Raw genomic sequence first — 288,358 nt, 5'->3', positions numbered from 1 at the left:
GTCAAGAGGTTAAAAGTATTTGCTCGCCTTACTAGTGATTTTTAATATTTTCTTTTTATTTTATTTTGTTTTTTGGTTCTGAAAGACTTTTCTAATAATTTTAATTTTCTCGCTCAAAATAGATTCATTGTAACGCAAGACTCCATTAGCCTTTCCATGTCCAACGAACTAATTATGCAGCCATTTAACTCGTTTGAGTGGGTTCACACCAAACCCACCTTTCGCGGGCCGTTTTCCCAGAGCAAAGAAAACATCTAGCGTCTCCTCGTCATGCTAAAGCTAAGCGTGGATATTTAACAACAGTTTAAGCTTTCCAATGCACAATGTGCTCTCTATCTTGCAAACTAACACGTGCACTGGATTTGCAGAAAAGGTCACAATGGATTGTAAAACGGAAACAATTGTTAGCTAACCATACTCTGATTGACAGTGCTCTGTTAGCTGACTGAAGAAAGATGTATGTTAGCTCTTCTAAACGGTCGTTTCTGCCATTATCTGGTTTGGTCGGTCTCTGGAATGGCTGGTTGGCGGATGGAATCAGATTGTCGATGGCGAGGTAGACAGATAGACACCGTGTGAGTATGCAATTCTCCAAGTTAGTTTAAGTAGTAAATGCTAACGCTGTTATTTACTGAACAGAAGGCTTAAGAGCTCTGTTTTTATCATTGCAAAATTGATACAATTCAATGCAGACTAATTATCTAAATAGCTTATGTCGTTAATCTACTCTTATTGATGTGTAAATAGGATTATCTCATATTATATAAACGATCAAAATATAAGAATTTGTATTTTAGTAACTTTAGTCCAACTTCAAACATTCATTTAGTTGATGTAGAATCATCATTCGAAATGAAAAATTACTTTTTCAAAAGGAAGTAAGTTGATTATACAGCAGCTAGATGCAAAAGTAGGATTTATATGTTTTTTTTTATTAGTACAAGGTTTGCATTTCCCATATTTAGGAAATATGCCACTGGAAACATTTGTCAAATGTATCGAACAAGAACGATAAACTATTTTCTGGAAGATTTTTTATGAAGATGTATACATTTCCATCATCACCATAAGCTTTCATATTATTGGAAACGTTCCCTTGATCTTCTTCTTCTTCTTCTTCTTGGCATTACGTCCTCACTTGGACAGAGCCTGCTTCTCAGCTTAGTGTTCTTATGAGCACTTCCACAGTTATTAACTGATAGTTTTCTTTGCCAATGTTGCCATTCTCGCATTCGTATATCGTGTGGCAGGCACGATGATACTCTATGCCCAGGGAAGTCAAGGAAATTTCCTTTACGAAAAGATCCTATACCGACCGGGAATCGAACCCAGACACCTTCAGTATGGCTTTGCTTCGTAGCCGCGGACTCTAACCACACGGCTAAGGAAGGCCCCTTCCCTTGATATAATGTTTATTATAGAATCTCGATTACATTGGTATTTCCTCCTTCTTACATATTTGAAATGAATCAAGAGTTTAAGATCTTTGTCTAATTGATTTTAGAGAATTACACTTCACATTATTATTGGTATTACAATGTACTTCGTTCCAACAATGAAATTTCGTTCCAACAATGAGAGCTCACCATATCGTACACAAAAGAATGATTACGATTACTATCGATGCATTATGAGCATCCCTGTCAGCTTCGTAATAAATGAAAGTTGAAATAATAGAATTGAGAATTTGAGTACATAATCAGAATCAGAGTTAGCATGAGTTAACACAAATTGACCTCTTGTCAAGGTGATAGTCCTTGTAAGCGTACTACTGAATTGTTCCTTGACTGGTTGAAAACATTTCTCGCTGAAGTTTAATAAAGGACCTATATAACAATGAGAGATATTCCCTTCACTCGCTCTCTTTGATTATAACAGTGCAATGTCAAAGCTTTCACTATGGATCGAAAAACAATGTCGTCTCATAAGGAAACGCGACAGAATAGGTTTATGAGACTCAGTTATTGATTAAAGTGTAGAGATTCCCTAAGTGTTAGACAGGTCCTTTCGAAAAGTTACGCGAGATTTTATATAATCCAAGGTTAATTCCAAAGCGAAAACATTAACATTTTTCCATATATCCATTAACAGCACATCCATATATTTTTAAACTCCAGCCTAAATGATGATTTAAAAGGTCAAGTCACACACTATTCCAGTGACATTTCAGAGCTACAACTGGGATGTATACAAGTGTTGATATTTAGATTTCAGGTTTGAATCGTCTTTTTTCTCTTCGCTGTATACCATGTGCCGGTATATTCTTGGAGGTAAACATAAAGAAAAATATCCTTTTGAAAAGGTTACGATTGATTGATTGATTTGACTTTATTAACGAGATTTTTAGCCCTGGGGGTTAAAAGGTTACGGTTTCTTGTAGCTTGATCAAAAAAGAACATTAAATGTTGTTGTGTTATATTAAACAAATTTTGTTTAATATAACACAATTTTATTACGCTTCAATATCTTAATTTTGATGTAATAAAAGATTAAAAACAGAATCTATAGACTAAATGACTTTTCAATTCACGTAATGACAGTTCGTCCCTTAGCAAAAGTCGCTGAAGAGTTTTCAATAGTAGTTTACGCAACACGTTGCAGAATGATGTTGAACAAGTTGGATAATTACGACGAGTGCTGTAAAAATCAGTTCTACAGCGAGTTGCTTACAACTTTTTTGCTATTTCGTTGAGGGTATTATCATTATTAGGGTATTATTATTATTATTGATATCATATCTGAATCATGATTTTCCAATTTCTTCAAAGTGCTGTGTAATGATTCATTACGCAACTCAAGCGTAGCGTTATAATCATTTTGCAACCGATTTCAGTTGCGTAATGACTATTACGATACTGCATAGTTCATTGCGGGAAAGTAGACCGTATCATAACAGATTGGCGGGATGAAAAACAGCCTATTACGATGCGAAATTGCAAAAAAAGTGATTTCCATACTAATTTTAAATTGATTTTAAAAATACTTAGTTCAAGGGTTTTAAAAATCTTAAAATCTGGATCCAGGCTCAATTGTCAGTTCATCGTAGATTTCTCTTATCAACCTTCACTAAAGCAGATCTTGATGCTTTGCTAGGTATTCTAACAGCATTTCCACAGTTATTGGAAAACAGAAAAAACAAGGAAGATTTTATACAAAGTGCCAAATGTTCATCTGTTTAATATTATAGATTTTCTATTAGATTCAAGACTAATGTTTGTCTGTTTATACAAACAATAAATTGGTTGACATGTACGATCATACATTATGCTCTATACAACTTAATGATATTTTCAGACCGGTGATTTTTCGGTGATTGTTATAGTTTTTGCATATTGATACGTCTCTAAGTGATATTACCATGCTATCAAAGCTACAACATTCATTCAGATTTCACGATTATAAATTTTTTTACCTGATCCATTGAAGAAGATTTTGTGGAATTTTCTTTGATTTCTCAGTGAAAGCCATCAATTTTCTACTATTTCTATGATTTCGCACGCAAAAATGGTTATTTTCGGCTTTCTGCCCTCTATAGCACATTTTTATATGGAAACTTCATAACGATTCCTTGGTAGCTGGTTTTTCATATTAAATGGCTTTCTACCGTTCTGATAATTTTGAATCAGACCCATTTTAAACAACTTTTAGACAAGATATAAAACTATAGGAATGCATACGTGTAGAATAATATTAAAATCTATGTAAATTTTGTTAAAGTGGTCGCTTTTTTTCCAAGGGGAAAATCTGCAAACAGATCCCCTGAGAAGGTAACTCAGGGAAAGCGGGGATGACGCACCAACGACGACCCGCTAAAACTGCTCCTCCTAGCCGACTTAAACAATGTTACAAGGGACCAGCCTCGGCAGGGCTAATCCTCTGCAACCAACAGTGGTCGCATGTAATTTGATAAACGCGTGATTTATATAAACAATTTCTCAAGATATCATAAAAATACTTTATATAAGATTAGAAAAATCTTCTTCTCTTTGGCGTTACGTCCCCTGCTTTTCAGTGATGCATTTTGAACTGAACGCGAGCCAAAAGTGAACTGAACGCGTTCTAATTTTACACGAGAACCTAGTAGACATTGAACTCTTGTGCAATATTCTGAACCTGCTCATGAACGGTCCGTTCACTTCAAAATGCACACTGAAGCTAATAACCGAAAAAAAAACTTTATCAGTACATATTAAATTCCTATTATTACACATATATGGAACCTTAAATATTTATTAACATGTTTGCAAAACTTCCGCAATGAATATGTCGGGTGCCTGCCGTGCCATGACAGTTTTCATTCCGCGTTCAATTTTCAGCTCGCACGGGTTCAATTTTTTGAACTGCTCAATGTTTAAGCCTACTTGATCGCTCGTTTAAAGGTTTGAACTGGAACGCAAACTGAACGCGTTCAAATGCAACACTGTTGCTTTTCAGTGTTATTATTACCACTTCTACAGTTATATATTGTGGCAGATACGAAAATACTTCTTGGAACGTCGAGAAAATTTCCAACCCGAAAAATACTCGAGCTGTGAGATTCGAACCCACGATCCTCAGCCTGGCCTTGCTGAATGGCTTCGCGCTTACCGCTATTACTATCTGGGTTCCTAAAAGCATTAAAAAAAAAATCCGGTAACGTCCCTCGAAACATGAACATAGAATCTCAGCAAGAATTCGAAAAATCATGCAAGGAATCGAAGGAATGTCGAAAGGTTTAAGGATTTTTTTTCAGATTTTTCAAGTATGAGCACCAGAAATTCTTTCAGCATTCAGAAATCCCAGTATTTTTTTTTGCAAAAATAGTAAGATAAAGCAATGGTTCGGTTTTTGACAAAGTGGTGAACAAAATTCTTGGAAGAAGTCCACTGGATAAATCCAATTTATTGAAAATATTATTATTATTATCTTTATTAACGAGATTTGCAGCCCGGAATATTCAAAATAGTATCTAAAGCCAATATTGTTCTTCTTTTTGTGCAAAATTGCTAAAGCTACAGAAATATCAGATTCCTCGAGGAAAAGCTTCAGGAATTCTTCTAGTTATTTGTTCAGTCATATCTCCTGGAATAATTTCGGAGACTCCTCTAGTCTTCTTCTTTCTGGCGTTACGTCCCCACTGGAACAAAGCCTGCTTCTCAGATTAGTGTTCTTATGAGCACTTCCACAGTTATTAACTGAGAGCTTTCTATGCTAATGACCATTTTTGCATGTGTATATCGTGTGGCAGGTACGAAGATACTTAATGCCCTGGGAAGTCGAGAAAATTTCCAACCCGAAAAGATCCTCGACCGGGTGAAGGTATCCTACATGAAATTTACGAAGGAATTTCTTAAGAAGGCCGTTAGCCTATTAATAATTCAATAAATTCGAATTCTTGAAGTCATAATAACCAAAAAAATTTTTATTGGATATCTGTAGAGAAGCATTTAGCTGGTTTCCCTGAAAAGTTCTTGTAAAAACTCTTATCCCTTGGTTGCTGTTTAGTCTCTTTTTTAAGCTTGCGGTCTCTAAAGTTCCTATTTTAAGACACTTAGGGCCGATTTCTTCACCTTCGCTTAAGCCGTAAACCTCGTTTACCCATACGATTAAACCAGGTTTAAGGCCTAAACGGTGGTGAGGAAACCGCTTATTAGTCGCTACTAGCCCTGAATTCTGAATTCATTGAAGATTCTATAGAAACATTTGAAAAATTCCCAGGAGTTATCTTTAGAGTTTTGCCTGAATAAATTCTCGAAGAAATCATAAACAAAAATCTTGGATAAATTCCTAGGGGAAGATTCCCCTAGGGGATACGTACTCATGTTCCCAAGGCATCGCCCATTTATTACGTATTTTCAACTAGAGTTTTCAATTTTCCCGGGATTTGACTTCCCGGGAAACGGGAAATAAAATTGCCATTTCCCGGGAATTCCCGGGATCCCGGGAAATCCTTAAAACCTGTAAATTAAGCTAATTGGATGCGATTGTTTGTTTTTTTTTTATATTTAATGTATATTATGGGCCCTATTTTATAAGTCGAGTCGATCGAAATGACTCGACAGAAATCACTGTCGACCAAAAAATTCGCTCGACACGGCTCTGTCACTCGAGTTTTTCGACAGTTGTCATTCTATGTGACCGGATTACTATGGCAGTCGACGTGTGACATCTGAAATATGCATGCTTACTTTGATCGACAATGAGTACAGATGAGTCACTTGAGATTGCTCGATTTTAAAAATGAACCCCTATATTTTAGAACAGTAAATAAGCACGATTATTTCTCTTATTTGTGAGTAATTTATCTATGTTTCTACAAAAAATCTGTTGGCTTCGTTTTTTGATAGTTGAAGCCTTCATCAGGTCATGCTAGACAAATCATCTTAAATTCAAATAATACTTGCCAACATTTAGGAGTCTATTCATGTAAATCGAACCATTTTATGTGAATCGTCTGCAGTCACTGTCGAACACAGTAGGCATGCATATTTCAGAAGTCACCCATCGACTACCATATTAATCCTGTCACATAGAATGGACAGCTGTCGAATAATTCGAGTGACAGAGTCGTGTCGAGCGAAATTTTTTGGTCGACAGTGACTCCAGTCGAGTCGTTTTTGATCGACTCGACTTATAAAATAGACCCCTAATCAATCATTTCAAACACTATAATAAAAACCAACTAGAGCCTTTCGCTAAAAATTGTGACTGCTACATTTAAAAGAAACCGTAAGCGAGATGGATCAACGAGGTCCGAGCTCGTATAGAAAGCAACAAAAATATAGAAATAAAAAAAGTCTATAAACATACTCAAATCATGGAATAAATCCCTCGAAAGTTCTTTTATATTGTATTGCATATGAACTTTCTTGGAAAAACATATCGTCAAAAATATATGCATTTATTAATAATAGTTTACTTGATTATATATGCTCAATTCTTCATTGAGACAGAGCTTCCCGGGAAATACGGGAATCCCGGGAAAAAGAAAATCATTTCCCGGGAAACGGGAATCCCGGGAAATCTCATTTCCCGGGATTGAAAACTCTATTTTCAACCCCCTCTCCCATAACGCTTTTTTGTGTGAAAAATTTCATTTCTTTGTATGAGGCGTAACGCTTGAACTCTCTGCCTCCTCCGTAATGCTCTACGTAATTTGTGGACGGCGCCCTGGCGTTCTTGGTATCGTACCTGTCTAGTGAATTGAGAGTCATGAGTTCGGTTCTAACTGAGAAATATTTAACTTTTTGACAAATTCCACTTTGTTTCAGTTCATTCAACTCAACATAAAAGTATATGCAATGTATGGGTTTTCGGCACAATTTTCAGTTACTTCTTTTACTTCAAACATTTTGACATTTTAGCTGTAAAACTTGTGTTGTATATAGTCAGATGCTAAGGCTCTTCAGCTATAAAACCGCAAGTGTCGTCAGTTCTTTCGTATGATAAATTAAAGATACAAAACATAGTTTAAGCCAAATTGTCAAGAACGGTATTTGTCAAATTATATTACTACATCTTGCAAAACTTGTTTAAAATGACAGTGAGCGAAACAAGAAACTTGCGTGAAGTATGGATACTTCACGGTTTGTGAGTGGAAGGCCTAAAACACTGTCTTCTTTGCTCGTTGTCGTTGCGAGCGAATAAATTGTTTCGATGCATTTAGTTTGCGCAATTTATTTCGCCCCTATGTTGTGCACTTACCAACCACCCCCATCAGACGACCCATCAAAACGGAGAAAACAAGAGAGTACGGTTCGGAAGAAGAAATTTGAACACAATGGCCTTCGAAGTGATGTTGAGATCCCATTGTCCGATAGAAGAAATTCTTTCTGGCTTCCCTGCTGTCTCTTTGGTTTCTCTGACTCTTTTGCGCTTTGATGGGCTCCCCATGCTTCCTTTCGTAGGCCATAAACGCTGCTACGATGTCTCTTGGGAACTCGCGAGCGTTCAGTTAGTCTGTGCAAGGGCCGATTTGTGCAATTGCAGGGCTGGTAACATGTCTATTCTTAGAGACTTGCTCACTATTCTAATGCAAGTCACTAAAGAGTCTTTATTTTTAAAGCAAGGTTTCTAGAATATATTTTGTTATAGCAATATGGTATCTAATGTCATTTTTTCACTGTCAATCATGGTACAAAATTCTAGAGGCTCCAGTAAAACCGTCAGATACCCTAACGTGACTAGTTTGACAAAATCTATGACAAAAGGTCGAACTTTTGTCATTTCTACCTTTTGTCCTTTCGAAATTTTGTCTTTCAAATGTTAGTTTAGATTTTCCTTCTGAAATACCTCCCGAGAACAAATAAAAACTCAAAAAAAAATCTGAAAAAATTCTTTTTATTTCCCTAGAGAAAGCCCTGGCAAAATGTCTACTAAAATTATTTGAACTTCATTGGGAAATTACTCGAACAATTTCTGGATCAACTCCTCAAGCATTCTTAAGAGGAATCTTTTTTTTCTAGTTTCTTGGAAAAAATAATGAAAGAAATACATAAAGAAATACCAGCAGTAATACTTGTCGTATTGTTATGAGGAATTCTCTAAAAATATTATTAGAGAAATGTATTTTTAAGATTCTCTTAAATAACACTGTGGGATACGTTTTTGTCTCAAGCACCAAAATACTGCTATTCACTCAATTAAGGGTTGCTGAATCCATTGCCGTTTTCAAAAATATCATAGCACGTCTAGTTTATGAGATATTGGCTGTTTAAAATGCAAAAAATGACTATTTTAGCCAACTTGCATGCAAGTTTGTCAGCTTGTAAGACAATTTATTTGCTTAATTTGCCACAGAATCCAAACTTTATGTGTATTACAACATTTATACGAAAAGTTTATATTACTTCTGATGCGGAAAAGTTATTTTTTGATGGTTTAAAAAAGTATTGTATTTTCCCATATAAGAGAAACGAAGAATTTTATATGGAGACAGCAAGCATGTCGAAAAAACCGGTTAAATCTAAATTCATTCGTGCAATTTCTACCAAATTATATTTTAAATAAAAGTTTAAGTGCAAAATAAAATGCTTGGTGGATTAGATCGCAAAAAAGTTTGATTAATTATACTTTAAATTTCACGTAAACATCAATAAAATCAGTGTTTTATAAAACTTTGGCGACCTGTAGCTAAAAATTGTGACGTGCTGGAACATTTCTGAAAATGGCATCAGATTCAGCAACCCCAAATCTACTCGAGACACTTAATTTGATCCTTGAGACACGCAAAAATGTAATTTTTGTTACGCTGTGTAATTATCTTATTTCCTAGTTCCTGCAGCTTTTTATTGGTACTTGTTAGTTTTTTTAGTTTCTGTGTTGGTCTCTTTTTGGCATTTTTTCAAGCAAGGAGTTTCCAAAGTTCCTATTTTCGAGACACTTAGCCGGCCGAAATATCCTTTAACAAATGTCTGGTCGGATTTCCTGAGAAATCCTTACTAGAGATCTCAAATTCTGATACCTGTTTGGTATCCTTTTGTTTTTCTAGTTCCTGTTCTGTCTCTTTTTGGTTCCTTTTTCACGTATAAAAGGTGTCTGAGGTTCCTATTTTTTTAAGACATACGTTCGTTACCAGCCCTGCAATTAGGAAAACGATGCAGCCCTCTGTGTATTTGTGCATCACGATGAAACAAACGAATCTTGAGAAGAAGTGCATTAATTCAAGTTTTTCCTTCTTTACTTTTCTCTTTCCATACGCGCGTTCTACTTCGATTCACGCCATGACGACGACATCGACAACTCCAAACGAAACTTTACCGATGTCGGATACAACATCAACCACGATTACTACAACGACGCTTCTGCTGCTGCTACGGATGGAACAAAACATGAACCCTTTTTCCCTGCGATTATTGGAAACGATGCGACCCGGCAGGTTATGGCAAACTTGAATTTCCAACAGCCTCCGAGAAGTATACCAAGTAGTGCATCGTTGAGTGGGAGAGGAGGTACTGCGGGTGGTTTCGGTAATAGCTCATTATCGGGCCATGTCACACCAACGTCTGGTATGTTTCCAACTGCAGCAACGGGAGCAGGGAGCTTCGGGAGCAGTCAGCCACCTCACTCGCAGCAGCAACAACAGCAGCAGCAGCAGCAACAGGGGCAACAGCCGGTGGGTCAGGGTGGCCAGAGTCAACCCCCGCAGCTGTCACCGGGCACCGTGGGGTCGAGAAACGGTGGAAGTGGTGGTGCAGCTTCAAGCGGTGGTTCCAGCAGTGGCGGCGGAAGTGGCGTGGTCGGCGGAAGTAGTACGAACCCTGCCACCTCTAGTGCTAGTACCAACGGTTCCCAGCAGCAGTCCCAGCAGCTTTCCTCCACGAACTCGTCCGCATCCAGTGGGGCGAACGCGAGGAGCAACCTGTTCGGTGGACAACGAGGCTTCGCGGACCGAAGGGCAATGCCGGGACTTAGTGGAACGACAATGGTGAGTGCTTTTTATTGTTATTTACTTATAGTTTACCAAGCAACATGCATTCTAATGTATCCAACCTGATCAAAATGCTTTTGAAAAATTTAAGATTTTAAACAACTTGTAAAAATTTGAGCCTATTCGAATGTTTATACAAAATACGCGATTCAATTTTGGCAAAAATTGACTATGGGAAAACCTCATTTTTTATTTTTTTTAATTCCCAATTGAACTAAACTTAAAACCCCTATTTTAAATAGTTGTCGTTTCTACTTCTAGGAATAGCTATGAACGCATATGAGAATATTGAGAGAAAGAAGTACCTAAGTGATAGATTATCAAACTATGAAGTACGAGGAAAGGGACGTGCTTGAGTACCCATAACCTCTACTTATAAAGCAATAGCTACAGTCATTGGACTACCAATCCAGTCTCTTAAAGTATCTTCGTGCTTGCCTCAAAAATTGTGAATTGACAAAGAAAGCTCTCAGTTAATAACTGTGGAACAGTTAATAAGTGTTCTAAAAGCTGTGGAAACGGCTTTGCACTAGTTGAGACATAATGTCATAAAGAAGAAGAAGTACTGCTGAACGAATGTTCTTGTAAAATTTTCTGAGGTAATCCCTGCTACATAATCCACGAATATGGATAAATTTTGTTCAATCCATGGAAAAAGTGCAAGAGAAATCTCTCGATAAATTTCTGGTATAATAAATAAACGAAATCCCCAGAAGAGGAATTTATAATTATAATTTACTGTTTTTATTGCACGCCAATTCTTCAAAAACTCTTTGGAGTAATGAAATAAAAAAACATCTGCTTATTTCGTTCAAGTACTTCCTTATGTGACATTTTAAAAAAAGGATTTTTTTGAAAAAAAAAATACCATCAGAGACATTGCTGCGTGGATTCTTGTAGAATGCGTAAATGTGACAACTTCACGTTTTATTCAGAAATTTCTCCACATAATGAGCTACATGAATTGTAGAACCTCTTGAGATATGTATTCATCCACGGATACCTACAGAATTGCCCAGAGCTTCCTACAGCAACTCTCCCATCTCTTCTGGCAATATCTCCTTTAGAATTTAATGCAGCAAAACCTTCAGGAGATCAACGATGATACCTTCAGTAATTTCAGAGGTTTCCCATGATCTCGTCTAAAAAATTTCTCTGTCCTTTTTCAGACAATCTTCCAGATTTTTTTTAGTTGTTATCCAAAGATTTCATAAGGAATTTTCCCTGCTTAGCCAAGATTCATATAGGTTTTGATGACAGCCAGTTTATTCATGGAGTTATAAAAATATCAGGTTTCCATTTTTTTTGGATTTTTCTAAAAAATGCTTCAAGACTACCTATAGTGGTTGCTTCGCCGATTTTTCCGGTTATTTGCCAAGCTATTGAAGTAATTCTTTCAAGCCTTAGATTTTCCTAGGAAATACTCTACATATTTCACCAGGAATTCCTCCAAGTACTTTTCAGAATTTATTCCGCAGATTTTCTCTGGATTGGAATTTCTCTAAGAGGTCTCCTAAAGATTCCTGCAAAACTTTCTTTACTACCGGATACTTCAACTATTTCATCTAGAAATTTTTCATTGCGTTTCTCCAGGAATTTCATCCGGAGATTTGTCTAGGACAGTGGTTCTTAATCTTATTAATAATGAGGGTCGTTTTAATGATTTCAAAACATGACGCGGGCCGCAAGACATGAAGGTGAAACAGCTTAGAATCAAAATTCGATAATGTACCAAAACTTTGAAGGCACAAATGATCGCACAGTGAATTTTCCATTTTAGCTTTATGCACTAAAATAAGAAGATTGACTTTGTACGTTCATCATTTCAACAGATTATTGCCACAAGCCGACCATTGTGCCAGTGACGTTTGGATTCCGACATGTTTCACCTGAAAAGAAATGTCTGGAAAATAGTTGTAGAAATCTGTTGAGCAACTTAAGTTGTCTCACTAGTGGAACTATTTGACGAATGCTTAGAAGAATCTTTAAAAAATCATCAAGAAATTTTAGGAGTAGTATATGGATTAATCTTTGTAAAAAATCCTAGTTAAACTTATGAAGCAATACTTTTGATAACTTTAAGAAATATTTGAATGAATTCCTAGAAGAGTAGCAAATACCCGGAGCAATGACTAAGACATTTCTTGGGGTAATATACAGGGATTTCTAGACAAGCTTCTGGGGAAATTTTTGTCGTATTCCATAGACCAGTGATCACCCAACTGCGGTCCTCCGCTTAATTTTGTGCGCCAAACAAGCCTATTGGAATTGGCATGCAAGGTTGTGCTACTTTACCTCGAATGTCGTTTCTCCGAACGCCAGTTCCTCGAACACCCCGTTTCCCTCGAAAAGTTGTTTGCATTGCCATAACTTTATACAGAGTGCTTCGGAAAGCCCAAGCAAGCCGGTTCGTTTTTTTTTTCGTGGCGCAAATGAAAAAGTTTTTTTTTTCGTTTCGTTCCGCGCGTTTTGCTGGGCAGTGCTTCGTAAAGCACCCGGTTCGCGTTGTGCGACTGTGAAAAGATATTCGTGTTCAGTCGAGGATGGATTGCCAACTGGTGAGCTTGTTTCATGCTAATGATAACAAATTTTTATCGTTACTTTTAAGTAGTTTTCAAAAAAGCTGGATGGTTCGTCACTACAAGTGACAACATAAACCCTTGTTTCTATTCCATATAAATTCAAATACAAATATTTTTTTGGTCATTATTAAACTAACCTCGAATAAGCTCAACATTATGGATGTCGACGTATTTTTTATTCTTCTACCAATATGTTTTCAAGACGAGGCAAACATGTAAAACTAGTTTAAGTATGGTATTTAAGTCGTATTTTTTCTTATTATCCATGGTTCACATCACCGATCAAAGGTCAGACCTGTTTTCTCTCTCACTAATAAACACCCTTCTTGTGGTGCTTGTGGAGATGCAGAGGTCATCTCGGTCTTTAGAAGCAATAATCATTACACACTAATAGTTCTTCCCCATCCCAACTGACTGCAAGGATTGGCCGGCGCCTGTGAACGATCGATCGATCATTCGATTGATCATCAGACATCATGTGCACCTTTGTTTATTTGAATGACGGTTCCTTTGAGTTTCACCGTCCTTAGAATTTTGGCAACATGTGTTTAGTTTTGAATGAGCATTCGTACCTTTGAATGTTTATCGTTCTTCATAGTTCACTACCCTGCCATTAAATATTATTGTTGCACCTTTTTGAACGGCATCACTTTTCGGGGAAACTGGCCATTCGAAGAGAACGACGTTTGAGGAAAAATAGTGCAGTCGACCAGCGTATTGTGAATTCATGGCTTAAGGTTGAATTGGAAGAATTATCTTTGGGAGCGCATTTTTTCAATTTCTGGAAGTTTCTGAGACAGGTATTAACCTGGTGGGAATTTTAAGATTTAGAAGAACATCAATAATTTCTTTAAATTCATTTAGCCAATTTATAGCATTAATGATCTGTGGAACCTACAGTATTGGACAAAACATTTGCAACTTTTTTTTTCATGCAAAATGATCAACTTAGGAGGGTTATATATGAGTCATTTATGGACCGATTTGAATGACATTTTCGCAGTTCTTCGAAAATAATGATTTTTCCAGCCAGAAGTAGTAATTTTTCCAACCACAAGTTCGAAAATAGTAACGATTTGTGTAGAATGTATTTTTTGACGATTTCTAATAACTAAACATATTGAATCTATTCCTTCATGGATACTTACTTCAGCAAAACTGTACATTTTGACGAGATGAACAAGTTTGCTGAAAACAGGTTCAGATTCAGACAGCTATCAGATTTTGAAATAAATAGTTTTGATTTTTTCGTCCAAAAATTTTGATTTGGTTAAATCGTTATTATTTTTAAACACATATTCCTTCCACATCCCAACTGACTGTAAGGACTTGGACGGTACCGTTATTAATCAATGGTGAACGTTCGATTGATCGATTGATCATCAGATAAATGCACATTTATTTATTAGATTGACGTTTCCTTCGAGTTTCACAGTCCTTAGCATTTTTGGCAACATTTGTTTAGTTGAGAATGAGCAATCCTACTTTTGAATGTTTATCGTTCTTTCTTGATCACCACCCTGTCATTGAAACTAATATTGCACTTTTCTGAACGGCATCACTTTTCGGGAAACGGATCATTCGGAGAAAAGGGCGTTTGGGGGAAAGCAGCACAGTCGGCCAGCGTATTGTGAATTCATGGCTTAAGGTTAAACTGGAAACAATATCTCTTTTTCAATTTTTGGAAGTTTCTGAGACAGGTATTAACCTGGTAGGAATTTTAAGATTCAGAAGAACATCAATAATTTCTTTGAATTTATCAGCCAATTTATAACATTGGCCTGGTGTATGGGTTTGGTTAGAACACTCGCCTCTCACGCCGAGGACCTGGGATCGAATCCCATCCCCGAGATAGTCACTAATGACGTAAGAGTTATAGTGACGACTTTCTTCGGAAGGGTAGTGAAGCCGTTGAATGAATTAGCCCAGGGTTGAAAAGATCGGTTATAAAGATAGAAAAAAAAATATAACATTGAAGATCTGTGGTACCTAGTTAATGATAGAGTTAGGGGACGGATCTGGTGTAGTGGTTAGAACACACGCCTCTCACGCCGAGGACCTGGGATCGAATCCCATCCCCGAGATAGTCACTAAAAATTTCAGTGACGTCTTCCTTCGGAAGGGAAGTAAAGCCGTTGGTCCCGAGATGAACTAGCCCAGGGCTAAAAATCTCGTTAATAAAGATAGAAGATAGAAGAAGAAGTTAATGATAGACATAACATCAGAAAGAGGAATCAAATAATCTTCAAGAGAGGCCTTTATAGGTGTTTCCCTTTGTGTTGGAGATTGCAAGCCATCTCTTAAGTTTCTTATTCATAGAACCATATGTTTGATCTTTAAATGCTTTTCTTGCTGGGTTTTCTAGGTCATGATATTTTCCAAGTCGGAAAACCTTCAAATAGTTGATGTTTAAATGTAATCAAAATGAAGTATTACTTAGCCATTTTTCCAAAATAATTTGTCCATGCTTTGTGGCGCGCGCCATGTTCTGGTATTCATTATACAGCTAGCAGCTAGGCGAATCTCTCTTTAGATACATGTTACACATTACTGCTTTTGCATCCGAATTGATAAAACCAAAATGCAGGGGTTATGATACGAACAACCCAAATTGCGTTCGATTTTCTGCCTAGCTGGCCTCCTTTCCCTTTCTCGATGGGTCCATTCCATCGTTGACTCCGTGTCTGTCCCCAGAAACGCTCACTTTTTCCATGCCGTAATAGATTTGGCTTCTCTCTCTAGGTAGGTAGTTCACCGAAAACCGATTCAATGCATTTGTGCTGTATGTGCACGAAAAGGTAACAGCAAACGCAATGTGCGTTGATGATGTTGACAACACGGTGCCGCTCTTGGAATACTCAGTGTAGTGCCCTGCCAGTAGTGTGCACATTAGGGTGGCTCATAATGAACGAACTACAAAACAATTTATGTTATGCCCCCAAGTGTGTTCATTTGGACCCTAGAAGCTACTGAGATAATTTAAGCAGAATCCGTCAACTCCAAGGGGGTGCTATACAAGCTAGAAGTTTGTACGTAGAAAATCGACTAAATGTATGGAATAAGTCGATGCATTATTAGATATAACGGTTTTCGCTTAAATTTTCACAGTATCTTCTGGGATACCAAATGAACATATTTAGGGGGTACAACAGGTTAATTTTTCTCATACAAAAATGGACCACCCTAATTGTACATGTCTACGTCAAATGACGTAGCTAGTGGATTCACGGCCAGTCATTCAGTCGCTGGACAGTAGTGGCAGCAACGATTTCGTGCATAATGTGTCAGCAGAGAGTACAATAGAGTGGCATGGCAGCAGAGGAGAGCTATTCGCGGGCCGTTGAGCACGACGCACAATGGCAGCAACTGTTTTGCATATCACGATCACCAGCCAGTCAGAGAGGGGCTCAATTCGCAAAACGAACGAAGCTATTTCGTGGTTCATACATGATGGGATATTGCAAAAAATAATGGTTTCAAATAACTCAAGGCCTCTGGTGGATCGGTCTTGCGCTTCTAGACGAAGAAACACCTTGAAAACTGGATCCGTCAAAATTGTTGGAATGAAATCGCTAGCGGCGTCTGTCTAACAATTACAACTTTTAAAACTCTAATGTAGTGGGTTCAAAGTTTGAACTTCAAACCTATCGACAAAAAAGCTAACCGCAGCTAGTTTGTAATTCGTATCATGCAGCTAGTTTGTAACACGTATCATTCGTAAAGGGTGAACTGTTATCAGTATTGATTATCACGGAGGCTTTGTTTGTTTTTTCAATAATGCTTCTATAGGCAGGGAACGGCTCGGAAATTTATGATGATCTAGATCATTGATTGGAACTTTTGAGTGTGTTAGGCATAGAGTAATATTTCTGTGGATTAAAGTCGACACAAGATTCAACTTTATTCATATCAGTTTAAATGGCATTATTGATCACAAGGCGGTAAGAAGTCATTGTTTAGTGACTTGGTCACTTTTTTTAAAGCTAGTCACTGAAAAGTCTCAGTCTCTTTTTTAAAAGCATCTTTGTCACTTTTCTTGAGAGTAAGTCACTATTTTCAACTATTTTGAGCAAAAACTTTAACAGAAAACATATGTCGAGAAAATCAAAGGTGTGTTGTGAAGAACACCAGACACATTATGCTAAACGATACGTTCAACGAATGGATTTGTAAATGTCGTGTGTCGATGATTCCGGCTTACAAACGAAGTCGCGATATGGCATTTGAAAATCGTGTGGTATTCTTGCTTAAAAAAATTGGATATCTCGTGGTGGATGATAGAACGTTTATCATCTGTTATTGAACATTACGTTTAATTAATGTAGCAAATCAGCTTTGTTCAACATTTTACAAAATCTTCAAATAGAACTGTAATATCGATTTGAACATCGCAAAACATGAAAGATAATAATTGGATGTTCTTTTTAAAAAAAAGATTGCCAATGATGTTATTCTAAGTGTCACAATTATTAATTTTCTCAGTAAAACACTCATTTGAAAACTTCTAGTAAATCTGCAAAATTGGCCGATTACACCAACATTGTTTCCTAATGTATGTATTGAGGCTACGAAAAATTAATCATTGGAATAAATGTCTAAAAGCTTTTTTCGTAACTTGTTGAGAATTTGATAACAAATATACTCATGAGTTAAAAGAGTTGGTATACATATAAATGTTACACGCAGAGCAATGCATTGTGTTCCCAACAAAATATTAGGTCAAATTTGTCAAGCATATCTGAAAGCTAACAAACCTTAAATTCAACCCAAAATGTTTATTGATTTGACAAACGACACCTCCTTTTCACACCATGTTTGTCAATTGAACAAATCACAGCGTAACAAAAATTACACTTTTGCGTGTCTCAAGAATTAAACTATGTGTATCTAGTAGATTTGGGTTGCTGGATCCGGTGCCGTTCTCAGAAATGTTCCAACACGTCACAAACTTTAGCTACAGATCGCCAAAGTTGCATAAAACACAGTTTTCATTGATGTTTACATGAAATTTAAAGTATCATTTATCAAACTTTTTATGGTCTAATGCACCAATCATGCAAAACAGAACTTTACTTTCGTTTCGAATATAATTTGATTGAAATTGTGTGATTAAATTTAGATTAAATCTATTTCTCAGGAGATTCTTTCTAGAATACTTTCAGGAACTTCGCCAGAGATGCCACCAGCGATTTTTCAATGCATGCATGGAAAAATTTCTTCAGAGCACTCCAACGCTACTACCTCCAGTAATTTTCAAGAAATTACACTGAAACAAAAATACTAGCGATTATCATAGGGGTTTTCCCAGATGTTTTTCCACTGGTTCTCTTACCGATTTCTCTAAGTCTAAGTGTTACTTTTAGGACACTCCCCACAGGTCCCAAATAAGTTCTTCTTTTCTTTCGAAAAAAAAGCTTCTCATCATGTTTCCGGTGCGGTCTCGAACATTTTGGTCATTCAATTTGAACACAAAATTTTTTCTACCAGTGCTAACCGTTGTTTGTTTGCTTGTCTCACTGGAAACCATTTTCAAGATGAACACTTCAAAAACTTTACAAAAGCGTCTGTAGATTTATACAACCAATAAGTCCAGTAAATCACTGAACCAGATAGCTTCTGACCGTATGTTAGTTAACAATATATTTCACAAAAGTTTTAGAAAACTTACGCATCAATAAGAGCAAGTAAACGTTTTTTCAACAGTTGTTAGTTTTTGTGTCAAAATGTATAGCATTTTTTAGCGTGACGAAGAAATGCTCGCACACTCCTAGGCATACTCGGATCATTTTGATGAAAATTGTAGCTTGACAGCAGCCTACCTGCTTGTTGATGTCAGTTCGCACCCCCCAGCTTACAATAATTCCTACGCCGTTTTTTTTTTCATTTGTTCAAGCACTTTTTTCTTTTATAAATTCATCCATGAGTACTCTTCTGAATTGCTCAATAGTTTGTTAAGATATTATGCAATGAAATCTTTCATAAACGTTTCCAAGAATTTCTTGATAAATTCCACTTAGGTTTTTTCATTAGGTTCCTCCAGGAATTTCCCCAACATTTCATCAACATTTTATTGTTTCGGTTTAAACACTATAATGATAATGGATTCTTCAAATCTTCACCTAAGATTCCACACCACTTAATACTACAGCAATTATTACACTTATTGATCCGATCATTTATAGACAAATTTCTTCACAAAGCCATTATTTTGCTCAATTACAAAAGTGTTCATAACAGTATTGGAAAAAAAGAAATTTGATCCTTTGATTTTAGAATTTTTGTGTCGGTGTGTTTTTTAAGTTCGATAGTTCTTTAAGTCGATGGTCCGTTGAATATCGAGTTATGAAGAGTCGTTATGAAGTTGTATATTGGTTGGTTTGTAAAGCGTTGATTTTGTTAAATATGTTTTAATACCTAATAATTGGATTATTTACAATAGTCAATTTTATGCATTTTTAGTGGTTTTAAGGTGTCTAAAATGCAAAATAGCAATCCAAAGTTATGGTGTACTTATCTTAGATATCTTTCTCAAAGATTGTAATTTCTGTAGAAATTACGATTTGTGCGTAATTTTGTCCTGTTTTCATAAAATTGCACATAATTTTTTCAGCTTGGAAATGTGAAATTTTTATTTGAAAATATGTTCAAATCTTGAAATTTATTTTACAATAAAAAATATGTTTGTGATAGTTATTTTTTTGACAATCGGGTCAAAATAAATGGAACATGAAAGTGTTCGCTCATATATGTAGTAAAAAACGTGTGTAACCTACATCTTGAAATTTACAAATAGTTAATATTTCCAATCCTGGTCTACACAGTGCAATTGAATTGAAATTAAACTTATTATTATTTGTTCATTTCGAAGCCACGTTCAATAACTTTTTTGAGAATCGTGAGTTACTATTTTCTCAAATTTTGTTACTACAATAACTATTTTCGGCACCAATTCTTGGTATCAGTCCTGTGATTGTTATTTTAAACATTTATATAGACACCATAAATATGTAATATGTTTATCACTTGTCCTACGTAGAATACTTCAAATTTCCAGATCATGTCCTATGCAGTGCAATAGCATAATTTTGTATTCACCTCATCCCGAGGCTCATCCGCTGTCAGCAGCGCATTGCGTACGCAAATACGACTCCAAATGCCAACATGCCTGCCTACACATCGTTGGATAATCATAATATCGAGTGTGACTCTCTTCTTAATCCAAACATTGAAATGGACTCGTGCTCTCGTGGAGGATGCTATTCCGAGCTCGATGAAACTGTTGTCCCGATCCGAGCTGATCCGTCTTCGCCTTCTCCTGGGTGTTGTGTTGCTTCTCTAGAACGAAACGAAGTTGAAACCAGTTTTGGTCAGCCTTATTGCATGATTGTCTTCGTTCGTTGTAAGCGCGAATGCCCGCGGCGCGGTGATCACAGTTGTAGGTATACGTTAGTTCACGGTGCGGACGTTTGTTTGTATGCGTCATCGGCCGGAAGATAAGCCAATTCGGTGCTCAAGGAGTACAGCGGTGGCTCGATTTTAAACATTAACAAACAATCTGCCCTTAATCTGTAAGAAGTTTACTGTACTCTACTAACCGTTGTATCTTAATTCATTAGAAGGGTTGATTCCTTAGATGAAACTGCTTTGGTTGCAGATTTTTCCTCATTTGCAATTATTTGCTTCTTGAAACAATACTTTGATTAGAGTCGTTTGTGAAAAAAATGAAGCAAATTAGTACATACGTTTTTTGAGTGACGTGGAAGCACCGGTTTTGGCCATAGCATCAATTGTAGCCGTTTTACACAGAATTTCAGTATGGAATATTTCATGTTTAGTCGAATACATTCACACGAGAGAGATTAATTATTTCATTTGTTCAGATTATTCCAAAAAATAAAAGAAAACATATTTTTCCTTATAGTTTTAACTTTCATACACATTATTTGGCCAGGTGCTTTTTAATTTAACCACTCTCATAAGAAATAAGATTAGAAATATGATTGATCAATTTAGGAACCTCTTCACTGCATCTCTTAATGGTTTCAACAATATAATTCTTATGAAGTTTCTCCAGAAATAACCACCAAAGTTTTCTCCAGGTTTATTCCTGTAAAATCTGCCGAATAATGAAATAAATTGTCCATGGATTCTCCAATGCTGCATTCATGGAATCTTGTATATCTTATTTGGTTTTACATAAATTTCTCAAAGGATCCGCCTAATATTTTTCAGAGATTTATATTCAGGAATCTAGGGTTTCATTTGGTAATTTTCGCAAAAATTATCCTACTATTTTTTTTTCTGAAGGAATAAAGAAGCTTTTTCAAATATCCTTGCATGGATTCTCTCTTGCCGGAGTTGATCATGCATTGCATTAGTAGTTTTATCAGTGATTTCTATAATATTTTCGAAAATTCTATAAATCGCGTCCTAAATAATTTCTAAATTGGAGCAATTCCTTGGTCAAAAATGGGGCCTTCCTTAGCCTAGTAGTAACGTTCGCGGCTACCAAGCAAAGCCATGCTGCAAGTGTCTGGGTTCGATTCCCGATCGATCCAGGATCTTTTCGCAATGGATATTTCCTTGACTTCCCTGATATATTGTTTTGGGAGTTTTCTGGAAGAATCTGTCAAAGAAATCCTGAAGAAACATCTGGAGTAATTTTTGAATGTATCCCTAAATAGCTTACTAGATGAAATTTTGAAGAAATTCTGAATAAAAATTGTAGATGAAATCCCCGGAAAAATCTCGAAAATAATCTCTGAAGATATCCTTAGAGAAATTACTAGTTGAATTCTGGTAGAGCGCCTAAACGAAATTTTCTTAAGACATTAAAGAATCGAATACGGGAAGGCTGAAGGAATTCATTGAAAATATCGAACGAAATCCCTGGTCGGACAAATTACTGGAATAATTTCAATAGTATGAACGCGTGTGAAACCTCAAATGAACTTTTTTTCAATTCATGGAGGTGCGAGAAATGATTTGAAAACTGCAGTTGTAGTTCTGATAAAAATGTCAGGAGGTACTTCATGTGCAATCCCTGGTCGAATTTTTGAGGAATTTTTGCCGTTCCTCCATCATTTCTTCAGTGTTATTGTGGATGAATTTTTGAAGGAATCCGTGTGAAAATGCCTGTAATGCTGCTTGCTTGCTTGATGCTACAGCGTAGCATCACGCCATTGCCGGGCGTATTGTAGAGCTCCATCTTCGTCGGTCTTGGGCGAAACTTCTCCTGTTGCCCCGAACGTTTAGGGTCGCCAGGTCCTCTTCCACTGCGTACAGCCAGCGTATTCGTGGTCTTCCCCGAAGCCGCCGACCTCTACCTGGTTCCCTGCTGAATATTATTTTCGCAATTCTTTCTTCCGACATTCGCACTAAGTGACCAGCCCACTGAAGTCTGCCATATTTTACACGATTGATAATATTCGCATCTTTGTACACTTGATACAACTCGTGATTCATGCGTCTGCGCCACACACCATTTTCAAGTTTCCCACCGAGTATTGTCCGCAGCACTTTACGCTCACCGAGAGCTTTCCGGTCTGACTCTTTCAACGTCCACGCTTCGTGCCCGTAGAGAGCCACCGGAAGAATCAATGTTTTATACAGGGCGAATTTTGTTTCGGTTTTTGCAAGCTGCGGGACCTAAGCTGGTTACGTAGTCCGTAAAAGGCCCTATTCGCAGCCGCGACACGTCTTTTCACTTCGCGGGAAACGTCGTTGTCACATGTCACAAGTGTTCCAAGATAAACAAATTCTTCAACAACTTCAAACACATCCCCATCAAACACTACCTCAGCACTTACACCACTATGCCTGACTCTATCTCTACCTGCAACCATGTACTTCGTCTTGGTAGAATTGATGGTCAGGCCTATCCTCGCTGTCTCCCTCTTCAGAGGCACGAAGGCCTCTTCCACTGACCTGCGATCGATTCCAATCAGGTCTATATCGTCCGCAAAGCCAAGGAGCATGTGCGACCTTGTGATAATAGTGCCATTTCTTTGCACGCCAAATCTCCTAATAGCACCCTCAAGTGCAATGTTGAACAGTAAATTCGAAAGTGCGTCTCCCTGCTTTAATCCGTCTAACGTCACGAACGAGGTTGACACCTAGTCTGCGATCCGAACACTTGATTTCGAACCATCCAGCGTAGCACGTATCAGCCTAATTAGTTTCGCCGGAAAACCATTTTCAGACATTATCTGCCAAAGCTCATTTCTTTTCACTGAGTCGTACGCCGCCTTGAAATCAATAAACAGATGGTGAGTCTGCAAGTTATACTCCCGGAATTTGTCTAGGATCATTCGCAAGCTAAACATCTGGTCCGTTGTCGAACGGCCCTCACGAAAACCAGCTTGGTATTCGCCGACGAAGGACTCCTCGAGCGGTCTCAGTCTGTTAACAACTAGAACAACTAGAAAAATCGGCGGTTTTGTCAATATCCAAAATTACAAATTTCTTCAAAAAGTCCAGAATAAATTTTCGTAAATTTTCTTGGGAGAATCACAGGACAATTCATTGGAATATCTCCAAGAGTAACAACTCAAGAAATCGGAAGAATTCGTTGAAACATAACTGGAAGAAATCCTGTAATAGTATCTGGGGAAAAAAATCAGAGTAATCCTGTTGAAATCATTCCTTCTCAAACCACTGGATGAATTCCTGAGTTGGTGGAATCTGTACAGAAATTTCTGGAAATATCACTGCAAGAGTCCCTGAAAGCATTCCCGAACAAGTATCTCGAGAAATCACTATAAAGATACCTGAAGGTATCTCATATTCATGAAGAATCTGTCGCGTTTAAGTTTCTGAAGCTTTCTATGGAGCCACCCGAATTAAGCACTAGGATTTACTGCAAGCAGAATAAGGAAAAAGTGGCTTTAGAGACTATTTTGGTTTAAAAAGAGACTTTAGAGACCTACCATTGACTTGCATTGAAATAGTGACGAAGTCTCCAAAAAATCCTCTTACTAGCGTTACATAAACATGGTATATCTCATATATGAATTTCTGCAGTAGACCTTGAACGTAATTCAGTATGAATCTCTGGAGTAATCGCTAGAAGAATTTCTGAAGCTTTTCTTCGTGTAATCTGAGAAAAAAAATCCTAAAGAGCAAGCAAGAATATTCGCGTGAGAGTTTCTAAAGCCTTTAGAATTTTTCACCTGGATTCACCGCAAGTAGAATAAAAGAAAAAAGCGTTTCTATACATTATTTTTGGTTAAAACTTGAGACATTCCATTAAAAATAGGGACTTTTTTAATACTTTCATTAACATAGTGACCAACTTTATAAAAAAGACTAGTAACTTAACGTCTAAAAATTAGGAGATTTAAGGAACTCGTGCCTGGAAAAGAAACCTAATAGAGACTAAACAGGAAATAAAAAAAAAAAAAACAAAAAAAGGATCACACAATACTCTTTAGATAAAAAAATTCTCTCACATGTTATTTCTAAGATATTTTTTAGAGATTCCTCATGACATTACGTGTAATCCAGGATTTGCTTAATCTTTCCTCCAGGTATGTTTTTTTCCAAGCTTCTTCTTCTTCTTCTTCTTCTTCTTAGCATTACGTCTTCACTGGAACAAAGCCTGCTTTTCAGCTGTTCAATGAGCACTTCCATAGTTATTAACTGAGAGCTTTCTTTGCTGGAGTTGTCATTTCCGAATTCGTATATCGTGTGGCAAGTGCAATGATATTCCATGCCCAGGGACGTCAAGGAAATTTCCAAATTTTTTTTACGAAATCCTGGAACCGGGAATCGAAACCAGACATTTTCAGTATGGCTTTGCTTTGCAGCTGCGCACTAGAACCACTCGGCTAAGGAAAGTTCCTTAGCATACCTCAAGAAATAATTACAGAGATTCGTTCAGGAATTCATCTTCTAAGACATCTTCAAGAGTTCAAGAATTCTTTCAGAGATCCTTGTAGGAGTTGAACAAGGTTATACAGAACTTAAACATGTTCTATCAATTCGGCATTTTCTAAAAGTCAACAGTTCGAACCGACCCTGCATCCATGGAAGAATGTCTGAAAAGAAAGCATTGAAGACTTCATTTCTAAGGTAATTTCTGGAGCGATTCTTGAAGGAACCTTAGAAATAATCTCACGAGTAATTCCTGATAGCATTCTTAGTGAAAGTTTTGGTTGAATTCTCAAAGAAACCCTAAACAATTTTGTAGGAAATTTCTGGAGGCATTTTTGGAAGAAATCCTCAAGAAATTGGTGGAAGAATCAACAGATAAATTCCTGGAGTTTCCGTTAAAAAATCTTAAAGAGTCTTCGCAGGAATTTCTGTTGGTATCCAAAACGGAATACGTGAAGGAATTTCTTCGGAGAATTACCGGAATGAAACATTGGTTAAATACTTAAATAATTTCTAATGAAACTACTAAACAAAACCTTGAACAATGATAACACTAATACTTAGCGTAGTTTTACAAGCATTTGTTGTAATAGTCTTAGAAATATTTTTAGGGAAATGTGATTCTATAAGAAATAAAACTCTTTGTCATGATTCCTGTTAGGTTTCTTTTTTATTCATATTCGATCTTTTTTGTCTATTTTTAGTTCCTGTTTGGTCTTTCTTTGACTCTTTTTCAGGCAAAAAGTGTTTAAAGTTCCTATTTTCGAGAGACTCAGTCGCTATCAGACCTGTTTTTATTTTGTTTTTCGAGGTCGATAAAATCAGGCTACTACTGTAGGAGCGCAATAGGCACCAGGGCAAGGGAAGGCGAACGATTGGATTCCGTTGGCAGAAGCACGTACGACGAGGAACCGTGATGTTGTGCTACGAGCAACGGAGAAGGAAGAAAAAACTAAACGGGTGTAAACAACACACCGAAGTGTTATCTCATCTTCTTCTTTTGACAGAACTCAAGTTGCAGAAAGAAAACGCAGTACCTACCTAGTGCCACAAAATGCGAACATTAGCCGTAAATAAATTACCGACGGTACGCTTCCAAACGTGCTCGACTTTCTTCCTACTAAAAAGATGACACTATTTTGGATGGTCATTCATAAATCCTTCCGCAGCGATGTAAAGTGCATGATGAGAGTGGACAGGGGATGAGAGGCGAAATATTTGTGTAGATATTCCGCTTCGGTGTTATCGCGGAAGGCAACATACTCTACACCGCATATGCTACGCAAAAGAGCGGAGCTTTGGTTAAGTGCGCAATTTATATTCTTCTCCTTATTCTTTAATCTATCACAGAATGCACGTGCTTGGTATTGTTTTTGAAATCACTGTCGAATGAAAAACTTATGTTTTTAACGTGAAAACCTTTCCCCCATCATCCCGATTTGTCGTTTCAGTCTAACATGGTCTCGTTCATGCAGTCACGAGGATATGGATCTCAAAGCGGGAATAGCATCAACAATTTCCATAGCGTGTTCGACAACGGTACGGCGGAGACGGGAACTCCTCCACTGCTCGACCTGTCCGAGTTTCCATCGCTCACGAACGCGCGGGGTGGCCAGAACGATCAATCGTTACCGCAGTCGAACGCACTGCAGCCTCCCGGGAGTAAACCGTATGGTAAGTAAGGCAACTCTCGCCCCGTGGAGAATAGTACCGATTGGTGATGTCTCGTGATATGCACATTGTGCATTTGTACTCTCTTGTCCCATACTTTGGAACGAAATGGATACTTTTGGAACAAAAGAGTACAACTGCACCACCTGTTTACGCTTGACTTATGAACGACTTTTTTGAATTTCGAGGTGAATTTGTTTGAAGCTAAAAGTTATAAATATTCAACATGTCAAAAGCACAATTTGTTTTTTTTTTGAGATATTTGTAAAATGAAAAAGTGGACCATTTACAAGGGCGCCATTCACCGCTCATTTAACAGCTTTTCAACACATTAAATTCTGTCAAAAATCTTTTTTTTTTTATATTTTCCGCAACATCAGCGGTGATCAAACAGCGTCCCACCGAGTGATTGTGTAAAATACACAAAAAAAGCTGTTCATAGATAATATTGAAGTTACAGTCAAGATTCAGTAGACTTTTTGAAAAGGTAACACTGCGGAACACGTTTTTGTCTCAAGCACCAAAATACCGCTATTTACTTAATTAAGAGTTGCTGAGTCCATTACCGTTTTCAAAATTATCATAGCACGTCTAGATTTTTAGATATTGGCTGTTGAAAATGCCAAATTTGACTATTTCAGCCAACTTGCATGCAAGTTTTCCAACTTGTACGGCAATTTATTTGCTTGATTTGCCACAGAATTCATACTTCATGTCTATAACTACACTTATCAACAAAGTTTGTAATACTATCGATGCTCGAAAGTATTTTTTTTTAAGTTTAGAAAAGTATTGTATTCTGCCATATAAGAGAACCGAAGTATTTTCTATGGAGAATGCCAGCATGTTAAAATAAATCGATTTTATCTAAATTTAATCGTGAAATTTCAACCATATTATATGTGTAATGAAAGTTAAAGTCCTATTCTGCATGTTTGGTGGATTAGATCACTAAAAAGTTTGATAAATTATACTTTAAATTTTATGTAAACATCGAAGAAACCTGTGTTTCATACAACTTTGACGACCTGTAGTTAAAAATTGTGACGTGCTAGAACATTTCAGAAAACGGCATCAGATTCAGCAATCGCAAATCTACTAGAGACACATAAGGCAGCGTCCATTTATTACGTAACGCTAAAATTGAAAATTCTTGACCCCCTCCCCCCCCCCCTTTCGTAACGCTTTTTGTATGAAAAATTTCAAATTTTTGTATGAGCCGTAACGCTTGACCCTACTCCCCCCTCCCCCTAGAGCGTTATGTAATTTGTGGATACCGCCTAATTTGATTCTTGAGATTCGCCAAAATTTCATTTTTGTTACGCTGTGTAATTTTGAACAGAATGATGGTTCACATCAACGAAAATTCAATTGTTGCCAATGATCAGTTTGGATTCCGACATGGACATTCGATCACTCATCAATTTTTACGTGTAGTGTAACAAATTTGATTCGTTCCAACAAATCTGAAGGCTGACCTTGCTCATCTAGACATAGAAAAAGCATTAGACAGTGTTTGGCATGAAACTTGATCGTAAAATAAAAAAAAATAATTTCCTAACGTACATTGTTAGAATGATCCAAAGTTATCTGTCAAATCGTACACTTAGTTAATTATCAAAACTCCAAGTCTGTGAGACTTCCTGTAAGAGCAGGTGTCCCTCAATTCCTGGGGAGCAATTTTATACAATATTTTCACATCTGACTTACTTGAGTTACCTCTGCCAAAGAACGAAGCCTGCGTGTCATCTATTATAGAGATCTATAATCTGTAATAGTAGATTGCAAAAAAGTTTGAATATTTTTTCTTCATACTTGGAAAATTGACAGATTTCTCCTAATGCCTTCAAAACTAAGCTTAAAATATTCTCACTTATAACTAATAACTCTAATAACTCTTTATTTGAAACCTTCTAGTAGGGCTCCAATAAAGGGCTCATGCTAGACAAAAACGTAACTTTCAAAAATCACATTGAGAGCATTCAAGCCAAATGTAACAGCTGGATAATTTAGATTTTTTTTCATAACAAACAGTTTTGGGATTAGATTTATGACATGTTGGACACGATAGCCAATGATACTTCACGAAAATCAGAATACAAGGAAATCCATCTACGATTGATTTGGTCTTAACCGATTCTAGTCATCTTTGTAGCCAACTGATTACACATGCTGATTTTGATTCTGATCATGTCCCTGTTACATTTCAAATATCCCAAGAAGTGATTCTCAATCCTATCAGCTCCACTTTCAATTATTTACGAGCAGACTGGAATATATATAAAACGTATGTTGACTCTAATCTTGATGTTAACATTTCTTTAGAAACTAAACTTGATATTGACAATGCTCTTGAAACTTTAACAAATTCCATTGTTGAAGCCCGGAGCATTGCAATTCCAAAATGTGAAGTAAAATTTGAATCCGTGATTATAGACGATGATCTTAAACTCTTGATCCGCCTTAAAAACGTGAGGAGAAGGCAATTTCAACGCACTCGCGATCCTGCTTTGAAAATTATATGGCAGGATTTGCAGAAATAAATCAAGAAACGTTTTGCTCAATTAAGAAACAAAAATTTTGAAAATAAAATTTCTCAATTGGACCCTGGCTCTAAGCCCTTTTGGAAATCATCTAAAATCTTGAAAAAACCTCAGAAGCCAATACCGGCATTGAAAGAGGAAAACAAATTATTACTAACTAATTGCGAAAATGCTCAAAAACTTGCTATGCAGTTTGAAAGTGCGCACAATTTTAATTTAGGACTTACTAGTCCAATTGAAAATGAAGTTACTCAGGACTTCGAAAATATTCTCAATCAAGAGAACGTTTTCGAAAATGCCTGGGAGACTGATTTGGAAGAAGTGAGAACTATTATTAAAAAAATCAAAAATATGAAAGCTCCTGGCGATGATAGAATTTTCTACATCCTCATCAAGAAACTTCCAGAAAGTAGCTTATCATGTTTAGTTGATATATTTAACAAATGTTTTCAATTAGCATATTTTCCTGACAAATGGAAAAATGCTAAGGTTGTTCCAATTTTAAAACCAGACAAAAATCCTGCAGAAGCTTCTAGCTATCGTCCAATCAGTTTGCTTTCCTCCATCAGTAAACTTTTTGAAAAGGTTATTTTGAACAGAATGATGGCCCACATCAACGAAAATTCAATTTTTGCCAATGAACAGTTCGGATTCCGCCATGGACATTCGACCACTCATCAACTTTTACGTGTAAAAAATTTGATCCGTTCCAACAAATCTGAAGGCTATTCTACTGGTCTTGCTCTTCTAGACATAGAAAAAGCATTCGACGGTGTTTGGCATGAAGGTTTGATTGTAAAATTAAAAAACTTTAATTTTCCAACATACATGTTTAGAATAATTCAAAGTTATCTGTCAAATCGTACATTTCAGGTTAATTATCAGAACTCCAGATCTGAAAGACTTCCTGTAAGAGCTGGTGTTCTTCAAGGCAGCATTTTGGGACCAATATTATACAATATTTTCATATTTTCACATCTGACTTACCTGAGTTACCTCAGAGATGTCAAAAATCTTTGTTTGCGGATGACACAGGCCTCTCCGCCAAAGGACGAAGCCTGCGTGTCATCTGTAGTCGATTGCAAAAAAGTTTGGATATTTTTTCTTCGTACTTGCAAAAATGGAAGATTTCTCCTAATGCTTCCAAAACTCAACTAATAATATTCCCACATAAACCAAAAGCTCTTTATTTGAAAAAAAAAAACCCGTATCACATAAATCTGAATCAATGTCATCATCACGAATTTAAGCTACTTTAGTCAACCACAACCCAGAATTTCATTATTCCAGGATTATGGCATTCAGAGTAATAGTATATTTGGTGTTATAGATTCTCGGTAACGGTTTATTCCTGGAAACTGTATTTAGTCAAACGAAAGCTATAAAAAATTAATACGATTTGGCTGAAGATACTCATAAAAGCTGAAACGTCTTGAAAATTCTGTTCGAGACTTTACATTGATAAAATTTGACTTCACAAGTGTTTAACCCGTATATGCCTGAGTGAAAGCTCAACGAATACTTAACGGATTCAATTATTTTTGCTGGTATACTCGTACACATATATAGTTTTTGAAAGTGGCTTTATTTATTTATTTACTAGTGGTCCCGGCAAACTTTGTCTTGCCATCAAGTAGGCTGTTGTAAAAAGCCATGACACGTCCCGTGCAAAATGGCAGTTCCGTTCACCTCCGTTTTCTCGACTTTCCCGTGCAACATCCTGTACTTTTTATATACACAAACACGTCGGAACACTTTGGGAACATAAATATGGAAGAATTTTCAAAATCCGATAGCCCGTTCTCAAGCCATTTCGTGACATACAAACACCATTCCATTTTTATTTATATAGATTTGCAATGAAAATTGTTTTAATTTGCACAAATCATTAAGATCTGACATTCAACATTACAAATAAAGAGTTTTGGACCGTTTAAAATGCACCGGATGGGACCACTCGGCCTTAATGCCCTGAAGAACCGGCTAAGGATTTGTTGGATACTAAACCGTTTCTATTCTCGAAAAGTAGAGGTCAAACATAATAGTTTACAAAAATGCGTTTCCATGAGCTTGACACAGTTGTTCAGATACAAATGGACCACTTTGTAGACGTCCCGGAGACCCGAAAATGGTCATTTGTAGGGTCAATTGAATGCAGAAAACATGGTTATCCAATTCAATTGTTTCTCAAAAACTTTTTATGCAGCCACTACATTATAATAGAATCCAAAAACTATTTGTGATTTGAAATTTGCTTACCTCCAGGGCCACAAAAGCACGGCACCCACTGAAAACTCCGGCCACCGGCAGTGACCCACTGGAATAATTCCGGCCACCGAAACATTTACGAATTCCTTTGGCCACTTTTAGCAACTAGATCTAAGCATAAATACATGTAAATTTAAGTTTGAATTCATGTAAATTTGTATTATATGATACGTAAACTCAAAGATTCCTGATAAATTACATGACATATCATTTAAATATACATGGCATGTCATGCTCCAATTATGTGCATTATATATCACTGAAGTTTACACGTTTTGTTCGATCCGTATATTCATACCCATTTATGCGAAATATATTAATGTGGCCCGCAGTATAACCCAAACTGAGAACCGATTTGTAAAAAAAAAAAGACTTTCAATTAATTTTGTGCATTTCTTTCCCCACTGGACTATCGCAGTGGTTTTTACTAGTGCTGGAACGCGAATAAAATTCACACTTTCGGTCTTATGAAGACGCATTCCAGAAGTGGTTGAAATACACAATAACTGTAGGGATTGGAATACCATGACGTGGATTTCAAATACTATCAGTGTACCAGTACCCGCTCATATTCTAGTAGCCCGCTCACACTGAAAAAAGATAAGTTTACACAAAGTAAATTTGAGAACTATAGCCTCTATATGGTTTAAATCGACAAATTAAATCATATTGTGGACATATTGGGGCCTTCCTTAGCCGAGTGGTTAGAGTCCGCGGCTACAAAGCAAAGCCATGCTGAAGGTGCCTGGGTTCGATTCCCGGTCGGTCCAGGATCTTTTCGTAATGGAAATTTCCTTGACTTCCCTGGGCATAGAGTATCATCGTACCTGCCACACGATATACGAAAGCGAAAATGGCAAGTTTGGCAAAGAAAGCTCTCAGTTAGTAACTGTGGAAGTGCTCATAAGAACACTAAGCTGAGGAGCAGGCTATGTCCCATTGGAGACGTTAATGCCAAGAAGAAGAAGAAGAAGAAGAAGAAGAAGGACTTTCTTTTGTGTATTTACTCAAATTACCTTACTTTTTAAACTCGTGAGCGGGCTACTGGGACATGAGCGGATGTCTCTCTGCCGATGGAGGGTTTTGACCCTCCTGTGGGAGAGCTCTACCTTGTTCTTTCATTCTCGGTCTAGTGTGGAACAATTAAGTTTAACTTTAATCGTTGCTGACAACTAATTTCATCCACCGAAAACGTGTTCTTCAAAATTAGTGTTAGTTAATCTGTGTATTTTAATATGCTGCTTGCAATTGATTGAAACTCCTCTTTATTAGAAGCAGAGCTTCTTCCGCTTTTATGACAAATGATGATGAACTAGCAGTATGAGCTAAAAATCACCACAATAAAGAAAAAACTTGCTGATTCTATTACATAACATAATATAAAAAATGAAAAATTGCTATTACCATTTTTTCCAAAATTTTTCCATTTAACAGTATGTACTGCTTGTTAGTGACTTTGGCAACTAAAAAGTCACAAAAGTAACTTTTTCGGATAATTGGTAACTAAAGCCGCATTTTTTGCAATCTGACAACAAAGAAATTACAATTCCTATTTGTTCATTGTCCTTCAAACTTGAGCAATAGAACAGTATCTTTTTTATATATTATTACAATTGATACACAGTATATACGTTACTAAAAACAACAATATTGTTATGCCTTATATCTTCTCTTTCTGGAGACTATTTTAATGGAAGTCTTTAAAAGTGTATTTTTATGCAAAATGGTTTCCGAATTCACATTTCTCTTTTCAAACCTGGTGCAAAATTCTTGAGGAACATTCAGAGATTCTTACCCGACTATTTCACAGGTTCTTTAGACATTTATTCTCAGATAACTTCATAATTCTTGTAGTGATTTTTTCAGAGATTTCTACTGTAATACTTTCAGGGACTGCTCCAGAAACCCGTCAAGAAAATCCTCTATAGACAATCCTACACCAATTCTTCCAGGTATTCATCCAGAAATACCCACGGAGATTTTTCAAGGAATGCTTAGAAGATTTTTTCGAGAACTGCTCCGAAAAATCCTTTAGCACTCCAACGCTACTACTTCCAACAATTTCCACAGTAATTTCTTCGTAAATAATTTTGTAAGGCACCATTCCAGTATTTCCTCCAAAGATTTTCCTATTAATCCTTTCCTTGATTTTTCTAGTTTCACAGTAACAACTAGAGAACGTCAAAAAAATCTACAAGAATTTTTTTTATGGTGTGCTCTTTGTCTGTGTTACACCCCGTAGTGCAAATTTGTACCTCTACTTTTGCCAATATTTAGACGGAATAGGCTATGTTGCCCGCTTTAACACTATTTTATTTGAATATTGTGCAGAAGTAGTTTTATTAAATTGTTTTTGCTTCAGTTTCTCTCCCGTAGTCATGTTTGTATAGTCATCCTTCAGTTCTGAGCAATCGGATTCTTGTTTACGCATGGAGAAGCGACATGAAAATATATGTTATTAATTAATGCACTTCTTGGAAATAATATACAGAGCTATGTTGTAGTAGTCTATGTTGACTTATTGTAGCACAGATGTCATCTCCAAGCATCTTTTGACAATGATAGACAAAAAATGTTAATTATAAAGAGTGCGGTCGTATATCAAACGATAGCGATAAGGAGATCCTTTTTTCCCGAATAAAGGTTATTGAAGTGAAAAACATGAAATGTGCTTCCATCTATACGCGAACAAAAACTATCTGAAGTGCCTCGTCATTGTGCGTCATGTATTCTCTAGTATTTTAGTTGTTTATGCTACTAGTCTGAAACGTGATGTGTTATACTATATGAATAAATTTCAAAATATGATTCAAGTCTTTGGTTTTAAATAGTCTTATCTTCCGAAGGTCGTACTGGAATGCTAATCAGTACAATACTTTTCTATGAGAGATGACTGTCTATGTTGCCATCTTGTAGTACCGCATCCAAGTTGTTGATAATTAATATGAGAAGAAGTATCAAATCTAAATATACTGTAAATGTGTTTGGTTTGGTCATCGATGTGTCGAACATAAAGTCTTATTGTTATTGTTCTGAGGTCTTCTCAAAATGAGAATTCAATTGAATAATGTCTCAAGTTAGTTTACAGATTGGATAGACAAAGTTATTGGTACAGTATTATCGGGCGGGTGAATATGTAGTGGGGCTGAAATGGTATACAATATGCGTTCGCTAAAAATTAAAAATCTTACTTACTTAAATGTTAAAGAAATAGAAAGTCATTTTTTATTGTCCGGATCCACTTTTCGGTGACAAAATAAAGCTTCATCGCGCCTAAGCCCTTTCTATTTATTATAACTTGCGAGAATGAAGTTGTTGTAGTTTTATGATACCAACAAAATAAATGTGGTTTTTTATTATGATTCTAATGAGAGAAGCATAACAAATTAACATTTGTGTCACTTTCTACTCGATGGATCCCTAGTCATTCTCCTCAATAGTCAATATTATAACCATTTAAACAAAATCAAACCTATCTGCATCAAAACGTGGTTACGGCTCCTGTTACCCCGATGCCTGGTAACAGGATAACCGTTGGATCACATCCGTAAGATTGATGCGTCTATGCCAGATGGTTGATGACGCGGCATTAAACAAATATTTCCTGATGTGATACCACCACGACTGGTCATGTCTTTGGTTCCCATATAAGTGCTAATGGAGTAAGCCCACCCATCGCGGCAAGATTACACGTCCTAGGGGAGGGAAAAAATCTACAAGAATTCTTCCAAGAAAAGTTTTTGAAGAAATTCGTTAGGGTATTCTTCTAGGAAACATTACAAGAATTCATTAATACATTCTTTTAGTATTTCCTTGAGAAATTTTGCAATGAATTTCTAGAGGGATTCTTTACGGAACCTTAGAAGGAATCCTTGAAGTTAGTTTGGTTATATTTTTGATGATTTCCTTAACGAAAGTTTGGATGAAATTTTAGGTAAATCAATGAAAGAATCCCTATTTGAATTCCCGAGGGTCTTTCATGATAAATGTCTGAAAGAATATTTAGAGGAATTCCCAAAAAAATGGAGGTTAAAAACCCCTTTCGAAATTTGCAGGTTAAATTCTCGAATTTCGTATATAGATTCCTTAGGAAGTTCGCGAAAGAATCGCACAGTGAACTCTATAGTGCAAAAATGTATTCTCATCTAAGAATACCCATGGGCAAGGAAAATATAGATAATATACTGTTATCTCTATTGCAAGGCACGAAACTCATTTATTTAATATGCTTCGTGTCTCCTCAAATAATAAAAAAACAATCAAAATTCATTTGGTGGATTAGTTGCATGCAAAAGCCTTTGTGGATGATTTCAATACATTGATTTACATACATTATGTCACACTAAATTTAGACACGCTTTTTGTATGGAACTTCAAAAAATTACAAAGGTTTTGATGTTTTCCATGACCCCTCCCTTCTTCTCGGATCGTGATTTGTGTGTGAGCCCTTAACTAAACGATAAACTTCATTAACATTCAATGCACTGCTCTTTTCTTCTTACGACTAAAATAATACACTCTAAAAGTTTTCAATAAATTGAACAGAATAGACAGCGATCGAACCTAACGAAAAACTGATCTAACACTGCAAGTTTTGGCCGTAAGCAATTCGCGAAGTTTTTACGTAGCTTATCAACATTATAAGTCAAGCGAAACATCTTCCTTGCGAACCTCTAGAAAACAAGATCGAAACAACTTCATTTCGTTGAATGAAGATGCCTAGTCTTAATCACTTTAACTTTTTGACAAACTTTCCACACAGTTGGTATGGTAAAGCAGCCAACGTCCGAGCAGACGGAGTTCACGATGTCGAGCGAAGACTTCCCGGCCCTGCCTGGCACGCAGAACGCGGAGAGTGGTCAGCTGGCAGCGAGTCAAGGTCTGCAAGGCGTCCACCACCATCATCATCATTCAGACCATCATGGTGCCGATAGTCTTAGTAAGACGGGTGGTCCGATCGGTGGTGCTGCTGGCATGGGGATGGACTTGCAGAACGACGCTGGTAGTTCCAACGTGAACATGGACAAGGGAGCTATGAAACGAGGCGTACAAACATCACCCAATGGTAAACTACCATCCACTCCCAACTGAACGAAACTGCTAAATAAATCTATATTCTCCTCTAATTCTTATTTTTGTTTCAGGAATGGTAACGAATATTCCTGCTAGTATGGTCAATAACCAATTCGGTATGGTTGGTCTCTTAACGTTCATCCGCGCCGCCGAATCCGATCCAAACCTGGTAACGTTGGCAATGGGCCAGGACCTGACGGCCCTCGGACTAAACCTAACTTCGATCGAGAACCTGTATCCTAGTTTCGGCGGCCCCTTTGCCGATTCTCCGGCGAGGTAAGTGTGTTCTAGTTATATTGATGACATAACATTCCCAAGAATTTTTTTTCCCAGAATGTACCATTCCCCAGAAAGCTACCTATATACAACTTTTAAAAATATATTGTTGAAAAGCAGTTACTGCAAAGAGCAGTGATGCAGATATTCGGTGCTCATAAAGCAAAACTTTCTAGTACAGCCATTTCTGGCTTTACACTAAATATGGACGGAATTCATATTTTACAAACCCGAACCCGACTCCAAACCCGGACCGACCCGAAACGGAACAATATTTCAAAATCAAACCCGGATCCGACGCGAACTCGATAAAAATTTGATGTTCAAGCCCGAACCCGACAAATTTTTGTTGCGTAAAACTCGTTGGTTTTGGGGTTTGAAAATTCGAGACTCGATCATCTACTTTTAAAAATGCCAACAATCATCTGCTAAACTTTTTTTTTCCACAAAATCTGTTTGATATTTCAAAGAATAATACCTATTCGATCCTTAAACTATTGGAACCGATTTTTTTACTCACTGCTTGTGCCCAGTGCTGTTAAACGTCAAAATTTGGAAAAGCATAAATATAAGTGCTTACGGCACCGTTCCATGCGAAATATAGCATAAGCAAATATGTATTACCAACCTCGGAAACAAGTCATCGGAAAACAACATTTTTCGATGACTGTTTTCACGGGGAAGGATTAGGTATATTAGCGATACTTAATCGTCAAAGTCACGTGATATTCATGACATCTAACAACTCGGCTTGTCATCTGTTCATGATCTGAGCGCAAATTCTTATCTGCCGAATATTCTGGTTCATTTTTCCAGTTCCCCTCGATCAAATTATTCAAAAACTCGAGGATAGGATACCTTTCTCGCGTTTAGTATCATACAGGGGTATCTACAGACACAACCTATGCACCATTTTTGCATGAATCGCCTAACTATATTGACCGGCTGTTTAAACTTGGGCATGGAATATAATGATGTTATGCAGTTGTTCCAAGAATTGTCCAAAATATATTCCATCAACACTCTTCAATTTTTTTCAGACATCCCGAATATTTTTCGAAGTATTCCTTTAAGGAATTCGAAAGGATTTCTCCAGGAACTTGTTTCAGGATTCCTGTTGAAATTTCTCCAGGATTTGTTTATTTTTTCCTTCCAGCTATTTTGCATTCTCCAATGAGTTCTTCCAGAAACTCATCAGTGTATTTCATATAATGTTTTGCTTAAAAACACGATGCAATTCATGAGTCTTATTGATTCATCCCACTCCAAAGATTTCTCAAGGGTTTTCCAGAAATATAACCAATTAATAACTAGGTACATCTACTTTCTCAACAAATGACTTTGAATATTTCCCCTGAAGTTCATTCAGTAATTACATTTGCATTGTTTTAGGTGGGAGCGGGCCATTTGGCATAAAGCCATTTGGCATAAGGTCATTTGGCATAACGCCATTTGGCATAAAGGACATTTGGCATAACGGTCATTTGGCATAACGGACATTTGGCATAATTTTTAACTAAGTGAAAGATGAGGGTCATTTGGCATAACGGACATTTGGCATAATTTCAATATATTTTCTGTACATACTTAAATTGAAGATTTTAGCATTTTATTACTGTTTTATTTTAGTAACAGCTGAATCTGTTCTATAATAATTTATTTATTCTCTTCTCTGGCAAGCCGCCGAAGAAGCCAATAAGTGCGATATGAATCCATCAGAAGAATCCGGTTAAATCATACCACCGAATTCAATCGGACTGTAAACTTTGTAGATGTATTTTATACGACTTATGTTGACTTCCAATCCGGTGATATCGCTTACTAATAGACGAAATACCGATAAAGAAAAAGATGGTGAATTTCTTTCAGAAGCTTCCAAGTTAATCAAAAACAACTAAAAAACGATGCACTTTTTCTTTCTATATAAATACACGTTTTATATTTGATTTTATATGCTCTGTAAGAGCTCTAAGAGAATGATAAAATCAACCCGTTAATTCAGGACGAAGTTGTGAACTCTTTACATCGCGTCAAGATTCTGAGGTGACGGTTAATTCGCCTCTGGATTACCAAAGGTATAATAAGGTTTCAAGTGTTTTATTGATCTCATCAGATTTTTTCCTTCTTTTGCACATAGACTATTCATTCGAGTTATACTGGTTTCATTACTATTGAAAATAGTTCAGCTTATATTTTAATTGGGAATTTTACCTTCTTTAAATAATCGGAAGTTCTTTGTAGTTGTCCTGATAAAACTATTATATGCATTAAACTTGCCTAAATTTTCATAAGAGATTTTTCCTTCTTTTGATCATAGGCTGTTCTTTCAAGAGTGAAGTATTTCTCATAGTTATTGATGTTAAAGCTTATAATAAGGGCATCAGGGGTAATATGCACCCCAGGAGTAAAACTACTTTTTGGGGATTCTATGAATATTTTAGAAAAATTTAGACATTTTCCTGGAAGTTGAATTTGTAAAATCGCATGTTGTGGGCAGAGCCGTAGCGTGGGTTCATGGCGCCCTTCCATTTAAGCGCCTCTCAATCAAAACTGTACACATCTATTTAACATGGTGAGAGTTAACGCGAACTATATCATTAGAATTCATTAGAAAAGAATCGTAGGGTGCTAGAAATTTAGAACATATTTGATTATTGAGTTAATTCCTGCAGGACAAAACGCAAATTCTTTTTTCTATTAGGGCAGATTGCCAACTATTGCACAGACTAAAAACGTGCCAATTATTGAACAACCCGTGTATTCCTTATGGATGTGCAATAATTGAAGTGTTTTTAGTCTATGCTATATTTTGCTATCTATCCTAAATGTTATTTGAAAAATTCCCAAGAATATTACAATTTATATAATAAGAAACAAATATGAAAAATCGGTGTTCTAACAATTTTTTGGTGGCAATTTTAGTAAAATGTTTATTTAAAGAAAAATTCTTCTAAACATTTTAAAAATATTGATTAAAAAAATAAAAGCTTCTTTATCCGATATTTATATCATATGACACTAATAGTACAACCTTGAAAAAAACCAAAGCCATACGCTTATGTGTTACACTTTTCACCACACTGCTGCCGTATAAGGCTTGCGAGCTTTTCTTAACAGAGTTGTACAAAATACAACAGCACGACTACTGAAGTGTTAAAAACGTAAATAAAAAAAATCATTTTTCATAAAAAAAAAATTAGTGCTAAAAAGATTTTTTTTCAATTCACGTTGTCTTGGCCAAGACATTTTCATAAAGTATCATTTAAAAAAGTAATTTTAAATGAATTTTTAAGGAAAGGTACGATGGGTTACGTCATCTATAGCTTTCTGAAAACCAAAAATGAGTATATCAATCCTACTGATTCAATTTTTTTTGTAAAATCAAATGGCTATCAGCTAGCGTACAATATTTTTAAGTGTTATTAAAAATGTACCACTGATTTGGGAAGAATAATTCGCAGAATGCTGTGCGGATTTGTTAATTTCTTAGAAAACCACACCCTGGATTAAATATGTCATCAAGATGGTTTAAAAAGTTCAAAAGTGTCGGTGAACCGCAAAGCGTTCTATCATAACCACACATAGTTTATATAGAACACCTTGATTATTTGAGAATCTCGACATTTTTTTGGTTGAATCCAGTCAAATACTATGTTAGATTCATGCTCAGTATTTCATGAAAATTTCTTTCAGGATCCATATTGTGATTCATAGAGATTGTGTTTGAATTCAATATGTATTTTCAAACTTTACCATTTGTGTCACGCGTGTTGGCGCCCCCTTAAGGCTTGCGCCCTTGGCGGGTGCCAACCTGGCCAACCGCACGCTACGGCACTGGTTGTGGGTCACTCCTATCCGCCCTTGACGAATCTTTTCCAATTGTTTTACAAATACTCATAAAAGGCACCGTGGGGTTGTTTTGCCTCAAGAGTGCATATTACCCCAGAATGCCTTACGTCTTATTCAATTTGTTTTTCCTCAACTTGGGTGAGATGTCATTCTCCTCCAAGTTTAAGATTGCAACTTGTGAACTGAACTCTGCATCGTTGCTTGCGTATAGCAATAAACTACTCGGGGAATATTTAAGTCAAAGAAACCAAGACTTGTGGTTGCTAGAGCTATGACATATATTACTTAGTACGATCCGAGGGATCAAAGCAACCCGATCTAGCAGAAGGACGAAAAAGTGTTAAACCTTTTTGGTTACTGTCAAAATCTAACTACAAACATCTGAAGGTGGCTATCACCGCTAGCAGAGAAGTGAATAAGTGCTTACATTTAGGATGTACTTTTTTCAGCACGAACTGTTTCTTGAGCTACTACTCAAAAGCTAATTATGTGTATATCAATGATGGTGTAACTTTCTTCATGAATAAGCTGAATAAGTTCGTTGAAATTCATTATAAATCCATGCTAACAGTAGTTCACTTTTGTTTTCAATTTCGGGCGAACGGCATTCGGCCAAATGATCCGGAACCGAAAATGCTGAACATATTATCAGAAGCAACTATGGCTCTAAAATCAATAAATCGAGACGAAAACCTCATGTCCGCCTAAACTAGCTTCCTGAACCAGTGTGCAGTGCTTGATCGGGTTCGTTTTTAATTTCAAATTAAGAAATATTGCGTCACTGATTGACACCCTAGCTCATCTTCTGTTATCCTGTTTAGTCATGATATTTATCTAGAGATTTACCCTTCTTTTAAACATAAGGTATTCTTTCGAGGGTTATTGCTATAGCGATTCGACGCGTTATTTTATTATATAGGAATTTGCCCTTCTTTCTAACATGACTTTTTCTTTTGCGTAATATTTATTACAACAGTTTTTTCACATAGAAGAAGGAGTATCTGAATAAAATATAAAATACCAATAAATCATAAATACTAAATAACCCTTACTTTTCAGATGGTTTGATATTATGCCAAATGTCCGACATGCCAAATGACCTTTACTTCACATATGGTTTGATATTATGCCAATTGATTCTTACTTTACATATGGCTTGATATTATGCCAAATGTCCGTTATGCCAAATGACCCTTTATTTTCACATTGTTCAAAATTATGCCAAATGACCGTTATGCCAAATGGCTGTTATGCCAAATGTCCTTTATGCCAAATGGCGTTATGCCAAATGACCTTATGCCAAATGACCCAGACCCGTTTTAGGTATATTTTCAATGTTGTTTTTTTCAGGAATTGATTCAAGAGTTTGTAAAAAAAAATTTTTAAGAAGTTTGTTGAGATTTCCTCAAGCTATTTCAGGTGATTTTTTATTCCTTGTCATAAAATTGCCATGAATTCCAAAAAGAATTTCTTTAAAGCTTCTTACTGAACAAAATTCAACTTAGGATTTTTGCTCATTTTTTTTAAAGATATCTTAAAACAAACTCTGCGAAATTCGTCAAGTAATTCATCCTGAAATACCTTCTAGTATTTCAGGAACTGCACTATGGATTTGTTCAGCCTATTTTTTTAAGAATGTTCTTTGCAGAAATCTATGGAATCTAAAATTCAATAGTTTGATAAATTTCTCTGCTCTATGGATTTGTTCAGCCTTTTTTTAAGAATGTTCTTTGCAGAAATCTATGGAATCTAAAATTCAATAGTTTGATAAATTTCTTTTTGAAAATGCAGTTGCATTTTTGATGATGTTCTCACAGATAAGGAGCCGGAAGGAAGCATTGAATGAAATCGTAAAAAGCTCTGAAATAATTCCTAATGCATCTTTGGAAGAATTTATGCTTGAATATTCGGAGGAATCCTGTGAAAAAATATTGAAGTACTTTCTAGAAAAATCACAAATTGATTTCCTGGAAAAATCAATGCTAGATGTTTTAGATAAAATTCAACAAAAGAAAACATCAAAAGACAAAACTTTGGACAAACTCTTGAATTATAGTTTGAATGAATTCTTGAAAATTCTCTGACTCCATAAGAGTTTTTGGAGATGTTTTTGAAAAGTTTTTAAGGCAACTGCACGAACAATTTGGATAGATTCTAAAATCTGATAAATTGATGAATTTCATGAAGAATCTCTAAAACAGTTTTCACAAAAGTTCTCAAATGTAACCCTGTATATTTTTTATATTATTATTCCTAGTTTACATTTAATCGAGAATTTTCGGAATACCTTTATAAAAAAACGAGGCGCTGCCTAGGACTCGCTAGAGAAATCCGAAATTCTCCAAAAACCGATTTGTGAAATCAATATTGGAGTGATTATTGATCGAAATTGGAAATCCAAGCAAAAATATTAAGAGACACATAAATTCTTTGGATTTTGGTTGAACTCTAAGAATTATTCAAACAGCGTGGATTGATATTAGGGGAGACTTTTACGGGGTCCAGTACAGTACTTATAATTATAATGCGAGTAGTTCAGAAGTGAATTCAGTGTTCAAATGCTCAACATGACGCAACTTTATATAAATATGAATGTTAAGACCAATTCTTGAAAAAATAGTCAACTGATTTGCTACAAAGATTACCATAGAGTAAGATGGGGCAAAAGTTCGACCTTAGTGGTATAATCAAAGTTTCCAGGAAAACAATAGCAGTTAAAACAAAACAAATACCATACAGTGAACCTTCAACATATTGGCTATGATTTTGCTGAACAAACTTGTGTCAAAATATTTACCCATTTTTAGTTATAACAGTTTCAAAATTGATTGTCTTATTCGAACTTTTGCCCCACCGGTGGGGCAAGAGTTCGAATCTAGTGTGGGGCAAAAGTTCGCTGGCTAAAACACAAAATATCGATCCTTTTATGACAGGCATACTTTACACCAGCCGTAAACTTAAGTTTGACGAAAAATACACACTAAATTCTCATTAAAAAATTGCCCAAAACCGGGTTGATTGTAATATACTCAAAAATAGCAGTTTTTTGCAAAACTAAGTGGATATGTAAAATTTTGGTGACAGTTTTCACACGATCAGACAAATTTAACTAAATTTGAAGATAATATGTGGATTTTAGCCTATTTGCAAATTTTTCCGTGATTTAATACATGGGTCGAACTTTTGCCCCGCTGATTCGAACTTTTGCCCCACTATGGGTCAAAAATTGTTTTCAAGAATTTATGCAAAAATTTATACACCTCAAAGCAACCTTACATAAAATATTGAAAAAGATTTTATCTTCAATTGGTTCCATGCAACGAAAGTTTGACCAAAAATAACAATATTCACGTCGAAAAACAACAAATAGCCATAACATTTCCAAATCCTAATCGATTTTTATGATATTTGGATTGAAAGTCTCTTACTTGAATAGCATTCGAACCACCATGACATTTATAAGATTTGTTTTGAATTGAGCAAGAAATCTTAAAAAGAAACTCTTACCCCACTCGAACTTTTGCCCCACTTTACTCTATCCTTTATTAATCTTTGTAGCAAACCAGTTGACTATTTTTTTGCCAGTCAGTCCTTCCTCCCCTTTGGCTACGCCCATTTATAAGCGGTATTCTGACATTGATTTTTGTGCAAAACTACAAGAGAACATACAGAAAAAGTTTCTGAAGAAGAACTCCCCCATTATATTGTCGTTTTAAATAATAAATTGAAGAACTGAATGTTGTTGAAATATTATAACAATTTCAACAACATTCAGTTTTTTACATTTATTCAATCATACCTAGTTGCTCAAATCAGCCGACAACATTTTCATTTTGTGTTGTAGAATTTCTATCGCTTGTAAATTGTTTTCGTGAAATCCCTTGAACCGTAGTTGAACCGATTTTGTTTTCTGTAACTCGTGGTTCGGTCGGGGTACGAGCAACCTTAGGGAAGATCGGATAACCAACCTCGGTGGGAACTTTGGGGAATGGTCCTCCAGAAATCTAGGATGGTGTCAGGCCCTGACAGCCAACCGTAAAAATACATCAGCACAGGAACGTCAACGAGAGAATAGATCATCATAGAAGATTTAAGGTGAAGATTAATCGAAGCCAAATCTAAAATCTTCAAGAGCACAAATCTGGAAAACCAAACATCCGTTTCAGCTGAAAACTTAATCGATTGGTCACTTGCTGGTGGTGACCAATCGATCCAGTTTTCAGCTGAAACGGATGTCTGGTTCTCCAGATTTGTACTCTTGAAAATTTGAGTTTTGGCTTCGATTCATCTTCACCTTTAATGCTCAGGTTGGCCAGGAGGAAGAGTTCTGACGACGACTGATGAACGACAACGGCTTACGAATTATTGATTTCGCCGCCTCCAAGAACATGGCCATTCGTATCATTTACGTTTAGCACAGCCTCCCGTATCGGTACACCTGGAGATCACCACAACAGACGGAATCACAAATCGACTACGTTTTGATCGATGGACGGCAGTTCTCCGATATAGCCGATGGTAAAACTGCGCCCAAAACTATTCGTCATCAGCAATGTACGGTATCGATGCCCGTGTCTAAGTATAACCTAGCGCGAATGACACAACCGACGTCGCCACCGCATACGCGCATCATTTCAAGGTAGCGTTGCCAGAAGTACCATGGAGTACCATAAACGCAGCTATCAACAACGCAGCCGGGAGCATCGTGTCGGGTCGTGGAAAGGTGTAACGATTGGTTCCGGCACAAAAAGCGCTGCCTGGAAGAAGCGGATAATGGAGAAATGGAGCAGCTGTATCGTTCACAAGAAACGCGAAAGTTCTACGAGAAGCTTAACGCATCCCGAAAAGGCTTCGTGCAGTGAGTCGAAATGTGTAGGGATAAGGATGGAACCATCTTCTCGGACGGACGTGAGGTGATTGAAAGGTGGAAGCAAATGAGTTTGTGGGAAGTTATCCAGCTGGTTTCATCAACCGCCGCTCGACGACGGACCAAATATTCACTGCACGGCGAATTCTCCAGAAATGCCGTGAATATCAAGTCACAACGCATCAGCGTTCAGCGGCTAATGCTAGCATCGACCGCAAAGAGCTAACTCATGGACCAAGTACAGCTAAAATCATAGACAAGTACACTGCCCATAAATGCATGTCAGTCCCATGTTTGCTGGATTTCCTATTCACATGGGACAATTATGCGTTTATGGGCAGTACAGATTTCCCAAGAAGTTCACCCCAACAAACATTTTTGTTGAATAAGAGTTAAACAAATCACTCTCAAGCATACTCTCAAGCAACTGAAGAAACTATTATTCAGCTACTAATGTTACTTGGGACAAGAAGACTAATGAGAGCAACGATGGACGGTGTGCAGAATAACGTGAAGATTTCGGGCGATCATTCCAGTTCGTTTGAATCCCGTCGGGGATTCTGCAGGGTGATGGACTTTCGTGCAGGCTGTTCAACATCACGCTAGAAGATGTCATGCGGAGAGCCGGGTTCAATAACCAAGGTGAGATCCAGCCAATTTGTTCGCTTCTTGGATGATATGGATATTTTCGGCCGAAGATTTGGAACGGTGGCAGATCTGTACACCCGCCTGAAACGTGTAGCGACAACAGTCAATTTAGTGGTGAATGCGTTAAAAACAAAGTACATGTTGATAGGCGGAACCGAGCGCGATTGTTACGATAGACGGGGATACTTTGAGGTGGTTGATGAGTTCGTTTCTCTCGGGTCATTGTTAACGGCAGATAACAACGTCAGTCGTAAAACACGGAGACGTATCATCAGTGGAAGTCGCGCCTACTATGAGCTCCAGAAGAAGCTGCGATCGAGAAAGATTCATCCTCGCTCCAAATGTATTTACCATGTCCAAAACGCTAATAAGACCAGTGGACCTCTATTAACATAAAGCATGGACCATGCTAGAAAAGGACCTGCAAACACTTGGAGTGTTCGAACGACGGTGTGCAGGATAACCAGGTCCGTCACACTCGGGCTCAGATTGGGTACCACCTCTAGTACTGCATTTGGTCCCTCGGTAGTACAAAAGGTACCCAAGTTTGACAGATCGCAGTACACTTTGAACAGCATTCTAGATTACCTTATGAGCCATAAAATTTTGGGCAACTGCAAGGAACTTGGGAGTCTTTAATTTGTCTTTGGGATAACGGTGTGAGGCGGTGGAGAATGAACCACGAGCTCACTAGGCTCTACGGGGAACCCTATATCCAGATGGTGGCGAAAGGCGGAAGGATGCGTTGGGCAGGGCATGTTACAAGACTACCGAACAACAATCCCGCAAAGATGGTGTTCGCGTCGAATCCGGTTAGTACAAGTAGGCGTGGAGCACAGCGAGCGAGGTAGTTTGATCAGGTGCAACATGATCTGGAGAGCGTGGGCTAAACTCGAAGTTGAAGGGACAAAGCAATGGATCGAGTAAATTGGCGTAACATCGTTAACGATGTTTTATCAAACTAATTGATGTAACACCAAGTAAATAAATAATGAATAAATAAATAACTCAGTATCTCCAACTCAATGCAATGGTGTCTTCAATATTGAGTTATGGGGAGTTAACTTTATATTTTTGATGTTCCATAAGAAATCAGATTCAGAAGACCTGTTTAGAATATGAGTCTTCTCGGAAATAAATCTTTACAGTATTTTGAAGAGAGTCCTTTCGTTTTAATCAATTATTCGTTTTTATCTATTATTCTTGAATTTGTGTGATGGGATGAGAATGTGATGTAAAATGTTTTAAGAACGTAAATTTACAAAAGTATATAATGTCAATGGTAAAAGTCATACTTTTTTTTGGTTGAAATCAATGGTCTGGAATGTTTCTGGAAATCGACTGGAAGGTCAGCGAAAGTTAGGGAAATCCATTCTCTAAATTAGGTTTACACCCTTAAACAGACGTGATTTGCATTACAATGTAGCTGTTGCTATTTAGTTTTCTAATGAATGGTGCATTCTGGGTAACGGTTTTTCGGAAGAATGTTATAGGATCGTTATATTCAGTATCATCAATGTAATAGTTCAAATTCACTAACTTCTACCTTCTTTCAGACCCCAAGACATCGACTACAACGTACCACCAGAGTATTTGATCAACGTGTCAATAAGGGAAAAGCTGTCGAAGGTGACGTTGCAGAAATATAAGGATGATCTATTATTTTATTTATTTTACACGAATGTTGGTGATTTGATGCAGATAGCTGCCGCTGCGGAACTGTAAGTGGCCCCTTCCTTACCCCCTAAAAGAAAATCATGTTTAACCATCGGTTCGTTTCATTTTGCAGCCATAGTAGAGATTGGCGATATCATACGGAGGAGAAGGTGTGGATAACTCGTGTGCCGGGCATGACACCGTACGAAAAGAATGGCACAACGGAACGTGGCACGTATTACTACTTCGATGCGCAAAATTGGCGACGGGTGCCAAAAGAATTTCAAGTGGATACAGTGAAGTTTGATAAATGTCCAAATCCAAGTGCTTACGTTGCTGCGATGAGCGGACAGTCTGTATAATATTTATTAATTTGTAATTAAAAGAAAAAATGCAGAAAACAAGAAGCAGATGAAAGGAAAAAATTAAAATTTTCTGATTCAGTATAATGTTGGTCGTGTTTCATTTCATTTTTCTGGCTTCAAGTGCCCACTCGTTGTCCATCTTATCTATTTGCGAACCCATTGTCCACTGTGCCCTGACTGCTTTCGCTGTTGCGGTCAGCTTCTCGGAAGTGATGGATTTCCTCAATATATTCGACGCTGTTTGCGAGGATGATGCGAGACGTCATTCGATTGGTATCCACTAAAAAGTGTTGAAAGAAGTCATTTTAAGGAATAATGTTCGCTAACTAAAAATTACCACGCAACTCCAATGTTCTGTTTGTCATCTTCTGTATTTGATCTACAATTTTCCGAATGTTTCTGTCTGGTTTTTCCATTTTCTTTATCGTTATTACAACGCGCTGATATTCTTGAGCGTCTTGCAATGGCGTGGCACACGTGGTTATATTCTAACCTCAATGCTTGAAATGTGAAAACAAACTGTTGGTGACAGCTCTCTCAGCTCTATGTGGAGTTAATCAGGTAGTAGGGGAAGGGGTGGTAAAATGAACACCTTAAGGATATAATCCTGTTTCTGATAGAAAAATGAAGAAATTGTATAATTCTATCGCACAATATCAAAACTAGGGATGTTATCTGCAGCAACACGAATCCAGACTGAAGTAGTAAAGTTTTCACATATATTTATCTGTAGCAAAAAACAATGCAAATGTTCATTTTACCTGCACTATGTGGGTAAAATGAACAGCTGTTGGTGGTAAAATGAACATCATGCAAAAAACGTGAGCAAAACAAATATTTTTGAAAATTTTCATTGCATTCCCGAAAATATATCCATTAATTATTGTAACCCATTCAAAGAGAAATCTAAAGGTATCAGATTTTGCATCATACCATAACGATATTGACCTCACTGAAAAACCTCAAGACTCCCGAGCTAAAACTTACGTCAGTTCTAATTTTCAAACGTGGTTTTCTAAAATCTTAGTTTTCGTAGACAATTTCACTTCAATGACCTCCGTATCAACCCGAACACTTCGAATTATGCTCTAAATCATCCGTGCGTGATAAAAATTCAATCAAATTTGTTTTTTGCCGGTAAAAGGTACGGTGTTCATTTTACCACCCCTGTTCATTTTTCCACCACTTCCCCTAATCGGGGTCAAGTATTGCATTTTCATCTGACTGAAGAACAACACATTTTTTTTACTTTAGAGCAATTTCGATGGCCTTCGCGTGCTTTCAAACGTTTCAAACAAATGATTGGACTGCTGTCAGATCCCAGCCAAATATTTGACACCGTGTACACTTAAAATAATCCAAACGTCATTGCTACGTGAAAAATCACGTAGATCATTCCAAATTAATTTTACCTACACTTCACCTGACCAAGATAAAGATCACTAAGTCATTCATAACCACCAAATAGTGACTCGGTAATTGTTACTGAGGTTACCTATCGCACTTACGTGAAATTCACGTAGATGCCTAAGTTCATTTTGACATCTGCATATGGACCAATGCACGAGTTCACTAATTTGACTTTTGAGCGGTGCCGAATTCACTAGTTGCCATGGTCACATAAATAACACGGCACCGCCAAAACGTCAAATAGTGAACCCGTGCAAAGGTCCATTGTACGTACATTCGGTGTTGAACTCAAATTCTAAGATGGCGCCCGCTTGTTTTTTGAAGAACTTCAGAAGCTGCTGAATTTTGAGGCGAAGTAGGCCGTCATTGAAATTTATTTGTACGTGTCGTTGATGATTGTTGCTAAAGGCAGGTTTGCTACTGACAAGAAAAGGAATCGCCTATCTCGATGCGTGGAAAATTTCTTCCCAGAAATGGTCCAGAAAATCACATTTTTCTGATCGCAGTACGCAGTTCAGAAGAAATGTCATTTCAAATGGAGCTCTCTGTAGAAAATTTCTTGACCAATTCAGTCAAGGAATTTCTTTACTTTTCTTGAGCGGAACAGCATACTTAGCTTAAATCATGTCACAATTTCGAATTGAAGAAAACCAATTGGTATTGTATACTGATGCATCTGAAAAAGTATCAACATACTTTCTGCATGTCAGCGCATATAGAAATATTTTTCCGGATCAATATGATCTATGAGGACTGAGATTTTTCACTTTGAAATTACGAGCTGCTATGTCAACATAGTTGCCAAAACGTATGACGGGCTACTTGGCCTTAAACCCTGTGTAAGATTGATTTCAAGGTAAATATGCTTTGAATACCGAAGAATCTCTGCATTACTTCATTTTTTATACCTGATTTATAACCTCTATCAATTATAGCACGCGAAGGCTACAACAAGACAGACGATACTCATTTGGGAAACAGGATTCAAAATGCTCATATTGAATTTAAACATATGTATCACAATCCTTTAAGTTTGTTTATATTTTCTAATTGCGAATTAATTTTCTTCCAAAGCCTATTAGAAATAAGGTTGGTCTTTATTACAGTTCAATTTAATGCAAAACCATCTAGGTCTTATTGAAACGCTTCGTAAAGGCTACCGGAAAATCCACGTAGCTCTTACGTGTAGCGCCGGTGGAATGGAAGAAGTTCAAAAGTTCATGCGTTTATTCTGGGCTACCTAAGATTCACGTAAGAGCTACGTGGAAAGTGCGATGGAAAAAAACCACGTATGTTTTCACGTAACAATGACGTTTAGATTAAGGTACCGTGGGGCAAGTGGGTAATGGATTTCGCATAGTTGGGATTCTTCAAATTCTAGAGACCTTAAATTAAAACAAATGAGGTCGTATATATTTTTTTAGCTTGACTTCCTCCAAATATAAGCAGTATGCTGAATATATTTTTTGTATAAAATTGAAGAGAAAAGTACAGAAAAAGTTTTTGAAAAACGTCTCCTCACTTTTCACTTGCCCCATAAGTGGGGCAAGTGAAAAGTTTATTATTTTGAACAATAAATTCAAAAATGAACAGTTATATTCACCATTCCTAATACCTTTAACATTTGTTAAGGCGTCCCAATGAACAATAACATAAGTAGCATGTAAACAAAGGGATGGTACACAAATTATGCCACGCTAAATTTCAACTTTTTACGCATGAGTTTAGAACGTTAATTCACATATTCAGTTAAATATTCCAATTATTTTCACTTACCCCATTTACCCGCTTGCCCCGCGGTACCTTATTTTAAGTGTACTGAATCAAAAGCTTCCTTAATGTCCAAAAATACTGATCCCATTTATTCCTTTCGAGCCAGTTGAATTTCAATTGAAAGCAGCGCAAGACAGTTGCTCGTTCCCTTGCCTCTGCGGAAACCAAATTGAGTAGCTGAGAGAAAGCCATTAGATTCAACCCATTTATCAAGCCGATGGAGAATCATCTTCTCTAACAGCTTGCGCAAGCACGACAACTTCGCAATAGGACGGTACGAGTTGTAGTCGGACGCGGATTTTCCGGGCTTTTGGATGGCAATCACTCTCACTTGTCTCCAATCATCCGGAACAATGTTGTCTTCCAGGAACTGATTGTATAAGTTCAACAAGCGCCTCTTCGCGACGTCTGGGAGTTTTGAAGTTGAACTTAAGGTGATTATAAAACAAAGCCAAACTTTGAATTTTCAAGTGCACAAGACTAGAGAATCTGACAACAGTTCGCGTTGAAAACCAATCAAATTGCTTGCTTGCTGGTGGTGACCAATGAGATAAATTTTCAACGCGGAGCGCTGTTTCGTTCTCAAGTCTTGTGCTCATGAAAATTTGAGGTGTGGCTTCGTTCTATAATCACCTTAATCCTATCCATTCCTGGAGCAGAGTTGTTACATGAAAAGAGAGCAAGTGAAAGTTCGTGCATCGAAAAGGGACTATCGATTTCGCTTCGCTCTGTTAAGGTGAAGATGAATCGAAGCCATACCTCAAATTTTCAAGAGCACAAATCTGGAGAACCGAACACCCGTTTGAGCTGAAAACTTAATCGATTGGTCACCACCAGCGAGTGACCAATCAATTAAGTTTTCAGCTTAAACGGATGTTTGGTTCTCCAGATCCGTGCTATTGAAAATTTGAGATTTGGCTTCGATTCATCTTCACCTTAAACCATCGCGAACCGTTCCGTACACGGGTACGGAGTCAGGACATACTTTCTTGGCAAATTGGAGGATCCACCGAGAAGAGATGTCGCGCGTCGGTCTCGTAAGTGAAAAAGTGGCGTGGTCGGTGAGTTCGGTTGAAGAAAGTGAAAAAGTGCCGCGATCGGTTAATTCTGTTTGATCTTTCGACCTTGACACTTGCTTTTGCCGGGGCGAGCGACGAGGGCAGGATCAAACATGTCGCGCGTTGGTCTAGTAAGTGAAAAAGTGGCGTGATCGGTGAGTTCGGTTGGAGTAACTGAAAAAGTGCCGCGATCGGTTAGTTCTGTTTGATCCTTCGACCTTGACGCTTGCTCCTGGGCAGTGCGTCAAGAAAGCCCGAACAGTTTTTTTTTTAATTCTTTTTGGGTCGCGCGCTTATTTTTTTTTCCTGAGTGCTTTTTTATAGCCGAGCAAACGAGTGAAGCCGAAAGTGGATTGTGGCTGTGTTGAAGAAGTATCTCAGCAAGCCTTGACATCTATAGCTGTAAGAATTATCAGAAAATAAATTAGTTCCTTTTTAACCACTACCAAAGACAGACGTCTTAGCTACTCTCTACAGGTTATGGGCCTGTCGCATTAGAAAATGCCATCGACTCCAACTTCAAGTTCCGGCGGATCTTCAAGCCTCCCACCAATCGAGCGATTGGCTGGACGAGAAAATTGGTCGTCATGGAAGTTCGCAGCGAAAACTTTTCTTCAGCTGGAAGGACTTTGGGAAGCCGTGAAGCCCAAGAAAAATGAAGACGGAACATTTGAAGCGGTCGAAGAGAAAAAGGACCTTCAAGCCCGATTGAAGCTGATCCTGCTCCTGGACCCGGCAATCTACGTCCACATCGAAGACGCCGAATCGGCGCGTGCGGCGTGGGAAAAATTGGAAACGGCGTTCGAAGACAAGGGGCTGTCTCGGCAAATCGGCTTGCTCCACAAGCTCATCAAGTCGGATCTGGACACGTGCGGCTCGATGGAAGAGTACGTGAACCAGGTAATTTCGACTGCGAATCAGCTGAACAGTATCGGATTCAAGCTGCCGGATCTGTGGGTTGGAATGATCCTCCTGGTTGGGCTTTCAGATGATTATCGACCCATGATAATGGCGCTAGAAAATTCTGGTGTCGCCATAACGGGGGACTTCGTGAAAATCAAACTTCTCCAAGAGCGACCGTTGCGTAGCAACCAGCAAAACAGTCAAGCGTTCGCAACCAACAAACGGAAGGAAAATTTCAAAAAACAGCAGCCTACTTCATCCAAGGGCCCGCAATGCAGAAAATGTGGTCAGTACGGACACATCGCAAGGGTCTGCAAGGATTCCAGGAAGGGCGAAACGTTCTGCACGGTGCTTTCCACGTTTGGAAAAGGTGACGCGAATGACTGGATTTTCGACTCGGCGGCGTATGCGCACATGACGAGCAACAAGCAGCTTTTGGACAGCATCGAAAAGGCAAGCGGTAAGGTGGTTGCAGCGAATGGAGGTACGATGGACATCGTTGCCTGTGGCAATGCAAACCTTCAACCGAAGTGCAGAGGCGATCAAGTCAGCGTGACCGCGAGCGGCGTGCAGCTGATTCCGGGATTGACGGCAAACCTTCTTTCGGTGAGCAGAATCGTGCAGAAGGGGTACTCCGTTGAATTGAACAACGATGGTTGCAAAGTGCACAATGGCCTTGGCGAGCTAGTGGCGACTGGTAGCCACTCCAACCACCAATTCAAGCTGGACCAAGTGGTGAGTAAATCAAATGAAGTTTTATCGTGTAATGCTGCAGGAAGTTTTGAGCTCTGGCACAAACGGATGGGTCATCTCGGTGCCGGAAATCTGAAGAAGCTTGCTGGTGGTTTGGCAACCGGTATCGTGCTGAACCAAGACGCTAGTGCAGATTGTCGAATCTGCCCAATGGGAAAGCAGGCGAAGCTACCATTTCCGAAGAACGGATCCCGTGCGGAGCACGTTTTGCCAGGCAAGTATAGAGACTTTCATGTTGACGGCACTGGCCTACCCGGTTTACCACTTCCACAGCCAATCTCCGACGATGATTCGAATGACTTCCATGGTTTCCCTGATGACGATTCCACTGGTGGACCGAGCGATGACGATGGTCTTGTGGCGATTACATCTGGCATGGATGGCGAATTAGGAGATGATCCCGCTTCGCATCAAGAAGCGCTGGCTCGGACGGATAGCGACGCATGGCGGCGTGCCATGCAGGAGGAATTTGATGCTCAGGTGGCCAACAACACCTGGACCCTCACCCCGCTCCCCAAGCGTAGGAAAGCTATCAAATGCAAGTGGGTATTTAAAACGAAGTGTGATGCTGACGGAAACCCGACCCGACGTAAGGCTCGTTTGGTCGTTAAAGGCTACTCGCAGCGAAAGGGGGTAGATTACGATGAAACGTATGCTCCCGTCGTTCGCTACAGTTCGCTGCGATACCTTCTCGCACTAGCGGTCAAGCACGATCTGGCGATAGACCAGATGGACGCGGTTACGGCCTTCCTGCAAGGGGATCTCGACGAAGAGATATTCATGGAGCAGCCTCCATGCTTCGTAGACGGAAAAAAGAAGACGATGGTGTGCAAGCTGAACAAGGCGTTGTATGGCTTGTAGCAGTCGAGCCGAGTTTGGAACCACAAACTAGATGCGGCGCTAAGACGTTTCGGACTGACACCAACGAAATACGACCCGTGTGTCTACATCGGCTTCCGAGGAGGCAAGATTCTGATCGTTGCCATATACGTCGACGACCTGATGATCTTCAGTAACGACCGGATGTGGACGAAGAAGCTGAAGGAACAGCTATCCAGCTGCTTCCGTATGAAGGATCTGGGACAAGCGCAACACTGCCTTGGAATCCGGATCGAGAGGAAAAACGACTCCATCGCTTTGGATCAAGAATCGTACGTAGAGTCGGTTCTGAAGCGGTTCAGCATGGATCAATCCAAACCTGTGAAAGTACCGATGAACTACAGTGAGAAGCTTACGAAGGAAGCGAGCCCGAAGGACGACGATGAATCCGCTCTGATGAAGGACGTTCCGTATCAGGAAGCTGTCGGGTGCCTCATGTATTTGGCGCAGAGCACTCGGCCGGACATACTTTTTGCGGTGAACACTCTTAGCAGATTCAACAACAATCCGGGACTCAAGCACTGGAACGCGGTGAAGCACGTTCTGCGTTACCTACGTGGTACTTCCGGCTTCAAGCTGGTCTACAAGAAGGATGCTGATTCCAGTATTGTCGGCTACTGTGACGCCGATTGGGGATCCGATCTAGACGAGCGGAAATCAACCAGCGGCAACGTGTTTTTGGCCCAAGGCGGTGCAATTTCGTGGATGTGCAAGAAGCAACCCACGGTTGCATTATCTACCTGTGAAGCGGAGTACATGTCCGTATCAGCCGCTGTACAGGAAGCATCATGGTGGCGTGGACTTTCGGCGCTACTGGACAACAACGACGACCCCATAGAAATCCGTTGCGACAACCAAAGCTGCATCGCAATCGCGAAGAATGGTGGGTATAATCCTCGCACGAAGCATATCGATATACGCCACCATTTCATCAAGGACGCACTGAGCCGTGGTGTGGTACAACTAGCGTACGTTGGCACGGAGGAGCAAGTTGCCGATGGCCTTACCAAACCACTGCAGCGGACGAAGTTTGAAGAGTGTCGTCAGATGATGGGAATCTCTGCGGCTTGAGGAGGAGTGTTGAAGAAGTATCTCAGCAAGCCTTGACATCTATAGCTGTAAGAATTATCAGAAAATAAATTAGTTCCTTTTTAACCACTACCAAAGACAGACGTCTTAGCTACTCTCTACAGGCTGCTCAGTCAAGGATAACGGATCAATTGGTGAGCTCGTTTCATGATACTATTTCTAATCTACAAAATATGTATGACTGCACATTCAATCGTTACAATGGTGGGATGTAAATATGATTTTTCAACAAACTATGGATGGTTCGTCACTGTGAGTGTCGACACAAACTCTGATTCATGATTTATTTATGTTTAACATTTTTTTTTCAGAACACCTCTTATATACCTTTATTTTTGTAATTAAAAAAACTTTGAATGTTTCGACACTACAAGTGTAGACTTGCGAAATGTTCACTTTATTCAATAAACTTTGGATGGTTCGCCACTGTAAGTGTCAGCATAAGAATAAGAGTGTTCTATGATGTCCCAACCAATCGAGTTTTTTTTATTTCTTTTCAAATGAGTAAAATATAATAACACATGCTTTCGTCCTGACAGCTGTAGGAATGTTACATTTAGGTATTTGTTCAACAAACTTTGAATGGTTCGTCACCTCAAGTGTCGGCATAATTTTCCTCTACATAGAAATTGTTCATATCAAATGAAATATTATATTTACGTATAAGCATGTATATATCTCACAAATCATTGTTTATCATGGTCTAATCGCTTATCAAAGTGAATCCTATGACCCAACGATCCTCCCCATTAACAAACATCCCTCCCAGTAACCTTTGTGGAGATGCAGAGGCAAACACGGTCTCCAAAAAGCAAAGGTTACACACTAACATTCCTTCCCCCAATCCCACCTGACTGCAAGGACGTGGCCGGCGCCGTTATTGACCCTGTATAAATAGAGGCACTGAATTATGCACACTGAAGAAGATTATGGCCAATCCCAGCCGAACTTCTAGTTGATTCTTTGTGCATTTTCACTGACTTCGGTCAATCACGGAATAGCAACCATTGATATGTGTAGTCAGTCTAAGCTAAGCTAAGCTAAGCTAAATTGGAGGATCCACCGAGAAGAGTGTTCTTTATCTTCATTTACCGCTGACGCGTTGCGCATTCTTCTCCCAACGGTCCACAATGTAGTCATCGAAGTTTCTCGCGAAAGCCCGTTGACGAAATTTCGCCAAAATCCTCGTTTCTTCGCTTTGACGAGACTTCCAAACTTGCGTTCAAGAGAGGTATGACTCTTCGGGAAAAATCATTTCTTGGAACGGAATCCTTCAATAAAGTATTTAGACCCTTTTTTGTGTAGATAGACCATACCCCATTTTAGAAGGTGACCTTAAATTTTTGAACGGGAGTGTATGCTTTCTTCAAACTTATGCGTTTTACAGTACTTTCAATAATGACAGGTGGTTTTCATAACACGGACATTTATTCCCATTTATAATACTTATGACGGATAAACTGGTAGGTTTCAAAATCTGCACCATCACTTGTATCTATTGGTTAAAATGGTTTACTTCCTACACATAAAATGATTGTACATATATGGCAGAATAGGGCAGGGCTGGGCGCTACTAGGTAAGGCAGTTTTCAAACACGAATGTGAGTACAGTTTCTAATCCGTACACATGGTCTAATATACATCGAAGGCATTCCTTTCTCGCGATTACACTATTCAGCTTACAATTGGCGCTACTTGGTTTTCCTAGAAGCACTATTATAATAAGTACATCTACAAGCAGTAACCGGCAGTATGATTTAGTACAATTGTGATAAAACTGGCAAGAACACGTTTCCAATGATTGTACTTTGTGATATGTTTAGGTACTGGATTTCAACAGCTTCAGCTTGGACTGGTATTCCGATTCCACTTTCGAAATCTGTTCCTTCATGCTGCGGTCCTTGCTTTCCAGTGCTTCCTTCATGCGGTTTTGCACTTTGAGCAGGGCCGCGTTGTAGCCATCCTTGATGCGATCGTATTCCTTCATCATGTGTTGCTCCTTGTCTTCGGCGTATTTCTGAAAGATGGAAAAGAGAAGTTGCACAAAATTTCAACGATTTTTGAATACCTTTTAATCCTCTAATGCCGCAAAGTGCCCTAATTCAGCGCATTGCCTAATTCCGCGCACTTCGTCAGAATTTTATGAATTTTAGGAAAAGTTCGGTTTTTTATGCATAACAATATTACAAACTTTTCGGATGCCCGACCCATCTATCGATCAGGCTGATACTTTTTGAGAGAAATATCTGGTTATCTTGTTTGGGACTTATTCCGAAATTCCTTGGGAAACCGACGCGTAGTCAAAGCCGACGTGGTACAAATTTTATCTCATCTTCGGTTATTCGTTTTTCTAAACAATACCTTGATCCTTTGATGTTGTGAAAAAAAAAGAAGAAAATTGCTGCAACCGCACACTTTTTTTTGATACCCTACGATCACACTTTTCATAAACTTGCTTTTTTCGTAAAGAAATAGTCGATCAAAGTGGTGTAAAAAAACATAACTAACCTTATAGTTGAGAGCCGTCTTCTTCACCGAATTATACTTTTCGGTAATCATCTCCAGGCTTTTGTTGTATTCGGTTTCCATTTCCTTGAACTTTTCGATCAATTCATTCTCGTGCTCCTTGAACAGTTTCCGCTCCTCGGTGACTTGCTTGATGAGCTTCTCCATCGATTCGCGCTCTGCCTGTATCAATTCCCGCTTCTCTTGGAGTTCTCCTTCGAGAAATTGCACTTTACGGTGGGTGTTTTCCAGTTCGGATTTGTATTTTTTCATCACTTCAGCCTGTTTGTCGAATAACCTCCTGGCGTCCTCGTCCTTCTTGGCCAAGATTTCCGACATCTTTTCCCGCTCGGTCACGATCGCATATTTCAAAACTTCGATTTCTTTGTTTCGTAATAGAAGTTCATTGATCCTATCGTGCAACTCTTTCTTCAATTCTGTGATGTTTTGCTCGAACTTTGTAAACTGTTCTTTAAACTTTTCCTCTATCACTTTGATTTCGGCGGCAAAAGCCCTTGCCATCTCTTCTCGTATTCGATGTTCTTGTTCCCGAGCTGCTTTCCTGCTTTCCGCCTCATTCATCTCGTGATACTCAGATGAAGTGTTGACGCTCTGGTCACGTGACTGGCGTTGTTGTTTCTCCAGTGGCTGAGGGGAAGTGGCACTGTCCTTGGTAGAGCTATTTCCGCTGCTACTGCTGGTGCTATGGCTGGTGTTCTTGGATCGCATAAACTGTTCGAATTGAATGGCTTTTTCCTTCAATTCGTCGATTAGATGATCTCGCTCCGCTTTAAGGTCGAGTTTCTCATGCAGCGTACTGATGGTTGCACGAGCTTCTTTCAGCGCGTTCTTCAGCTCATTGATATCTTTCAGGTGCGATGCGCATGTGTTCTGCAACTGCAAGTTCTGGATTTCTATCTGAAAGAATAAATATAAATGAAACAGACAGAAGAGAAGAGAAGACATCTTTTTCTTGGGTCATTTTTATTATCAATCGATATGTTAAAGAGAAAATATATAGAAATCTGAATGACTTTCTCTTCATCGATTCGTCTAGGTCCAGGGGTTTCCGAAGAATCTCTGGGAATTTTTCCAGCAAGTTTTTAGATTCTTTTAAAAATCAAAATCTTGGTAGGAATTTCAGCTTGTTTTTTTTTCAAGAATTCTTATCCTAATTTTTCCAAGAAATCTTGGCTTCATGAAGTTTTGCTGTAATTTCTAAGAAGTCCTTCATGGTTTCCGACAGGAGTTCCTGTAAGATTTCATCCAGGAATATTCTAAGGATTCGTTCATGTATTCCCCGTAAAAATATTTTTTGCAATGTTTTCCACTAATTCTACCAATGATTTCTTCATGCATCCATCCAAGATTCACACATTGCTCCGGACTCATTTGAGAGAAATTACTTAACCCTCTAACGCTCATGGTGTCCGTCGAACAACATCACTTCGACGAATTGAGCATGAGCATGAGCATTGATGACCATACGTAGTTGCTACTCCGTGATTGGCAAGAATCATCAAAATTGTACAGGGAACCAACAGATGTAGCTTGGGAGTAGCATACCATCTTCAATGTACATTTTCAAGGACTCTGAAATTCGTAATGTCAATAACGGCGCTGGCCACGTCCTTACGGTCATCGGGGGGAGGGAAGGAATGTTAGTGTGACATCCATTGTTACTAAAGACCGAGTATACCTCTGCATCTTCATGGTTGCCACGGGAAGGAGTTTTGTTAGTGGCTGGGCTTCAAAGCTACATGATCAAGATTCACCTTGGTAAGTGATGTGATTCATGTAACCTCTGTTTAAAAAGTTATCTGTCAATGCGTCGACATCTTAAACATCGAACTATTCAAAGGTTTGAATCTCAAAATTTTATAAAACATGAATAAGCGCTTATGTCAACACTTAAAGTGACGAACTATTCATAGTTTGTTCCACAAATTCATAAAAAAATACATGTTATGATACAAATGTGTTATTACAAGCATGGAACGAGCTCACCAATTGGTAATCCATCCTCGACTGAACAGTTACAATCGCAGCGTCAACACGTATAAGCAGGAATATAAAATAACTCCGATGGCGCGCGAATGAAGTGTTAACTGAAAAAAAAAACACTCCGAGCGCGCGAAAAATGAATCGGACAGCTTGGGTTTTCGCAAAGCACTGGGCAAACAAACGAAGCCAGCGAAAAAACACTCCGAGCGCACGAAAATAAATCGGACTGCTTGGGTCTTCGCAAATCACTCCCATCACTTTTCGATGAATTCAACATAAATTAATTCAGTTTAATTCAACATAAACCAATTCAGTTCAATATAGTAGAGTAGTTTGGGGCCTTCCTTAGCCGAGTGGTTAGTATCCGCGGCTACAAAGCAAAGCCATGCTGAAGGTGTCTGGATTCGATTCCCGGTCGGTCTAGGATCTTTTCGTAATGGAAATTTCCTTGACTTTCCTGTGCATTAAGTATCATCGTACCTGCAACACGATATACGAATGCGAAAATGGCAACTTAGGGAAAGAAAGCTCTCAGTTAATAACTGTGGAAATACTCATAAGAACACTAAGCTGAGAAGCAGGCTCTGTCCCAGTGGGGACGTTAATGCCAAGAAGAAGAAGAAGATAGTAGAGTAGTTATTGAAGTTATCAAATAGTTAACTTATTGGTTCAATAGTGTCCAACTATTGATAAACAATAAAATCACTATTGATTTACAACAAAACAATGTTTTATGGTTTCGATAAATTTAGGTAATTGCTAAACACTTTTTCAGCACCTTTTTTTTAAAGCATTTCTTGTTATTACCATGACCCCACAGTTATGGATCAAATAGTGTGGAGTCCAACCTATAAAATTCAATAAAACGACATGGAAAAAGTAAAATTGTAATTGAAAAGCACGAATTGAATCGTTTCGAATTGGAACTTTGGTTTGTAAACTGTTTTGAGTGTAATATTTACATAGGATTGCATAATAATTAAAAATTGCATCGGTTTCTGAAAACCATATTATGGATCAATTTTCATATTATGGATCAAATTGTGACATATTACGGATCAGTGCGCAAAATCAAGAGATTTTAAACTCAATGCATCTGTATTGCATGATTTGGTGAAAGTTAACAATGTGTCACATATTACTGCCAAAAATAGCATTGTTAGAGCTGGAAACAAGGGTAAAATGTCCTTTTTTGTGATATACTGCATTGTAGTAACTGACGCATGAACTGTTTTCGCTCCACACCAAGTATTCCACCATTTTTGTCTGCTAAACAATTAAATTTATCAACCTTGATGTTGTATTAGTTTTATCCTTAGTGCTATTGTCTGAAAATGTCGAATCCAATGCTTAAAATGGTAGAAATCTACATTCTTTGCTAGTGATCCATAACCGTGGTAAACAATCATTTCTTGGTCCATATTATGGATCACTAGTTAGAAGTGCTAATATTCGGTATATTTGGAATCAACAATCAAGAAAACTGTTTTCTAAAGATAAATTCACACTAAATTGAAGCGAACGAGCATGTTTTATGCTATAACTTATTAATTTTACCACTTGTGGTAGCTTATGAATGCTGACGGCACTTCTTACAGAAAACGACCATATAATGATAGCTGTGTGGTACCAACTAAACATTTGTCAAATACACCGTTTTTAAGCGGTTGAATGTTGTGCTTAACTTTACAAATGCTGGAAGACAAATAGTATAACATGGGAAAAATATGTTTTACGTCAAAGTTTATGTTTTGAGCGAGTTATCCGTTGTTGAACGTCAAAGTGATCCGTCACTGTGGGTGATCCGTAACTGTGTGGGCATGGTACTTTTCTCTTAAATTTAAATCGTTCGATAATCGTCCCATACAGACTGTAGGCGAATAGGGTCGGCTGCTTCAGTCGTGAGAACGTTATAACTGAACATTTGACATCCTATTAATAGAGCACCAGTTAGCGAAAGCGTCAATCTGTTGATGCAAAAAGTGGCAGTCGGTTGTAGAGCGGATCTGTAGAAACATTTTTAGGTCATCGGCGTAAGACAAACGAGGACCTTTGATTAGCAGATGAACATCGTTGAAATACAACAGAAAGATCAACGGACCATTAGTTGAAGTTAAAAATAGCAGAAATTGTCGGTTTGGCTTTTATTTTTTTTTCAAATTATTGGACATTGGATCTCTACAGGAATTCATGCGAGCACATCTGGAGAGATTTGAGGGCGAATCGTTTAAGGAATCCTAGGAAGTATTTCTGGAGGAATTTCTGCAGGGATACCTAAAATTCCTTCTTGAAGAATTCTTGAAGGTCTCAGGGTGAATTTTTGGACTAATACCCGAAGTAAGATTAGGGTGAATTACTAGAGAATATTTTGGAAGCTTTTTAAAAATCTCATGAACAAATTTTGGAAGAATTCCAGGATAAATCCTTCGAGGAATTCCTGAAGGAAACTCAGAAGCAAGTCTTTTGAATGTATTCGAATCTTCTGAGCAGAATCTCAATAGAGAAACTTAAAAGTAGATTGGAGTACCTTGTACCTTTTAATTCCGCCTTTTATGCTTTTCTTTGACAGATACGCATATTTCGACTACCACTTGCAGTCTTCTTCAGCGTTGCCAGTGGATATGAGTAACTGACACTGGAGAATACTGCAAGTGGTAGTCGAAATACGCGTATCTGTCAAAGATAAGCATTTTGGGCGTAATTAAAAGCTACAAGGTACTCCAATCTACTTTTAAGTTTCTCAGAAGCAAGTTTTGAAGCAGTCCCTGGAGCCATGCTTAGAGATATTTCTGGAGAAACTACTGAAGGAAAACCAGGATAAATTTTTGAAGGAATCATTGAATGAACTCCTGGATGAACTCTTGGGGAAATTGACGAAATCCATATTGGATTTGTTGGAGAAACCCCTGGTAAAATTCCTGAGCAAATCCTTGTTCGAATTGCTGGAAGAATTCCAGTCATATTCCTGGATGAATCCCTCATGGAATTTTTGGAGGAATCCTTGGTAAACTTCTTGGAAGAATTTCTGGAGGAATTCCCCAATGGCAACCTTGGTAGAATTCCTGAAAGAATCTCTGATTAAATCCTTGGTATAATTTTTGAAGAATTCCCTGATGAATTCCGAAGATAAACCATGATGGAATTCTTGGAGGAATTTCTGGTGGAATTCCTGAAGGAATCTCTGATATATTGGAGGAATCGCTTTGTGGTCTAGCAGTCGCACGATCGTATTAATTGAAGTTCTGGAAATTTCTACGTCTAGTTCCAGAATAATAAAATACAATCATCAGTGAATCAGAACAAACATCAAAACATTTGTGCCATCCTACCGTACAAGCGTATGAAAATCTGAATATGATGTGAACCAGTTCTTTTATAAATAGGCTTCGGGTGTCAGGTGTCTATTTTTTATCTTTCGTTCAAAGCCGAAGGAAACAAAATCAGTTCGAAATGGCTTTTTGAGAGCATTTCATTAAAAAATTTGCCTTTTTTACCATTGTCTTGATGCATAATGGGTAACTTAGCATTGGATCAGTGTTTAGCTTACCTTTGAAAGCTCCGTCAAATTGTCTATGCATCGGACACAGCTATTGGAGGACTGTTTCACGTCCTTCGACTCTCGACTACTATCGTGCTTCTCCTGCAGATCTCGCAGAAGCTTCTCGTGTTCGATCTTTTCCTTTTCGAGTAACTTAGCCAACTCGGATGATTTCAACTCTGCCAGCTGTAGGGCTCGTTCCAGTGATGCAACCTTTTCCCGTAGCACGAGGATTTCCTTTGCCGAATCTTGGGACCGTAGCGTTGTCAGTTCTCTGTTCAATGTGTCCTTACTGCCGGATATCTCGATGTATAGGTTCTTCAACCGTTCGCATTCGTTTTGGGAATCTTTCAGAAGGAATTTCTGTTTCTCCAATTCAAGCTTGACGGTGTCAAGCGATTGCGAATCTGAAACCATTTTTCTCATGCGTTCTTGTAATTGTTGGTTCTCATGTTCCAGCCTGTCAAACTTTTCCTCCAGTTCCACTTTCTCTTGCTTCAGTGCGAATATCTTGTCTTCTAGTGCCTCTTGCCTATCGAAGCTTGACCTTCGCCCATGCTTGGAACTGTTTTGATCCTTTTTGCACAATTTGTCCAGCTCTGCCTCTAGCAGTTTACACTTGGAATTCACCCTGAAGGCTTCTTCCTTGTATTGATTCATCTGCACTAGTGCTTGACTTTCGTCTTTCTTAAGTTGCTGAACTTCCTGTTCCTTGGCTGCAAGTTCCGACTCTAGCCGCTTGATTGCTTCCCTTTTCTCTTTCTGACCGTTCATGCACAGCAGGAGTTCTTGCTTCAACTTGGCGACCCGATCTTCGGTGTTTCTGTTCAAATTTGGATTGATTGGCGTGCTGCCGATGAGATTTTTGCGAGACGCCGCAAAGGTACACGTTGGATCTTTACCAGGGCTGCCTCCTTGCTCGTCGCTGGAGCACAGAACACTGTCCATAAGTTCCAGCTCCGCATTGGTGGTTTCTAATCTGAAATAGAATGAACAGGTGTTGAAGCCACGTTATTCAATATTTGATACATTTTAACTGAGGCTCATCCTAGCTATTACATCTGCTTCGGTAGACTAAACTATTTGGTCAAATAGTCATCAGCTTAAGCCAAGAATATTATGTTTGGAGTTTGCTAAGAAATCTAGAAATGAACTCTCCTATAGTTTGCTAAACATCATTCTAAAGATGTTAAGAAAAGTTCATAAAGATTTCGTTCACTAAATGAGATCCGTCAAATCCATTGAGATCTCACCAGGTATCTATCAAACCTAAAATCTAAAGGATGTTCAAAACAATCAATCAGCTCTATCATACAATTTATCAAAAATTCTAATCCAACCCCTTACCCAGAGAATTTGTTATACGAAATCTATCAATGATCGTAGAAATAAATTCGTAAAAAATAAACAAATCTATCCATACATTTCACAAGGAAAAAAATCACATGTTTCAGTGGGGCATTTTACTAGCTACTCTGATCTACTCAATCAAAAGCGAGACGTCGTGCACTCCCTGACAAAACTTTCTTGTTCCATCTTCGACTAATAAGACAAAATCTCTTCAAAAATTACGATTGGCTATGTTCTTGCTTACCTGTGTGTCAGCGTATTGATCGTTCTCTGCATGTCTTGCGTTTGCTGTTCCAGCGCGTTAACCTTGGTCTTGAGTCGCAAATTGTCCTGGCTAAAGTTGGTCACGCTCATTGTCTTCGCCATCAAGTTCTCACACTGCCTTTGCGAATCTTCCAGGCTGTCCTGCAACCGTTGAATGGTTTCCGTTTTCTCCACCAGCAGTGCGTCCCGCATCGATTGCAGTTCCTTGTAGCGGACCTCCCACCGGCGAACTTCTTGCACCCGGTCGTCTAGTTCTGCGCGGAGGTTTTCGATCTGCTGCTGCATCATTGTGACCTTGGCGTTGTGTTTCTCCTCGGCTTGCTTCAGCAGGTGATCCGTGTGTCGGTCGGCCTTCATGCCCATCGATTGCTCCACCATGTGGTACTTGTGAAGCGTATCCTGGAGCATCGTTTTCTTGTGCTCCAAATCCGCTTCAAGTTTGAGATTCGTTTCCTCCAGCGATTTGATTTTGTCCTTTAGCTTCGAGATCATGTCTTCCTGTTCGGAAATTTTAGTTTTGCTTTCCACCAATATGTCATGGGTTTGCGTCCGGGTCATGTTTGCTCGGTCCCGTTCCCCTTCGGCCAACATCAGACGCTTCTTCAGCTCATTCGCTTGTCGTTCGAATTCTTTGCTTTTGTCATGCATCAGCCTCGTAACGTGCTCGAATTCACGCTGCTTCGATTCGAACATTTGCTTCCAGTGGGATACGTGATGGCCATCCCCACCTTCCCCATGGCTCGGCCCAACTCCATTCTTCAAAGCGACACCTTCCAGCACCCTGCAAAATGTCACAGAATTTCAGTCATTTTTCTCTCAACCGATTATATATACAGCATTGGTAATGATTAAATGTCTTGAAAAAAATAATAAATCTTCTTGCCTAATAAGAATCCAGACAGTGGCAGGGACCTAACAGGAATCATACGATAAGATGCTGATTCCTGCTTGAAAATGACTTTTGGTAATTCTTCGTGTTACAGTAGGTATTCTTCAGTGAATATCTCCGGGAATTTCAACAGGAATTAATTCAGGTATCTACCTAAAGCTTCATTCTGATATTACTGCAAAGATTTCTTCCCGTGTTCATTTAGTGTATTTTTATACGGACTTCCTAAAGAATTCATGTTTCAAGAATTTGGTTTTTTGAATTTTTAAGGATGATCTAGAAATTATCTCAGAGATTCTTTTGAAAATTATTTCTGAATCGATATTATTAAGGGAAAAGCAATGGAATTTGTTTTCTTAGCATTTTTTATTATTTTACAATGTTCAACTCCCGTTTGATATTTACAAAAATCTAGGAATTAGTATGATTCATAGCAAACTCGGATGTGCTCTTTAAAATTGTTTCTCGGAATTGACTTGTGGTTTGGATATTTTTAGAAAGCTTGGTTTAAACCTTTCCGTTTGGTGCAGTTCAGAGTTGTCGGAGTTCGAGAACATTTTTTTTTGTAATTTCTAAAAGTGACGTTTTTTCTGAATATATTCTGTCCAAAATGTATTTATATGATTTTAATTAAATTTTTGAGAGTTGAGATTCTAAAGCAAAATTACACACATATATACCTACATTTCATTCAAAAATATATAGAAAATCACTTTCACACATTATTACACCGTGAAGTTCTGTAATGTTTTTGATGTTCCTTTGAATTCCTGTTAAATTCATGAAAAACCCCTCATCATTGAATGTAATTTTCATGTACATATTTGTTGATTCCTGATAAAACTGATAAAACAACAAAAACGAATTTTTGCGTGTCTCGAGGATCAAATTGAGTATCTCTAGTAGGTTTTGTTCGGTTCTCCTATATGGCAAAATAAAATTCTTTTTCTACACCATCTAAAAATAACTTTTGAGCATGGAAAGTAATATGAAATTCGTTGATAAGTATTGTTATCCACATTAAATACATGAAATTCAGCAACCTTTAAGGTGAAAATTCGGAATCCAAAGATGGCCGTCACAATAACCGATATGTGCCCCTACTCACGTTTTCAAAAGCACTAAACTGGAGAAATAGTTGGGAAACGTTTCTGATCTTCTTAAGTGCAGTGATTCCAAACTGTTTCACCTTAATTTAATAAATAACGATATTTTGGTGCTTGAGACAAAAACAGTGATATAGTTCATATTTATGAAACCTACTAATGTTTCTCAAAAAAATCTAGATAATCAAATTATTTGAGCTTCTTTTTTCTTATTATTATACCAAGATCTTGAAGTATTGCAATTTTAGGGAAAACTTTCCGTTCTAGGGTTCAACGAAAAGCTACCGCAGCTGTCACATCACTGATTTGCACTGGTAAACCATCAGTAGGCTTCAATGATACCTTGGATACCGCCTCGGTGATTGTTGTTTGTTGCTATTTTTCATAGCGTTTTCTCTTTCAAGCATACTGTGATCGAATTGTGTGCTTCAATGATAGAATGATTTCGAAGCATGCGGTAGAACTTTGACAGCTGCGGTAGAACTCTGCGGCTACCGTGAACCGGAAAATTTTCTTAACAAACGCAATAACTATCCAGCTTTTTACGCCAGCATGCCATAAACTTTGAATCACCCCCCTTCTGACTTGTCTTGCCTCCACTATATTTTTTTTATAGTTCGATCGAAGAAAGCTTCGTGGAAGTAAAAAAAAATGTTGATGTTACTCAATTTTCTTGTGAATTGCTAATCCCTTTTGGTAAACGAGAAACAGTGGACAGCGGTGGACAGCTGGGAGGGAGGCACGGATACTACACACAAAATATAAGACAACGTTATTTTGAACTGCAAGATAACTCCAGCTTGCCAACAACAATCAAGGCAGGCTTCGAGAAAATCGGTAGTTTCCTTTTGTTGTGCACCTTCGATCTTTCCTGACAAACATGAAAAAAGGGCCACAGTTTTCTATGCACTAAATATTCATTTTCATTGGAAAAAGTAGAACGATGCGTTTTTCTATGCTTTATGTTCAATCAGATTATTATCATCTTTGGTAAGTAGGCCTTGATCGGATTACCGGTGTTTTTCTGCGCTTGTCAATTTTTTTCCGTTTTTCAGGTGGATTTCGGAAAGGATTTAAAGGTGGATTATCAAACGAGTGGCCATCGAAGATTTGAAGAAGAAGAGGTACTAGAAGGTGTACTGGACTAGTTTCAACTGTTCGAGTTCAATTTGGTGATTGTGAAGAAATTGATTTGGCTTTGTCGACTTCAAGACAAAACGACTGTTGAAGATAATTGAAGTTCGAAGGAGGAAATTCGACCATTCTGGAATCAACGAGGATTTGATGAAGAAGACGTGAACTAAAAAATCAAGCTTCAACTCATCAAGATTGATTTGAGTGCTGGTGGAAATACTTGGTTGTCTTTGACGGCCTCAAGCCTTTGGTGTGGATTGAAGTCTCTATAAGTATAATTTTATTTATTTTTTAGTATTATTCTTATTTTTATTATTACTTGTTATATTATCAATTGCACTTCAGTATTTTTTCATATATTTTCACTCACCCCGTCAATTTTCCAATATGGAGACTGACGGGGATGGAACATCTGGTGAAACTGGTGAATCATCTTCCATCAAACGTTTTCGCATTAAAACTTATCCCTCCACTTTTTTAGGCCCTTTTGTTGTTTTTTTTCGTAAAAAGGAAAAGCCTATAAATGTTCTTTTGATATCTTCGGAAATTTATAAATTATACAAATCTGTCAAGGAAATTAAAAAAGTTTCACTTGACAAATTGAGGGTTATATTTGGATCCCGTGATGATGCAAATTCATTATTGGAATCTAAACTTTTTTTTGATTCATATCGAGTTTACGCTCCTTGCGACTCGTGTGAAATAAACGGAGTCATTTACGATGAAAATTTGAACTGTGAAGATATTGTAAATTACGGTTCAGGTAAATTTAAAAATAAGGCAATTCAGCCAGTTAAAATTTTAGATTGCATGCGTTTATCGAAATTAACATTTACCGATAAACAATCTTCATACATGCATTCTAATTGCATAAAAATTACATTTGAGGGTTCTGTTCTTCCCGATTATGTAGACATTGACAATGTTATTTTTAAAGTTAGACTTTATTATCCGAAGATTATGCATTGCGATCGTTGTCTCCTTTTTGGTCACACATCGCATTTTTGTTCTAACAAAATTAAATGTTTTAAATGTGGTGGTAGTCATTCATCTACTGATTGCAATAAGAATTCAGATTTTTGTATTTATTGTCGTAAAAAACACAATTCTTTAAAAGATTGTTCTGTTTACATTTCGCAACAACAACAATCTAACCAAAATATTAAAAATCGAAACAAATTATCATATTCTGAGGTAATTAAAACTTCTCCGGAATTATCCTCAACGAATATGTTTGCTCCTCTTTCAAATAATGTTGATAATGCTGTATCAAATGATGATCTTGAAAATTTCATTTATAAACCTCCTAATAAAAGGAAACGAATTTTTAAACCAGTTATAAATAATGATTGTTTTTCAAATCCTCAACCATCAACATCATTTGATATTCATTTTCCCCCTCTTACTTCTCCTACTTCTTCTCGTGTTATTCCTGGTTTTCAAAAAAATACAACACAAGTAAACACAGACGAAAATAGGGACAATTCAAATTCAACTTTTCAAAAAACTGAAAGTTCAGATGCAGAGAATTCTGTTTTGAATATTTTGGTAGAATTGATTGATTTTTTGGGAATAAACGATTTTTGGAAAAAAATAATTAAGAAAATTTTACCATTTTTGGCCTCTATTTTTGAAAAGTTGAATTCAATTGGACCCCTCATTTGTTCTTTGTTTTCTTCGTAATGGCTTCATCAAAAATTAATAATTTAAATATTTTACAGTGGAACTGTCGAAGTATTATTCCAAAAATTGACAGATTCAAAGCATTAGTCATAAATTATGATTTGGATATATTTTGTTTAAATGAGACCTGGTTAGTAGAAGCTAAATCATTTCGAATTCCATCTTTCAATATTATACGTAAAGATCGCAACACTTCAAATGGTGGTGTGTTAATTGGAATTCGTGAAAATATTGAATTCAAATATTTAAATTTTTCAATTGATTCAGAAATTGAATATGTTGCAGTTTCTGTTAAACATAAAGGTTTAGAATTTTCAATTATTTGCATTTATATTCCTCCCCAAGCAAAATTTTCTTTGTTAGAGTTGAAATCTATTTTTAATAATATTCCTTCACCTTTTTATATACTAGGAGATTTAAATGCTCATAATTTGGCATGGGGAAGCTCTAAAATTGATGGTAGAGGTTCATTAATTATGGACGTTATTGATGAATTAAATTTAAATATTCTTAATGATGGTTCTTTTACAAGGATTGTTGTGCCTCCTGGTCATCATTCTTGTATTGATTTATCTCTTTGTTCGAATAGTTTATCCATGATTTCATCTTGGAAAACTATTGAAGACGCAAACGGAAGTGATCATGTGCCTATATTGATTAACGTTCATAATCCTAATAATATACAATATAATCAAGAACCTTATGTTCCTGATTTAACAATAAATGTGGATTGGGCTAAATTTTCTGATCTTGTTTCCTTTGCTTTGCTTAGTTTTGACAATTCACTTTCTACCATTGAAAATTATAAATGTTTTTCAAAATTATTAATTGATTGTTTAAAAAAATCTCAAACTAAAAAAATGATGCATTCATCATCTAAGAAAAAAAATCCAGCATTTTGGTGGGATAATGATTGCACAATTGCTTTGAAAAATAAATTAAATGCTTTTAAATTATTTAGACGATTTGGTTCTAGAGATCAATATATTTTATATTGTAAAGCGGAAGCTCAATTTACTAGAGTTGTAAAATTTAAAAAAAGGAATTATTGGAGAAATTTTATTGAAAATCTTGATCCTGATACATCACTATCAACATTATGGACTGTTGCTCGAAATATGAGAAATTATAATTTTTCTACTTCACCAGTTTTGGAATATTCGGAAGATTGGATTGACCAGTTTGCTTCTAAAATTTGTCCTGATTTTACACCTATAGATATAAAACTTAAAAAAAAATCAACATATAATTTTTTTCCTAATCTTTGTACTGAATTTTCTATTGAAGAAATGAATTTGGCGTTATCAGTTACGAAAAATACTACTCCTGGTATTGATAATATTAAATTTATAGTTTTAAAAAATTTACCTATTGATGGGAAGTTACATTTACTTTCATTATATAATACATTTTTGTTTCAAAATATTTTTCCTGAGGAATGGCGTTTCATAAAAGTTATAAGTATCTTAAAACCTGGGAAAAATCCTTCACTTGTTGAAAGTAGAAGACCAATTAGTTTGTTATCATGCCTTCGTAAATTAATGGAAAGGATGATTTTAAACCGTCTTGAATTATGGGCAGAAAAAAATAATATATTTTCTTCATCTCAATTTGGGTTCAGAAAAGGTCGAGGCACACGTGATTGTGTAGCTCTTTTATCATCATATATTGAATTATCATTGAACAAGAAACAAGATGTAGTTTCTACATTTCTTGATGTTTCTGGTGCATACGATTCTGTACTGATAGATTTACTTTATAATAAAATGATTGATTGTAAACTTCCTTTAATAATTGCAAATTTTTTGTTTAATTTATTTTCATTTAAAATAATGCATTTTTTCCATAACGGAGAATCGAAAATGATCCGTTATAGTTATTTTGGTCTTCCTCAGGGTTCTTGTTTAAGCCCATTTTTATATAATTTATTTACTAGAGATATTATTTCTATTATTCCTAATGGGTGTATCTTTATTCAATTTGCTGATGATAAGGTTATTTCTATCAGTGGTAAAAGTAGAGAAGTTATTCGTCATTTTATGCAATGTTGTTTGGACAACCTTGGTACATGGGCGCATAATAATGGTTTTAGTTTTTCAGTACAAAAAACAAAATTTATTATATTTTCTCGGAAACATTCTCCAATTGATATTGTTTTATATTTAAATTATCATCAGATAGAGCAGGTTTTTGAATATAAATATCTTGGAATATGGTTTGATTTTAAACTAAAATGGAACAAACATATTCAATACATTCAAAAGATTTGTTCTAAGAGAATAAATTTTCTTCGAACAATCACTGGAACTTGGTGGGGAGCTCATCCCAGTGATTTGATTACCCTTTATAAAACAACTATTCGTTCTGTAATGGAATATGGCTGTTTTACTTTTGGTAGTGCCATTCAAACTCATTTTTCTAAACTTGAAAAAATCCAATTTCGTTGTTTAAGAGTTTGTTTGAAATTAATGAATTCTACTCATACTAAATCTATTGAAGTTTTAGCTGGTATCATTCCTCTTAAATACCGTTTTCATGAACTAAATTGTAAATTTTTACTACAATGTTTCTCCAATAATCATCCAATAATTAATATATTAAAATCTTTGTTTGAAATTAATCCCACCAGTAGATTATTGAGTTCATTCATTTATTGCTCCGCTGAAAATGTCATATTAGATTCATCTCCTGGTTTCTATGAATATAACATGAATGTTCATTCTTTTCATCCTTAGAGTAAAGTGGGGCAAAAGTTCGAGTGGGGTAAGAGTTTCTTTTTAAGATTTCTAGCTCAATACAAAACAAATCTTATAAATGTCATGGTGGTTCGAATGCTATTCAAGTAAGAGACTTTCACTCCAAATATCATAAAAATCGATTTTGATTTGGAAAAGTTATGGCTATTTGTTGTTTTTCGACGTGAATATTGTAATTTTTGGTCAAACTTTCGTTGCATGGAATCAATTGAAGATAAAATCTTTTTCAATATTTTATGTAAGGGCGTTTCTAGGCCTATCATAAGGTTGCTTTGAGGTGTATTAGTTTTTGCATAAATGCTTGAAAACAATTTTTGGCCCATAGTGGGGCAAAAGTTCGAATCAGCGGGGCAAAAGTTCGACCCATGTATAAAATCACGGAAAAATTTGCAAATTGCCTAAAACCCACATATTATCTTCAAATTTAGTTAAATTTGTCTGATCGTGTGGAAATTGTCACCAAAATTTTACATTTCCACTTAGTTTTGCGAAAAACTGCTATTTTTGAGTATATTACAATTAAATCGGTTTTGGGCAATTTTTTGATGAAAATTTAGTGTGTATTTTTTGTTAAACTTAAGTTTACGGCTGGTGTAAGGCATGCCTGTCATAAAAGGATCGATATTTTGTGTTTTAGCCAGCGAACTTTTGCCCCACACTAGATTCGAACTCTTGCCCCACCGGTGGGGCAAAAGATCGAATAAGACAATCAATTTTGAAACTGGTATAACTAAAAATGGATCAATATTTTGACACAAGTTTGTTAAGCAAAATTATAGCCAATATGTTGAAGGTTCACTGTATGGTATTTGTTTTGTTTTAACTGCAATTGTTTTCCTGGAAGCTTTGATTATACCACTAAGGTCGAACTTTTGCCCCACCTTACTCTATGTTGATTTTACCTTGCATGAAGAATTGAAACATATTCATTTTAGTGCTCGCTCATATTTTGCAAAATTATTATTTCAACGTAAATTTATTGGGGTGGAACCTGAACAAATTTATTTCACAGATGGATCTTTGATCAATAATACAGCAGGTTTTGGAGTTTTCAATTTTCATATTGCACATTTTTTTAAATTAGAATCTCCTTGTTCAATTTACATTGCTGAATTAACAGCTCTCCATTTTGCTTGTTGTTTAATCAGAAATTGTGCTCCAAATATATACATGGTGTGTTCTGATAGTTTTAGTAGTCTTCATGCTTTGAACACAATAAATTTCAATTTCAAAACAAGTAAAATTATTTTATCTATTAAAGAAATATTGAATGATTTGTTTTCTAGAGGATTTGTCATTAAATTTGTTTGGGTTCCTGCTCATTCTAGTATTTATGGTAATGAACAAGCTGACTCTTTAGCAAAATTAGGTGTTTCTCGTGGAATAATTTATAATCGGGCTATTTTTCCATCAGAATACTTTACTAAATTGAAACAAAATTCTATAAATAATTGGCAAATCGCCTGGAATACAAGCGATAAAGGACGTTATTGTTATTCCATTTTACCTAAGGTGAAGCGTTTCCCTTGGTTTCATCAATTATCGGTCAGCCGTAATTTTATTTGTTTTTATACCAGACTTATGTCTAATCACTATATATGTAATAGTCACTTATACCGCATAAATATCAAGGACTCTAATCTTTGTGAATGTGGTGAATCATATGAAGATATAGATCATATTGTCTTTAATTGTACTCGTTTTGATTTGCCAAGAAGAAATATTTTTGAAAAAATTTCAAGATTGGGTCTTAATGTACCTACATCTATTCGAGATATTTTGGCGCTTAAAAATTTAAATATTTTAAAAATTTTATATGGGTATTTTAATGAGATTTCTTATTATAGTTGATACTGCTCGCTTTTTTATATTTATTTTCAGATAACCAATCCTTTGTACCACTCGGAGTTTAAGTTGTTTTAACTTAAGTTACTTGGATATACGAGGACCCTCATGATGACTCCAACGGCTCCGATATGGATCATTTCCGGATGAGCCTTTAGTTTTTAAGAATTATTATTGTAATGTTGTTCGAAAAGATAAAGAGGTTTTGTGCCTTTTTGAGAAAGATTTCCAAAAAGAAATCACTCAAAGGGGTTTTTCCCTCTTTCAAAATTCAAGTTAAAATAAAAGATAATAATAATAATAATAATTCAATCAGATTAAATGGTGCTCACGTGACATTACTTGCGTTATGTGCATGAATTGATTTTCATTCGATTTTTATCACTTTTGAAGAAATACGAAAATGTGTTTTAATCAGTTACGCGCTTTTTTCATGTTAGTCCAATGTTTGAGATCTGGGCTCACAGTGACAGTTCGTGACAGCGGAATCTCGGCTCACTATGACGTACAGAAATTTTGTATTGGTTTCTCCCTCCCAGGTGGACAGTAGCTAATCGATGCCAATGGTGGTAATGAGCTAAAGTGAATTCTTCTTCTTCTTGGCATTACGTCCCCACTGGGACATAGCCTGCTTCTCAGCTTAGTGTTCTTATGAGCACTTCCACAGTTATTAACTGAGAGCTTTCTTTGCCAAAGTTGCCATTTTTCGCATTCGTATATCGTGTGGCAGGTACGATGATACTCTATGCCCAGGGAAGTCAAGTAAATTTCCATTACGAAAAGATCCTGGACCGACCGGGATTCGAACCCAGACACCTTCAGCATGGCTTTGCTTTGTAGCCGCGGACTCTAACCACTCGGCTAAGGAAGGCTAAAGTGAATTACGCTGGCATAATTTCGATTGTCGTTTAAAGGTGTTACAGCCATTAGACTATCTAGCATCGCTCACCAATTAAAAAGAGAATCATTCTTTTCTTTAAAATGTGCATTGTCGAATCGCCCCTATTAGCATTTTTATAACTGCATTAAATAGTTTGTTATAATATATATGTGATGGATGATTCAGTATGAAGATTTAAAAACAATCGACCTAGAAGTTCGATGGATAACTTAACAAGAACATACTCCTCCCAAAGTTAATGAATGTAATACTTCTTCTTAACCTGTGTTGAAACTGCTGTAATCCTAGACAAATAAGAACTACAACTTCGCTGCAAATTTTAAACAAAGATTCAAAGTTGTAAAAGTATGTAGAACAGCAACATCCTATATAAGAAAAACAATGTGAACGCTTTTTTGCTAGGTTTGCTTCATTGTATCGGAGATATTTCTCATGTATCTCATGTAATGACACAGTGAATTGCTGCTCAGATAATCAATTTTCTGTGATAGTAACCATGAAACGATTGATTTTTTGTTCCAAATTCAGAGATTTTGAAAGCAGCACCAACAGTTTCTCTTGAATCGGCTAACATCAGTTAATGATGAACATGATTCCTTCAATAGAATACCTAAAATAATATAATCAAATGCAATTATTAAAAAAATAAGATACATGTAAAAGAATTTGAATACTACGAAATTCATAACAAATCAGGTGAAAATTTTTGACAAATGAATCAACAAACATAATGCATTGCCTACTAAGATCAAACCATAAAAACTGTTGGCAAGATATGTCAAAACCAATTCACCCTCCTTTGTTTTATGGCTAGCGCAAAAAGCTGGATATGTAAAGACTTGCCAGAGAAATTTAATAATCATTTCAGGGGCCGGAGCGCAAAGAGGTCCAAGTGACACTTTTTGCGGTTTTCAGTAGAGTGCATTAAAAAGTTCTACTGTTTACAAACTTATTTTTAGGTGATTTTTTTATTAACAGAAAAAATAATATGATTCGTAGAGAATTGACTTGTTTTTTGGTTCCCATACAATTTGTATAGAATAAGAGTTTACTAGAAAAAACTTTAAAGCATAGCATAGCACTAACTGACTCTACATGTCAATAATAATTGCTACTCCTTGATTGATCGGAACTTGTAAAAATTGCACTTCGATCCAAATGAATAAGGGATGGAACTTTCCGCTTACTATCGAAGTGCATATTTGAGCAACTCTTATTTTATTGATCAACAATGGCGCCGGCCAAGTCCTTACAGTCAGTTAGGGTGGGGAAGGAATGATAGTGTGTAATCCGAGAATACCTCTGCATATCCATAATCAACATTGGAAGCGTGTTGAATAGCGAGGGAGGAAAAAGATCTGGGAATCACCTTTGGTCGGAGATGCGATTCATGGATAAGGGAGACAAATATGACTCTTACTTAAAACTAGTTTTGCAGTTTTGTCACGTGATAGAAAGATACTGGTAGAAGGTTGAAAAAGTACGTCGACATTCATAATGTCGAACTATTCAGAAGTTATTTTTAGTAATGACGAAAAAAGACAGGAACCATAAATTGTTTGAAAATTACCATAAACATGGAACGAGCTCACCAGTTAGCAATCGGTCCTCGATTGAACACGAATATCTTTTCGCACTCGCACAACGCATGCAACGGAATCAAAAGACCACGCACTACTTCTACATTTTGATTCAAAACTACACGATTGAATGTATCCAATCGATTTGTAGGCGATTTTCGTTACAGTATTTCATTCACTCGCGGTTTTCGCGACGCCTACACTCCTAGTAATCATGCTACTCAAGCTGCAATTTATGCATATAAACGGTGTATATGAAGCTAGCATTACTGTATATGTACCGTAAAGTACCCATATTTCGCGCGCGCTCCTAATTTCGCTCACTGATATTTTAAACATATTTTGCGAAAGACATTTTTGTTGGATAGTATTTTGAATAATTCTACTTCAGCCATGGTTACATACCGTGCAATTAGATAGTTCAATATGTATCAACAAATGTGGATAAAATGACAGTGAGCGAAATTAGGAGCGTGCGCGAAATATGGTAGCATCACGGTACAATTCTCGCATACTCTGAGATAACGCCCTAAAAGCCATTGGTAGCCAAGTGTGTAGCTCGTTTTTTATGAGCAAATGAAAGAATAAGCATCCAAACCAACATTACGGGCAGGTAGATAATGATCCTTTCTTCCCCATAGCATTATTAAATAACATGAAAATCCATTCAAATGCTCAGAGACAACGTGCTACACACATGGTTACCAATGGCTTTTAGGGCGAGATCAGAAGTTATGCGAGAATTGAAGTTGATTTAAAGTGGTAAAGGGCCCGACAAATTATTGTGGGAATAAGGGAGGAAATCAGTTGGGTGACACTTAACATGAGACTTTATTCCCTTTCTATTACTCAGAAAACACTTGTTATTTTTGAACTTCTACTCGACTAGCAGGGCTGTTACAGAAACTTCTAAGTCTTATCCGCAAAAATCGCGACTTCTACAATTCTATCGGCGCTTGGGAGCACCAATCCGCTACAAAAAAAACTTTCAAATTTTTTAATGTTATTTACATGTTTGCTAATAAAAAAAACATTTTGAGGTACCAAAGTAATTCTCCCAATCTTTACTTTACGCAAGCCAAGTGGTGATTTTACGGGTTGTTTTTCTCAAACACTGTGAATGGAAGAAAACGTGACATTGGTTAGCCATGCGATAGGTCTAAATTTGCGGAGCTTCAGAAAGGATGTCTTAAGGAGAATCGAAGCCACGCCATCAAATTTTCAACAAACTAAATATTACTATACGTTGAAAATTTCTCGCATACTCTGAGATAACGCTCTTTGTTTCTGAGCAAGTGAAGGAACAAACATCCAAATCAACATCACTGGTAGGTAAATAATGATCCTTTCTTCACCATAGAGTTGTTAAACAACGTGTAAATCCATTCAAATGCTCAGAAACAATGAGCTACACACAGGGTTACCAATGGCTTTTAGGGCGAGATCATAAGTTATGCGAGATTTGATCTATTGGTTACCTCTAACGAGTGTCCCATCGATCGAATTTTCAGTCCGAAGTCTTATTTGATTACCATCAGTGAACCAGTATCCGCTCATGACCCTGTTTCTGCTCACTAGTGTAAAAATTGATTTTTCGTGTCAATAATCAACATTTTTCGCACGGATACATTCTAGCAATATTAACAACTTTCAAATGAAGTCGTCTGACACTATTTTCATTTGATAAAATAATTCTTTATATTGGAAACACAATACCTCGTGAGCGATTATTGGACCACTAGGTATTTACACTCCCGTGCAAAAGTTTGGGTTCACCCCCTCAAAAACATACAAAAGTGTTCCGTCCGTATCTCTGTGGTTACACGTCCAATTGAAACTCTTTAAGCCGCATTGGAAAGGCAAAGAGTTATTCTTACTTCGTATGTATTTTTCCAAAAACATTTTTTAAATTTTGTATACTAAATTTTTACTTAAAGTTGTGACATTTTTCAAAATACACACTGAAAAATCATATCTAATTTCCTCAGCATTGGGTCGACCAAAATTTTTTTTTTTTCTTTATTATAGTGGTTTTTCGCCCCAGGCGAGTTCACCACTATTTTGTTCTATTTAATACATATTTTGAGCTTTACGTATGATGTTTATGGCGTGAAACCTTTGATTAATTTCCTTCTTATCAAGTATTCGTACGCCATTCCTTTTAGATCGCCTTATACATCCCCGCGTTCTTGAGAAAAGTTATAAGGCTGGATTCACTATTACGCTCATTTTGTAGCGCTGATCTGATGCTGTATATTCCGAATTTCAGCCTTAGATGTTCCATAGAGGGGCAACAGCAGATAAAATGCTAAATCATAGTGTCATTAGAATCGTAATCTTATATTCTTTGAAGAGACCCCATAAAATTTTGGCGGAAAAATCTGGAAAGTATTCAAAATCAATTGCGAAATTCGAAATAACTCATTTATTAGTAAGTTTGTCACGAAATCTGTTTACCATGAGCGGAAATAGGAACACTTAGATGCAGTAACAAATGCAATTAAATATTTTTTCATGAAAGTTTTTCAAATCCTTTTTATTTTGCCGCTGGTTAGCTATACTTGGAGCTATAGTGTGACATACAAATAGTATTGATCGGCAGAATAGTTCTATTATAATATAATATAATAAATTTGAACACATAACTTCCTTTAAATGAGCGGAATCTGATGCACTGATGGTATTTAGATTTAAACTTTTGAAAATTATAGGTTTGGCTTTGATTTAACTCCACTTTAATTTGTCACGAGGTTTTCGTAGCATATTTTGAGAATTCCAGAAAAATAATCAATTTAAACATTTTGTAGAACGAAGTCATGCGACACATTAATATTTGCAAAAATCATATTGAATGGTTCGAGAATGGTGCGCAGTTACATTCATATGCTCATAGAAGATGTTCCGATGATCTGTTAATGATTCATCATCTGATACATGCCAATTCGTCAACTCGTGACTGATTCTGTTTGAGCAGAGCGTTATGTCTAACACTTCTTCTCTAGCAGATACCATGAGAGTTGTTCGATTTCCTATAATAAGTAATCCAAGATTTGAACTACTTAAGCATTCCATCAGGCAGGAGCTTCTCGAACTGATATCTGAGCTACTCCAGATGGTGTGATGAGTATTAGCATCACTGCCCACAATCAGCAGAAGGCATTTTCATAGGCAGTGTACGACAACTCGTTTGAAATGATCCATTGGGAATGGTTCATCATGTGGTAAATACACCACAAAACAAAAAACGTATTAACTATGGAGGTCATCAACAGAAATATCAATTGTGACAGCACATACATCTCTGGTTGTTAACTCAGAAATGAGTGTAGCAACGATAGCGTTATTTACGAGCACGTATGCACGAGGCCTGCACGCGAGTTTGCCATTTCATGTTTATGAAAGTAGTAAAAACTGTGTCCACAAGATTACCTAGATAAAAGTTCCCCTTACGAAAGTAAGGTTTTCGAACTAGCGCCACTTGAGCAGTACCATTTTGCATGAGTCTACAAAGATTGATCGTTGCTGATTTTTTATGCTGAAGATTTATCTAAGCTATCTTGAGGCTAAGTAACCCGTCATTCGTTTTGGCTACAATGATGACTTTTCAGCTTGCATTTCAAAAAGATAAAACTCAGTCTTGAAAGAGAAACTTAGAAGTTGATGGAGTACCGTGTTCCTTTTAATTCCGCTCCTAAATGCTTATCTTTGACAGATACGCGTATTCCGACTACCACATACAGTCTTCTTCAGTGTCAGTTACTCATATCCACTGTGGGTTTTCTGGAATCAGGAGAGACGAAAAATATGCATTTTCAATGCTACACCTTATGTGGGGTAACATGCAACACACGGTGCTACCTGAAGTACACTATTAAAAACTTAACTTATATCGTGTTATTCTGATCATTTAATAATTTTCTGCAGTGAAACCATGACAATAATCAGAAACAGGCTACTCTACTCTCAGAAAACTAATTATTATTGATTGAATTATGAGTATTAAACCAATTTGATTAAAAACTCCATTGGAATTGCAAAAGGTATCCAGACGAGAAATATCTAGCATATCATAAGTCTTGACAGTTATTGGAAAGCCATTAAATCGTGTTAATGCAATTTTTCTATAAACACAATGGTATTTTAGTTTACACTCCAAATAATTTTTTTTATACATATTTGAATCAAAGCGACATACATATTTAATATGTATGTCTTTTAAATGGTCTCTGTTAGAGTTTTGACATAAATTTCATCATATTTTATGCAGAACGTTCACAATGGCAGTGGTTAATTTTATACAGATTTTCAAAATAATTCATTATTTTCATGAAAAAAATAAAACTTTTTTTTTTCTTGTATGGTATTTAGTTGGAGCTGCCTGACAGCTTAACTTGTCAAGGCTGAACCCTCGGTCTGGCTTTTGCCAAGTTTTCCCTCTATCAGGACCAATACATAGACGGACTAGGCTATGGTGCCCACATGAACACGTGATAGTTTTTGAAAAATACTCATATTCCCTTGCTTCTGAGAAAAGGAAGCATTGTGAAATTCAGCAACTCCATCAGAATTTGTTTGAAATAGAAGTGTATTAGTGTCATTACTAATACTGTCTAATCGAACAGTGAATAATTGAAATAATTTGTCATTTAAGTGCTATTCTGATTGCTCCTGTCTTTTACGTAAGATTAGAGTCTCAAATGTGAATTGTCGTCAAGTCTTAACAAAATCATGCTGTTTAGTAGTAGTTCTAGTTAGTTTCGTTTTTTGTTGTTAAAAGTATATATTGGTCATTACGGTCATATATCCTTAAAGAAAAAAGTCACTTTCCTTGTCTGTTCAACAATTTCTCGAAACTAGCAAGTGTACCTTAATGATCGATCTCAGCGTCTTACTTTCCATAGTCATTATTATAGTGAATATTGAAGAGTAAAGTTACCTTAGGCTTCTATTACAGTCTCCTACAAGATTCACTTTTCGGTGGCAAATGCAATGCTTCACAACGCCTACTTTCTACTTGTAAATTTTGCGAAAATGAAGCTGGAATTAGATTATTTATACCAATGTTACAAAAGAGGTATTTCTTATTATGGCAATGTAAAAACCATATAAAAATAAGATTGTCGCCACTCAGTCAATCTACCAGTCATTTTCCTCAGAGTATTATTTTAGAGAGATTTTGGCAACACTGGATTCACATTGAAAGGCTATTTTGCAATCCGTTCTAAGAATCGAAATATCAGTTGATTTCAACATCGAAAATTCCTGCATCAGGCATTAGAAGGCAATTCGGAGCAGGCAGCTGGGGTCCCATTGTTATCTCGGAGGTTTGAATCGTTTGCACCAAGTTTTGGCCAGGTATTTATACGAATCTAAGTAACTGATAGCTGCTTCCCTATCATAAAACAATCATCATCAATCATCAATTCGTTTACACCTCGTCATCAGTAGGCCGACTTCTGTATGCATTGAACGTGCTATTGGTGCTATCGGTGCTGTCGTACACCAAATAGGATTGTGCTAGCCTATTGTGTTATATTTTGGTCTGTTGATGTCTGCTTAGGCACTGATGTACGACATGGTCAACTCGGAAGAAGAAAGTGTGTGCTTCATTTGCGACAAATCTGAAAACGATGCGTCGCAAATGATTGAATGTGTCTACTGTAATAAATCTTGTCACTTTCGTTGAAAGAAACTGCACGGGAATGCGATCTAATCAATCAAAATCGCATAGTGATGTGGACGTGGTTGCTGAGTTGCGATTGCTCACGAAGACTATGCTTGAGATCAAACAGGAGTCTATGGTTTCTCGTTCGGCGTTTGAAGAGACCAGACTTCAGATGGCTGCATCCATGAAAACAATGGAAACCACTAAACATATAGAAGAATCTCAAGTTTTTTTTGGCGAATCAGTTCGATAGCATTCAGTCGGGATTTACTGCTTTCAAAGAGGAGTTGAGTAGTTTGAAGCGAGACAACATCAAGCTGTGGAAAGATGTTAATATGCTGCAAGACCAGAATCACCAACTGGTAACGACTGTGAATCATTTGGAACTCGAACTAGATAGAGTCAATCGTGCCATGCTCTCCAAAAATGCCGTTATTCTAGGACTCCCGTCCTTGGAAAACGAGAATACCAAGGAACTAGTACGCCATTTGATGAACGTCGTAGGAGCCCCAGGCAAAGATGATGGCATCGAAGAAGCTAAGCGGATTCAAAGCAAAAATGTCAGCAGGAATGCGGTTCCGATTATCGTACATTTCAGTAACGAAAACACCAAAGAGGCTTTCTTTGAGAAGAAACGTGCATATGGAGTTTTGCTGGCGTCGTCGATTTGTGAAGCTTTTGCTGGGTCATCGAATCGTATCACCGTTCGTGATGAAATAACGTCGTATGGAAAGGACCTTCTCCAGAAGACTAAGGAGTTTCAAACTTCGCTGGACATCAAGTATGTATGGATGGGCAGAGACGGAAAAGTTCTGATTAAGCGACAAGATGGTGCAAAAGTGGAAAAAATATCTTCTTGTGAAGACCTTGAAAAGCTCTCCAAGTTGTCTCAAAAACGACTACTAAACTTATCCGGTGCCAGCTCAACATCATCACCCAAAGGGCCAGCAGCAAAACGGGTTTCGGCTTAATGAATATCGTTCATAGAGCGTAGCTGATAATATTACTGAATTCAACAATAAAAATTACTATTTTAATTCTATATCTGAGCTGAATAAAAATATTGTAAACTTATTAAACCGTACATCAATGAGCCGTACTCCTACAATTCAATATTCGAGGCATGAACTCACTTGAGAAATTTGATTGCATGAAAGAACTTCTTTCGGCGTATACTGAAGAGATTGATATTGTAGTTATTGGGGAAACTTGGTTGAAGGAAGCACGTTGTCAACTTTACAGCATAGATGGATATAACGCTGTTTTTTCATGCCGTTCTGAATCTGATGGAGGTGGATTAGCTGTATATGTTCGTCAGTCGCTAGCGTTTGAAAATCTTTCAAATGAGCATGTATGTGGTTTCCATCACATTCATCTACGAGTCGCACAGAATGGTTCTCATGTTGATATCCACGCAATATACAGGCCACCATCGTTTCTTATTCCACAGTTTTTTGATATCCTGGAGACAGTTTTATCATCCACAAAAGGAGGTGCTCCCTGTATTATAGTTGGTGACATTAATCTGGCAACAAATCAATCAAATAACCGATCAGTTGAGGAATACCTGAACATTTTAAACTGCTTTAACTTCAGAGTCACAAACACACACCCAACAAGGCCTACTAGTAATAATATTCTCGATCATGCAGTATGTTCTGAAGCGCTTTCCCAAAATGTAGTCAATGAAACAATTTTCTCCGAAATTAGTAATCATTGTTTAGTGCTCACGACATTACAGAACTGCAGGACTGTTCGCACCTGTACTTTGGAAAAGGTAATAGTAGACCATACAAAACTTAACGACGATTTCGTCACTACTGCGCGAGTCCTTCCTCCAAGAATGACAGCCACGCAAAAAGTACAACATGTCATTAACTTGTATCACCAGTTGAAGGAAAGGTGCTCGAGAAAGGTATCCGTTCAAGCGAAGATTAAAGGTTCATGTCTCTGGATGACGTTTGATCTTTGGAAAATGATGCAGTTGAAGGACAAGATTCTAAGCAGAAGTAGGATATATCCTCAGGATAGCCGCGTACAAGGGCAACTTGGTCATGTGTCGAAATTGCTACAGCGACTAGCTAAAAGAACTAGCTAAAAGATCGTACTACGGGAAACTGTTTGAAAATCCAAACCCGAAAAATATGTGGAAAATTCTCGATCAAGTTCTTGGTCGCAACATCAATGAATCCCAAGAGATTGAACTTGAACATAACGGACGTAGTGTTAAGGATCCTCTGGGCGTTGCGGAAATTTTCAACAACTTCTTCAGTGATATTGGACCCCAGCTAGCCTCCAGCATTTCCAGTCAACGAGATATCAACAAGTTTTGTAGTCTGCGACCTGTCAGAAGCTCCATTTACCTGAAGCCCGCTACTAAACAAGAAGTTATCCTCCAGATCAAGGATTTAGACAACAACAAAAGTGCTGGACCAGATGGTATATCCGCAACATTTTTGAAGACTCATCATGACTTTTTCGCCAACCTTCTTGCAAATGTGTTCAATGAAAGCATCAACTCTGGTTCTTACCCGGACTTCCTTAAAACCGCAAGAGTGATACCAATTCACAAAGCTGGCTCCAAAAAAGATCCATCCAACTACCGACCCATCTCCGTTCTCTCGGTTTTCAACAAAATTTTGGAACGTTTCCTGGTTGACAGACTCAACAGCTTTTTTAAATCAACGATGTCCATTATCAATACGGTTTTCGTGGTGGTTCAAATACGTTAACTGCTACCAGTGAACTAGTGGATGACATCTACAAGGCTATGGATAAGCGGAAAGTAGCCGGAATCCTGTTTCTAGATCTAAAAAAAAGCGTTCGATACGATTGATCACGATGTTTTGTTACAAAAACTTGACAGCTACGGTATAAGGGGACCAGCAAACAGATTGATAAAAAGCTATTAACTGGAAGAAGACAATACGTTCAACTACAAAACTGTGCCAGTAGTAACAGAAATCTGTCAGTAGGAGTACCACAGGGCAGCAATTTGGGCCCACTTCTATTCCTATTGTACATCAACGACTTGCCGCATCTTCCCTTACACGGAAAACCTCGTTTATTTGCGGACGACACCTCTATCTTGTACATATGTAACGAAGCTGACCAAATCATCGATTTCATGAAACAAGATCTGGAGAAGCTCACAGAATTCTTTTCTGAAAATTTGCTTTCTTTGAACCTGAACAAAACGAAATATGTTTTGTTTCACTCACCCCGTCTTATCATTACGAAAAATATCGACCTGGTGGTGAATTGCACTAAAATTGATGAAGTCAATTGTTACAAACATCTGGGCATAACACTCGATTCTTCATTGTCCTGGAGTAATCACATCGCCATACTACAAAAAGATGTCAGTACAACATGTGGAGTATTATGGAAGATATCTAAATTTGTACCATCAAAACAACTCATGCTTTTATACAAACTAAAATCTGCTATCTTGTCTCAGTATGGGGAGCAGCTAGCAAAACGAAGCTGAAGATAATCCAAACCATACAAAATCGTTGTCTGAAGGTCATTTATAGAAAACCGAGGCTGTATCCAACCATTGACCTATATTCAGAAGCAGATAAATCAGTCTTGCCAGTTGCTGGTTTACGAGATCTGCAAACTCTAATTCAAATGCAGAATCTGTTACATAATCCGTTAGCACTACACAACCAAGAGTTTCCACGCACTTCTCACCGTTACGAAACTAGGAATCCTCCGGCCTTAGTTATAAGCTGTTCAAATACTGAATTTGGGAAAAAATCTTATAGTCACTATGGTAAATCAAGGTACAATGCCTTACCAATACATATAAGGGCTGAGATAAACCCACTTCAATTCAAACACCGTGTAATTGCATGGATTAGATCACAGCTTTCAAACTTTATATTGTAAATCTATGAGTCCAGTGTATCACTCGTAAACTGCCATCAATGCTCCCTTCAAAGAGTTAAGGCTCACTGGGAGCAAAAAGCCGTAGTTTCACTAAATACTAATGCTGTAAATACGATTTTTTTATCTCTTCCGCCTCCTACCGCCTAGCAACGCCACCCTATACTGCCAACCGCTGCTGCCGCCTACCACCGCCACCCACTCCACCAACGCCACCCTCCGCCATTCAACGTTCTCCATCAACTCTAATACGTTATTGAACTAATTGAGAAAAAATGTAAAAACATGTATTTAATGAAAAGATGAGAGGTTTAGTGCCTTTTGGAGGAACAAACTTGAAAAAAGTTTACCTCTATGGGGTTTTCCTACTCCCTAATAAATAATAAATAAATAAATAAATAAATACATATTTCCTACGTCGTATATGATAACGATGTGTCTAGCTAGCTAATAGTAAGAGTGGCTACGGATCATTCTGGTTAGCAAAATACAAACTGAACATCACCAATAGTATTAATGTCCACTTCGAATAGATTAATTATTTGAAATGGGCATCAATTCTATCAACGACGCAGAATGTCCGTTGGATCACATCCGAGATATTATTGCGTCTATGCCATATGAATTATAACGCGGCTTTAAGCAAAAATGCCAAAATGTGATACCACCACTACAGGTTTCTATCATATGGGCTAATGGATTATGCCCTCCCATCGCGGCAAGGTCGCGTAACCAAGGGGAGGGGTTATTTTCATGAAGAAAATAAAACTTAATCTAATAGTAATACGATTCATGTAAATTTTCTAATATTTAGTTCCAAACGTGTATTGAATTCATTGAGGTGCAAAAATGTTAATGTTACTGTTCAATTTTGCCTTTTCATGTGTTCTTGATGACAAACGGCAGGAAATATAAAAAAATGAGGACAAAATTGCTGTTGCAAGTTACCCCACAAGGGTAGCAAAAAACATTTTTGAATTATCAAAACTTTTATATTGTCAATTTGTACACTACTTAGTACTGTAACTGATAGCAAATGCCTCGAATGACATATTTTTACCGTTTATGTGATACGAGGAACGTTTTTCAACTTTAATTTCTTACAATCCAACGTGTAATATGATTTTCATCTCCAGCAAACAAACCAAAAAAGAAACAATACCAAAACCCTCGCAAAAATCTTCTGTTGTATACCTAAGGTCAATAAATGGTGGAATAAATTATTATAATTCAACTCAATTCTGCACGAAACGACAATTCGGTTACATGTCGCAATGTTGCAAGTTACCCCGTTTGACGGTAGCACTTTTCTTCTGCTCGGGTAGTTTTGTTGATTCCATGCATTATTATCTCTTCTTCCTTCTTCTGGTCTTTAAAGTTCATATTTTCAAGACGCTCATTCGTTTCCAGTCCTGTACTTGTACTATCCACTTCCCGCGCCACTGTACAGATACTCACCTGTTACTAATCGGGAGCGGCGGCGGTGGCGTCGACTGTTCCGAGTGGTTGGAAAGATAGTTCAAAGAGTTCAGCGTATCGTCGTTTTGATCGTCATCAATCAAATCATCAAAGGCGTTCTCCATCTCTTTGGCCAGCTCCTGCTCCCGTCGCCGATGATCTTCCAGCGCTTCCTCCTCCTCGGCCCGGTGCAGGGCACTGGTATTGTTAACCTGGATACTTCCGGCATGCTCGTTGAACAGGGTCACTCCCGGATTGTCGTTCATTGTCACGAAACTATTCGATGAATTTCACACGGCAATTTTACACCCGGAAAACCCAGCGGCGACTCTAATAATAATAATTCACAATCACGCACGAGCAAAACGGTTTTCCTCCTCTGCGCTTCACGGTCGATGATTTCATTCTGTCGATTTTCAAGGATTTTCGCCGGGCAATAATCCACACTTTGGTTGGGGCGGTGAAAATCGCGACTACTTGAAAGGGGGGCGGGTGGAAAATGCAAAGAAAAAAACGAATGCCGCTTGGGTCGGCGTTTTGGAAAGAAAAGTGTAAACAAAACGAACGCGGCTTTTCGCGACCTTGACGCACTTTGACGCGAAGCGACTTCGGATCCGGGATGATTTTGACAGCTGCACAGATTGACTGCAGGAGGAGTGCGCTCACTCTGGTGGTGGGTTTTTTGCTGAATATGCGCTGAATATGAACGCGGAGCACCCTAAAAGATTTCTACTCAAACTTTGATTCAAGTGTTTCGCCATTCGATTGGGTTGTGTAGGGGTACCGTAAAATGAATAATTGAAAAACAGACAAGCAGACGTAACACTGAAAAGTTTTCCATGGACTACTCATTTAATAATCATTTTGAATTTTTTATTCAATCCGAAGAATAAATTTTCAAAATAGAAAAAAGGGAATCACGTACCTATCAAAAACTTCCCAAAGATAAAGAAACATTTTCGGATAACAAAAACAACGTATCTTGTTGAAGTTTGTCTAGAAAAACACAGATTTATTCAACTACCATGGTTCACATTTTACCGCATGTCACACACTCACAATCTTTTCGACTAATCCATCAATGACCTACAAATAATGGACTAAATTTAACATTTATCTTTGTGCACACTGCTCCTATAATTGATCACAATAATCCGGTTTGTTTGGTTCCCATACGATTTACTATCATGACAATGCGTGAGTAACTACACTATCCACCATAAAGCTAAGTATGCTGTTTCGCTCAAGAAAAGTAAAGAAATTCCTTGACTGAATGGGTCAAGCAATTTCCTACAAATAAATGTGATTTTCTTGACGATTTCTTGGAAGAAATATTCCACGCATCGAGATAGGCGATTACTTTTCTTGTCAACAGCAAACCAGCCTCAAGTTTGGAATTGCGTATTGCAACACTCGTACTGAATATCGCAGCAACTTGAAAAGTTTAGTATCGCCTTAAATTGAATTTCATCTGAGGATTCTGAGGTGCTAGATCAATATATTTTTGAGGTTTTGAGCCCCTGCGATTTCTATTAAATTTTAGTTGAAGAAACTTTTATCACTGGATTTTGGGTGATGCTAAACATAAAAGTGCTGCATTACTCTATATTGCAACGATTCCATACTTTTAATGGGTAGTGTATATCAGATCAAAAGAAACATACAGTACTGGATAGATGTAAGTATTCATTAACCGCTTTTATTCAAGCAAAATGGTTAAGTTTAGAGGTTTGGATCTCATTTTCAAGTTCTCCGATCTAACTGAAATTTATTAAGCTGGAAATTCACAGCTTTTCATAAGCAAATTTTGTAGTTATCACAAATCTACTATATTGAGAAGAATGGCGAAATTTTGGATTGGCAATAGTTTTGAAACAGATATACATATTTAGAGCAATATATACTCCACAAAATTGTACATTTCGGTAAGACAATTAAGCATCTAGAATAATGTTTTCTAGGAAAATTTGTTGTTTTCAATAGATTCGGAAACAAAAGTTTTGCCATTTTTAAGGAATGAGAGATTTGCTATAACCACAGACAAACAGACGTAACACTCTCATCATTGTCCATCGACCACCTTTTTAACGGTCGATTCAAAAATATGATAGGTGGCCAATCCGCCACCTGCAGCGCTCGCATCGTTTATGTTCGCGTTTGACGTTTACACACTACCGCCATCTGTTGGCCCGTCGGCCAAACACACTAATTTTAGCTATGGGCGTACATGTCCTCGTGACTATGATTTTGATCGAAATATGTTCTAAGTGTTACGTCTGTTTGTCTGTGCTATAAATAAAAATATTGTATATTTTCTGCTGAGTGAAATTTAAGTTATATTTTAACTGTGGCGCAAATTTTAAATCGGGACACTAGAAGCCAAGATACAAGCCTCCAAACTTCATTAATTTGCATGAAAAATCATCAACTTGTATTTTTTCTGTCTAGTACTGTTTGATAAAAATCGCGCAATTCAAAATATTTAAATTTTAATTTACACATTTTGACGAAATTGTTTTATTTTTGGATGTTTTTTCACTGTGATCTAGTCATCTTTGTCTTTTAACTTGTTTTCGCATTAGGATCTTATTTGAAATAATGATAAAAATCTTCTCATATTTGTTTAAAGATAGTAAGCGTAGAGGGTTCAAATTATATTAGTTATCCTATTCAGATTTTTGGGTCAAAGTTCAAATGCACTTATGAATTCAAATCACATCGTAAGAGAAACCTCAAAGTTCGAGCCAAAAATGTTAAGTTTTTTTTCATTATTTTGTTATTTTCCAGTCAACTTTGAAATTTTAATCATTATCTTCAAAATTTAATTTACAAAATATTTGTAGAGCGTCGAATCTGTCTGAAATTAAAATTATTCTTAGTTGAAAGCGATTTTCTCCAATTTTTTCTCATTTCAGCAAACAAAAAATCATTTTTTTTACCATAACTTATGCAGATATGGCCAAACAAAATATTTTTTTTTTTTTGGTAAAGTAGGTAGGAACTATAGAGATTCGGGGAAAAATTCTTGAAACTTCACGATTGACAAAGGCGATAACACCAAAATTCAAAATTTCGCGGCTATATATTGTGCATTCAGATTAACTTTAAACCGAACTTCATTATTCGTGATCAAACGTCAACATCCCACCGCAAAATCGCTAGTGTTTGGAGGTGATTTTAACCTCCAACTTGCCAAATAACCTCCAAATCATCACCTCCAACTTAGTTCTAATACCCTCCGTTATATGAAATATGGTGGCGGGTCGATCGTCGCAAGTTAAACAGTCAATAGAGAAATGAAATACCACCAAAAGAAGTTCGCCGAAGTTCGGCGTCGGCATTTTAACTAAGTGCTACGCCGCCAAAGGCAATTCTTATGCGTCGACGAAGCACTAAATTAGAATGCCGACGCCGAACTTCGCCGAAGTTTTAACTGCCGAACTTATAATTGTCACTCGAATTGTCAATATTACCATATTTCACATTGTTGCCAAAAATAATAAGAAATTTGGGGCAAACTATGTTTGACTAAGACTAGTTTTAACTTTAAATTAAAAAAAATCGAAGAGAATAATGCTAAAGGCTTAAAAATTGATTAGAAAATAAGAAAACTATGTAGATTTCACTAAAAGTCATATTTGAACTTTAAAATTCACATTGGGTTCATTCGTTTATTTCATAACGCCAGAAATGGCCATTTTCGACACCCACCCACCCCTCGTAACGCTCTTTGTATGGATATTCTACAAATTTTGTATGAGCCGTAACATCATGAGGATACCCACCCACCCCCTTTAGCGTTATGAAATTTGTGAATAAGCCCATTCGTGTTGCTTGTGCCACCTTTTAAGGCCCAAAGTGCAATGCTATATGAAATATGAAGCAAATTACAGGATAACTCTAGCTTGCCAACGACAATCAAGGCAGACTCTAGGACAGCTCAACTAAGACTGCCCAGTTGTTTTTCAGCCGATAACCTTGATGATACAAAAACCAGTGATAGGTACCAATATCATTTTCAAGCAAATTTTGTGAACAAATTCAAATATCAAGGCTCATAATTTTGTAATTTCTTGTGCGCTTCATTCATTCAATGCAATAGAATATGTTAGCTTTTTTATAAAATCAGGTTTATTTTCGAAACCGTTGATACTTTTTGAGAAAATTGACACAATTTTCATTAAGTATTTTGTATTTATTTTAGCATTGTAGGATCATATTGTCCATTGTTTAAGATACTGCCTCACAGTGATAGTTCGTGACAGCAGAATCTCAGCTCACTTTGGCGTACAGAAATTTTGTATCGGTTTCTCCCACACCATCTCAACTGAGCTGTCAATGAATGAAGGTGAACCAACACTTAGTCGACAAGCATGTTATAGTTCATGCTGGCAAATTAGTTCCGCTTTTCGCTATCGTTGTGTTTTGGCCTTCAAATATTAAAAAAATGGCCTCAAAATTTGAGGTTTCCCTTCTTATGTGATTTGAATGCACAAAAATTTGTGGTTTTGAGAACCTTCGAAAAATAAGCCGTACCTTAATCCGCAGTTAAGAAATTGTCTGAAAGCACCGTCCATTTATTACGTAATGCTAAAATTGGCAATTTTCAACCCCCTTCCCCCACTTAGGGCGGTCAGGTGACCAATAATCGAAGAAATGTCTCATGATAAGTTTTTATTGTACATGATTCAAAAGTATGGTAATTTTCATTAACCCTCTAATACCCAAATTTTTATTTTCGATTTAAGTATTATTTTTCGATATCTAAAATCGTTCTAATCACGTTTTGGGCATTTATTTATTTTTATTCGCAAATTTTTAAATTTTGGTTTTTGATTTTTATAATTTTTATTTTTGAACATCCCTAGCTTTTTTCATTTTTTCTTGAAGCCTTTTCTAGTTGTTGATTTTTGGCAATAATACAAATTTTAATTGTTACGGTATTTTGAAAAATATTAAATTTTTAATTTTTATTCGGAGCGCATTTTATTTTCCGTGTAACTAACGGAAAAACAGGTTTGAAATGATTTCAATACCACCAGGCTCTTCGTTTGTGATAGATTAATCGTAGAAAAATATAAAAGGTACGATTTTTTATATTACACGTTAAATGAAGCCCAGGCATTTGTAGGTTATATAAGAATGCAATTTTTCAAACAATTTCTAAAAATACAAAAAAGTTTCAAAAGTCATAAAATTTTTTTCTTATATGCGTGTTATGAGTCAAGGTATAAGCCAAAAATAAAATCATTTTCATTTCCGAGCTACGAAAAAATACACAAAATTCCAAAGTGTACCCCGTCTAAAGGCGGGGTTGGGTATTAGAGGGTTAAAATATCAGAGCAAGATCTTTTGTAGCCTAAAAAGCATACTTAAAAAGCTATCTTAGAAAAAAGATATGTTCCAGAAATTGTTCCAGGCTAAAATGATTTTCCGAGAGCTAAAATGTTTTTTAGAGGTGTAAAACTGAAGGATTGTGAATAATTTGACAGCACATTTTTGCATTTTATGAAATATGGCTTTTTTTAATTTTTTCAATATTTTTAACCAGTTCCTTTTAATAACAGCTAAAAATTAGTTTAGAGAATAATTCAATATCGCAAAATGATCGATATTATCATTACTATGTAAGTTCTAGTATCTATAATATATTTTGTAACGTTAATTGCATAAGTGACCTATATGCATCATTGGTAAAAGAAAACTCATTATTTCGCTATAGGACCTTTTAGAAAATTTGTCTCGAAAAATTGTGTTTTGAAAACAAAACATTAAATTCGTATCACAGAACTAAGAAATGTAGCTCGAGATGGGAAAATATTTTTGGCCGCCAGTCTATAGAGCAAGGTGGTGCATTGAGATCTCGCCGAGCGGTGTCACGAGCACATGCGCAAATTTGCTGGTTGAAAATACTGCCGTTTGATTTTGCTGGAAACAACTGATCTTTGTTTATATATTCCACCAGCACTTTTTAAGTAGTGTTGTCACCACGTGTATGTACAAGTTATAATAGTTTTAAATTCGCAGACTGAAACCGCAGCCGTTCTACAAAATAGGGTTAATTGTAAATACCTAAAATAGCAAAACAAAGTAAAAATGTGAAATTTTTGATGAGTTTTTTTCCGCACGATCAGGCAATTTTTTAAATATGAAGATAATATGTGGAATTTTGGCAACTCGCAATTTTTCCACGAAATAATATATGGCTTGGACTTTTGACCCCCTATGGGCCAAAAATGGTTTCCAAGCATTTATGCAAAAACTAATTCACCTCAAAGCATCCTTATTATAAGCCTAGAAATGCCCTTACTAAAAAAATTAATAACCTTTCATCTTCATTTTGTTCCATGTAATGAAAGTTCGACCAAAAGTTACAATGTTCATGTCTGAAACCAACAAATAGTCATAACTTTTCCAACTCTCAATCGTTTTTATGCTGTTTGGAGTGAAAGTCTCTTACTTGCATAGCATCCGAACCACCATGACATTTATAACATTTGTTTTGAATTGAGCTAGAAATCTTAAACAGAAACTTTTACCCCACTTTGCTCTATGGAAACTGAGATGGCCACCTTTATAACGTTTTTTGTATGATTTTTTGTAGAAGGAGCTCCTCTCCTTCTAGCGCGTTACGTAATTTGTGGACGGCGCCAAAGTAGAAAAAAAATCACAAATGCTGTGAATGAATTATCGCTAGTTGATTCTACAAAATTTAATGCTCGTATGGTATTTTTTTGAACATGTGGTTCAAACATCTTCTTTTTTTCTCAGCTCAATCTAAATCTACGCAGGAACAGCCGTATTGAATCCTTCCCTAGTAGGTACAGTGACATGAGTGCAGATTTGGATTACCCTTTCTTACCCCCAATACAACAGTTCACAGAAAATAGTGATACCAGACAGACTTGAAACTTTTTCTTACACATCGCGAAAGGGGTATTCCTGACTAGTGTAATTGTTATTCCTAAATATTATGCCTATGAGTCTCTTTGCCACAGTCCGTGCAAACAGTGCTTGATAAAACCTATCGTACCGCTTGGGCACATTCCTTTGTATAAACATTCAACGCTATCCAGCAGGTTGAGAATTAGTAAAAGATCAAAACTAGTAGGGTTTCCTTAGGTCGCTCTAACAGTTAGTGGGGGCACTACTAACGACTGCTATAACAATAGTTCTCTACTTGGTAGTCGGTCTTCGGTTTGCGTTAATCAATTCTGGGTAAGGCCGTCGTCCGTCACCAGGGGACAGTGGATCTGAGCCTCGACGCTGATCTCCTGCTGGCAGGCCAAGCCCGATTCGTTGAGGTTCGATTTGCTCGAGTCCGACTTGACCAGATTGCTAATGTTGGCCGTAATGGTTTGAAAGTCTTCGGTGATCACATCGATTGTACTGTTGAGGTTATCGTTGAATTTGGAATTTTTTGAACATTTCCCTCCGATTGTTGGTTCCGTTGTCGTTGGCTGGCGGTAACCGAGTTGGAGAAACCGCCGACATCGATCGGCCTGGCATTCGTTTGTTCTGATTGTTTGTGCTCCGCAATTCGATTGATCCGATCGGTATCGTCGGGGTCGTCGTCCGATTCACGACAGCTGAATTCTCGCGTTATCGGCGATCGTGGCACAATGTCTAAGCTGCTACCTCCATTGCTAGTGACGGAACTGGACTTTCTGCTCATTTCCCGGAGCTTTTTGAGCCCACTGAGCGTAGTTGGGTTCGCACTGGGGTCCGAGATTTCCACATTCCCCAGGACGAACGGTAACTTTAATGAAACCTCTCCTCCCATACTGCTGAGTATTAGTTTAACCTTAACGTAATAGGACACATAGATGGCGAACACGTTTTTTTCCTCCGATGCGGAGAGCGTTGATAGGATTCCTCGGGGTGCACTGGTGGCTAGCTTCGAATTGTAGGCCGATGCAGTGGGATCGCTGAAACTGCTGCTGAACAAGGCACCCTCCACGGCAATCCAGTTTTTGGTTGTTCCTGCAATGATAAAAAAAGATCGTTGTATTTAGTGATTTCAACCAACGATCAATGTAGATTTTTGAAGAAGTAACAACCCGTGGGTCCATGAGAGGGGGCAAATTGATAACTCATTAATCTCTATCAGTTTATGTAATCGATTTGTTTATGAAAAATTGAAAACGACACACTGGGGCGAAATTGATCACTAGATAACAAAGCAGGTTTGCAAAAAAAAAAAAAAAAAATTGGGTCTCCTTGAATAAAAAAGGATGTCAACATTCTTACAACTCGTGCATTTCATCATTTTATTGCAAATCGAACGTTGTAAATCTGCATAATACGTCTAAATGTAGGCAACTTCTCTTGAAATAAGCATGTAATTCAAGAATAAAGAGAATAATCGTTTTTTAAGAGCAAAAAACTATGCTTGTAATGCTGTATGATTTCAAAAATGAGTTCAGCAGTTCACACTTTACTTTACGAATCATATTAAACACTCAACATTTACATGTGGCCTTAATACCATCGGATTGTACCGAAATTTCCAACAGTATTGCTTGCATTTTCAAAAACTGTGAGTATTCATTTGCCAAAACTTGCCCTAATAAAAATCAAATAGTTCAAAATCATCATAAGACATCTTTAAACAAGAAAACATGGAATGTCTGTGATTCTGACGAAACATGCAGCATCCTCGGAAGAAAATGCTATTCAGTACTCCTGGGTGCATACTTTTAAAATTCCCACGAATTTGGTAATATCCCAGACAACCAGAAGTCGCATACAAGTTCATGTTATAACTCGTTAATTCATACAAATTACATCAAACCCGCAAAACATGGTGGATAAAAATTGTCAGATTGACAAGCTTCCTCGCATAAAACGGTTTTTTTCTGAGTTCATTTATACATTTTGTTTCGTCACGTACAACCGTACAAAGTACGTCGCATCAATCCGTAGCAGCTGTCAAATCAACATTTGTTATCATTAGTTACGTCGCATAAGATCACAGGTTAGTTCGGTATAAAATTTATACACTCGCATTGTATGCTGTTATTCATCACATTATATATGCACGTATATCGCCTCCACTTTTGTACGTAGAAGGCCTTTTCGCGACATCTTATAAGTGAAATTTTGCACATACATTTTGGTTGTCTGGGATTTGCCGTAATAAAAACCACTGAGGGTTCAGCAGATTTTTGAAAGTTTTCCACAGAATTCCAATAGAATTATAACAGCATTCCCATGATATTCCCACAGCATTTCTACAGGGTTCTCAAAGAATATCCACCGGATTTTCAGGTGTTCATAGAAACCACACGGAATTTCCATGGGAAAACTCACGCAGAATTTCTACACAACTTCCACAGAACTCCTAAATGTTTCGTACAAAGTTCTCAGAGAATTATCACATTACTGTTATGAGATTCTTACATGATTTCCAAAGTATTTCCATAGGATTCTCTCAGGAATTTTATTTGTTTGCAACATAACACTCGCCGAATTTTCTCACACCGGATCCTTTTTAGAATTTCGCACAGGGCCTTCTCAAGCATCCAAGGATTTAAGTAAGTATGTATTTTCAAAAAATACTCACTATTTTAGCAGTATTTCCACAACATTTGCATACCAGCTTCCTCACTGAAATATCAGAATACTCACTGGAATCTTATGATCGGAGTCTAAAAATCCACACTAGAAATACAGGATCCATACTGTAACACTGGAAACTTAAAATCCCCACTGGTACCCCAATATCCACACTGAAATCCTAGGATCCACACTGGAAATCCAGAAATCATACCCGAATCCCAGGTTCTACACTGGAATCCAAGAATTCACACCGGACTCTCAATATCCACTCTGGAATCCCAGGGTTCACCTTGGAAACCAAAGATCCTGACACTGAAATCACAAGATCCACACTGGAAATTCAAGATCCACACAGGAAACTCAATATCATCACTGGAATCTCAAGTTTTACACTGAAACTATAAGATCCTCACTGAAATCTTAGATTCCACATTAGAAGTCTAGGCTCCACAGACTCCAAAAGCCACATAATTCACACCATGATTCCAGGTTCCGCACTGAAACACTAGAATCCAGACTGAAACACCAGGGTCCACATTGCTTATCAGAATCTACATTGGATTCCCGGCATAAAAACTGGCATCACAGAATCCATATTGGATTCCCAGGATCCATACTGAAATCCCAAAATCCATAATGAAATCCCAGGATTCACATTGGAATCCAAAGAACCACACTGGAATCCCAGAATCTACACTGGAATTCCAGGATCTAAACTGGAATCCCAGTATCCACACTGGAATGGCAATATCCACACCGGAATCGCAAGATTCATACTGAAATTCCAGAAATACTCTGGCATCCCAATATCCTTACAGGAAAGCTAGGATTCACACTGGAATATCAGGATCCACACTGGAATTTCAGGATCCATACTTGAGTCCTAGAACCCACATTGGAGTCCCAGCATCGGTTTTCCATGATCCACACTGCGGTCCCAGTATCCATACTGTAATTTCAGGACCCAAATTGGATACTCAGGATCCGTACTGGAATCTTAGCATCCACACTTGAATGCTATCTTAGCCATAATCTTTACATCCCCACTGAAACACCAGGATCCATACTGAAACATCAGGATCCATATTGAAACGTTAGAACCCACACTGGAAACCCAGCATCCACACTGGAATCCCAGAATCTACATTGACTTTCTAAGATTCATACTGAAATTCTAGGATCGACACTGGTATCAAAATATCCACACTAGAATCCCTGGATCCACACTGAAAACCTAAGTTACACATTGAAATACCAGGTTTCACATTAGAATTCCAGGTTCCACACTGGAATCCCAGCATTCACACTGGAGTCCCGGTATCAACACTGAATTTGCAGGATGAATACTAAAATCCCGAGATCCACAAAAGAATACAAGGATTCACACTGGTACACCAGGATCCAAACTGATATCCCAGAATCCATATCAGTATCCACACTAGAATCCAAGGATCTACACATGAATCCCAGGTTCATACTGAAATCCCAGAATCCACACTGGAATATTAGGGTTTACACTTGAACGCAAGGATTCATCCATACGGCCGGGAATCTAAGAATCCACACTGGGGGTCCCTGCCGAAATCTATTAACCCGTAGGCTACGGGGCTGACAACCAAAATTCAAATTGATCGTATTTGAGCATAACTCCATATTTTTCAGTGAAATTTTGAGGATTGCTTCACTAATAGTTGTAGTTTCATGAGTGAGGGGAAAGTATAGATTCAGAGTATTGTGGAGAAAGTTATTCCAGAACATCTCTGGGTCAGGTAGGGTAAAAATCACATAAACTTCCTTTTAGAACTCATTTATCATTTGGAAACGAAATGTTTTCATACAAAAAGTGAATAGACCCGTTATTTGTAATAAGTTACGATGCAGCAGGATATTAAGAAAAAATAAAATTAACCTAGAACAATGCTAAGGCCTCCAAAACATTCTGAAGTTTTGACCATAATCTACAGAGGTTCATACATTATTTTAAGCGAGTGATGTCCTCGTTTAGTGGTTTACAGCACTCATTTAGCCTTAACAGACGTGTTCACAAATTTTGACAAGATATTGGACATTGGAAGTCATCCAAATCATCCTGGAGTTCAAGTCTTAATGATCTATCAAATCTACTACAGTTTATACTTACCCAATTCCCGTGAAACTTTCTCGTTCCTATTCATAAAGCTTTATATGACTCAGAAAGTGTACTGCAATGAATATTGATAATCTGAAGGTCTTCAGAACATACTGTAGTTATGGGCATCAATTTCTATATGCAGCTTGACTTATTATTCAAACAAAATGTTTTCAATATATCCATACTTGATCGCAAATCTCCGTTAGAGTTAAAAAAAATTGTTTCAGACGTGTTCACAAATTTTAACAAGATATTGGATATTGTAAGTCATCCAAATCAACCTGGAGTTCAAGTCTTTTTGATCTATCAAATCTACTACAGTTTATACTCACCCAATTCCCGTGATACCTTCTCGTTCCTATCCGTAGAGCTTTATATGACTCGGAAAGTGTACTGCTATGAATATTGAACATTTTAATGTCTTCAGAACATACTGAAGTTGTGGACATTGATTTTTATATACAGCTTAACTTATTATTCGAACAAAATGTTTATAATATATCCATATTTGATCACAAATCTCCGTTGTTTGAATAATAAGTTAAGCTGCATATAGAAATTGATGCCCATAACTACAGTATGTTCTGAAGACCTTCAAATTGTCAATATTCATTGCAGTACACTTTCTGAGTCATATAAAGCTTTATGGATAGGAACGAGAAAGTTTCACGGGAATTGGGTAAGTATAAACTGTAGTAGATTTGATAGATCATTAAGACTTGAACTCCAGGATGATTTGGATGACTTCCAATGTCCAATATCTTGTCAAAATTTGTGAACACGTCTGTTAAGGCTAAATGAGTGCTGTAAACCACTAAACGAGGACATCACTCGCTTAAAATAATGTATGAACCTCTGTAGATTATGGTCAAAACTTCAGAATGTTTTGGAGGCCTTAGCATTGTTCTAGGTTAATTTTATTTTTTCTTAATATCCTGCTGCATCGTAACTTATTACAAATAACGGGTCTATTCACTTTTTGTATGAAAACATTTCGTTTCCAAATGATAAATGAGTTCTAAAAGGAAGTTTATGTGATTTTTACCCTACCTGACCCAGAGATGTTCTGGAATAACTTTCTCCACAATACTCTGAATCTATACTTTCCCCTCACTCATGAAACTACAACTATTAGTGAAGCAATCCTCAAAATTTCACTGAAAAATATGGAGTTATGCTCAAATACGATCAATTTGAATTTTGGTTGTCAGCCCCGTAGCCTACGGGTTAAAATGCTGCGTTTCACATTACAATCCCAGGATCCACATTGAATACCTAAGATCCACACAACAATCCTTAGATTCACACAGGAATTCCAGGATTCACACTGGAAATCCATTTTCCACACTAAAATCCTACACTGGAATCCCAGAATCCACACTGAAATTCCAAGATCCACACTTCAATCCTAATATTTACCGTAAAATGGGGTGTTAAGAACACATGGGGTGTTAAGGGATTGAACTTTTATGTCAAGTTTGACAAGTTACAGAAAAGCTGGAACTCGATGTATCTGTCACCTGAAATGCTTGTTTTGTTCGGAGGATTGCGTGATAGTTGCTGTCTACCAATATAAAGTATTGTGGTTTCTATATATTGAAAACATTTCCAAATATTTTTGTTTGAATTTCATGGGCTCAGAACATTCATTTGCAAAACTAGGAAACAATATTGAGAAAAATATATTTAATGCAAATATAAACTTTTGAGAATACTATCTTGGTTTTGATTTCTGATAATTTTTATGGAAAAAGTCTGCTTTTGAAAATAAGTGGGGTGTTAAGGGATCACCCTTTTACTTTTATCAAGTTATTCAACTCACCCGGTCTAGGCCGTTGTATTTTTCAATTTATTTTCAGCTTGTTCCGAGAAGTAGAATTGCAATATAAAAGTTAAGGGGGTCAATTTTGTATGTCACTGAATATAAATAAAAATTATTAATCTCGAAATTCGGAAAAACTTGTAGAAACACTCAGATAAAATCGTATTGATGCGAATGTGGGGATTGCTATGATAATATTTTCAAAATGCGTTCGATCTCCACTTTGTTCAGATATTAAGCACATTGTGCTATGGGGTGTGTGTTCGATTCCAGCTTCATACTGGAAAACATTTTGAGTTTTTTTCGACTGTGGCACTGAGTATTGCATGCAACTCTGTGGTTTAGTGTGATGCTTCCTTCATAAGGCTAAATGGCCATTTCCCCAATTCAAGCTAAAAGCTCGCTGAAATTCTCTTTACATATGATAGCTAGGTAGTTCACATGATTGCACTGCATAGCTTCTAGGATTCGAAAACTGCAGGTTATTATCCTATTCTACATCAGTACAAAAATCATTTCAATATAATTGAAATGTTGTTGAAGTATCATCAGCTTTATATCGAAAAAAAAAACTTATGCATTTAAACCAACCTATGTAATGGAAAACATAAAACTTATTACCCAAAAAGATAATTCTATGCTGTCGGCAAAATATAATTTCATTCATATAACTAAAATACCTCAACACTCCATTTTGCATTTTCGCCAAAAATAACACGTTTTAATGATTATTTCAGAAATCTATCATTGTGTTCAGCTTTTGATATAAGCGGCGGGAGAACGGTAGGACAGCCTTCTGTTCAATTATAGACAAACCAGAAGATGTTCGAAATTTGAGTTGAACTTAACACTCCATTTTACGGTACATTGTTATCAGAGGATCCACACTGAAATAGCAGAATCAAGGCTGGAATATTAGGATCTACAATGTAATCCCAAGTTGCACACTGAAATCCCAGGATCTATGCGTGGGTCCCAAGATCCACACTGGAATCTCAATATCTACACTGTAATACCAAGATCCAAACAGTCACCCTATGATCCACATCACAGTCCCAGGATCCACTCTGAAATCCTACGATCTACACGACAATCCCAGGAACAAAAGGATCCATACTGAGATACCAGAATCCACACTGGAGTTCTAGGAGCCACACTGGTATCCCAAGATCCACACTGAAATCGTGCGAACCACACTACAATCCCAGAATCTTCCCTGAAATTCTACGATCTGTAGTATAATCCTAGTATCCACTTTATAACAGGAGTTCCAGGATCCACATAACAATCTTAAAATCCTCATTTGAATCCCAAGTTCCACACTGAAATTCTGCGAACTACATTACAATCTTAGGATCCACACTGAAATACTAGAATGCTACTACATGCTACTGATCTACGCGGTGTCCGACCATTTGGCCGAACGCTATTTGGCCGTATGCGATTTAGCCGAATGCCGTTAGGCCGAATTGCGAACAAAAAATAATAATCATATTGTCCGAAGCGTATTGGTCGGTGTTCAGACAGACCGGACTAGGTGATATTTTCGCATTCTAAAGATTCGTTAACTGCCCATAACTGCATAATAGTCACATACGATTTTTTTTTTAACTTTATTAACGAGATTTTTAGCCCTGGGCTACTCAAGTAACCATAAGCACTAATAATAAGCCCCTAATCAGCATCATAGATGCGTACATGCATTATAATAGCACCACAAATGCTTACACACCTTATAACAGCACTTCCGCTGCATAGAAACCCTATTACAGCATCATTAATGCTTCTAAGCCTGATGTATACAGGCATTAAATAAGCACTATATTGGCTTTATATTCGAATACAGGGCATGTTTAAATGCCATCCATTTGTTTGACAGATATACCACGTGCTTTCCCGAGCAGAAGAAAATAACTACTGAATACCAAATTGAGGTATTCCATACCAGATAATTTCCAATACTTATAACCTGAATGAGGTATGAATGAGCCCTGCATAAGAGGTAAAATACCTCAAATAATACCTTCTGCATGTTCTACAAATACCAAGCTGATAATTAGATCAGGTATTGTAATACCTAAATAATACTTGATGGATTTTCTTTTTTTTTTTTTTTTTTTTTTTTTTTTTTTTTCACAACTCACGCTTGAGATTTTTCATGCGTGAGTTTATTTGTTTATTTGTTTACACCAACAGACAATTAGTCCCAATGATGTGTGGTTACTTAAATTTACGACAAAATAGGTCAAGATATATAAAAACAAGCACACAATAAAAATCAAACAATTCTTCGAGTAAGTATTTCGGCAAATTACGGCGGACTGTATGTCTTGGAAGATGAAAGTCGAACGCTGGTGCTACTCTGTTGAATACGCGTTGCAGCCCATTTATAGCTACATTTTGTCCAAAATTAGTTCGTCGTAGAGGTGGTCGTAGCATAGAATTAGCTCGCAAATTCCGGTGGCGAGCACTTATATCTACCTGTCCAAGAATAGCGGGGCAGTCGATTCTCCCTTGCAACAGGTCAGCAACTATCATCGCTCTGTTTATGTCCCGGCGTGACTGTAACGTCTCAAGATGGATCAATTGACATCTACTATGATAGCTAGGTAATCGGTGTGGATCGCGCCAAGGAAGTCGGCGGAGTGCGAAACGAATAAAACGACGTTGCACCGATTCAATCCTTTGAACGCCGTTCTGATAGTGTGGGTGCCAAACCGTCGAACAATATTCCAAAGTCGCACGTACAAGCGAACAGTAGAGTGACTTGAGGCAGTATACGTCGGTGAATTCCTTAGCAATACGGAAGATAAATCCTAAAGTCCTGGAACCTTTCGCGATGACGTAGGACATATGGTGCATACAAAAGTGAAATTTTTCAATAGGGGGAGATCCCCCAGTACCGGACAGCACCCAATACCGGACAAAGTCGAAAAATTGAGAAATCATGATCCAATCAAGATGGTGTATTAGAAGAAAAGAAAGCTATAATGGAGGCTAATGTTTGCGTAGAATAACATATCCTTGAAATATGTATGCCTTTTTTAAAAAATAGAAAAGTTTGGAAATCTTAAAAAAATTGAGGTATCGCCTTAATTTTGAGCCTATTTAGTAATTATTTTGAATATAAAAAAATACTATGAATCACGCAAGCATGATCGAACATAATCCTAATTTGATAGTATGAATGTATTTTGTATTATAATTGAACAAAATATGGACAAATTATAATTTTTGTTAAGCACTTTCTGTCCCCCAGTTTCGGACAGCTTGATTTTCTATATGATATCTTTGTAATTATTGCACCAGTGTTTCTAAATACATTCATTTTTCATGGTTTTCGTCGATCATGGCATCAAACATGCAATGAAATTAAGAAGAATGAACTATCAGAACAACATCGTAAAATGTGCTATTTTTCATCATATATGAAAGAAGTTTTTGATAGACATCTTGCAAATTAAGAAAAACTCAAATTGTTTTTGTAAATGTTGCAAATACATTGAATTGGCAATAATATAATATTCCTATAGTACAAACATTCAATGATGTTCAAATTTACAGAATTCGAGGCATTTCCAGATCGTGTCCGGTATTGGGTGCCACCTTTCAAGATCGATCATTTTGGTACTAAAATACATTATCAAAATCCAATGTCAAAATTCATATTTATATTTTCGAATTTATTTTTGTACACTATAAAAATGATAATATTTATCACAAATGAGCAACACGAGCACATAAAAGCAATATTTTTCGAATTATGAATTTAGTGGCTTAAGTGTCCGGTACTGGGGGATCTCCCCCTACTAGTTCAATACCTCCAGCAGTCCTCAATAGCTGTCGAATACCAAAATGAAGTATTTTTAATTGTTTTGAACATTTTTTTCAAATACCATAATAATACCAAAATGAGGTATTGATAACTGAACAATACCTAATTGTGGTATGATACCAAAATATGGTATGCATAAGTTATTGGCGAGTTATTCTTTCCTCTTCGGGTTGTGTTTGCATGTAGTGGTAAGAGGGAGTCAAACATAAATCATCTCACTTCAACAATTGCAGGTTTTATGACGGGGAAAAGTGATGGTTTAAATTGGTCACTTTTCTTTCCAATACTATTCATCTTATGTGACCGTAGGAGCAAAGGAGCAGGACAACAACTCAACAATACGGGTGTCGCAGGTTCGAGACGCAAAATGAGGAATTTCATCATCATAAAACGAGGATCAAAATGTGGCAATTGCAAGTCCTCAAAAGGATGAAAACTACCAAAACGAATATGTCTGATACGGAGAAGTACTATCTGTATCATTTTATTACATTTTTTGCATACTATTAGAGGTTTCCATTTTCATTCATTCATTTATTTATCTCGTGAACCAGTTGCTTGGCCGCATACGCGAAAGCTCTCTGGTTGCGTACGCGAAAGCACAAAATATTCGCCCTAAAAACCTGGCGAAAACAACTGACGTTTCTCACGTGGTCTTATATCAGCATTAGTGGTGCAGAGAAGCACGGTTATATCTTGGCACTATAATGGTACGCTATTTCGCCTTTTCTGGCATTATAATAGCATTATATGCGTATATAAAACTGACATGCATCAAATGATTACCCTATATGCGCATATAATGCTGTTACCGTGCCGCATTATCGTGCTTACTGGTTACTTGGGTAGTTCATCTCGGACCAACGGCTTTACTTCCCTTCCGAAGGAAGTCGTCACTGAAAATTTTTAGTGACTATCTCGGGGATGGGATTCGATCCCAGGTCCTCGGCGTGAGAGGCGTGTATTCTAACCACTACACCAGGTCCGTCCCCTACGACATTTTGACAAATTGGAGTTAATACCATGGAGAGTCATCAAATGATAATACTTTCGATCAACTTACTAAAATCTGTGAGATTGTTCTAGAAAATTCGAAAATAATACCAAGTTGTTTTGTCACATTGGCAATTGTAACTGCATAACAGTCACATTTAGATTAAACATGAGCCTCATAATGTAGTAGCCACGAAATTTCTATCAGAATTATTTTCTGACTATTCACCTAATATGCGATATGAGTTGTACAAAATTTCAGCCTCAAATAAGCACTTTTGAATTCATAGTGATTTTTTGAAATTTTAGTTTCCTCCCATACTGCAATAAAATGATAACTTGGTATCCCATTTACTCAATGCCTACTTTTGTCGAATGTTACAAATATGCAGTTACGGGCAGTATATACAGTTGGAAATCGGTATATCGCAAAATCCAGATAATATAGAAACTTGGGGTCTTTAGTAAACTTGTTCTGGAGGTGAAGCGTTATCTGATGGTACCTCATTTAATTCAGAATTAGACCGCTAGATGGCACTTAGTGGGAATGAAAGTTTTACTTTTTATTTTCAGATATTTCAGGATACTGACCATTTAGAAGGATGGCGTCTTCGGCAAAGTTGTTTAGTAAATTAAGGACTATCATTGTTCGAGCTAGTTGATTCAAAATTTTGCCACTAGGCGGCGCTAGTGAGCATGAAACTTTTGTTTGCAGATATCTCAGGAGAAATTTCATTGCATTAATAAGGATCTACACTGGAATCCCTCGCTCCATCCTGAGATCTTAGGATTTGGAAACGATTGTGACAAAACACGAGCTTAGTGATGCTGACAAATAGCTACAAAAAATAAAATATTTTATGCTTACACTTGCAACCTAGTGGGAGAAATCTGAGTTCGAGTATCTGTCATTGGACGGTGCCGGGGTCTGCCCATGGGCTTGTGGCAGGTCGCGTAAAGACTGTACCGATACGCAAATCGGGTGATTTCTCATAGATCGCCATGGCATCTTTAGTGTTAGCCATTACCACTCTGCAGGCCACATTCCACGGAATCGAGTTGGCACTCTGGTATATGTGATCAAACTATGCTCGTTTCCGACTCTTGAATTTGCCTCTCTGAATGCTGCACCATGGTCTTCCCTTTGTGCTTCTGTGCCTGTGCGTAGTTCTTTTCATCTAGCTCAGAGGAAGATCGCTCGTAGATGAAGATTCTGGCGGATAATGTTTGAAAATGGTTCTCCGGCGAAACTGATTGGACTGATACGTGCAAAATCTCAAAACTCCATGTCTAAAGTTGGGGTTGGATATTAGAGGGTTAAACAATCAGTAATTTGTAAAGAAAACATATTGGTGGTTCATTAATAAATACGGTATAGCGGGTTCAGTATATTGTACGCCACCGGCAAAACTGTGATACAGGAGGCGGTCTATAAAACTACTAAATTGCATTGCTTGCGCTATCTACATATAATGTTTCAACAATTCTTAGTTGGGAGTGGTCTACCATTTGGTTTTAAGTCTGAGAGCTCAGTGAAAAGCATCGAACCGTACACAATTGCAGCTCGCAACTAAAGACCTCTGACATTTATTGCTCCACCACCGATAGCACTACTGGGGCACATCAAACAATTAATGTATGCAAAGCAAACCGTAAAAGAAAAAAAATGGCTTCTGACTTACCTCTAACCGGAAGCAGCGAATACGACGCATGCAGAGTGTCTCCCGGTCCGATGTGTTTGCTGACGTCCACTTCGGCGACAACGTTTTTGAACTTCCCGTTGCTGAACATACAGACGTCCACATGCTGAACGGCAACCAGCTGCGGCGCGCAAAATGGAAATTGAGAGGAAAGAACAACAAGAATGGTTAGTTTTCGCGGCGGTGCTATAGAGTATGGTGGGACAAACGTTCAAGTAGAGTAAAAGTTTCTTTTTAAGCTATCTAGCCCAATTTACAAAAAGTACTGTAAATGTCATGTTGATTCGAGTGTTGTTCGAATTAGAGGTTTCACTCCAAACATAATAGAAATTGATTAAGATTTGGAAAATGTATCGTTTTTTATTGGTTTTACATTAGGGATTTGTAATTTTCGGTAAAACTTCGGAACATGATAAAAATAAAATCTTATTCTATTATTTATGCAAGGGCGTTAAAGGCATCCTTATGAGTGCTTTATGTTGTTGCTTTAGTTTTATGAAAAAGTGCTACCTATTTTTTTCAAGTGTTATAGCTTTTTTTCTGAAAATATTGATTATTCCAGTAAGGTCGAACTTTTGCCCCACCTTACTCTACTGGTTCATATGTGGCGATTGGCGTGCCCACTTCATAACGCTATGACTCCTCGGAGTGCCGGAAGCGAGTGGATTTACCGTAATTGGTTTCGGTGCATCGTACAATATTTCCCTAACACGTTTTATGTGTTCATATTTCTGGGAACGGGCAACAGCTAATAGAAAAAAAAACTGTGTAAACAACCACAGTTCAGGCCAAAGCTAGAGTTATTAGGGCCCATTCAGAAATTTCATAACGCTGAAGGGGGTGGGTGGGTGTCCTCGTGCTGTTACGGTTCATACACAATTTGTAAAATATTCATACAAAAAGCGTTTCGAGGGGGTGGGTGGGTGTCGAATATGGCCAATTTTTCGTTATGAAATTTGTGAATAAACCCTTAGGAAACATATATTGCTCAATTTGCATTTCAGAAAATGCTCGAATATTATTACGTAGATGATCCAGCATCCAGCAGCTTAGCTGCCATATTTAAAAGTTATGGCTAAACGAGTAGTGGAACAAACTACAACTGTTGGTTTTATCAATGCGAGTTATAACTAGGCATACATTATTGCAGGTTTTTGATTTATGCTGTGTAGTGGAATATGTTTCGTGATGATGCATGCACAAGAATGCTCAGAAGTATGCAGCATGTATACCGGCTATGCTCTATGCGTATTCATGAGATAGAATAGAAAATTATTCGTCTGCTATGGACCGATGCACAAGTTCACGAATTTGACGTTTGAGCGGTGCCGAATTCACTAGTTTCCATAGTCACGTAAATATCAGGTATCAGGTACCAGAAGGCCGGCTCCAAAGGCACGTTCCCCACCAGTTGGGAGATTTGTGCCATCGCCATGTTTGAGCCTATTTCATCATCTACCCGATGGGAGAGGAAAGGGAAGGGAAAGATGGGAGGAAATAGGAGTGGGGGTCCCTTGAAGAGGGAAGATCGCATAAGCGAAATGAGAGCATGTAGCTCCATACCACAATGGGTTCGAACAGCGCCCTAAAAAGGGCACTGCAAAACGCATGAGCGTAAAGAGAGCCTATAGCTCATTACCACAGCGGGTTAAGAATAACAGGATGTCCTGAAGATTCAGGCTTCTGTATTCAGTTTCACTTAATAAGTGTTTACCAAGTAATTGGAATCGCATTTGCGCAAAAACTGGACAGTTACATATCAGGTGATACGAAGTTCCATAATCGGAGTCACAACTATCACACAAAAATGAGTCAGCACGCTGAATATTTGCCATGTGATAGTTGAGTCGGCAGTGGCCTGTCAACGCTCTGACCAAGAGACTGCAATTCTGCTTTGACAGATTTGTTAAATACTTCGCCACCTTTGGAGATGGCTCAGTAATATACAATTTTGTTTGACGACACGACTCCAAACTATTCCAATATTGCTTGTGCTGAGTTACCGCCCAAGAGTTTATCTGAAGCTTCACCCAGCACTTCGAAATTGGAATAGCCGGCTCAGGGCCAATGAAGTCATGCGATGCTCCATCGCGAGCTAGCTCATCAGCCAATTCATTTCCAGCGATGGAAGAATGGCCAGGTACCCATACAAGGTTTACAGAGTTGACTGAATTCAGTTCCTCAATTTGAGTTCGACATGCGATAACAAGCTTCGACCTTGAGTTGGCCGAAGCGAGAGCTTTTATAGCAGCCTGACTATCTGAACAGAAGTATATGACTTTACCCATTACGCGCTGATGAAGTGCTGATTGCACTCCACACATAAGAGCAAATATTTCCGCCTGAAAAACGGTGCAGTTTCTACCAAGTGAGTAAAACTGATTCAGCCTTAGCTCACGAGAATATACTCCTGCACCAGCTCTACCTTCAAGAAGGGAGCCATCAGTGTAACATACTATATTGTTTGATATACTTCTTTCCAAATAGCCAGACGTCCACTCTTCCCGTGAAGGGAATTGTGTGGTAAATGTCCTGTAAGGAAAGTTACAAGCAATTGTGAGATCACTTGGAGCAAGGACAATTTTGTCCCAATTCACCAAAAGTGGAAACAACGAAGTGTGTGTAGATCTACGATTCACTGGATTTTTCTCCAGTAGATCCAGTACCCATAAACGGTAAGAGCAAGAAAGTGCTTCTTGTTTAAGATATATGTGTAGTGGCGCAACGTCGAAAAGGGCCTCGAGCGCTGCTGTGGGAGTTGTAGAGAACGCACCAGACATCGCCATCAAGCACATCCTTTGGAGATGGCCCAATTTTGATTGGATTGTTCTCACTTCGCCCTTTTGCCACCACACAAGACATCCATATGCCAATATTGGTCGAACAACTGTTGTGTAAATCCATTTGATATATTTGGGTTTGAGGCCCCAAGTTTTACCAAAGGTTCGCCGGCATTGACCGAAGGCCATACAAGCTTTTTTGACTCTGAAATCAATGTGAGCTGTCCATAAAAGTTTGGAATCTAGAATGACTCCGACATACTTTACTTGATCAGTCACATTAATCTCAGTGCCAAAAAGACGTAAAGGTCGAATTCCATCGCGGTTTCGTCTTTCCGTAAAAAGAACAATAGATGTTTTATTCGGGTTAACCGAAAGGCCATATTGGCGACACCAACTCTCGACTACCTGAAGAGCACTTTGCATCAGGTCGAATAGGGTGCTTATGCACATACCAACTATCAGAGCTAGATAGTCGTCGGCAAATCCATAAGTTGGAAAACCGCAATTATTGAGTTGCCTCAATAGCGTATCTGCTACGAGATTCCACAAAAGTGGTGACAAGACTCCCCCTTGGGGGCATCCGCAAACACTCAATTTTCGAATCGCTGCTTGACGCAATGTCGAGAAGAGATGTCGGTTTTTGAGCATTTGATGAATCCAATTGGTAATCATTGTAGGTAGCCCATGGTTTCGTGCGGCTTCCAATATGGCATCGAAAGACACGTTATCAAAGGCACCCTCAATATCCAAGAAAACACCCAAGCACGATTGCTTCTGAGCGAATGCTTTCTCGATATCGTATACAACTTTGTGTAAAAGAGTCACTGTGGACTTTCCAGATTGGTAAGCATGTTGATTCACATGAAGAGGCATGTTTGCCAAATAAACATCACGGATGTGATGATCGATAATGCGTTCCAGACATTTCAGAAGAAAAGAGGTCAGACTGATTGGTCTAAAACTCTTCGCTTCCTCATACGACGCACGTCCTCCTTTTGGGATAAACTTTACAGTAATATCACGCCAGGATTTGGGAATGTACCCGGTAGCAAAACTGCTTACAAGTAGCTTTTTCAAAACATGTTTGATAGACTCAAATCCCTTTTGGAGCAGAACAGGATAAATCCCATCCGCTCCTGGAGATTTGAAAGAAGCAAAACTATTAAGTGCCCATTGAATCGATTCAGTAGTTACGATACTGCGAGCCGAGGCCAGAGACTCGTAACTACATGAAAAGACATTTGGTTCATCCGTAGATGCTATGTCCACACATCCGGGGAAGTGTGTATTGAATAAACATTCTAAAACTTCTTCATCGGAAGAAGTAAAGTCACCATTAGGTAAGCGAATTTCGTTCACTTGGAAATCCTTAGATTTTGCAAGAATTTTGTTCAACCGACTGACTTCACTCAAACTGGAAACATTTGTACAAAGGTTTTTCCAGCCGGATCGTTCAGCAGAACGAAGAGCCTTCTTGTAAGCCTTGCGAGCCGACTTAAACGACTCTGATCCAGCTGAACGGCGTCTGTTCCAACTCCTTCTACATTGTTTCCTGAGTCTAGTCAGATCAGAATTCCACCATGGGGTCCCTCTTGTAGTCTTTACAGACCGCAGAGGACATGCTTCTTCAAAAGCTTCCATAATGTAGGATGTTGTAGTATCAACGGCATCATCCAGATCACTTGGATTTTCAATGGACGGAGAATATCCATGAAATTTGGTCGCAACCAATTCAATGTAGAGTTCCCAGTTTGTTGACCGGGGATTCCTAAAACGCAAAGTCTGCGCAGTTACATTTGAATGTTCAAAGAAGATGTAGCGATGATCAGATAATGATTCCTCATCTGATACATGCCAATTCGTCAACTCGTGACTGATTCTATTCGAGCAGAGCGTTATGTCTAACACTTCTTCTCTATTAGAAACCATGAAGGTTGGGCGATTGCCTATGTTAAGTAATCCAAGGTCTGTACTACTTAAGTATTCCATCAGACTGGAGCCTCTCAAATTGATATCCGAGCTGCCCCAGATGATGTGATGAGCATTGGCATCACTGCCCACAATCAGCGGAAGGCCTTTTGTTACGCAGTGTACGACAACTCGTTTGAAGTCATCCGTTGGGGATGGTTCATCATGTGGTAAATATACCGAACAATAGACGTATTTCCTGTTGAGGTCACCAACAGAAACATCGATTGTGACAGCACATACATCTCTGGTAGTTAACTCAGAAATGAGTGTAGCAACGATTGCTTTATTAACGAGCACGCATGCGCGAGGCATGGAGCGCGAGTTTGCCATTTCAAGCTTGCTAAAAGTAGCAAAAACTGGGTCCACAAGGTTACCTAGATAGAAGTTCCCTCTACGAAAGTAGGGTTCTTGAACTAGCGCCACTTGGGCTGCACCATTTTGCATGAGTCTGCAAAGATTGATCGTTGCTGTTCTTTTATGCTGAAGATTGATCTGAGCTAACCTAACCGTAGCCACTACCCAAACTAGGCAGGATTAAGCTTTTTGCAATCTCAGCACGAAAAAGACCAGCAACGAAAAAACCAGATCGGTATCCATTTAAAGTCGCCAAAGGCGAAAGAGCACAGAATACACTGTGTAAAACGCATAATGCGAATCCATATAGGTGATAATTTAAATTAAATGTCAACATATTCATAATCCCACCTTTATTAAGCCTCAAGATAGAGACTGAAGAAGGGCAGCCGATTATCTCGGAGAAACACAAGGTCACCTGCACCATTGCTCCGGGTAGCACAGGAAGAACTCAATACTGTGGAGGGCGCCCTGGTACCCCACAGGCTCCGTTTGCGGTTAGGTTTTATTTAGACCCCCCTAACCATTCATTCCTAGGCACGGTACGCATCACACCATAAATTAGGGGTCACCTGTGAGGTGGACTTTTACCACCGGAACAGGCAGTCCGTAGTGTTAATTCTTAGCCAGTTGAAACAACCGCTACCGACACTACGCGGCTATCTAGGCTGCTCGGGAAAAGGAGGTTAATATTGATGATTAACTCCTGACGGACCCAAGCAGCCATTAAGAATTTGACGTTTGAGCGGTGCCGAATTCACTAGTTTCCATAGTCACGTAAATAACACAGCACCGCTAAAACGTCAAATAGTGAACCCGTGCATAGGTCCATACTCACGTTTCTAATTTCAATAGCATTGAATCATCGTTGGGAGCCCAGATAGCCGTAGCGGTAAACGCACAGCTATTCAGCAAGACCAAGCTGCGGGTCGTGGGTTCGAATCCCACTGGTCGAGGATCTTTTCGGGTTGGAAATTTTCTCGACTTCCCAGGGCATAGAGTATCTTCGTACCTGCCACACGATATACGCATGCAAAAATGGTCATTGGCATAGTAAGCTCTCAGTTAATAACTGTGGAAGTGCGCATAAGAGCACTAATCTGAGAAGCAGGCTCTGTCCCAGTGGGGACGTAACGCCAGAAAGAAGAAGAATGAATCATCGTGAGGTAATAGAGCAATGCTGAGAAAAAAGTACCTACTACGTTCTGGGAATCGTATTTAGTACTAGAAAAGGTATTGTAAAATGAGGAAACTTTGGTGGTTTTTTGGAAGAGTTATTGATTATTTTTGCATTCTGTCGTAAAAATTTTCATTGATTGTTAATTTAAATTAAAACAAGTACTTATACCTTAGACATTGATTGCAGTTAAGAAATTGTATGAGTGGACCAGTAAATACGTAAAAATTCGTTGAACCCGTTAGCGAAAGCTAGCGGTGGTAGTCCCAGTTGAACACCATATTGAAAAAAAACTCTTAAAAGGTCACTTCTTCTTTCATTTATTCACTGAACATGGTTACAACAATGAACAAAAGGAAAGGTGAATCTCTGAGTTCATAACTTCCTTCCAAAAAAGTGGGGTTTAAAACTTTCACTAAACGTAGCAAAAATGGAAGAAATCTCGCATAACTTCTGATCTCGCCCTAAAAGCCATTGGTAACCATGTGTGTAGCTCGTTGTTTCTGAGCATTTGAATGGATTTTCATGTCATTTAACAACGCTATGGGGAAGAAAGGATCAATATCTACCTGCCCACTCTTGATCCGTCTTAAAAACGTGAGGAGAAGGCAATTTCAACGCACTCGCGATCCTGTTATGAAAATTATATGGCAGGATTTGCAGAAAGAAATCAAGAAACGTTTTGCTCAATTAAGAAACAAAAATTTTGAAAATAAAATTTCTCAATTGGACCCTGGCTCTAAGCCCTTTTGGAAATTATCTAAAATCTTGAAAAAACCTCAGAAGCCAATACCGGCATTGAAAGAGGAAAACAAATTATTACTAACTAATTGCGAAAAAGCTCAAAAACTTGCTATGCAGTTTGAAAGTGCGCACAATTTTAATTTAGGACTTACTAGTCCAATTGAAAATGAAGTTACTCAGGAGTTCGAAAATATTCTCAATCAAGAGAACGTTTTCGAAAATGCCTGGGAGACTGATTTGGAAGAAGTGAGAACTATTTGTTGGAGAGCAGTAGGCTATGAAAAAGAACGAAGAAAAAAAAAACATTACTTGTCAAACCGCGTGTTAGATTAGTGCAATAAAGCAAAAACCTCCAAATTAGAAACCGTTTAAATTGTTATTTCATTCTCCATTGCGGAGATTTCCCGAATAAATAGGAAGAAGTGTTCCGTCGGATTGTTTCCGACCATTTGCAGGCGAGCGAAACGTGCCAGCCACTGTGCAGAAGCAAGAAGAGCTCCCGAGAAGACTTTCCCGTCGCATTTGGTCCTTCTCCGTTTCCCAGGTGTGCCCGTCCCTGTCGGTGAATCCGAGCGAGCGAATCCTGAAACACTATTATTAAAAAAAATCAAAAATATGAAAGCTCCTGGCGATGATGGAATTTTCTACATCCTCATCAAGAAACTTCCAGAAAGTAGCTTATCATTTTTGGTTGATATATTTCAATTAGCATATTTTCCTGAAAAATGGAAAAATGCTAAAGTTGTTTCAATTTTAAAACCAGACAAAAATCCAGCTGAAGCTTCTAGCTATCGTCCAATCAGTTTGCTTTCCTCCATCAGTAAACTTCTTGAAAAGGTTATTTTGAACAGAATGATGGCCCACATCAACGCAAATTCAATTTTTGCCAATGAACAGTTCGGATTCCGCCATGGACATTCGACCACTCATCAACTTTTACGTGTAACAAATTTGATTCGTTCGAACAAATCTGAAGGCTATTCTACTGGTCTTGCTCTTCTAGACATAGAAAAAAGCATTCGACAGTGTTTGGCATGAAGGTTTGATTGTAAGGTTAAAGAACTTTAATTTCCCAACATACATTGTTAGAATAATGCAAATTTATCTGTCAAATCGTACACTTCAGGTTAATTATCCGAACTCTAGATCTGAAAGACTTCCTGTGAGAGCTGGCAGGCACTTTGGGACCAATATTATACAATATTTTCACATCTGACTTACCTGAGTTACCTCAGGGATGTTAAAAATCTTTGCCTGCGTGTCATAGATTGCAGAAGAGTTTGGATATTCTTACTTTATACTTGCAAAAATGGAAGATTTCTCCTAATGCTCTCAAAACTCAACTAATAATATTCCCACATAAACGAAAAGCTCTGCCCTTTTGCTAACAAAATGTCATTAAAAGCTTATTTTAGTTCTACTAATTTAGTATGAACAGAATACCTAGATATAAATGCATGTAATGTTCGAAATGATAAGAAAACAAAAATGAATTCATTGAGCCAAACTAAACTGTCTAGCGAAATTCGAGTTTGACAACGTTTCAAATGATAGTGGTGTATTTTATTTTAGTAGAAATAAAATAGGGGGTATAAAAAACGTAATCATTCTCAGTGGTATTGCTCTATTATGATCATAGCGGGCACCAAAACGAGAAGAATAACCTCAATGTAATATGCAAGAGCCAAGTGCCGCCATCAGCTTCTCAGAATCTAATGAATATGTATCATGCGGTAGTTGCATGGTAATATAAATACACATTTCACATGATTCACTGTACAAAATAGAGCTTTGTGCCAGTTTTCAACCCAACTTCAATTTTATTTGGCATACTTTTTTCGTGGTAAACCTTTTCGGTTGATTTCTTTGTTTCAAGGAGTTTGAATTCTTAGAAAACGTACCTAAATTAACTTCGAAACACCAAAAAGGTACCAAATCCCACCTAAATCAACGAAAAAAACCCTCAGTGTTTCCAAGAAAAGATGCGACCATAAGATTTTCCACCGGCGGCGGCACACAAGTGGAGCCTCGACTCTTTTTCTTGAATACCTACATATGGATGGAACAGAACCCACCGCACACTTCACAATACTCACCCGAATTTTCCGCACGATTTTCCGGCTGTCGTTTTTTATGTCGAGCGTCACCGTAACGTTTTCCCCGTGCACATATGCCGCTTTGTTAAGGGAGGCTTTCAGGTTCACACGGCCGTCGGCCCACAGGAACGGTTTGTCCACGGATACCTGCGGTCCCTGCAAGAATCGGGTGCGTTGCGTTGCCGTGGCCGGATGTTGGAATTGTAATGGAAATTATGGTTGGCATGGTGGTAGAGAGAGAGAGAGAGACAGAGAAAAAAGTGAAAGAGAAATGATTTTTTTTTTCGGAATGGATATTTTATTTTTCAATTGTCGCAAACTCGTTCAACTGTTACTCTATTGCATATTATCGAGCTGCAAATTCTCGGTTGGTGGTTTTACATGAGTCGTTCCCGGTGACATTGTTATTTTCACAATGGAGCCAAAGTGTGCAGGGAGACATGGATGTGTGGTAAAATAATATGTATGGCGCGATAAAGAGCGCGTTTTTGCTATGGATAATTGTTTTGTGGCACACACACATTACATTTATTTTAAAGGGCAGTTTTTGGTACTTTTGTTCTACAAACTAAATTAAACTAAATTTTCTATATAGGAGAAGGTTTCGACCGTGATTGTTTTTTTAAATTATTATTGTTCTATGGCTAATACTAAATTTTCTATCAAATATATACATCTTTATTTTCTTTCAAATAAAAAATGTCAACTATTAATATGAAACAATCCGGAATAGGTGGCTGTCCAAATGGTTGACTTGTGTACCTTTAAAGATTTCAAAGGCACCAAGCTGAAGAAATATGAGCATGAGCATAGATGACCGTAGAATTTGTTGTTGCTGATTGCGTGATTGATCAGAACAATCGAAGTTGTACAGAGATTTGATGATAGCTTGTGTTCAAATCGAGAGCTCAAAACTTTAAAGCCAATAACTGCGATGGCCACGTCTTGAGTGTTTCGTAGGGCCCAAGCAAGACGCTTTGTTTTCGGGACGCCGGGAGATTGTTTTTCGTTTCGCGAGTTTTGCTGGGCAGTGTTTCGTAGGGCCCAAGCAAGACGCTTTGTTTTCGGGACGCCGGGAGATTGTTTTTCGTTTCGCGAGTTTTGCTGGGCAGTGTTTCGGAGGGCCCAAGCAGGACGCTTTGTTTTCGGGACGCCGGGAGATTGTTTTTCGTTTCGCGAGTTTTGCTGGGCAGTGTTTCGGAGGGCCCAAGCAGGACGCTTTGTTTTCGGGACGCCGGGAGATTGTTTTTCGTTTCGCGAGTTTTGCTGGGCAGTGTTTCGGAGGGCCCAAGCAGGACGCTTTGTTTTCGGGACGCCGGGAGATTGTTTTTCGTTTCGCGAGTTTTGCTGGGCAGTGTTTCGTAGGGCCCAAGCAAGACGCTTTGTTTTCGGGACGCCGGGAGATTGTTTTTCGTTTCGCGAGTTTTGCTGGGCAGTGTTTCGTAGGGCCCAAGCAAGACGCTTTGTTTTCGGGACGCCGGGAGATTGTTTTTCGTTTCGCGAGTTTTGCTGGGCAGTGTTTCGGAGGGCCCAAGCAGGACGCTTTGTTTTCGGGACGCCGGGAGATTGTTTTTCGTTTCGCGAGTTTTGCTGGGCAGTGTTTCGGAGGGCCCAAGCAGGACGCTTTGTTTTCGGGACGCCGGGAGATTGTTTTTCGTTTCGCGAGTTTTGCTGGGCAGTGTTTCGGAGGGCCCAAGCAGGACGCTTTGTTTTCGGGACGCCGGGAGATTGTTTTTCGTTTCGCGAGTTTTGCTGGGCAGTGTTTCGTAGGGCCCAAGCAAGACGCTTTGTTTTCGGGACGCCGGGAGATTGTTTTTCGTTTCGCGAGTTTTGCTGGGCAGTGTTTCGTAGGGCCCAAGCAAGACGCTTTGTTTTCGGGACGCCGGGAGATTGTTTTTCGTTTCGCGAGTTTTGCTGGGCAGTGTTTCGGAGGGCCCAAGCAGGACGCTTTGTTTTCGGGACGCCGGGAGATTGTTTTTCGTTCCGCGAGTTTTGCTGGGCAGTGTTTCGGAGGGCCCAAGCAGGACGCTTTGTTTTCGGGACGCCGGGAGATTGTTTTTCGTTTCGCGAGTTTTGCTGGGCAGTGTTTCGTAGGGCCCAAGCAGGACGCTTTGTTTTCGGGACGCCGGGAGATTGTTTTTCGTTTCGCGAGTTTTGCTGGGCAGTGTTTCGTAGGGCCCAAGCAGAGTTCTGTTTGATCCTTCGACCTTGGGCAGTGCGTCAAGAAAGCCCGAACAGTTTTTTTTTTATTCTTTTTGGGTCGCACGCTTATTTTTTTTTTCCTGAGTGCTTTTTTATAGCCGAGCAAACGAGTGAAGCCGAAAGTGGATTGTGGCTGCTCAGTCAAGGATAACGGATCAATTGGTGAGCTCGTTTCATGCTACTATTTCTAATCTATAAAATATGTATGACTGCACATTCAATCGTTACAATGGTGGGATGTAAATATGATTTTTCAACAAACTATGGATGGTTCGTCACTGTGAGTGTCGACACAAACTCTGATTCATGATTTATTTATGTTTAACATTTTTTTTCAGAACACCTCTTATATACCTTTATTTTTGTAATTAAAAAAAACTTTGAATGGTTCGACACTACAAGTGTAGACTTGCGAAAGGTTCACTTTATTCAACAACTTTGGATGGTTCGCCACTGTAAGTGTCGGCATAAGAATAAAAGTGTTCTATGATGTCCCAACCAATCGAGTTTTTTGTTTTTCTTTTCAAATGAGTAAAATATAATAACACATGCTTTCGTCCTGACAGCTGTAGGAATGTTACATTTAGGTATTTGTTCAACAAACTTTGAATGGTTCGTCACCTCAAGTGTCGGCATAATTTCCCTCTACATAGAAATTTTTCATATCAAATGAAAAGATTATATTTACGTATAAGCATGTATATATCTCACAAATCATTGTTTATCATGGTCTAATCACTTATCAAAGTGAATCCTATGACCCAACGATCCTCCCCATTAACAAACATCCCTCCCAGTAACCTTTGTGGAGATGCAGAGGCAAACACGGTCTCCAAAAAGCAAAGGTTACACACTAACATTCCTTCCCCCAATCCCACCTGACTGCAAGGACGTGGCCGGCGCCGTTATTGACCCTGTATAAATAGAGGCACTGAATTATGCACACTGAAGAAGATTATGGCCAATCCCAGCCGAACTTCTAGTTGATTCTTTGTGCATTTTCACTGACTTCGGTCAATCACGGAATAGCAACCATTGATATGTGTAGTCAGTCTAAGCTAAGCTAATAACTGCGATGGCCACGTCTTTACGGAAATCGGGAAAAGACTGAAATATTAGTTAGACAACTATTGTTACTAGAAATCGAGTATACCTCTGTATCTCCCCAGTTGTCATGGAAAGGATATTGGGTTCGTGGGATAAGGCAAGGATCTGGGGGTCACTTATGGTTGGTGATGCGATCTATGATATATTAACGCCTAAACGGATTCAATCGATTATCGCATTGTACATCGACAAGTTGTCCTTGAGCGCCTCACAGGAGCATGCGTCGTCATCAAAATCTCAAACACTCGAATTCGGAATCAATACCTCAATAATTCGGGAAGAATGCGGGTGCTTCCCAAGAAATTGAGAGACTTACAATTCCATGATCTGAGTTTCCAATCGTTAGTCCGTTTTCGATGCCTGGGTCTATGCCGATCGTTCCGGTGCGAATTTACATTGTATGCTTCCTGATTGAGAGAGAGAGTCCCACGCTTGCACTAGGACGATGATCAGCCGCTCCTAACATGTAGAGCAGACGTTGTTTTGATCCGCCCTAACATGGATGACAGACGCTCTGATAAGCTACACTCTCAGAAGAGAGGAGCCCCCCCCCCCCCCAAGATCCCATGGGGTTGGTTACCCGATCTTCCCTACGGTTACTCATATCCCAGGCGGCACCACGGGGAGGTAGGGATAGGAGTTACAGGACAAGAGGCTAAGGACCACAAATGGAGTCTATTTTATAACTGCAGGTACGCGAAGTATCAATGGTAAGCATTGTCCAGTCATTTACCACCACTTCATGCATACCTTCAGGAATTCATCATGGCATTCTTCCAGAGATCCCTTCATAGATCTTCTACAAATTATTGAAGATTTCCTCTACTAAGTTCTTCAACAATCAATTAAAAACAATCATTAAGTGATTTCAAGTGAGGTTTATCCAAAAACTCGTTCATAATAAAAAAAAACAAGTATTTATCGAGCAACGGACTCATGTTCCGTAACCGGTCGTTTGAGAACATCGCGACCCATTGGAAGCCCACACAATAGAAACCTCAGCCAGCGCAGTTGCTGGCTAGTGTAGTGTGCTATTTCCATACCTAAAAAATAATACGCTCTCGGGCTAGGCATTGGAGATATATAGAAAGCGTTGTGTTTGGATGGGCATCTAATTCTTCCGAAAGAGGTGCACTTTGCGAAAAAGAACCACGTGATTATTGAGCTGAAATCGAATTCAGGTTAACTTCTGCGTCCATGAGTCCTCTCATGGCGTAGGGGTAACGCGCCCTAACTAGACATCAGGGAGTCGTGAATTCGATTTTTACTGAGAAGACGTGTAACTTTTTCGCAAAACTTCACATCAATTTGTCCATTTAATCCAATTGCAAAGTATATGTAATGTTTAGCTTTTCGACCTTTGAATTATTTTATGGTAGAACCTCTGACGCAAATCAGGTAGATTTTTCTGGTCAAAATTCCCGTGAAACTCTGGTAATATTCTCAGTGTTAAATCTGGAAGAACTCCTGGGGGAAATTCCTTAAAAGAACTCATCTTTCGAAAAATTACTGGTGAAGTGAAGTCTCTGAAGATATTACTGGTAGAATCTTTGTATCAAATTGTGGTCGATTCCCTTGAGAAATTCGTTATGGGAACTATTGGTGGAATCCTTGGAGGCATTTTCCAAAATGTTTTAAAAGAATCTCAGGAGGATATTTTGAACTCTCGGTAAAATTACCGGAAAAATATTGGTGAAGTTTTTGAATGAATTTCTAGTGAAATCTATTAGAATTCCAGTCGAAATCCTTGGAGGTTTTTCTAATAATCCTGGAGAATTACCTGGACAAATTCCTGATGAATTCAATGGAAGGACGTCTGGTGGAATCCTTATATAAATCTCTGGTGAATTTATGTAAAGGATTTTTAGTTGGAATCCTTAGGGGAAATTCTAGTAGAATTTTCAAAGCAATTCCTCGTGGAATCACTGAAGGAATTCTAGAAGGAATTCTCGAAGGAATTCCTGTTTTGAATTCAAGGAGGTACTCCTGATAGAGTCACTTGATGATAAACTGGTAGATTCCCTAATTACTAATGAAATATTTATAAGAAATTTGTGGTAAAATCCCTCGAGGAATTTTTGATAAAATCTGTACATAGAATAGATAGAATCCCTATAGTAACTTCTGCTGTAATATCTAGAAGAACTTCTGAACTCCTAATGGAATCTCTGAAAGAACTCCTGATGAACTTCTTATAGGAATTCCTGATGAAATTCCTGCATTAACAGAAAGTCCGAAGAAGAAATCCTAATGGAATTCCTTGAGGAGTCTCTGATATAATCTCTAGAATAAATCCAGATGCAATCTCCGAGGGAACTCCTGATGGAACCTCTAGAGGAACTTCTGAAAGAACTGCACAAATCCTTTTGGAATTCCTGGAGGAACTCTCAATGCAATCCCTGGTGGAACTTCTAATAGAGTCCCTAAAAGAATTCCTGATTGAATTCTTTGAGGAACTCCTGATTAAATCCCTAGAAGAGCTCCTGTGGAAAGGCTTAGGGTAATGCCTGATAAAATCTCTAAATGTACTCCTGATGTAATCCTCAGAAGAATTCCTGATGTGATCCCTAGAGGAACTTGATGTAAACACTATAAGAATTCCTGATGATATCCCTGGAACAATTCCTGATAAGTTTACTGATGTAGCTCCTGATAGAACTCCTTGTGATATCTCTAGAAAAAATACTGAAGGAATTCTTGAGGAATCATGATATTCCTGATAGAATCTTTTGGGGGCATTCCAGGTGGAATCTCTGAAGAAACTCCTGATAGAATTTCTGGAGAAACTTCTGATGGAATTCCTAGAGGAGTTCCAGGTGAAATTCCTGAAGAATCTTCTGATGGAATCCCTGCAGGAATTATAGATTGAATCTCTGAACGAACTCCTGATGAAATCCCTAGAGCAACTGAAACTACCCCTATAGGAGTTCCAGTTGGAATCTCTGAAAGTACTTCTGATGGAATCCCTAGAGAAACTTCTAATGGAATCCCTAGAAAAACTTCTGATAGAATCTCTAGAGGAATTCCAGGTGGAATCTCTGGAGAAACTTCTGATGGAATTCTAGCTGAAATCCCTGAAAATACCCTTGATGGATTCCATAGAGGTACTTCTAATGGAATCCCTAGAGGATCTTCCGTTGTAATTCTAGAGTAAATCCTGAAACCCTGAAGGAACTCCTGATGGAATTCTTCGTGGAACTCACGATAGAGCCTTTAGAAGTTTCCCTTATGGAATTCCTAGGCGAACTCTTGTTTAAATCCCTAGAATAACTCATGATTCTTAGAGGAACTCCTGATGGAATCTTTAGAGGAACTTCTGAAAGAACCCCTGCAGAAATTTATGGTGAAATCTCTGAAGGGACTCCCTGGATGAAGTCCTAATGTAATTCCTAGAGGAATTCTTTTGGAATCTCTGGAGAAACTCTCAATGGAATCCCTGGAGGAACTCCTAAAGGAATCCCTAATTGAATGCATATAGGAATGCCTGATAGAATATCTATAGGAACTCCAGATGGAATCTTTTGAGGAACCCCTAATCAAATCCCTAGAAGAACTCCTGATGGAAGACTTGGAGAATGCCTGATGAAACCCCTAAAAGAACTCCTGATTTAATCCCCAGAAAATTCCTTATGTAATCCATAGACACTGAAAGAATCTTTTGGAGGCATTTCAGGTGGAATCTCTGAAGAAACTCCTGATGGAATCTCTGGAGAAACTTCTGATGGAATTGCTTGAGGAACTCCTAATGGAATCCCTAGAAGAGTTCCATATGGGATCCCTGATACAACTCCTGATGGAATCCCTGGAGAAAATTCTGATAGAATTGCTTGAGAAACTCCTGATGGAATTTATAGAGGAGTTCCAGAAATCCATTGAAAAATTTCTGATGGAACTCCTTATGGAATTTCTAGAAGAGCTTGATGGAATCCTTAGAGGAAATCCTGACGGAAACCCTGAAGAAACTCCTAATGGCATCCTTCGTGGAATTCACGATAGAATCTTTGGAAGTTTTTCTTATGGAATTCCTGGGCGTACTCGTGTTTAAATCCCTAAAATAACTCATCATCCTTAGAGGAACTCCTTGATTTTGATGGAGTTGCTGTTGAAATATCTGAAGGAATTCCTGGCGGAATCTTAACAATTATTTCTGATGGAAACTCCTGAAATCCCTTGAGGAACATTTGATGGAAACCCATGAGGAATTCTAGGTGAACTCTCGATAGGAATCTTTACAGCAATTCCTAGTCAAATCATTGGACAATCTTAATTAACCTTCTGGAGGAACACCAGCTGGAATCATGTTGAAATCACGATGAAACTCTTGAAAGATTTTTTGGTAGAATTCCTAAAGAAGTTCTTGCTCAATTACCTGGAGGATTTCCTGGTGAAATTCCTGATGGAATTCTTGTAAAAATTCCTGGTATAATACCTGGAGGAATTCCAGGAATATTGAGCTTTTGATGGAATCACAAGTAGAACTGCTGGTGGATTTGCTAAATAAATAGGATGAATATTGAGTATTGTGGGAAAACGATAGAGAAACATATAGAAACAACTCACGAGCGCAGATTTGCTAGGACACCATGGTGTCGACGCTGCGTAATTTCACGCATTTTGACTTGCCACGCATCTGCATCGCAGTTCATGGGACGCCGAAATTTCAATTTGTTTGCCCCAGGTTTATCGTATCATATCATATGTTCCCTTTTTATAAGCCAAATACTTCGCGTACATGCTTTTGTTTTTTAAAACCATTTTACTGGTCCTTTTTATTCCATCCCTCCCTATCATCGATTGCTGTTCAATTATTGAAAACATTGTCTTCCTTCCACGACAATCATCACCCACATCTCCCCTGTCAGAAATATCATGCTCTCTGCTTTGGTACGGTTTCACAATCAACTTTTCGATTTTCCCATTCTGCCGATGCGAATTTCCCGAGAAGCTGTTCACTCTGTGTTCACCTTTTTGGCCACCTCTAGCACATTTCGCTCATGTCTGAACCAACACGTAGCTTCGCTCTGGCTGGCCACCGTCTCAACCAGTAGAAGATACTTAGTCCGTGTGCAAACGACACTCCATTAAAGTGTCATCAAATTAAATTAGCTGCGTTGGCAGAGCTTTCCATCCGTTTCACGTGGCATGGATCATTTGGATTTTATTAAGTCTGAGAAGCAAACGACTAAACCCGCTGTCGTGTCAGGAATTTGGGCGGTGAATAGTATGCACAATTTTCTTTTATTACGACCGCCTCCGAAATAAGTGACAGTTCCGGATCAATGGTTTGTAACCTTGGAATCACAAAAGTGACAGTGTGCTTTTGGTTTCCAATTTTGATTGTCGTTTAAGTTGTCAATCAATCGACATAATTAGTTATTACCATGATTGATGAGGTTTGCCGCATGCCCGACTTTTATTAAATTTCTCTTTACTCTTGTGCGTTATTTCCTCAGTTCTGGTCATGATATAGTAACTGATACAGAGTACTGCTTCCAGCAACACTTGACACAAACTTAAATATGACCCTCAGCGCATTAGGCTTTTAAGTTGAAATAGTTTTGCATCTGTTTTACTGGACAGCACTCTTGGCTTGTATTTTAATTAATTAAACTTTGAATTTATGAAGTGCAACAGTAAAAAGCCACTAAGAGTAAGTAATTGCTTCTGCATGTTTTGCGGGAGATTTGGATGATGTTTCTCCACAAGAAGTATAAACTTTTGTCGCCTATTCCTGAAAGCAAAATGAAATTTTCATTATGGGTTGTGACACAAATGCTCATCACACGATATGGGCTGGTACAAAAGTAAGTAATATAGGCGAACACTCGTATCGCCTCGTATGATTTTTAACATCGCGCTTCACGAATAACGTTGACCTATTTGAGGCCCGTTGATTCGCAGAAAGTCACTTGTGAATCCATAGCATGATAGGAAGACGAGAGTACAACATTTTGAAAAGTGCTTCAATTTACAACTATAAACGGTATAATTTCCTTGAGAACAAGTTTAAATTATTACAAGCTAAAAAAAAAAACTAGTTTTCCGTTTTGCAGAAAGGTTATATGAAAGCGTTTGGACCGTTAAGAGAAGAATTTATAATGCTTCATCTTTTAATGGAGATTGAGAGGGCTCTTCTTGGTAAATTAACAATTTAGCTGAGAATAAATGGTTCACTTTCTCGTATAGGTAACAGGGTACCTTAACCTCTAGAGATTATTCAGAGAATACTGTTATTTCTCCAGAATCTGTAAATTTATCTATAAATTCTACCTGTGTTTCAGTCAAAGATTCATCCATAAATCTCTTCAAGATTCCTTCCGGGCCACTTCCAGGAATTCTTCTAGTAATATCTACAAAGATTGATCCAACAATTCTTCAAGATTTCTCCAGGAATTTGCACAAGAATTCCGCCAGAAATTTCCCTGGAAATTATTTAGACGTTTATAGTTTATTGCATATTCTGAATCTACAATAACATTGAAATAGAGACCAACTTTTAACATTTTTGATGCCCTGAAAATATTGAAAAAAAAAAACGTTTATGATCGGAATGGAAATCGTTTCATGAATAACGTTGGCCTGCGTGAGGTCCGTTGGTTCGCAGAAATACTATCGTGCATAAATAATAGGAAGACGAGTGTACGACATTTTTGGTTCGATTGGCTACTAGAAACGATATAATTTCCTCGAAAGCAAGTGAAAATGTTCACTTAAGCTTTAGAGGAAAAAAAAACCATCATCGTTAACAAATTTTCAAAACAAGTTTTTCTGCTCAAAATTGGAGCAATGCTCAATCTATCATTACATTGTAATTGCTATCTAAAATGCAGTGATGATTCTCAACGATTACTTTAAATTATTTTTAATTGTTGATGATTGAATGATGGATTCTTGAGCCTTAAAAAGCAGTTTGCCGTTTTGTGGAAGGTTATACCGCGAATCTTATATAAGGATGTTTGGACCGTTTTTAGAAAATACGTATCATATTATCTGTTAATGGAGATTGAGTGAGCTCTTCTTGATGAATTATTATTTCAGTATATTTAGTACTCTGAGATTGTGGTGCCACAAATACACACCATTGTAGACAAAAATGGCCCATTATACGGATAGGTAGCAAGTCAAGGAACTCTCAAGAGAATATTCAGAGAACGCAGTAATTTCTCCAGAAATGCTTGAGTCCTTGTAATCTAAGAATTCCACTTGAGATTCAGTTAAAGATTCATTCAGAAATCTTGCAAGAATTCCTTCTGAATCGTCTCCAGAAATTATTAGTAATTTCTGCGCTTCCAGAAGTTATTAGTAATTGCTGGAAGAATTGCTCCAGAAATTTCATCAGAGATTCTTCCGTGACGTCCTCCAGAGATACTTCCAGGATAGTTTTCTTCAATTCCTTCTGTTATTGTTTTAGGAATACCTCCATACCTGTGTCAGGAATTCCTCTAGAAATTTATGCGGGTATTCAGATGTATATAGTTTACTATATATTCAGAATCTACATTATTTAAAAACTGGAATAGAGACCAAGCTTTCAAATTTTATGATGTCCTGGAAGTATTTTTAAAACCCGTTCTGAATCAATATGGAAATCGGTTTTCATCTAAAAAATACGATCTCAGCTGTCATATCAACTGAAATGGCACTGTGCCTATAGATTGAATCTTTTTCAATCAATAATACCAAAATTAAGATTTTGAAATGTAATGAAATTGTGTTATACCTAAAATACGAGGTCATTCCAGCAAGCTACAAAAACTATAACTTTTTCATTACTAAATACCCCAGATCTAAATCCGCCAGAAGTATTTTCAGAGGTTCCTTAGCTTTAGCATTTCATGGGGAATGTCTTCCACAGAATGTGTAAGATTTTTTACAGAGATTTCACTAGATTTGTTTTTGTGTTCAATGTAGTTTTCTCAAGGAGTTCTTCGAGGATTCCTTGAAGAGTTTCTTCGGAGATTTATTCATTTAGAAGCTTTTTTCCGTTATTTTATAATAATGTTTATACAGATAATTATTTTTTTTAAATATCCGAGATCACTTGGATAAAAATGAATAATTAATAATAAAAAAAAAGTAAGTAAGTTCATTTTTAACGTTGTTCTTTGCAACTTTTGCAATCATCCTCTGGATCTTCGTTCCACCGATTTTCATTTACTTGGATACCACGCACGAAACAAGAAAATGATGGATTTTTTCTCCACTATTATTGCCCTCCTGTCTTCTTGGGGTGTGTCTGGTTTTGAGTCATTTGACCGAATGCCATTTGGCCGAATGCCGTTTGGCCGAAATTGTAAACAAAAGTGAACTACAGTTTGCCAGGATTTATGATGAATTTCAAAAGCTAAATTTCAAAGAACTTATTCAGCTTCGTCATGAGGAAGGATAAATCATCATTGACGAACAAATAATTAGCTTTTTAGTATTAGTCCAAGAAACAGTCAGTGCTTAAAGAAGAACATCCTAAATGTAAGAAATTATTCACTTCTTTCCTAGCGGTAATAGCCGTCAGCAGATGTTTTCGTATCGTATGTTTTCGTATAGCTTTTGACAGTAACTACAACGGGTTAGGACTTATTCATCATTTTGCTGGATCGAGCTGCCTCGATCCCTCGAATCGTACTAAGTAATATATTTCATAGTTTTAGCAATCACAAATCTTGGCTTATTCTTTTGACCCTCTAATTCTCAAATTTTTATTTCCGATCTAAATATCATTTTTAATTATCTAAAATCGTTCTAAACGCCATTGAGCAATGATTTATTTGTTTTTCGCAAATCTATGAATTTTGGTTTTTGATTTTTATAATTTTTATTTTTGAACATCCCTATCCTTTTTCATTTTTTCTTGAAGCCTTTTCTAGATACTGATTTTTAGCAAGGGTGGAGGGCGGCTGTCAACTGGGAGTAAAATTGAAAAGCCGCAAACCTAAGTCCAGAACCAGTTTTAAGGCTTAACGCCGAAAAGTAAAAATAATTATTCGCAAAATTATAGGTAATCAATGCGTTTGAAATATTATTATTTTCTATTTTCTATTTTCTATTTTCTATCTCTATTTTATAAAATTATTTTCATTTCCGAGCTTGGAAAAAAATACACTTAATTCCAAAGTGTACCCCGTCCAAAGGCGTAGTTTGGTATTAGAGGGTAAACAACGGAGAAACAGTGAGCTTGTTTCACGTAAGTAATCACCGAGTCGTTCGGTTTACTGCTATATGCAAGCACGGCACCTTAGTTAACCCTTGAGCTAAAAAATATGTTTTGAAGGAACAGCCTATGATTAAAGGAAGGAAAAATCTCTAATGAAAATTGTATCGAGTGTAATGTATATAATCTTTTTATCAATACAACTACACACAAGCCGATGATTTAAAGAAGGTAAAATTCCCAATTAAAATATAAGCTAAATTATTGCCGAAAGTGATGAAACCAGTATAAGTCGAAAGAATAGCCTATGTTCAAAAGAAAGAAGGACTTTGCATGAAATCATTAGAAACCCAGAGGTAATCAACCATCAGCTTAGAGTCTTGACGCGATGTGTGGAGTTAACAAGTTCACAGTTATCATTCTCTTGGAGCTATTATATAGTGACAAACATGACGTCCCGTCACATTAAAAAAAAAAACAACAAACTAAGTAGCTTATCAGTTATTGGGTCACATTTATGAATCCTACCCATCAGATTTGGTTTGAAAGCTTTTCCAGAGTTTCCGCAATGGATCGAAGCGTGCCGTGCCAAAAATCGGATGCGAAAATTTTTCGCTGCCGTCAAAAAAATGTTTTATCTTGTTTTGCTAATTTTTTTAACTATACATTGAAATGCTTATGTTCTGTTCATAAAAGTTGTAGTGAGAAGAAGTGAAATAGTGAATCATTAGTTATGTGACTTGTGTACTGTTTGACGGGATCCAGCTTTTTATGCTGCATTTTGGCTGTCGTAGTGTATAACATATACGATTTTTTTTTCGAGTTGGTTTTTGAAGATTGACATTTTTGTTTGGTTTGCGCGTTATTTCTTCACCAACTTTGTCCGCGTATCAAAGCGTGTTTTTTCCTTTTTTTCAGCGCTCCGGTGGAGGGATCAGTTCTACTTGCATTTATTTCTGAGCAGAAAAATAAACCTCAATCATCCTAACTAAAGAATCGAGAAGTGATATGCAGAATCTAATTATTAATATAATAAATAGAACATGCATTGTCTTTTGATTGCCGGCTTTCAAAAGATTAGTTATACAACACATAAACCACAAATGCTCTGGGTCCATCGCCAGCTTTTCAGGCTAATTCTGACCTGATCTTATACTCCTCCCAACCTCCATCTCCGTGGCACTTATGAGGGCGTCGCTGAGTCGGCGGCCTCTCATTAAGTAAGTGATACATCAACATTTCCTTCCCCTATCCCAAGTTACGGTTAAGATGGGCGTGGCCAGGAATAGCAATATCCATGCTTTTGATAATATTGTTCATGATTGGGCCAAGGTTTACTCCCCAGCCTTGTTTCTGAAAGCAGTCTGTATGAGATTATCAAATGACACATGAATTTTGCTAGTATCCAATCTACGAAGTATACCGTAACTACGCTAACGCTAACGCTAACGTTAACTTATGAATCCCACCCATCAGCGTTGTGCAATTTGATTTTTTGTTCGTGATTCTGCCAAACGGCATTCGGCAAAACGACCCGTTCGGCCAGATGGCATTCGGCCGAACAGCATTCGGCAAAACGGCGGTCGACAAAATGGCCGGACACTGGTGAGTCTGATATTGAAGAAAATTAATATTTGTATCAGATAACTTGAACACTTTCGGACCTCGTGGAGAATACCGTGACATGCTATATTACCGTGAGGTTAAAAAAAAACTCAAGTTTCAATCGATCAGATAAAAATAACGTATGATTATTTTAAAGTCTTTCATGTTTTATATAGTAGACCGTTTTATACAATTTGCATAAAAAATATGATTTGAACCATTTTGAAAATTATAACCATAGTTACAGTTGATGTTGTTAAACATACCAGTGTTCCAAATACCGTGCATCTGACCCCGACTGCCGGGTCACATTTTGAAGCATCTCTCAATTGAACGAACGAAGCGCATCAAAAATAAAACTTTTGTATCAAACAACGTATTGAAGTTTGCATGATTGATTCGGGAAATCAAATATATATTTCACTTCGGCATTTTGGAATTATAACTGAAACACGGTATTTGGAACACATAAGCAACCGTGCCCTAATACCGTGTGTTGGCACCAGGCGATTACATTCTAACATTATTTTTGTTTGTTTGTGTGTGCAACTTTAGTTCAAGTTTGTCATGGCTTTGTAAATACTACTTAATGTGCTAACGTTTGTGACAATCATTTGGAAAAATAAATAATAAAATGTGCTAGAAATCCACATAATTCCCAAATTACACGGTATAAGGCAACACACGGAATTAGAGCAGGTCACGGTACCTGAAATTAATTTATTTATTTTTTACCTGCGGGAAGCTTTGTGCAAATTTTTTAACTAATTTCTCATGACAATCCCGGTAGAAAGTTACGAAAACATAATTAGAAGAATAATTGAAGTAGCTTCATAAGAATTCCTCGAGAATGTATACAGTGATACCAGAGAATCGAGAAATTTTCTGAGTTTATGCTCAAAGAGAATTCTTAATTCTTTCTGGGAAAACAAAAATCCTTGAAAATAGCTTGCAGAAGAATCGCAATTGCATTGCAGAATTGCAATGTAATTTTTGAATGCCTTAAATATATTTATGGAAGATCTCGGGGAAGATTAGCCAAAATAACTCCTGATACTCCTCCTGGTGGAATCTCTGAAAAACCTTTGGAAAATACTTGCAATTATCGCTACAGTAATTGATCCCAGAATAATCTGATATAATCCCCTAAAGCAGGGGTTCCCAAACTCTTCTGAGCTGCGGCCCTCTTCGAATTTCTATCAACATTTTGCGGACCTCTAAAAATAAATATTTTTCAAATCACAGTTCATTGACACTTTGCCTCTAAATCGTAGTAATAATTTAATTCGGTGAATTTAATATGATAACTGAAATGAAAATGAATTCTGAAAAGAACATGTCTTCTTCTTCTTCTTCTTCTTTCTGGCGTTACGTCCGAACTGGGACAAAGCCTGCTTCTCAGATTAGTGTTCTTATGAGCACTTCCACAGTAATTAACTGAGAGCTTTCTTTGCCGATTGACCATTTTTGCATGTGTATATCGTGTGGCAGGTACGAAGAACATGTCGATGATCTTGAAAACTTGTTCCGATCCTTTGAAGTACTACAGATTTGGTTTATGAAGTATTTCCCATGAGTTTGTAAGTTCCTTACTAAATTATCTTACTCAAATCTAACAGAAATCTTGTAGGTCAGGTTCTAAGGAAAATTGTGAGAATCACATCCCACTAACATTCATCAATAACGTTCTCATAAATTCAACAAATCTTTCGTTTGAAATCGCCTCAAAAAGATCGGTAATAGAGATCTGAAGTAGTGCCTCAGATACTCGGCAAAAATTTGGCCAGTAGATTTCGCCAGAAATTCTTCAAAGATAATATCAGAAATCTACCCGGTAAAAGTTGTTTAAATCTGTTAACTGCGATTGCTAATCGACTCTTTCGGGACTTCACTAAATATTTGACGTTTTAGCGGTGCCGTGTTATTCATGTGGCCATGGAAACCATTGAATTCACCGCACCGCTCACACGTCAAATTAGTGAACTCGTGCATAGGTCCATAGAGTTCTTCAAAGCTAACTATGACCCTTGAGCAGAATCCGGTAAACATGTTGGGGACGGACCTGGTGTAGTGGTTAGAACTCACGCCTCTCACGCTGAGGACCTGGAATCGAATCCCATCCCTGGGATCACTTGACATTTGTGTTACAGTGGCGATTTCCTTCGGAAGGGAAGTGAGGCCGTTGGTCCCGAGATAAGTAAACTAGTCGCTAAAATCTAGTTAAAAAAAGATAAAAAAGCTCTGAAATTTACCAATAATCATTATTACAGTTGCCAAAGGCTCACCAGAAATCTATCTTGAATCGGCTATGAATCTGTAGTACGAAATCTTCTGATAATGTTATTACGATTTTACCAATCGTTTGAATGAAATCAGTCAACAATGTGGGAACAAATTTGACCTTTTTCCCGTACAGTCATGCAAGGTACTTCTCAGAAACAATCAAGTTTCTTGCCAGAAAACCGTCAACCATGTACAGTTAAATCTGCCAAGGATTAAACCCCACATGCCAAGATATACATTAGACAGTTTCAAAAAAAAAAATCAAAATTCCTGGGATTCAACCAGTCATCCCCTAGTCCTAGTTGCAATACTAAAACAAACTACCAGACAAATTTTCATCTAATTTGGAGAAGATTAGGAAGTGCCTCAAGTCGAATTTGTGTTTTTTGGCTATTTTTTACATTCAAAAAATTCTAACGAGAATTTGGAAAAACGAAAATCAAAATAAATACCACTAGTTGAAAATATTATTAGTACTTTACAACTTTTGAGAACACTGTATGCCGATTAGAGATGGTTTTGACCTCATAAAATTGATTTCTGTTCATTCAAGTACCTGTAAAACATACATTTCTGTACAGTTTTTGTTCTACAAGATTCTTAACCTAATGCCTAATCATAAAAGTTCAACCGTAGTATGATTCCTTTGTTATTTCTGAACATTATTGTAGTACATCATTTTTGTATCCGAATTACAGATAAATTGTAAAAATTGTCGGAAATACGACATTTTTCATTCCCCTGCATTTAGAGCTGCTGCTAAATGGCGCAATTGCTGACATGTTACAAAATTGAACATAGTAGCTTTGCTTTTTCAATGATGGATGATGATTGAAGAAAACAGCTATCAAATGTCATCAACGCAGTCGTGTTTCAAACAATATTCGCATTTGATGCCAAGCAATTACATATGTGATATAGCCCCGGGGTCAAGCTTCTCGACCACTTATCTTGAGGATCAGAGTTTGATTACGGGAGTTCATTTAGAGTGTTGTTTTTTTGCCATGGACCAAATGACTTGAGGCCAAAAAAATTCATCACGATTCATTGTTCAAAGGTGCAGCTTGTGTCTGAGTCTTAATCAATAGGACTCACAAAAATCTCCCACTCCGAAGTGAATGAAGAAAAATGCTCAAGTAGTGATTTGCACCTTTAGTCCTTTTTCTATGCTGCATTTAATAAACAATGGCTTCACTCGAAAAAAATAATCATAATTGAACTCCGATCCGCAAGATCGGTAGTCGAGAAGTTTAACATCGGGGCTATATCACATATGTAATTGCTTGGCATCAAATGCGAATGTTGTTTGAAACACGACTGCGATAGCTGTTTTCTTCAATCATCATCCATCATTGAAAAAGCAAAGCTACTATGTTCAATATTGTAACATGTCAGCAATTGCGCCATTTAGCAGCAGCTCTAAATGCAGGGGAATGAAAAATGTCGTATTTCCGACGATTTTTTACAATTTATCTGTAATACTCTAGAACGAATCCCTATAAGCATATCTGATGAATCCTTGTAAAATTTCTGCCCAGATCCTGTAGCAATACCATGAATTTGTAACTATAATTGGTAGATAAATAGAATCAATTTCACCATTGAACTACACCTTGAACTCGATCGCTCAGTTTAAGTGAACATTAGCACTCACTGTCAGTGCGCATCGTACCTTCGTGCTGTGCGTACACGAATTCTCTCTGCTCTTGGAAGTTTTCTTAAAAACTACCTAAAGCAATAAAACAGTACTTTTCAGTGCTACAAAAACAGTACTTTTCAGTGCTAAAATTAAAAACGGTACTTTTCAGTGCTACTAAAACAGTACTTTTCAGTACTATTTTTTCTACTATTGATCCCTTTACGATCCTTGTTTGGACCCGTGCCTTCGATTTTTCGTTGGACCCGTTGGCGAAAGCTAGCGGTGGTAATCCTTCTTGGACACCGTCTTGGGAAAAAACCTCTCGAAGGTCACGTCTTCTTTCGTTTATTAATTAAACATGGTATCAACAACAAACAAAAGGAAGGGTGAATCTCTGAATTCACTACTTCCTTCCAAAAAAGTGGGTTTTAAAACTGTCACTACACGTGGCAAGAATGGAAAAAAGGACGTTTCCCCGGAATGCGAACTTTCTTCCAAGGGTGAAATGAATAATTGTATCGAAATGAGCAATCAGTTCGATGCTCTAGACAAATTTTCCGAACACCAAATCGAAGCAGCCTCTAGCCCAGGCTCTTTGATTCAAGTGAGGAAGCAAAGAGTGCCGCCTATCGTGGTCAGTTGTTCCGAATTTGCGGGATTTAGGCAGGAGATCTTGAACTCCATTAGCGGAATCAAGGTCTTCTTCCAAATCGCAAAGAAAGGAGACTGTCGCGTTTTGCCGGAAACTCTTAAAGATCGCGAACTTCTTCTCAGATATCTTGAAGAGAAGAAGCACAAATTTTTTACTTATGACGACAAAACTGAACGTTTGTTCAAAGTCGTCTTGAAAGGTCTCTCAAGTGACTATAAGTCACCTGAAGAGATCAAAAATGGAATAAATGATATACTTGGATTTTCCCCAGTCCAAGTAATCATTATGAAAAAGAGAACCCAATCTGGCATTGTTCGGAAAGGGCTTTCTCAAGAATTTTATTTAGTTCACTTTAACAAAAAAGAACTAAATAATATTAAAGCTTTAGAAAAAGCAAAACTTTTGTTTGATGTCCGTGTGACATGGGAACATTTCCAGAAACCTGGAGGAAATTACCAGAACCCCACTCAGTGCCGTCGGTGCCAAAAGTGGGGCCATGGTACAAAAAATTGTCGCATGGATGCTAAATGCATGATTTGCGGAGGTTCTTCTCACGCCAAAGACGTCTGTCCAGTGAAGGAAGATACCACCAAATTCATATGCTGTAATTGCGGGGCTAACCATAAGTCCAATTTTTGGAATTGTCCTTCACGCAAAAGGGTCATTGAGGCTCGTGCCAGGCAGATGAAAGATAATATCCGTTACGATAACGGTCGTTTCCGGAATTTGCCTGGTAGAGTATCGAACAATGCTCATTTTTCAGTTAACGATCGCTTGATCATGAATCATACCCATCAGGAAAATCATAATCATGCTCATTCACAAACTAATTTTAATCCGTCGGGTAGCCGTTCGAATCTTTCAATTTCGAATGTATCTACCCACGGTAAATCCTTTACCGATATCGTAGCAGGAAATTCGAACTCCTCCCCTGTTCGATTCATGGGTACTCAATCTACTTGTTTCAAATCAAATGAAAAAAAAAAACCCTACCGCCACAGGTAACTCCTACTCCACTTCTTCGTTTACCGAAAATTCTAATGAGAAATCATCAGATAATGTACCCTCCTCTGATTTTAATTTTCTAACTGAACAATTGAATCTAATGATTGATGCAATGTTCAAAGCCACCACTATGACTGAAGCAGTCCAAGTAGGTGTAAAATTTACAAATCAAATTGTTATTGGATTACGTTTTTTCTAATGGATCCAAATAATAATTTAAATATTTTAAATTGGAATGCTCGTTCCTTGAATGGTAAAAAGGACGAGCTGTATAATTTTCTTACGGTTAATAACGTGCATATAGCAGTTATTACCGAAACGTATTTAAAACCTGGATCTAAATTCAAAAGAGATCCTAACTTTTTTGTTTATCGTAACGATCGACTTGATGGTGCATGTGGGGGAGTTGCAATCATCATTCAAAGGCGTATAAAACATCAACTGTTTTCATCATTTGAAACTAAAGTTTTTGAAACTTTAGGGGGAGATCCCCCAGTACCGGACACTTAAGCCACTAAATTCATAATTCGAAAAATATTGGTATTATGAGCTCGTGTTACCCATTTATGATAAATATTATCATTTTTATAGTGTATAAAAAAAAAATTTGAAAATATAAATATTAATTTTGACATTGCATTTTGATGATGTATTTTAGTACCAAATTGATCGATCTTGAAACGTGGCACCCAATACCCGACACGATCTGAAAATGCGTCGAATTCTGTAAATTTGAACATATTTGAATGTGTTTACTATAGGAATAGTATACAATTGCCAATTCAATGCATTTGCAACATTTACAAGAACAATTTGAGTTTTTCTTAGTTTACAAGATTTCCATCAAAATCCTCTTTCATATATGATGAAAAATAGCACATTTTACGATGTTGTTCTGAATTTTAGTTCTTCTTAATTTTATCGCATGTTTGATACCATGATCGACGGAATCCATGAAAAATGAATGTATTTTGAGACACTGATGCAATAATTACAAAGATAACATATAACAAATCAAGCTGTCCGAAACTGAGGGACAGGAGGTGCTTAACCCAAAATTGTAATTTGTCCGTATTTGATTCAATTATGGTACACAATACATTTATACTATCAAATTAGGATTATTTTCGAACATGCTTGCGTGATCCAAAGTATATTTTCATATTCAAAATAAATACTAAAAAGGCTCAATATAAAGGCGATACGTCATTTTTTTTAAGATTTGCAAACTTTTCTACTTTTTTAAAAAGGCATGCATATTTCAAGGATGTGTTATTCTACGCAAACATTAGTCTCCACAATAGCTTTCTTTCCTTCTAATACACCATCTTGATTGGACCATGATTTCTCAATTTTTTGACTTTGTCCGGTATTGGGTGCTGTCCGGTACTGGGGGATCTCCCCCTAGGTGTTTCTGTTGAAACACAGTTTGGTAAAAATACTTTCATAGCTGCCTATTTGCCTTTTCAATGCTCTGGACAGCAAGTTAATTTGCTCCAAACTGACTTGCGTAAATTGACTCGCAATAAATCAAAATTTTTTGCCATTGGTGACTTTAATGCCAAACATCGGTCATGGAATAATTCTCAAAGTAATTCCAACGGCAGAATTTTATTTGATGAGTGCTCTTCAGGATATTTCTCAATTCAATACCCTGATAGCCCCACATGTTTTTCCTCTTCTAGAAATCCATCTACGATTGATTTGGTCTTAACCGACTCTAGTCATCTTTGTAGCCAACTGATTACTCATGCTGATTTTGATTCTGATCATGTCCCTGTTACATTTCAAATATCCCAAGAAGCGATTCTCAATCCTATCAGCTCCACTTTCAATTATTTACGAGCCGACTGGAATATATATGAAACGTATGTTGACTCTAATCTTGATGTTAACATTTCTTTAGAAACTAAACTTGATATTGACAATGCTCTTGAAACTTTAACAAATTCCATTGTTGAAGCCCGGAGCATTGCAATTCCAAAATGTGAAGTAAAATTTGAATCCGTGATTATAGACGATGATCTTAAACTCTTGATCCGTCTTAAAAACGTGAGGAGAAGGCAATTTCAACGCACTCGCGATCCTGCTATTAAAATTATATGGCAGGATTTGCAGAAAGAAACCAAGAAACGTTTTGCTCAATTAAGAAACATAAATTTTGAAAATAAAATTTCTCATTTGGACCCTGGCTCTAAGCCTTTTTGGAAATTATCTAAAATCTTGAAAAAACCTCAGAAGCCAATACCGGCATTGAAAGAGGAAAACAAATCATTACTAACTAATTGCGAAAAAGCTCAAAAACTTGCTATGCAGTTTGAAAGTGCGCACAATTTTAATTTAGGACTTACTAGTCCAATTGAAAATGAAGTTACTCAGGAGTTCGAAAATATTCTCAATCAAGAGAACGTTTCCGAAAATGCCTGGGAGACTGATTTGGAAGAAGTGAGAACTATTATTAAAAAAATCAAAAACATGAAAGCTCCTGGCGATGATGGAATTTTCTACATCCTCATCAAGAAACTTCCAGAAAGTAGCTTATCATTTTTAGTTGATATATTTAACAAATGTTTTCAATTAGCATATTTTCCTGACAAATGGAAAAATGCTAAGGTTGTTCCAATTTTAAAACCAGACAAAAATCCTGCAGAAGCTTCTAGCTATCGTCCAATCAGTTTGCTTTCCTCCATCAGTAAACTTTTTGAAAAGGTCATTTTGAACAGAATGATGGCCCACATCAACGAAAATTCAATTTTTGCCAATGAACAGTTCGGATTCCGCCATGGACATTCGACCACTCATCAACTTTTACGTGTAACAAATTTGATCCGTTCCAACAAATCTGAAGGCTATTCTACTGATCTTGCTCTTCTAGACATAGAAAAAGCATTCGACAGTGTTTGGCATGAAGGTTTGATTGTAAAATTTAAAAAACTTTAATTTTCCAACATACATTGTTAGAATAATTCAAAGTTATCTGTCAAATCGTACACTTCAGGTTAATTATCAGAACTCCAGATCTGAAAGACTTCCTGTAAGAGCTGGTGTTCCTCAAGGCAGCATTTTGGGACCAATATTATACAATATTTTCACATCTGACTTACCTGAGTTACCTCAGGGATGTCAAAAATCTTTGTTTGCGGATGACACAGGCCTCTCCGCCAAAGGACGAAGCCTGCGTGTCATCTGTAGTCGATTGCAAAAAAGTTTGGATATTTTTTCTTCATACTTGCAAAAATGGAAGATTTCTCCTAATGTTTCCAAAACTCAACTAATAATATTCCCACATAAACCAAAAGCTCTTTATTTGAAACCTTCAAGTAGACATGTTGTCACGATGAGAGGGGTTCCAATAAATTGGTCAGATGAAGTTAAGTATCTAGGGCTCATGCTAGATAAGAATTTAACTTTCAAAAATCACATTGAGGGCATTCAAGCCAAATGTAATAAATATGTAAAATGTCTCTATCCCCTTATTAATAGAAAATCAAAACTTTGTCTTAAGAACAAGCTTTTGATATTCAAACAAATTTTCAGGCCAGCCATGTTGTATGCTGTACCAATATGGACTAGCTGTTGTAATACCAGGAAGAAAGCTCTGCAGAGAATTCAAAATAAAATTTTGAAAATGATTCTGAGACTTCCTCCCTGGTATAGTACCAATGAGTTACATAGAATATCCAATGTTGAAACATTGGAACAAATGTCAAATAAAATAATAAATAATTTCAGGCAAAAATCGTTACAATCTTCTATTGCCACGATTAATGCTTTATATGTTTAGGTTAAGTATATTAAAAACGTTTTTTTTTTTCTCTTATAAGCAGGTGAAATCAACTCACCTGTAAAAAAAACTGAACTGCTACGGCAAATGAAATGTAATATGTTGTTAACAAAATGTTAATTAAATCTTAAATTTGTTTTACCAAATTAGGATGATAGTGTTGTCTAATAACACAGAACACCTAGACATAAGAAATGAATGTAATGTTTGGAATGATACTAATAAAGAAATTAAAAAAAAGCACTCACTGAGCTCACTTGCTCCACACCGCAGCCCATAAATGAGTTCCAACTAGCCTTCTGGCGCCAAACCCAGCAGCCATACAAATTTTGTTGTAGCGACCATGTGACGATACTCGGACATCGACCTGTCCAGATCGTATTGAAGAGTCGTTGATCCGGCCTTTCCTATTCATAATCTACGGGTGGGCAGCGATTTGGAAGATCGTATCTGACGGATTTCACGCCAACTCGATGGAGGGATTGGCAGTACCCCTTCAGAATTCAATGAAACTTTCTGGGTGTGAAGACTATGTGAAACTAAGATACTTTACATACCATGGGGCAGGACACTTAATAATATTGGTATTAATATCTGTTAATATCAATTAATATATATTAATCCATTAATATTTTCGAAACACATCGAGGTGGCTGTGACTTTTCTTTCAAGGATCAAAGATTTCTGACGTTTCAAGATATCAACCTACATGATGAACTCAAACACGATGAGCTTTTATCTTTTATTTAAATGCAATACATATATTATTAGACGTGCCAACTCCCACAATAGGTGAAGTTAAGGATGCTATCAAACAGCTCAAGAACAACAAAGCAGCTGGAAAGGATGGTATTGGAGCGGAACTTATTAAAATGGGCCCGGACAGGTTGGCCACTTGTCTGCACCGATTGATAGCCAGGATCTGGGATACAGAACAGCTACCGGAGGAGTGGAAGGAGGGAATACTATACCCAATATACAAAAAGGGTGACAAGTTAGAATGTGAGAACTATCGCGCGATCACCATTCTTAATGTAGCCTATAAAGTGCTTTCCCAGATCATCTTCCGCCGTCTATCGCCACTGGCAAGCAGATTTGTTGGAAGTTATCAAACCGGATTTGTGGACGGGCGATCGACGACAGACCAAATCTTTATGTTGCGGCAGATCCTCCAAAAGTGTCGCGAATATCAAGTCCTTACGCACCACCTATTCATCGATTTCAAAGCGGCCTATGATACCATCGACCGCGAAGAGCTATGGAAGATTATGGACGAGAATGGTTTTCCCGGGAAACTGACTAGACTGATCAAAGCAACGATGGATAGTGTACAGTGCTGTGTGAAGATATCGGGTGCTTTATCGGACCCGTTTGAAACACGCAAAGGATTTCGACAAGGCGATGGTCTTTCCTGCCTCCTGTTCAATATTGCGCTAGAAGGTGTTATGAAACGGGCGGGCTTCAACATGCGGGGCACGATATTCAATAAATCCAGCCAGTTCATTTGTTTCGCTGACGACGTGGACATTGTTGGAAGAACGTTCCAGGTGGTTACTGAACAGTATACCAGGCTGAAACGTGAAGCAGATCGGGTTGGATTGAAGGTAAATACGTCGAAGACGAAATATCTGCTAGCTGGAGGAACCGAGCGCGATAGAGCTCGCATTGGCAGACGCGTGACGATCGACGGGGATGAGTTCGAGGTGGTGGACGAATTCGTCTACCTCGGATCATTGATAACGTCGAATAACAACTGCAGCAGAGAAATTCGAAGACGTATCATCGCCGGAAGTCGTGCTTACTATGGACTCCACAAGACCTTGCGGTCTGGTAAACTTCACTTCCGTACTAAGTGTACCATGTACAAGACGCTAATAAGACCGGTAGTCCTCTACGGGCATGAGACGTGGACAATGCTCGAAGAGGACCTGCAAGCGCTAGGAGTTTTTGAACGACGTGTGCTTAGGACGATCTTCGGCGGAGTATGTGAGAACGGCGTATGGAGGAGAAGAATGAACCACGAGCTTGCGCAACTCTACGGTGAACCCAGTATCACGAAAGTCGCCAAAGCTGGAAGGGTACGATGGGCGGGACACGTTGTGAGAATGCCGGACAACAATCCCGCAAAAATGGTGTTCAACTCAAATCCGGCCGGTACAAGACGAAGGGGAGCGCAACGAGCTAGGTGGTTTGACCAAGTGGAGCAGGATCTTGGAAGTGTGGGGCAATCGAGGAATTGGAGGTTAGCAGCCATGGACCGAGTTAGTAAGCGTAACATTGTGGCGCAGGTCATGTCTTGAAGGACGTAGAGCCAGCAAAAGTAAAGTAAGTAACATATATTATTTATAGTGTTGTAGGATCTTTCACATTTCTGGGAGCGAATCCAAGCAGCGGTCGTTGCCGAAACATATTGTGAACATCCTTGATCTTCAAGGATATTCTTCATGCGGTGCTCTTGGGGAAATCCAAGAAACTGATGTTTCCCAAATCGAAAACGATCTGAGGCTGCTTGCCCCTATGAAAATGGCATCGCTTGATGTTGAACAACTGCATCATTTATACGGGCATTTTGCAGTTTTACCCGAAAATTTTATATTTCTGAACGGTGGAAGAAAAGCCAACCACTCAAATAAAACAAGTGGGTGGATACTCTGCTCCTTACGCATGTTTAAGTGTCCCTTGTTTCGATCCATGAAAGAACTAAGGTTTTTACTGACATATTTGGACATTGCATTTTATTTATTCCACATCCATCATGCAATTTTTACACGCTACACCCTCAATTGTTCTTTTAAGATCTAAGTGTGAAATCGGCTCAGAAGTGTTGCACTTCATAATTCGTACAACCACGACACTAATACTAGATCAAACTACAGATCTGAACTAGCTCCACATAAGATTCAAATTTATCGTTATTGTTTATTTTTGTCAATCTACCCATATGTTTCGAAAACCTAATCGAGAGGAAACTCCCAGAACACTAGATAATATCTTTAGTATCAATTGTAATATTTTTAATATATATTAATATTTTAATACCAGATCAAGTGTCTTGCCCCATACTTGTGTCTTGCATACTTTGTTTTTTTCAAAATCGATCTAGACTAACATTCGGACAGGGTCAAATATGTTTTTTCCTTTTTTTATAGACCCGTATAGCTCAAAAACGATAAGACCTACAAAAAAGTGTTGTATGGGGGACTATCGTGAAATTTCCTGACGTTTTAGAGAAAAAAAATTGAAAATATAAAAATCCATTTTCTACACTGAAAAAAAAAATATTTAAAACTTTAAAGTCGATTTAAAAAAACGGCCATTTTAGATTTTGATCATCCTTAAGCAAAAAGTTTCGTAATTAAATTTACTAAAAGTCGTCCATACATTGCAAATTGGCCATATTTTAGGGAAAAAAGTTTTTCTAACATCGATTTTTTTAAGTCCCAAAGTTTTTTTTACTTATTATTATAAACCCGTATAACTCAAAAACGGTAAGACCTACAAAAAAGTGTTGTATGGGGGACTGTCCTGAAATTTCCTGAAGTTTAAGAAAAAAATATTGAGAAAATAAAAACACATTTTCTACACTGAAAAAAAAATCAAAACGTTAAAGTCGATTTAAAAAGAAACGGCCATTTCAAATTTTGATCATCCTTAAGCAAAAAGTTTCGTAATTAAATTTACTAAAAGTCGTCGATACATTGCAAATTGGGCACATTTTAGGGAAATTTTTTTTTCTAACTTAAAATTTTTTAAGTCCCAAACTGAAATTTATTTTTTCAAAGATGTTGTTTTAAACCGTCAAATATGATTGTGTTTTCAAGTGATAAATGAGTTTGAATCAGAAAATAGATTGTATTTTTTATTGAGAATAGTTAAAAAACGGAATTATACAGTGATTATGTTTTTTAAATGCAGGCAATCAATGGACTTCGCCTCTGCCTATGAGAAAATCAACTCCGTCTAACAATCCGACGGATTTTTATGGTTTGAAAGGTATCACAACAGTATTGCAAACATTGAAAAGTAACAACCTTATCCATACCCCATTAAATTCTCTTCTAGAAAAAGTTTTGTGAAAAAAAAACTTACTAAACGTACCTGCGTTAAACGCCAGATGAATAAGAAATAATGAATATGTTTGTATTGTTATCTACCTAAAAAAAGTTGATAAGCTCATAACTCATGATTTTATTTGCAAATAACAGTCTGCTTTTCTACGAAACAAAATAGACTCCTTAAAACAAGGTTAAATACTGATAATTAGCGACTTTTCTGAAAATTATAACGCTGCTCAAGGAGGGGTAGCCTAAGGGAGTTAATTGAACTGTTGACTGGATGAAAGTGCGTGGGGTCGCCAGCCTTTTGTCATGAGAAAACAGCCTTAGAGTTGTCTTCCAAAGGTCTTCAAAGATATTAACTAGCCCTGCTACAACAAACCATCAGGTAGATCATACCATTCCGGTATGATTCTGCAGCCATAGGTAATCCTTGCGCTGATGGTGGCTAAATAATAATAATCATCATCATCATCATCACAGTGCGCATCGTACCTTCGTGCTGTGCGTACACGAACTCTCTCTGCTCTTGGAAGTTTTCTTAAAAACTACCTAAAGCAATAAAACAGTACTTTTCAGTGCTACAAAAACAGTACTTTTCAGTGCTAAAATTCAAAACAGTACTTTTCAGTGCTACTAAAACAGTACTTTTCAGTACTATTTTTTCTACTATTGATCCCTTTACGATCCTTGTTTGGACCCGTGCCTTCGATTTTTCGTTGGACCCGTTGGCGAAAGCTAGCGGTGGTAATCCTTCTTGGACACCGTCTTGGGAAAAAACCTTTCGAAGGTCACGTCTTCTTTCGTTTATTAATTAAACATGGTATCAACAACTAACAAAAGGAAGGGTGAATCTCTGAATTCACTACTTCCTTCCAAAAAAGTGGGTTTTAAAACTGTCACTACACGTGGCAAGGATGGAAGAAAGGGAGCTTCCCCGGAATGCGAACTTTCTTCCAAGGGTGAAATGAATAATTGTATCGAAATGAGCAATCAGTTCGATGCTCTAGACAAATTTTCCGAACACCAAATCGAAGCAGCCTCTAGTCCAGGCTCTTTGATTCAAGTGAGGAAGCAAAGAGTGCCGCCTATCGTGGTCAGTTGTTCCGAATTTGGAGGATTTAGGCAGGAGATCTTGAACTCCATTAGGGGAATCAAGGTTTCCTTCCAAATCGCAAAGAAAGGAGACTGTCGCGTTTTGCCGGAAACTCTTAAAGATCGTGAGCTTCTTCTCAAACATCTTGAAGAGAAGAAGCACAAATTTTTTACTTATGACGACAAAACTGAACGTTTGTTCAAAGTTGTCTTGAAAGGTCTCTCAAGTGACTATAAATCACCTGAAGAGATCAAAAATGGAATAAATGATATACTTGGATTTTCCCCAGTCCAAGTAATCATTATGAAAAAGAGAACCCAATCTGGCATTGTTCGGAAAGGGCTTTCTCAAGAATTTTATTTAGTTCACTTTAACAAAAAAGAACTAAATAACATTAAAGCTTTAGAAAAAGCAAAACTTTTGTTTGATGTCCGTGTGACATGGGAACATTTCCAGAAACCTGGAGGAAATTACCAGAACCCCACTCAGTGCCGTCGGTGCCAAAAGTGGGGTCATGGTACAAAAAATTGTCGCATGGATGCTAAATGCATGATTTGCGGAGGTTCTTCTCACGCTAAAGACGTCTGTCCAGTGAAGGAAGATACCACCAAATTCATATGTTGTAATTGCGGGGCTAACCATAAGTCCAATTTTTGGAATTGTCCTTCACGCAAAAAGGTCATTGAGGCTCGTGCCAGGCAGATGAAAGATAATATCCGTTACGATAACGGTCGTTTCCGGAATTTGCCTGGTAGAGTATCGAACAATGCTCATTTTTCAGTTAACGATCGCTTGATCATGAATCATACCCATCAGGAAGATCATAATCATGCTCATTCACAAACTAATTTTAATCCGTCGAGTAGCCGTTCGAATCTTTCTATTTCGAATGTATCTACCCACGGTAAATCCTTTGCCGATATCGTAGCAGGAAATTTGAAGTCCTCCCCTGTTCGATCCATGGGTACCCATTCTACTTGTTTCAAATCAAATGGAAAAAACCCTACCGCCACAGGTAACTCCGCTTCTTCGTCTACCGGAAATTCCAATGGGAAATCACATGACATGTCTGCCTCTGATTTTAATTTTCTAACTGAACAATTGAATCTAATGATTGATGCAATGTTCAAAGCCACCACTATGACTGAAGCAGTCCAAGTAGGTGTAAAATTTACAAATCAAATTGTTATTGGATTACGTTTATCTAATGGATCCAAATAATAATTTAAATATATTAAATTGGAATGCTCGTTCTCTGAATGGTAAAGAGGACGAGCTGTTTAATTTTCTTACAATTAATAACGTGCATATAGCAGTTATTACCGAAACGTATTTAAAACCTGGATCTAAACTCAAAAGAGATCCTAACTTTTTGTTTATCGTAATGATCGACTTGATGGGGCATGTGGGGGAGTTGCAATCATCATTCATAGGCGTATAAAACATCAACTGTTTTCATCATTTGAAACTAAAGTTTTTGAAACTTTAGGTGTTTCTGTTGAAACACAGTTTGGTAAATATACTTTCATAGCTGCCTATTTGCCTTTTCAATGCTCTGGGCAGCAAGTTAATTTGCTCCAAACTGACTTGCGTAAATTGACTCGCAATAAGTCAAAATTTTTTGTCATTGGTGACTTTAATGCCAAACATCGGTCATGGAATAATTCTCAAAGTAATTCCAACGGCAGAATTTTATTTGATGAGTGCTCTTCAGGATATTTCTCAATTCAATACCCTGATAGCCCCACATGTTTTTCTTCTTCTAGAAATCCATCTACGATTGATTTGGTCTTAACCGACTCTAGTCATCTTTGTAGTCAATTAGTTACTCATGCTGATTTTGATTCTGATCATGTCCCTGTTACATTTCAAATATCCCAAGAAGCGATTCTCAATCCTATCAGCTCCACTTTCAATTATTTACGAGCCGACTGGAATATATATAAAACGTATGTTGACTCCAATCTTGATGTTAACATTTCTTTAGAAACTAAACTTGATATTGACAATGCTCTTGAAACTTTAACAAATTCCATTGTTGAAGCCCGGAGCATTGCAATTCCAAAATGTGAAGTAAAATTTGAGTCCGTGATTATAGACGATGATTTTAAACTCTTGATCCGTCTTAAAAACGTGAGGAGAAGGCAATTTCAACGCACTCGCGATCCTGCTATGAAAATTATATGGCAGGATTTGCAGAAAGAAATCAAGAAACGTTTTGCTCAATTAAGGAACAAAAATTTTGAAAATAAAATTTCTCAATTGGACCCTGGCTCTAAGCCCTTTTGGAAATTATCGAAAATCTTGAAAAAACCTCAGAAGCCAATACCGGCATTGAAAGAGGAAAACAAATTATTACTAACTAATTGCGAAAAAGCTCAAAAACTTGCTATGCAGTTTAAAAGTGCGCACAATTTTAATTTAGGACTTACTAGTCCAATTGAAAATGAAGTTACTCAGGAGTTCGAAAATATTCTCAATCAAGAGAACGTTTTCGAAAATGCCTGGGAGACTGATTTGGAAGAAGTGAGAACTATTATTAAAAAATTCAAAAACATGAAAGCTCCTGGCGATGATGGAATTTTCTACATCCTCATCAAGAAACTTCCAGAAAGTAGCTTATCATTTTTAGTTGATATATTTAACAAATGTTTTCAATTAGCATATTTTCCTGACAAATGGAAAAATGCTAAGGTTGTTCCAATTTTAAAACCAGACAAAAATCCTGCAGAAGCTTCTAGCTATCGTCCAATCAGTTTGCTTTCCTCCATCAGTAAACTTTTTGAAAAGGTTATTTTGAACAGAATGATGGTCCACATCAACGAAAATTCAATTTTTGCCAATGAACAGTTCGGATTCCGCCATGGACATTCGACCACTCATCAACTTTTACGTGTAACAAATTTGATCCGTTCCAACAAATCTGAAGGCTATTCTACTGGTCTTGCTCTTCTAGACATAGAAAAAGCATTCGACAGTGTTTGGCATGAAGGTTTGATTGTAAAATTAAAAAACTTTAATTTTCCAACATACATTGTTAGAATAATTCAAAGTTATCTGTCAAATCGTACACTTCAGGTTAATTATCAGAACTCCAGATCTGAAAGACTTCCTGTAAGAGCTGGTGTTCCTCAAGGCAGCATTTTGGGACCAATATTATACAATATTTTCACATCTGACTTACCTAAGCTACCTCAGGGATGTCAAAAATCTTTGTTTGCGGATGACACAGGCCTCTCCGCCAAAGGACGAAGCCTGCGTGTTATCTGTAGTCGATTGCAAAAAAGTTTGGATATTTTTTCTTCATACTTGCAAAAATGGAAGATTTCTCCTAATGCTTCCAAAACTCAACTAATAATATTCCCACATAAACCAAAAGCTCTTTATTTGAAACCTTCAAGTAGACATGTTGTCACGATGAGAGGGGTTCCAATAAATTGGTCAGATGAAGTTAAGTATCTAGGGCTCATGCTAGATAAGAATTTAACTTTCAAAAATCACATTGAGGGCATTTAAGCCAAATGTAATAAATATGTAAAATGTCTCTATCCCCTTATTAATAGAAAATCAAAACTTTGTCTTAAGAACAAGCTGTTGATATTCAAACAAATTTTCAGGCCAGCCATGTTGTATGCTGTACCAATATGGACTAGCTGTTGTAATACCAGGAAGAAAGCTCTGCAGAGAATTCAAAATAAAATTTTGAAAATGATTCTGAGGCTTCCTCCCTGGTATAGTACCAATGAATTACATAGAATATCCAATGTTGAAACATTGGAACAAATGTCAAATACAATCATTAATAATTTCAGGCAAAAATCGTTACAATCTTCTTGCCACGATTAATGCGTTATATGTTTAGGTTAAGTTAGGTTAAGTATATTTAAAACGTTTTTTTTTCTCTTATAAGCAGGTGAAATCAACTCACCTGTAAAAAAAACTGAACTGCTACGGCAAATGAAATGTAATATGTTGTTAACAAAATGTTAATTAAATCTTAAATTTGTTTTACCAAATTAGGATGATAGTGTTGTCAAATAACACAGAACACCTAGATATAAGAAATGAATGTAATGTTTGGAATGATACTAATAAAGAATTAAAAAAAAAAAAAAAAAAAAAAAATCATCATCATCACTTTTCTGAAAATTATAACGCTGCTCAAGGATATCACTGGAATAATTCCCAAGCAACGATACACCAATTCTAGATTTACCATAAAAAAGATAATAAATTGGAAAATGTTAGTTTTATTATAATATCAGACCCATGACACAGTAGTAGTTCAGCTATTTATTTCAAAATTGATAAACTTTGTTAAACAAATCAAAAGTTATTTTTAAGGCAGATGGAGCTGCAGCTCATTATAAAAATTAAAAAAAAAAAAATGTCAGCTTATGTAATTTCAAGAAAATACATGGATTGGAAGCAGAGTGGCACTTTTTTGCCACATCCCACGGCAAAGGCCCCTGTGACGCTATTGGTGGCACTCTCAAGCGAATGGCAAAAAGAGCAAGCCTTGCAAAATACTATGGAAACACAATCGCAACTCCGCGACTGGGCGTAATATCCGGCGACGAAGACCTTTACATCTCGCGCCTTATCTGAGGACCTTCAGACTTAGCTCGTTTACTTCGTTCAGGTCCGCGGAAGAAGCGAGAACGGTCTAACTTTGGTTACCGCGTCGTGTTGTGTTCTTGGAGGTGAACTAGCTAAAAGTGTGAAAGTGCTTCAAGTTTGCTAACGTTCATTTCTCTCGAAGTAGTTTAGATAGCTTATAATAGCCAGAAGATAGTGTGGAGTGCGTTTCTAGCGGTTTAGTGCGAGTATAGACTTGTGGATCAAGCGGTAAGAGATATGCGCGTAATGGTGCAGCAGCGTACAGTGTTCAATACCCACAATCAACTTTTTTAATTAGATTTGTGGCACGTTTCGAGCCCGTCACACAACCTCCATATCATATTAGCGACCGTTTTCGACCCCGCTTTCCTGCTGCGAAGGAAGCCCCGGAGGTACACGTGGCCGGAGAGGGCAGCGCACGTTATTCCCGCGCCCTTGGCAGGGCGACAAGCAACAAGGCCGGTTTCCACCGACGAGGTTCTCAGCTCCGACGACATTACGTCCGAGTGAGAAACAGCGATTATAAAAAGTTCCCCGACCGGATTCGATCCGGTGACCACCGGAGGCGAGGACTGTATGGACTACACCACCGGCAGTGTCGATCGTTGATGGCAGTCAGGGTCAGAGTCTATGAATGAAGAGTTGCGCGAAGACTGAAACCAAGTCTACCTATTGAACCGTCAAATCGTCAACCTATCGAGCAAAATAAACAAACACGGTTTGGGGCGAGAGAAGTATTGTTATCGTGACGAAATGAAAAAAAAAAAAAAATTGCTACGGTTTAAGTTGCGGTGTGATACGATGATGTCACAAAATAAATGCTCTTTAGGGCCTATAATTTGTGAATAAACCCCCTTCTTGTTGCATATAATGTAATGGTAGTACAGTGGATCCACAATTAAGAATCGTCCACAATTTATGAATCAGCTGACTTTAAATGACAAAATAACAACAAAAATCAACACAAAACATCACGTAAACAATTTTACTCAAAATAAATTATAAGCGAAAATGTTTCCGTGATGTTTTGTGCTATTTTTTACTGTTATTTTGTCCTTTAAAGGCAGCTGATTCATAAATTGTGGGTGATTCTTAATTGTGGATTCACTGTATAAGTAATCTCCCTCCATCAGTGGAAATATAGAACTCCGTTTCATAGTTGAACTGAAATTTAATAAACTATACAAAATTGAATGGTTTGAAAACTATATAATAGTTATACAACCCGGATTTACACTACAGATGCGACTGTTTTCGGTAAATTCCCAGTGGGGCAGCAAACGGCTAAGAGAAATTCACTGTTTTTTCAGTTGCTCGTCGCGCGGAAACCGAAAAAGATCAAGTTTTTGAGTTCATGCTGCTTGTCGTATGTGTTGTTGCAATTCTCTACTAAACATTTCATTACTATTACTTTATAATTACAAAACCAGAGATCAATCTTAATTTTGTTCTTTGCGACTTTGTATAAATAAACATTCGAATTGAGAGTGCATTTGAGTGAAGTCACTGGAAAGCGCACACAGTAAAATAGGTGGCCAGAATAATTAAATGATTTGTGATTGGGGCTCCATCCCATTACCCCGAACGCCATTACCCCGAACGCCACTACCCCGAACGCCACTACCCCGAATGGGTCACTACCCCGAAAGCCATTACCCCGAATGGGTCATTACCCCGAACGCCACTACCCCGAATGAGCCATTACCCCGAATAGTATGAGATACATTGTAGTATCTTGTTTTGCGTGCAAAAATGAGGACCATACTGTTATAGAGGATTGACCATTCATGGTTATCAATGGTGTGTAAAATTCGTCGGTAAAATGTTCATCATATATTTTCCCTTCTTTCATATGTCAGCTATTCTTTCGAAATATCATGTTTTCGTTCTGGGACAGTGTCTGTTTCTCAGCTCAGTGGGCACTTCCGTAGTTCAAGGGTTCAATCACAAATTTCATAACGCCAAAAAAATGGCATTTTCGACACTCATCCACCTCATCGTAACCGTTTTGCTGGAAAATCCTACATATTTTGTATGAGGTGTAACATTTCAGCGTTATGAAATGTGTGGATGGGCTTTCGACAAAACAAGCCTTTTATTGACTGAGAGCTTTCCTTGTCAATTTACCATTCTAATACTTGTGCATCGAAGCCCAGGGATGTAAAAAAAACTATTCGATGCAATAAGATCCACCATTGGAGAATTTCGAACCCATACCCTCAATATGGTCTTACTGAACAGCTGTATGCTCACCGATATTTGGAATTCTTGGTGGTGTTAATACTTCAACTTTTTTTTCAACAAAGATTTTCCTTTCTTATGAATACAGGTTGTGCGATAGTATAACGTTGTAACAGTGATTATTCACGTCATAGCTGCAAGCATTTCACCAGAAATTTCCCCTTCTTTCTTTAATAGACTGTTCTTATAAATTTTCGTTGGATTAGCTAGCCACTAATATTTCCATATGTAACAGCTTTTTTGTTTTTTTTGAGAGCAGAATATCCTTAAGGTATTTATTGAAGTTAATCCTGCTAATTCTAATCATAATCATCAATTATTTCCCCTTCTTTTATCTTCTTACATTAAAACAGTTAGGTCTCTTACGGAACTGCTCACTACTTCTCTGCCATCATATTTTATGCATTGTATTGAATCAAACACTACTATTTTTGTGGTTATCTTATTGAAATTCAGCTGAATGATCCCACATACAAACGAAAGTATTTACTGTAACGATGATCAGAAGCCGCGGATTTTATAACATGGACGAATGTGTGAACGATTGTGTATCAGGTTGGTGTTTAAACGGGTTCTATAGAGCAACACTTGCAGCGATAATAGGGTGATCTTTCTTTGCCATCGTTTATGAAACAAAATCTTTTATAAAATTTCAATGCTAGTAGTCGACATCTAAAAAAATTGAGTGAAGAAGGTGGGTAGCAGCGTTCAATACAAAACTTTACTGTATCCTTATTTTGTGCATATTATAGCTATTCGTTTCATAATGAATTCACCCTTCTTTGCGAAAAAGGCTGTTCTTCAGAGCATTGTTGTGTAGCTGTATGTACACATTTTATCGCTTCAAAATTAGAGGACAAGCCCAAGCAAAACTTAGTATGTAAAAGTTGTTTTATAAAAATCTAGCTCCTTTTTTATCTACTAATATTTGAAAAATTGACTTCGGCGTTCGGGGTAGTGACCCATTCGGGGTAGTGGCGTTCGGGGTAATGACCCATTCGGGGTAATGGCGTTCGGGGTAATGGCATTCGGGGTAGTGGCGTTCGGGGTAGTGTCATAGAGTCGTGATTGGGGAACGTGTTGCCAGTTCTCTTTGCGCAACTCTCCATTCATAGACTCTGGTCAGGGTGGGTGTATGGCTGTTAACTACAAACAAAGCTCGCCTAACAATCATCTCTCGGGCGGGCCGGCCCAAACAGCATCATCTTTCACGCGGGCCGACCCAAACAGCACAGGTCGAAACGCGGGCCATGCCAGGTAGCAAATGCTGATGCATTTCAACACTCAAACACCGGGATGCCTAGCAGTGTTGTGAGCCAAACAAATACACCCATAAAACATGAACGGTAGGCGCACCTCGTTGCGTATACCCCCCCCCTGGTGACAGTAGACACGACAGTAGACAGCGTCCAAACTGTAAGTAGCACACTCAGGCAAATGGACTATCAATAAACATAGGAACCCTTTATGAAAATTCGCCACAATGAATCGGGTTGAAATTCATAAATTTACCTTATGAAACCGAAATTTGAAAACAAAAATAGTTTTCGCGGCAGCCTGGAATCGAACCAAGGACCTTGCGATCGATAGGCTCGTGCGTACACCCCGTGCCTATCGACGACTTGGTGTGGAGTGAAGCTAAAACGATACATAAAGCGTTTGTATTGCGATAATCGTTCCATCTTTCATAAGGCAAAATGTATGAATTTCGATAGTCCAGTTCGCTGCGTGCATGCATGCTTTTTGTGTCCCATACGCATGGTGAGATTTGCCCCTAGCCTTAGCCAGGCAGCAGGCTTTAAGTTTTGATTTTGAGTCGCTCACCAAAATGAATATACCGCCCTGCACCCGAAAAATCTATAACCCTCCCCCTGAAGGGTCTCAAAAGGTCGAGCAACCTCCAAAACGGTCAGTGGTCCCAAATCGGAGTGGTGCTTAAGCCATTTTAACTTAATCCGGGAAACTCGTAAGGCTGCTGGGTTCCAATCTATAGGATAGTATCAGTAAGCATTCTGTATAAATCGCAGGAGCAATTTTTGGTTCAATTTCTATAAAAAATGAAGATATAATATCATAAGAAGTTTAGTACAGTTTGTTTCAAATTTTCAAGAGATGTCATTGTACGCTGATGAACACCAAGTTATCTGAACCAACCTACCTGAACTTTGTATTGTTTTAATTGATCCTAAGATAAGAAGTTATTAAAGATTTGGTTTTGTGGTCAAATTTCAATGACAAATCTGAAAATATAATAATAGTAGTTATAAAATAATATAATAAAAAATAATAAAATAATGTCAGTATCGTCAACTGGGGAAACATGCAACATGCCAGCAGATTGTGTGCCTGATTTAAAAACAGTCACCAAATATGAGGATTTTCAAGCATTTGGGAATTTTTAATTATGTTGACATGTTGAAAAGGCGTTCTAGGGGAACGGTAAGCTCTTCTGAAAGATTCTTGATGAACACGGGTGCAATGCAATTCGGTTTTGCTTCCTCAGATGCGTACAGGTTTTTTTTTAATGCTGTGAGTTTCTTGTTGTGATAGTTCAATCTGAGAAATTTTTTTTTGATTAATCGAATATTTTCACATTTTTATATTGAGTGGCACGAAGATACACTATGCCCTGCGGAAGCAAGAACATTTTCAACTCGAGTAGATTTTCGTCCGGATATTCATTCTTACCACCTTTACCATGGTCTGGCTCAAGAGATGTGTTTCTCTCGCTACAGCTATTTCAGCTCCATTGTCTATGCAACGAAAAACCATTTAATTGAAAACGATTTAATCATCAATATTGAAAATGAAAGACGGTAAATTATCTTGAACCTTTTGTTGAGATTTAACATATTCAACACAAGACTAGCTGACCACATCGTCATTGCCAGCAGAAGTGGTTTTGCTTTGTGTAAAGGGCGCGGTTTTAACCATGTTACAATATTAGATACATGACGCGACTGTTTTTAGGTTAAATCTAGCATGTCTAGAATATTTTACATTTTAAAATTGAATGAATTGAATGTATGAATGGTGCTGAATATCAATCAAAATGTGCTCGCGATAAATTTGTATCGCAGATAATTTTCAGTAAAAGAAAAATTATACTTTTTGCAAGTTGATCTATATAGAGACTGTTATGCCTTTATTTTTCAATATGGGACAGTACAAGTTTGAAATTTTTTCGCAATGTTTTCGAACAAACTGCTTAATTTTATGTGCGCATTTGAAAATATACATAAAAACATTTTTTGGAGGAAATCCATATGCGACAGTTATGCTTTTATGGGCAGTTTAGTTTTTAATGGAGTACTTTAATAGATAGCACTGTGTGTTGCATTAAAAATGTATATTTCTCGTCTCTCCTGATCTCAGAAAACCAAATACAAATGATCAAATTAATGTCGCGTGGTATTCTTTACGTGGCGATTAGGGTACCAGATGGTTTTTGTATCTTCTGAATCCTCAAATTTTTCATCCATATAGCTTTGAAGTTGAAAATTGTTGCAAGTTACTCCGTTTGACGGTATCTCATAAAAACCAAAAACGACACTTTGAGAAAACATTTCTAGATTGTGTCTTGTATTATAAAATTTCTGGTAAAGTCGTTGGAGTTTCTTTGGTTCTTTTAAATAAATTTAGACATTGGAAAAGTTTCTTGAAATCACTTTGCATATACATGGAGTTTTCCTTCTGGACAAATTCTACTTCTGGAAAAATGCTAAAAATTGCGTTTACTCAGGAATTTCTGAAAATAGTCCTGTATGAATTGCAGAAAACGTTCCTGGAATATTGCTACTCACTTTAATTATTAAAGAAATCAGAGAAGCGAAATCTGAAAGAATTCCAACTGGCACCTTGAAGAATCTATTGGGAAATCTTCAGTGGAATTCCTAGATTAGACGAATTACTTAAAGAATACTTGGGAGAGTCTTTGAAAGAGGTTTTATTAGCTCTCTACAAGGCTTCCTGTAAATCTCCAGATGTCTTCAGAGGAATACCAAGTTTGCTTTTTGTTGGAATAATATTTGAAATGCTATCGAAAGAATTCATGGAGAATGTCTAGAGTAATACCTAAAACAATCTATTAGATAATCAACGAAGAATTTTTTTATAAAATTTCTACAGGACCCATCGGAATCATGGGAAAACAATTTCTGGAGAGATTTATCGAGGAATCTTTGAAGTTTTTTTCGTTAGACATGTTGGAGTAATCCTAAAAGACTTCAGGGATAAATACCATGACAAATTATTAGGGTAATTCATCAAGGGATTATTGTTGGTTTTTGTAGAGAATTTTCTATACGAGGAAGATGTTCGAATGCAATAAGAAAATGTACAAAAAGTGCACAATGTGTATCATTTACTCGAAAATGTCAAATTGTCAAATATAAGGGACAATGGTTCATGTAGTGATTGACTTCATCAACGTGTCATCAACTCTCTCTAACCGAGTTTCTAGTACATTTGCCCATCTGTCAAGCATCCATCGTTGAATCCTAACTCGAACGAAACAACATAGCACCGAACACAGAGGTCAGGAGCTGAAATTAAACACTTGTTAGGTTTGATGATTGAACGATTAAAGGGATTTTCCACTTGAAATCAGATTCTTTGCCTGCTTCATCGTGTTGGTTCGGCGTTGTATGACTTACTGACTTTTAATCTGCACCGCGGTTTAATCTGTGCACATTCCGGATTATAACGCAAGCCATCGCTTTGGGATGAAGGATTTCCAGACGACAGCATGATTATCCGGTGTATTATCGCGGTAATTGTGTTGAACATTACCCGTTGCGATCAAAAACACTGAGGAACAAATTGAAAGGATGCAATGGGCAAAATAATTAAAAGATTGAAACTGGCAATTGTAGACAGGTTCTCAGTGATAAAGAAAGCACCGGTTTAAAGTTTCAACCCTTACGGATAGAAGGGTTGAAACTTCAAACAGGTGCTTTCTTTAATCCCGGGGTTTTCAACTTTTTCAAGTTATGGGAAAAATAGCGTGCTATTTTAAATTTCCCTGAAAACGAAATTCTCTCTTGTTTATGTGGCTACCATTTTACCTAGATACTTAACTTCATCTGACGAATTTATTGGAATCCCTCTCAACGTGACGTGACGTGAAGATTTCAAATATAGAGCTTTTGGTTTATGTTGGAATTATATTAGTTGGAAGCATTAGGAGTATGCAAGTATGAAGAAAAAATATCCAAACTTTTTTGCAATTGACTATGAGAAACCAGTGACAAGAGTCTGTTAAGACCAAATCAATCGTAGAAGGGGTTGTAGAAGAGGAAAAACAAGTAAGGGGTATTGGATTGAGAAATATACTGAACAGCATTCGTCAAATAAATCGAGTCAATTTTCGCAAGTCATTTTGAAGCAAATTAACTTGCTGCCCAGAGCATTGAAAAGGCAAATAGGCAGCTATGAAAGTATATGTACCAAGCTGTGTCCCAACAGAAACGGATTTAGGACATTTTGGTCGAATGGACGTTTGGTCGAATGACTAGAATATTTTGTCGAAACATTTAGTAATTTAGTAATCAAAAAATCTTTCATTTTAACATATATTGTATAATGGATGATCTAAAGTTTATTTTTTGCTCACATAAATACTTTTCATCAGAAACCAAAAACGAATCTATCTACATGATATTTATTACCAACTGTTTACAACATGATTAGTGCATGTACTAGTGTCTATATAAGATAAATTATTCTTAATGTTCTTTTCCTTCAGCCATTTTGAATTGAAAGATAGAACGTTTTGTTTTTCCCGAATTCGTAGAAATACAAAACTAATTGCGTCTATTTATTGCTCAACGTTGGTTATATAATCTGTTGAATTTATTATTCTTTCAAAATATCATCATTCTTTGGTAAAAGCCATCCTCCCAAATATTTTTGTTGCTCAGTTATCGAAATGAAATTAAATATTGTTAAATTTATTATTCTTTCAAAATGTCATCGTTCTTTATTACTTGTCAAGTTTTTTAACGTGACCAAATGTATGAATTTAGAATGCGAGGACCAGACCTGATACAGTTGGGCATAGAATAATTTGGTCATCTGGAAGTGTCTTCATATAATGTCATCTTTTACGTAGAATCAAAGGGCCAACTTTATCTCATCATGATATGATTTTCTCATCTCTCAATATAGTGCGTAACACAATTGATAACTCTAAAATGTTCAGAGACTATAGTAGAATAGATTATCCCACGTTACAACACTACTTGAATGGTATAGATTGGTCCTTGCTGTATAGTATTACAGATTCTGATACGGCTCTCGATTTCTTCTATAGTGTTATAATTCAGCTTTATGACAACTTCGTTCCATTGCGAGCTCCTCGCCATAAAAACAATGCACCATGGTTCAATAACGATATTTTAAATGCTATAATTGCTAGAGATGTTTTTTACCACCAATGGATTCGTAGCAAAAATTTACTAGACCATCTTCAGTTTAGAAGACTACGCAATAAAGTAACCCAATTAATAAACACAGCAAAGTCGAACTTCATGTCTTCGAACTTGGTCTCCGCGATTTCAAGTAAAAACTTTGGGTGAAGCTCAAGCGCCTCAATGTCACAGGAAGTTCTAACAGCAGCGCTAAATTTCATAATTTCAAAGATGAAATAAATACTTTTTTTGGTGAAAATTTTACACATGATCCTGCACATCCTTCAATACCTCCTTCCAATTCCAGTGGCTTTACTTTCATACCTTGCAGTGAATTGGAAGTCGCGAATGCTATCTTCTCCATTTCTTCAGATGCAATTGGTTTGGATGGAATCCCGTTAAAATTCATAAAGATTATTTTACCTTTCACCATCACTCCTTTAACATATCTTTTTAATTTATTTATGTCAAGTGCCAAATTTCCTCGTACTTGGAAGGCTGCGAAAAATATTCCGATACGCAAGAAGCCTGCCAGATCTGGACTGAATAATCTTCGCCCAATAAGTATTTTGTGTTCGCTGTCCAAAGTTTTTGAGAAAATCGTTAAGACTCAAATTCGAGCCTATATTCATCGGTTCAGTCTGTTTAGTCCTTACCAGTCTGGGTTCAGGTCTGGGCACTGTACCACTTCTGCGCTCCTAAAGGTTCATGATGATATTCATCAATATATTGACAAAAAAAATGTTGCTTTTCTGCTTTTAATAGACTTCTCTAAAGCTTTTGATAGAGTCTCGCATACTAAACTCCTGCATAAATTATCACATCAATTCAACTTTAGTCGTGATGCTGCTTTATTGATAAAATTATACTAATGTCAACGTACTCAAGTAGTAGAACTTGATGGAAGCCTATCTAACGCAATTGATATTTTGTCAGGAGTTTCTCAAGGATCCGTTTTGGGTCCTTTGTTATTTTTGTTGTTTATAAAAGATTTACCATCAATTCTGAAGCACTACTCAATTCACATGTTTGCAGACGATGTGCAGCTTTACATTTGTTCAACTGATTATAATACACGTTATTTAGCACAACTTATTAACTATGACCTAGAAAGACTTTCTCAATGGTCTTCAAGCAATTTACTTCCCATAAACTCAACAAAAACCTAAGCTATGTTCATCTCTCGACGACAAATTCGTGCAACTTTACCTGATTTAGTTATTAACGGTGAAAAATTAGATTATGTTGATAAAGCTCGCAATCTTGGCGTGGTTTTTAGCTCAAAGTAATCCGACCACCCGCTCGGAAAAAAGAACGAGGGATGCACCATGAGAACAGGAAGATTCCCAAAAACAGCGAAGCGACAATAAGTGCGTCAGCGAGCAGAATAACGGCAGTGAATGGCGCACCGTGAAAAGCCAGAAGGAGAAGAATGCAGCACGTAAGGAGAAGAATAGAAAGAGAAAGGAACCGAAAAAGAAAAAAAAGCGTCGGTCATCTCGTGAGAGGTTCATGTCTTGTCATTGAGACAAGTGACAGGACAACCTACGCGGCGATTCTTAGGAGAGTGAGGGAGGATCCAGAGCTGAAGAGCTGGGTAGAAACGTGGTGAGAACAGGCGCACCCGAAAGGTGATATGCTCTTTGAGCTCAAAAAAGATTCGTCAATTAAGAGTTCGGCCTGCCGGGAGCTCATCGCAAAGTCGCTGGGCAACGAGGCAAGTGTGAGAGCCTTATCCCAGGAGGCAGCGATCGAATGTAGAGAACTGGATCACAACAGAAGACGACGTGAGGGTTGCACTGTTGTCTCAATGCAACCTGGAAGAAGCACCGCAGTCCATCCGGCTGAGGAGAGCGTACGGGGCTATGCAAATAGCGACGATTCGATTACCAGTCGCAGCAGCCAAAAAACTCGTCGAGGCTGGTAAGGTCAAGGTCTGCCCGCTGAAACTGATCCCTCGGGAGACAAATTTGATGAAGAGATGCTTCAGATGCATGGATTTCGGCCACCGGGCATTAAACTGAAAAGGTCCGGACAGGTCCGACCACTCAGGAAATGTGGTGAAAAAGGCCACGTTGGCAGGGACTGTCTGAAGACACCTAGCTGCATGCTGTGTAAGAAGGAGGATGGTAACGCCCATACAGTAATGATGATGAAGATAACGCAGGTGAACCTCAATCATTGCGACGCCGCACAGCAACTCGTCCCCTTAATGCTACAACTAGATAACTCGAAAATCAAAATTTTGAGATGTGCAACTTTGTAAATATGACCGTTTAACAAGGTGATGGTTATTCGCAGAGAATATGATTGGAAAATAAACTTCAAGTTATGTTTATTGAATCACACGCTTATGAGCTGTAGATATTTTTCAGATCTAATTGAGAATAATATTTTAACATATTGAAGTCAAAAATTTCAAATTTCGAGTTATCTAGTTGTAGCATCAAGGGGACGAACTGTTGTGGCAGTCGACAACGGAAACAAAGTGCGACATTGTGATCATTGCAGAACCGTATCGGGTTCCTCTAACGCGAGAGAATACATTTTGCTGGAAGCTTTTGCGAAGCTCGACGTAAGGCTGTGCAACGACAGTCACACTAGCACACTGGAAAGTTAGCGAAGAAAATACCCACAGTGACCATCAAGCGATCCACTACTGCGTTGGTCAGAGAAGTTGTGCAGTATGGCAAAAGAGGAATGGAGAACGTAAGTGAAAGACGAAGCATTTCGACAAGGATCTTTTCGTTGAAGCACTCCGAGCAGTAAGCGACGCTCCAAACATGGATGCAGGAGAGCTGACAGAAGCGTTGGCGAGAGCGTGTGACGCAACTATGCCTAGAAAATTTGGGTCAAGGAATCAGCGGCGTCCTGCATACTGTTGGAACGACAGACTCAGCACCCTCCGTGCAGTCTGCTTGACAACCAGAAGACGCGTGCAGAGAACTAGATCGGAAGCCAGCATGGAAGAGCGTAAGGTGACTTACCGGCTGGCCAGAGCCGCGTTCAAACGGGAGGTAGGGACAAGTAAATTGAACTGCTACAAGAAGTTGTGCCGTGAAGCTGACGCAAATCCCTGGAACAACGCCTATCGAGTAGTGATGGCGAAGATTAAAGGCCCAGTAACACCAGCTGAAATGTGCCTCGACAAATTGAAGTTGATAGTGGACGGTCTCTTTCCTACGCATGTTCCCACCGCGTGGTCGCTCACACCGTACGTTAACGAAGATGAAGAAAATGCCGGTATCCAATTTCTAACGCCGAGCTGATAACGGTTGCGAAAGGATTGAAGCTGAACAAAGCTCCCGGTCCATATAGTCTTCCTAACGTAGCACTAAGGGCAGCAATCTTGGCGTTCCCAGACATATTTAGGACAGCATTGCAGACGTGTCTAGCGGAAGGCTGCTTTCCAGACAGATGGAAGGTGCAGAAGCTGGTCAGAGTCTATGAATGGAAAGTTGCGCGAAATCTACATATCGAACTGTCAAACCGTCTACCTATCGAGCAGACCAGCAAAACAGCTGGTGCTGCTGCCAAAACCGGGAAAACCGCCAGGAGATCCTGCTTCATATAGACTCTTGGTAAATTTCTGGAGAAGGTCATCCTCGGCAGGCAGACGATCTTCACGGAAGGCGAGAACGAATTGTCGAAAAAGCAGTTCGGATTCCGTAAAAAGACTTTTATGGTGGATGCTATTCGGGCAGTCATCGCATGCGCAGAGAAAGCGTCCAAGCAGAAAAGGAGAGGCAATCGATACTGTGCAGTGGTAACAATATACATCAAGAACACGTTCAACAGTGCCAGTTGGAAGGCTATCGCCGCAGCCGTACACAGAATGCGGGTTATAGAATATCTGTGTAAAATTCTAGAAAGTTCAGATCCGGGTACTGGTTTACAACACAAACCAGGGACGGATATCAATTGAAGTAACGGCGAGAGTTCCACAGGGATCCATAGTTGGCCCAACATTGACACTGCCGAATAGGTTCGCAGATGACGTCGTTCTTGCGATAACTGGCGAGACTGCGAAGGAGGTGGAGACGCTGACGGTGAAATCGCTAGACACCTTTGAATCGTGGATCACTGACGAAATTAAAAGATTCAAGAAAGTTGTGAATGAGCATGATTATAATTAACCTGGGTATGATTCATAAGCAATGAGCATTGTTGGAGATTCTGCCAGGGGAGTTCCGGGAACGAAAAACGTTACCGTTCATCTGCCTAGTACGAGCCTCGACGATTCGTTTACGCGAAGGGCAATTCCAAAAGACTTATGGTTGTCCCGCACTTTGCGCATCAAACTTTTTGGTATCTTCATTCACAGGACAGACGTGCTTAGCGTGAAAAGAACCTCCGCAAATCATGCATTTAGCATCCATGCGCCAATGTTTTGTTCGATTACCCCACTTTTGACACTGACGGCACTGAGTGGGGTTCTGGAAATTTCCTCCAGGTTTTTGGGATTGCTCCCATGTCACACGGGCATCAAATATAAGTCTTGTTTTTGTAAAGCTTCAATATTATTTAGATCACGTTTGGTAAAGTGAAATAAATCATATTCCGAAGAATGCCAGAAGAATCAAGAGGTTTGGGAAGAAGTTCTCGATCTTTAAGAGTTTCCGGCAAATCTCGACGGTATCCTTTCTTTGCGATTTGAAAAAAAAAAAACGTTATGGAGTTCAAGATCTTCTGCCCAAATCTCCCAAATTCGGAACAACTGATCACGATTGGCGGAACTATTTGTTTCCTCACTTGAATTAAAGAACCTGGGCTAGAGGCTGCTACGATTTGATGTTCGGAAAATATGTCTAAAGCATCGAACTGATTGCTCATTTCGATGCAATTATCACCATTAACCATTTTACCCCATCCATTTTTACATATGTATACCGGAAAGCACAAAGATACTCTATGCGCTGGGAATTTGAGATAATTTCCTCTACGAAAAGATCCTCGACCGGCGGAATTCACGGTCCTCAGCTGAAAAGCGCATTTTCCGCGAAAGCTATCTGGGCCCCAGACATGGAGACGCATGGTATCTTCTAATTGACGAAGAGAAACAAATGTCGCAAATCGCAAATGTACCCCACTCACTCACTCAATCGCAAAAAACACTCACGTAATTTAAATCTTTCACTCCTTCAGAGCCACCGGTTACAACCCATGCTCCCATACTAAACGTATTATGCCTCAATAGTTTTTGTGGCATCTGGCATATGCACACACACTGCACTGCACTGTGCTCGTAATACGAATGATGGTCTGGCTTCTTCTCACTTAGATCAACTTACCTTGTTCACATCCGTTAGTTCAATCAAGCCGTGCTCGCCATAGGTCCGGATGCCTCCGTTGGTGCTGTCGACGCTGCTGCTGTGCCGATGCAGCGAGGATAGCTTGAGCGACTTCGGTGAAAGTCGCAACCTCAGAGCGCGTGGTATGGTGCTATTATTGCTTCCCCCGCCGCCGCCAGAGGAAGCGGAAGCGGCAGGTGGATTGATGGCACTGTTTGCCATGCTGGTCGGAGTAGTTGGATTAGTGATGGTGCTGCTACTATTGCTGGGTGGGTCTACCGCAATGGGAGGAGACTTTGGCCCGAGACCACCGGAGTCGCTGACCGAGTAAGAATTGTTCTCGGTGGCGGTTTCCAGCGCGGACGCTTTGTTCGACTCTGGGCATATCTTGTGAATCAATCTCACTCCCAACCTGACAGTCGACCGCCTTTGGACTCGTTCATCCGTTGTGGACTCAGCTAGAAGGGAGGGAAAAAAAGTAAAAACAAACCGGAAGCAGTGTAGTGTTATTTCAATATTCGCGCGTCCATTAATGGAAGTTTTCTGTATGCACAGTTTTACCGCCCTGCGAATGTATGTGGAATGTGCAAGGTTCGCTGCGGTAGAAGCCATTGCACACTGGGCCAGCGACAGATATTAGCTTGACAAAACATCTGGCACTTGAGGAGTGTATTTTTCGGGATTATGTCTCCGGAAACTTGTCATGGATTTATTTGGTATAGTTTAAGAACATGGAAAAATACTAGCTGTCATAAATAATCAAAATTCTAAGACTTCAAATAACAAAGTTATTGTAAAATTTATAATATTTAATAGGAATTTAGTTTTTTTGCGCTTCCTACACAAACATAGTAAAATGTTTCGTTTCAAACATTATGCGTCAGTCTAATTTGATAATTTGCGTATGCTAAACGTATTTAATACATCAAAATTTGAGAAAAAAATCTTACTACTGTAAGAATAAGATTATCTTTGATATTCATTTTCTTCTTCTTTCAATTACGTCTTCAATGGGACAAAGTTTGCTTCTCAGTTGCCATTTACTCATTCCTAAATCGTGTGGAAGGTACGATGATACTCTACGCCCAAAGAAGTCAAGGAAATTTCCATTACGAAAAGATCCTGGCCCGACCGGGAAACGAATCCAGACACCTTCTTCATGGCTTTGCTTAGTAGCTAGTACTCGGCTAAGGATCTTTAATATTACTTTACCCAAAAAGCTGAAATGTTTTGCAACAATTTATCAATAACAGACATACAGGGGGTTGTCAAAATAACTGGGACAGGCAAAAATTGGGCCAACTTTGGAATGTTGTAACTTTGACAAAAAAAATCACTGATTTCAATTCTTTAAGAAGTAATGGACGGGTCAACTAATCTAGTTTTGAGATGCATCCACGGAGATGAACTATGACCACCGGATACCGGTGACAATCCGGATTTCCGGAAGCATGTCTTATGCAGTAAAACTTTGACGTGTTTTTAGCAAAGATCTCGGCGAAAAAATCAAAATTTTACTGCACATGAAGATAGAAGATCAAATTGTGAAGCTATTGGTGCGCTTAGCATTAAGATCGGTCCAGAAACAACCTAGATATGGCCATTTCCCCGGAATCGGTAATGGATCCGAATTGGGATTAAACATTTTATTCACTCAAAATATGTCGCGCAATACTGTTTTCTCCCTAGCTTATCATAAAATACCCTATTATAAGTTGAAAATGAGTCTTGTACAGATTTGGCCACTCATGGCGACGTCAAGTGCCCCGGGGGATCCTTGCATAGGGAACATTTCCATTTTGACACCAAAACATATCATGCGACGGCTTTTTGTTCATGCCTTGTCGTAAATAAAGTAACTGTAGACTCAAAGTGGGAATTTAATTGAAGTGGCCACTTTTGGGACCACCGGGTGTCCCCTAGGGAACCTATGATTGGGGACTCTCATTCTTCATGTCTAGTCATGAATAGGTCAACTTTAGACCGAAAATGATGTTCCACAACCCTGCTGCATCCTTTAACTAAGCTTCTGAATCAATCACTTCGACTACAGCAGTTTCCTGCATGCTGGAAAAAAATCCTTTCTTTTCCCAGTCCACAAGAAGGGTGACAAACGATGTGTGAGCAACTACCGTGGAATAACTTCGTTATGCGCTTGTTCATAAGTATTCGAAATAATTATCAATGATTCCTTGTTCGATTGCTGCAAAAACTACATCTCCGCCGATCAACATGGATTTTTTCCGAGAAGGTCCGTCGAGTCAAATCTCGTCGAATTCACGACGCTTTGCATTAAAGCCATTGACGCCGGCAAACAAGTAGATGCTGTTTATTTGGACCTCAAAGCGGCATTTGACCGTGTCGATCATCGAATACTTGTCCAGAAACTTAGAAAATGCGGAGTTTCCACCGGTTTTAGTAATTGGTTCGATTCTTATCTTACGGATCGATCGCTCTGTGTAAAGATAGGCTCATGCGAATCAGTATCGTTTACGAATATCTCTGGAGTACCACAAGGCAGCAACCTTGGACCCTTGTTGTTCTCTTTGTTCATCAATGATGCATCACTGATTTTGCCACCCGGAACCAGGCTTTTCTATGCGGACGATGCTAAAGTCTATATGATCGTGAATGGCTTAAATGACTGTATTAGACTGCAGAGTTTGTTGGACTTATTCGAAGCATGGTGTGTTAGAAACTTCCTAACGCTGAGCATTGAGAAGTGTCAGGTCATTTCGTACGGTAGAAAGCGTAACCCAATCAGATTTCCATACAAGCTTTCAGGAACGACACTTGAACGTGTGCAACGGATTCGTGACTTAGGTGTCGTTCTAGACGAGGAACTAACCTTTAACTACCACTATGACGATGCCATCTCCAGAGCAAATAGACAACTCGGTTTTGTGTTGAAAGTGTCTGATGGGTTCAGGGACCCACTCTGCCTAGAATCGTTGTACTGTGCACTAGTACGTCCTATTTTGGAATTTGCTGCAGTTGTGTGGTGTCCTTTTCACGCTAGCTGGATCACGCGAATTGAATCTGTTCAAAGGAAATTTGTACGCCGAGCTCTCAGAAACCTGCCATGGCGCGATCCAAGAAACTTGCCACTGTACCACGACCGTTGCCGCCTAATTGGAATCCAGACCTTGGAGAACAGGCGACATGTTGCTACAACAGCTTTTGTTTCCAAATTGCTGAAAGGTGAAATCGATTCTCCTTCCCTGTTGGCTGATGTAAATGTGTATGCACCAGAACGAACATTGCGTAGGCGTCACTTCATTAGTCTCGGAAGTCGGAGTACTCTTTATGGACAGCATGATCCTGTAAGATTCATGGCTGCAAAGTTCAACGAAGTCTACCATTTATTCGATTTTAACGTGTCGATTACAACCCTTCGAAATCGTTTTGTGGAGTACTTTGGTAGAAATTGACTATTCATGTTTGTGTTATGTATAATTTGTTTATGTTAGTTTATTCATTAAGACAACATTATGTCAGATGGATTATTTGAAATAAAACTCAAGTGTAAAACTCAAGTGTAAAATGGATATTTAACTAGAATGGTCACTTTGGGGAACACCTGTAGTTTCCTAAGGAACCTATCATTGGGGACATTTCGATTTTGCGACTGTTGCGACGGTTCATTCTTCATGTCTCGTGCTAAATGGGGCTATTGTAGACCTTAAGTGGATATTTGAGTAGAGTGGCCACTTTTAAGAACATCGGATGTCCCTGAGGGAATCTGAGATTTTGTACAATTGGAATTAAATTCCAATACATACCATGCGTCGGCTGATTCTTCATTTATTGTCATGAGTAGGATAACAATTGACTGAGAATGATATTTTATTTAAGTGACCACTTTTGAGACCACCGGAACTTCAAGAGGAAACCTGTCATTAGGAACAATTGTGTTTTAACGCTAAAACAGACGTCTCTTTCTTTATGCCTTGTCATGAACAGAGTAACTGTAAGCTCAAAGTGTTTATTTGACTATAGTGGCCTAGTAACCATCGGGTGCTTCAAGGTAACCTGTAATATGGATAATTGTGCTTGAACACAACACAAAATCAAATGACGGCATTCTTTCAATTCCTATTTATTTAATAAAATAAATGATAGAGGAAATTTGTGTTTCCACACCAGAAAATGCTTTATGACGGTTCGTTCTTCACTTTTTTAATGTTTTTTCATTTTCTTAAATTCAAGTAAATATTTGATTCCTCGGACATTTTTTCAGGTCGACTATTCATTAGGAAACCTATTAATAAGAATATTTGCTTTTATATTTCCAGGACAACCAATGTAAATTGAAATAATAAGAATCAATTACCTCGATTTCCATTATAAACAATGTTGCCTTCAATTGATTTACAGTTCTCAAAACCATTGTGTTTGTTTCAAATTAAAAAGAGATTTGTCTTATAAAGTTTGGGGCCATTCTTTTTAGTTCAAATCGGGATTCGCTACTGCGACCAGTCAATATTTTGGTGTGACCTGAATTTTTGTTGTAGTGCATGGCATAAGCATTAAGTATCGACTTCGACATTGATCTTGGTTTGGTTCCACGGCAACATTAAAATAGATAATTAAAATAAAATATTCTAATACTTCAACACTCTACAGAAAATTGTTTCAACGAAGACGAAGACGAAGACGAAGAAGTGGTCTAACAAAGATAATTGACTCAAACTAGTGACCACTATTGTCAATATTCACCAAACCTACCGATATCCTATTCATGGCAATACATTAAGAATAAGGTGCACGATATGCTTTGGCGTGGAAACATTTTTTTCCAATCCCAGGTTCCCAAAGTGACCACTATAGTCATATATAACTTTTAGTCTGCAGTTATTTTTTTTTTCATCACAAGGCATGAAAAAAGCCGTCCCTTTATATGTTTTGCCGTGAAAACACAAGTATTCCCAATAACAGGTATCGGGGAAATTCGGCGGTCCCTATAATGACCACTGCAATCAAATATCCACTTCGAGTCTATATTTACCCTTATCATGACAAGACATGAAGAATGAGTCGTCGCTCGATATTTTTTGACGTTCACACATAATTGTCCCCAATCACAGCCTCCCTCGGGGATATCCGGTGGTCATAAAACTGGCCACTTTAATTAAATGCCCACTTTGAGTCTACAGTTGCCCTATTTACGACAAGACATGAAGAATGAGCTGTCGCATGATATGTTTTGGTGTCAAAATCGAAATGTCCCCTATGCAAGGTTCCCCCGGGGCACTTGACGTCGCCATGAGTGGCCAAATCTATACAAGACTCATTTTCAACTTATAATAGGGTATTTTATGATAAGCTAGGGAGAAAACATAATTGCGCGACATATTTTGAGTGAATAAAAAGTTTAATCCCAATTCGGATCCATTACCGGCACCGATTCCGGGGAAATGGTAATATCTACAATTTGATCTTCTATCTTCATGTGCAGTTAAATTTTGATTTTTTAACCGAGATCTTTGCTAAAAACACGTCATAATTTTACTGCAGAAGGCATGCTTCCGGAAATCCGGATTATTACCGGTATCCGGTGGTCATAGTTCATCTCCGTGGATGCATCTCAAAACTAGATTAGTTGACCCGTCCATTACTTCTTAAAGAATTGAAATCGGTAAATTTTTGTCAAAGTTACAGCATTCCAAAGTTGGCCCAATTTTTGCCTGTCCCATTTATTTTGACAACCCCCTGTACATATTTGCAATATAATGACACGAAACTTAATTTATGTTTATTGCAAGGATAAGTATTTTAAATGATCTATTACTTTGGTAATTGGCTTTAGATATATGCTGAAATACTCATTCTCGTTTCAGACTTAGGCGCCATCCACAAATTACGTAACGCTCTAGGGGGAAGGGGGGAGTAGGCTCAAGCGTTACGGTTCATACACAAATTTGAAATTTTTCATACAAAAAGCGTTATGGACGGGAGGGGGGGAGGTGGTCAAAAATTTTCAATTTCAGCGTTACGTAATGAATGGATGCTGCCTTATATTAATTTCTCGATTTATCGTATTAACACAGGCATGTACATTGTTCTCCGTTCCACCTAATTACACAAGACGGTTCAGCACTTCTCTCTAGCTCATTTGAAAGGTAATCTAAGGTAACCTTAGTATTCTGATAAAACCAGTTACTGAATTTTGGTTCTCGTTTTTTTAGTTGAAATCGTGTCATTTTTCAACAATTACACTAAAAAACATGTCTTATTTTCTCAGCATTAGATCGAGCAACATTGTATTCTGCTCATGTTCATTCGGATATTCGGCTGTATTCAAATTCACAAAAATTTTGAACTGTCGTCTATAGAGCTTTGAAGTTGAAAAGTGTTGCAAATCACCCGGTTGGACGATAATCCTTTTTTATTATTCTTTTAAATATGTTTATGTTCATGTTAGCTTTCTCATGAGATTCAAAACAAAAAAATTCTTGAAAGTTTCTTAGCAGACGATTTACAGGACTGAATAAACTTTAAATTGTTCACTGTTTCCATTCACACTACTTCGCGAATATATCAGCAAGATTGACGAGATTTTCGATTGATATGTGTAGTAGTGATCATCGAATGATTTCTGCGAAGTTTCTTGACGAATATCTGACAAGATTTTTGATAAATTCATGACCTTTTGTACATATTTATCCCAAGAACGTTAGTTGATGAGTAAGAAGCCTATTACGAAATTTCTCAAAATATTAAAAAAAAAACTTAGCTATAAAAAAACCTTGACGAGAACCTCGCGGACTCTTCGGTTATTTTTTTCAAGTCTTATTATGGTTCTCAATGAAATTTTCATTGAGCTCCTGGAAATATCTTTGAAAAATTGCTGGCTTCTCAACCACCTGATTTTTGTAATATTATGGTAGTTTCTTATTTAAATATTTCTTGTCAAACTCTTAGAAAAATGTTTGGTAGACCAGATTATCTTGACAAAATTGTTGTTTTATCTGTGGTAGATTACAGACGTAGCTTTTGGATGCTCTAGCAAACATATTTTTGATTTATTATCTTCGAAGTTGCCCATAATATTTCATTTTGAGGGGTCCGCGGGATGTTTTTAGAACTTTAAAAGGGGTCGCAGCTTCAAAAAGGTTGGGAACCACTGGTTTAGTATATTAATTATCGATTCTAAGCCGGTTTTTAAACCCAAGTTTAAAACTACAACAAAACATGAAATATTTTTTTGGTTTCTACATTCACAAATGGCTGATAAATATACATTTTGTGTGGTTAGCTCCTTAAAATGATACGCGTAGGAACGCCATGAGAGATGATGTCAAAATAGTAAAATTGTATTTCGGCTTGATTTTGACCCTATTTTTTCACAATTTTGACCTTGGGACTTTTTTGACCCATTTCAAAATTCAAATCAATGTAACTTTTGATTGAAATAACCTAGAAATTTGAAACTTTCTGATAATTATTTTTTTTTTTGTGGGAAATTTTGTTTTTGCTGAAACAAAAGTTTTGAATGATCCCTGGGGGAGCTTCCATAAAAAAAGTTACAAATTGTGACTCAGGGTCGTTTACGACCCGAAAATTCAAACAGCTCGCAAAGATCAGTGCACATTGGTTCACGGATCGAAATTAAGTGGAATAAATTAATAACTTGAAAAATATAAGAGATAGGGTTTTGGTGCCTTCTGAACATTTGTTTGTCTGGTCAAGGCGCGTTATACGCAAAAGTGTCCTAAGCGCCAAATTTCACAGCTTTCGAAATTCGCTCACAAACTTTTTTATTTCAAAAGATAGCATAACAAAATATTCTACAATATTGAAGATTATAGAAAATATGGAAACTTTGTAGAACATCATTTTTTTTCTATATCTGATAGTTTTAGAAATATAGGTCACTTTAGAAATTAATGGTTAAAAATTTGGGTTTCCTCAATACTAACGAAAATATCGATTTTTCAGGCTAACTATGTTCTACAGAGTTTTAGATATGAGCAAAATACACATTTTCTCTGAAGACGTCATACCTCTAAAATTTTCATATGAAAAGTTATAAGCGTTTTTATAGTTTTTTCAGACACTTTTCCAAGCGTAACATTTCAAAATGGCGCAAGGAAAATCAAAAACTTTTCCCGCTACTTGAATAAGCATATCTTAAAGTATATTTTAAGAAACTTTGGTGATAGTGATTTTCGATTTTCTAAAAAATATATGTGTTTTGAATTATCCCTTAATTTTACGTAGAAAACAGTTTTTTTCAACTTCTTGAGACTCTAATTCAAATAGAGTCGAACATTTTATAATACATTCATAAATAATGAATCATTCCTAGCATGAACAAGAAGTGTGAAAATTGTACTATGGTTCTCTAACTAGATATTGAGATACGGAGGTCGAGTAAGGGAGAGTTGACTGTACTTAAAAGCACACTTCAACCTTCGAGCTGACAAAGAAATTGTGAAAAACTATAAATGCGTCGAATTCCCGAAGACAACCGCTAATGCACCATAGACTAATATGGCGAATCGATCTATGGCGCTGATCAAGAAGGAGTTTATGTAAATGGCCTATAATCTCGCTAATATGCTTTATACGCTGTAATCATGCAAAGATTGAACCCACAAGGCATGTGCTGACATACGAAGCACCCCTTGGCATTTATGTGTTTTTGGTGTAAACTTTGATGGTGAAAATCATAGTGTCCGAGCATAGAGGACATAGTGTCCGGCCATAAAGTACACATTTCAGTGCACACCATTTTTGGTACATAATGTAATCAACCATGAAAATTAATTGTAAAGGTTCATTTTTGTTCCCATGTGAGTTTTTACTTCAAATAATGTGATTTTTTTTATACTGTACCAAAATTAACGGTAAAACTTAAGATTTTGAAATATTACCAAAAAACAAAAAGTGTCCGGGCATAGAGGACTTCCCCCTAATAGGATTGAGAAATCATAGATCTCAAATTTTGAGTACATATGGTCGGGGTTCTGCTAAACCGCATCAAGTGCCAAAAATTTTATTCCGAGATATTTCACTTTTAAGTATTATCGTGCACTAGTTTATCGCGGACGACTAATTTAATTTTTTTATCGCTCTCATGCGATTAACAATGTCCAAGTGAATCGAAATTAAATATACAAGTAAATTATCATAAATTCTCGATTACTTTTTCAAATCGACGTAAGTAACTTCCAAAAGATTTTGAGAAAATTAATTCAGAAGAATCACAACCTGTCATCTAAAACTGGTTTAAAATGAACCGCGTTTTTAACATTTTTTTCGATGTGTACATTGCTTAAATTTTGCATACAATGAGCTCGCGTTCAAAAACTGTGGAGTTCCTATTGTTTCACACAAGAATTGTTATGACAAAATTGTAAGCCGTTTTATTCAGTTACTTGCGACGTTTTTCTACCAGTGCAAAATCGACTCAAGTAGTGTTTTGTTTTGATTCGTGGTTAAGTCACTTTGTCCCTCCATACAGCGGGCGGCGAATGTAGTGGTTAGGTTGCGAAAGTTGAAAATCTTACTTTCGTCGTTTTGTAAATTCAGAAATTAAACGTTCTAAAAGTGAAAAATCGAGTTGGTACAGAGCGAAACGTGTAGAATTTTGTCTGCAAAACACGTAGGATCGATAAAGCAAGTTTGCATACTTTTTTTACTTGAGTCTGTATGAATAAGTTTTCGAGAATTATCGATGTAATTAAATTTTATCAAAAAATGTAAAGCACTCAGTTCACTCTGGCTGAACAAAAATTGAAAAATATGATTCTTGGTTCGGTATGGTTGGATGTATTTCTTAGTTTCCAACAACACAATTAAAATTATATGATTATGTTCTATGATTGGTAAGAATTCGTATGTTTTAAATTACGTGTTCATACTTAGATTCTAATGATCGAAGAAAACCATGAATTTGCTCTGCCAAAGCGCACCAAGTTGCTCCCATTTGGTGCCCTTTTGCTGATCAAGTTCACAGTTCAATGCGTGAAGAGTTCACCAGGAATGACCATCATTTCAGCTGTACATTAACCTGCTGATGTTTTTCTTAAATATAAAAATAACTAAAGAATCTAAATTTGTTTGGTTTCCATTACCAGCTGATAGAACAACAGAAAAAAAAAGTTCATCGGGCTTCGAATTCGTGCCTTCTGAGTGGTTATCTAGTGCGTTACCACTAGGTCATCTTTACTTCTTGAATGGATGGTGATAAATTTGAAACAAGTAATGTGCACTCTGGCGGTTTGATGGCGATAATGTTATTTTCTGAACAAGTAAAGCTCACCAAGTCCACCTCAGTTGTTCACAAAGTATCAGATTAAATTAATTCGTTATTTTATTACGGCTCTTGTGTGGTATAATTAATATATATCAAGCAAATGTAACTATTTATTGCATGCCAATGTCTTCACTTCATATCCAAATGTGATTTTCATATGAACCGTACTTAGTGCGGTGTGGCTGGATAAAGTTTAAAAGAAAATAGATCAACGTCGCTAAAACAATATTTTATTATGATTAGTCAATTGCAGCTCAATTTCACTGGCCTCTGTTTCTATGATTTGCTTAGAATGCATAAATTGTAAGGATATAGAAGTAAATTTGAAAAATCTTGCTTTATTTCTGAAAAATGAATTCCCTCTGATGACATGCGTTGTTTCATGGTTCACTCTGGTTGAACAAAATATCAGTTTTAAGTGTCCTTCTAAAGACAATTTGTGATATAAGATTACAAAGGACTGTTCAAATTACTCGATATTTTTATGGCACAAAGGTTAAGATTATTTGAGTCCTTTGGTTTAAAAATCCTAAATTTGGGAAAAAATGGCACTTTGTGCGGTTTAGCAGAGCCCCGACCATATATGATGTACATAAGGGATCAACCATTGAATACGTAACGCTTTAAGAAGAAGCCGACCATTTAATAGCATGTCACACCGCACTTAATATTAACTGAAAATTGCTGACTAAAGGCGCGAAAAGGAAACATGTTCAAAATATATCATTTATAAGTTATAAATTATAAAGTAGCGCGTAAGCTTTCAATAATGGACGAAATTATAAATTTGTTCTGTAATATAATAATAATAGTTATTATTGTTACGCTTGGCATAAAACCACTTAATGGGATGGAATTGTTTCCACAACTACTAAACACTAGAAATAAAAAATAAAGTTCAATAAAATAGAAAAAATAGAGAAACAGAAATTAAAACAAATCTCTCTTTCTTAAATAATTACGTAATTTGAGATTGATCTTTTTTGTTTTGATAAAAATCATTTGTCAGGAAAAGTTTTGATTCCTGGTGCTTGTATATTTTGGGGTAAGTTAGACCATATAAATTTTTATATGAAAAGAAAATAAAATACCTGTTTATCGTAAGCCGCCTGTAATAATACTTAAAATTATAGCTTACTGATGGTAATCCGATTTATTACACAATTATTTTTTGCGAGTCAATGCAAGACGTGAAACGCGTCATAATTTATCATGCGAGTTGAAAATAATGATGAATTGACAACTGTTATACTTACGGAGCACATATTTTTTGTACTAAACACATAACGTAGCATTGTATCTTCAACTTTCCAGAAGAACTTTTCTTAAATGAGCTATGACGAAAGGTCCTACTTACCCCGGATATCACTTGTTCCGTGGTACCTTATAACAAAGGATTGAGGGGTAGGTTGCTATGAGTTCATCATCGTCGAGTTCTCGTTTTGGTATGAAAAAATCATGTAAACAATTTAAGTCCGTACGTTAACGCTAAGTGATGCCAATACAGACACAAAATGATTGACTTCTTGTTCAGAAGCATCCGCATATGATAGCAGCATCATAGAAATTTGTTCTGGTGAATTATTTTGTATCAACGCAATATTCTCCTTGATTTGTTTTTGAGCTTGAATACCACCAGATAACATAGCTTGCTCTACATTACGATCTTCACTAATAAAATCTTCACTTCCCGCTTCGGGGCGATTTGACACTGATCCGGAAACTATTTGGGCTAGAGTTGGACAAAACGGTTCATTTTAGTGAAAGGATCCGATCAGAATCACTCATTCTAGTGAACCAGATCTTTTGAACGGTTCAGTAGCTAAGCGGCTCGCAAAGGAAGCGTGAACTGAACCGAGCGAACGGTTAAAAGAGCGGTTCACTCCCCGTTTCGCGACATGCGTCGTACCATTCGCTTCTTTCGCTCTCTCATTCTTCGTACTTTCTCTCCCCAACTCACGATTACTCTGTCGATTTCTCCTACCCGAACCAAGACGAAGAAGCAAAATGTGCTTCGCCATTGACGTGGGGTTTCTCTTTATGGTCCATCTGCCTTTATGTAAGTTGTCAAGGCATCCCGAGTAGCACACATGTTATAATTGAGGCAGAATAACTCTTATATGACCAGATCTGGCTATATAAGAGTTATTCTGCCTCAATTATAACATGTGTGCTACTAGGAATGTTATTTGTTTGATTGTGTATGGTAAGAGTGTGGAGCTGCACTGTTTGAATGTGTGCCGTGGCGCGCAAAGCAAGGCACATGGCATGCGAGAAATGAACGAAGGTGGATGGTGGAAAAGAATCGGTTCGTTCTTTTTCCGGGCCAGTTTTTGTCTCATGAAATGAACCGACTCTCGCCAAAAAAGAGCCACGGATCACTCGTTTTTTTGAGTGATCCGGATCATTTGAACAGCTCCGATTTTTTTTGTACATCTCTAATTTGGGCAGTGCTAGCTCGGGAAGAATAATCGTGTTGTAGAAGTAAAGCATTGTTAAACGATGTTGTAGGAGTAGTGCATTGTAAGAGTTTTGTTTCGCAGTCCGATTCTCGATATTTTGTCCGATTCCGTTCGTTCGTGTCCGCCTGGTAAATGTTCATAGGTTATGGCCTCAGTGCACCGGAGTCACGAGTGATTATTCGGGAATTGTTTTTCGATCAGTTTTTGTGCGGTTGATTTTTTTTTCGGTCCGACATGAGTGACAAAATGGGGACGTTCACCAAATTGAATGCTTCCAATTGTGAATATTGGTGCTTCAAAGTGAATCTGCTCTTGATTAAAGAAAGCTTGTTGGGAGGCTGTAAGTGAGACGAAGTTGGAGCGTGGCACGTCGGTCACGTCGGCGTGGGAAACGAAAAATCAGCAAGCGATGGCAACTGTCGGATTATCGGTCGAGGACAGCCAGTTTATTCATATCAGGAAAGCCACATCTGATAAAAAAGCAAGGGAGAATATCATAAAAGTGTATGTGAAAAAAACTTGTCGCCTTCGTTTGGAGCACAACGGTGACCTGAAGGCGTACAACTCGACGCTGACAGATCTAGTGGATAAGTTGAACGGGTTACAGCAAAACGCCGCTTTGGACGATCACTGGCTGGTGTTGATTTTGTTTAGTAGTCTCCCGGAAGAGTACGAGACTCTAGTGGCTGCCTTGGAAGTGAGGACTGATGCGGAGTTGACCTTGGATCTCGTCAAAGGTGAATTGATTGACGAGTGGCATAAAAAGGCAAATCGAGCGTACAGTAATAAAAGTGGTGAAACAGCTCTGCGGGCAGAGAAGAGATTAAGTCTTGGGTTAAGTCATATTTTCGTAAAAAGCCGGGCCATAAGAAAGCGAGCTGTGACAAGTGGAAGAAGTGGAAGGAAAATAAGAAGAAGAGTGAATCGAAAGCAGAAAAATCTGGCAATAAGACTCACAGTGTAGCGTAGTCAAAGCGATCGACAGGACGTTCGCAGCCGGTGATCTAGTGCCAAGTATTTGGACTCTTGACTCGGGTGCAACATGCCATATTGCGAACAGCTGTGATTTCTTCGCGTCATTTGTGTCGAATTGATGGGAGCGTCGCCGACGGCGAAAAAGTGGGATCCATCGGAAGAGGGTCCGGAAAATTGGTTGCTGTTGACAGTGTGAATAAGCGTCGTGTGATCATGGTGGACGATGTCTTGCTGATGCCAGTTGGTGAAAGCGAACTTGTTGTCGATTAAGCGATTAGTGAGCAAGGACTATGAAGTGATCGGGGATGCTTTTAAACGATTTTTGAAGAAGAATGTCATTATCGGTCAGTTCACCGCACCGTATTCGAAACATTCGTTTTTTGAGGAGCTTCAGTTCGGTACTCGAAGCGGAAAGCATGTCTCTGTGTAGCGATGTATTGGTACCTCTGTCGAAGAACGCTGTGACCATGGATACTGTCGTGCCTTGCGAAGTGCCAGTGGTGGATCATGAGGACGAAGATGTCTGGGAATATGCGAAGAGGTTGTGAAAAGATCAACCAGGACAACGAGGGGTCAGTTTACGGCCTTATAAGCTTGTGCGGCAGAAGATGTAGTACAGGAGAAGCCGAAAACTGTTAAGGAGGCGCTGTTTGGTCTAGATAGTCATAACTGGAAGAAAGCGATGTTGGATGAACTCGAATCGACAAGGGGAAACTTGTTGATGCTCAACAAGGAAAACGTGTGTTGGATTGTAAATGGGTTTTCTAACTCAAGCGTACCTCAGATGGTACCTATTTGGTTCAAGGCCAGACTTGTGGCGCAAGGCTACGATCAGCAGTATGGAAATGAGTATGACGAAGTCTTCGCGGTTGTCGTTCATCAGACTAAGACATTCTGAGCTCTAATGTCTGTTACTACGAAGCGGAGGACGATAGTACGGCAGTATGAAATTTAGACAGCGTTTCTAAACAGTGACCTTGAAGAGGAGTTGTTCATGCGCCGACCTCTAGGCATCGTCGTCAAGGGCACTTAAGGCAAGGTTTGTCGTTTGAAGCGGTCAACGGAAGGTGCTGCTACGTTTTAGTGTACGTCGATGATCTAATCAACGCCAGTGAGGAAGAAGGAATCATCGAGTCGATTAGTCGAACGCTAGCTCGTAACTTTGATATCGTTAGCCTCGGAGAAGTGCGGAATTACGTCGGCATTGAAGTGGAGCGTGACAGTGCTGGTGACTTTCACATTTTGCAGCACAGATACATTGCGGATAAAGTGAAGTCGGCTGGGTCACTATTGACGTTGGTTATTTCAAGACAAGCCTTTCTCGGAAATTCAGTCAGTCATGGGATAAATCTGGACGCCGATTGGGTCACTTGGATCGCAAATCTAATAGCGAATTTCTGTTCAAGTATTGCTGTTTGCATTTGAGGTGCAAATCTTGACTCAATATCCTCCAAATGCGGTAACACAAACCAATCAAAGGACTCCTAGTAACGATTATCTAAATCATCGCTGACCTATATAGAAAAACCAAACTTTGACATCGCATTTCTTGTGGAAAATCTTACCGCGTTTGGTGTTTCCGCATTTGATATTTGCGTTTCAAACGCACACAGCAATATTGTGGTGACACCATGTCATGGGCCTGCCGCAAACAGTCCTGCGTTTCCTTATGGTGATATAAGAAGTAAAAACTACACATGCCACTTTACAGTGTATTTTGTTCTACAGTGGGGATTCGCTGGTTGGAACACGAATGCCTTCCATCTAGCGAATCCGACTCGTTAATTGGAACGATTGACATCAGGTAAAAATGCTCAAGACTCATGCATCTAAAAAGCAAATCGTCAAGAAACGCACATATACATGCACATTAGTTCTATATATGGAGACTTCAATGGAGATTTCAATGACGGCGCTCAGCCGTCAGAGTCTATTTGACATCTACTCTTGACGTTCGAGTGCTTTTTAGTTGAATATTTGCCAACCAGTGAACATCCAACCAACGAGTCATTCCATGTAGCGGACCCCTAAAGAGCGAATCCCCACTGTATTACCGCTCGATCTATTTCTTGTCAAACAACAAAAAGAAAATTCGAGAAGAATAAACGTGTTCTAAAAGTAGTGTGTTGTAAAAGTTATACAATATTTTTTTAAGGTGGCAGGATCCGTCATTGATTTCGGAATTTATAAAAGCAGTTTTTTCGTTCAAAATCAAGAAAATTTACATGAAAATGTGTTCACTGTATTCTATTCTCCAACCGAAACACAGTGAACACATCGAAAACTGACGCCTGTTGTTTAAAATGAAACAATTTACGATTTTGACGTTAACAATAAACAAACGAAACAATCTAGTGTTATTTATATTTATCACTTTGTTAATAAAAGTCCTAGAACAATGATATCTTCAGCAGCATATCAAACGTTGTTATCGTTCTAAAACTTCACTGAATACATGTAAGCTCTAGAACGTTCTATGACAAAATGAATTGCTTCGCAGCGATGCGACGTAATATACAGCTTATCAAATTGAAGAGCAATTAAATCCAAAATAAGTCTCCAAAGACACCAACACAAAAAAAAATGCACTCCAAAAGCTCTAGATGTTTTGGCCAGCTAAATTCTGTTCCTTGTCCAGTGTGTTCGCCAGCGAATCCTGAACCGCCCCCGCTTAGTCCTTCGCAAGGGAAACTGAATGGCTGAAATGCACTTACCCGTGTAAACTCGCACATCGTAGCTGGTCCCGATGGGTGCCCCGGTGTAGCGCTTCGCCGGTAATAACTGCACGCTAGGTGGTGCCAGTGTGCCAATTTCCAGCGCAAAAGGAACTGCATTTTTTCCCAGTCTATCCAGAAGGGCTTCCTGTTGGGGCGCAAGAAGGGGGTAAAAAGTGTTTCAGAATTTTAATAAGGTATCCGCTCGCGTTGTCGCTGACTGACGGAGGCGCGTTGATCAATGCGGAGATGACGCAGAGTGAGCTGAGCGAGGTGAGTATGGGGGTGACCATCTGGTTGAGTTTGAAAATCAAGACAAACAACTATTTTTTTTATACAAAAAAATGGCTCAATTTTAAAATTTTTGTACCCGATCCGAACATATTCGATGGAAGGCGTAGTTCCTTCAATCTAGTACCGTTTTGTCTCAAATTCCGAACAGACTCATATTCCGAACAGTCGGTTTTTGTATGGCGATTTTATTGAAATGTTTCGCTGAAATATGTCACCAAATAACAAGGAAATGGTAGTCAATTGCAATTTAATTTAAACACCTCCGATATAATTTATTCCGCGGGAGTAGTGATGATTCTCTAGTTTGAGACCAGTAGAACAAGCTCAGATAAATTTATTTGCGAAATTATTCATTTGAATACGAATTATTCGTGCTGTTGGGAATTTGAATCAAGGTGTTCGGAATATGAGACAGAATAAGCACAGTATTCGGCATTTGAATCAAAATGTGGTTCCATACTTTTACGTAAAAACAATACTAAAACTAACTAAATCAACATTATTACCGGTACACCCAACAGCTAACAGTTAGACTTTGCGGAGAAATTAAAATTTACACAAATATCAGTCAATTTATGTCAATCAGATACATTTGAAGTCACTGTTGGCCTTAAGTGTTCGGAATATGAGTCAAAACGGTATATATTGATATCAATAAAACCATGAAAAATGGATTGTGACTTTTCCTGTTTTCGTTTTCTCCCTTTTTACTTCAACAAAGTTGTGTTCACAATTCACATCATTCACTATCAAAACATATACAAAAACATTTAGGAACTTTTTGGATGAAACGATATTTTGATATTTTATAATATATCTCTGTATCTTGATAGGGTTACCAGATAGAAAGTAGAGTGATTCAAAACATCGTTTTTGCTCCTCTCCGCCCATTCGATTTTAGGTTAAGTTCTGAGTGTCCGCCCAAAATATGAGTTCATTTCAGTGTAACTTTTAAGCATTTTTCAAGCGCGGAATCCAATACGGTGAGAGATAATAATCAATTAATCTAACTGTACGGTCGTTTTTATGATTATAGTCAACTTTATTTGGATGTAAACATTGTAATTATTGTTGTTTTCCGTCTTAGAATGTATTATAGAATTGAAATAGAATTTCTGCTCAGCTGAATGTACTGCTGAACAATTTTTACTGAAATACCAAAAGATTAGATACAAATGCTGTTTATTGAACTAAGGTATTTAGAAATTATTTTATCAGGAAAATCAGGACACATATCAAAAATCAATCAAGAAGCTTCAAATCCAGTTCCAAATCAGGATATGTCCTGCTAAATCAGAACGGATGGTAACCCTAAATTGGGAAAACGGAAGATTAATTCAGAAAATGTTTCCACGTTCATTGCTGCTCCTGATGGCGGGATAACGGGAAGTAATAAATTGACGGTGGTTGGCAATTAATTAAACTTTGTAATCCGCACGCTCTGCCGTTCGAAGCAGGAATCAAAGGGACGACGACGATGTCGGCGCGGACGCGGCCTTGTGGTCTGCCAGTTTCTGCGGCGAGAAATTTTCTCCAATTAGCAGTGGCAAACGGTTTGCTTGCTAAATGGACATCAGTTTGCGGATTTATTCATTTAATCTGTGGATTTTTAACGCATATGTGGATGATATCTCTTATTGGCTTCTACTATCATTTCATAATTTCCGGAAATAGAAAATTATATTTTCATCGTGGAAGACATAACTATAGCCGATTTGTCGAAAATTATCAAGTTGGATCTACTAAAAACGGATTAGATTCTTTCCATTTGGAAAATATATACCGTAAACCAGCAGCAAATTGATAACTCATTTGTACCTTTTTGTTATATTATCCTTAGGAATTGATACATATTTTTTTATTCTCAATTTACTTATATTTTAATTTGAAAGCTTATTTCGCCATTGGGCATCACTTGATCGATTGAAGTGTTGCACTATAGAGCACAACGCCTATATTCACACTATTCTTCTTCTTCTTGGCATTACGTCCTCACTGGGACAGAGCCTGCTTCTCAGCTTATTATGTGTTATTATGAACACTTCCACAGTTATTAACTGAGAGCTTTCTTTGCCTAAGTTGCCATTTTCGCATTCGTATATCGTATGGCAGGTACGATGATACTTTATGCCCAGGGAAGTCAAGGAAATTTCAATGACGAAAAGATCCTGGACCGACCGGGAATCGAACCCAGACACCTTCAGCATGGCTTTGCTTTATAGCCGCGGACTGTAACCACTCTGCTAAGGAAGGCCCCAAATTCACACTATTGTATTACCTAATCTATTTTTGGATCTGATGCGTCGCTGTCTCTTTGCGCTCTCCACTTTTCGCAGGTAGATCGAAGAGCACGCAGGGATGCTTTCTCAGTCCAAGAGAGATCCTTTATTCATAGCCATAGGCCAGGAGAAGTGGATGAACTTGTCATTCATTTTCCTGTCAAAATTCATACAAAATCTACTTTTTCTCTGCTATAAATTCACTCTAGGTGAACCACTTCCCCTGGCCTATTTTGTTGATTGCCGTGTTCATCCGGGTGCAGTTGAGCATTCGCTCAGAGAAGGGTCAGATGTCAGTCCGCTTACAGACGGAAGTGATGTTGGACGGATGGGCTCGTGTTGTACTTGAGCGGGCTGACGAAGTTTTTTTTGCTGAGAGGGCTGGGAATCAAACCCATGACCATTCGCTTATAAATTGAACGTGTACCCAACTACGCCACGTTGCCCCCCAACAAAACTGATACAATGTCAACTTAATTTCGGCAAAACGGTACATCGTTGTTCTATATCAGTGTAGCGAATTAACTTCTCATGAAATAACACTTCGGGAGTGACATTGGGCCTAGCGGAGATGACATTAGGCCAAAGCATAATCTAAAATTTCTAAGGACGTATTGGGAATATTAATATAAAATTTTATCTATAGTTATCTACGGCTAACATCAAAAAATTAAATACCTGGAGTTAGTAGTTAGTTTTTTTTGAATCGTTGAGAAAAGCTTGAAAATAAGGCCTTTTTTGAAAAATGTTTAATGGAAAATCTCATTTATACGTTGAAAAAATCTATTATAAAATCTCACATACATGTCCATCATATCAAATCTTATTGGACAGCTCTATAGAAGGATTTTCTTGATCTGACCTTATTGTGCATCAATTTGTTTAGCACAATGTCACCTTGAAGGGGTGAGATTGGGCTAATTTCCATACGTTTACTATTCAAAGGAAAACAAACGAATTTCAATTATTTGTTCAGCATTTTCCAATACAATACGCATGAACGGAACGTATTGTAATTTTTACATTTGAAGTAAAATTGCGAAAGTTGTTTAAAAATGTATCAGGACTTAAGCATTTTAGGCCCAATCACACTCCAACGACAGTTTTTGATATATATTTTATGAAATGACATTTTATATCATAACAAATGCTTTAAATTAGAAAATTACTAATTGGAGTGAAATTGACCACCATATAACAAATCGGACCTAATTCCTTATCAACTTAATGTGGCGCCTATGATTCCGAAAATGTAGTAGAAGACATTATAACTCGTATATTTGACCATTTTATTGCAATGATCATCTTTCCAAAACAGCATTTTACTCCTAAATGTAGGCAATGATTAAACTAAAGGTGAGCTTTTCGGAGGCCAGAAAATGTATGGAGCAACAAACAGGTAGCTTCGCCCAGGTAGTGGTCAACAGAGCGCTTTTGAGAAGAAGCTGAAGGAGCTGGAAGTGGCCATGCTCCGAAAAGATAAGAAAATCGCCAGATTACAGGAGGATAACAAGAAGAAAGACGAGAGGATTGAGCAGATGATGGCTTCCATCAAGCAAGTCAAGAAACAATCGAGTCAAGAGCAAACGCACCACGTGAGTGAAACCATTGTAGTTGAGAATCCCTGCCACAGCTCGACGGCTGGCCCTGTGAAGCAGTCAAGGAATAACTCCCTTGCCATTCAGGAGACATAGCGCGGAAGATCTTTGAAATTCGTCAACCCGAAACCAGCCACCTTGCCAGATTACAGCCCGCCCCCGATGAAGACCACCCCCAGCACTCATGATCTGACTCAGATGGAGTATTCCGGCGAAGAGTCTGAGGTAGTTAACCAGCGTTTCCGATAACCCCACTCTCGAACAATGTTAGGAAAATAACGACGACCCTCGCACGAACACGGACTTTGAGACTTTTCGGTTCGGAAGTAGGGAAAGTGTAGTACCTCTTCCGACGCAAGTGTGGCAACTCACCGTCGATAGTACACAAAGTCTTTCCTCAGTGCCGGCTATTGCCGGTGTTTCTCGAAGTAGTCGTGTAGTAGTTTCGGCAATGGCTGCCACTGTGGGATAAAACGTCCCACAGATCAGTCATATCTATTTGCTGCGGTTGCTGCTGCGCCTGATGTTCTTTCAGGACACGTCGCATCACCACTATCCTTCGAGAATTCATCCTAGAAACATTACACAAAACGCTGCTCCAGTGCTGGCTGTTATCGGTATTGGCAGAACTAGTGTAATGGTTTTGACAGCAGCTGGTATTGTTGGACAAAGCGTCGTCACAGGCAAGTGACAGTTCAAACTCGTCATCCACTACTACACGATCAGCAACCGATTGCCGCTCTGGGGGCTGCTTCGATCTCAAGTGGAATATCCGTGGGCTTTAGGCCAACATCAGCGAGCTAAAGATACTCATCTCCAACCTCGAACCGTGCGTCGTAGCTCTGCAGGAGACCAAGGTGAACCGGCCTGTTGTTCCGCCAGACTACGTTGGTAGAAACTACACGTTGCTGCTACAGTCGAGGAACACAAACTACTGGCAACACGGGGTAGGCCTTGTTATCCGGGAAGGTATACCTTTCGAGCGTGTACAAAGCTTGCACCTCGTCGCTGCACGCATCTTTGCATCTATCCAGATGACCGTGATCTCGGTATTTATACCACCGAGTGCAGCTCAATGTCAAACCGTAATGGTATACCTGTTTCAGCATCTAAAGGGTCCTGTTCTTCTTTTGGGGGACTTCAATACGCGTCATCTCGCGTGGGGTTCTCAGCAGTCGAAGGCGCTTGGCCGATTTATTGCCGAAACAACGTTGGACAAACAACAGATGATCCTGAACGACGGGTCCCCTACACGCATCGACCCGGCAGCGGGTAACACCAGTCTGGCGTGAAGGTTCACCTGGCGGACCTTATCTGACACACACAACAGCGACCACTTTCCGATAACGGTGTCCATCCCCGGAAGGTCCAATCATCGAACAACACGACAATCAAGCCAAGCAGCAACTGTGGGAAGATTTTGTGGCGAAAATATCACGACGAGCGAACTATGGTATACGGTTAATGCACTGCGCGGCAACCGGTAGCAGCGGTTATACTCAAGAAGAGAGCGGACGGATCTACGGACAATCTTGAAGAAGCAGGAGAAGAACTGGCGACGTACTACAGCGAGAGATAGGTTCAAGTTACCCTCCATCGTTCCAGATGGCGAAATCGGCAGCTGAATGAGAGGCCATGGATTTTTCCCAATGCCGGCGAAGTGTATAACATCGATATTACCCTAGCCGAAAATCTGTGGGCTCTCGACAAAGGGCGAGTTGCCTCAACAGGTGCCGATTACATAAGGTACCCTCTTCTTCAACGCCTCCCACTGTCTGTAGAGATGACGCTTCTTGAGCTGCTCAATAAAATATGGCGAAGTGGCGAGTTTTCTGCTGTTTGAGCACATCATCAACCGCGGTTTGATTACGGAGCCAGAGTCAAGCGGTCAGCTTGACAAGCGTCAACACACCTTTCGTGCAGGACGTTGCACTGACACATACGGGGGCTGGGGGCAAGAAGGACACCTTAAGATATATAGGTTCAAATCATGGTTGATTAGCACAATTTTTGAAGATTATTCCAGTGTAGGGACAAGCTCACCTCTTGTTCTAAATGATGTTATCGATAGATTTCAAAAATATAAGAAACACATGATGATTTGAGATTTTTGAAAATGTCCCTTCTTATGAGGTTTTTAAACGAGGCACGGGGCAAGCGTGTCACTCGTATGGGGAAAGAAGACCACCAGAGCAAAATGCCACACATTTTGTATATTATTATTCCCCCGCCTAAACGATAAATTGTAGAGTAAGTAAAGATAAAAACTGAGGGTTAAAAGATGACTTATACAGTCATCTCTCCCTTACTCGACATTGAAGGGACTATCGAGTTAGGGAGGTATCGAGTTACAGAACACAAAACCAGTGTAACTGCGATCCAAGGGACCATCGAATTAGCCATGAACAGTGCTGGGAATGGTAATAGTAGTAGGCTTGAATTTTAGCGAAAATCACGTGGCTCTCCCAGTACAGTAGTTCAAAAACGTGAATCTCATCAAGTAGCCTATGTTGGGTGCACGAATTTTCTAAATCATGAGTGTCATTGAAGGCTCTAAATGCGGGAAATGCAGCGGGAAATAGAACATTTTTCTACAGTAATTCTGGGTTGCCCATAGCAACGGGTGTTTTGCTATTTTCAAGGCTTTTTGCGTGGGCGTGAGTTTCACTGGCTTCGCTGACTGTGATTGGATAATAGAAATATTAGTAGTAGAACGCTAGTGGCGCTGTTACCATAAAACTGATTTTAATTATTTTTACCTTCAGTTATGAGTTTTCGCTGTTTTTCAAATGCCAATTATTTGTTTTGGTCTTTAAAATTGATTTGACACTTTGAGGCCCGGTACTCAGGCTGTCAGCGCGTGGCAAACTAGATGTTGGTAACACGAACAGTAGCGATATTAGCATTCTTAGGTTAATGCTTCTACTGATTGGATTTGCTTGGCTACTGTAGAGTGAATTTCAAGATTTTTCCCAACCCTGGCCATGAATACCAACTTTTACTATGGTTCTCTAACTCGATATCGAGATACGGAATATCGAGTAAGGGAGAGTTAACTGTAGTTAATAAGTAATTTTACGAAATTAATTTAGTTTTCATCTTATTTGACTGTAACAATAATAGTAAAAATTTTCAGAAACCATTTTAAATGTCCAAGATGGTTTTTAGTAGGAAACATTGATTTAATGCAATATTAAACAAGAAAAATAAAAATTCATTTGATTTTATATGAGAAAATTGCGGTGTCCATCTTGCCCCATAAGACATACTGTTATTATATATGTAAAATTTAATGTCAAAAGTACTTTTTCGAAAAAAATTCCTCACAGCTATATTAAACAATTGAAAATCATCAATACTGTGCGGAATCATCAATATGTTTTGTATTTATTGGCAGTCAAACCTTGTTTTCCAGTCTTACATTCTTATAATATTTCGCATATTGTGCGTTGGTGAGTTAAAGACATTTTTCTATTTTTTTGTACTAAACTAAATAAATTTTACCTGTAATATTTACACAACCCTCAATTATAACTCAATTTATACTTACCCTGCGTTAAACAGCAAAATATTGATTTGAACTACGTGAAATTAGAGGTGGCACTTTTGCCCCGGGTGTCCTTCTTGCCCCATGCACCCTACTTTGCCGAGCTGGATATATCGCTGCCAAATAACGACGAACACTGCTTGATAGCTTCCCTAAAAATCGTTCTGGTGGGCTTCGTTTCCCCAACTCCCCAGTATTCTAAACAGGCAAAACTACTACGCCACAGAACGGATAAAAAATTTGCAGCGCAGTAATGCTTGAAATCAATGAAAAGAGAATGCGTTGGGAATGATCGACTGGATGGAACATGTGGTGGAGTTGCTATCATCATTCATAGGCGTATAAAAGCTCAACTTTTTTCGTCATTGGATACCAAAGTTTTTGAAACTTTGGGTGTTTCTTTTGAAATACAGCTTGATAAATATACCTTCATACTTTCATACTTACTTCATACTTTCATGGGGCCCAGATAGCCGTAGCGGTAAACTCGAAGCTATTCAGCAAGACCAAGCTGAGGGTCATGGGTTCGAATCCCACCGGTCAAGGATCTTTTCGTAAAGGAAATTTTCTCGATACCCAGGGCATAGAGTATCATCGTACCTGCACACGATACACACATGCAAAAATGGTCAATTGGCATAGAAAGCTCTCAGTTAATAACTGTGGAAGTGCTCATAAGAACACTAATCTGAGAAGCAGGCCTTGTCCCAGTTGGGACGTAACGCCAGAAAGAAGAAGAAGAAATATACTTTCATAGCTGCCTATTTGCCTTCCTTAGCCGAGTGGTTAGAGTCCGTGGCTACAAAGCAAAGCCATGCTGAAGGTGTTTGGGATCGAATCCCGTTCGGTCCAAGATCTTTTCGTAATGGAATTTTTCTTGACCTCCCTGGGCATAGAGTATAATCATACCTGCCACATGATATACGAATGCGAAAATGGCAATTTGGCAAAGGAAGCTCTCAGTTAAAAATTGTGGAAGTGCTCATAAGAACACTAAGCTGAGAAGCAGGCTCTGTCCAAGTGAGGACGTTAATGCCAAGAAGAAGAAGAAGCTGCCTATTTGCCTTTTCAATGCACTGGGCAGCAAGCCCTCTTAGAAATTATGTAAAATTTTGAAAAAAAAAAAACTCAAAAACCAATCCCGGCCTTGAGAGAAAAAAACAAATTATTTGTATTGTATTTGTATTTGTATTGAAGATTCATCCGACATCATGGTCTTAATGAATAATACTAACTTATTGCAAAAAAAAACTCAAAAACTTGCTATGCTATTGTTTGAAAGCGCGCACAATTTAAATTTGAGGCTCACTAGTCCAATTGGAAATCAAGTTACTCAGGATTCTCAATCAAAAGAAGGTTTCCTGAAATTACTGGGGGACTGATTAAGTTACACAGTCCCAAATATTCATGTGATTTTACGTCTCTTGGATGCACATAAAAGAAGCGAGACGAATGACTTAAATTTGTGTCGAATTCTAACTACGTTAATGTCTGATTCGGAAAATGTCAATCACAGTTCCATCGTTTCCGTGTCCTTTATCATGTAAAATTACATTTTTTGTTCAACACGTCTTCAAGGACAAGCTTTTGTGTCGTTCCTTCACATACGTCATGCGTCATTCACTCATAACCAGAATTACATCCACAGTAATTTTCATTATTTTTAAGAGTGTAGGTTAAGTTGAGTGAAAACTTTTTTCTTCTCCTATATCCTGGTGAAATCAATTCATCAATTCATCATCGCTACGGCAAATTAAAAGTAGGGTAATTTGCCCATTGTTGCGGTATTTCCTATTATTGCGGTATTAGAATTAAACACTCATTATTAATCGAAAACTCTATTTTCTATGGATATTATTGATGATGATGAAAGCTTATAGTGTTCCCAAGCTGTGCCAGATAAATACTTTGAAAATTAAACGATTTTGATCGATAAAAGAACAGTTTTAAATGATGCATCAATAAAAGCCTATATTTTTAACCAGTCCATCTATTTACGGACGGGTTTTCATAACCGTGAATTTTTAAGTTAAGAACCAAAACAATTATATGCAGTGGGTATATCAGTTCAGTATGGATGTAGTTACATGATAGGATGTAGTTACAAGATAGGACAATGATAATAGCTGTTTGCCTATTATTGCGGTATCTGAAATCACATTCAAACATCCGATATTTCAATACTCATTTTAAATGTAATTGCTGGAAACATTAATTATATTATTAGGGTACTATTTTGTAACATAATTTTGTGTCATTCATACATTTATCTGGTCAAACAAAAGATATCTGTTTATCTTTACCCTGTAGTTGCTCTTTTTTACAAATATATTGCAAATAAACACAATGTTTTACCGAAAAATCACGTAAACTGATTGAAAATCGGAAAACATGACCAAAATGCGTTGCAAAAATAAAATACAAGATGATTGCAAGGAAGCAATTTTTTGAAATTGCATTGGATTGGTGAAAACTAGTGAAAAATATTTTTAAAAGCACCAAAATTGTGATTATATTTGAGTCAAAAAATCATTTCTTATATTGCGACTAGTGGTCTTAGATGGAAGAACCTTGTCTATTTGCGTTAACATTGTCCAGCTACGACGGAAGAGGAGACGAAACCGGCAGAAAATCATTCGATTCTGTTGATTTGTTTTCAAATCGTGACATAAAGTAATTAATTCGTTTTCTTTATAGATACGTCCAAAGTCACACAAACTGACAGTACCGTGCAGTGTCATTAACATGGAGGGAGCATAATTTCAATGCTAGAACATTGTGTGGCATTGAATGTATACTGAATGTAATAAAATCTATGATTTTTGGTATACCGCAATAATAGGACGGCACTACCGCAATAATAGGACGAAATACCGCAATAATAGGACAGAGGAAGAGCTTCAGATTTATGTTAAAAAAATGTATGTTTGATTCCAAAATTTGCTTTTTTACTTTACTATACTCCAGATTAAGGATAGTTTTAACAGTTCAAAATGCAAAATACTACAATATTTGGGTTTTAGACACTGAAATACGATTTAAATTTCAACACCGTGCTTAAGTCCTCCATAATAGGACGGGTACCCTAATATGTTATTATCAAAATGGTTATTAAAGCTTAATTTAGTTTTACCCAATTAGGATGATAGTGTTGTCTAGCACAGAACACCTGGATATAAGAAATGAATGTAATGTTTAAAATAATACTGATAAAAGTATAAACAATAAAGAAAAAAGAAAAAAATGCTAACACGTTATTGTTTCTTTGGATATCTTCCTGAGTAGAGGAAAGGTTCTACCATTCAACAAGAAATGCGGAAAAGTAGGTAAATCAGTGAGTATTTTGTATATATTGTTTATAGGACCAATTTCCTTAGAAGATGCTTTATAAGGAAACCGACCGACTTCCTTGGAAGGTAGGTAATAAAATGTTCACTAATAATCAACTGAAATGGGGTAGGATGTTTTGAAGTTTAACTCATTGATCAGAAACCATTTCGAAGTGCAGACATGGCGAAACAGCAAAGTACGTGATTCATTTCCTTTCACTGTAAAACGGAGTAACATTGATCAAATGGGTTCATTAAATGAACGACAAGTTCTTGGTTTTGGACAATAGTATTATCAGTTCAATCCAATCCTAACTTATGAAATATTATTTGGAGGAATTTTTGAGACGTTCCTGACTCAAATCTCTTGATGAATTCGTAAAAATGACTGAACGAAGAATTGGAAAAATTAGCATAGGGACTCTTTAAGGTGAAGATGAATCGAAGCCAAACCTCATTTTTTTAGAGCACACATCTGGAGAACCGAACACCCGTTTGAGCAGAAAACTTAATCGATTGGTCACCTCCAGCTGAAGACCGAACGATTAAGTTTTCAGCTTAAACGGATGTTTGGTTCTCCAGATGTGTGCTCTGAAAAAAATGAGGATTGGCTTCGATTCATCTTCACCTTAAAGAATTCTTGTACGGGTTCTTGGAATAGTCCCTTGGCAAATTTCTTCAAAAACTATAGAATAAAACTTGGAGAATTGTTCCAAAAGAACCGTAGAAAGCTTTGGAAGATTTGCCAACATAACTACTGGAGAAACCAGTTGTAATATTGGTGGAAAATTTATGGAGAAAATTGTGGAACCTTATTTGGATAAATTCCCAAATTACTGGAGATTGTTGCATTGAATTTCCCGTAGAAAAATAATGAATACGTCATTTATTTGATTTATTATTATTTTAGTATTATTATTTATTTCTGGACGAATTGCAAGAAGAGTTTGTGGAGGATCTCTGCAAGGATTGCTGGAAGAGCTCCTGAAAATATTCTTAAAGAAATCACTAGAAGATGCTTTATAAGGAAACCGACCGACTTCCTTGGAAGGTAGGTAATAAACTTTTTGCTAATAATCATCTGAAATGGGGTAGGATGTTTTGAAATTTAGGTCATTAATCGGACACCATTTCGATGTGCAGACATGGGGAAACAGCGAAGTACGTGATTCATTTCCTTTCACTGTAAAATGGAGTAACATTGATCCAATGGTGTTTATTAAACTAGCGATAAAGTCTTGCTATTGGACAATGGCATTTCTATCAATTCAATTTAATATTAAGTTATGAGTAGAAACCACTGGGTCACTCTCCTTATTTGAGAACAATCTAAAAAAGACCAACGTGACTCCGTTATACGGTTCCCTTTTCGATGATGGTCAAAATTTCACCTTTTCGACCGAGCACTTCTTTTGATCTGAATCAAAATTGGACGTAATTGCGTAGACTAGAAATGAACATTCCATCGCACAATGGATACCAACCTGCAGAGGTGTTAGGGCTTCCGGTTCGGTCCCAATAGGCTTTGGCCATATCTGCTGCAAGGCGATGACGGCTTCATTGCAGAACTTCAGACCCATTACTTCTTCGTCCTCGCGGCCATATCTGAAAGTGAAGAGAGAGAAAAACCGGTGAAAGATAATTTTTAATTGACAACCTATCAGAAGCAGCGTTTCCAGAGACGATTGAACTGTGCTTCGGAGGGACGGATGAGCGGCCTTTGGGGTTCGCTAGCAATTATTGCCACTTGTGAGGTAGATGTCAGCATCTGTTACGAAACACTGTCTGCGGGAAACAGTGAGTTCCGACGCGAGAAGTACCACTATCGAAAGTCAATTCCATGGAGGAAATAGGGGATGTGGGAGTGAATCGGAACAGTTTGAAAACTGTTTAATGCGGTGTAAGTTTCAAGTTGCTGTGAGTATCCTGTTTCTATTTTCCGTTTTCCTGTCGACGGTCTTCCCATGTTAGTCTTCAAGGTGCTTCCCAGACCGTTATTTTTTTTTTATCTTTATTAACGAGATTTTTAGCCCTGGGCTAGTTCATCTCGGGATCAACGGCTTTACTTCCCTTCCGAAGGAAGTCGTCACTGAAATTTTTAGTGACTATCTCGGGGATGGGATTCGATCTCAGGTCCTCGGCGTGAGAGGCGTGTGTTCTAACCACTACACCAGGTCCGCCCCCCCAGACCGTTATTGTCAAAAAAAAAAAATCTTCATTTTTTCTGTGCTTACTCTCATTTTATGACCAAAACAAGAAAAAATCATTTGTATATTATCAACATGTTCAGCAAAGTTAATTGTTTTGGCTAAAACAACATATATTTCTGTGGAGAAGAATAGTGTTTGGTCAGTTGAAGCTGTTATATGCTCACTTTTGGAGCGAGCAGCGAAATCAGGATCGTGTCTGATTCGCGTAGTATCCTCATGGATCATTAGTGTATATGCTTATTCATTTCAAATTATATCTATATCATTTACCATATGCAAACTCCCAGTGTTTTCTTATGAAAGTGCAGAGGACTCTTCGGCTTCCATAACGCAAGTAACACGTCAACATTTCCTTTCAATCCCCATTCGGACGCAGCCGGCTCCGTTATTGTTTGCCCAGTACCAGTACTTACACATTGAAGACGCTACTGATCTTGAAAATCGTTTGTTGGTTGCCTGTTTAAGAACCTCTGTTCTTGCAGTAACGGAGTAGCAACTGCGGGTGGTCAATCATGCTCATGCTCATGCTCAGAAACATATTTTTGTGGAAGGCAATCGCACACTGAGTTATAAGTCTTCAACTCATACCATCGAAAAGGCTTTACTTCATAACGGACCCTACGATTTTTTTTTTCAAATTCTCCCCAGAGATGCAACTTAGCCTTAGAAAACGACTGGTGAGCACAACAATAATGGAGATTTTTCGGATGATATCGGTCTAAGGAGCACCGTGGTCCTGGTTTCAGCTACAGCACATGAAAAAGTGATCGAATGAGTGGGGTTTGGAGTTTCTCCTTTGGGGCTGTCCATTTATTACGTAAAACATTTTTTGGGGTTTTTCAACCCCCCCTCCCTCCATGGTAAGATTTTTTGTATGAAAATTAAAAATAATTTGTATGGCACGTAAGAAATCTCCGATCCCTCCTCCCCCCTTAAACCCTTACGTAATTAATGGACCGCCCCTTTGTATGAAGAAGGTAGAATCCCATCACAGGAAAGTTTTAAAGTCCTGTCGACTGAATCAAGCGACCGGAAATGTTGTCCATTAAATAACCTATCATCTGAAGCTGTTGGCTTGAGAAGCTTCATCACTCCAGCAGCAGACGGTCAACTTTAATAGTTTGTGTCATGGGTCAGTTAGTATCGTAGCTTCGAGTGAACTGATGTGAAGGTCTTCTTAGCTTGTTAAACGTGGCAACTCTTCTTTGACATGGCATGAATAAACTAGCCCCTCAACTGACAAAAGATAAAAATCAGATTCATTAACGCCAAGATAAGGTTCAGCGGGATAAACGCGAGATGTAAAATAATAAGGTCGGTGGGAAAGCCGAAGTGACCCGTAACGCGAACACCTTTACGTGATGCGTTACGGTGAAAGGTCGATTGAAGGTTGAAATTAATTTTCGTTCCATTAGCTCTAGTATATTATTGCGTTCAACATTGGCTCACAATCTTACACGAATAGTCAGAGTTAGGAAAAACCATGATGGAAATTCGTTTCGATGTTTTCAAGTTGAAACAGTACCAATAATAAATTTTCACGGAACATTATATTTGAATCTCTGTGGAATGATTCCTTTATTATCATTTTGAGATGGACTTTAGGATGAATCGCGAAAAAAATCTTTTTTTTTTCGGAAGAATTGCTTGAAAGAATCTGTGGAGCTATGTCTAAAATAATAAAAGAATTAAATTATGTAGAAAAAATCAATAAATTATGCGACCAATTCATTGAATAATTTTAGATGGAGTTTCATGAACCTTATTAAGATTCTGCAAAAGAATCCCTGGAGAAATATCTTGTTGGAATTCTTTGAGAAAATCTTTTCATGCGCTTGAAAAACTTTTCAGGAATAGATAATCATAGGCAGAATCGTCCAGAAGATCTTCAAGAAGTGGCTTCACAAAAGCGTACAGGAGCTCCTGTGGGAATTCCTACAGAAAATGAGTACAATGAGTTTCTCCAAAAGTTCCTTCGTAAATATCTTTAGGAAATTTTCGCCAGTTCCTCCAGGATTTTTTTCAGAAATCCCACTAGAAAGTGCTCAAAAGGGCCATTCAAGAAATTTATCTTATAAGATCGTTTAGGAACTCCATGAGTAATTCCAGTATATTTCTAAGATAACTCGCTAGAGACTGGACAAACGTCCCAGTAAACACACCATCGTATATGATGGGATATAAGGGTACAAATGTGGAGGCGATATACGTACATTTTGCATGCAGCCTTATGGCGCATGTACGTATATCGCCTCCACAGTTGTACTCTTATGCGCTATCGTATACGAGTTTGTGTTAACTGGGGTACAATGTAATGACGAAATTCTTCGAAAAGTTTATGAAAAAAATAGTGGAAAAATACATGTAGCAGCTTTTAATTCAACAGATTATCATTTGTAAAATCCTTGTAGGAATTCCAAAAAAAGCTTCAGGTTGATCTTCTTGAGTAATTCCTGGAGTAATTCTGGAATTCCTGGAGAGATTTCTGAAGATATTTCGGGACGAAATTCTGAAGGTATTTTTGGTAGAAACAAGCAGAAACCCAGGAAGAACTTCAGGAGGTTTTCCTGTAGTAACTAGCATAATCGAATCAAGTTTTTTAAAACAATGGTCCAAATCGACAATTTAGCTTAGCTTAGCTTAGCTTAGCTTAGACTGACTACACATATCAATGGTTGCTATTCCGTGATTGACCGAAGTCAGTGAAAATGCACAAAGAATCAACTAGAAGTTCGGCTGGGATTGGCCATAATCTTCTTCAGTGTGCATAATTCAGTGCCTCTATTTATACAGGGTCAATAACGGCGCTGGCCACGTCCTTGCAGTCAGGTGGGATTGGGGGAAGGAATGTTAGTGTGTAACCTTTGCTTTTTGGAGACCGTGTTTGCCTCTGCATCTCCACAAAGGTTACTGGGAGGGATGTTTGTTAATGGGGAGGATCGTTGGGTCATAGGATTCACTTTGATAAGCGATTAGACCATGATAAACAATGATTTGTGAGATATATACATGCTTATACGTAAATATAATATTTTGATTTGATATGAACAATTTCTATGTAGAGAAAAATTATGCCGACACTTGAGGTGACGAACCATTCAAAGTTTGTTGAACAAATACCTAAATGTAACATTCCTACAGCTGTCAGGACGAAAACATGTGTTATTATATTTTACTCATTTGAAAAGAAACAAAAAACTCGATTGGTTGGGACATCATAGAACACTCTTATTCTTATGCCGACACTTACAGTGGCGAACCATCCAAAGTTTGTTGAATAAAGTGAACCTTTCGCAAGTCTACACTTGTAGTGTCGAACCATTCAAAGTTTTTTTTAATTACAAAAATATAAGTATATAAGAGGTGTTCTGAAAAAAAAATGTTAAACATAAATAAATCATGAATCAGAGTTTGTGTCGACACTCACAGTGACGAACCATCCATAGTTTGTTGAAAAATCATATTTACATCCCACCATTGTAACGATTGAATGTGCAGTCATACATATTTTATAGATTAGAAATAGTAGCATGAAACGAGCTCACCAATTGATCCGTTATCCTTGACTGAGCAGCCACAATCCACTTTCGGCTTCACTCGTTTGCTCGGCTATAAAAAAGCACTCAGGAAAAAACAATAAGCGCGCGACCCAAAAAGAATAAAAAAAAAAAAACTGTTCGGGCTTTCTTGACGCACTGCCCAGGAGCAAGCGTCAAGGTCGAAGGATCAAACAGAACTAACCGATCGCGGCACTTTTTCAGTTACTCCAACCGAACTCACCGATCACGCCACTTTTTCACTTACTAGACCAACGCGCGACATGTTTGATCCTGCCCTCGTCGCTCGCCCCGGCAAAAGCAAGTGTCAAGGTCGAAAGATCAAACAGAACTCAATGGTCCAAATCGACAATTTAGCAGGAAAAAAGTGTTTTTTTTCAGTTCTTGTCGATTTAAGACGCATGATGTTTTCAGAGAGGTTATTCGTAGTTAAGTTTTGCTTAGAAAAAAGTGGAACAGGGTGGTCCTTATTCAAGTTCAATTTTTCAGAGATGAACCAGCTCGGGAAAAGTCTCTATAATAAAATAAAAAAAAAGAATAAGAAGAAGTTTGTCGAAGACACTAGCTAAAACACTCTAACTCCTCATTTGTACTTACTAAATTCTCGAAAACTTATTCTAACAGACTCAAGTCAAAACAGTATACAAACTTACTTTATCGATTCTACATGTTTCGCAGACGAAATTCTACACGTTGCGCTCTGAACCAACTGGATTTTTCACTTTTAAAACGATTAATTTCCGGATTTACAAAACGACGAAAGTAAGATCCTCAACTTTCGCAACCTAACCACTACTTTCGCCGCCCCGCTGTATGGAGAGACAAAGTGACTTAACCACGAATCAAAACAAAACACTACTTGAGCCGATTTTACACTGGTAGAAAAACGTCGAAAGTAACTGAATAAATCGGCTTATCATTTTGTAAAATTTTTTTTTGTGGGAAATAACAGGAACTCCCTAGTTTTTGAACGCGAGCTTAATGTATGCAAAATTAAAGCGATGTACACGGCGAAAAAAAATTAAAAAGTTGATTAATTTTAAAACAGTTTTAAAAGACAGGTTGTGATTCTTCTGAATTAATTTTCTCAAAACCATATGAAAGTTACTTACGTCGATTTGAAAAAGTAATCGAGAATTGATTCTGAAAGTTTTAACTTAGAGCGGACCCGAAACTTTTAACTTTAACTTTTCTGTTTTTAGTTATACGTGAATGTAGTCTTCGAAAGAGTTGTGGAAAAAAAGAAATAACACAGCAAAAAAGCTGACTTGAGAAAGTAAACTTCAAAAATACACTTACAAAATTCTAAATTCATCTGTAACTTACAATATTTTAATGTTAACTTCGTGCTGCCTTCAGTAAAGTTGTAGATTTTAACTAGATCAACAACATTTCCACACGCAACTATCTGGAGAAAAGTGAAACAAAACCTGTAGGACCTACATCACATGTTACTAGACGTAAATAAAAAAAAATCAAAATCAAATAGTAGCAATATAACTTTACATTTATTCTCTCAATAATCTTAGACAAGTGAACAGGTTATTTTTGGTAACCTTGGCTTCTGCAATGATGTTAGATTATTTCACCACATTCACAGGTCTGTACCATTGTATCTATATTCGATCACAATAATAGCAGCCACATTGACACCTAAAGTTTCTGAAGTTGTTTCATTTTGAGTTATATGTCAATTACAGTGCTGACCCGATTTTGTCAGCCCCCGATTTTGTTTGCCCCCGGTTTTGTCTACCCCCGATTTTGTCAGCCTTCTTTGAATAGAATATCTCGTCATGTAGTACCGTGTTCAAATTCAAACTTATCCCATTCAAAGGCACTAAAGAAAAAAGGAAAAATGCACTGTTTTGAATGGTTTCGTCGCAAGATTAGTGCTTTTGAAGTGTTAGTGCAATTTTAGATGTTTGATTGAAGCCAGATCTGAAATTTTCAAGAACACGAATCCAGAGAACCAGACAACCGTTTAAGGTGCAAACTTAATCGATTGGTCACATGCTGGTGCTGACCAATCGATTAAATTTTCAGCTTGAATAAATGTTTGGTTCTTTAGATTTGTGCTCTGGAAAATTTTAGATTTGGTTTCGATATACCTTAACCTTTAGCTTTAATTTATACTGATATACTTGACAATATGAACTTGAACACCTGGTTGAGCTATTTTATGGGTAAAAATATATAAAAATATTTATTTTGATCTAAAAGTCACAATAACTTGAGAACGGCAAGAGAGAAAAAATACTCGTTATAACATAAGGTTATTTATTTTGGTCTTTAAAGCCGATACTGTTTGTAATGCCATAAACCAATATTTACACGTCAAAAGTTGATAAACAAAACAAAAGTGAAATGTCCCGATTTTATCAGATACCCCATTTGTCAGCCTAAATGTCAACGAGGGGCTGCCAAAATCGGGTCCTTTCTGTATATCACTGAGTAATGATAAAATAATTATAAAATCTCAAAACCATACAAAGTTCAAAACAACTTTGAATGATGAATGAACACAACGGGACTTACATGTATGTACATCTAAGTCGTATCATCATTTTTACATGTGTTGTTTCATATTTTTCCAGAAAGTATACGTTTACGAGAAAGTTGTAGATCTACTTAAAACCTACAACTTTGCTGAAGGAATCTATGACAAAAAGTCGAAAGACAAAAGGATGAAAGGACAAAAGGTCGAAGAACAAAAGAGAAGGGACAAATGGTCGAAAATCTTTTTTCAAAGAAGGAAAAAAAACCCACCAAGCATATCATTTTCGACCTTTTGTAATTTCGTCCTTTTGTCTTTTGACCTTTTGTCCTTTCAACGTTTTGTCTTTCGATCTTTTGTCCATAAACCTTGCTGAAGGTAGCACGTCTATAATTTTTAAATCTTTTGAGTTCCATGTGAATTTCGAGTTTTTTAAGTGTTTTTTAGAATTGATTTTTTTTTCAGTTTACAAAAAAATACATTATCTGAATTTTAAACTTTTTCTTAATGCGACTTTATAGTTTTTCACTTGAACTTCCTTATAATTTCAAAATCACAAAAATTACAAATTTGCAATGTTCAGCAAAAATATGTATCATTTTTTTCGTCTACAACTCTTCTGAAGACCAACGTTTACGTAAATTGAAAAAGAAAAAGTTAGACCAAAAACTTGCAGGTTCAATTTATTTAGCTCAAATGAAGAGTTAGGTCAAAGGAGTCTTCAACAACATTGTTCAGAAAAAATATTTCTAAAAGTTTGTAGAAAAGCGTAGCCACAAATTTTCTCAAACAACAAAGATTGAGTCAAAATTAAATCCTAAATAAGACCCACCCTTTTCAACTATTCTCTTAGAAGATGCAAAACTCAATTACGAACAATTTCACCTAAGACATAATCCATCTAAAATCGACCATTGTGCACTGGAGAAATCGCTGAGCAGTTACTGAGGAACTTTACAGAAAAACTTGAATTTAAAAAATGATCTTCAAAAATTTCTTGAGAAATATTTGGAGCCTCTGTAGATTGATTCCTTATGTATGGTGAAAATATTGGCAAAATTGTAAAATTCATACAAAGGAGAATTTTGGAAAAAATACAGGTTCAGTAACTTCTTGAGAGAATCTTGACTCTTGAGCTATGTTCGGAGATATTAATGAATTAAATTGAATATCCTGAAGGCATTTCTTGAGAAATCCTCCATAGAGTTTTTGACAGAATGTCACAGAGATTTCCCTTAAGAGTTTCTGGAAAAATCTCTTGAGCATTTTCTTTTGAATTCCTGGGTAAAAGTCTGGAAAAATCTTGTCGTGCGCTTGTCAACAAAGACTGCCGTCACGATGGTCATTGTTAATAGGGAATTGTTCAGAGAATCTGATATCGATGAATCCTAAGGAGCAGCATCTATAGGAATTATCGAAGAAAGAAAAGTTCCTCTCTAAGTTGTCGCATGATTTTTTCCAGAAATTTTTACTCAGTGCCCTCCAGAAAACTCTTTAGGATCAATCATTTTTTAATGTATTCATAAATTGCCTGTGGAACTCATCAGTAAGATTCTCATATGCGTAGCTAGAGGTGAGCAGAGAAAGCCCCCCCCCCCATGACCGACAGCAAAAAATTAAAATCAACTCGCTTGCTATGAACGATAACATATTGTTATGATTTTCCAAAGATTGTTTTCAGCATATCTAAAAAAAACGCGTACCTAAATATCAGATAATAAATCTCAGATAATAAGTAAGTCTTACTCAAAATCAGACTGTCAAAGATCTTTCCAGATATCATGTAGAGAATTTAGCTTTGCCTTGCCCTCCTTGGCCGATGGAAAAAAATTCCACGGAAATTGAGCATTCATATTTCAAAATAATTGCGTTCTGATTGACTTCTTGACAGTGGCGTAGCTAGGGTTTTGGGGGCCCGGTGCGGAGGTAGATTTGGGGGCCCCTCAAATAGAGGATTGCAAAATATGTCTTATTAGCTTACACATACCTACATATGTTTGTCAAAAACGTTTAATATTAAAAAAACGTGATTTAAAGGTCAACATATATTCTGCTAGTAAAAATTAAACCGTACGAGGATTTAGGAATCAAAAATACCTTTTCTTTCTTTCTTCCTGAATTCTTGGATAACTTTCTGTATGATGTACGGTATTTAGTAGTTTGCTTACGGTTATACCTAGATGAACGCTTTAAAGGCTCGTGGAAAAATTTATCAATTCATAGGAAAATAGGTGATGAAACGGCTCTACTTTAGTATTGCGCAAATCATTGATTTTTTGTAGTTTTTTATGCAGATCTAGGAGGCAATCAAGGATGAAATGTTTGATGTTATTATTGATATTATTTTATGAGGAATCCCAGCGAAACTCATAGAGGTATCCTGAGATAAAATTTTGGAATATACCTTAAAAAACATGCAGGATTTCTGCTGAAGTAAAAATATTTTCTTGGAACTCTGTCGAAATTCCTGAAATTTTTGGATTCTTTTTTTCATTTTTGAGAAACTCCTAAAAACAGAAGTCTTGTTAGAATATATAAAAATAATCTTGAAGAAACAGGTAGAATCACTTAGAAGTTTCTGGGAATATTAGGACTTATTGTAGTAATGGATGAATCTAATAGGATTTCCAATTATTCGAGGAATTCAAACTTCTAAGATAAATACTAGATGAAAAATCCTAAAATAAGTTTCAGAAAATATATTTGAAATAAATAAAACAAAGAATCCCTGAAGCTAGTGGTAAAGGAATACTTAGGAAACCCACGTGATTTCTTGGCCAACGGTACGCCAAGAAATCTCTCTAGTGGTTTTCAGAGGGCTTCTTAGTGGTTAAAACCTTGATAAGTTCATAGAATGATTTCTGTAGGATTTCTTGAACGATCCTTGAGAAAATCCGGGTATAAAATTTCGGATTTTATGTGGCAATTTCATTAAAAATCCTTTAATGAATTTACAACCATATAGGAAAGCCAGATAGATTATTACTAGCAATATTATATTTTCCAAAAATTATTAGAAAAGTCCTACTGGCATTGTTTTGAACATTCTGTACAGTTTCTACATGAAAGTGCTGGAAAAAGTTCCCTGGATTTGTTGCTTATGTTTATTTCGGAAAAAATAATTAATTTCTGCAAAAATTTCTCAATTTTCACACTGTTTGTTGTATGTCAATTATGACCTATTATGGACATTTTGTGTTATTATTTTTTTGGTCGATTAACACTTCAACAAAAGAACCGGTCGATGGAAGAAGAAGCATGAGCGGTAACTTTTGCTTTTGAAATAGATATTCTGGTCGAACGTTAGATCCACGCACATTTTTGGTTTCCGCTTCCCACTACACGGAGCCAAAAATTACGTACGAATTTCATAAGAGAACGTTTGTGAATTGCTTTCTTGGCTGGGTTTCCCTCTTTTATGAGATTCTTGTAAAACACAAAACGTCCGATATTCACAAAAAAATCTTGTCGTTGTCATTAGTGATCTTTTGAATACCTATTTTTACTTAAATTCAATGAGCGATTTTCTGAATACCTAATGGTCCATAATTGAAATCTATGATCCTTCTTAAGAGTATCTTATGATATTACACTCATTTGTATTATGAACGCAATGATCGATGGAAGTACACAAGTTTTTCTAATGAGTCTCATTAGCTGCTTCTTATGTCTTTATCCCATTAGAAATTTATATGAAATTCCCACGTGTTTTTTGATAGGAAGTTGACTCTTTTTCACAAGTGTTACTGATGATTGTCATACGCACACTTATGAATCTCTATCGATAATATTATGTTATTGACATCGCTCCTCGTAATTCATAAGATTTTTGTATTATTTTTTTTTTACCAAAAACGGACTCCATTAGATTGTCTTATAAAAGCCAACGATCAAACCGTTTAATTACCAAATAGAGTTTCTTATAAAATTATATCTGTTTATGCTATTAGTATTATTTCATAAGTCTTTTATGGAATATTATAAGATTATCGAATGAAAAACAAAATACTTCTTATATCGCTATTCCATAAGAAAATCTTATGTACCATATACGTTCGATTTCCTCAGTGAACAACATAATATTATCGATAGAGATTCATAAGTGTGCGTATGACAATAATTAGTAACACTTGTGAAAAAGAGTCAGCTTCCTATCAAAAACACGTAGGAATTTCATACGAATTTCTAATGGAATAAATACATAAGAAACAGTTAATGAAACACATATCATAAATGTGTTTGAACGTGATGGGTTAGATAAGAAAGGGGTCAACATTTTACGATTTTTCAAAAGTTTGTTGCTAATAATTAATAGTGTTCTCCATTTGAATAAATTTGAATAAATTTCCGATCGATTGATGGATAAATATTGAAAATCTATCGATAAATGGCTGAGTTGTTAGCGGTCAAAACCGTTTTTCGTCGCATGCTCAATTTTCCGTTTTTTGGAATTGTACCCCCATATGTTGCCGGAGGACATTACCCAACGTCAAAACACATTTATTAGAAAATTTTGGCACATGAGTCAAAGAGGCTGACCGTCGTACTTGTTTTCCTGCATTCAGTTTTTCAACATTATTGAAAATAGAAATTATGGTGCATGTAAACTTCAAACGTCAAAACCTTATAACAGCAAGAACAATGTGCTTTTCTATGGAAAATAAGACATGCCTCGATATTTACCTATTTATCAACAGTTTAGTCATGAAAATCAATAGTTTGCATTATAGGAGTCGATTCGTAGAAAGATTTCCAATCGATTGGTGCAAAAATCTCAAAAATCTATTCGGGCGTTAGTATGTTATTAACAGTCAAAATCTAATTACTTTTCGTGACACGAGCGATTTTTGTTTTTCGAAATTGTACCCCAGTAGTCGACCTAAAGTCGTTGGCTTACTCATTCTACAAAATCCATGCTTTTGAGAATATCTCAAACATTGAAATTTGAACAAAATGTACACCCTTATCATTTAACTCATGTACAGTCAGTGACATAAGTTAGTAACCAAATGCTGTTTTTCCATACAAAATGCCCAAGTTTGGGGTGCTGTATCTCAGCTTCTGGTTGTCCGAATTGGCTGAAATTTGGATGACGAACTACAAATAACTTGAAATTGTGCCTGTAAGGAAATTATTACATTGCAGTCATTTTACATAGAGTTTCAGAGGGTTTTTCAAAGACAAAAGTAAGTAACCGAGAGAGTTTTTAATTTAATTCGAAAACGGTAAGTCGGGCATTTTGTATGGAAAAACAGCATTTGGTTACTAACTTATGTCACTGACTGTACATGAGTTAAATGCTAAAAGTGTACATTTTGTTCAAATTTCAATGTTTGAGATATTAATACTTTATAATAATTATATACTATATAAATAAAAATGGAGTGGTGTTTGTATGTCACGAAATGGCTTCCAAACGGGTCAACCGATTTGAATGATTATTTTTCCGTTTTATTCTTCAAGTTTTCCGACGTGTTTGTGTGTATAAAAATCCCAGGATATTCACCGAGAAAGTTGAAAAAACGAGCGTGAACGGAACTGTCATTTTTTATGGGACGATCCATAGCGTTTTTCAATAGCCTACTTGATGGCAAGACGAAGTTTGCCGGGACCACTAGTATTATATAATTATGAATCCAAAGCCGTAGTTAGACTCAACATCTTCAACATAGGTAGTTCAGTCTACTTAAGTATCTACATTAGGGCCCCGTTTAGCTATTAGAAGACTCGGATTTCTCATGCGTGCTATCCATTGAACAACAACAAGAAAAATAACTTACAATACAAATATTCGCGGAGGTCCCTAAAATGTTTTTTTTTTTCTTTATTAACCCCTCTACCGGCAGCTTCATTTTTTCCCGCAAAATTCAAATTAAAATCGTTATAACTTTTTTGTTTTTCAATATTTTTGCACCATTTTTTCACAAGCTCTCAAAAAACTCTTCTAGTTTTAGGATCTGCGTCGATATTGATCATTGGTCATCTGGTTTTGAAGATATTCCAAAATTCCTTGGGGGACCGACCCGTAACTAGAACCCCCCGGTAATTTCTCAGGCTACAGAAATGTAATCGTACCGGGTACCCCCGTTGGTTTGACCACATTTAATCTGAACACTTTTTAATCTGTACCCCGCTAATTTGCACATCGTTCAGATTAAAAATGGTTCAAACGTCATTTAGCTCATGGAACGGAGTGCAGTGAGATGGAACGCTGTGGAACGGAACGCATAATCAAAACAAAACAGTGTAAGAGGTAACCAGAAACACGATGTTCAAATTAAAAATGAACCCCGATGGTTTGCATGACGTACCGTTCAAATTAGCGGGGGTGCACGGTATTCGGATATTCACTCTTCGGAACAATACATCAAGTAAGTTGTGAAAAAATGAAGCAATTTGGTGCAGCCGTCTTAAATAATGACCATTTAGGTTTCTGGAACCACGCTGGCCAAATGAAGATCTTAAAAACTTTAAAAAACATCATATCGTAATTTTCAGATATCTCCAAGAATACTGAACCGATTTGTATGATTTTTTTCAGAGATGCTCCTTATTACCTGACATTATATAGTCCATATTTTAATTTTTTGATAAATTGATCAAAAACAAAATGGCCGCCAAAGACATTTTATATGGAAAATTTCGGTCCCCCAAGGAACATCGGAATATCTTTGAAACCAGATCACCAATAATGAATATCGGCACGGATTCCTAAACTAGAAGAGTTGTTTGAGAACTTGTGAAAAAATGGTGCAAAAATATCGAAAAACAAAAAAGTTATAACGATTTGAATTTGAATTTTGCGGGAAAAAATGAAGCTGCCGGTAGAAGGGTTAAAGAGATTTTCAGCCCGAGGCTGGTTCGTCTCTATCCCTAAAATGTGTAAAATGTGGGACAGATTTAGGTTGGGCTGTGGGCCCCGGTAGGACCGTGACTGTGGGCCCCACATTTTAGGGGCCCCTATTCACGGTCCTCCGGAGCCCTCAGCCCACTCTAAAATATTAAAAATAAGGGATAATCAAGGGGCCCCTGAACATCGCAGATCCAAGTCTGCTTGTCATGCTCATTTTTTTTTGGGATCTTACAAATTGCCAGTTTTTCACAAGCTATGTCGATCTTTCAATGCTATGAGATATCCGTACTGCGATTTTGGGGCCCCTAGAAGCTCGGCGCCCGGTGCGGACCGCACCCACCGCACCCCCCTAGCTACGCTACTGCTTCTTGAAGAATTCTTCAACTTCAAACAATTACGCTTTTTCTCAAGATCTCACAAGATATCACTTGATAGTATCGTCAAACAGATTGCAATATGTCTTTTGTGTAATCTGTCAACAATATTTAACGGAATTGAAAAAGTTCAAATTGTTCCAGGAATTTATCAAATAATATGTCAAAAACATGAATTAGAGATAATTCCACATATTCCTTAGGAGTTCCTCTCAGATTTTTCTAGATGTTTTTCTCTAGATTTTTCAATGATTTGATAAATAATCACTTCTAGGTTTACCCCAGAAACCGTTTCTCTCGGTAAATCTCGATTTCCTTCAATGGGTCTTCAAGAATAGCTCAAGATTTTTGTTTGAGAATGCAGCCTTGTAGTGCTAGCAGAACTTTCTTCAAAACACAAGGCTTCATGAATTGTTTCAAGAGTTCTAACAAGGAACTTACAGGAAAGTTTATAGAAGTTCCTCTAATAATTCGCCTAAGATTATACTTTATGAAATACTTCTGTATATTTTTATGAAATTTTTCATGTATTTCCTGTTGAATTCGATCAGAAATCCCGGAATTCCACTTTAAGAATCACTGAAGTTTTTTCTTATTCCTTAGTCAATTCAAGATATTCTTTTAGAAATTGCATGAGATTTATAGATAACTCCATGAAATTTAGTTCAGGAATGACTCTTAGAACTTTTGTACGAACTCCAGAAATTCCACTAAGTTTCTTCTGTTTTTTTAGCGGAAAAATTTTTTTTTGATCATTCTGAGCATATAATCAGTATCTGCAAAGATTATCAAAGAAATTCCTTCAGGAAATATTCCTAGAAATTTTACTAGGAACATCTCCAAACCTCAAAAGGGATTCTTCAAAGTAATAAGTTTTTAATAATCTAGATACAATCGTAGAAATTTCTCCAGAAATAGTTTTTCTAGAAAAAAAAAAGATTTTTTTAATGATTTCTCCAAATATTCTAATAAAATTCATTCCATAGATGTATCAGATATTGTTCCAGAGATTTTCCTGTACTTTATCTTATGCTTCTATCAGGGCTTTTTATCTAGAAATATTCTTAGAACACCAAAACTTCCTCTGCAGAATCCGTAGGATTTTTTCAGAATATTGCTTCTGGGCTTCAACAAGTTTCTGAGAGGGATATTCTTAGAAAAAATTCTGGGTAAATCCTTGGATGAGTTTCTGAAATAGTTTCTGGAGTGTTTATAGAAGGAATGTCATAAGAAACTCCTCGATGAATTTTTGGAGCATTCTTGGGAACATTTATTTTGAAATCTGTATATGAAATTCGGAGAAATATTGACGATCTGAAAAAAATCTTAGTTTTTCTTAAAGATACTTATGAAAAAAAAGATAATTCCTTGTATAAGTTTTATTGAGAATCTCTAGAGAAATTTCTCAGGGAAGAACTCGGTGCAGATTTTGTTATAGAATTGATGGAAAGTTGTTGGCAGTGTTTAGGAAATATTTTGAGTAAGTATATGCCAAGACAAATGTTAGAAGAAATTTGAAATAATTCCTTAAAAAATCTTGAAATTATTCTTGGAATACATTGACAATATCCTTGAATTCATTTTGAGAGAGATTTTCAGCGTAATTCCTGAATGAAGTTGAGAGGAATTATTTGAAGCCATCTTTGGAAAATTAGATGTATTGGTAGTTGAGCTCTTAAAAATATTAGGTGGAATTCATAAAAAAAATCATTGGAATAGTTTACTGAGAAATCTCTCAATAAATTTTTGTACGGAATTTGAACTCTCACCTTCTCTTTTCAAAGCAATTAATTCGATAAATTATCTTGAAGATTTTCTGAAAAACTAATTCTTGAAGACTACATATTACCTTAAAGAAAAATCAAAAGCAAATCCTGGACAAATCTCTACCTGAATCCGAAGACCATTTCCGGGGAAACTTCTGTCTGATTCCTTGGAAGAATACTTGCGATATGCCTTAAGAAATTTAGCAGCTTTTTCTATAAGAATGAATGTAAAATTTATTTTTGTGAGTTTTCAAATAAACTTTATAAAATCCTTATTTTCCGTGGCTTGACTGTCGTTAAATGGAGCTTTTTGTTAATCGAATCTTCAGGCATTTTCCAATCAAAGGGTTTTTGTTTGAATGTTAATGGACCCATTACTCAGATAAAAAACTGAAAAAAGATGCATTTTGAACTTCACTTTGCTAACTGCGAAGGGAAAAGGATGTGGATAACCTTCAAAGTTTAACGTTTCATGCCAAAAGGGTGAAGAGGTTGTGTATAATGATCGTTTTGGATGAAATTCGCAAATATGGTTTTGAGGCCACTTGCCCCCCTGTGATGGAAATCCTGGCTACGCCTATGAAGATTCTCATGAAGTTTTCCCAAAATACATTCTAGGATTCCTCTAGAAATTTCCAATGAAGTTCTTCCAGTAGCAATTACAGAGTTTTACTTAGAATGTCCCGTTAAAAAAAAGAAATTCTCCAGAAGTTATCTGACGAAGAAAAGAAGTCTTATTTTTTATCTCTGGGAATCCTTTAAACATTTTCTTATGAAAGTCTTTTATGACAATCCCTAAAATATTTCCTAGTGAGAATTCTAGACGACATTTTTGGAGATCTTCATGGGGGAAATATTTGAGAAATACCAATCAATCCTTTTCGTAGTAGTACAACTATACAAAAGTCCTTAGAAAAAATTGTGGGGGATTTTTTGAAAAAATATTTTAAGTTATTGAAGAAACCTTTCTTTAGAGTTTAAGGCACATTTTTTGGTGCTGTTTCTGGAGAAGCCAAAGGAGTCCTTAGAGGAACATCTGGACATATTTCTAAAAGATATTCTTGAAGGAGTTCTAGAAACTATCTTTGGAGAAATTCCTGCAGGAATTCCAGAACAAGTTTCAGAAGGATTTCCTTGAGAAATTCCTTGAAAACTTGAACAAACTTCTGATGAATTTACTTCTGGTATAGTAAATTCTTGAGTAGTATCGAATTAAACTTTTTGAAGGTTTTCTCTTTGAAGTAGAACGATTTCTGAAGGTTTGTATAGGATTAGAAAAAACTTAGTCAAAAATGTGTTTCGATATTTTTAAGTTTATTTAGTTTTTATAGTTTCAGATGCATGATACAAAGTTACAAAAATCATTTCGCTTCAAATTACATACTTCATGGGACAGTTTAATATACACTGATTAAAATTTAATCTCAACATGAACTTATCATTTGCTCACCCAAACATGAATCGAATCTATCGTCAGTGGAAAAATCAGCTCATTACTGAAATGGTTTCGATTTCAACCCCGCCACAGCGACGAGGCTCGTCAATATCTTCAAAACTCCAATAAAGAGGGTACCGAAAAGTCAGAAAAAAATCCAATAAATTACCTACCGGAAGGTCAACGTCAGCTGCCCGTAGATTTTGGCATCGTTGATGATTTTGGGATCGATGTAGATGACACCCCTGAGTGGTTCGATAGCTCCTTTCCGGGCCACCAGTTCCCGGCTGCCGAGGTACAGTGTTAGCAGCTGATTGGATGACGTCTTCTTGAATACCCTGATTGCGAGAGGGAGAGAGAGAGAGAGAGAAAAAATGATGAGTTGATAAATTAAATTGAGTGTAAGAGTACTTTTTTTTGGGATATCTGCGGCAGTGATGGAAGTGATTTTCGAGAAGGTAAAAGATGAGAACTGTTGAAATTTGCTGTTGAGTCTTTGATCTGAATGTAAAAGTCAAGTTGTGAGGGAAGTATCCAATCATCTAAATCAGTTTGGTTAATCCGATTGGTAGGATTTATATTGATGTCCCATGTATATAGGAAGTCCTATAGAAAATGGGACAAGCAGACGTAGGATAAAATATTTTTGTTGTAGATTTATTAGTATACGTGTTTTGGAACAATAAGTAGAGCAAGGTGGGTCAAAAGTTGGACCTTCGTGGAATAATCAACATTTCTAGAAAAAAAATATAGCAGTTGAATAAATACCACACAGTGAACCTTGAGCATATGGGCTTAAATGTTGCTGAACAAACTTAGCTAAAATATTTACCCATTTTTAGTTATAACAGTTTTAAAATTGATTGTCTTAAATGAACTTTTGCCCACCGCTGGCGCTGTGGAGTACCAGGGTGCCCTCCACAGTATTGTGCCCTTTAAGCGCTACCAGAAGCGGAGAGGTGACCTTGTGTTCCTCCGAGATAATCGGCTGCCCTTCAGTCTCAAACCTGAGGCTAAATAAGGGTAGAACGATGAATATGTTGCTATTTAGATTAAATTATCACCTATATGGGTTCGCATTATGCGGTTTACAAAGTGTGCTCTGTGCTGTTTTGCCTTTGGCGACTATTAATAGATACCTATCTGTTTTTTTCGTTACTGATCTTCTTCGTGCTGAGATTGTAAAAAGCTTTGTCCTGCCTAGTTTGGGTAGTGGCTACGGTTAGGATCTTCAGCATAAAAGAACAGCATCGATCATTGGGCAGAATCGTGGTTGGAGAAATGCGGTCACGAACCGAGTATTGTGGTGTTAAATTGATTCAATTGTTATCTAAATTAATTAATGTGAAATTTATGTGACCAACAAGGACAAATATTCCTCCATTGTTTCCAACTTTCAAATTGAATTTTCAGTTCTTTCCTGTAGCCCATCGCACAGTTACCCACCATTATTCTATCCTTTCATATTGCGTTGGCTTGAGTAACTTATCGCAAATGGAAGAACATGTGTCCCTGCTAATATGTACAAACGTGCAATCACATAACCATGCTCTTAGCTGTGGGCAGACATTACTGCAATCTAATTGCTTCGATAGAAATGTTCCATTTCCTTTGGTGTGATTCCCAATGAATGCCCGGTGACCAAACACCTCCCATCCGCTTTCAATTTAATAATAATTTCATTCAGCGTGTGCCAAACGATAACACTACGGAACAATGTTTCGTCTCAAGCTCCAAATATTGCTATTTACCGAATTTAAAGTTGCTGAAAGGAGGCCTTCCTTAGTCGAGTCGTTAGAGTCCGCGGCTACAAAGCAAAGCCATGCTGAAGGTGTCTGGGTTCGATTCCCAGTCGGATCTTTTCGTAATGGAAATTTCCTTGACTTCCCTGGGCATAAAGTATCATCGTACCTGCCACACGATATACGAATGCGAAAATGGCAACTTAGGCAAAGAAAGCTCTCAGTTAATAACTGTGGAAGTGCTCATTGAACATTAAGCTGAGAAGCAGGCTCAGTCCCAGTGAGGACGTTAATGCCAAGAAGAAGAAGGTTCGAAAAAAAAAGGTTGCTTATTCCATTGTCGGTTTTCAAAACATGATAGAACGTCTAGTTTTTAATGTATTGGCTGTCAAAAAAAACAGAATTTGACGATTTCAATTAACTTGTATGCAAGTTTACCAGCTTGTATGAGGATTTATTTGCTTAATTTCTCATAGAATTCGAACTTTAAGTGTTAAACAATACTTATCATTAAATTTCATATTACTTTCGATGCTCAAAATTTATTTTTGATGATTAAGTAATTTATTATATTTAGCTAGACAAAAGAAACAAAGAATTTTGTATAGGAACTGCAAACATGTAAAAAAAATCATTTGCAAAAATATTGTGCATGTTCAATGGATAATGCCACTAGAAAGTTTGATAAATCATACTCATACTAAATTTTATGTCAACATCAATTAAATCACTCTTTTATACCACTTTGGCGGCCTGTAGCTCAAAATTGTGATGTGTTGGAACATTTCTGAGAACTGCATTAAATTCAACAACCCCAAATTTACTAAAGACACATAATTTGATCCTTGAGCCAGGCAAGAATGTAATTTTCGATACGCTGTGTAATGGTCAGTGTTGCTACCGCAGAAAGTGCAGGGCAATTTTGTGTCAAACGTCGATAAAATGGTTTTATTGACTTGCCAACCGCACCACACACATGCGCTCGATTATAATGGGATTCTAGAAATAGAAACATCACTAGGGATGATGTGCTTGGTGTTATAGTCGAACCGGGACGACGGTAAAGGCATTAGAACATATTATATGAGAAGCCATTATTCGTATTACAGGCTAAAGATAGCACTTGCTTTACTTAGATGATGTAACTAGTGGGATTGAGATCAGCGTTCTAAGTTCGTATCGCGTTTGCTTGATGTGCATAGCCGAAATCAAATAGAAGCCTATATTTGGTATTGTGGTGACTCTGATGATAATAACTGATCTTTACTTATCAAAATATACCTGGCGTCTAATGTTTTGATATTCTGACTATCTTTCAATTTGTTTTTCTTGGGAGCAACTTCAAATAATTTACCATAAAATTGCAAACACAATAAGGATTCATGTAATATATGTATTAGGCGTATACGTCTTTCCAATTTCTGAGTTTTCAGTGAATTTAATATCTTATTGGTAAAACAAACTGACATTTACTCAAAACTCGGCGTGCAGTTTCTGACTTTCAATCAAAATCATCAACATCATCGTTACTTAGTCTGATTCTGAATGAAGACACGCTTTGTCAGACATCACTCAATGAGATAGTCTGTACGGTATCGTATCTTTAATGGAGCAATGAGATGATTGAATCCAATTGGTTTGCAAACCTCAAATGGGTCTGAGTCAAGTAGATAGAAGATTGATTGATTATGCAGAAAACACCGGTGCTTTCGTTTCGCACTTTTACATTTACATCATACCGTTCGCTGGTTTTCAATTAAGCAAATGAAAAAAGCTTGATGGTAATAGATTGAGAACTTCACCCTTCAATTGAGAATCTGTAGAAGGTCATTTCTGAAATACAGTGTTACTTGTTTTTATCTTTTATTATAAAAAAATCGTTTTTCTTGCATGGTATAATAATAATTATCTATAGTGTTTTCAACAAACTAAATGCAAGTAAAGCAAATAAGAATAAGGACGAATCTTTTAGGCCTATGTACATAATTTTCTTACCAATATTGTTCTCAGTTCACAAAACAATCTTCAAATTAAAAATCCATGCTTAAGGTGAAAATGATCACCATTTATCATTTATCTAAAAAAAACATATACATTTTTTTCGTAAACGCCCTGAAAAGTTTGACCTCTCTGTGACACATTGAAAAGGAAATGATTTGATATTTTTTCATTCTGACGTGAACATTTTTTTTTATTTTTATTTACTTAAAGTCGTAACATTTTTCAAAACACACACTGGAAAAACTAAAACTTACTTCATACTTGAAAATTCTATAAAATCTCATACTAATTATGTACGTTCCATTTATTTACATTTATGTATGCTATGGACTATTGGAGTTGGTCGATTAACATGCATAGATATTAACGAAAATGATTTACTTGCATGGTAAGTGAACCCAAACTTTTTCACGATTACTTCAATGGCTGTTTTATTATTATTAAGTAGTTTTTGTATTTTTCCGCCAAAATTTTGCAAGTGCCTTTCAAAGAATATAAGATTACGATTCTAATGACGCACGCGTTATTCTATTAGAGTAGCCCACATTTTCACAAAATCAAATAGACTTTGGAGATTACTATTTTTGTAACTCTAATAGAATCCCGACTAGCAGATCATATCAAAATTATTACACAAATATATCATATTGAGATATAAGAATCTACCGTTGATGAAATTTGTGTTGATGAATGTTTTTCCAATTATACATAACAAGATTAAATCAGAATGTGTTACAATACATTTTAGAACACACCATGTTACAAAAAAAAAAATAACAAATCTTGTTAGAGTCTTGTTATAAAATTTTCAGGAATTTCTCTACGAATTTCTCCAGGGACAAGAACTCCACCAGGAATTCCTCCAGAGTGCTAGCAGAGATTCCTCCAGAAATTACTTGTACAAAGAACTCCAATAGGGATTCCTCATGAGAATCCTGCTAAGATTTGTATGAAATTTGTCCATAGATTCCCTCAGGATTTTTTCCAGGAGCTCCTTATTGAATTTCTCAAGGATTTTCTCTAAGGACATATTGCCAGGAAATAATTCAGAGATATTTTTGAAAACTTATTTAGGTGCTCCAGTGTTTCTTTGAATGATTTCTTCAAAGATTGCACCATGAAATAATTCAGATATTTTCAATCCTTCAGGGATTTCTCAATGAATTTCTCTAGGACAATTTCATCGCTAAATAATTCAGATTTTTTTTCAAAAACTCCTCCTCCAAGGATTTCAGTAATTATTTTACCTTGGCATAATTCTGATACGTTCAAAGAATTTCTCCAAGGATTCCTTCAAAAACTCCTTCCTGAATTCTTCCATAGATTATTTCAAGAAATTCCCAAAGGGACTCCATCAGAGTTTCATCAGAAAGTTCTGCAATTTCTCGAGGGATTATTCCACAGAATGTCTCCAGGAGTTCGTCTAGAAACTCCATCAGCGATTTTTTCAAGGAATTGCTCTAGACATATTTCACCGCATAATAATTTAGAGATATTTTCGAAAACTCATGGAGGGATTTCAGTAATTCTTCCATAGATTTCCCCTCGACTTAATTCGGATATTTTCCCAAAATTTATCTAAGCATTCTTTCAAATTTCGAATTTTGAGTTTAACCAGGGATTCTTCAAGATTTACTTCTTCAATTTCCCCAGGGATTTCTAAAAAGGATCTTCCAGGGATTTCTCCTGGAATTTGCCCAGGAGTTCTCTCAGAAATTTCTCGAAAATCCACTTCGAAGATATATCGGGGAGATTCAAGGATCGTTTTTTCAAGATATAAATGATAATGCCTTCAAAGAATTCACCAAGAAATAATTTAAATACAACCCACCCGGAATTCCTCCAGAAATTCTACCAGGGATTCTTCCGAAAATTCCCAATGAGATTCCTCTAGGGATTCATCATGAAAATGTCTCCAGTGATACCTTCGCAGTATTCCTCAAGAAAATCCTTCTTAGATTTCTTAAAGAATTTCTCCAGTTACAAAATTTTAACGAAATGATTCAGGGATTTTTTCAAAAACTCCTCCAAGGATTTCAGTAATTCTTTCAAAGATTTCACCTAGACATATTTCAGATATTTCCAAGAAATTTCTCAACGGGTACTCCAGAAATTTCTCCAAGAATTCCTCCAAAGTTCTCACAATGATTCCTTCAAACATTTCATCTGCAATTTCCGAGATATTAATTCAGATATGTTTTCGAAAACTTCTCCAGGGATTACAGATTTCCTCAAAAGATATCTCCTAGAAACATTTAAGATAATTTCCAGAAATTTCTCTAAGGAAACCTACAGACAGATTTCTTCGAAAAATTCTCAAATAGATTCGTACACAGATTTGTTTTAGAAATTCCTACAGGGATTTCTAGAAATAATTCAGGCATTTCAGTAACTCCTTCAAAGTTTTTACCTGGACAAATATCTTAATTCACTTTCTAGAAATTAATTTAAGGATTCCTTCGATAATTCTCCATAGGACACCTTTAGAGTTCCACAAAAGATTCTTCCAGGAATTCTTTCTGCAATTTTTTCTAGGCATTTCTTCAGAAATTCTGTTAGGAATTTGTTCTAGGATTTGCTCAAGAATTACTTCAGAAAGTCCTTCAAGAAGCTCTCAACGAATTTCTTCAAGAACATTTCAACATAAACTAATTCAATATTTTATACAAAAACTTGTCCAGAAAACGCAGTAGGATAAAAGCACCGATTTTGGCCAGCCTAAGAGAAAATGTCAATAAAAAATAAATGGGAAGCCGTATTTATACTACAAATATGTCAAATGCTAGCTTTAAATCCATATTATCTGTGTAAATATCAAAACTGAGCTAAAACCATTTTTTCGCTTTGAAAATCCCGTTGGTCAATATAGGCCAACGGAACCAGTTTCAGCCAGAGATTTAACTTCGGTTCCTAAATTGGCCAATCTAATTGATTTCTCATGTGAGTGGCCAAATAAGGAGTGCCCTGGCTAAATTAGGTGTATGGGAGTTAAAATTATAAGGAAAATGAATTGTTTTTCCTATGTTTTGAATCAATATGGACGAGTAAATTAATGTAGCTCTATCATGTGAATGCGATCTACTGAACACAAAAGGTTTCATGCTGATTGGTTATGTAAAACGGTGTATAATCCCCTATGGCTACAACTGGCGTATGGCCAAAACCGGTGCTTCTACTGTTCGAGTGCTGAGTTACTTTGACGGACCCCTCGGTTCAAGAATCCTTATAGAGGAAGAAATGCACCCGAGGACGAGATCATCGAGTGATCGCTCATTCAACCGATAGAGTAGTGTGAAATACGTTGGCAAGGGGCTCAGGTGGAGCCGAGAAACCCATGAAATTGAATCGCGAAATATTGTACCTTAGTTGTTAGTAGAATATATGTAATTTGTTAAATAATGTGTTTATGTAATGTGTAATGGACTGTCGTAAATAAATTGTGAAGTGTTAATTTGAGGTGTTGAGTGGATAAAACCCCGAGAAACCCCATCAAGAATCGGTCAGCTGGCCGCACAATAATTGCCGGACGTCCACTTCAGCCACCTAAGGATTCGCTTATTGTAGCCACCAAAAATACAGTCCACTCGGAAGGAAGATAAGGACCAGCTCCCAAACATCTACCCTAAATCTTACAGAGAATTTCTTTAAAAATTTCAACATGAAATATTTTAGATGTTTTCGAAAAGGATAGATACATCTGAGACTTTTCCAGGAATTCTCCATGGATTTCAAGAAATTCCGAAGAGACCCTCTTTCCAGCATTTTTTTTCCAGGGATTCCTCCACAAAATTCCTTGAACTCCTTCAGGAATTTTTTAAAGAACTGTTCTAGGGAAATTTTCTAAATATATACTTACGGAGACTCCTCCGAGAGTTACCCCTGGGATTTCTCCCAGAGTTTCACCAATGACTCTGCCAGGAATTCCTTCAGTAAACACTCCGCAATTTCTCCAGAAAATTCCTTCAATGATTCCTTCATAAAACGGTCTTCCTCAGAGATTCTCAATTATATTTTTTCTCGGAAATTCATCTAGGGCTTTCTTCATCAATTTCTCCAAGGATTTTACCAGGTATTCTTTCCGGAATTCCACTTAAATCTCATCATTGAATTCCGCTGAAAATGGTGTAAGCCTTGACCGTTTGCCAAACTCACCAGTGATAACTTCAGTGATTCCACCAATAACCTCAGGAACTCCAACAGAAATTTTCCCAGCAATTTTATCATGGATCCTTACAAAAATTACACCTGCGGTACTTTCAGAAATTCCACTAGCAATAACTGTATTATTTTTGCCAGTTATTTTTTCAGGAGTTTTGCCAATAGTTCCTTCAGAAATTCCGCCAGTAATTTTTCCAGGTATTTCGCCAAAAAATACTCCATAAATTCCACCAGTATTCCTTCTTACAGCAATTCACATAAAGATTTCGCTATCAATTGTAACAGAGATTCCACCAGATATTCCTGCAGAAATTGTACCATGGAGGAATTAAATTCCACCAAGGATTCCATAAGATATTTTCCAGCAAATGCACCACGGTTTCCTCAAGTAATCCTCCCAAGGATTGGTCCGTTGATTTTTTCTGGGATTGCTTCAAGAATTCTGTAAGTGATTTTTTTTTTTACTCTTCCCTAAAAATCATATTTACGTCCCACCGTTGTAACGATTAAATGTGCAGTCATACATAGTTTACAGATTTGATAATGTCATTACAGATTTGATAAAGCATGAAACGAGCTCATCAATTGATCCTTCATCCTTGACTGAGCAGCCGCAATCCACTTTCAGCTTCACTTAACACATACTAACTGAGAAGGAAATCACTCTGGAGACGCGAGAATAATAACACTATGGACCAATGCACGAGTTCAATGAATTGACGTTTGAGCGGTGCCGAATTCACTCGTTGCCATGGTCACGTAAATAACACGGCACCGCTCAAACGTCAAATAGTGAACCCGTGCATAGGTCCATTGCTTTTCATGCAAAAATCGCGCTGATTACACAAAACAAAAGCACAAATGCACTCCGCACTGCCTAGCAACACGAGGAAACCGAAAAACAAACAATCAATCCGGCGGTGAAAAAACGAAACCACCTGCTTGGGCTTCAGAAGTGCACTTACAGATTCAACGGATCAAATACTACACTGAAACAAGCGTTGCAGTAATGAGAACCATGAACGTGTTTTTTAAATTACCATTCCAACCACGATTGAGCTATCATGAACGCTTTTTATTTGCGTTTTGTTCCCTCTCAATCCAACCGCGTCGATAGCCGAGCGGCTAGCGTTCGCGCTTGACAATCCCCAGATCCTCGGTTCGATTCTAGTCTGCTGCAAGTTTTTAACCATGATATAGTCATTTTTACTATAAAAATGGTGCCATGGTAAAATTGAATGCACAAAATATTCTAAATAAATGCGAATTTAGTCTGCACAAATCAAGTGGCGTTGTGTATTTAATTTAACCCTCTGATATAGTATTTTCAACCGCAACGCTGTTCTCAGTGTACTGTCACTCGCGTTCGCATATTTCTTTTTTTTTTCACTCGCACAACGCGAATTGGACACAAAGGAATGCAAACAATACTTTCGCGAGTCCGTCACCAACTGTCACTGAAAAACGCACATTGGTTTGGCAAAAATAAAGGTAGAAGTAATTGAAATTCCAGGCGATTGTAAGGTACACCGGGACAAGTTGGAACGGCTGGGGTAAGATGAAATGGCAGGCTATCATTGGATTTTTTTTTTAAATGAGAAATTCAACTACAGAAACATTAAGTTAACAAATGATGCAAACTTTTAGGGCAGAAAGATTTGCTAACTTTTATTGACATCAGGTTCAAAACTTTGGATTTCATCATGCACCCCCCCCCCCCCCCTCCCCCATTGTTTCGACTGGTGTACCACCCTCAAAATGCTAATGGAATTTTTAAATTTTATGTTCTGATATAAAAATGGATTCTCCTTAGATTGGATTATCTGAACCATTGTGAACAACCCAAAGAAAAGAAGAAATCAAATAAGACAAGAAAACACACCAGCTGTCAGAGAGCTGTCTCCTCTCTCTATGGGGTATGGGTCACTGCATAAAAATCGTCCTCTCTCTTTCACTCTTACATAAAATTTGTAAACAACAAGGCCAGTAAACGTCAAAACCCCATACTAAATCAAAACAGTGCAGAGCCCTATACCTTAAAAGATCAATCCAAACTGGTCGCAGTGGTTCATACTACTACTAGATCAAAATACTTATCACTGTATTAGTTTAGATGTTGATAGTTAGCCTTAGGTAGCACTATCATCCCACAGTAGCATGCAGAATAGTTATTTCCAGGCAACTTAACTACAACAAAAAAGTCACATGTGATATTTTATATGGGGATTTTTTTTTATTAACGGACAATTTGGGTCGGAGGTTCTCCGATTTGTATGAAATTTTCACCAGAGATAGAGCTCGTGGATATATGACCAAAAGTGAAATTCAAAAAAATTATAGTGGCCTTTTTTCCCGGAAAACTCTAGATGAATTTTCACAATTTCCCTATATACCTCAAACTTTAAAAATTCATATCTCCTGAACTATGCATCGTAGAACAAAAGTTTTTTTTAGTGAAATCGAAAGGAAATTTCCTCAGCAATTTATTAAAAATATAAAAAGAAAAACATTTCCCGGAAAATTTTTCACCATGAAGAAAATTGCCGGAAAAATAGCGGAAAAACTATCGTCAAATTTTCAAAAAAATATTTTTTGTTTCATCAATTAGAGTATGAACTTTCGTCCATAGACGCCAAAGTGGTATCTTTTACTTTTTTCTTTAGATTGCTGAGGAAATTTCCTTTCGATTTCACTAAAAGACTTTTGTTCTACGATGCATAGTTTAGGAGATATGAATTTTTAAAGTTTGAGGTATATAGGGAAATCGTGAAAATTCATCTAGAGTTTGCCGGGAAAATAGGCCACTATAATTTTTTTGAATTTCACTTTTGGTCATATATCCACGAGCTCTACCTCTGGTAAAAATTTCATATAAATCGAAGAACCTCCGGCCTAAACCTGTCCGATAATTTAAAAAAAATGCCCATATGGGACAATATAAAATATTATTAGTACCTATTAACCAGAAAACCAAAATGTACATATAACGAAATCACCTGGAGGCTTTGTGCGTGCAACATTTCACTTATAAGATGTCGCGACAAAGCCTTCTATACGTACAAAAGTGGAGGCGATATACCCATACAAAGTAGAGTGTCCGGAATTTGAAGCTGTCCGTAATATGAATCAAAACGGTACGTGCATATATTATGCGATGGATAATAGCATACAATGCGAGTGCATAAATTTTCTACCGAACTTACCTATGATCTTACGCGATTTAACTTATGATAACAAATGTTGATTTGACAGCTGCTACGGATTGATTCGACTTATTTTGCACGAATGTACGGGAAGAAACAAAAGGTACAAATGAACTCAGAAAGAGAGCGTTTTATGCGAGGAAACTCATCAATCTGGCGATTTGGCAACACGGTGATTTAACTCGTACACTGTTAAAAATAATGAAGATTACACGTCATGTAAACTTCATTCATGCAATGTAAACATGACGTCATGTAAATTTAAGTCTGAAATCATGTAAAAATGTGTTATATGTCATGTAACCACTCAGGATTCTGCTGGATTACATGACATATAATTGAAGTTTACATGACATATCATGTAAATATCCATGATACTCCACGCTCCAATTATGTGCATTATATGTCTCAGAAATTTACACGTTTCGTTCGAACTGTGTATGAATAAATGAGTTATTACGTGAACTTGATGCGACTTCTAGTTGTCTGGAAAGATTGTTTTTGGTTTACTTGAATCCTGAAAGATTTCATTTATTTCATCCATTTGAAGTTGACAAACGTAGCAAATAACTACGTTTGGCGCTTCACGGTTGCATGTTTGCTCTTATCCAAGGCATATAGTGTGCTACATTAGTATAAATGATTGGTAAGGTACATCCGCTTGCATATGAGACAATTCCAAACTGCACAAAACGCATCCCATTGTAAAGTGCAGTGTATCCCAAAGGTCCGCCACTGTCTCCGTTGCATGCGTTTGCGCCGTTTACTTCTCCTACGCATAACTGGCTTGGATCCAGCTTCAAATCAAGTTGATCCATCCATTTCTGGCAGATAGAACGCTCCGCTGGTATGACCACTGCTTTCAACAAAGTCTTAGAATCTCTCTCATGTTCCGTAGCTCCCCAACCGGTTACGATGTATTTCTCAGGACTGAACATCATTAATGATTTTGTTACCGGTAAACATATCGGTTGAATGTGATCTACAATTGTGAATATGTTGAGTTGGATTCTTCAATTCAGTGAATATGTATTACCATCGAATGGAACGTCCCTGTCGAGCCGAATAAGAGCGATGTTGTGAAGCCTGGTGTCTGACTCGTAATTTTGGTTTCGAACGATACATTCAATCCCGTAGTCACGAACTGGCGGAGCACAATCTCTGTCTTCGCCTTCGCCATTGCAATCTATGTACTTTCCAATGGTATGCTCACCTAATTTAACCTTAAGGCTGGAAATTTAGAGATTATCTATAGATATAACTTAAAATTTTAATAACTTCAATAAACAACTTACATTATTTTGCTGGAATCAACGCAATAAACCGACGTGAGCACGTAACGCTTGTTGATAAGCGCCCCTGTGCAGAATAGTTCAATTGGTGAATCAGTGTTATTATATATAAGGATTGCCATCCATGGGAACTCAAAGACTTTTGCTTTGCGTCCCTGAACAATGCGATTAGGGGAATAGAGACCGCAGTTCCTTGGCAGTAAGTTTGGGTAAACTATGAATGGGCTTGCCTCTTTGGCTTCACATCGCTCAAAACTGGGACCTGAAAATGGGATCAGTTTAGTAATCATTGCCAGTTGGTTAATAAATCAAATGCGTTATTTTATAAACCTTCAGCGGTTGGCACATAATGAACATCATGAAACATAAGATTTGTTACCGACGAAATCCATCGCAAGTATTCACGAACGTTAGTAAATGCTCCATAGCTTTTGGCTTGACATAGGTTGGAATCGTCCCGTTTTTGGGAGTAGGATACTATTCCACCCAAATACCATACATTATCCACTTGGAAGAAAATTCCTCCGCCACTATCTCCGTTGCACACAATAGTTCCGTTCAAATATCCAGCGCAGAATATGCCTTTATCCAGAGTTTCACCGAACACCGCTCGATTACTAGCGAGACAAGTTATGCTGTCGACAACTGGCATTTTGGCGCTTTTCAAAATCGGCGAAATGACTTCCTCTTCAGTCACTCCCCATCCGATTACCGTCCCGTACTGTCCGACGAGACTGTCCGAGGTACTCACACAAGCTGGTTGCACATAATCATTGAATCTAGCCAAGGTGTTTAGTTCAAGGATTGCAATATCATTTCTGAGTTCCAGACCGGTAAAAGAGTTTGGTATATGAATCTTTTGAATTTCATGCTGCTGTAGGGTTTGTGGATTCAGTGCATCCAAATTGTGAACTCCAAGCCGAACAAAGATCCGACTATTTGCTAATTGATACTGGTTATGTTGATTGATGGTGCAATGTGCTGCCGTTAGCACATATTGCTCACTAATTAGAGTTCCACCGCAGGAGTAACTATTTGATCGACTATTTCTATGGTAAATAGCTACATGCCACGGCCAAGCTCCCGGTGCAGTATTGTGACCCTGCACGATCAGCTCATTTTTTCTAACTTGCGGAACACCACATTGTAGGGCATTTCCCTTGTGAATTGTGATGACTTTAAGAAAAACAATTAGGCCAAAAATAAGTAAACGTGATGCTCGACTTCCAAACATCATGCACTGGTAAACCACAAGAATCAACATCTACTTTAATGCACTGCCCAAACGCTACTAAAATAGCCAAACCGGATCAGCTTGACTATTGACCTGTTTTTTTTCTTTTGTCAGGTGTTCGTCATTAACTGTAGGCTTCCGCCCATGTTATGCTTCAATACGTAGAGAAACCCAAGAATTGTGTTGAGAACTTCTGAGTTGAATCAGTTTGGAACTTGTTTCTGAAAGTAAAAGATAATAACTGCCTCAAATTAAAAAAAAATCAATAGAAAACTCCGTTCGGAATTCTATGAAACATTTATGAACTGGAGTCCCACAAGGAGATCAAGCAAATTCTTTTACTTTGTTTTGTAAACATTTAATAAATTTTCGAACCACGGTAAAAAAATTCACATATTTTCCTGGAAATTCCTATAACACCAATGGAAAAATTTCAGTCAGGAAATATCACGCGTATTCTGGCTTGTTTCGACACTGGAAACCAACAGACGCACAGTGGTTCCATTTGTTCTACGAAGCGGTCATAAATCATTCTACTCAATATCCGATGATAAATACCATCAGAAATTGCTAAATTAATTATTTTTGATTGTTAAAACTCCATCGAGATTGATGCCGTTATCGATATCACTTCAAAAATTATATTTAGGATGCGGAAATCATATTGCGAATGCTCTGTTGTTTGAATTATTATACAGTGTCTTACCGATTTTGGCAACAAGGCTCGATTTTTATGTTGCCAGAATGGGGATGTTGCCAAATTCGGGAATTTTGAAATGCTTATGTTTTTATCATTCTAATCTCTTAAAGTATCAGAAAGTGCATGGCAATTACTACGAATGATGTGCAAAATGTCTGGGAGCCTTCTTCAGTTCAGCTTTTGATTTAAAAAGAGGAACATCATGTACTGATTATATCCACCATCTGAAAAGCACAGTACAAGCGTGGTATTACTTTCAGTGGCCATTTGCGACTGTTCTAGAGCGCGAATGTGCAGCTTTAAAGCCAGACCATATTGAAAGTAGTAGATTATGAATACTGGATCGGTTAAGGACCCTTCAGTGTGGGTTTGTTCTAGGGATTTCTTGAACATAGAGCCCAATTTTGGTGACCACACGTCTTAATAGTGAACAAGTTAAAGTTCTAAGTGGAAAAAAGTGGAAGTTCTTCTAAATTACTTCTTACTATTACTATCAATGTTATTACGGTTGAAATATAATGTCAGCTTTTTTGTCGAGACTCGCACCGCCATGTATCCAGAAATAGAGTTAATAACGAGTTCTTTTCAAGCAGTATTCTCATCTGCTGAGATTCAGGAAAAATCAAGCTGAGAGTTGCAAAATTAATGATTAGAGGATTGGGGCCTTCCTGAGCCGAGAGGATAGAGTCTGCAGCTGCAAAGCAAAGCCATGCTGAAGGCGTGGGTTCGATTTCCGGTCGGTCCAGAATGTTTTCGTAATAAAAATTTTCTTGAGTTCCCTGAGAAATAGAGTATCATCGTACTTGCCACACGGTATACGCATGCGAAAATGGCAACTTTTGACATAGAAACTTCTCAGTTAATAACTGTGGAAGTGCTGATTGAAACTAAGCTGAGAAGCATGCTCTGTCCCAGTGAGGACGTATTGGCAAGAAGAAGAAGAAGGATTGGAAGATGTTTCTTGAAAAAAAAAAATCATGTTAAAGAAATGTGTGGCGAATTGAAGCAACGCGAGCAGTCATATTCGAACTGAAAATTTTAAAAGGTTGCTGGCAAAATTTCGAATTTCATTCATTTCATTGCGTTTAATTTTCAAGAGAATAGCAGTAGATTTTTTTACGAACTCGTTAAAAAACTGCTAGCAAAATCTCTTTGGCACATATGAATTTACTCAAGAATTTCCCCAATTGATGGTAGAAATACAATCGCTACATGTATCCATAATGTTTCGATTTGATTTCTGTAAGATTCTGTTACATCCGTAACAATGAAAACAGAGAGCCTATAAAATGTAGCTTCGAGTCAGTGGAAATAATTCTCGAAAACTTGTTCAAATACAGTTAACTCTCCCTTACTCGATATTCCGTACCTCGATATTGAGTTAGAGAACCATAGTAAAAGTTGGTTTTCATGGCTAACTCGATGGTCCTATGGAACGCAGTGCACTGCTTTTGTGTTCTGTAACTTGATACCTCCCTAACTCGATGGTCCCTTCAATATCGAGTAAGGGAGAGATGACTGTAGTCTCAAGTCAAAAAAGTGAATAAACTTACTTTATTGATCCTACGTGTTTCGCAGGCGAAATTCCACATGTTCCGCTCCTACCCGACTAGATTTTTCACTTTTAAAACGTTTAATTTCCGGATTTACGAAACGACGAAAGTAAACATTCGCAACCTAACCACTACTTTCGCCGCCCCGCTGTATGGAGAGACAAAGTGACTTAACCACGAATCAAAACAAAACACTACTTGAGCCGATTTTACACTGGTAGAAAAATGTCGAAAGTAACTGTATGAAACGGCTTATCATTTTGTTATAATTATTTTTGTTGAAAATAATAGAAACTACCTAGTTTTTGAACGTGATCTGATTGTATGCAATATTTGAGCGATGTACACGGCGAAAAAATGTTAAAAAGTTGATTCATTTTAAAACAGTTTTAGAAGACAGGTTGTGATTCTTCTCAATTAGTTTTCTCAAACCGTATGACAGTTACTTACGTCGATTTGAAAAAGTAATCGAGAATTGTTGTAATCCTTAATTTTAAAGAAAGTTCTTCTTTTTAATTGTGGAGGTGTCTAAAGTATGCATCCAAACATTCTTCTTTAATTATCGCAAACATTCTTCTTTAATTATCGCAAGGATGTGTTCAGTAAAACTTTTGACTGTTGAAGAAGCGTCAATTAGGTCTAGATTGCTAAAGATGATTTCCAAATGTCTGCATTTGATAAATGCGATAGGAAGAAGAACCATATAAATGTTAATAACCAAAAAATTTCCAAAAAAAATGTTGATAATGGGCTCTTTTTTTACTCACTAGGTATTAGAATTCTTCTATCAAAACCCATTCTCAACAATTTGCTCAAATAGTCCTCTAGTGATATGAACGATATTTCTCGATATTTTCCTCAACAACTGTTACTGAAATATCTACAGAAATACCCAAAAGAAATTGCTTATCAATTATTAAATAAAATCTTTTACGGAATAACTAATCAATGATCACGAGATAATTTGGAAACATTTTCAGGATCTTCAGACCACCACACATAATCCGATTGTTACGTTGAAAAAATTACAAGCAAAATAATAACAAAACATTAGTGATCAACACAGTAAAGCTTATCATCTTAACATTTCATGCTTTATTACACTTGTTTTTACTGTCGATTACCATCCTATTCCATCAAATTGTTATGCCGTTTAAACAATGTAGCAATTATTTATACAACTTGCTTGCTTTATGAGAATTCTCATGTACGTTAAACAATAACTTTGAAATATGCGCGTTTTACTCATAAGTACGTTCAGTATTAGCCAGGCCCATGACAACCATATATCGATACACAGTGTTCTTCGTAGCCAGGATGTCCCGGGCGATAAATGAATATCGCCCACTGTCAGTTGTAAGAACTGTGAAAATAAAGACCATTGTTTTGTTTAATTGTTTGCTATGGTTTGATTATCAATTTTTGATATTGTTAAATCAGCTAATAATGTGCCAAAAAGTTGAAGCACATTCAACATTTCGATGGTTTTGGAAGGAGAGCAAACATTAAAAGGCATCCTGCAAGCCTCCAAGCAAGCATCAGTGATTTGATTGTGACTCTTGCTCGATTATGGATCATAAACATTAAACAAAACTTCGCATTCTGATTGCACTCTCGATTCAAATTACCCGAAAATGGGTAAACACATGAAGATGTTGACTATGCTAAAAGTCGTCCCGTGTCATGGGCCTGGTATTAGCTTTCTTAGCTCGCAATGGTCACCAACATTTTCATTTTGACTTATTTACACTTTGTTTTAACTCACAATATTAGGTTTAAGTACTTAATAATCAATTTCAAAAATATTTCAATGTGTTGCCAAAATCGGGAAGAAAATGTTGCCAAAAACGGGTGTTACCAAAATTGGAGGTAGACAAAAGCGGGTGTTGCCAAAATCGGGAAGGCACTGTATGTGCAAAAAACTGACTTGCAATTATCTCTCCTTCCGTGTCTAAGATTAACAATAGTATTTAATATTTTATTGATAAGTACCATTAAATCTATATATTGAAAGCAATATATTAGGATTATTTATTGCGAACTTGAGAAGATTCCCCTCACAGAGTTGCTTCACATGCTCAGAAGCCTACTTTTTGGTATGTGGATAAAAAAGGTTATGAAAATTTTGAAAGTGCCGAAGTTGTATATACCAAATAAATACTTGAAATACTTATTAATTGAAAATGTCGATTTCACATCAAATCTTTACCAAAACCAAATAACGAACATGTCACTTAATGTAATTAACTTTAAGTTTCAAATATTTGCAACTGAGAAATAACTAATGAACTAATGGTAATATTTTATTGCTTCTTAATATTTTTTATTCCCAAAATGTTATTCTTTTAGCACTGTATATATAGATGCTGGAATGTCGTTGAATATCTTGTTTTGATGCTCGAAATAAATTCAAGAACAATTTCATGTCATTCCTCCCACACTTTGGGAAGTCATGTCATACATATTAGAATGGCTGTTATACCAATTCTAATTTAATAGGATTTTATTGTCTCAGCGCCCTCACTAAAACTACTTGTTAAATCAATATACAATGTTGCATGTGCATTCATATCGAATTGAAGTATGAGCAGTGAAAATTTCATGATTTTGCATATTCATTTCAGTTATCTACAAATATACTGGTATGTAATCAATTCTATGAATATTTTTACTATTGCCTCTATTGGTAAAAACTCACAACTTTGAAGGCACGTTGCTAACTTGTTTGCAAATATTTGCAGCTATAACCTTCAAATGTGCATTTTCCTACTCAAATGAGATCATTCGGTGGCAGAAGTTTGATTAAATGTGATTAAGAACATATTTGAAAACGTACTTCAAATAAAGTGATGTAGTTACGAAGTGAGAATATTTCTGTCCTCAAAACTCACATCAATACTGACTCCTAGATGTCAAATAACACTCTAAAACGTATCGGAAGTGATAGATATACATCTGTACTAATGTTCTGTAATCTAAACTGATTGAAAAATCATTTGATTCTGATTTGCAAAAACAACAAACAAAGTGCTGAAATTGCTTAATTTTTAACGTATTTTTCACATATGCAAAATACACTCAATCATTTATAGCCTTACTATGCATATCATACAGAAACGCCTATAATATTTCTGTTTTTACATTCTTGAGATCACAATTGATTCATGAAAAGGTAAAGGAATGACAACCAAGACATTTTGTTTTTCGATTTATGACCTATGGGCGGTACCACTGTGAGACGCTACTCAACATCAGTAGCATCCTCAGGTGATGTGGGGATGTGAGGGAAATGTTACATTTTACTTGCTTTATGGAAGTCCAAGAGTCCACTGCACTGAATAGGTACGTGAGCACAAATACAGATAACCGATACTGTTTGCTTAACCGCAAAACACGAAGCGGACATCATCCTTCATCGCTCGCTCCACAGGAGAATCCAACAGATTCAACGAATCACAAACACTACACCTTTATGGCTTTATCTATTCTTAGGAGAAAAAAAAATAAAAAGTGTGCTGTGCATCGTACCCTTTAGTTGTGCGTACACAAATTCTTTCTGCTCTCGAAAGTTTCTAAAACTACCTTAAGCAATAAAACAGTACTTCTCAGTGCTACGAAAACAGAATTTTTCAGTGCTATTTTTTAATATTTATTGATTCTTCTTCGATTCGGTAGGATTCCTCTTCGATAGTTGCTTGGACTCGTACCTTCAATTTTTCGTCGAACCCGTTAGGTGGTAATCTTTTTTGAACACCATCTTGAAAAACCAATCTCTTAGAAGATTCTGTCGATTATTCAATGAATTTGAATGCTATGTACTACAAAAAAAAAGGAAGGGTGAATATCTGATTTCACAACTTAATTCCAAAACAGTGTTTTAAACACTAAACTGTCACTAAAACGTGGCAAAAATGGACGATTTCCAGCACACGCTAGTACTCGGTACTCTTGTCCAGGCTGAAATGCACCGACGACTCACTGCTCCGCTCTCCAAGATTCTCCAGGAATTCGCCTGAAATGGACACCCAGTGTCTGATATGAAAACCTCCACGGGAGTAAATGTATTTCACCTCATTCGCTCGTTGAACCGCTTCTTCCACTGTGTCCACGCTGTCGTAGTAGTCGTTGACGTAATGCCACTTGACTTGGTCGCTACCGTAGCCTCCGGATACTGATCTGAAAACTGCTCGGCGTTTAAGTTCTTCACGAACTGCGCTGAACTAGGCGAGCACGTGGAGCCGAAAGTCGCTACGTCCATAACGTAAACCTGCAGAGCATCGTCGCTGCTGCCTCGGAAAACGAATCGCTGCGCCTGCTAATCCTCCGTTCTGATGTGGATTTAGTGTTACATTTCCTGTATGTCCCCACCAAAGGCGACCGGACGCTCTCGGAAAGGGCAGATTACCCGTGGGAGGGAGACTAGCATATCCGGACCCTTGAGCAACTCCGAATTCAGGAAGACCCCATTAACTGACGCTGCAGCATCCCAGACCACGCGTACCTTGCCCGGTTTTCGTGGATTAACCACAACATTCAGCGGCAGATACCACACATATGCTTGTGGCGTCTCCGTTAACTTGGCGTTGGTTGCTTTGTGTGCGTATCCCTTCATCTGGTACCGATTTGCCGACACACGATCCTTCAGCGCTGGACTGCGTTCCAGTTTACGGTCGAGGGCTTTTATCCGTCAAACGGCCATTGGGTAGCTGTCGAGAAATCTTCTCTCGTACTCGATCTAGATCCTTCTTCCAGGAATGCGACGGTATCGTATTGTCGCTTGCCGACGTAGAGCGTCACCGGCATTAACCGGAAAATCACCGTGCAGTCCGTTTTCACTTTCTGCAGCTGCACTGATTCTTCTACCCGGTTCTACATTGTGCTTGTTGATGCAGACTCCACAGAGTTTCTGCCTCTCGACCTCTTGTAGCCACTCTGCGATGTTCATTCGCCTGAATTCCTCGCAGTTCCTAATCAGATGATCCGTTCGCCTGCAAATCCAGCAGGGCCGGCTGGCCACCTCGCTACTATTGACTTCACTGCGCTTCGGCTCGGACTCGTGTACATGCACGAACTCCCTCTTCCGATTGTAATCCTTCCTAGGCCGCACCCGGTCGTTCATCGACAGTGTGATGAATTCCGCTACTACAGAGACGTCGGACACTATGTCGGTCGCGAAGTTCGTGCACAATCTCCGCGGACTGTCCACTCTGCCCTGCTTGTACCAGACCCAGTCCAGCTTGTAGCTTGGCGGCAGCTTGTCGACTAACTCCTGCACCAGCATCGGGTTACTGAGGTGGTCGTTCAGTCGTGCGGCTTCCAAATGTTCGCATAATTGCTTCACCGTGATACCAAAGTTTATGAACGTTCCTCACCTTCGGCAGCAGTGTATTCAATAGCTTCTCGGGCTTCCTGAACAGGCTTTGAAGATCCCGAATAAAATCCGGAATGGAATCAGGCAGAACTAACCGGCTCTTGATTGCCTCGAGCGCGTCTCTTTGCAGACAGTCCTGTAGCCGCTTCAGATTTTCCAAATTCATGAATCCACACGCCGCTGTCATCTGTCGCTCACGGCTTACGTCTCACCGGGGTGGCAGAGCTGCCAGAACAGACCCCAATCTGGCATTCGTCGGAAAGAGCTGTCTCAAGAATATTATTCAGTTCACTTCAACAAAAGTGACCTAAAAATATTGAAGCTGTAGTAAACTCAAAACTTATGTTCGATGTCTGTGTGACAAGGTAACAATTTCAGAAACCTGGTGAAAATTTTCAGAACCCCACTTAGTGCCATCGGTACCATAAATAAAGTCAATACCAAACATTGCCGCATGAATGCTAAATGCATGATTTGCGGAGGTTCTTCTCACGCTAAGGACGTCTGCTCTGTTAAGGAAGATACCAAAAAGTTGGTATGCTCAAATTGCGGGGGCAATCATAAATCTAAGTTTTGGGATCGCTCTTTGCGTAGACGAATCGTCAAGACTCGTACCAGGCAGATGAACGGAAACGTTTTTTGTAGCAGGAATTTCCCGAGAAGAATCTCCAACAATTCTCATTTTTCAATTAACGATCGCTTGCTCAATAATAATACCTATCAGATATATTACAATTAAGCTTATTTACAAGCTATTTTTCTGTCAGGTAACCATTCGAATCGCATGGAAATTTCTATGCCAAAGTTGTTGCAGGAAAAACTTCAATTCCTCTCATCAAATTGTCTTCCTACGGGTAATCGTTCGAATTGTCTTAATTTAAATGAAAATACCCATGCTTATGTTGCCGCAGGAAATGTTTTTTCCGTCTATTGATCAACGAAAAATCCCAACAGAAAATCGACAGAAAATGTACCTACTTCTACTTCAAACTGAAATAAAGACATGTTACACTTCCTCTGATTTTGATTTTTCAACTGAACAATTTAATCAATTGTGTGATGCAATATTCAAAACCACCACAATGGCTGAAGTAGTCCTAGTTGGTGTATAATTTACTAAAAAAATGTTTTTGGGTTACTTTTCTCTAAAAAATCCAAAAAAATTCTTGAGTGTTTTGAATCGGAATGCTTGTTCTTTGAATGGTAAAAGGACGAGCTGTTTAATTTTCTAACAGGTACTAACATACATATAGTAGTTATTACTGAAACATATTTGAAACCTGGATCCAAACTCAAAAGAGAACCAAAAATTTTTGTTTATCGTATTGATCGACTGGACGGATCATGTTGTGGAGTTGCTAGCATCTTTCATGGGCGTATAAAACATCAGCTTTTTTCGTCATTTGAAACCAAAGTTTTTGAAACTTTAGGTGTTTCTGTTGAAACACAGCTTGGTAAATATACTTTCTTAGCTGCCTATTTGCCTTTTCAATGCATTGGGCAGCAAGTTAATTTGCTTCAAACTGACATGCGCCATATGTAGATTGTTTAGAATTGGTGACTGTTGCGATGAATTTGTAGTGAAACTGGCAACACTGATGGATGTGGTATCATAGCACTGTATTGAAGTATATTAGTTGTTGTTTGATGTTAATAGGATATGGATGGTTGGTGAATTTGTTGCTGTGGTAAAGCTGAAGTGTAAAACTAGAATGTAAGTAATGTAATTAGTATTTAAAGTATTTTGTAATGTGAATTCAACAATACATTTTAGCTATGAAGCTGTGTAACTTGAACACTGCTGTCGAGAAGTTTTAATTCAACCAGAGGTAACGGCTCCCAACAGTGACTTTAATGCAAAAATCGCTCATGGAATAATTCACAAAGCAATTGCAACGGCCTAATTTTATTTGATAAATATTTCTCAATTCAATACCCTGATATGTCTTCCAAATTCTGGAAACCCTTTTTCGATTGATTTGGTATGATCCGACTCTAGTCACCTTTGTAGCCAACTGGTTACTCATGATAATTTTGATTCTGATCATGTCCCTGTTTGATTTCAAATATCCCATGAAGCGATTCTCAATCCTATCAGCTCCATTTTCAATTATTTACGAGTCGACTGGAAAGCAAATGAATACATCGATAGTAATCTTGATGTTAACTTTGCAAACAAAACTTGATATTGAAAATGCTCTCGAAACTTTAACGAATTACATTGTTGAAGCAAGTAGCATTGCAATACCAAAATGTGAAGTAAAATTCGAATTTGTGATTATATACGATGTTATTAAGCTCTTGATCCGCCTTAAAAACGTGAGGAGAAGGCAATTTCAACGCACTCGCGATTCTGTTATCAAAATTATATGGTAGGACCAGCAAAAAAAAAATAAAATTAAAACGGTTTTTACAGTTGACACAACAATTTTGAAAATAAAATTTCTCAATTAAACCCTGGCTCAGAGCCCTTCTGGAAATTATTAAAACCCACTAGTTCAGTTGAAAATCAAGTTACTCAGCATTCGAATGAATTCTCAATCAAGATAATCATTTTTTACATTCTCATCAAGAAACTTTCAGAGAGCAGCTTATTATTAAGTAGATGAAAAAACCGAATTTAGTACTATACCATTTAATTCCACTAGAGTTTGTATCCTTTGACAGATACACGTATTTCGACCTCAACTGTAAGGCCGTCTTCAGTGTCGTGTACTAGACTCGAATTCGTCTCGTCTAGTAAGGCCGTCTTCAGTGTCGTGTACTAGACTCGAATTCGTCTCGTCTAGTAGAGTCTCGTCTAGTAGAGTCAAGTCTAGTACACGACACTGAAGACGGCCTTACAGTTGAGGTCGAAATACGCGTATCTGTCAAAGGATACAAACTCTGATGGAATTAAATGGTATAGTACTAAATTCGGTTTTTTCATCTACTTATAGGTATTCTACTAAACAGCTCGAAGATTTATTATCAGCTTATTATTGTTGGTTACAGCTCCTGCAGAAGCTCTCTGCTATCGTCCAATTAGTTTGCTTTCTTCTATCAGTAAGCTTTTTGAAAAGGTCACTGTAAACAGAATGAATGTCCACGAAAATTCAATTTAGGCCAATGAACAGTTCGGATCCGACATGGACATGCGACCACTCATCATCTTTTACGTGTAACAAATTTGATTCGTTTCTACAAATCTGAAGGCTATTCTACTGGTCTTTCTCTTCTAGACATAGAAAAAGCATTCGACGGTGTTTGGCATGTCTTTATGTGTAAGATTCAACGCCATTTTAAGGAAAAGTAAGTAAGAAGTTCTTATTAGAAATTTAAAATCAGTGTATAGACTGATATTTTTCGAATTTTCTTAACAAAACAGATAGAGAAAGTGTACCAGTTATGGCCATAGAAATTCCCTATTTGGCCATATGTGTTTTCTCGAAAAATTTCACGTTTTGAATATTTTTAAATGTTCGAACATCAAGATATATTTGAAAAGAAACTACTCAAACACACAAAATCATTAAAAATTTGATGATAATCGAATTATCACGTACGTCGAAATAGCGAACCATTATGTCCACAACTGGTACTGGTAAAATTGCTTATCAAACTTACAAAAAAATTGGAAAATGAAGTTTTATGAATTTATTAAGTTTGTTCACATGAGTAGTGAAATCATAGTAGGACGTCTCGAATGTGGATCTCTTTGTGGAAGTCAACGCGATGCATGAAATTCACTTGAGTTCTGTTCTCAATAATGACGACACTTCCTACTAGCTTCTCACACTTACATAAAAACCTGGTTTGAAGAAGTGCACGGCATCCGTTTCCTTTCCGATACCGGATTTATGTGCCCGTACGATTCGCTGCATCGTCACATCTATATATCCTACATTCGATAGAGAATGCTCATGCATAATGTATCTGGGGATGCTAAGTTTTCCCTGGAATACCGTCTGGCTCGCAAAGACGAAAGACGGAAAACTATCAACCCGAGGGGAGGCAAAGTGCACCTCGTTGTTTGTGGTGCATAATTCAGTTTTACACAGATGGGAAATTGCATTATACACAGAACAATCGCCGAGCTGGAAAGCTACTACACTAGGGGGGTCCATTTTTGTATGAGAGAAATCAAGCTGTGAAAATCTTTAATCTATGGTCCATAAAATAATTGGAACAGTATTTCCCATATGTTTGGTCAATTTTCCTCATACAAAATTCCAGCTCGTTTAGCCCCCCTAGAATTGACAGATTCCGTTTAAGTATTCACTGTAACTACTGGTGGTCCAATTGAACAAATTTGAGGGGCGTAACTGAATGTTTTTGTTGTTTGATCATAATGGGCCACCCTACTACAAAACCCATCATCGTCATCAACATTGGCTTCGGTTGACTGGCTTGTTGAATGAAAATGCTGGCCTTCCGTTCGTCGTCGACACCGAAGTGTCCTTTCTCTGCGGTGCAAATTTTGAAGAATGGATCAACTCTGTTCTGAGCGTTGCCTTTATTCCCATTCTGTAGGTTGGGCAAACAAAGTCAACAAATGCGGATTGTTGGGAGACGAACGTTTTTTGTCCTTCCTTTGTCGAGCTAAATATAGACTAGTTAACTTTTGATTTATGAAGTAATTGTGCTTCTGAGAAAACAGGATTCGTTGACCTATTCAGTATTAACATATACACTGTAACCTCAATTAACGAACTAGTTTGGGGGTTCGTAAATTGAATCAGTGCGTAATACGAGGGAACTTAGTTCGTGAAACGAGGGCTACTTATTTGGAGTCTACTTGTAATTAATAATGTGTGCAACTTAAGATCTTCCAAATACTTTTTGGAGTTTATGTGTAGAAGAATAGCTAACAATACTGGAGCCTAGAAGATTGTTATATTTTGTATTGTCAGATCCGAGTTTTGGTAACTAAGTGAGTACACCAGGTGACGGGATTGGTTGTCTATTGGCTACCGCTTCTGCTTCATAAGCAGAAGGTCATGGGTTCAATCCCAGACCCGTCTCTTTCCTCATACTTTGTAGTTGTTATCTTTCATTTGCTTCTATCTTCTGCTCTTAATCTATCACAGTTCATCTATTCGTTCGTAGCATTTGCTAGAACTAGAAACGGACAAAAAAACGTATGGGCTTATTCACAAATTTCATGATGTTACGGCCCATACAAAATTTGTAGAGTATTCGCACAAAAAGTGTTACAACGGGGTGGGTTGGTGTTCAAATTGGCCAAGTTTGGGCGTTATTATATACATGAATGAACCCTATGAATCTTTTGCATGGGTTTCCAACGATTTTCTCCAACGGGAGGTCGCCATCTTACACGAGCTGGAAACTGCTTAATAGTGATGGCCACTATTCTTGATTCTCTTCTTACTCGTCAAGATACGTGTTAGCATAAAAAAAATCTAAAATTGGACCATTCTTCGAAAAGCTACACTAGGTGCAAAATTATGGTGTCGCGTTACGTCCCATTTGCGCCTAGCACTTATCGAATGGGAGATATTGTTGCGGTGCGCTTAAAGCGGGGTATATTCAATAATTTGCCTGTTTTATTAGGTTCTGCAACGCGTTGATCGAGTAATATTGCGAATTTGGTTAGGTGGAAGTATAATGGTGGATTCCATTAGTTGAATGTGATTCCTAGATTGTTATAATGCTATAATGTGATTCCCAGATTGTTATATCCAGCATACTATCCATTCCATGACAATTAAAAAGACACTGACACGTTAATGCTTCCAGTGGGCATTTGTGCCCTTTGAAGGACATGCTAGACAATGGATTAGCATGCAACGCCCAGTGGCACAGTCGGAAAACATGCCTCACGAAAAGTTTACCGACCTGAGGCGGGAATCGAAACCACACTCACTAGCACGATGCGGCTAAATGCCTGGTGACACTAACCGCACGGCTACGAAGCCCACAATTGTAGAGATGCAGAGGTATATTCAATATCTATTAACAATAATTATTGCACTAACATACTTCTCTTTCCCAGATGACCATGAAGACTTTTTTTTAATTATGTTAGTATTGATTACAGTCATTAAGTAAATAGTAAGGATATCACCAAGTGTTTCTCAGGAAATTTTATTAAGAATTATTTTTAGCATTTGAAAGAATGCCTCGAAGAATTTCCCCAAAATTCTTTAGTCTTTCGTTCGCCTCCAACTGATGGGAAACCTGGCTACGCCAATGTTTACCTTACACATACTCACTTGAATCACCTAAATTTAAACCTACAGTGATTATATCGAAAAGCTTGTTGGGAAACAAAACAATGCCGGATTAAAATGGAAGAAGCGAGAGCGTGACAATAAGCTAAAAAAAAAATAAAGGCAGACATAAGCAGGCAATTGTCTTCTTACCTTTGTGATCCAACCGGATCCGTGTCGGCATCCCTCGAGAGTTTCCTGCAAGAGCAAAGGAAGCGTGAAACAAAATTTATAGTGGGAAGAACGGAACGTGATTCGTAAACGATAATGCTGTCGGATTAAGGTAATAAGTTTTATCATGCTTTTTTGTAAATGTAATGGATGATTCTATTACTACGATCTTCCCGATGTAAGATTATCCGGAATATAAGCAATATGTTATTCTTAAACCAGTATTATATGTAGGGAAAAGTGAGACAATTGAGTAATTTAAAGGAAAGATTGAAAGATGGTGTTATTGTAACAAAGAGTCGCGAGCACCATATGGGATAGAAATAGGCCCATTTAGTCATGTTTCTGGATACGTCAATTGAAGAGAGAGTCGATAAGGATGGACTTGTCAATTAATCCTACCGAAATAAAGTACATGATAACAGGTAGATATAGAGGTAGGCCTAAAGGTGAAGCTGAAGAAGTATGCAATAAAGATGAATTTGAGGTTAGGGGCCTTCCTTAGCTGAATGATAAGAGTTCGCGGCTACAAAGCAAAGCCATTCTTCTTCTTCTTTCTTCTTTCTGGCGTTACGTCTTCACTGGGACAGAGCCTGCATCTCAGCTCCACAGTTATTAACTGAGAGCTTACTATGCCAATGACCATTTTTGCATGCGTATATCGTGTGGCAAGTACGATGATACTTTATGCCCTGGGAAGTCGAGAAAATTTCCATTACGAAAAGATCCTCGACCGGTGGGATTCGAACCCACGACCCTTAGCTTGGTCTTGCTGAATAGCTGCGCGTTTACCGCTACGGCTATCTGGGCCCTAAAGCAAAGCCATACATATTACGGATTTCGGAACCAGCTTAAGTAGCAAACTTGCAAACAAAAACGAATCACGAGTTGTGTCATGTCTATGAAGGTTCGAATATCATTAAGCGTATAAAACACGGCAGACTTCAGTGGGCTGGTCGCTTGGTATGAAAATCGTAAGAAACAAATTCGAAAATTAGACGCTGACTGCACCCAGTGTTTCACTGGGATCTGGGAGCTCTGAACGTTCGGGGTAACTGGAGAAGTCCAAGATCGACGATGATGGAGCTGTAGAATACGTGACTTGAATGACGTGATGCTACGATGTAGCCATTATAGGTATCAAGGTAGCTAAGTGAAAGGTGGTTTGGAGACGATACAATCTTTGCGTTGTTAATCGTATGACAGACGTGATTAAACCCTAACCGTGCAGATAATCAACCATAACGTTTATGTTTTGAAGTATCATAACCAACTACCTAGCTACACATACAGGAGTATAATTTTAAAACAAGCATTGATGCTAATTCTAAGCAATGGAGTTTATTTTTATCAAACATGTGCATGCATAATTTGAAAAAAAAAGCAATTGGTTTCTATCGATGAAAATATGTGCGATTTGCTTCCAGTTATCCTGAAAACTCATTGATTCCATGGTAGCATAGTCTACATCCATCTCAATTCGCATCGCTCGAATAGAGCACATAAAACGAGCATTGAATGCAGATATGATCCGACCATTATTTTTCATTACTCTGTAAAATATGAGCACACACAAATCTATACCGTTATTGGTTACGCTCACTTTCCGGCAGCAGCGTCTGGTCTTTCTGAATAAATTGTGTGGCAATGTCGGGTAAGAGCTCATATTTATTACAAAGTAAACAGCAGAAGTGTCGCATTGGTTGAAGGTGGTACGGTATCCTTCTAATGGTTTCTTGTGGCATCAAAAGTAGCATCTTCCTGCTGCCAGATGACAGACATAAAAAAAATATGTGGATTAAAGTCCTGCAGATGGGGCACCCTATGTCCGGAGGGTATTATTATGCAACTTTGAACTCTAGATTTTCTTTACCAGGAAGTTGCTGTGATCATAAAAATACAAGTTATTGAAATGCACAATTTATTCCATCTTGAAGTGAGGTAAGAGAAATACAAAACGGTTGTGAAACTAATTTACCTAAATACATAACGAATTAATCGTGGCATGGGATATTCTAAACAAGTAACTTTCAAAAATCACATTTAAGGCATTCAAGCCAAATGTAACAAATATGTAAAAAATATTCCCTTATTAGCAGAAAATCAAAGTTTTGTCTAAAGAACAAGCTTTTGATCTTCAAACGAGTTTTCAGGCCAGCCATGTTGTATGCTGTACCAATATGGACTAGCTGTTGTAATACCAAGAAGAAAGCTCGGCAAAGGATAAAAAAATGTTTTATTAGTATCATTCCAAACATTACATTAATTTCTTATATCTAGGTGTTCTGTGTTAGACAACACTATCATCCTAATTTGGTTAAACAAATTTGAGATTTTATTAACATTTTGTTAACAACATATTACATTTCATTTGCCGTAGTAGTTCCGATTTTTTACAGGTGAGTTGATTTCACCTGCTTATAGGAGAAAAAAAAACAAGTTTTCAAGTTACTTAACCTAACTTAACCTAAATATATCACGCATTAATCGTGGCAACAGAAGATTATAACGATTTTTGCCTGAAATTGAAAGTTTAAAATAAAGAGCTTTTGGTTTATGTGGGAATATTATTAGTTGAGTTTTGGAAGCATAAGGAGAAATCTTCCATTTTTGCAAGTATGAAGAAAAAATATCCAAACGTTATTGCAATCGACTGCAGATGACACGCAGGTTTCGTCCTTTGGCGGAGAGGCCTGTGTCATCAGCAAACAAAGATTTTTGACATCCCTGAGGTAACTCAGGTAAGTCAGATGTGAAAATATTGTATAATATTGGTCCCAAAATGCTGCCTTGAGGAACACCAGCTCTTACAGGAAGTCTTTCAGATCTGGAGTTCTGATAATTAACCTGAAGTGTACGATTTGACAGATAACTTTGAATTATTCTAACAATGTATGTTAATTAAAGTTTTTATTTTAATCTTACGATCAAGCCTTCATGCCAAACACTGTCGAAAGTTTTTTTTATGTCTCGAAAAATAGAATTTTCGTTGATGTGGACCATCTTTCTGTTCAAAATGACCTTTTTAAAAAGTTTACTGAAGGAGGAAAGCAAACTGATTGGCGATAGCTAGAAGCTTCTGCGGGATTTTTGTCCGACTTTGAAATTGGTACAACCTTAGCATTTTTCCAATTGCCAGGAAAATGTGCTAATTGAAAATATTTTTTTAATATTTCAACTAAGAATGATAAGCTATTCTCTGGAAGTTTCTTGATGAGGATGTAGAAAATTCCATCATCGCCAGGAGCTATCATATTTTTGATGTTTTTCAATAATAGTTTTCACTTCTTCCAAATCAGTCTCCAAGGAATTTTTGAAAACTTTCTCTTGCTTGAGAATACTTACGAAGTCGTGAGTAACCTGATTTTCAATTGGACTAGTAAGCCCTAAATTCAAATTATGCGCGCAAACTGCATAGCAAGTTTTTGAGCTTTTTCGCAATTAGTTAAGAATAACTTGTTTTCCTTTTTCAATGCCGGAGTTGGATTCTGGGGGTTTATCAAAATTTTATATAAATTTCCAAAGGGGCTTAGAACCAGGGTCCAATTGAGAAATTTTATTTTGAAAATGGTTGTTTTTTAATTGAGTAAACATTTTTTTTGCAGATTCTGCCATGTAATAGTCATAGCAAGATCACGAGTACATTGAAATTGTCTTCCACGTTTTCAAGGCTCCTTCCTCCAACAATGGAGTTTGTTTATGTTCCACAGCATTGTCAATATCAAGCTTTGTGCGAAAAATCACGATTGCTATCGATACCATCAACTAAAAATTGAGAATTGTTGGCGATTCTGCCTGGGGAATTCTGGCTACAAAAACGTTGCCTTTCATCTGCCTGGCATGAGCATCAACGATTCGTTTACGCGAAGGGCAATCCCAAAAGTTAGACTCATGATTGTCCACGCAATTTGCACATACAAACTTTTTGGTATCTTCCTTCACAGGACAGACGTCCTTAGCGTGAGAAGAACCTCAGCAAATCATGCATTTAGTATCCATGTTGCAATGTGTGGTACCACGTGTGTGGTGTTCTGCAAGTTTCCTCTAGGTCTCTGGAAATGTTCCCATGTCACACGGACATCGAATTTAAGTATTGCCTTTGATACAGCTAAATATTATTTTAGATCACTTTTGTCAAAGCGTAATGTTCCTGAGTAAGCCCATTCCGATGAACAGTTTTGCATTTGAACGCGTTCAGTTTGCGTTCCAGTTCAAATACTTGAACGAGGGATCAAGTAGGCTTGAACATTGATCAGTTCAAAAAATTGAACCCATGGGAGCTGAAAAATGAACGCGGAAAGAAAATTGTTCCCTAGGCTCATACACAACACATTTCCATGCGAAAGTCATACAAAATATGCTAGGAAAGATCGATGGTACCATAAATTTGGAATGATATGAATTCAACATAGTTTGATGTATTTTTTCGTGTTTGAGGCTGCAGTGTGAATTTATAAGTGAACGGGCGTTCCTGAGCATTGACAAAATTGTGGACGAAAATTCAATGTTTACTGCGTTCTCGTTCAAAAAAGGAACGCGTTCAGTTCAGTTTTGGCACGCGTTCAGTTCAAAATGCATCACTGCCGACGAATGCCAGATTGGGTTCTCTTTTACATAATGATTAGGTACTTGGACTGGGAAGAATTCAAATTATTCATATATTTTATTTTTGATCTCTTCAGGTGACTTAAAGTCAATTGAAAAGTCTTTTCAAGACGACCTTGAACAAACGTTCAGTTTTGTCGTCATAAGTAAAATATTGTGCTTCTTCAAGAATTTTAAGCGGAAGTTCGCGATCTTTATTAGTTTCCGGCAAAAAGCGACAGTCTCCTTTCTTTGCGATTTGGAAGAAGACCTTGATTCCCCTAATGCAGTTCAAGATCTCCTGCCTAAATCCCCCAAATTAGGAACAACTGACCACGATAGGCGGCACTCTTTGCTTCCTCACTTGAATCAAAGAGCCTGGACTAGAGGCTCCTTCGATTTGATGTTCGGGAAATTTATAAAGCATGGAACCAGCATTTCACCCTTCGAAGAAAGCGCGCATTCTAGAGTAACGTCGTTTCTTCCATTTTTGTTACGTTTAGTGTCAGTTTTGAAACCAACTCTTTTGGAAGGAGGTTGATAATTGAAAGATTCAAAGAAGTTGTGATCTTTTAAGAGGTTTTTTCCCAAGACGGTATCCACAAGGATTACCACCACTAGCTCTCGCTAACTGGTCAAATGAAAAATCGGAGGCACGGTTCTAAACAAGGATCGAAACGGGATTAATAGTAGAAAAAAATAGTATTGAAATGTAATGTTTTTTTAGCACTGCTGGTTTATTGCTTTTGAAAAACTTCCGAGACCAGAGAGAATTTCCTGGGAAAGAAAATTTCAGATACATTGAACATACATAATAACACCATTTGGACATAGCGTGATGGAGGTTCAGTTATGTTACGATTATGGATCACGCAAGTTTAAGGATTATCTGCTCAGTAATCCTTCAGGATGGATAGGATTAGCTTGCAATGTTGGGCACAGAAGTGAATAAAGTTTAAACATGTTGAATGAATTATTCATGTGACATAATTGTGTGATTGAACAGAGGAGGAAAAACTGGGATGAGGCGATAAGAGTGAACGCAGAGTACAGAATTACAGCAAAGTGTGCTCTCTTAGTCGAGTCATACCTTTCCTCCGATGCCGGTGATGGTGCTTTGCATATTTCCTGATCATCTTCCTTTTCCTTCAGCATACTTCACCCCCAAAAGTGTTGCGAACGTGCGACTGCAATACTATTTCTTCCTTTGCCGTTCAAGAGAAAATTCTCGTGGTAAAAAGCACAATCCTTCACGGTTTTTAGAAATATGCTATGCCAGCACTGTGATGTAGCTACCGATGGTTACGATGGATGGAGCTGAATTTTAACGAATTTCAAGCATTTCTCACAGCCAACGGGAATGATGGTTCCGTTTCGAAATCATGAACTTTAAAGTTGAGTTCGTTACACTTCACAAGCACGCTTGAACCTTCCACGATCGACGCGAAGATTGATGACACCCTTCGACATGACACTTGATTCACTCACCACCTGATGTCACTTGTTGATGTAGATGATGCTGGTTCGCGAATGACTGAATCTTCAACGGAGGCAACGCACGTTCCAATTTTGGGAATACTTGTCAACATTTAGCCGGGATTTCAATAGGATACAGCTCGGCACTGATTCTGCTATTCATAAATAATCCCATCTAACGAGCTAACACGGGAAGAGACACATGCGTATGCATCAATTTAATTTTCTTTTTTCGCGGGGAGATTAGAGTGCTTTCTATTCCTCAAATAAAGCACGGGCTGTTATCCGATTTAGCTCTTTTGAGGGGGTATTTGATGGTCTGAAATGGAAACAGAAATGTGGAAACGATTAGGTGATTCATTTAAACGGTTTTGTGGATTTGGAAGAGTCTTGTTCGTTTTTTTCATGTGCATTTAGAATTCGCATTTTTAATAAAATACCAATCCGTAGAACCGAGACGTAAGTTTTGGACTGTATGACTGGTATTTTAATACAAAGTTGTTTGTTGCTCATGCTTGCATACATTCCAGAGAATCCTCGAACATCCTAAGAGCATCGTGTAGCAAAATAGATTGCACAATCCAGGAATGATATTTGGCATATGAAGCATCACTCAAATTTGGCATAGAGTAGTTTCAACAACAGCTGTCAGAATTTGAAAGAAGGCATACAATTTTCATTATGTCGAATGTCTATTTTGTCTCCCATTTATGCTTAAAATTATGCAGTTCTCATGCAAATATCTTTATGCGAAATGTTTTACCCTACGACGAGTTATAAACTTGAGCATATTTAATGGAAGACCATCAAAAAGCTCGCTACTTACATGATAAGAATTTATGTTTTAGATATTCATGACATTCAAAAAACATCGTTGGTGTTGGTCATCTTTCCTACAGTCAGCAATCATAACAGAATTACTTGGACTACAACATTACTCGCACTTTACTTCCATGAATAAACAGCTACTATTACATCGTTCATCTAAACGTTGCTCCGATAGTTGGAAACTCTGATAGCGCCACCCACTCACAACAGCTCCGCCCCCGCATCCACGATGATGTTCAATAGAGGGTTTAATCTAATAATAGAGCAAGGTACGCTCGCTGTTTTACCAGGCACCTGCCATGTCGTTGCGCTCTTATCACGGGTGGTGTGCTGCATCAAAACGCTTAAGCATCCGATAATTCTCGATGATATTTATACAAACCGTTGCCGTAACCCGTGTTTGTCGGCAGGGCCATACAACGGTGCTAAGTAAACACTCCAACTCGGTAAACAAAGTGCCTGTAGCGATTGGCTTCCCGAAAAAGCTGGGCTCAAATCATATTTGGGAGATGGCGCACTAGTCGTATACTATACATACAACACTCCCGTGCAAAAGTTTGGGGTCACCACCTCCAAAAAAAACTTATAAAAGTGTTTAATCCATGTTTCTGTAAAAACAAGTTCAATTAAAAGTCTTTAAAAATAAAATTATGAATAATTTTAGATGAAAGTGATTGCTATCATTTTTGCCACGATAAATACCCTTTTTTTTAGGTTTAGTTTTACCAAATAAACATGATAGTGTTGCCTAACACAAAACACCTCTATTGGAGTGGCTCATTTTTAAATAGAAAAATCGATTGTGCTACTTCTCTCCGAACGCTAGTTTCTCGAATGACCTTTTTGCCAAATGCCGTTGGTCGATCCAATGCTGTAAAAAATAGTCATTATTCAATGTAATTTAAAAAAATGAATTTTGAAAATGCCTTATGAACAAGTCCATAGCAGGTTTCAATTAAACGTGCGAATCCAGACATATGCACAAAACACTTTTGTATGTTTTCAATGGGTAATCCCAATTTTTTGCACTGGAGTGTACGTATCACTCTCGATATGGTTCATCAGTGGAGAGAGGTTCTACCGTGCTGCATCAATACCCGGACGCTTAAGCAGGGACCTATGTTCAAACTCAATTTTAAATAGATTATCTCTAGAATTAAACAATGTTCTGTGTTGCAACATATAGATTCATATCTTATCTAAGTAACAATAATGAGTTTTTGATTGAAAATTAAAATTTTATCATTTAAATAGTTAAATCAATAATTCTTGTCTTGTCCTTAAATCCGGACACCTGGAACAAGCCTTGTCTTGAAATCCGAACACTTGTGAATCAAAATCCGGACAGCTGTTTAATTTCATGAAATATTTTCGTAAAATACGTAATAAGTGTTAAACTCCACCTTGTTATGTTATTGATGTACTCATTCACTCTACGTTGCTCAAAAATATATGAAATATAAGTAAATTTGTGTTTTTGTTACCTCAATTGAAGTCATAGAATTCCTGTGGACGCTTGTGTTTAGAACTGCGGTTTCACATAAATAATACAGGTTTTTAAGAGGAAAACGGAGTAAGGGGTCACATTACACTTTAACTAGATCTTCTGCAAGTTTTCTCTTCAAGATACTATCAAAATTTTCGTTCACATATGCCAATTTCAGCAATATTTTATCTCGTCCGGATTTCGAGCCACTCGTCTTCAAATCCGGACAGTCAATTTAAACACTTAAATAATAGCATTTTACCCAAATTTATAATGTTTCATGCCACTGTATTGATAATTAATAATTCCGTTCGCACTTATGTTGAAAACACCTTTGAAAAACTTGAAATCAATCACAATATTATCAACCCGAACTGGATGGAGCTTCCATCGACGCGTAACCGAGAAGAACTTGCACTGCGAAGAAATTGTGTCTGACTGGAGCAAATTTTCTGTTTTTGTTTTTATCAATCATTTGGCAATGATTACTAGATCACAAGTTTTAGTAAAATGATAAACAATATTAAAGGTAAAATTGATGCATAAAATTAAACATATTAACATATATTTTTTCCTTTATTTAATCAATGTTATCGGAGTGTCTGGATATTGATACCGGCTTGATTTTGATTCACCACGGTATCCGCACGTCACATATGGTGCATGGCAATGTTTCAAAACCGACCATTTACGTAAACTGTCGTGGGAAATGGATCCAGATGTTGCTGTTCGAGTACAAATCAAGGAGTTTATTTCGTGTGAGAATAGCTACTCTGTAATTTCAAGCACGAGAAATGTTTTTTGGTAATTGGTCCGAGAATTTTAAAATGAGCAGCCCCACATATCATAGAATTTTCATGAATATTTGATTTTAAACTTTAGAATATATTTTTGACACCGATAAAAAAAATGTAAATAACGTTGGAATGGTCAGTGTCTATCATATTTTCGTACACAGATTATTTCTGCTGACCGAAATTTTGATAAGCAGCCGGATCCTACTCTTAGCTCTTTTGATTAATTTCAGCAGGGAATTTTTCTTCTGAATGCTACTTAACTCATATTCAGTTATATTATGTGTGGTATCAACTGCTGTTTATAGCAAAAGCTCAGACAATTCGGAAGAGAAAAAAGTGAATCAAGTAACAATTTCAATGGTGTTTGGTCTTAGGTTAAATTCATAGAAGTTTTATTATGGATGCATGTAATTCTAACGGATTTAATAAATTCATTAACTTAATGGTCCATTCAGTTAAACAAATTTAAAATGTTTTGTCGATACCTAAAAATTTGAACAACAAATTGTATTTTGAAGGAGCTGTGTAGTCTCTACTAAAACCCTTACTTGTTAATCATGTTGAAGTCTTCAAGTCAAATCCCCACTGTCTGATGCATGTTATAGGAATGTGGTCTGCTTGTGGTTACCAATTTCATTATGTCGAGGATGATAATCACGAAGAGAATTATGAGTTAATCATTACACGAAAATAGAAATGGCAAATAGCCCTCTAGTAAAATTATGAGACTTCCGCGTGTAGCGTGTAGCCTCCTGCCCCCCCCCCCCCTGTTCCTACGCCAATGTTGCCGGGTCACTTTTTGTCTGATCCGTGCTGATCAAATGAATTGACTCTCGCCAAAAAAGAACCTCGGATCACTCGTGCTTTTGAGTGATACGGATCTTTTAAACGGCTCCGATTCTTTTTGCCCATCTATAACTCCCACAGCTATATGGGATATCGTGTCGTAGGTACAATGGTACTCTATGCCCAGGGAAGTCAAGGAAATTTCTATTACGAAAAGATCCTGGACCGACGGGGAATCGAACCCATGCACCAGGAAGGCCCTGATAGGATTTTCCTGTTCATTATTTCACAATGAACACTTCTGTTAAGATATGCCTGGAATATCAGAGAAAGATTTTTTATAGTCTCATTGATACAGTATGTCAAAACTAGAGTTAAAAAAAAGTATGCGTTGGAGGGAATACACTGCATAATCGTTATATCTTAAACAGATCTTTATACGCTGTTCAAAAGCTAATTAAAAAGCTTCCTCAGAAAAAAAAATGGAATGAAAAGTTGTTCTTTCGTTCGGGTAAATGTAATGGCTACACTGAAAAACATATATTTGACTTTTTATTGTAACTTCACACATCTCGTACTTTTTTGTCCCAATTTATTTCCAACGGTATTTTAAGATGTAAACTAAAGGATCGTTAAGGATTTAGCTGTACAAATTTTCACTTTTTTCATGTAGGGCTTTTAGAATTTTGAATTATTTTCCTTCAATTACAGCTATAGATTACTTCGGGGGATAACTGAATATCGCAAAATGATTTATGTCATCATTACTATGTAATTCCTCGTATTTATAATGGTTTTCGCAACGTTAATCGCATAAATCGCCTACATGAATAATTATTAATAGAACTCATTATTTTGATACAGGCCTGTGCTGAAAACCGATGGGTAGGCAATGACAGTCTAGCAGACGATGCACATTGTTGATGGGACGTTTTTGATGGATACACTACCCGCCATAAGTATGGAATCGCATCACGTAGTATTGCAACACCCCAGTTGAATATTGCAGCACCCCGAAAAGTTTAGCATCACCTAAAAACAAAAATATTTATGACGTAATATCTCGGAATCCTTACTATCTACAAAGCTGTGGTCTTCGGCAAAGTTGTTCAGCAGCCTCATGGCATTTTTTGGCGAAATTTTTAATGCGTAATTTTGCCGCTACGTGGCGCTAGTGTGCATGTAACTTGGTAAAATTCATTATACTCTAGCTCATGAGCCTTACCACCTAGAAAGTTCGTGTCTTCAGCAAAGTTGTTAAGAAGGCTTGGAAGCAATTTGAAAAAAGCACTGTTTAGTTAGCAACTTTGCTGCTACGTGTCACTAGCGTGCATGTTACACGGTAATGTTCTAGCAGGCTCTAGGTCATGAGCCCGACTACTTAGAAAGTTCGTGTCTTAAGGCGAAGTAGGCCGTCATTAAAATTTGTACTCGTCGTTGATGATTGTTGCTAATTCATCTCACGATTTCGAATCAAAGAAAATCAGTTGGTTTTGCACTGACACAGCTGAAAAAGTATCAGCACACTTTATGCATGTTAGTGCGTACAGTGATACTTTTTCAAGTCAATATAAACTATCAAGACTGAGTTTTATCACTTTGAAAAGCAAGCTGAAAAGTCATCATTGTCGCCAAAACGAATGACGGGCTACTTAGCCTTAAGCCTGATTTGCTGCTGAACAGGAATTGCTAAAGAAATTTCTCGCAGATTCTTTGCAGAAATTTTCTACAGCGACTCCCGTTTGAAGTGACATTTCTTTTCAACTACGTGCTGCGATTAGAAAAATGAGTTTTCTTCATCGATTCCTAGCAGGAATTTCGCATGCATCAAGATAGGCCAACAAATTACTTGTCAGCAGCAAATCAGGCTGTTCAGAACCTTGAAAGCAATTTGAGGCAGCACTGTTTTTTTTAGTGATTTTGCAGTTAGCACCACAGGGTGTTAAAAAATATAATTTTGAGATGAATAACAAAATATTCGAATAGAAATATGCTTGAATCACGAATGTTTAGAAGAAAGTATGTTTCTGCAAATTTGTACACTTAGGATAAAAAATCGAAACATGATGGAATATTATATAATACAATGTAAAATGATGTATTTGTTTGTTTTCAAAATATGCAAATATCAAATTTGCCAAATACAAAACAGTGTTTCTTCAAATTGTTTTTGAACAACTTTCTAGATCGGGATCATGAGCTAGAGTATGGAATATGACCAAAGTCACCTTCACACTAGCGCCAGTTAGTGGCAAACAGCTTACCAAACATTGCTCCCTCAAAATGCTTTCAAGTAAAACTTTCTAGATGGTCAGGATCATGAGCTAGAGTCTATTGGAATATGACCAAATATTACGAAAACTAGCGCCATGTAGCAGCAAAATTGCTAACTAAACAAAGCTGCCTAAATTTGCTTTCAAGTTTCTGAAGGTGTATTCAGTCATTAGAAAAATAATTGAAATGATACTGCAAATAGAATGTAATAGGTATAGTGTTGCAAATGTTAATACAGTCATCTCTCCCTTACTCGATATTGAAGGGACCATCGAGTTAGGGAGGTATCGAGTTACAGAACACAAAAGCAGTGCAACTGCGTTCCAAGGGACCATCGAGTTAGCCATGAAAACCAACTTTTACTATGGTTCTCTAACTCGATATCGAGATACGGAATATCGAGTAAGGGAGAGTTAACTGTATTAGCTCAACACATCAGTAGTGCTATTCGCACCAGGCATCAGAGAGGTGCTTCTGGCGGTAGTAAATCGCGCAACCTGAAGATTAACGTTCAACGCTCCGTCATCGTAGAGTATCTTCGTACCTGCCACACGATATACGAATGCAAAAATGGTCATTGGCACAGTAAGCTCTCAGTTAATAACTGTGGAAGTACTCATAAGAACACTAAGCTGAGAAGCAGGCTCTGTCCCAGTGGGGACGTAATGCCAGAAAGAAGAAGAATAAGGAGATTGAAAAACTCTACGATCTTAATTTTTTGGTACGTCTCAAAGTTTGAAGATGTTTTTCTCCAAACTGAGAAAGTTTTGATTTCTTGATTTTTACAGCATAAAAAAAAAATAAAAAAGCATGAAAAGTCATATATAGCTCACAATCGAGTGAATATTTTCGAAAACTTCAAAAGCAGCAATTATATATTAGACACATATTTAAAGTGAAATATTGTCTTCAAAAAGAATTGCTTGAAACTTAAAAAGAGATTGAAATAAAAATCGTTGGAGTGATTTTTTTCATATAATATGTCAATTCCCACAGATTTTTTACATTCTCTCAAATGCTTTTGCCATTTGAAAGGTTCAAAAGTATCTCAAAACTTTTCCATCCAGCTAAATTTATTAAGCTGGTTCATCAACGCAACCTACTGGCTCTGACGTAACAAATTATGAGAAAATCTGTTTAAACACCAACGACATCGTTTGATACCGGGAGTCTGTTTATCGCCGCCAGCTGCACAAGCTGGTAAAAAGGGTCAAAAGATTTCCAAGATTTGATTACTTCTATCACAGGAGAAGCAAAAAGCATTTGTGCGTGTGTTTCCTTGGTTTCCCTTTTCATCGAGCAAAAAGTTTCCGAAGTGTGTTTGACTTGACTTTACCTGCACGGTTCACCACCAAGCTAAAAGTAACGCAAATGCTACTTTGAAATTGATGAGACCAAAGTGTGTGAATCTGTAAATGAACTGGACGTTCAAGTCAAGCTGCGGTTAGTGGTTTCATGGTATGGTGCCCATTAGAGTGATGCAAATTTTGAAATGTTTGCTCCCCTATGCTTAAACGATTTTAATTATGCTAAATAGCATCCTCCCAAAGTTTAAAGTGATTCGGAAGAAATTTGACTGTGCACACGCCATTTGAAGTTTATATGGAGATTACTATGGAAAACGCCAATCTTTTGTGTTCAGCTCTCTATCTCATCGTCATAATATTTCATGGAAAAGTGAACAAATTCTTCTAATGTGAAATCCTCCCAGCTACAACTTTGCCGAAGACCACTTTTTGATTGGACCTCAGGATAAATTGTTATTCATCATCATAAAGTTGGTTTGCATGTAGCATGCTTCACCAACTATTCGGCAGGCAACAGTGGTGCTCCTGGCGGGAAGAATAGATCAAAGTAATCCAGGCTACTATGTTCTACAGCAAAACAGCAGTGTTGCTCTGAAAGTAATTGAATGATCATCTCAGCATGATTTAGACTTTGTTACCAATAATAACAAATTATCCTTACGTCCCATCGAAATGTGGTCTTCGGCAAAGTTGTAGCTGGGAAGTTTTAACATAAGATGAGTGTGTTCACTTTTCCATAGATTATTATGACGAGCAGTTAGAGGACTGAACACAAAAGGTTTGCCTTTCCCATAGTAATTTCCATACAAACTTCAAACAGCTTGTGCACAACCAAATTTCTTCCGAATCACTTCAAATTTTGGGAGGATCATTTTCATCATAATTGACATCGTTTAAGCATAGGGGAGCAAAAACTTCAAAATTTGCATCAGTCTAGTGCCCATCTCACCACCATTATCGCCGGATTCTGATAAGCGATAAGGGATGGAAAGTTTCCCGGATTGGTTTGAAATTTATGCCACTTGTCCGGCCAAAGCGATTTCCATCTTAGGATAAAGTTTTTATCTAACTTTTGCGCTTTTGCGATTATAATGAGAGAACTCCTTTTGCGGGTTCGCCCGACTCTCTCGCTGTTGTGAGTTAGTTTGTCTTCCACAGTCTGCGGTTTACCATTTTGGGTTCGGGAACGATAAAGTTGATCGGGTTTTTAGTGGCCATAAGGAAAGCGGAAAGATTTTGAAACTCACTTTAAGTTGGAGGAATGAATAATCTTGATTCACCTGCTCGAATGGTTTTATTGGAATTATGTAATGACACAGCACTGTAGATACATATGGATACGATATGGATCGTCTTATATGATCTGAAATAAATCGTGTCATATAAAGCAAAAACTCATTTGCTGTATATTAATAACGATATCAATGCATTCATTAAGTGACATCATCATAACTTGGTTTGATATTCAATCTCGCTCCTAATCGTTGGCAACAAGTATCGCAAACAAAAAAGATATGATGTCTGAAACGAAACAACGATTATTTTACGATTCCCACTAGCTCCACGAACTGTTGCATGCAGTTATTAAAAGAACATTAGTGGAACTATACACTACAGCGAAGCATCAGATTTGAGTTATGGGAAATAAACCGCTCGAAATTAAGCACTGCGAGTGGTCGCCGTGATCTGCGGAATTAATTAGTGGTGATGAAATAAAACTTATGAAGCTACATATAAAGCCGAGATTTGATCGACTTTCCTATTGGGAGAATAGCGCTAACGCAAATAATCACTCCGAAGAAGGCCTCTACCCACACTACTCATGGGGGCGTGTAAAAGTATAGGCTAGACATGTTTTTGTTTGAGGAACTTTCTTAGAAGGATAATTGTTACCGCAGAAACGTACGTCATCGTTTTTTGGGATTGTTGGCACACAGACTCGAGGATAATGAATTTCTGGTTTTCGATGATATCATCCGTTGAAGCCTCGTATGGATCTATTTGTTTGATGATGAATAGCTTATGTTTCATTCTAGGCCTAAACGTTTAACACATTTGACGTAAGTCTTTAACAGTATTGAAAATACCTAGAATTTCGCCTCTTACGTGTAGATTTTGTGAATTCATTACTTGCCGATATAAATAGCCTAAAGAATTAAAAAGGGTTTTGTATAAAACAAAATGCAAAAATAATGTGATAGATTAGATGTTCAATAGTGTTAGTGCCATCAGGTATTCCTGTATAGTTGAATCATTTGGATGAACTTATGCTTCGATTTTTTTTGTAATCGGTGTCGACGCCAGAGTTTTTGAACTCCAAATTTCACAGAATCCGAGATAACCAGAATTCGAATTTGTTAACGAACAAAGTCATTTATTTATACAAATTGCATCAAAACTGCACTACAGGGTGGATAAAATCATTTGATCAATGATTTTCCTCGCACGAAATGCTATTTTATAAGTTCATTGGATTGAAGAAGACCATCGATGGATTATACAAGGATTGGTTTTCTAAAGCAATGTAATAAACACAGACTTACACCTGTAAGTCACAAGGTAATTGTTAAAACAGTCAATAATGATCCCACAATAATCAAAGACATAGGAATGCAACTTTTAAGACGATCAATAACAAAAACTTTATAGTAGAATTAATGTGAAAACTTTGGAATGCTATTACAAAAACAGTAGTGAGGTGGAACTACTTGAAGCGCCATCAGCTATTTTACCAACTGACCGTCATCATAAACCGTTTGTGCTACCCCTAGCCACGCGCAGTGCCAGCGAGAATCTAGACGATGCAGTAGGCCAAGATTTTGATTTTCGACGATGTAACTATGAAGCCGTTATTGATGATCTACATCTGTTGAACTGGGATGAAATCTTCAACGGAGCAAATATCAACGAAGCGGTCGATACTTTCTACACATTAGTATTCGGAATCATTAGCAGGCACACTCCACTCCGCAGAACTAATGCTCAGCGGTCGAACTATGGCTAAAATATTAACGTCCCATAAAAAAATATAAAATTTCCATAAAAAATGCAAAATTTGCCAGTAAAGAAACAAGAGTAAAATCAACAGAAAAGTTAAAAATTTCCATAAAAAAATAAAGAAGTGCATAGAAAAAACAAAATTTTCCATAAATAAAAAAATTTTGAGCAATAAATAGATTCAAAAGTGCAGTAGAATCGACAATTATCTCACTAAAAAATATCGAATTTAACATTTAAAAACCTCAAAATGTCCCTATTTTCTTCACAAAAAGCAAGAAATAATTATAAATTTTCCACAAAAAAAGCCAAAATTTGCAATAAATAAATAATGGTTCGCCCACAATAAATCAAAAATTTTCATTCAAAAAATCAAAAAAAAAAGCAATAGCAGTAAATGCAAAGTTCCAATAAACAAATGCAACTGAGCAATTCAAAATGACAATCAATACATGAAAATGTTGTAGAAAATTCCAATATTTAAGTAAAACTTTTCCATAAAAATAACGTAATTTTCCAATAATGAGTAATAATGTGTATAATGGATTTTATAAATTTTCAGTCTAACTGAAGCATTGTTTTCACAATTGGAGCTAGTTAGTCGTCGTTTTCGATTTTCCATACAAAATGACCAAATTTGATAAACTATATCTCAGTTATTTATGGTCCGATTTGAATGAAATTTTCACAGAATATCAGACATAACTTGAACTTTAACATATATTTTTGAGTGATTTTTCCAATCACAAATTGAAAAAAAGCAACGATTATAATAAAGTGAATTTTTTGAAGATTTTTCATAATTGACATAACTTAACATATTGAAGGAATAGCTTCATCGTATGTTCAGCAAAGTTGTAGATTTTGACGAGATGAATAAGTTTGCTGAAGACAGTTTTTGTGTAAGGCTATCAGATTTTGAGATAAAAAGTTTTGATTTTTTCGTCAAAAATTACACTTTAGTCAAATCGTTATTACTTATAAACTCGTGATTGGAAAAATTATTCAAAAATATATGTTGAAAATTCAAGTCACATCTGATGTTCTGTAAAAGTTTCATTCGAATCGGTCCATAAATAACTGAGATCTAACTTACCAAAGTTGGTCATTTTGTATGGAAAATCGAAAAAGTTGCAAATGTTTTGTTCAATACTGTACATTATGGCCCATAAAAAATACGAAAATCTTTATGTCATGTTAAATGATAGTTTTTACACAGAAAATGTGATTGAAACATTAATATTATTCATTACTTATATTAATAAATCTATTTAGACTCAGTTTTTTGCTTTAGACATGATTTTTATCTGTTACTTTTATCTTACCAGAGAGGAATTGGAAGCATACCTTCAAATTTAATCATGCGGACGTCGATCTCAATATCTGTGTGATGAAAGCTTCTAAAACATCAACGATGGCATGAGATTCTTCACAGGCCTTGTCTCCAGCATACGCCCATATCAAATGATAGAATCGGTTCATACCTGGGTAATTGGAGACTTAAACATATTTTAGAAAAAAACGGCCATTTTGGAGAGCTTTGATTGAACCTTCATATAAGTGTGATAAGCGGCTCCGTTTTGCTCAAAACCTATGAGCTAGTATTGATTTAAGTTGTCTCTTACCGAAGGAACAAATTTCATCCTCAAAAATCTGTCATAGGCCTCCGTATTTATTTTTTACTCAACTTTAACAAAAAATAAAGGCATATCAAACCTATAAGACGCAAATGCTCTCAAAACTATGATTCTGGCAAAATATTTTATTGTGATCATGAAAAACACGTTCTCTAAGAACTGCTCCATCCTCTGATACCAAACAAACTAAAATTTACAACAATAAATTGTGATTTTTGAAGGTGAAAAGTTTATCACCAGAGTATACGACAATCAGACGCTGTTTCTAGCTTTGGGCGGACAAAACCTTTGAACTTCTTTGCTTTATTACATTATTTAGGACAGTAAGAAAAATTTGATAAAAATTGTCCTAGATAGCGAAGTTATGTCAGAATATACTACAATAATCAGAAATTACATTCACTAGTAAAAACAATGATAATAACGCTTGTGGATGCTATATTCACGTTCAAACAATTTTCGCATTTTTTTATGGGCCATACTGTATGTAGATGTAGAAAATGCATTTTAGAGTTCGATAATTAATTACGTAAGAATTTAGGGGAGGGGAGAGCGGGGAGATTGGCCGGGTTTGAAAAAATATTTCTTAATATAGAAAAAATTGATGTTTCATACCGTTTTGATTCATATTACGGACAGCTTCAAATTCCGGACACTCTCGTTTGTATGGGAAACATTTCACACGAAATGTTTCAATTTTCGCCGTCCAAAAGTTCTCATTTTCGAGGCTCGTTTTATTAGGTTTTTTCCATAAATATCATTGCATATTTATAATGCCCAACTACCTTAGACGTCTCTTAAGGGGTTGAACGATTTCAATTGATGATTTGATTGTTCCATTAATGATTATCATGAGCTGTCCGTAATTCGAATCAAAGCGTCCGGAATATGAGGCAAAAGTGAGGGAGCGTCCGGAATAAGAATCATGAAAAGGCCACACGTTTTGATTTATTTAAAATTATTCAAGTTGCGGACGCGTATTCTTTACCCACCATCCGAAAGTTAAGGGCTTCCGACGCGTAGCGTCTAACGATGGGGTGTATTAAAAACATTTTTTTGTGATTTTTCGAAACCTCACCTCCCCTCCATGTATGATTTTTTGTATGAAACATTAATTTTTTCTATATGGCAAGAATTTTTTTTTCAAACCCGGCCACTCTCCCCACTGTCCCCTCCCCTAAATTCTTACGTAATTAATTATCGAACTCTAAAATGCAATAACTACATCTACATACGACGACTAATTAGCTCTAATTGTGAAAAGAATGCTTCAGTTTGACTGAAAATTAATGAAATCCATTACACACATTATTACTAATTATTGGAAAATTACGTTATTTTTATGGAAAGTTTTACTTAAATATTGGAATTTTCTACAACATTTTCATGTATTGATTGTCATTTTGAATTGCTCAGTTGGGTTTGTTTATTGCAACTTTGCATTTACTGCTATTGCTATCTTTGATTTTTTAATGGAAATTTTCTGATTTATTGTGGGCGAATTATTATTTATTTATGGCAAATTTTGGCTTTTTTTGTGGAAAATTTATAATTATTTCTTGCTTTTTGTGAAGAAAGTAGGGACATTTTGAGGTTTTTAAATTGAAAATTTGATATTTTTTAGTGAGATTATTGTCGATTCTACTGCACTTTTGAATCTATTTATTGCTCAAATTTTTTTTATTTATGGAAAATTTTGTTTTTTCTATGCACTTCTTTATTTTTTTATGGAAATTTTTAACTTTTCTGTTGATTTTACCCTTGTTTCTTTACTGGCAAATTTTGCATTTTTTATGGAAATTTTATATTTTTTTATGGAACGATTAATTGTCTGCCGTCGAACTATCAGCCATGGTGGAATTCGGATCTTCGACACCAAAGAAACGTTCTTCGCAAAGCTCGCCGTCGCTTCTTACACCATCGCACTGAAGACAACAAGAGTTTTCTCCGTAGTCTTGAATCTGAGTACAACGAATGTGTGTCCTCTTCGTTCCGTGAGTATATTTTTCGTATTCAAGATGAGGTCAAGGCCGATCCTTCCTCTTTTTGGCGATTTTTCAAAAGTAGGAAAGATGCGCAGGCAATCCCATCCGAAATGTCGTACGGCGACTCATTAAGTTACGACATCGAAGGGTCTGTCGAACTTTTCGCCGACTATTTCAAATCCGTTTATAACGTTGAAACTCCATCGGATCCACATGAGATGCTGAATTCCCTGCCGTCTTTCGACATACATTTACCGTTTCCAACGTTTGCCGTGGCAGAAGTCGTAAGTGCTCTCAACTCTGTCGATCCTTCCAAGGGTCCTGGACCTGATAAACTCCCTCCGGTCTTCATTCAACGTTGCGCTGAAGTACTTGGACCACCTGTTTGTCGGTTGTTCAACTTGTCGTTGTCGGAATCTGTTTTTCCGGATGCTTGGAAAGTTGCTGCCATAACGCCCATTCACAAAGCCGAAAATATCCATGACGTGAAAAACTATAGACCTATCTCGATTCTCTGTTGCTTAGCTAAGACACTGGAACTCTTAGTTCACAGTAGAATGTACGCTGCGGCTATGCCAGTAATATCGCAATATCAGCACGGCTTCGTGAAGAATCGGTCAACAGCTACTAACCTCATGGTTTTTGCTAGTGCTGTGAACTCTAGCTTGGAAAAACGCTGCCAAGTGGATGGCGTTTACGTAGATTTTTCCAAAGCTTTCGATAAGGTGCCCCATGAGTTAGCAATGCGTAAACTTGAGCGGCTAGGATTTCCCGACTGGTTGGTCAACTGGCTACGATCATATCTACGAGACAGAACCGCCTTTGTTAATCTACGATCCACCAAATCAACTAGTTTCGCTACTCCATCTGGCGTGCCGCAAGGTAGCCACCTCGGTCCTTTGATTTTCATTTTGTTCATCAACGACTTGAGTCATCGACTGAACTCGAAGCACCTTATGTACGCAGACGATTTGAAATTATACCGTATCATCAGTTCCATGGTCGACTGTGCTGCTCTTCAGCAAGACATCGACGCTGTAGCACGCTGGTGCGTAATGAACGGGATGGAAATGAATGCGTTGAAGTGCAAAGTGATAAGCTTCACTAAATCACGGTCGCAGTTGAGCTTCAACTACACTGCAAATGGTGTCAGCTTTGAACGTGTAACGTCGATAAAAGACCTGGGAGTGATAATGGATCGTAAGCTGAATTTCGCTGAACACATCTCAAAGACAACAACGAAAGCTTTCGCTATGCTGGGTTTCATTCGTCGTAATGCATCCGAGTTTCAAGATGTGTACGCCCTGAAGACCGTTTACTGCGCAATCGTTCGCAGCCTTCTCGAATATGCTGTTCAAATCTGGGCACCATATCAAGAAACGCATATTACTCGCATAGAAAAGGTGCAACGTTGTTTCATGCGTTTTGCGTTACGGAGACTACCATGGAACGATCCGCTCAGACTGCCTCCTTACGAGAACCGCTGTGAACTTATCAAGCTCGAGCCTTTGCGAACACGTCGTGTATTTCTCCAAAGAATGTTCGCTTTCGATGTCTTGACGAATCGGATTGATTGCCCTGATCTTCTGCAACAAGCGAACTTTTTTGTTCCGGCTCGGAGATCCCGCCCACGTTCGTTGTTCTGGACCGCAAGGCATCGTACGGTATTTGGACAAAATCACCCGATGGAAAGATGTTTTAACTTGTTAAATGTTGATGTTTTTGACTTTGATGTGAGTAGAAATAAGTTCAAAGCTAGAATAAGATTATTGCATTAGATTAAGACCAATACAGTCTGTACAGCAATGCTGAAGACGAAGTAAATAAATAAAAATAAGCAAAAGAGTTCCAAGATTATTTTCAAATCTTCCTTACAAAAATAAAAATGGCAGAATATTGTGAATCCGAGAGAAAATTGTTAGCAGAAAATAATTATTGAGTTAGAGTATCACAATCCAAAGTTTTCACGTCCTTCTCAAAAACCAGTCAACACGCATAACATAGATGGAATAGTGGGCAATCGTTCATTTGAGAAATTTACAGATGAATAAATGACCTTACTTAACAAGGGACTGACCTACTTAATACCGTCACAACCTGATACCTCACAAACAGCCATAGACATTGAAACAGCGATCAACAATAATAATCTACAGAATTCACAAATACATGAAATCTGAACACACATCGCCAACATCATCCACAACACGGACACTACACCCCACAACAAAGAACTAAACTGGTTTTGACGGATTTCTCGCCAGCTCGACAAAGGGATTGGCAGCACCCCTTCAGAACTCAATAAAAAAATTTTGGGTGTGAAGACTATGTGAGACTAAGATACTTTACACACTTTGTTTTCGATCTAGACTAACATTTGGAAAGGGTCAGTTTTTTTTTGCTTTTTTTATAAACCCGTATAACTCGAAAACGGTAAGACCTACAAAAAAGTGTTGTATAAAGGACTGTCGTGGAGTTTCCGGAAGAAAAAAATATTGGTCAAATAAAAAAAAAAAACATTTTCTACACTGAAAAAACAATGATTAAAAATTATAAAATTTAATAAAAAACGGCCATTTCAGATTTTGATCGTTCTTAGGCAAAAAGTTTCGCAATAAAGTTGCAATTTTAATTTAAAGTGAAGATGAATCGAAGCCAAACTGCAAATTTTCAAGAGCACGTATCTGGAAAACCGAACACCCATTTGAGTTAAAAACTTAATCGATTGGTCACCACCAGCTAGTAACCAATCGATTGAGTTTTCAGCTTAAACGAATGTTCGATTCTCCAGATTCGTGCTCTTGAAAGTTTGAGGCTTGGCTTCGATTCATCTTCACCTTAAGGGATAAAAGTTTTTCTAACAACGAATTGTTTTTCCAAAGATTTTGATTTAAACCTTCAAATATGATCGTGTTTTCAAGTGATAAATGAGTTTGAATCAGAAAATAGATTGTATTTTTTATTGAGAATAGTTAAAAAACGGAATCATAAACGGTTTGGTGAGAGATCAATTCTATTTAATTAAAAAAAGTGTTCTGTATAATTCCGTTTTATTTCTTTCAACTACTCCCAATAAAACAAATATAATCAATTTTGTGATTAAAACTCATTTATCACTTGAAAATATGATCATACTAGACTATTTGAAGCGATATAAAAATAAAATAAAAAAATCATTTTGGACTTAAAATATTCGATGTTAGAAAAACATTTTTCCTTAAAATATGCCCAATTTGCAATGTATGGACGACTTTTAGTAAATTTAATTACGAAACTTTTTGCTTAAGGATGATCAAAATCTGAAATGGCCGTTTTTTAAATCGACTTTAAAGTTTTGAATCATTTTTTTTCAGTGTAGAGAATGTTTTTTTTTTATTTTTTCAATATTTTTTTTTCTAAAACTTCAGGAATTTCCACGACAGTCCCCCATACAACACTTTGTAGTAGGTCTTACCGTTTTCGAGTCATACGGGTTTATAAAAAAAAGTAAAAAAAAACTTTTACTTAAGTCGAGTCTAGTACACGACACTGAAGACGGCCTTGCAGATGAGGACAAAATACGCGTATCTCTCAATGGATACAAACTCTAGTGGAATTAAATGGTCTAGTACTAAATTCGTTTTTTTCATCTACTTATAGGTATTCTACTAAACAGCTTGAAGATTTATTATAATTAATCAATTTGAATAAAATCGTTGCAGTTTTTTATTGCTACGAATAATGCGTTAAATATCCTCTCCTCTATATTGATTTTTCTCTCTTATAAGCACGTGAAATCAAGTCACCTTCAAAAATCTGAACAGCTACGGCAAATGAGAGGTAATATATTGTTAACAAAATGTTAATGAGTGCTTAATTTAGTTTATTTTAGTATTGCCTAACAAGGAAAACATTGAAATGAATTTAATTTTTGAAATGATACTAATAAAGAAATTGATAAAAAAAATAAGCAAAAGATTAAAAAAATCACATTTTTGCGATATTTATCATTGCATTTCACTATTTTTTTTGTTGAATAGTGTAAACTCAATTAACAATCTTCATAAAAAAGTTACGTTAATAGAACTTACGTGAAAACATATTTCACGATACAAGTTTTTACCTCGCCGCGTTTCCCGAGTTTGTTCCCGAGAATTGGTGAACCAAAAGACTGACCGCATAGAAACAACTTGCTTCATTACAAAGCATCTGCCACATAGAAACAACTTGTTTCACAAGCGGAACGGTTTATCACACATCACAAGATTAATGCAGCTCCATTGGGTATTTATTGTGCTTTCCGGTTCCGTTCCTGCAGAGCACACCAGCGTGGCGAAGGACGCTGACCTAGTCAGCTATGTCGAGGCGAACCCCTCGGGAGATGGATGAGATACAAGCACAGCCGTGTTATTGTTAAGGATCAACTAGTTTAGAGAAATTCGTTGATAAAGCAAAATGTAGAATGATTTCTGCTCTACTGGTACATGTGGCATGTAACGTTTAAAGAAGAGAAAAATATAATTTATGACTACAATTCGTGCTTTCAATATCATCCCCAAAATAGGGACGTATGAAACGTATGATTTTAAATTGTTTCACCTTAAAGAATTTGTACGTATGGTCGTATACATCTGTACCTGCCATATTACCTACAACATCTTTCGCCGTTCTGGGAGTTCCTGCCAGTTGAAATCAACACACCAAAAGCACACAATGCTGGAAGGATAGGAAACAATCAATCTTGCTTAACGTTTCACTTCGCAGCATTTTGCACTAGCGGGATGCCTAAGGTAATATGCACCTCCATACAAACAACCAGTGACATCGAGAATATAATACAATTCTGTATGAAAATTTAACAAATGTTGTATAATATCGTTGCATATACTAAAAATATAAGGTTTTCGGACTGTATTTGTTGAAAAATCTTACATTACATTTTCTGTATATCCAATGATTTTATTGTTTGTTTTAGGTGTAGTAAAACGAAGTGGTATCGTTCCATTTTATGATAGTTGTATTTTTTGTATTCCATCTATTAATTCTGTACAAAAGAATTGACACACCCACTTATAAAATGTATTAAAGCATCTAAGTGGAATGTTTTACCACAAGCTCCCCTAGTCTAGATGCTTTCACCTTCTGCATCTACAGGAACGGAAGCAGACGGCTTGATGCAAACAGATGGCAACCCGAGAGGCAACCTGTCCCATGAGTCACGTCTATAATGTCGTAAGCCAAGGATAAGCCAAGCGAAAGCTTGCACATTTCGTCGTGGCATCAAGGTTGAAGCCTGTTGAAGCGCAAGCAAGCAGTAGACGATACATTTTAACATGGCAGTTTGATAAGGACACCTTAGTGCTGCTGCCGTCGTCTGACATTGATATGTTTACGTGGTAACTTGACGAGTGATACCTACCTAAAGCTGAGCTGTCAGTAGCTTATTGCTGAAGTCCATAACCGTGGCTGGTGAGTTTATAAAATCCAATCATTGTTTCAGAGTGGTGATATTTTTTGATTAAGTGCTGCTACGTCTGGCAATCGGTTCGAGATAACTGCAGCACATTCATCAACAGAATCACCTTTCACGAGTTTTACATAGTTCACTGAAGCCTCCATTTACGTAATAGATCAGGAGTACGTAAATAGAATCTAGTACAATTCTCAGCTTTGAAATTCAGTTTGGATGCTGTTTGGGCACATCAGGAGTTAATCATCAATGTTAACTTCCTTTTCCCGATCAGCCTAGATTAGCGTGTAGTGTCGGTAGCGGTTGTTTCAATTGGCTAAGAATTAACACTACGGACTGCCTGTTCCGGTGGTAAAAGTCCACCTCACAGGTGACCTCTAATTCATGCAGCTTTAAGCTTACCGTGCCTAAGAATGAATGGTTAGGGGGGTCTAAATAAAACCTAACCGCAAACGGAGCCTGTGGAGTACCAGGGCGCCCCCTACAGTATAATGCCCTTCCTGTGCTACCCGGAGCAATGGTGCAGGTGACCTTGTGTTTCTCCGAGATAATCGGCTGCCCTTCTTCAGTCTCAAGCCTGAGGCAAAATAAGGGTGGGATTATTAATACGTTGTACTTTAGTTTAAATTTTCACCTTTATGGTTCCGCATTATGCGTTTTACACAGTGTATTCTGTGCTTTTTGCCTTTGGCGACTTTTAAGAGATACCGATCAGTTTTTTTTTTCGCTGCTGGTCTTTTTCGTTCTGAGATTGCGAAAAGCTTAATCCTGCCTAGTTTGGGTAGTGGCTACGGTTAGGATAGCTTAGTTAGACCAATCTTCAGCATAAAATATCAGAAACGATTAATCTTTGTAGACTCTTGTAAATGGTACAGCTCAAGTAGCGCTAGTTCATAAACCTTACTTTTGTGAACTTTTATCTAGGTAACCTAGTGGACCCAGTTTTTGTTACTTTCAGAAACATGAAATGGCAAACTCGCGTGCCATACCTTGTGCATGCGTGCTCGTAAATAGCGCTGACGTTGCTACACTCATTTCTGAGTTAACAACCAGAGATGTATGTGCTGTCACAATTGATATTTCTGTTGGTGACCTCAATAGGAAATACGTCTTTCGTTTTGTGGTGTATTTACCACATGATGAACCATCCCAATGGATGATTTTAAACGAGTTGTCGTTTACTCCCAATAAAAGGCGTTCTGCTGATTGTGGGCAGTGATGCTGATACTCATCACATCATCTGGAGCAGCTTAGATATCAATTTGAGAAGCTCCAGTCTCATGAAATGCTTAAGTATTTCAAATCTTGGATTTCTTATAAAAAATTGCCCAACCTTCATGGTATCTGCTAGAGAAGAAGTGTTAGACATAATGCTCTGCTCGAACAGAATCAGTCACGAGTTGACGAATTGGCATGTATCAGATGATGAATTATTATCTGATCATCGCTACATCTCTATATGAACATATGAATGTAAATTTGCAGACTTTGCATTTGTTATACTCCATAAACTGGGAATTGGTTGTGACCAAATTCCATGGATTCTCTCCATCCATTGAAAATCCTAGTGATTTGGATGTTTCCACTTCCGGTGAATTGGGACACAATTGTCCTTGCTTCGAGTGATCTCACAATTGCTTGTTACTTTGCTTATAGGTAATGTTCCTCACAACTCACTTCGCGGGACGATGTCTGGCTATTTGTAAAGGAATATGTCAGATAGTCAGGCAGATTTTAACGCTTTTGCTTCGGCTAACTCAAGGTCGAAGCTTGTTATCGCATCTTCTTCTTTCTGGCATTACGTCCTCACTGGGACAGAGCCTGCTTCTAAGCTTAGTGTTCTTATGAGCACTTCCACAGTTATTAACTGAGAGCTTACTATGCCAATGACCATTTTTGCATGTGTATATCGTGTGGCAGGTACGATCATACTCTATGCCCTGGGAAGTCGAGAAAATTTCCAACCCGAAAAGATTCTCGACCGGTGGGATTCGAACCCACGACCCTCAGCTTGGTCTTGCTGAATAGCTGCGCGTTTACCGCTACGGCTATCTGGGCCCGTTGTTATCGCATGTCGAACTCAAATTGAGGAACTGAATTCAGTCAACTCTGTAAACCTTGTGTGGGTACCTGGTCATTCTTCCATCGCTGGAAATGAATTGGCTGATAAGCTAGCTCGCGATGGAGCATCGCATGACTTCATTGGCCCTGAGCCGGCTATTCCAATTTCGAAGTGCTGGGAAAAGCTTCAGATAAACTCTTGGGCGGCAACTCAGCACTAGCAATATTGGAATAGTTTGGAGTCAAACAAAATTGTACATTACTGAGCCATCTCCAAGGGTGGCGAAGTATTTAACAAATCTGTCAAAGCAGAATTGCAGTCTCTTGGTCAGAGCGTTGACAGGCCACTGCCGACTCAACTATCACATGGCAAATATTCAGCGTGCTGACTCATTTGTGTGTGATAGTTGTGACTCCGATTATGGAACTTCGTATCACCTGATATGTAACTGTCCAGTTTTTGCGCGAATGCGATTCCAATTACTTGGTAAACACTTATTAAGTGAAACTGAATTCAGAAGCCTGAATCTTCAGGAAATTCTGTTATTCTTAACCCGCTGTGGTAATGAGCTATAGGCTCTCTTTACGCTCATGCGTTTTACAGTGCCCTTTTTAGGGCGCTGTTCGAACCCATTGTGGTATGGAGCTACATGCTCTCATTTCGCTTTTGCGATCTTCCCTCATCAAGGGAACCCGCTCCTATTTCCTCCCATCTTTCCCTTCCCTTTCCTCTCCCATCGGGTAGATGATGAAATAGGCTCAAATATGGCGATGGCACAAATCTCCCAACTGGTGGGGAACGTGCCTTTGGAGCCGGCCTTCTGATACCATAACCGTGGCTGGTGAGTTTATAAAATCCAATCATTGTTTCAGGGTGGTGATGTTTTTTGATTAAGTGCTGCTGCGTCTGGCAATCGGTTCGAGATAACTGCAGCACATTCATCAACAGAATCACCTTTCACGAGTTTTACATAGTTCACTGAAGCCTCCATTTACGTAATAGATCAGGAGTACGTAAATAGAATCTAGTACAATTCTCAGCTTCGAAATTCAGTTTGGATGCTTTTTTTTGTAGATTGACATCAAATATACTAAAAAATGAAACTTACGTAAAAAGCCATGTCACTTATTTGGTAATTTCTGTTTTATGTTGTACGTCAATCCCGAACTCCATGAGAAATAGATTAACAAGCATAGCTAGTGATATCTTGATGGTTTCTGAACAACTTAGATAGCCTCATGATAATATATTCTGGCATGTTTTGAGTTGAAGTGGAAGTTGGAAGTGCCCAAGTAGCTCTGCATCCTATGACCGATTGGTGACGCTCACATAATTTCGTATACCTGCACACCATAAAACCACCTTCACGCTAAGCCTGCTCAACGCAGCGCATGTGTAAAAACTACACAGAATGAGGCAACCAATGCAGGACTCTCTGGCTGAGTGAAAATTCTGTGTAAGTCGCACTCATGCTGTGTGTAGCCGATGTGATGGCCTTCGGCTGTGCGGGGATCGATGGAAATGGAACTGTCAATCTCTCCCGCGCGGCAGCAAACAGTTGGCCGTTGGTAAGATGGGGAGTTTTCTGTGATTTTTTCAGGCGAAAAGTCGGGAGATGGTCGCAAATGTGGAGGTTGAATGTTTTCAGAAGCAAAACAAAAATGGAAGCAAATTCCGCATTCCAAGCGTTCCTCCTCTGTGCGCATTTCACTCATTCGGTTTGTTTACCACCATTTGCACAAAACTGTGTACAGCCCCCTTTGCACAGAATCTGTGCTGCATGAAGAGAGGCTGATTTTCTGAGCGTGACAAGTTTAGCGTGTTCTGCATAGCATCGAGAGCGTGCTCTAGGAAATTGCGGCGATGCATACCGGCATAACATACATAACATCCACATTAGATTGCCACCACCACAATGTCAAGCTAGAGAAGAGAGACCGCTCTCTGCGCTCTTTTACTCACACAGTCGTCAGGACACGCCACCACGGGGGAGCAGTGATGCCACATACTCAGATTTATCTGTAATAACACATTTTTTTTCTGTTCTTCCCTACAGATATCTGTGATCACAGATCACAAATTTTTGAGATAAAAAAGATTTTTAAGATTTAGGGGGTGGACCTGGTGTAGTGATTAGAACACACGCCTCTCACGCCGAGGACCTGGGATCGAATCCCATCCCCGAGATAGTCACTAAAAATTCAGTGACGACTTCCTTCGGAAGGGAAGTAAAGCCGTTGGTCCCGAGATGAACTAGCCCAGGGCTAAAAATCTCGTTAATAAAGATAGAAAAAAGATTTTAGGATATTACACGAGTTAAGCACCCAGCTTTGGAAGATATAAAGCAGAAATGCCATTACTGTGTGTATTTTTTTTTTCTCAAAAACTTAAGTATTTGAACTTTTAGCAGCAATTATGCATCTTTAAATTACTAATAATACGTTTATGCCGTTTTTCTGAGGAGAAAAAACTGAACTCAAAATTTTCAATACAGATCCTCAAGCCATTCGAGTGAGAGTGCAAACAAATGCGAGGATTTTTTCAGGTACTTTCTCTTTCTTGTTGCGATGCTCACCTTCTCTCACACTTAAAAAGAACTGAGTCTGACGCCCGACCGAAACAGTCCTCGGGGAGTTGTGAGTGCACCCTTTTTTGATGAAATTTTACTCTGTTGTGTTTTGTGCTGCATCTTCCTCGCTCATGTTTCATTGCTCGATAGTGACTGCCTCTTTATAGTAATCATGTCGTCACTCCAATGCGAACGACACGTTGATGGCTTTCCTCCATCTATACACTTCCTCAATACAGTTGTTGTGGAAGCGATGTGGGTATGATATGCACATAGTTACAACACAAAATAAATCGCACTCGCTCTGCGCGCTTGTGTAGTATACATGAGATGGATAGATGTGGGTTATGAAAAGAGTTCGCGTGATCTGTGGGGATTTGAATTCGAAACTTGTAACCAACTGAGTTACTGGGTCACCAAGTGAACCAAGCTGTGGACCCTCCAACCATAGGAGAGGTTAAAAAGGCTATCAGCGAGCTGAAGAACTGTAAGACTACTGGGAAGGACGAGATCCCGGTCGAGCTTCTCAAGCACGGAAGTGAGCAGCTTTATCTGTCCATCCACCGAGTACTTCTGAAGGCATGGGAGGACGAAGAATTGCCCACCGATTGGTTGGATGGCCTCATACGCCCAATCTGCAAGAAAGGACACAGACTGGAGTGTGGCTTTCGTGAGGGCCGTTCGACAACGGACCAGATGTTTAGCTTGCGAATGATCCTAGAGAAATTCCGGGAGTATAACTTGCCGACTCACCAACTGTTTATTGATTTCGAGGTGGCGTACGACTCAGTGAAAAGAAATGAGCTGTGGAAGATAATGCCTGAACATAGTTTCCCGGCAGACGAGGTGTCAACCTCGTTTTTGACGTTAGACGGGTTGAAGCAGGGAGACGCACTTTCGAATTTACTGTTCAACATTGTACTCGAGAGTGCTATTAAGAGATCTGGCGTGCAGAGAAATGGCACTATTATCACAAGGTCGCACATGCTCCTTGGCTTTGCGGACGATATAGATCTAATTGGAATCGATCGCAGGTCAGTGGAAGAGGCCTTCGTGTCTCTGAAGTGCGAGACAGCGTGAATAGGCCTGACCATTGATTCTATCAAAACGAAATACATGGTTGCAGATAGAGATAGAGTCAGGCTTGTGGTGTAGGTGCTTAGGTAGTGTTTGATGGGGATGTGTTTGAAGTTGTTGAAGAATTTGTTTACCTGTTCCAAGGTTTGTTTGTGACATGTGACAACGGCGTTTCTCGCGAAGTGAAAAGACGTGTAGCGGCTGCGAATAGGGTCTTTTACGGACTATGTAACCAGCTTAGATCACGCAGCTTGCAAACGGAAACAAAACTCACCCTGTATAAAACATTGATTCTTCCGGTGGCTCTCTACGGGCACGAAGCGTGGACGTTGAAAGAGTCAGACCGGAAAGCTCTCGGTGTAAAGTGCGTCCGCAGCGTAAAGTGCTGCGGACAATACTCGGTGGGAAATTCGAAAATGGTGTGTGGCGCAGACGCATGAATCAGGAGTTGTATCAGTAGTAAGCGTGTAATATACGGCAGACTTCAGTGGGCTGGTCACTTACGGTCGCTGCGAATGTCGGAAGAAAGAATTGCGAAAATAATATTCAGCAGAGAATCAGGTAGAGGTTGGCAGCTTCGGGGAAGATCACGAATACGCTGGCTGTACGCAGTGGAAGAGGACCTGGCGACCCTAAATGTTCGGGGCAACTGGAGAAGTTTCGCCCAAGACCGACGAAGATGGAGCTCTACAATACGCCCGGTAATGGCCATCAAGGTTTCGAGGTAGGTAAGTGGCTCGGTAGCTAAGTTGATAAAGCGCTCGTCTAGCATACAAGAGTCCTGGGTGCAAATCCCAGCCAAGCACGTGCTTTTTTTCATAATTTCACCCATAATTTATTCATCTTTACCACACGTAATGAGTTAATTATTTCTACCTTTCTCCTGTTATCTGGTCCCGTATTCTGAGACTTTTGCACCACTAAGAAGGATTTATCATAAATAATTTAATAGTGAAAAAGGGCGAAAATTCAAAAATACTTTGAATTTGAAAACAATAAATATGGATGTAAACCAGACAGCAGCTTTTCTACGTACACGCTTAAAAAAAAAACATTGAAATTTACGCTTTATGTGCCCGACATGACATGACGTGAATTTAAGATACAATGACGTAATTCTTCGTCACTTTGAACTGAATATTGTTCGGATCACAAAAAAAAAATCAGTAACATTGTTAACGTTATATTACAAGGATGACGTATTTTTCATCTAAAATATATCAAGTTTATGTCATTTTTTTTATTTCAGGTATTTTGCTTGCCAAGAAATGTGTATGTTTTTCAGTCATTATTTCAAATTTATTATGTTAATGGGAGGTGATATTTCATCACAATTTAGACGTGGATGATGTGTATCTTATTCTTATTGCTGTGTAAGTCATAATATAAAGAAGCATAGTCAGTGATCTCTTGAAAGTCTATGAGAAGGTAAAGAGTTCTTTATCGGGTTTCGTTTTAGGGACGTTATTTGCAAAAAAAAACAGAAGAATTTTTACTTTCTACCTGGAAGCAATCAAACTGAACATATAACAAAACAGCATTTTCAATCTCGGTGGGAAGTTATTAACCACTAGAATAAAACGTGCAAACAATGCAAATGAAAAGTGTTTAAGAGTAAGATATTAAGAGAGGTAGTCAAGAATTACTCGAAAGTGAATTAAAGTTTGAGTATTTTGACAGTTTTAATACTAAAGATTTTCCAGGGTAGTTAAGAAAATTCACAACCCAAAAAGATATTCGAATTCGTTTTAAACCAAGGATGGAACTGGAAAAACTTGTTCTGAATCACAGTTTCTGCCCTAACCCGATTCAGGTTTGACCGTACTATAATTTGCTTTTGGTTCATATATGTATTGTACTCCGGCCCAGTTCCTAAAAATCAAGACGACATAAGTTAACTAAAGAAGCTTCAGCGTTTAACCTTTATATATTGGGTGCCAATGGTCCAAAATTCTGTAACTTCGCAATCGTTCGATGAATTTGAATTAATGTTCAGGAAAAATCATATTGTGCTCTGCAAGATAAATCCACGTAATGCGATTATCTAAAAATGTCAATATACCGTCGCAGTGATAATGAAAACCACCAAATGTTTCAGATTTAGCAAATACGAAACATTTGCGTCCTTGAAGAACGAAAAATCCAAGCCTACTTGAATTTTGACGTTGCGTTTGAATTGCGCGCATATCTTCTGCGCGTTACCGCCGCCGCTGGATGTGGATTTAAAATGAGCGCCGCAATAAATGAGTTGAATCTTGTTACGCGCGCAGTGCAGTGGGGGGAAGAAAAGTGGCGTGATCCGCGAGATAATTTAGTAGTGTGTGATCCTTTGACCGTGACGCTTGCTCCTGCGGGGGCGGGTGAAGCGATCATGTTATGCGCGCAGTGCAGTGAAAAAGTGTATAGTATTTGGCGGTAAGCTCAGTGTGGCGACGGAAAAATTACATCCAGGTAAATTCATCCAGGTAAATTCGTTCATTATTATTATTTACTCACCTATTACCATTTGAAACTAAATACGTGCCAGGGTCGAAAATTTAATTTTCGATTCGGGAAGTGTAAAAACATTTCATATATCCATTTGATATCTGGGTGTTTTTATGCGGGGCTTACTGTATATGAAAATGACCTCAGAATGTGTGTGTATTTACTGCCATTCTTGAAATGGGTCGTTGGAATTTCAGTAGAGCTATCACCTTTCATCTCCCGGGTTAAAATTGTCTGCAGATATAAAGATATCGAAGAGTATCAAATATACATGCATACAATTTTCTTCCATAAAAGCACTGCCGGTCAGTGGGAGATGGATTGTATAGGGGGAGATCCCCCAGTGCCGGACAGCACCCAATATCGGACAAAGTCGAAACATTGAGAAATCATGGTCCAATCAAGATGGTGTATTAGTAAAAAAGAAAGCTATTCTGTAGACTAATGTTTACTTAGAACAACACATCCTTGAAATATGCTTGCCTTTTTAAAAAAGTAGAAAAGTTTGAATTTTTTTTTTTTAAATTGACGTAATACTTAATTTTGAGCCTATTTAGTAAATATTTTGAATATGAAAAAATACTTTGGATCCCGCAAGCATGATCGAACATAATCCTAAATTGACAGTATGAATGTATTTTGTACCATAATTGAACTAAGTATGGACAAATTACAATTTTGGTTAAGTACCTCCTGTCCCTCAAATCGAAGAAGTGCATAGAGTAAGGAGCACACAAGAGTTGAGTTTAAAACTAGTCGATACCAAGGAGCACACAAGAGTTGAGTTTAAAACTAGTCGATACCTGAGAGAGGCTCGCAAAGAGGAAAAATATCAACGTCATATGCAGCTCAGATTCCACTGTCACAAAACGTCAAATGCAGATCGTCGTTTTTATGGCTGAAAAAGTGAAAGTATTGTATTCAAAATAAACTGTTCTTAAAAACATTAGTCAGCGGAGCAGATTTTCCGAAGATGTTGATAAATCTAAAAACAAGGCTAGTTATTTCTAATGTCCGCTAAGTTTGCTGGCATAAAATTTCACTCAAAATGCTATTTAGGGTAACAGTCGTATTTCGGACCCTCTAAGGAAGTGATTTTAATTTGTTGTCCCAATTAATTAATTGCATAGCGTAACCAAGTCCAAGAAAATGCCAAAATGAAAAACTTCCTCTACGAGATAAAAATGCCCATACGGTCATGTAGGATCCAAAACACGTCGAAAATGATTGAATCGCGAAGCACTGTTTCGCATTATTTTGGACACACCAATACATTTTGGACCCTCAAAGTATATATTTTGAACCCCTGGCATTTTTTATCGTTTGGCGACAAAGTCCACGACACTGGTTGTATAATATGCTTGCCCATAGTCTATTCAATCGATTGACAATGAAAAACCGAACAAATTGTACGCTTTTAGTTCAGAAATTTGAAAAAAGTTTTTGTTTACATTTGGAAAATTTCTGACGGCTTCAATTTCTGTGTGTAACGTGTTGTAACGGTTGCATGGATGAACCGATTAAATTTATTTAATTTTAGATAAAATTATCACATTTTCTATGTACAAACGGTTGATGCAAGTGTGGAATAGTGCTATCTTTCCAAGTAGCATGTAAATTGAGCTGATCTTTCGATTTAAACCGGGAAATTTGCAGGAAAATGGCCCAGGGGGTCCAAAATATATAGGGGCCCAAAATATATTGGTTACCCTATGCTTCGCTGTGATGCAAACGCAATATTATTTTGCTGAGATGTTCATGTGACGGTTTGATCGGCTTGCGAATTATCGATGAAAACACAGAGTGGAATAAGAAAAAAACTCAGCAATCACAGAAAAAGAAAAAAGTCTCAGGTCGATATTAAGTTGAAAAGCAGTCAAAAGTAAGTTAGTAGAAATTAAAGAATAGTTTACGTTGATGTTGGGTCTACAGTGAACTCAATTTGAGTCGAACGCAGAAATGAGCAAAAAATTCTATCGAAATTAAGCCAAGAGTGATTCAAAAGTGAAAGCTAAATTACGACTGAGACCAGAGTCAAGTGAACCAAGAGTTAGTCGGACAGTGAGAAATTCTAGAGTAAATCCATAATAAGTCCTGCTTATCATAAGTTTTTTCGATTCCATATTTTGCTGGACAGTGCTTTGCGAAAGCCCAAGCCTAATTTTATATTCAGCACTTGCGAGTTTATGCCGAGATTGTGACTTCAGCCGAGGATGGATTACCAACTGGTGAGCTCATTTCATGCTTGTACTAACTCAAATTTGTATCGTGGCAATTTAACATCCATTAATTAGTTAAATTCGAGATAGATTTTTTCTTCAAATCTTATTTATAATTTAAAAAGTATTATGTCACAGGTGGTCATCAACTCCCCTCCCCACTTATGGTGCTCATGATCAGCTATTACGCAATCCACCATTTTTTATTTTTTTGGATGGCTGTAGCATAACGAATCCATAGAATATTCATACAAACTTTTCTTTCTGCATTGAAAGCCAGTTTAGAAGGAATACATAGCACGATTTTAAAATTGGAAGTAAAAGTTCGAATTAAATATCAAATACCCGAAATTCTGAAAAAACTTCTTAGTTTGCTCCAATCTCTAGGCATACGTAAGCTTGAGATACATGTAGTGCTTGCCATAAATTTCTTAAAATTAAGCAATTGCGGTATCAAAATTATTGAAGTTGTCATCAACTCCCAACCATCCCTATTATTAAAATGTATAACCATGATTTTTATGCATGAACCTTTCGTATCTCTGGTTACAACTGTAGCTTCGATAGCCCTTACTCAAAAAAGTTTTTGGACAACCCCAAACAGTAATTGAACTCAAAATTGAATGAGATACATTGTATTCAGTGCATTTAGATGTAAACCTTATTCAATAAAGCCAAAAAGATAACTGATTCCACGCATTGATCTGAAGTCCTTGTTCAAATGAGTAGAAAGAAGTAGTAGAAAGTTTGTTGAGCTGAAATCATAGTCGACTTTTCACATCTCGATGTTCTATATCTCGATTTCCCTCCCTATGATCTCGATTTCTTTCCCTCGGTGATTTCGTCGGTCCCATAATTTTGCATACAATTTCACTCTTCATAACTCGATATCCTCCTTATCTCGAATACCACAATTTCTCGATGTTGATTTTGTTCGCTTTTTTATCTCCGGTATCAAAGGTTACTAGACCACTTATAATTACTTCAAAACAATTTAGTCAATTTAGAATCAAAATATGCTTTCTGTTTGTTCATATTTTTTCTGGTAACGGGCTGTTTTTCAATCTAGTATTTTTTAACCATTTGTTTTTTTATTAGTATCATTCCAAACATAACATTCATTTCATTTATCTGGGTGTTCTGCGTTAGAAAATACTATAAACCTAATTTGGTAAAACTAAATTACGCTTTTAGTCAACATTTTAGTAACAACATATTACATTTCTTTTGTTGTAGCAGTTCAGAATTTTTACAGGTGAGTTGATTCCACCTGCTTAGAAGAGAAAAAAAACGCTTTAATTTTACTATACCTGCATATACACTCCCGTGCAAAAGTGATCAGTCCATATCTCTGAAAGGCAAAGAGTTATTCTTACTTCGTATTTATTCTTCCAAAACCATTCTTTGAACTTTGTATACTAAATTGTTACTTAAAGTTGTTGCATTTAAAAAAAAATACACTGAAAAAACATAGCTAATTTCCTCAGCATTGGGTCGACCAAAATTTTAAAACAAAATATCATTAGAATCGTAATCTTACATTCTTTGAGGGGCGCTAATGAAAATTTTGCGGAAAAATCTGAAAACTATCCAAAATTAATGAAACAGTCATTCAAGCCATCGTGCAAAAGTTTGGGTTCACCCCTCAGTATGGTGTAACGTGCAAAAGTTTGGGTTCACCTGAACTTACTTAAATCTGTGAAATCTCAAATCAATCATGTACGCGCCATTATTTGCGCTCAAAAAAGCTTTGAACTATTAAAATCGGTTGAAAAATGGCAGAGATATTGACAAAAATGATGTGCGTGCGGTTCAGGTGAACCCAAACTTTTGCACGATTTGCATCATACTGCGGGGTGACCCCAACTTTTGCACGATGACTTGACTGACTGTTTCATTGATTTTGAATACTTTCCAGATTTTCCCGCAAACATTTCGTGGGGTCTCTTCAAAGAATATAAGATTACGATTCTAATGACACTTTGATTTTAAATTTTTGGTCGATCCAATGCTGAGGAAATTAGATATGATTGTTGAGTGTTTTTTTTTGAAAAATGTAAAAATATAGTATACAAAATTCAAAAAATGTTTTTGGAAAAATACATGCGAAGTAAGCATAACTCGTTGCCTTTCGAATGCGGCTTGAAGAGTTTCATTTGGACGTGTAATCACAGAGATATGGACTGAACACATTTGTATGTGTTTGAGGGGGTGAACCCAAACTTTTGCACGGGAGTATATAACCCATTAATCGTAGCAATAGAAGATTTCAAAGATGTTTTGTCTACAATTATTGATAACACTGCGGGACACGGTTTTGTCTCAAGCACCTAAATACCACTTTTCACTTAATTAAGAATTGCGGAATCCATTGCCATTTTCAGAAATATCATAGCACGTCTAGTTTTTAAGATATTGGCTGATGAAAAGGCTAAATTTGACTATTTCAGCCAACTTGCACGCAAGTTTGCCAGCTTGTATGGCAATTTATTGACTTAATTTGCCTCAGAACTCAAAGTTCATGTGTATAACAATACTTATAAACAAAGTTCATAATACTTCCGATGCTCAAACATTTTTTTTTGTTGGTTTAGAAAAATATTCTCATTTGCCATATGAAAGAAACGAAGAATTTTGTATAGAGACTGCAAGCGTGTTGGAAAAAAACTATTTAATCTAAATTTAACCTTGCAATTTCAACCAAATTATATCTGAAATGAAAGTTAAAGTCCTATTTGCATTGCTACATCAATGAAATCAGTGTTTCATGCAACTTTGGCGACCTGTAGCTAAAAATTGTGACGTGATGGAACATTTCTGAGAACGGCATCAGATTCAGCAGCCCTAAATTTACTAAAGACACATAATTTGATCCTTGAGACACGCAAAACACGAATGTTTGTTACGCTGTGTAATTTTATTTGACATTTGTTCCAATATTTTAACATTAGATATTCTATGTAACACATTAGTACTACACCAGGGAGAAAGCTTCAGCATCATTTTTAAAATTTTATTTTGAATCCTCTGCAGAGCTTTCTTTTGGTAATACAACAGGTAGTACATATTGCTACAGCATACAACATGGCTGGCCTGAAAATTTGTTCCTTGTCCCGATCTCTCCCTCTCTCGATTTTCCCTTCAATATCGAGATGTGGAGAGCAGTTGCTTTAAGATGATTATAAAATTAAGTCAAACCTCGAATTTTCAGGAGCACTAGTCTAGAGAACCGAACAGCGCTCTAAGCTGAAAATTTGATCGATAGATCATCACCAGCATGGAATCAATCGATAAAATTTTCAACACAAACAATTGTCAGGTTCTCTAGATCTGAGAGCTTGAATATTTTAAATTTGGTTTCAATTATAAACACCCAAATGCCCATTAGAGTGATGTAAATTTTGTAATTTTTGCTCCCGCATGCTTAAACGATATTTATTATAGTAAATAGCATTGTCGTAAAGTTTGAAACATTCGGATGAAATTCAACTGTGCACACGCCTTTTGAAGTTTATATGGAGATTACTATGGAAAACGTCAAACTTTTGTGTTCAGCTCTCTATCTCTTCGACATAATATTTTATGGAAAAGTGAACAAACTCTTCTCATGTGAAATCCTTTCAGCTACAACTTTGCCGAAGACCACATTTTGATTAGATGTCTGGATAAGTTGTTATTCGTCATTATAAAGTGGGTTTGCATGCAGCATGCTTCAACAACTGTTCGGCAGGCAACAGTGGTGCTCCTGGTGGGAAGAATACTCGCGCAACGTTACAAAAGGCTCTATCTAACATTGAGAGGCTCTCTTTGCTTACTTTCTCTTTAATCAATAACTGAGTCACATTAAGGCTAAGTAGCTCGTCATTCGTTTTGGCAGCCGTGAAGACTTTTCAGCTTGCAATTTCAAAGTGATAAAACTCAGTCGTGATAGCTTAAATGACTTGAAAAAGTATCACTGTACGCGCTTACATGCATGAAGTACCGTTTTGTCTCAAATTCCGAACAGACTCATATTCCGAACACCCGCTTTTTGTATGGCGATTTGGTTGAAATGTTTCACTGAAATATGTCATCAAAATACTAGGAAATGGCAGTCAATTGCAATTCAATTTAATCATATTTCAATCTGTTTTAGACCTAGGGAGCAGTGATGATTCTCTAGTGCGAGGCTAGTAAAACCAGCTCAGATAAATTTATTTGTGAAATAATTAATTTGGATACGATTTATTCGTGCTGTTCGGAATTTGAATCAAGTTGTTCGGAATATGAGACAGAATGAACACAGTGTTCGGCATTTGAATCAAAATGTTGTCCCATACTTTTACATAAAGACAATACTAAACACGATGAATTAAATATTTTTACTGGCACACCCAACAGCTAACAATCAGACTTGACGAATGAGTTGAAATTTTCACAGATATCATCTAATTTATGTCCGTGAGATGCATTTAAAGTCACGCTTGGCCTTAAGTGTTCGGAATATTAGTCAAAACGGTATGCATTGGCGTAGCTAGGATTTTTTTCTGGAGGGGGCCTAGGGGGGGCCTAGAAAATACTTGTTTCACAGAAGTAATGTCGGTCACAATAATCACGATTTTCCCAAATTTCGTAGTTTTACCAGAATTGTATTGATTTTATTTGCTTATTATTTTGTCTCATTTCACGGCACATCAGAGATATTTGTAAATTTCAATCTTCGCTACTGGATTCTTTTTTTAATCCAGTCAAAAATTCTTCAAGAATTCTAGCAAAAAAAACTTACAACGAATGTCCTTTGTGATACTTCCACGAACTATTCAGGTATTCAACTATGTGCTTTGAAGAGATTCCTTATTGGAAAAGAAATTCCTTCCTCAATTATTTTCGTACTTATTAGTGCTTTCTCCAAGAATTCCTTTACCGGTTTCCACTGAGTTCATCCTGGGATTCTCACGAAAAATCATTCCTAGACTTATTGATCACCAGAAAATTTCTCTATCAAATAGCTAAAAAATAAAAAAACACTTGAAGAATTTCTCCAGAGAATGCATTAAATTTTTTTTTAATAAATTTTCCTGGAAGGCCCTCCACATACTTATTACATATAAATTCCAATTGTTAGTTAAAAGTATCCTCCAGTTGTCCATTAAAAATTTGATTGGGTTGTTCAGGAATAACTGAGAATTTCATCAAAAAATAGTACAAAAAATTCTATGACTCTCACTAAAAATGTCTTCAAGATCAACAAGCAAGGATTCATTGCACGAATTCTTCAGATAGTTCATCAACAGTTCTTTCCACTTTGCTTTCGAAGTTCTTCCTAAATGTCTCTGCAGGATTGTTTAAAAAACCGCAGTAAAAATTATCCGGACTTCCTGCAAAACAATCAAATGATTATTCCAGGTGTTGCTCTAAGAATTCCTCGTAATATTTCACAAGAATTTCATGAACAATTGTAAAAAAATACAATTGAGAAAATTTTATTCATGATTTTTCAGAGAAATTCTCCGCATTTGTATCTGCATTATTTTCACAGATATTTTTTTAGATTCCCTAAGATTCTTCCGAAAAATTCACTGGAGATTCATCTGAATATTTTTTGTTTAAATGCGATTTTTTTTTGTTTAAGCCGCACTAACGGTGCTTTTCGGAATTTTTGAAGAAATTTTTCATCACACTTACTAATATTTTGCAATTTATTCTTGAACTTTTTAAAAATTTCTCTAGAACTTCCATCAAATATTCTTTCAGGGGTTAGAATTAACACTAATTTTTTGGTAATGGTAATCTCAGGATTTTTCCATGGATAAAATTTAAAAAAATATCCATTCTCAATTTTTTGGTTCAAAAACTACTCCGGGAATATCACAATATTTTTAGGGATTGCTCTACATATTCCCCTACAAATCACTTCATATCAGATTTCTAGAGAAACACATACAAAAAAAGGTTTGAAAGTACTTTGTTGGTAATCTTTTGAATAAACATTATTCGGAAAAAATACAGAATTTCTGTCGTAAAATTCAAGAATTGGCAATGTACCTCAAAGAAAAGTTAAGTGGTCCTTGTAGGATTTACTACAAAAAATCTTTTTTTTTTTCTCGTCTCTTATAATAGAAAATTATTGGTGTTTTTACTGAAAGCATTTGTAACTTAAATCTTAGATAAAATTTTGTATCAACTCCGAAGTTTTATGATACTCTGGTGAACATATTGATGTAGAATATTTCCTACGTTCAGAATTTCAAAACAAACTTTTTTGAAGGGTCTATTATTCTGTAATATTGTAAGAGTTTAACGCGAAAACATTGCCAGTATGTTTTAGATCATAACCGTACGTATAAAAATTCAAAACCCCTATAATTCACCATTTTTTAAATTCTCTAAAATATTACATTTTTTTGGAGTATGGACAGATTTTTGTACGAAGTTCCTCAAAGCGTCATGCGAAGGAAGGAGAAACAAAAGCAGGTTGAAAGGTTGAAGCAGGTAGAGCAATAGATGGTTAATGGTAAAATGAATATCAAGTGATTATTTATCTTATTTCTAGAGGTAAATTACAGGATAGTTAAAACCTCTCTAATTAATTGACAAATAAAATAAATTTCTCAAGAAGTTGCATCAGAATCTTCTTTAGAAATTATTCTGAAAAAAATCCTTCCTTGACTTCCGATTTTCTAGAATTCTGCCAGCTAGCCTATAGAAATTCCGCCCTAGTGGATTCTGCTAATAATTGACAACTTTATTTCCAAAGAAGTGTTTTAAGGAAGATCAATACAAATTTCTTTACTCTTCTACTTCTCAGTTATTTTGCTACATATTTCTCTACAGATTCCTGAACCGCTATGCCAATTTCGGAAGCAAAACTTTTTCTGGGGTTTTCAACAAATTTCCTCTGAAGAATTGGCAGGCAAGCGACATCTAAAAACCTTTTTTTTTCAATACTAGAATAATCCGGAGATTTGAAGAGAAATTTCTCGAAAGAAAATAGAAGAATGTTTGACGCATTTTTTTATGTATTTTGGAAATATTTGTTAAGGACTTTTATGAACTTTGCGGAAGAATTTGTAATAAAATTTATGGAAAAAATATTTAAAGGGATTCACAAAAGAATTTCTAGTAGAACAATCAGCAAAATATCTCAGTATTAGATTTGACAGAATCAACGTTTTGAGGAACTGCGAGAAAAAACTGAACTTGTGAAAGATTTAGTAACATTTTTTAGGTAAATACGGGAACATATTCCGAAATCAATTTGCTAATGAAAAATAGACAAACTACCCGAGGAGGAAAGAATAACTCGCCAATAACTTATGCATACCATATTTTAGTATCATACCATAATTAGGTATTGTTCAGTTTTCAATGCCTCGTTTTGGTATTATAAAGGTATTTAAAAAAAATGTTTCAAACAATAAAAAATACTTCATTTTGGTATTCGAAAGGTATTGAGGACTGCTGGAGGTGAACTGTTATTGAAAAAAATCACTTTTATATGAAAATCCATCAAGTATTATTTAGGTATTACAATACCTGATCTAATTATCAGCGTGGCATTTGTAGAATATGCAGAAGGTATTGTTTGAGATATTTTATCTCTTATGCAGGGCTCATTCATACCTCATTCAGGTTGTAAGTATTGAAAATTATCTGGCATGGAATACCTCAATTTGGTATCCAGTAGTTATTTTCTTCTGCTCGGTAAAGAATGAATGTCAACAAGGAGGAATTCACTATGAAAATATGAACAAGTCCCACAATATTATTTGACTTATTTACAAGACATTTTCAAAAGTTGTGAAGCCACCCTTCAATATTCCTTGAGGGATTTGATTATACTAAAAATTGTCTTAATTTTCAACAAGAATTTTCGCTATGTATTGAAATTCCTTTAGAAATTCTGTCTATATTTTTCAATTATTTTTTTCGGACACTATACGAGTTGGAGTTAATGTATGGATTTCTTTAGTGAATTCTCATTACCGGACACCTCGTGCAGGGTATCCTCCAAAAACATAATAAATCAAAATGCAGGGAACATGCTGCATTATGCTGAAACAGTATTAATTGGATTTGGAACGAATTTTGGGAATCGAATTTCCAGGATATTGACGCTTTTATTGTCGAAAAATTGCGTTTATCGCATACAACAAAAAGTTATTTCTAACAGTAACCATTCGATCGATAGCAACGGTTAAGTTATTGGTTGTTCCGCGATTCACCGAAGTCAGAACCACCACGCTGCTGCTATGTGAGACAAGCGAGGTTTCCTCACTTCAGTTGTTCAACATAAGAAAACGTAACTACTGAAGAGATTTTTGTCAATAACCATGACTCTTGTTATTGACAAAAATCTCTTCAGTAGTTAAATTGATTCAGAAGATTCTGCTACGTGTTAATTTGTTGTTTTTTTTATTATCATCAAAAATTCTGGGGGGGGGGCCTGGATGATTCTGGAGGGGGCCAGGCCCCCCTGGCCCCCCCTGTTCCTACGCCAATGACGGTATGCTGATACTTTTTCAGCTGTTAGTGCAAAAACCAACTGATTTTCTTAGATTCGAAATCGTGAGATGAATTAGCAACAATCATCAACGACGCGTACAGATTTCAATGACGGCCTCCTTCGCCTTAACCTCTTCTGTTGCGTTTTTTGTATGAAACGCTAGTTAAGGCCGCACGGGACGTCATCATAATCACCCTATCCATTTGAAGAAGCAAATCCCAAGAACCACTCCACGAAATGGAAATGTATCACTATGATTCTATATATGTAGTGCACAACCCAATAAATTTTCAGCTCCATCGGTTCACTAAAACTCGATATTTGCTTCCACAAAGTTTTGATGATAATTGTACGAGTGAGACAAAAGATAGGGAAAATAACAAATAAGGTAATTGCCTTTCGATCTATAGTGAAAAACTTCCCAAAAGCTGTAGTATTCCACTGTTATAATCGAAAGAGAGCGAGAGAGGAGAGAATCTCTCATTTGTACATATGTAGGTCCTTCAGTAATGTTCAGCAAGAATAGATCAAAGCAATTCATGCAACTATGTTCTACTACAGAAAAGCAGTGTTGCTCTGAAAGTAATTGAATAATCATCTCAGCATGATTTAGATTTTGTTATTAATAAACACAAACTCTTCCAGCGTCCTATCAACATGTGGTCTTCGACATAGTTGTAGCTGGGAAGATTTCACATAAGAAGAGTTTGTTCACTTTTACATAAATTATTATGACGAGCCGTTAGTCGACTGAACACATAAGGTTTGCCATTTCCATAGATATTTACATATAAACTTCAAATGGCGTGTGCACAGCCAAATTTCTTCCAAACACTTCAAATTTCGGGAGAGTGATTTTTATTATAAACTAGTGGTCCCGGAAAACTTCGTCTTGCTATCAAGTAGGCTGTTGGAAAACGTCAAGAAATTCCCCATACAAAATGATACCTTAGTCTTCTCCCGTTTTCTCCATTATTCCGAAGACTTTCCTGAACTTTTTCCACGCACGAACACGTCGCATCCCTTGTAGAGGGCAACAGTGAAAAACTTGCGTCTATCCGTTGACGCATTCTTGAGCCATTTCGTGACATACAAACACCACTCCATTTTTATTTATATAGATGACACCGTTCAAGCATAGGGGAGCGAAAACTTCAAAATTTGCATCAGTCTAATGCCCATACTTCAAAGAGTTCGAGAGTTTAACAAGACATATCATATATAATCAAGATGGATATATTTCATTAATGAATGTTTGCCCTTTACTGGCATATACCAGATTTGCTAGTATGTCCGAAACATAGTTTTGGGAACTTGAAATCAGAAGACACAGTGTGTTTGTTTGACAAATTGAGACATGAATTTGCGAAAAAATACGCGTTCTAGTGAGACTCGAACTCACGACTCCGTGTACGCTAGACCGGCGCTTTAACCAACTAAGCTACAGAACACCTTATGATTCTGCGGAATAGAAAGCCAAACTGAATCCGAGTACTAACTATGAACACATCTCTTTTCGCAAATCCATGTCTCTTTCGGACTTAGATGCCAAACCCCCACCACGCTCACGTTTGTATCTCCCGATCGCAAGTGAGAGCGAATTGTTTATGGATGCTGAGTTCTTACGCTCTACAGCCGCATACCTATAAGCCGAACACTTTCGGCACGAAATTCAGTATGCGTTGAGCTCTCAGTGCGGTCGCACGCTCTACGACTCGAAAGAGACATGGATTTGCGAAAAGAGATGTGTTCATAGTTAGTACTCGGATTCAGTTTGGCTTTCTATTCCGCAGAGTCATAAGGTGTTCTGTAGCTTAGTTGGTTAAAGCGCCGGTCTAGCGTACACGGAGTCGTGAGTTCGAGTCTCACTAGAACGCGTATTTTTTTCGCAAATTCATGTCTCAATTTGTCAAACAAACACACTGTGTCTTCTGATTTCAAGTTCCCAAAACTATGTTTCGGACATACTAGCAAATCTGGTATATGCCAGTAAAGGGCAAACATTCATTAATGTATCCCGAGTTGCGTCCTCCTGGCGCAGTTGGTCGTAGAGCGTGCGACCGCACTGAGAGCTCAACGCATACTGAATTTCGTGCCGAAAGTGTTCGGCTTATAGGTATGCGGCTGTAGAGCGTAAGAACTCAGCATCCATAAACAATTCGCTCTCACTTGCGATCGGGAGATACAAACGTGAGCGTGGTGGGGGTTTGGCATCTAAGTCCGAAAGAGACATGGATTTGCGAAAAGAGATGTGTTCATAGTTAGTACTCGGATTCAGTTTGGCTTTCTATTCCGCAGAATCATAAGGTGTTCTGTAGCTTAGTTGGTTAAAGCGCCGGTCTAGCGTACACGAAGTCGTGAGTTCGAGTCTCACTAGAACGCTTATTTTTTCGCAAATTCATGTCTCAATTTGTCAAACAAACACACTGTGTCTTCTGATTTCAAGTTCCCAAAACTATGGATATATTTACCTTTAAGATGTGCCTTTCGTAATGCACAAGCTGTAATTATCCGAATGAACAAAATATTCATAAGTAAGAGTTAATCAAATGCAAACAAATTTCATTCACGTAATACTGAATTCACGTAAAAAGAAGTAACGTAAACGGTGGTTTTAGTGTAGTGATAAAACCGCCCCACTGTCGGCTGTGTTTATCAGCTCGATTGATTACTCTGGGTTTGGCAACATGATTTATTCAAAAATTGCGTGCATTTACTTATCACTGGGAAAGCATCTCGCTCTCCTCACATCACCTGAACCAACAAAAGCACTTAGTTGCTTACACGCATCGCATCGCGCAAATGCTCGCCGTACAACAACTGACTGCCACTGGCGCCACCGTTCATCGTTTTACAAGTACCTACTATAAACCACGCGATCAGTATCATAAGGGCGGAGCTGCAACGATCGATTGCTCTTCGATTATCTGTTTAGCTAATTCTTGGACAGGCAATTGTTTTTGATTGCTAATTTTGATTTAATACAAACTACTTATAATCCTTCATGATTTTACTTTATAAACAGTTATGTAATTCAATTGAATTTCGTGTAAAAATTGAACTAAAGAGAAAATCGATCACTACAGATACGCATCTATAATACTGAACGCGAGAAACGTAAACAGAGTACTGGCAACACACGTGTGGAATTCAATCATGTGAAGTGGCGATCAATCATCGCAAAGCTCGCAATGTCAGCTTCAGTCATACCGACATACTCGCTCTTATGCCGAACTGCTTGCCGCGGAGAGGCTTGTGCTTGGTGGGTGTTGCTTCGCGATATCGGAAAAGTTTCAATAGATATCATTTCGACGTTTGTTTGTGTGTTTGTTTTTTTCTTCTGTGATGCATCCTAGTCGGTAAGGTGCTTTTGGTAATAATGATAACCAGAAGGTTTTGGGGATGTATACATTACTACAGAAGTGCACCAAGCTGGCCAACATCGACATTATTTTCCAACAAACCTATGACTTTTCAAATCGGATAGTGCATTCCGGTTAGTTACTGAGTTGAGTTTTTTTTTTATTTGTTTTGTACAAATCACCAAGATCTGAGACTCAATATTGCATATGGTTATGTTGCTTGCTTATTCAACCAAAATGAAAACAAACTAATTTATCAAATGCATGTTATAACCGATAACATGCATTTGATAACTTAGTTTGTTTTCATTTTGATTGAATAAGCAAGCAACATAACCATATGCAATATTGAGTCTCAGATCTTGGTAATTTGTACAAACTCAACGTGTTATCTTTTTGTTGCTCTACTTTGCTCGGGTGATTTTCCATATTTGTACTATCAAAAAAAAAAAAAAAAACAATGTGAGGCTTTGTTCCATAGCACAATAGGTAAACTTGGAAAAGAAAATTATTTTGACTACTAATTGTTTATTTTGCTTGCACCCAACCGTACAATAGCGGATGAAAATACCAATTAGCTTATGGTGGGTCAGCCATAAACCGCACCTACCGAGTAGTCTAACACCGTGGCGATAGAGGGAAGATAAAGGGAAAATCTAATTTACATACCCTTGTATCCTTGTTTGGGCTTCGTTATCTCGTTGCGGTAGTCGTTATCTCGCACATCTTGCCAAAAGACGTAGACGGGTTTAAAGAAGGATTGTTGTTTTGGCTGTTGTTCCACATTGTATGGTGAGATGGGGTTTTGAAAGCTACGATGGGGTTGAGACTTTTCGATGAAATTTGATTGCCAGAGCTGTTGCGGTGGATGGGCCTACCTAACGAGCGAATCGTAATTCACAGTGTGATTCGGATTCATGCTTACCGTGCCTATGAAGAATGGTTATGAGGATCTGCTCGAACAGGACCAGTCACGAGATAACATTTGCCAGATAAAGAATCATTATCGGATCACCGATACATCTACTTTGAACAGTTCATTATTACAGTAACCCCACAGTTATGGATCAACTAAGGGTCATTTTTCAGAACAAAATATGATTAAAAAACATTGTGACGCTTTACAAAACAAAATTACCTCTCTGTAACAACAAAATAGAGTTGTTTTGAGAATACATCTCAAAAAACCCGGTCGCGAAAAAGTGTCGATTTCGATAGAAATTTCAAACGATGTCCACCCCACAGATGTGGATCAGTGGGAGAAGAGGATCCTTATTATGGATCAAAACACTACAACAGCAATTTATCTGCGAGGTAAACGAATGGTGTGCTAGTGAAAGCATACGTTTTGGCGTTTGTTTCGGAATTGTCTTATCTTTGATTCATAACTGTGGTATGGTTTTCAATGCCCACAGTTATGAATCAACGCTTTTGGGAATACGGTTGAAATTTTATTTCCTACGGACGCCAAAAATATGTTTAAACATATTATAATTGATTGCGGTGCTGTACAGATTTATGGTTCACATATAGAAAATGTTTTCTGCGTAATTGCAACTCTATTTGATGAAATATCCTCGTTTTAATCCAATTCTGATCCATAGGGATGGTACGCTAAATTTCAACTTATTCGACCCCCTCACCCCCCCCCCCCTTTGTCACGTTTTTTGTATGAGTACTCTGAAATTTTTGTAAGGCTTGTCACGCTTGGCGGCAGGAGTCTTTCCGATGCCCCACTGCTTTGCACGCAAAACACACATCCTTCAATCCTTCATGAAAAACTCTACATTTTCGGCTACCGACATCAATCGTCGGAGGAACCTCTTGTTCGATGTCCATATAAACACCTCTCACTCCAGTATACATGTGGTCCACACCCTGGTT

At 37.5% G+C, this 288,358-nt stretch overlaps 3 protein-coding genes and 1 long non-coding RNA gene across 6 annotated transcripts in view; 1 reads left to right on the top strand and 3 right to left on the bottom strand.

Annotated features, from left to right (window-relative positions):
• Window positions 1-48,164, top strand: part of LOC5575721 (regulator of gene activity) — a 72,139-nt gene extending 23,975 nt beyond the window's left edge. Inside the window, exons 3-8 of one of the 2 annotated variants that reach the window (XM_001655776.2) lie at window positions 9,857-10,405; window positions 26,316-26,538; window positions 36,109-36,411; window positions 36,491-36,695; window positions 47,616-47,780; window positions 47,849-48,164. In XM_001655776.2, the coding sequence (XP_001655826.2) occupies window positions 9,860-10,405; window positions 26,316-26,538; window positions 36,109-36,411; window positions 36,491-36,695; window positions 47,616-47,780; window positions 47,849-48,077 (1,671 nt within the window). In that variant the 5' untranslated portion in view covers window positions 9,857-9,859 and the 3' untranslated portion in view covers window positions 48,078-48,164. The remainder of the gene's footprint in view (window positions 1-9,856; window positions 10,406-26,315; window positions 26,539-36,108; window positions 36,412-36,490; window positions 36,696-47,615; window positions 47,781-47,848) is intronic. The other variant, XM_021854152.1, reaches the window with a different exon arrangement.
• On the bottom strand, window positions 48,147-48,703 carry LOC110679472. The gene is made up of 2 exons (XR_002502512.1): window positions 48,418-48,703; window positions 48,147-48,360 (listed from the first exon to the last, which is right to left on the bottom strand). It is a non-coding gene; the product is annotated as an uncharacterized LOC110679472 (long non-coding RNA).
• Window positions 48,704-57,351: 8,648 nt separating this feature from the next.
• On the bottom strand, window positions 57,352-89,120 carry LOC5575720 (centrosomal protein of 152 kDa). The gene is made up of 5 exons (XM_001655778.2): window positions 88,515-89,120; window positions 65,587-66,387; window positions 64,002-64,971; window positions 58,454-59,368; window positions 57,352-57,962 (listed from the first exon to the last, which is right to left on the bottom strand). The coding sequence occupies exons 1-5, from the start codon at window positions 88,778-88,780 to the stop codon at window positions 57,765-57,767; spliced, it is 3,150 nt and encodes a 1,049-aa protein (XP_001655828.1). The 5' UTR covers window positions 88,781-89,120; the 3' UTR covers window positions 57,352-57,764.
• A 6,153-nt stretch (window positions 89,121-95,273) lies between these two features.
• LOC5575719 (phosrestin-2) lies at window positions 95,274-244,983 on the bottom strand. Of its 2 annotated transcripts, XM_021850170.1 has the most exons (9): window positions 244,282-244,983; window positions 238,590-238,634; window positions 211,144-211,308; window positions 193,766-193,886; window positions 181,235-181,382; window positions 164,820-165,277; window positions 117,682-117,837; window positions 108,539-108,677; window positions 95,274-96,497 (listed from the first exon to the last, which is right to left on the bottom strand). In XM_021850170.1, the coding sequence occupies exons 1-9, from the start codon at window positions 244,344-244,346 to the stop codon at window positions 95,890-95,892; spliced, it is 1,905 nt and encodes a 634-aa protein (XP_021705862.1). In that variant the 5' UTR covers window positions 244,347-244,983; the 3' UTR covers window positions 95,274-95,889. The 2 variants fall into 2 exon arrangements, with proteins under 2 accessions (XP_021705862.1, XP_021705863.1); XM_021850171.1 differs by lacking the exon at window positions 238,590-238,634.
• Window positions 244,984-288,358: the final 43,375 nt, after the last annotated feature.

The sequence above is a fragment of the Aedes aegypti genome, chromosome 3 (genome assembly GCF_002204515.2).
Source record: "Aedes aegypti strain LVP_AGWG chromosome 3, AaegL5.0 Primary Assembly, whole genome shotgun sequence".
Lineage (NCBI taxonomy): Eukaryota > Metazoa > Arthropoda > Insecta > Diptera > Culicidae > Aedes > Aedes aegypti.
This window is presented reverse-complemented; position numbering and strand designations above follow the sequence as displayed.

What these genes read in the sequence shown, in the direction of transcription:
- LOC5575720 (XM_001655778.2), bottom strand. Translation starts at nt 88,780, where the DNA reads ATGAACGACAATCCGGGAGTGACCCTGTTCAACGAGCATGCCGGAAGT. An exon ending in ATCAATACGCTGACACACAG is followed by an intron (nt 64,972 to 65,586) that starts GTAAGCAAGAAC and finishes ATTCTATTTCAG; the next exon opens with ATTAGAAACCACCAATGCGG. An exon ending in ATTTGACGGAGCTTTCAAAG is followed by an intron (nt 59,369 to 64,001) that starts GTAAGCTAAACA and finishes TTATTCTTTCAG; the next exon opens with ATAGAAATCCAGAACTTGCA.
- LOC5575719 (XM_021850170.1), bottom strand. Translation starts at nt 244,346, where the DNA reads ATGCTGAAGGAAAAGGAAGATGATCAGGAAATATGCAAAGCACCATCA. An exon ending in CAGCTGACGTTGACCTTCCG is followed by an intron (nt 193,887 to 211,143) that starts GTAGGTAATTTA and finishes CTTCACTTTCAG; the next exon opens with ATATGGCCGCGAGGACGAAG. An exon ending in CGATGTGCGAGTTTACACGG is followed by an intron (nt 165,278 to 181,234) that starts GTAAGTGCATTT and finishes CCTCCCTTCTAG; the next exon opens with CTGAGTCCACAACGGATGAA.